This window comes from Taudactylus pleione, unplaced genomic scaffold (genome assembly GCF_031769625.1).
Source record: "Taudactylus pleione unplaced genomic scaffold, aTauple2 ptg000082l, whole genome shotgun sequence".
NCBI classification, from domain to species: domain Eukaryota; kingdom Metazoa; phylum Chordata; class Amphibia; order Anura; family Myobatrachidae; genus Taudactylus; species Taudactylus pleione.
The window spans coordinates 3,078,026-3,337,952 of record NW_028284484.1 but is presented as its reverse complement, the minus strand read 5'-3'; the positions used below and the strand labels follow the sequence as shown (position 1 = coordinate 3,337,952).

At 45.7% G+C, this 259,927-nt stretch overlaps 2 protein-coding genes across 10 annotated transcripts; both read left to right on the top strand.

Moving 5' to 3' along the window:
• Window positions 1-20,606: 20,606 nt before the first annotated feature.
• LOC148532174 (transcription factor HES-5-like) lies at window positions 20,607-23,024 on the top strand. Its single transcript, XM_088468232.1, has 3 exons — window positions 20,607-20,700; window positions 20,998-21,178; window positions 21,626-23,024. Exons 1-3 carry the CDS (start codon window positions 20,641-20,643, stop codon window positions 21,862-21,864), a joined length of 480 nt encoding a protein of 159 aa, XP_088324358.1. The 5' UTR covers window positions 20,607-20,640; the 3' UTR covers window positions 21,865-23,024.
• Window positions 23,025-40,490: 17,466 nt separating this feature from the next.
• On the top strand, window positions 40,491-143,063 carry TNFRSF14 (TNF receptor superfamily member 14). Of its 9 annotated transcripts, none has more exons than XR_015877772.1 (9): window positions 40,491-40,719; window positions 45,181-45,262; window positions 51,281-51,409; window positions 61,673-61,825; window positions 83,855-83,945; window positions 112,929-113,065; window positions 125,818-126,212; window positions 126,676-126,813; window positions 128,329-131,680. XR_015877772.1 is itself a non-coding variant. In XM_088468184.1 (9 exons), exons 2-8 carry the CDS (start codon window positions 45,240-45,242, stop codon window positions 126,165-126,167), a joined length of 963 nt encoding a protein of 320 aa, XP_088324310.1. In that variant the 5' UTR covers window positions 40,491-40,719; window positions 45,181-45,239; the 3' UTR covers window positions 126,168-126,212; window positions 128,329-131,680. The 9 variants fall into 9 exon arrangements, 8 of the variants coding, with proteins under 8 accessions (XP_088324310.1, XP_088324313.1, XP_088324309.1 ...); XM_088468184.1 differs by lacking the exon at window positions 126,676-126,813 and adding an exon at window positions 51,074-51,153; XM_088468185.1 differs by lacking the exons at window positions 40,491-40,719; window positions 126,676-126,813 and adding exons at window positions 40,999-41,092; window positions 51,074-51,153.
• Window positions 143,064-259,927: the final 116,864 nt, after the last annotated feature.

Below are 259,927 nucleotides of genomic sequence, written 5' to 3'. Positions count from 1 at the left end.
ATTTTATTAATAAAGTGCTGTAAAAGAAACGTACCTGAAAATTGCTAGTTTTTCAATATTTACTGTTGAACAAAGTAAAAGATGCAGAACATGAAAACATAAATAAACTAAATAAATATTAAATAAAGCTAAAATATGTGATCTGAATATTAACAAATATTAAATTAAATATGTTAACTGTGACTGCAACAAATGGCTCCATAAGTCTGGGGCCAAACTGGAAAAAGGTACGCTGTTTGGAATTTGGTACATAGGGGTCAGACCGTAGTCCCCATTGGGGACTGCAGTCTCATAGATAGATAGATAGATAGATAGATAGATAGATAGATAGATAGATAGATAGATAGGATACAGTTACAAGATCCAAGTTTTCAGCAGGATGCATACAGACATAATACTTAATACCCACACCGGACCTACCATGGTGCTACTTCATCGCGCATTGATGACGTCAAAGGTCTCACGAGATTCAGGCGACACGGAGCATCCACACTACAAATGAGCTGTAAACAAAGAGTGTGATTGGGATCCTGCCTCGCAATTGTTGGCCCAGTGTCGGTGTTTCAACTGCCAAACCAGGGGCGTTTCTATAGAGGAGGGGGCCCGTGTGCAGTCTCCGACACGGTGGCCGGCAACGCACTGAGCTGTGCGCGGCCAGTACCGGAGTTATAGACTCTGGGCACTAGACTGTGGTCAGAGTCTATAGTGTATGCACAGGTCACTGGGAAAATGGCTGCGGCGGCCATTTACCCTGTACTGCGCATGCGCAAACGATGGCTGCCGCAGCCATTTTCCAGACATTTTACAGCGCCGGACCCCCGCACTGACGTGGGACTCAGGGGCCCGTGTTTCCCGCACACCCTGCACCCATTATAGATACGCCCCTGAGCCAAACCACTGCGATCACAATGCAAACTCAGCACTACATAAGGACGCCCACTTTACCATACGCACATCTGTAATACTTCGCAGAATAGCGAAACCAGTCGGTACAACTGAGTACCATTACAGCCTCACACAGTTGCACAAGCCCTGACCTTTCTCAGAAATTGCTACCAGCCATGCACGCTATGAGACTTCACACTGTCGCATTTCCCTGACCACCCCCCCCCTGCGCCACCACCCACAAATGGCACTTCCTGTCAATAACTCTGCGATGGATCAGCATAGCCTCTGCAATCACAGTCCCGATCGCAGTGGCCACTTAGCGCACTGTGATGCGTACGCATGTGCAGAACGCAACAATTGCCCTATTGCGTAGTTGTGATCGATAATGAATCAGGCCCTATGTTTGTATGCAACCTGACAAAAGGTTAATCTTGCACCCACCCCTTCCTATCTCATTCAAATATTGCAGTTTTATTTTCCATTGTTTCACACATGCAAAAATCAAACATGCTCTCTCTATATATTTATAATACACACACATATACATATATTTATAAACACATAAAACATTTTTATTATATATATATATATACATAAAAAAACATATATACTACATATATAAATATATATATATATATAGATATATATATATACACACAGTATATTTATATATACATACACAGCCCATATATACACAAACACATATATATATATATATAAATATATACACACATACAGCTTATATACATACATAAAATATAAATGTGTGTGTATATATTTTAAGTATTTTACTCAAAATACATATTTATATATAATTAGCTTTGTAACAATTTCTGCTCACCCTGCATTATGTATAAATGTATACTACTATACACAGCAGTAGCCAGGCAACAGGACCGACATGCAGCTTACCTCAGGACTGCTGCTGCCAGCTGCTGAATCTGCTCGTGCTTGTGCCTGGTGGACATACTCATAGACAGAGCCAGGCTGCTTCAGGCTTTCGGTGCGGTGGTGGTGGGTGGCATCTATGTGACGTGACACGCAGTGCATCACGTGGCGCGGAGGTGGCGGCACCGCCGCCGAGTGACTGTGAGCTAGTGGCGCTTGGAGGGCAACTAAAGCCCTCCATGCGCCGCAATCATGTTTTTGCTTTCGGCTTTTGAGCCATCGGTGCCGCGGGTGGGGGAAAGGGGGGGCGTGGTGCGCGGCTGGGGGGCGGGGCCTCAGACAGCCACTGGCAGGCTGTGGAAGGGGGAAAAAATCCTGGCTTGCGCACACAGCACAGATCTTTCTGTGTGGGCCTATTCTGATTGTGGGCCTGGAGCTGTAGCTCCATCAGCCCCATTATTAATCCGGCCCTGCCTATAATATAACCTAATAACCTATTCTTATTACCTAAGAATGGTAGTTCATAGTACCAACCCCATCACTCCTCTCTGACCCCTCCTACATGTGTACCCCTATCTTTCTTTTTCTAGTCCCTTCAAAACAATTACAGATGTCTAAATTAATATGTATTCAAAAGTAAAAAGGGAATTGCGCTAGTACTGTTTATGTTCTGCATTTCTATATCATTAATTATAATTAGAGATGAGCATGTTCGAATTTACTCGGATTTATTCGGTTCTCAAAACAGCATTTTATTGGCCATCAGCTATCACGTGTTTTGGATAGCCAATAAAATAAATCTGAACTAATCCGAACTTGCGGTAAAGTGGCGATAAGAACCGAGTAAATCCGAACCCACTCATCCCTAATTATAATATGGTTCACAATATTATTACTATAGAGTACTTCAAATTATGTATCTGGCCCTCTACTATGCTGGTGTCCCCAAAAAAACATCCCTAGTTACATAGGAGTGTAACGTGTGCACCTGCACACCCCTTAGGCAAATGCCAACCCATACCTTTGTCAGTGAGAGATTTAACTAAGGGCCAGAGTTGTAGGCTAATGCCATCGCATATGCAAATGTTGCAGCTGCCGGGAGATGTATTGACACGCCAACCTGCAGCTTTGCAAATCCCAGCATCTGCGTAAAATGTTGCAGCATCTGCATAAAATGTTGCAGCATCTGTGTACAAAGACGGCAGCATTGGTTGCAGATCATTCGAGTGTTGCAGTCCTGAGTGAGTTTATAGTCCCGCAGAATGGCCATGGAATTGAGACGCCGAAGCCATATTCCTTGCAGTTGCAGGGTGTGACATGCCCCCAAAATAGTAGCAACTAGCAACACACCTGCATTCTTTGCCACCACTCCCCATTACCTCCCCTAAATGCTCTCTTACTGTCAGTCACACTGCAAATAAATAGTTGCTGCGAGCGACTACAGTAGTTACAATGGTAATCGTCCTTGACGCACGCGCCTAGCAACTTAGATGTATGCAAGGTTTACTGATAATCGCTCAGCTCTATAAACATCGGAATAGCGTACAACTCTGAATCAGGTTCATACTAATGTGCCAGAATCGGCAGACATCGATATCGGCAGTTTACCTGGGGGAGGGAATGCGCAGCAGTGACATTGCTGGTGCTCCATACCTCCACCGCCACGTTATCAGCCGGTTCCAAGGAAGAGCACCTCAAAAGCCGAGCCCAAAACAAGTGTGGAGCATATGGCACAGGTGGGTGGTCTGAATCCAGCGGGAAAGAAGAGCAGACTATGTAGGGGGAATGTGGGGGTTGGGAGGAGTTCAGGTGCGCGGTCAGTGTCCGCAGTGGGCATGGGTCTAACTACCATAGGTGCAAGGGGTGCAGCTGCTATGAGGCCCAAACCTGAGAGGGGCCCAGCTTCCCTGTCAAAGTTACATGTGTAATATACATCTTTCACCATTGGGTGGTACATAGGGGCCCTTACAAACTTTTGCTATGGGTGCTAAATGTTGGTGCCCCTCCAAATTAAAATTTACCACCCCCCTAGCACCTATGCCAGCCCCAGCTGCCGCCACCCACCTATGCAGTTCCTTTTATACAGTTCCCCCAGTAGTGGTCCCCCTATGCAGTGCCCTCAGTAGTAAGGTCCCCTGTAGTGCCCCAGTAGTAAGGGCCCCTGTAGTGCCCCCAATTGTAGTGCTCCCAATAGTGCTCCCAGTAGTAAGGCCCCTGTAGTGCTCCCAATAGCAAGGCCCCTGTAGTGCCCCCAATAGCAAGGCCCCTGTAGTGCCCCCAATAGCAAGGCCCCTGTAGTGCCCCCATATGATGCTCCCAGTACTCCCATATGAAGCCCCAGTAGTAATGCCGCTGTAGTTCCCCCATAGTGCCCCCAGTTGTAAGCCCCCTGTAGTGCCACTAGTAAGCCCCCTGTAGTGCCCCCTGTAATGCCCTCAGTAGTAAGCCCCCTGTTATGCCCCCAGTTGTAAGCCCCCTGTAGTGCCATTAGTAAGCCCCCTGTAGTGCCACTAGTAAGCCCCCTGTAGTGCCCCCCGTAATGCCCCCAGTAGTGCCACTAGTAAGTCCCCTGTAGTGCCACTAGTAAGCCCTCTGTAGTGCTACTAAGCCCCCTGTAGTGCCACTAATAAGCCCCCTGTAGTGCCCCCGTAATGCCCCCAGTAATGCCACTAGTAAGCCACCTGTAGTGCCCCCCCTGTAATGCCCCCAGTAGTAAGCCCCCTCTAGTGAGCCCCCCGCGTGCACACATACAAAAAAAACAACAATAATACTTACCTTGAACCCCGCTCCAGTGCTTCTGCCGTCCGTCCCTGGCGCCCACTCCTCGGAACTATGGGAGTGACGTCATGACGTCACTCCCATAGTGCACTGCGCAACCCAGAAGACGGAGCTCAGGAGTGAGCTCTGTCCTCCGGCTGCTCCTGGCGCCAGGGGGAGGGAGGAAAGAAGGAGCGGGCACCCGCTGGTAACACACTCAGTGGGCGCCCGGCAAATAGAGGATGATGGGGGTGCGACCGCACCCCCTGCACCCTCCGTAGTTACGCCACTGGAGGTGGAGCGCCGATCAGCTGCGCTCCTTCTCCATGCAGTGCCCGGTGACAATGGAGCCAGGTGCCCCCTTCAGGGCTGGCGCCCGTCGACAAATGACTACATTCTCTTCGGGAGTTCTGCCACTGATATGTACTGTAATATGTAAATGGTAATGGGTGTGCGATAAGTTATGTTGACAAGAACATTGACGACAATTTTCTCGTCGGCGCAATTATCTCAACACCACGATGTCGACACCTGTAAAATGCTAATGAAAGAATTTTAACGCTGTTGGTAATATCACTGTAAACATGTTATACAGTAGCATCATGTACACAGTTATACTACATACACCGTTAAAAAGCTTTCATTTTCTTAGATTTTCTTCTGTAATTATTTAATTTGCATTTGTTCATATTTTCTTCTATAATGCTTTAAGTAGTATTTGTAAATAGTTTATTCTATAATGTCCCCCTTTGTTTTATTCCACAAATATTCTTTAGCTTATGATACTTTTTGTACGCTAAGGTAATATCCCATTTCTTATGCTATATAGATATGGTAAAGTACAAAAAAAATATGCCTTCTCTCCTGGAATGCCCTGGAAGCTCTCATATTTCAGGTGACCTGCCACCTGCCGGTGGCCAACCACTTCCCGAGTGATGTCCTGGGCGTCAGATTACATGATTTGCACTGAATTGTATTATCATGGCCCCACCCACACTTCAAAAAGCAGATACTGTAATAGCAGCACTGCGTAGCATGGGAAGGGTCATGATGATGCAATTGCATGGTCATGCCCCCACGCTCCGCACACTTTGCTGCACCACGCCACCCACATAGCCAACCTGGCTTTCCCCTTTTGTCAGTCAGAAAGACGGAAAGTATTAAATAAATTTCCCCTTTCTTGTGACAGGAAGGCTGGGGTAAATATACTCTTATTATCATATGGAGGCCTAGGTAAATATACACTTATCATATGCAAGCATAAACATCATCTTTATTTATAATATGGAAACTGAGTTACATTTCCTCTTTCTCATAATGTGGAAGCTGAGGTACCCTCTTTCTTGTAATATGATGGCTGAAGTATATATCCTCTTTCTTGTAATATAAATTAATTCTGTGGTAAATTTCCCGTCTTGTCATATGAAGGCTGAAGTAAATATCCTCTTTATTATCATATGGAGGCTGAAATAAATATCCTCTTTATTATCATATGGAGGCTGAATTAAACATTCTCTTTATTTATAATATGGAGACTGATGTAACATTTTCTTCCTCATGATATGATGTATAAGGTTCATAGCAATTTTATTTCAAAACAAATTATCAAGAAAGATTATTAGAAAAAAAATATCATTGGCAAATACTAGAAACTAGAGCTGACAGGCCTTGATCAATATCCCTGACAGTACACAGTTGGCTCCAGATGGCCTGCCTGTGTTCTGTGATACACAGAGAATACAAAACAAAGCTAAATACCATTGCTAATTCAGCATGTAGTCCGGCACACTTCTTTTGTTCTCTCAATGAATGAATTGAATAGAGAAAAGTGTGGGAAACTCAGAGTTACTTGGAACTCACAGAATAAGAGGTTTGTAACAAAATCCTGTCACGGGTTTAACATCTGCCTGAGAGAGCGGGAAAGTGTCAGGCATTAAAATAAAGGGAAATGTGACATCTGTCAGGAGGTGATTCTTTCCATGCCAGAGGCTTAATCTTCCTTGTGTAAAAGAAAATAATACCTTCTACAGTAATTGTACACTTACAGTATCTGCATTATCATGTAGCATTCACCTCGAAATTACCTATTACCCAAAACTGAAATATAGTTTAAAGGGAAACTTTGTTTAATATTGGAGATTGATTCTACAGTATTGTACATATGCATGAATGTAATCACGCAGTGACGTCTACACAGACATTGGGTAATACACCTCTACAGGTCTTGACCCATAGATATAATGCCGGCGCTCGGGATCCCGGCGGTCAGAATCCGGATGTCAGCATCACAACAGGGTTAGGATACCGACACCTGTCGGTAAGTATCTCAACCCTAACCCTCCCTCCCTGCACCCGAAACCTAACCTCCCCCCTAGTGCCTAAACCTAACCCTCCCCCTCTAGTGCCTAACCATACCTCCCAATATAAACATAATACAGCATAGAAGCATAAATGTTAGACCGTTTACATTAGACCCTCCAACTTAGCCCGTTCCATCAGGTACAAAATTCTCTGCTCATGGACTTCCTGCTTAATTTATGTTTGCAGCCAGCTGTGTTGAAACACCCATCTCAGCAATTAACTAATTCAATTAGGTGGGAGGTCCAGGAGCAGAGCATTTTATACCTGATGGAAGGGGTCATGTTGGAGGGTAGGTAACATTAGTTTGCAAATGGAAATTATTTGATCATAATATGGGGGAGATGTATCAAACCATGGATAAAGTGGAGAGAGATAAAGTACCAGCCAATCATCTCCTAACTGTAATTTCTCAAACACAGATTGTAAAATAGCAGTTAAAAGCTGATTGGTTTTACTATGGTTAGAAACAACTTCCTCCATGATGCTATTGGAGGTTGCACATCTATGGCTTAATGCAAATGCTGATTCAAATGTACATCTGTGCATCCGAATGTGCAAGAACTGAGATGCCCACATACAACGTCTGTACACACTGAAATACTAATTGGTGCATCCTTAGACGTCGCCATCGGTTGCACAATCAAAACTTGCACCAACCCTATGGCAGATGCAGTTTATCCAGGGCTGGATTATAGGCGGGGAGGACGCCCAGGGGCCCCCACACATTGGTGTCGGGCACTAGGCCTGTGGGTGTGATCAGGCCACAGGCCTGTGGGGCATGTTAGGTGGGCAGATTGCCCGTGCTACAAGTAAAAGTGACTGGAAATTTGGCCCAGGTCTCTGTATGCACTATTAGGTAGGCTGGCAAAAGCCTGAGCCTCTGGTGAGTGAATGGGCATTAGGCTCAGTCACTTTAAGTAACAGGTAAGGGGGGACTCTACTGTCTGTCATAATGTGTTTAAGGGGCTCTGTGTGTCATAATGTGTATAAGGGGTACTACTGTGTGGCATAAAGTGAATAAAGGACTCTACTGTGTGACATAATGTGTATAAGGAGCTATACACTGTGGCATAAGCTAAATAAGGGGCTCTACTGTGGGGTTGGGTATGGAATGCCGGCACTCAGGATTCCAGCAGTCATAATCCCGATGCCGGCATCCCTACACCTGTTGGTAAGTATCCCAACCCTACCTCTAAACCTAACCCTTCTTCCCCGTAGCCTAACCCCCCCCCCCGCAACCTAAATCCATCCCCCCCACAGTGTAGCCCTAACCGTCCCCCTAGTGCCTAACCCTAACCCTCCCCCAAACCCCAATACTTACAGTTGGGATGCCGGCGGTAGGGATGCTGGCACCGGGTTTCTGACTGGTGTCGGGATTCCGGCATCGGCATTCTCAGCACTGGCATCCCAACAGCTGGGATATAAGCTACCTCCCCTACTGTGTGGTGCAATGTGTATCAGGGGCACTGCTCTGTGAAATACTATGTATAAGGGGCTCTACTGTGTGGTGTAATGTGAATAAGTAATAGATATGAGACATGTCAAGAGAACATATTTGTAGGTGGGCGCAAATTTCTAGTTTGTAGGGGGGCACCGGACACCCTAGCACCGGCTGAGTATATAACCTATGACTGATGCAAACCTTTGTATTGTAGCGATGGGTATTATTCCTAGATTCTGTGAGTCAGGCCAGCCTGTATGCTGAGTTCATGACCCATCTCATGATTGCTGCATCAATATCAAACTTAGCATTCAGTCTGTCACTTCTAATGTCTGTTTATCCATTTGCCTATTGAGCCTTTTGCCCTAACTATTATGTAGTATTAGGCTAATAAGTTGAAACATTTCCACTCCTTTCACTTTCCCACACTATTACCCTATGATCTATACTCACTCCTGTATAATAGAAGTGTGCCGAGCAGCAAAACACATTAGGAATGGTGCTTGACTTTGTCTTTGTATTTGGTGGGAATGCTGGCCGTCAGAAAGCCATCTGGGATGCAGCGATCACAGCCAATGTCTGGGGCGGCTGACCATTATTTAGACTTTGAAGATTTGGGACTTTCCACAATTCTTTAATTGCTGCAAGTTTATCTTAACAAATAACATCTGTCTGAAATCCAACCAATTTGAGGTTTCCAGTCCAGTCAGAAGACGGCTTTAGACTCTGTGATTTGTTGTGTCTTCTATTGCAGGTTGATGCTATTTCTTTTTATCTTTCACGGATTGATTCAAAAGATGCATATGGGAGCTCTGCTTATTCACCCATGGATGCTTTGAAATATTAGCCCGGGCATGCCAGTATTAAAACTAGGTGTACAACATGCCTAGGCCAAACATGTGTCATGGAACACTAATGGTTCCAGGATTAACCAGATGGATCCCCAGTTGTAACTGTTGCTACCTCAAAAATTAAATGTTTTATTTTCAAAGTGGTAACAAATACTGTATGTTCTTAATGATGCCTGGTTAGACAAATGCGGAGTGAGAAAAATAATGTCCATTGTGAATTACTTCCAATGTAAAGTAAATTAGAAAGGGGTAAAGCCATTGTTTTCAAAACCTTCTACTAAATTGCAAATTAGTTACTAAATGGTACCATGATTTTACCCATAATGAGTTGAATTTATTAGAATGTTACAACTAATCAAAGTTTCTGTACAGAGTTTTTTTTAACTCTCAGTTTACCAATACGGTTTGCTGGACTCCCTGTTTACTGAGTGTGGGAACATATTTGATTAAGAAGGGGTCCTCTAAAGAGGGAGTTTTTCTCTATTTTACAAAAGATATTACGGTGGTATAATGGCTGGTGTCGTTGTTTGAGGGCCTGATGCTTGAGACTAGGGCTAAATCTACTATGCAGTGCTTTTCAATGGGGAAATTATATTCAACACAAACCACGTCAGGTAATGTAAGTGGAGGTTTAATTATTTTTTTTATTACTTCCTGTATTAATATGACTTAAATTGTAATCTAATGTAAACACTAAGGGGTATATTTACTAAATTGAGAGTATTTAGAAGTGGAGATGTTGCCCATAGCAACCAATCAGACTCTACCTATTATCTTCTAGAAGGTGCTAATTAAATGTTAAGTAGAATCTAGTTGCTATGGGCAACATCTCCACTTTTAAAAACTCTCACTTTTGTAAACATACACCTAATAATAAACACATAAATTAAATTTCATCAATCATGCAAAAAATATTTATTGAACAGTTCTATTTACTATATTTGTTGAAAAAAAACGTAAATTGGCATGGGTACTCATAGGTATCACTCTACTGTATTTATTTCCTGTGATGGTGCACAGCATATATGTCTTTGCAAAAGGACATGAATATTCTCTGTGGCAGGGTTAGGACATTGGGCCTGATTCAGCAGTGTATGCAATTATTATTATTATTATTATCCTTTATTTATATGGCACCACAAGGGTTCCGCAGCGCCTTACAAAATACATAAACAAATGAGCACACAAGAAAAACAGTTATTAACAGGACAAATACATGGTTTATAAACATTGCTGCATAACACTTAAATAAGCAGCAGGGTGTCGGCAACCAAGAATTAGGGGTCGTTGTGGGGAGTTAGCAGTAGATGAAAGTATAAGAAAGACAAGGAGAAGCACGTGAGGGAAGAGGGTCGTGGCTCGTGAGGGCTTACATTCTAAAGGGGAGGGGCAGACAAACAGGGGTGACACAGATGGGCTAGATAGAGAGGAAGGAGAATGCAGTGGTGGGTTAGGATGAGCGCTGGAAAGCTTTGAGGAAGAAATGGGTCTTGAGAGCCCATTTGAAGATTAGGAGCCAGGAAGCAAAGTTATCAAGAAATTTTGAGCTAAAGCCAGGGGGACGGAAAAAAAACAGCTACTCGAAGAGGTTGCAAGAGGCAAATATCATGAGCCTCGAATGGAAACAATGAAAGGGAGGGTACAGAAGGTAAGAGTAGGTAGGAGTGAGCAGAGGATAGAAGGACCCCAAAACCACCACCTTGGCGACCCCCAGGTCAGAGTGTGTGAGAGAATGTGAGGCCCCCAAAGGAGATAGCTGCAGGAGAAATGGTGTCAGGTGGGTATATCCAGGATTTGGTGATGGCTAGGAGATCCATGGAGTTGGAGATCAAGCTGTCATGGATAAGGACCAGTTTATTATAGACAGACCTGGCATTCCAGAGGGCACAGGAGAGAGGGACAGAGTTAAGAGGAGAGAAGACAATGAGATAATTAGGGTTGTAGTGTGGAGGTGAGATTGATTTAAAGCAGGGGAATGAGGAGAGTGTGGGTAAGTGGCGGGCTTCTGAATGTGGAAGAGTGACAGCAGGTGGTGGGCAAGGTGGAGGTTTACTGTGGTGTTGGAGGAGAGGAGAGGTGACTAGTAGAAAAGGAAGGGTGCTGGGCTTAGTGGTGGTGTAGCAGTACCATGGTGGAAAAGAAGTGAATGATAATGGAGTAATGGGAGATGTGGTGGAAAGTACTAGTTAGTATGAAGGGAGATAGAGGGTAAAGAGGGGGAGAAGAAGGTGGAGGAGACTATGGAGGGAGGAAAGAGTGGAAACTGCTGGTAGAGGAGAGAAGTATGTAGCTGCAGAGTGAGGGGGGAGTAGAAGAAAAGAGAGACATGGTGTAGATGAGGGAAATGGGGGGAGGGAAACGGCAGTAGTAGTGATGGGCGTGAGATACAGGAACAGTACAGTTAAAATGTCTAAAAATCAGATAAAAGGAAGAACAGTGCTGGTAGATGTAAAGACACAACTACAATAGTATATTATAAAAAAAAGCACTTTGGAGCTGTTAAAGTTGCAGGACTTTAAAATTTGGATAAAGTATTCTTAAAAATGTATAGGTGTGAAACAATGATAGATACTACAGTGGTGTAGAGATAAATTGACAGTGGTACAGAAATTATTTAAACAACGTAGAGTAGAAAAACATACACACAAAACAAAAAGTGCAGCAAACTAACTGGTAGTTGCTTGCAATGTTAAAGCAGGGTGTTCGCAAAAGGTGTGTCCAGCTTATAATGAAAGCAGGTGGCTGAGTTGCAGGGTGTCTAGAAGCTCAGAAGTTCCTTTTTAATTGTTTCCAAGTTATAAAAAGTTATTTTTAAATGTGGTCCTCTTGTCTTCCTCCTGTCTAACTCTTTAAACTACTGTATGCTGTACATGTAATACTACTTAGAAAAAAACACTTTGAAATAAAAACCTATGCAGCCTTGAAATAGACCTCCACCATCAGAGACATCCGCAATCTTATAAAACAAGTTGCATCTTTCTCATACAGTGGCAGTTCTTGTAAGTGGACATGCATCTTAAGTTATGCTTGGTACACAAATAGGCATATATGAGCAAATCAGGCAGCACAGACAGGTCACAATTCTTTGAAAATGAGTGACTGACTGTAGGATGAAAAAAAATATTTAAAAATTATGAGTGTAATGTCTTTAACTATGGTCCCTTTATCTATTACTGGGGCTTAGGGAAAAAAATCAGATCCTATTTTTATTTCAAATTAATGCAAGCATACAGTACAAGAAAAGCCCCGGGGTTCACAAGGTTTCCCTTGCAATTTCCGTTTGGGAAAGTTTGTGTTTCATTATCACACAGTTAGTGCCAAATACTGTACTTGCAGTGACAGAGAATTTTATTATATATTGTGGAGTATACATAACTGTAGCAAAACAAAAGTAACATACCGATTTTACAGGCCCAAATGGTTATGAATAGAGGTTATCAATAACATTTTTGAATGATCATTGTCTCCAACCCTTTGTTCATCAGAGATTTGAATGACCACCATCTAAAGGACAGAAATGTGTTATCCAGAAGAAAAGAAAGAGATTTGTTGTGTTGAGCATATTGCTATTACACATGGTCTGAGCTAATCTTTGGTTTCCAAGAGCCGGTCTGAGAAGGAGTGACAGACTCTTTCCCACAAGTTCACAAAAAGGACTGAAAGCCTCACAGCTGCCTCACAACACAAAAGACCTGATCTTATTCCCTAATAATAAATGTGAGGAGAGGAGAATAGACTTGTGTGCTTAAGCCTTACCTGGCTTTGGTTACATGCAGATCAGAAACTGCAAACGTGTTGTTTAGTGTGGTGCTCTTAAAGTCAAGAACCTTATGTTTATACTGTATATCATTTACTACAGGCACAGCATTTGATCTCTTCAAACCTGTACACCGAGGCCTACTTTATTCAGAGCGGGAAGGTTGGAAAATTGTGTCCCATCCAGCAACTGCCCCTAGTGTATAGCCTATCAATTCAAATGACCACATAGGAACATATAAAGGGTATCTGTCACAGAATTGGGAAATAATGTATTTTTCTGATACAGGCTTTGACAATATTGTGCTTTAAGTGATATTAACATCATAATTTTTACATATTTGATTTGTTTACAGGAAAGTGAATGTGAAATGTGTTTTTTTTATGTTTACATTTTTCAGTTGATTTGATTATACACAGCAGACAGCTACGCGTTGAATTAGACAACCTTCAGGATCCTCCCAGATGCACAATAGGCCTGATTCAGCAAGAAACGCACCTGCAAATGCAATAGTGATTACGCACGCAGTTCAACTACGATAGTATGCTAATCCATTGCGATCGCTATGCCGCCACTGCTCTAAGGACATAAGGACACCCACTTTACCTTACACACATCCATAATGTTTAGCAAGACTGCAAAACCATCGGTACAATCAAGTCCCATCGCAGCCTGGCATGCCTGCGTTTCGCCAACCACCCCCTGTCTCCACCCACACACTCGGCACTTCCTGTCAATCACTCTGCGATGGGTCTGCGTGGCCACTGCAATTGCAGTCCCAATCGCAGTGGCTGGGTCGAGCACGCACACTGCAATGCATACGCATGAGCAGAACGCTACAATCGGCCGATTGCATGCGTAATCGCAGTTGCGATCGGTAATGAATCAGACCCTGAGCTCAAGCTGCTCAGCTAGTCAGTGAGGTGGGGCAGCCTACGATCCACCAATCCCAGTGCACATCCAGCCAGGAGGTGGAACAGAGAGACACATGATGACAGGAGGAGGAGTTAGGACTTGGACTGTGGGTTAGATGTATGAAGCAGTGAGAAGAGAGAAGTGTGCCAGTGGAGAAGTTACCCATGGCAACCAAACAGCTTCTATGTATCATTTAATAGAATGTACTTAATAATTGGTACCTCAATGCTGATTGGTTGCCATGGGCAACTTCTCCACTGGCACATTTCTGCACTCTTTTCACTGCTTCATAAATCTACCCCTGTGTGTAGTGTACACACTGGGCCTGATTCAGACCCGGTCGCAAGCGCTGAGCGCTCGCAACCGGGTCGATGGTGGCCCACAGTGCATGCGCACGACGGAGCCGGCTCCGTCGTGCGCATACGCGAGACCCGGCTAGCGACGGGCAATCCGTCGCTCCGGGTCTCACACCAAAGGGGGCGAGCTGTCGATGTTGAGTGGTGGGCGGACCAGGGGGTGGCTGCCCAAATGGAGGCGTTCCCATGAGAATGCCTGCCATTTGGGGGCGGCCCCACTGACATCACAAGTGATGTCAGTGGAGAGATTCTGGCTCTGTTAGAGCTGAAATCTCTCTGGGGCTTGCAACAACGAGACCCTACCACAAGGGTCTCGTCGTAAGCCCGATGGTCGCAATGGTCTTGACCATCGCAACCATCAACCTGGCCACTCGCTATAGCTGTGGGTATCCAGGAAGCTGCACAAAACAAAAAAAAAATGCCCTGATTCAGAGCGAGCGCTCTTTCAGAGCGTCCGGCTCTGAATCAGGGCCACTGTACAGTACACACACAGCCCAATGATAAATGATCTTATTTATTTTATACAAAGAAACCATCGCCATCGGCCCAAGGGATACCATCAATGGCGGGAAACCATCTGGTTCTCTGCCATCGATGGCAAAAAATATTCAACATCCACCATAAACCATCAATGTTTTTAAAACATTGATGGATGATGGCCATTACCCTGATCACCTGGTCACATGGATGTCTAGCATAGAATTTAGAGCAGTTCTAGGACTCCACACCTTTCACGTAAACCTTCTTAAGCTTCATTAGCCTCTCTGCTTAACAATAACCACAGCCCCACACACCACTGTCACACTCAATATTTCAGCATAAATAAACAGTATCATTTAATATAAGCTCAATCTGTCTGTCTGATGCCACAGGCGTTGGCACGCATACAATACAGAAATATAGCTGTAGACTTTAGTAAACATTGTTTCTTAAAGAACTGAATGCATTTTGGGTACTCTATATGCACTTGGTATAGCAATCTAGCAATCACTTCTGATATAGTGCAAATACTGGAACAAGCTCTCAGTGAAGATATGCAATTGAAACAAAGTTACTTGGTTGGTAAAGAAACTTAAAACAATAGTCACCCCTTTCTTGATTAAAGATACCCTCTGCGACATTCACCCAGGACAGGAGTCTTCCTCTTGGTCCAGGGAGTAGCTTGTAAGTGCCTTACTCTGTAAATACTGGCCTGGCTCTCCCAAGGGGTCAAAGCCAGTTCCAAGCTGCTCTCTGCACTGTAGAGATGTGTGCATCTCCTCACTACAGACCAACAACAAATGATGGGATGTAGGGATGGCCATCGACAATCTATGATAGCAAAACATCGATGGTGGCCACCAATGTTAACTCATTTTGCCATCGATGGCATAGAAGCAATGGCTCTCCGCCATTGATGGATGGAGCTTAACCCCGCCCCCAGCGGCCGCTAAGCTTTGACCGCAATTTTGATTGGCCCGTAGCCTGCCGTCCCTCCAGCAGTGGTGGCCATCGTGGGGGTGCAAACCATTGATGGTTCACCACAGATAGTTTTTGTGCCATCAATGGCAATCACCAATGGGTCCATCAATGGTAACCATCGATAGACACCCCACCGATTACCATCCCTAGTGGGATGGGCTTTCACCATTGAATGTTGTGATGCAATCGTAGCTAACCATCGCATCGAAAGCATTCAATGGTAAATCCACTGCAATGCTTAATGCATGCGCAGTTTTCTAGACTTGTGCATGCACAATACCTCTGCAGCGTGGCAGGCCTGATACAGAGCAAATAGTCTGTTACTGGAGAAGGCAGAGCCTGGTTCGTGCATGCAAAATACCCTGCAGTACGGCCGGCTGGATGCGGAGTGGACTGTCAGTCACTATAGGAGGCAGAGCAAGGACAAGAGAACATAGCCGCCAGTGACCTGAGGGATGTGCAAAAAGTTCAGAAAACCCTTACTGCGCACGTGTGAACCCAAGTGTCCTCTGCCGATCAGAATTGGGATTGTGATCCCTGGGCATATTAGGGTGGAGACTGGGAGGTGACCTAAATTAATCACAAAAAGGTGCAGTATACAATGAACTCAAAAGAGAGACAATTTGGAGAAAAAGTGGAACTTGGATACTTGATCTATCATTATGAGCACATCTCCACTGGTATTACACACAACCACACAATATCACATGCCTACTATGAGGTAATTGAGGAAACACAAACTGGCCGCTCTGTAGCTTTGGACCTGCTGTGTGCCTTGATTAGTGCAAGTACCACTAGAGTTAAACAGAGGCTTGTGGGTTTACGCATCAATATGTTCCCATGTGCGAGGCAGCAGTTTCCACTGGCAGAGCGGAGGAGATAGGCAGACTGTGGGCCCGATTCAGAGATGTACGGTATGGCCCAGCTGCACAAAAGCTATCTCACTCTCTCTCTCTCACAGCTGCACGGGAGGCTTCCAATTTTTCAGGTAACACCCTGCACCCCTGGAAGCAAAGGCGTAACTAGGGTATTTGGTACCCAGGGCAAGATAAAAATAGCACCCCCCCAACTGTGTACGTGGCCACATGTCACAAGGGGTGTGGCCACTGGTAAATAGGGGTGTGTCAACATGACACTCCACCGTTTCTCGTCATTCTGGGAACTTTCCTTTCCATTCCAGTTTGAATCCCAGGTATGACTGTATTTTAGATTATGTAGAATGTGAAGTAGCTTGATATAGGCTTATTCACAGGCTTTCACTGTAGTAGAAGAAAAAGCAAATCGGGGAGTGGATAAAACTTGCTATACCCCTGCATGATCGGGGAGTGAATAAAACTTGCTATACCCCTGCATGATCGGGAAGTGAATAAAACTTATACCCCTGCATGATCGGGGAGTGAATAAAACTTGCTATATCCCTGCATGATCGGGGAGTGAATAAAACTTGCTATACCCCTGCATGATCGGGGAGTGAATAAAACTTGCTATACTCCTGCATGATCTTGAAGTGAATAAAACTTATACCCCTGCATGATCGGGGAGTGAATAAAACTTGCTATATCCCTGCATGATCGGGGAGTGAATAAAACTTGCTATACCCCTGCATGATCGAGGAGTGAATAAAACTTGCTATACCCCTGCATGATCAAGGAGTGAATAAAACCTGCTATACCCCTGCATGATCGAGGAGTGAATAAAACTTGCTATACCCCTGCATGATCAAGCAATGAATAAAACTTGCTATACCCCTGCATGATCGAGGAGTGAATACAATTTGCTATACCCCTGCATGATCGAGGAGTGAATAAAACTTGCTATACCCCTGCATGATCGGGGACTGGATAAAACTTGCTATACCCCTGCATGATCGACGAGTGAATAAAACTTGCTATACCCCTACATGATCAAGCAGTGAATAAAACTTGCTATACCCCTGCATGTACAGAAAAAGCTTTGCTAACATTAATCACGCTGTTGATTGGCCCTGGCTGAGATTGGAAAGACTTCTTTCAGTGACATCTGGCAGTAAAGAAAAAGTTACCATTTAAATTGATACAGACGTTATGATGTGTATCTATCGGTGGATACATGCTTGCAATCTGTGGTAACCGATTACAACTCTATGATGTGCTGTGATGTGCTGGAGTGAATAAGGATTGTAATTTAAGATTGTTTTAATCCTGCATGCTCGTGTGAAGACTCACAGACATGGACCAGACACTTACTAATATATGCCTGGAATTGAGTGGCTCAATCAGGGGATAAAGAATAAACTCAGCTGATTTTATATTACATTGTGTTTTAAATTTACAGAACACCGGCCTGTATTTAGATATATTGTGTATTGATGTATTTAATTATGTTTTATTAAATTTACCTTGATTTTAAGCGCTGTTTTAAATATTTGTTTTTTCTTGTACTGAATTTGAAGGTTGAGTATTACCTCATACAACAGTTGCAGGAATAGCAGGGTAATTTTGTAATAATTGTGTTTCTTTATTTTGAAACCGTGTCTGTATTTCTTTTTCACTGTAGTAACAGGTGGTTCCATTGGTAAGGTGACTGACTGCAAAGCATGAGGTGCTAAGTTTGAATCCTAGATATGACTGTATTTCAGATTAATAAAAATGTGAAGTAGCTTTATATAGTTAGAATTCACAGTCTTCTCTTGTAATAGCAGATGGCTCATTGGTAAGCTGTCTGACTGCAAAGCATGAAATGACAAGTGCGATTCCCAACTTTTGGCTGGATGCAATTACTGGCGATGTTATCGCACCCGCAATATTATCAATGATTTTTCGGCATTAGGGGAATTCAACCAGAGGGGAAATCTACCGATTTCTCTGTCGTCTGCGAAAATTGGGCGTCAGATCGGCCATTGCCAACGATGACGAAAAAACTGCCATTTTCACCTAAAAACTGGAGAAAACTCTTCTCCAGCCTAGGGCAGGCAAAAATTTTTTGAAAAATCCTTATTTTTGGGTAAAAATGTGGGGAATTCATTCAGAAACCTTTGAAACGTTACAGTTTCGTACTTTGGCGAAAAACGACCGCCGATGTTTTGGCCAAAATTTTAATTTTTTTTTTCATGAAAATGCGTTTAACGTATTGGGTCTGGTATTTTGGAGGCCCATAAGGATGCACCAAGTGTTTTAAACATCGCACATGGCTAACGCAGGCGTTTTTTTAAAAAACGTCTGACTGTATTAGACTGTATTTTCATATGTGAATAGGAGATATGATCAGACGCAGAGAGGAGATGCCTGGACTCATAGGGCAGGAAGCTACATTCCCGAGGGACATTTCTTCTATAACAGCAATTTCTGGACACGCTGCCCTGGCTGGCGGCAGCCCCCCTCTGCTGGGCCTGCCGCGGGGCCCAGGGCACATGCCCAGCTCGACCCCTCTAGTTACGCCACTGCTTGGAAGAGTAGGCACTCCTCTCGCATTCTGCACACTTCCAAGTGAAGTAGGCAGAATGGGGTCAATTTTCCTGGGGATCAGTGGTCTGCGAGTAAGGGGCGGAGCCTAATGACGTGAATCATTTGGTCCCATCCCCTATTTAAATATGTGTGATTTGGGGGCATTTTGCCATGAGGGGGTGGGACTTAATGACACAAACAGCTTGGCCCATCCCCCCATGGCCACCCACCTGCATCTCCTCTATCTATCTATCTATCTATCTATCTATATATCTATCTACTATGTATATCATATCAGGGCCGCAACTAGGGGGGGCCTGGAGGTGCACGTGCACTGGGTGCGCCACTGCACCCGTCGCCAGTGTCCTCCAGCCCGGCACCGCAGGAAGGCTCCAAGCTGGACGCCCTCTGAGATTTCATTAGCAGCGGGCGCCCAGCTCCTTCCCTGCAGCGCCGCGGTAGCCGAAGGCTGGAGTTCTCTCCTGAGCTCCAGCTTCCAGCTCCCCACAGGCACTATGGGAGAGACGTCATGACGTCTCTCCCATAGTTCCGAGGATCAGCCGGACGGACCAGATGGCGGCAGATGCAGGAACGGGGTTTAAGGTAAGTAATGTTTTGATTTTTTTTCAGTGTAAGCGGCACTACAGGGGCATCACTATAGGGGCACTACTACAGGGGCATTACCATATGGGCACTACTACAGGGGCATTACTATATGGGCACTACTACAGGGGCATTACTATGGGGGGACTACTGCAGGGGCATTACCATATGGGGACTACTACAGGGACATTACTATACGGGCACTAATACAGAGGCATTACTATAGGTGCACTACTATAGGGGCACCGCTGTAGGGAGCATTACTATGGGGGTATTACCAGGGGGGGCGCCAACTTACTGTCTTGCCTCAGGTGACAAAAATCCTAGTTTCGGTCCTGATCAAATAAATCTATTCTATCTATCTATCTATCTATCTATCTATCTATCTATCTATCTATCTATCTATCTATCTATCACACGTTGTTTGCATGTCACTGAGTGTGCCTGCACGTGTGTCACAGGAGTTTAGAGCCTACCCTTACCCCACTCATAACTGTCTGTAATGATTAGCTACTTCCCGCCAAAAACAAATGCAGTAAAATTCATGAATTGCTGTGAATTGCTAAGTGTGTGCTGCCAGAATGCTATTGATCTGTGGCATTAGTCAGTAGCCCACCATTCGTCAAGGAAGCTTTTTCCCAGCACAGGTCACGTCATTCCCAGCACACTATATCCCCTCTCACACACTCCCCACCTGCTCCTCTGAGAGTAGCTTATTATACCCAAGCCATTCACTGTCAAAGCAGCATGACATAATGGATGTCCCTCTATTGTCCTCTGCCCTCCCCTGATTGGCTACAGAGTGTGGGAAACTATAACAAGCCTCAGACACACATATCTTTAGCCAGTCTATGGAGTATAAATAAGAGACAGAGCCAATCTATTCAACCTCACTTTTCACAAGGATTTACACAACTGAAGAACTATTCCTCTCTGAAGCATGGCACCTAGCACTGTTTTCCTGGATAACCATAAGATGACCCCAAAGGAAAAAAATAAGGTATGAGAACGTCTATTTATAATGAACACTACAAATATAACCTAAGGGGCATATGTATCAAAGCTTGATGTGAGATAAAATTGTGAAATATATATCACCAACCAATCATCTCCAAACTATCATTTCTAACACAGCCTGCAAAATGCAAGTTAGAAGCTGATTGGTTGGTGATATATAGCTCACAATTTTATCTCACATCAAGCTTTGATACATATGCCCCTAAATCTTTATCAATGATAAATATTATATCAAAATAAAGTGATTTGTGTATTAATGTGCTCTATCATCATTCCCCAGCTAAGAAAGCCCACTGTGGAAAAGATGCGCAGAGACAGAATTAACAGCAGTATTGAGGAATTGAAGCTCCTACTGGAAAAAGAGTTCCACAAGCAGCAGCCCAATGTCAAGCTAGAGAAAGCAGATATCCTAGAAATGGCAGTCACCTATCTCAAGCAACAGACTCTGCCCCAAACCAACAGTAAGTATTTATTTCTAGTCACAAAATCACTAGCAACAGGCCTTAGGTTTATACAGAGCTATATTACCTGCTGGTTTTAAGTTTACCAATCAGGAAACTATTATAGACTCTGAAAATATTTAGATTTCTCCAGAACAGAGATAGGCATCTTATGGCTCCCCTGCAGTTGTGGAACTACAAGCCCCAGCATGCTGGGGCTTTTAGTTTTACAACAGTCGACATACCTTTATTAAAGTGCATGATGTGCATCATAGTCCAACAACTGCCCTGCACTTATAGGAGTTGTGTCATTTTTTAACATTTAAAATATAGTATAACAATTATCTAATAGACTTATAACAACTTCTCATAACATTGAGAGATAGTTTTCAAAGTTTTAGTAAACATAAGGCCGTAAAATCTTGTCGTTTCTGTACAGATGTGTAATTTATGCTTCTCTTTTTCCAGATACAGCACATCACAATAATGACCTGCACATGGGATTCAAAGATGGCTATTCCAAGTGCTCCAATGAAGTTCTCAGCTTCCTGTCTCTCCACCAAAAGCAAAGTACACCTGAAATCAGGCTGATGAACCACTTTAAGCCAATCAGAGCTGAGGAGATGTCTCCGTTGTCTGCTATCAGATGCTGCCAGAACAAGCAAGCAGATCTCAATAACACCAGCTCTCTCTGGAGGCCTTGGTAGTCCAGGTGTAGCGTGTATAATCCTTACTGTCCCAGAGGACTTAGCTATTTATTCCAGAATTGTCCTCTTGATCTGTAGGAAACATTTTCCTCGACCTCTGTTACTAGGAGGTTGCTATATCTTGTAGAAAATAATGGAGTGTGTGGTTGCAGACTTGTCCTGCAGTCAAAATATTAACATTCTGTTCAAAAGTATTGTATATTGCAAAGTGTGTAGTACATTGCATGTGAATAATTCAACCACGAAACTGTGGTAGAGTTTAACTTCGATATGAAGTTTGTATATTGATTAGTAGATTTTACAGGTTGCACTTTTAGAACAATGATGAGTGATACTTATCATGCAAAGCGTAACTGCACTGTATACTAATAATAACTATCATTTGTACATAAATCATAGTGTCAGATTAGACAAGGTGTACTTTAGATGTAAAAACAATAGGCATATAAATACAATGTGGTTTAAATGCATTTTTGCTTGTGTTTTAACATGCATTGCAAAAGTATTGCAAATGCCAGCGTGCAAATAGCCTAAAGCTGGCCACACACTAGACCAACTTACATCCAACCAGCTAACTTGTTGATTGGTTGGAATGAAAATCTGGTAACATATGGGAGTAACTGATGATCAGCAATTTGCTTCTAAATGCCAGAAAACAGATGAAAATGGTCGTCAGACAAGTTTGTTAAATGTTTGATCTAAACTATTTGTTCGAACAACAGTTTTGGTCCATTTTCCAGCGTTTGGGAGCAAATTGCTGATTCCATTCCTTACCAGATTTTCATTCCAACCAATCAACTAGTTGGCTGGTTGGATGTAAGTTGGTCTAGTGTGTGGCCAGCTTTAGACTACAAAATGTATTTACCCTTTTGGCTGATATGTATTATCTATTGTATGTGCATCCAATCTGGTGGGTGATACCAGCTGCTGACACCAGTTGCATCATTTATATTAATTTAGTTGTATCATAACATTGGTTATGTATAAGGTATGTGGAATATTTCTACTGTTTGCTATTTTGATAAAATAGTTTAGTATTTATGCTTTATAGTAAAGAGCACCAACGAGATAACAATGTATTTCATTTTGAAAATCATAATTGTCAATTGTAATTGCAAAGTGTTTTGCTTCTAAAGTGGACTTTGACATTACTGGTTTGTATGCATATTACATATGCGCTTTATGTATCTTTAATTGTTGAGATTTAAATATATTTTCTATATAAAAAATTTTGCTTTTATTTTTCATTTTAGTGCTGTAGTCTCTGTTTAAGAAAATTGTAATAATAATGGTTATTACATTTGTTTTACTTGTAATCTCTTTATTAAACGTCATCAGTAAAATCACAGTAAATGTTGCACAAACACAAACTTTGGGACATCATTATCTATAAATTATTAATGAAAAGAAAGTAGAAAAGGGAAAAAAACCTCATAAGTTTTATTTTTTTTAAGGTAACAAAACCCCACAAGTTTTGCTTTGCCAAAAAAAAAAAAGACAAAGTCTGTTTTGTTCTATGCCTTTCCCATGACAGAGCATCTGTTTTGTATTTATACTTACACACAAGTGTGTAACCATAGAATACATGGATGATTGTAGCCAATCAGCGTGTTAGGGGTAAATGTATCAATTCTTAGAGACAGATAAAGGGGGAGATTCATCAAAACTTGGAGAGAGATAAAGTACCTACCAATCAGCTCCTAACCATAATTTTCCTAGCACAGTCTGTAACATGGCAGATGTTGATTGGTTGGTAATTTATCTCTCTCAACTTTATCTCTCTCCAAGTTTTGATAAATGTCCCCAAAGTGAAGTAGTTGTGCAAAGCGACCAATCAGCTTCTGTCATTTCAATGACTGTGCTAGATAAATGACAGAAGCTGATTAGTTGCTTTGGGCAACCACGCCACTTTATTTCTCTCCAAAGCTTGATACATCTCCCCCTTAGATTGTTAACAGCAGCTCAGGGGATGTCAGCTCCTCCAAGTCTGTGTGCAGGAAAATTTGAAACATAAGAAGCAAGGACAATATTTATCTAATCTGAGAATCTATGTCATACTCACATTAAAACAGAAACGGGTACATACATCAAAAATAATATACATCATACAGCAAGAGAAAAAAATTAAATGCATAGAAAACAATCCAAGTAAAATAGTGCTGTAATTTCTTTTTTTAACAAACCACAAAAATGTTATAATGAAAGTCTCCTCCCTTTTACTTCCAGAACTGAAAACAATAACAATGAATAAAAAGTGGTATTGTCATCTGCGAAACATTCTCTGCACTTGATTTCTAAAATTATAGCCTCACTTCAGTCTCTGTTAATGCACTATTTAACATGAATACACTTAAATATCCAGTAAATATATAATTAAAATATTTTTTTTAAATCTAAATCTTCTAAGTTTATCTAAATCTACATTGTTCCTATTAAGCTGGGTACACACCATGCAATGGTGCCCCAGCAACAATGCGATGTAACGATACATTGCGCGCCGTACACACTATATACGAATCGGTGTATGACGGCGCAATGTATTGTAACATACTGCATGTACTGTAACTGCACCATGTTGTTAATTGCATCGTCCCATCTGCAGTGCAGAACAGCAGATGGAACGATATAATGAACGACCGTCATGAACGATATATCGTAAAAGACATGGTATAGTTTGTACCCAGCTTTTATCTTGTTGATGTGATAGGCATCAGTGGGTAGCCCTGCTGGAGAAACCTGGCAAAATGGGATGTAGGTGGGAAGTACCTGACTTTGGAAGTAGAACCTTCAACGTGCTCTGCAGCAGGCACCTGATTACTTCACTTGTTGGAAACAATGATGCTCTGTCTCCAGACAAATCAGGTTCTTGCTGCTGAATAACTTGAGATAATATAATTCTAAATTATATTCAATTGTCTTCCAGATTAGACACATCTTGAATGAAATGAGGGTAGTGGCATCCACTAGACGATCTACTCCCTGTCCAATCTCTAAACGATTTTCCCTTGATTTTTTCCTTTGAAATTTTATCTTTCAGTCTGAACGATTTGCAAACGATTTACAAACTATCTTTAATAGATCAAGTGAAATTGACCTGCATGTTCAGTCGACTGACGAGACGATCAAACGACCAGCGTGAGCGCGCATCGTTGATCATTAACGACCAAACACTGCACGATTTATAAACAATTTTTAAATGATTGAACGATAACAACGTTGTTATCGTTCAATTGCCTGCTAAAATCATGATGCCCCACACAAAGTTTCTTTAACTCCTGTGTAAACACTCATGGGTTCTTAATTTGTGAAAGATTTAAAATGCAGTATGAACTGAGACCATTTTTAGTTTTGAAAGAAAAAGTGTGAACTGGCCCTGGGAGATTTGTGAGTTTAGTTTTGTATAACAGGGTTTCGTTCATGTGCCCAACATTTAGAGGCCCCTCCTTTCAAACATTGAGCAGCATCTCACTATGTGACATTATATGCAGTAATGGGGGGAGGGTTAGCGTTAGGCACTAGGGGGAGGGTTAGGTAATAAAGGGGGAGGGTTAAGTTTAAGGTGCAGATAGGGGGAGGCTAGGTTTAGGCAATAGGGGGGAAGTTAGGGTCAGGCGGCATCACATTGTGCTTGCCGACATTCACAATGTCAACATTGTGAATGTTTATATTTTGACTGTCAACATAACATCTCTGGGCCTGATTCAGAGTTGTAAACTATGCTTATATTTTCACAGTTTATAGATTATTGGCAATCTGCGCACGCATCTAAGTCGTACGGCACATGCGTCAAGGTACTTTGCTCACAGCAACTTTATACTCATAGTATGATTGACATTCAGGATGAGATTATGGGGTGTGCAAGAAATATAGTGGTCTATTTACTAAGCTGTGTTAGGAGATAAAGTGAACAGTGATAAGGTACCAGCCAATCAGCTCCTAACTGCCATGTCACAGGCTGTGTTTGAAAAATGGCAGTCAGGAGCTGATTGCAGTGGCGTAACTAAGGGGGGTCGGGCAGGGCGTGTGCCCTGGGTACCGTAGGACCGGCGGCACGGGGCGTGTGTGTCGTGTGTGCCGCCTGCCACGGTAGCGGCCCGCCCCATTTAGGCAGTGTAGCGCCGACCGCAGTGTATGCGGTCAGTGCTACACATTTACACAGGACCGGCTGTAGGCTTCCCTGCGCTGGTCCTGTGCTGCTTAGCCGCGCCCCTTCCCTCCCACTGAGCGCTTACCCAATAGCGCCAGGAGGAGGGTGGGAGGCGGCCTCAGGCTGTGCAGTTTACACACAAATCGCCGCCAGCGCGGCAGCGATGTGTGTGTTAACCAGCAGCCAATGAGAGTCAGACAGACTCTCATTGACTGCTGCAGCGCCCACTGCAAGAGCCGGGCTGTAATGCAGATCGCACCAGCCCGGGAGGACTGACGTGCAGCGGCAGGAGCAGTGGCCGGAGCAGGAGCGTGGATTCAGGTGTAAGTGTATTTTTTTTTTTTTTTACTTGCGTGTCTGCACATCTGGGTGCTACTACTGGGGGCACCATTACTGGGGGGGGGGACCTCTACTGGGGATGGGGCACTACTGGGGACTATAACTGGGGGGGGATACTACTGGGGGCACTGCATCAGGATGGGGAACCTCTGTTGGGACTACTACTGGGGGGGTAAACTACTACTGGGGGCACTATATAAGGGGCTTACTACTAGGGGACCACTACTGGGGGAACTAAATAGGGAGGACCACTACAGGGGGCACTGTATAGGGGGGGATCACTACTGAGGGCCTGCATAAGGGGGACCACTACTGGGGGACCTGCATGGGGGGGGCTACTGCTGGGGGCACTATATAAGGGGCTTACTACTAGGGGTACTGCACTGGGGGGACAACTACTGGGGGTACTAAATAGGGAGGACCACTACAGGGGGCACTGTATAGGGGGGGATCACTACTGAGGGCCTGCATAAGGGGGACCACTACTGGGGGACCTGTATGGGGGGGCTACTGCTGGGGGCACTATATAAGGGGCTTACTACTAGGGGTACTGCACTGGGGGGACCACTACTGGGGGCACTAAATAGGGAGGACCACTAGAGGGGGCACTGTATAAGGGGCACTGGATAGGGGGGATCACTGTTGGGGGCCTGCATAAGGGGGACTACTACTGGGGGCACTGCATGCGGGGGGACCACTGCTGGGGGCACTGCATGCGAGGGGCACTACTGCTGGGGGCACTATATAAAGGGCACTGCATAGGGGGTACCACTACTGGGGGCACTGCATAGGGAAGCCTACTACTGGGGGCACTATATAAAGGGCACTGCATAAGGGAGGTACCACTACTGGGGGCACTGCATTGGGGGGACTGCTACTGGGGGCACTGCATAAGGGGGACCACTACTGGGGGCACTTCATAGGGGGGGGGGGCACTACATGGGGCACTGCATAAGGGAGACCACTACTGGGGATACTGAATAAGGGGAACTAATGAGGGGCTGCATATGGGGGACCACAACTGGGGACATTGCATACTGGGGGTACTGTATAAGGGTCACTACTGGAGTTAAGGTGCATATGGAAAGGAATGTTCAGAGTGGCGATAAAGGGGTGTGTCATGTTGACACGCCCCATTTTTAAGTGACCATGCCCACTACATGGGGGGGTGCTCCATTTTAACATTTGCCCTGGGCTCCAAATACCCTAGTTACACCACTAGCTGATTGGCTGGCACCTTATCACCGTTCACTTTATCTCCTAATACAGCTCAGTAAATAGACCCCATAGCATAGTGTCTTAATTCCGCTAGCCATTCTGCAGCACCATAGACTCATTCAGGACTGCAACAACCAAATAATCTGCCACCAATGCTGCGTCTATGGTGCTGCAGAATGGCCAGCGGAATTAAGACACTATGCTATGGGGTCTATTTACTGAGCTGTAACATGTCATGCAGATACTTGGATTTGTGAAGCCGCAGGTGGGCGTCTCAATACATCTTCCGACAGATGCGTAATTTGTATATTTTCACATCGTAGCTGCGTAAACATACTCAGCAACGGTGCCATTAGTGTATAACTCTGAATTAGGCCCTATGTCAATATTATTATATGATATTATAGACATGGTGAATTTTAACATAATATACCGAACCCACAACATGTTCCCTTCATAACTATTGCAGTGCTGTCCCTCTTGTTACTTATCATCCTACCCTTGTCATCTCCCTTCATCATTATAATCCTAAATTGTAAAAACTCATCCTAAATTATCATTGACCCCCTTATGCAGAATTACCCCTCTCATCCTCAGTCGTCATTACTTCCTGCATTAGTCATAACTAGCCCCTCCGTCCTGTAGCCTTATTAACCCCTCCAGTAAGCATAATTATTATTATTCCTCGTCCAGTGACTTGCCATCCTATAATTAACCGCATCCTTTTATTATTAACCCCACACTCAGTATTGTGCTGGTCCTCTGGAATTTTCTTTCTCCTCTGAGTAAATGCAGAGTGGGGTACGACAACATTTATTCACTTTTACATAAAAACAAGGCCTGCAAAGGTCACACTCGTCTGTGCTTTTAATCTGCCACTGATTGACGTCGGATTCTACCAGAAAGGGGATTTAGATAGAAAGAGTACGCTGGACATCACCGTCGGAGTTCTATTGACAAACAAATCCGATAGTAAATACTGTATTTTTATAGCAATCAGACAATTCTTAATGAATGTATCCTTGAGTTACTCTGAGGCAGTGCTTCTGGGTCAGCAGGGCTAGGATGGATCACGGTTACTGATGATCATTGCGACGTGGAGGACGGCCTGGCCTACAGTACATCACGGATCTTGTCTGCTGTGTAGGTTAGGGTGTGGTGGTGGGAGGAGGCTATGTGATGTCACGTGGCATAATGTTACACGGTGCTAGGGAGGTGATGCAGCACATCTGTATTTGATACCCTGCCTGGACAGGGATTCAGTATGATTTACCGCCGAAGCCCCCCTTGCCCGCCGCCTAAACCTAAGTCCCCCGGGGGTGCCTAACCCTCCCTTCCCTTAGCCTAAACCTAACCTCCCGGGGGGGTGCCTAACCCTAAGTCCCCCAATGGAACCCTAAACCTAACCCTCCCCCCTCATGGCTGTCCGCGCCCGTCTTACCTTCTATTGGTAAGCCAGGTGTCGGTCTCCCGGGGTAGGGAAAATGACAGGCGTCGGAATTTCGACGCCTGTCATTTAACCCTTGCCGGGATTATAAAGTCGGGAAGCTGGCGGTCGGGATTCCGTCCATCGGCTTCCCGACTGTTTCCCCTGGACAGGCAACCAGGGCAGTATTTGTAGTGACAGCCGGCGGGGTATTAGTGGCAGGGGCTTCGGGCGGCCAATTGCTGTCCTGCTGTAGACAAGAAAATAAATTTCCTGTCACCAGCAGCACAGCAATCCTGTGGGCCTATTTTTACATGGGGGCTTGGAGCTGCAGTTTCACCTGCCCCATTCTTAATCTGGCCCTGGGAGTGGGAGCAAATAGTAAGTGTGGATGAAAGGCAAAGCGGATGGGTCAAGTTGAGAGATATTTTTACTTCAACACAAAAGAAGAGATACAGTATTATCAATGGTTTTGCACGTTAGCTAAAGTATTTTATCTCCGATTCAGAACAGTAGTGTCAGGGAGTAGCAGTAGTAAAAGAATGGTGAGGTAAAGTAGGCTAGCGCTGTATTGTAGGGATGAAGGTCTGCTAGGGAAAGACCAGTAGGAAAGGTATTACCCTAATCAATGTGGGAGAGTATGAAGCCTGGGGCCAGATTAAGAGTCACAAGGGCCTGGGGCTACAAATGTTCAAGGGCTGGCCTACTGTTTGAAGCTGAGGAGAGACCAGTGATGTGTGGGTGTGGCCAGTGTCATGTGGGCATATACATCTTTACAGTATCAGCCCCACTGTCTCTCTAAATATGTTAAAGTATCAAAAATGTCACAATTTGGTGCGGAAAACAGAAATAGAATTTTAACACTTATGATTTATGGCCTACCGTGTGTCCAACTGGTGGCCTTTCATTATCATCCCATCATGATGGGATCCGGTCAATATCCCGGCATGCGGGATGCCGGCGCTTAGAATGCTGGCGCTGGAATCCCGACACCTGTCAGAATCCCAGCATCGACATCCTGATGGTAAGTACTGCAGTTAGGGGGAGGGTTAGGGGTTAAGGTTAGGCACTAAGGGGGGACGGTTAGGTTTAGGAAGGGGGAGGTTTAGGCACTAAGGGGGGAGAATTGGTTCAGGCACCGGGGAGGGAGGGTTTGGATACTGACCAACAAACCGTCATGATGATATGCCTATATTTCTGTGGAGGCCTGGAGCTGTAGACCCATCCGTCCCAGTCTTAATTTGGCCCTGACAAAGGCATTACCTAAAGATTTTGCATAGCTCCCAACTGTCCTGAAAATTGGCGGGACAGTCCCGCTATTCATGTCCCACCCACAGGCTGCAGTGTGCCGCGGTGGGGGGAAGTTGGGAGAGAGCACTCTCACCGCTGCGCACAGCATCGCTTCACTGCAAGGGGAGAGCTTGGCGGCAGCCCAGCATCTCGGGGAGTGCTGGGCTCACCCCCTGAGTGATGTAATGGGATGGGGGGCTGACATAAGACCACGCCCCTTTACATATAGGACACGCCCTTTTTTGGACGCACATGCCTTTGCTGCCGAATATCCTGGCTGCTAAATCACCAATATTGGGAAGAATGGTTTTGCAGCGTCTTTTGTGAGATATGCATTTTCTGAAGAATGTACAGATGTGTCCTCGTACACTGTGGCTTCAGTCGAGCCAATCTCGGCATGCCAGGTACCAGGTCTTGACCATTGCGACCATCATCATGGCCGCTCGCAATAGCTGTGGGTGGTAACCCACAGCTATGCGAGCGGCCAAGCGGCCGCAACTAAAAAAACCTGCGCCCGCCCTGATTCAGAGCGAGCGCTCGCTTTTTGCGAGCGCCTCTGAATCAGGCCCTTTGAGTGGTGTTTCACTGGGTCTGTGATGCAAATAATACACAAAATTGAAATAAAAGTATAGTTCGCTGCACCTCTCGGAGCAGCTCAGTCGCGCTGTATGGCATATTTAGGCTAGAGGGTAAATTTACTAAGATTCAAGTTTGGTCGAGATGACAATCTAGGGTGAGTTTAGGCATGTTTTTCATCCCGCAAATTTACTAAAGAAAAATTACGTAGGTTCCCCCCCTAAAAGACATAACCAGCCCTGGTTCCTACAATTACGGGGAAAAAAACCTATAGGGTTCCCCATAATTTAGGAACCAGTCCTGGTTTTAAATAATCCATATATGGCATTAATATTGCCATGCTGCTGGTACCATGTATGATATGGGTAAAACCGAGCGCGGGCATATTTCTTTTCTGTTTTGTTTCAAAATTTTGCCTTGTGCTATCATGGCAGCTTTCAATGTGCTAGGCATATATGCTAGTGTTAGGGACCTGCAGAAAAATGGGGTCCCTTGATGCTGGGCTGCAGGCTTAAATGCTTTGATCAAATCATGACAAAACCCCCTTATTTTATTTGCCTCACACACATAAATTTGCAGTATATTATTGTTAGCGCCGATAGCAAAAGTTTTTCTGTTTTGTATACATATATGGCATTAATATTGCCATGCTGCTGGTACCATGTATGATATGGGTAAAACCGAGCGCGGGCATATTTCTTTTCTGTTAGGTGTAAGTATATGTTGTCACATACAGATGATTGCTACACGTGGGTCCCAGCCAATGAGCGGCCTCTACATGTAAAGCGGCCGCTGATTCGCTGGCAGGTCCGGCTTCTGACAGTTCACATGTGGGGTGCCCCGTCAGAAGCTGGGTAGCCATCTATGTGATAACACATAGGCGGCAACAGTCTGCTGTGCTTGGGACTTACTGGGGATGCTACGGAGACCAGCGGAGGTGAGTATATGATCTTTGTTCACAGGTACTCATTGGAATTCTACTGGAGAAGGGGACAGAACAGCTGGCAGCAGGTAGGTATGTGTGAGGTAGGTGTATGGAATAAAGTTATACTTTAGATGGTGTGTGTACTGTGTTTCTTTAACTATTTATTTTACAGTGGGGAAACTGGTGCCGGTCACCTGCTGGCACTTGTAGTTCCACAAGTGTCAAAGGGCAGGCATGCTGACACCTGTAATTCTTTTTATACAATACTATTACCCCCATACCCATCGCTCCAGAGGTGCGGGGAAGAGCCTTGGGCTTCAGCCTAAGCCTGGGGTGTCGGGAGAGGGGGGACCTCTTCTTGGGGGGTTCCCCACCTCTCTTGAGATCATGGCTTGGGGTGTGAATGCTTTAGCTGGGGAGACCAGGTGATAGGGTCTCCTGGCTGTGGCATTACACCCGATCGGTTTGGGTCAGGTGCTCATTTTAAATATAGGGGGACCACTACGAATGTTTTTCCCCCCTTAATTAAAACCAGGACTGATCCTGTAGCCAGGTACTGGTTCCTAAATTATGGGGGAACCCTACACCTTTTTTTCCCCAGTAATTTTAGAAACCAGGACTGGCTGAGCAGCCCATGGCTGGTTATGCTTTTGGGGGGGAACCCTACATAATTTTTTTTAAAAGATTTACCCCTTTTTTACAGGTAGACCACACAAGCAGCCTTCACATATCTCACTGATATGTGCAGGCTGCTTGTTCGGGAGAGTTTGACATAGAGAAAACTCAGCAATCTCAGGTGAGTAATCTTATCTAAACTTGCTAATCGGGGGAGATATCGCGATCTGCTTCACCTAGGCTAAACTCACTTCTTAGTAAATATGAGAGTTTAAAAATGGGAAACTCACCCACAGTGTGAGATGCCACACACTGGAACTGGGGAATGTGGCTGAGGCTGCCACACTAGTGTTGGGGAATGTGGCTGAGATTGCCACACTGGGGCTGGGGAATGTGGCTGAGACTGCCACACTGGGGCTGGGGAATGTGGCTGAGACTGCCACACTGGGGCTGGGGAATGTGGCTGAGACTGCCATACTGGGGCTGGGGGAATGGGACTGATAGACACACACTGGGTCTGGTGAAATGAGGCTGAGACACACTGGGCCTGGGGATGGAGAGACACAGTGGGTGCTTGGGATGGAGAGGCAGTGGGTCCTTGGGATGGAGAGACGCAGTGGGTCCTTGGGATGGAGAGACGCAGGGGGCCCTTGGAATGGAGAGACGCAGGGGCCCTAGGGATGGAGAGACGCAGGGGGCCCTGGGGATGGAGAGACGCAGGGGACCCTGGGGATGGAGAGAAACATAATGGGGTCCTGGAGAGAGACATAAGGGAGCCTGGAGAGAGGCAGGCGGTCCTGGAGATGAAGAGACACAGGTAGCCCGGAGAGCCACAGAGGGCCTAGAGAAGCACAGGGGGGCTTGGGGATGGAGACGTAGGGGGGTCTGAAGTAACACAGGGGGGCCTGGAGAGAGTCAGAAATAGTTTCATCAGGGAAATTCAAATTTTGCCCTGCACAAAAATTTCTGTTACTAAACATTATCTGGTAATGATGGTGACATTGGTTATATTTCTAAACAGGCTTCTTCCAGACAGTGTGATCTCCTACATGAATAGTGAATACTGGCTGAAGACGCTGTGCAGTGAGGCTCAAATTCTTCAGAGGTTCCACCATATAGGTAAGAAAACACTTTCAAACTGACTGGCCTGTATCCGGGGCTGGTCTGACCATTAAGCATGTTACACGGGCATGTAAGGCACCAGGCACCCTGAAGGGTGCAGACTCGAGTATAATATCCCGCCCGTCCGCCTTAGCTCTGGCGAGGGAGGGTAATGGGAAGGTGGAGGGAGGCGCACAAAAATGTGCAGCTTCCCAGCGGTAATAAGGTCTGTCCATCCCTGCCTGTACCTAGTGCAGAGGGATGGGGGCCCCAAAAAAAGTGTATCGTTCACCAAAATTTATGTTGCTGACCCTGTTCGCCTCAGTGGCTTGCAAAAGCCCCTCCAGGCCCTAAGAGGAGGGAGTATACTGCCCTCCTCCACAGTGCCCACCCCCTCAACAGACCCGCCCCCATTAGGGCTGCTTCCAGAAATTTTCCGGGCTGGTTTCCCATCCCAATCCGCCCCTGAATGACTCTAGGGGAGATATACTAAGCCTTGAAGAGAGATAAAGTACCAACCAATCAGCTCCTAACACTTTACAGGCTGTGTTTAAAGAATGACAGGAGCTGATTGGTTGTCACTTCAATATGATGAATGTCGATATGGTCAGGACGTGATTCAGCAAGGATAGCTATTGCGATTACGCACGCAATCAGCTGATTGTTGCGTTCTACGCAAGCATCGCAGCGCACCTGCACGAACACTCCACTGCGATCGGGACTACGCAGGCCCATTGCAGAGTGATTGACAGGAAGTGCCGTTTGGGGGTGGTGACGGGGGTATGGTCGGCAAAATGCAGGTATGCGAGTGTGCATTTCAACGCCATTGCAGCGGCATGCACAAATGAGCCACTGCGATGCCACAGGCAACTTGGGCTTCCACTGTGTGCACTGAGGTTAGCAATTTCTGAGTAAGGTCAGACCTTGTGCAAATATGTGTGAGGCTGCGATGGTACTCAATGTTACCAATGGTTTTGCAGTCTTGCTAAGTATTACAGATGTGTGTAAGGTGAGGTGGGCGTCTTATGCGAGGCTGCGCATGGCATAGCGATTGCAATCATTAACATATCTTCGCAGACAGCATGCGTAATCGCTATTGCAAACGCAATAGCAATCCTTGCTGAATCGGGCCCAATGTTAACATTCTCATTTTGACATTATGAATATTGACATGATGAATTCTACAAAACAAACCCAACCCTGTATAATGCTACATACAGAATGCACAGACATGTACCTACAGCTTGGATCCCATCATTTTTGGCAGCAAACACATAATTTCCCTGGTTTACACAAGCCAGAGATCAAGTTGCAACGCACTCAAAATATTTAATGTCACAACATCTATGTTAATGAAGCCTAAAATATGTGATCATTGTAGTTTTACTTAACTTCCCTCACAATTATATAATTGTAGACTGCATGTAGCGTATCTATGTCAGGGTTGCATTGGCGTATCTATAATGGGTGCAGGCTGTGCGGTGCCCCCTACTTACCTCTCGGGAGACCAGCGTCGGTACTGCAGTAGCAGCGCTGATCACCAGGAAAATGGCACGGCGGCCATTTTCCCAGTGATCTGCGCATGCGCAGTTGATGTGTCCTGGTAAAAAAACGCGGGCGCCATGTTACCGTGGACCTGCACATGTGCAGTAAACCGCCCATGCAGGATTGTGCGCATGAATTACATGCAACTAATGTTATACTCAAAATGCTAAGATCACTTTATAATAACAAGTATTTTTGGATGGCATTGGTAGTTACTATACTCTATAAATGTCCCATCAAGATCGATGGGATCCGGTCACATGGTCACATATCCACATTCATAATGTTGACATGGTTCAACACGTCGACATCTCAGAATATACTCAGAATGCCATCATGTCCACAGTGTCGACATTTGAAACATCAGCAAGTGAAATGTCGACATTCTCAGAACACCAACAGTAAGGGTTAGGCGCTGCCTGGGCGGTTACGGTCAGTTTAGGAGATAATACATACCAGAACCATGGCTTGTCAGACGTCTACGCTGGAAACGATGCACATGTGACCACTGGGACCCAAAAGAAGATGCTCGAACCGCTGCAGCCGCTGGGACTAGGTAAGTGACCACTGGGCCACCAGGGACATTAGGTCGACATTCTATCATGTCAACATGTCACCCGTGTAAACATGATGAATGTTGAATGTTGACATGGTCACTGATCATGTTGACACACTCCATGTCGGCATTTCGACCATATGAATATTCTCATGTTGCCCATCGTCATGATTAATGATGGGGATGTAGTCAGCATCCCAGCGTACGGGATGCCGACGGTCAATATACCTGCACCTTAAACCCGACCATTGGCACCCCGAAGGTAAGTATTGGGGGTTAGGTTTAGGGTGCGGGGAGGGGGAAGTTAGGTTTAGGCACCGGGGAGGGAGGGTTAGGGGTAAGGGTTAGTGTTAGGTTACATACGTAAAGCTATCGGGATATCGCTGTCGGTATTCTGACCAGCGGGTTCCCAACCGCCGGGATCCCATATGTTGACCTAACATACCACACCCAGTTGGATTGAGCAGACATTGGCATATATTTAAGCGAAAGACAGATTGTCAGACACTCTGTGGCACATGTGCTGCGGCCGAATTCATTAATACTGAAGCGACCACTTGCAGCATCCTTACAGAGGTGCAGTTCCATCTCAGTGCATTTTTAGATGCACCATCGCAGCACCATTGGATGCACCATCGAAACTTGCACCAGGCCTATGGCATGAGCAGTTTCTCCATCCAAGTATGGCCCCATGTGTAAGCATTTGTAAGTCTTTCGACGCAGTCACACGCATACATCTGTTTAGCCACCCAGGCACGCCCACTGAATTCCACAGACCGTGCCTCCGATTCTGTTCTGTGTCTCTGAGCGCTAACAATCCCGATGCTTGCACTGTATGACTGGGACATTATACGCCCATGAGACAGACAATTTTTGCGTGCACTTCTAGCCGCCTCCCAGTCACCGCCCAGGAAAGCCCATATATTTTCCTCCCCATTACTAATACCATCTGGCTTGACCACAACACCTTTGTACATTCGCTCTGTAATGCACGCGCCTTAGATTTAGAATATATTTGCCCAAGCGCAGCTACAAAAAAATTGTTTTACAACATGAACATTGGCATTGCGTGCAGATTGCATGCAACACGGATTAAGGCCTCATATGCCCTATATATAGCTCCCTGGATCATATACAGATATCCTTATTGGCACCTTGGTAGAGTGAAGTGAAGCACAACTGGTGATATCAGACACGCTCATTGCAGATAAGTCTTAAAATATTGTTGTTAAACTAACTGGCAATTGTTATAGTCTGATAATAACAGTGGGATTGATTTAGGGTTGTACGCAAGTACGTCTTGTGGGCTTGATACAGAGATAGACGCAATGCCGATCTTTACGCCGTCTGAGCGATTATCAGTAATCTGCATGTGCGTCTGAGTCGCACTGTGCATGCGTCATTTAATTTTCATTGTCGCTTGTAGAGAGTATTCTTTTTGCAAAGTGATTCACAGAGAGGGACAGTTTGTGGACGGCAACGGGGAGATGGCGACTAAAATGCAGGGGTGTCGCAACCGTTTTGGGGCTGTGTCTCTGCCTGCAACTGCGATCCCATTTGCAGTGAAAATGGCTCCGGCACCTCAGTTCTCGCGCCCATTCTGTGCGACCATTGGGTTACTCAGAAAGCTGATAATCGACTGATCTGTGACCGAGCTGTGTATTTGTATGCAGTCGCTTCGATTTGCGAATCCTCTGGTGGACATCTCAATACAAATCCAGCCAGCTGCGACACTTGCATATATTCACAGTAACTGTGTACAAATTCACACCTGCAGCGGCATTAGCATACGTCTCTGAGCAAGGCTATGTGGGCGGGTATTCTGAGTTTTAGCACTGTGCATGCTCCATATTCCACGGCATGCAACATACTTGCCGAAATGTTGTCTTCTTCCTCCAGGAGGGGATCGGCCAGGTGGAAGGTGTGATGGGCATGGCAAATCCAGGTGGGAGGTGTGTGTGGGGGGTCATGGTGTTGCAATTACATCATTATAGCCCTGCCCTTGCTATATGAAGCCACAATTTTTCTTCCTTGTAGAATGGAGGTGGAGCCACTTTGACATGATTCAACATGAATCACGTCATCAAGCTGCCCAGATCACCCACTTAACTGGGCAAGTGGGCGGCAGCGAGGGGCTTGCGGGAGACTTGTCCACTCTTCACGGAGTTCGTAGAGCTACCCAATATTCAAGAGTCTCCCGGGAGTTCCGGGATATATGTACTTATGAACTTTGACAATCTATGTGCCAAACAGAGTTGTATACAACTTGGTTGCATGTCCTCTTGCAGCTGAACGCATGTAACCCGGTGGCAAGAAACCGTTTGCACATAGGCTAACTGTTCTAAGGCGTGACTTGGGTGTATAGGTGGAATTGTGGGCTATGCTGAGTTCCGCATATTAAGAGATTTATTGATTTCAGACGGAGCTCTTGCCCGATGTCTGGTATAAGGATGTGCTGATTGTGACAACGTCTACTTCCCCAACAGGATGGATACAGGCAGTGTGGTAACATAGACACGTAACCTCTGCACATTTATTTCTGTGGATGCAATGTTGCTGACTTACGTGCAATTTGGACATCGAATTTAACTGATATAAATCAAGAAGGAGCATAAAGTATAGGGGTCAATCCAAATAGGTGTGAGCTGGGTCCTACAAGCCGGTCTCACGGCAAACTCACACTGCAAATTTCATTTGGAATCCAAATCCAAACTTGCTTTATTTTTCAAAGGAAATGTTCATTTTTTTTTGTGCGCTCCCGCGGATCGTCAGTCGCATCGTCAGGTCAGCCCTACATGCAGCTCAATCTGACAATGCGACTGATGAATCCATGCAGCAGGATGTAGCAGGGGCTGACATATCGGGCAGTCGGGCCCCAATACAATAATAATAATAATATTATATTGGCCCGTCGGCAGGGGGGTTGTCAGTCGCAGCGCTGGATACACACATCGTTTATTGTGTACCTAGCTTAAGTTTAAAATATGAACCAATATGGGATTGACATCTCTGTATTTAATACAGAGGAAAAAAATCAGCATAATAATATCCATCTTCTATGGAATTTATATTATTTTCACGCATGCGCAGTTGGGGGGGGGGGGGGGAGTACAAATGAGCAGTTGGAAAAAAAAATAAACGTCACGCATGCGCAGTGACGCATTCCTGGGGAACAAGTAAGTAGATTCCTGCCAGTATCGCTATTATAGGATTGATCCTGTTGGTACATCACACCTCCAGGATGGATCTGAAATCATGATATTTCGGTGATTAAGATCTAACTTTCTGAAAGATCGTGGCTTCGCTTTCCACGCTTTGGGCACGGTAGCTCGCTTTGCTTACCGCAGGTTACTATTTCCACTTTATGGGCCCTATTTACTACAATCTGCATTTAAAATGCGGTTGTAGTGTGATATTTTCGCCTAAATTCTCATTGCGAATTTAGGAAATATCATAGGGATTTATCAAAAATCCCTTGCAGGGACAGAGCTTGCGATAAAGCTCTGTCCCTGCGAATCCCCTCCGCAGTCTTATCACTGGATGTTTTCACAAAAAAATACAGTGAGAAGGTACCCGCACATGTGGCAACTGGCGCCCCGGCTGCCTGTTAGAGCAGAGCAGGAGTCCGGGAACCGGGGGAGACCCTGGATAACGCCATTTCGAGGTGGCGTTATTTTCACAGGGCTTCCCGCAATATTTTTTCACATTTTGGGCTCTATTTATTAACATTATTTTTCTTTTCACATTATTTTAGTTTCACCTACAGTTACTATAGGGCAATTGGAGTAGAATTCGTAAAATTCTACTCCAACCCCTAAGTATCACTTATTTTTAGTAAGCAGATCGCATTTTCCATAATTGTAACGGGAAATGTGATCCGAGTTACTAAAAATAAATTGTAAAAAAATATTGGAGAAAGCCCTGTGATAATAACGCCACCTGGAGGTGGCGTTATCCAAGGTCTCCCCCAGTTACTGGACTCCTGCCCTGCTCTAACGGGGAGAGCAGAGCTGGCCCCAGCGATCAGCTGTGTGGTCTAAACACACGCTGATATAGTGTAAAAAAGTAAAAAAAGATTTACTTACCTTACTCCAGGGACCGGTGGTCGGGGCTCCGGGTGATATCCTCCTTCCGGTCAGCTGGTCTCCCATGCTGCACTGCGGCCCGGTCATCAGGTGATCAGGTCCCAGTGCAGTATGGGATAACACCTGACCGGAGGACATGGAAGACATCACCGGAGCCCGGATCATGCAGGTAAGTGTAATTAAGGGAGAGGGGGGGTCGCGGGCTCCCGGGGGTTTGCGATCGCGGGGCTTAACGACGGGGGGGGTAGCAGTAACGGTCGGCGCATGCGTGGGGCACTGGTCACGGCATTTTTTGGCAAAAATACCGTAAGTGTGCGGAGGGGATTCGCAGGGACAGAGCTTTATCGCAAGCTCTGTCCCTGCAAAGGATTTGTAGTGAGTCCCTGTGATATTTCCTGAATTCGCAATGCGAATTCAGTCGGTAATATCACACTACAATCTGCATTACCAATGTGGATTGCAGTAAATAGAGCCCTTTATATTTAGTAACTGTGGCCAGATCACATTTCCCATTACAATTATGGGAAATGCGATCTGCTTACTAAAAATATGTGATCATTAGGGTTTGGAGTAGAATTTTACGAATTCTACTCCAATTGCCCTTTAGTAAATTGATGTGAAACTAAAATAATGTGAAAAAGATGTGAAAACACCCTTTATCACTTTATTTTAGTAAATATAATGTTAATAAATAGAGCCCTATGGCTAGTAACTACAGGGTCCTGGAGCTGAAGGGGATCTGGCCGCAATGTAAATAAAAGAGAAAGTGAAACTAAGCAGATAGAGGACACAACGTAGTACAGCAACGTAGTACAGCAGTTAGTACTTTGAATCTGGGGCGAGGCAGGATCCTTTCCTGTTCGAGTTGGTGTATTATTCATGACCGTCCTGCGTGTGCGGGGCCTGGAGCAGAACATTATGCTTTTATAGACATATCATTATGGAATATAGTCACCAGTGACGTCAGCATGAGGGAATTTACGGACATGGATTAGCGCCGAGATGAATTTCTTGATCAGAAGTTTGTACTGGGTAAGTTTCCTCTGTATACGGGGTCAGGCCGTGCAGTGTAGTGAAAGTAAATGTTTATATGGTTACACATTGTGCTGCTATGATATTAGGCGTACTGTAGCAGGAGGGTATACACATAAGGGCGGGTCTACCCTCTGGGCCAGGCACGCCATATTTACCTTGTGCCCCGCGGCTCAGCATTCCAGGATTCGGGTTGTTTCCATAATCATGTGTCATCTGTTGTCGTGTTACATGGTCTGTGGCCTGGTCATCATCACATGACCATGGTATCCTACTTACAGAGCCTGCCATTTCCTACTCCCTATATTTACAATACATTTGAGAGAGATGACCGCTGTAATACAAGTTTCTTCAGCAGAAGTACAATGCAAAGGTACACTGACTACAGGGGGAGATGGAAGAAGCTCTGGGAAGTGATAAAGTGGAGAGTGATAAACGACCAACCAATCAGCTCCCAACTGTCATTTGTCAAACACAGCCTGTAAAATGACAGTTAGGAGCTGATTGGTTGGTCGTTTATCACTCTGCACTTTATCACTTTCCAGAGCTTCATACATCTGCCCCATGGGGAGTTAACGTCTCTGTGTGCCCCTCTGTCACTAATCTGGGTAAAAAAGGCAAAAGGGTGACCGGTCCGATAGGAGATATGACGCCATGCCTCGCGTCACGTATCGCTGTGCTTAATTTGCGACATTATACTAATTTCTTTGACAAAAGTACTCATCTGGTGTGCCTGGTGCCGGTGAGCGACTTTGTATGCGGCTGCGATGTAAATAAAAGGCAAAATTTAGAAAGAAGTTGCAAATTGCTATTTGAGAGGGAGAGTTTATTTTGTGGCAAGTATCTTGTGCCATATGGTTGCAAAAATGCTAGGTGACTGAAGACACAGCTGTATATAAAACAGTGGTAATTTTTGTATCAATTTGCAGAACACTTGTGCACATTTATGGCATGCTTGGTGCTATTGGTATACCCAGCATAATACCTACAAGTACACAAGATTTAGCAGGAGGCTAAAAAGAAGACATTCCTTTTATGGGGCACTCATTTGTCTATAAGCCATGGCGTATTAGGATGTAAAGGTAATTAAATACTGTGAACTGAAATGTGAGCTCAGTGGGGTCTATTCAGCAACGGTGACGATGTTGCCCAGAAAATTATCGGGCAACATCGTCACGAGTTTTTATCAACTATGACAATTTATTGCTGCTATTCAAATATTGTGTGCAGGGACAGCGGTTGCGGTACACACTGTCCCTGCGATGTCACAAAGGGATTGTTTTCGGGATTCTGAAAACAATCCCTTCTGTTTGTTCCTCTGCTCATGCTCAGTCTTGCGCTCCGGAATAGTCTCCGTCCCTGCTTGCGGTGACCTCCGACGGATAAGTACAGCTCCAGCCTGTCCGAACTGATAGACATGTGTATACAGGCTTTATACTAGCCTTTATACATGTATATTTATGTTCTTTTATATTTAACATTTATATATAAATGTTAAATATAATAGCACATAAATATACATGTATAAAGCCTCTATACACATGTCAATCAAATTCGGCAGGTTTAACAGGCTCTAAAGTGACTTACCTGTCACTGATCACCGGGAAGCAGGGACGGAGACTGGACGGGCTTACAAAATGCAGCAGGGGCTTATGGGAAAATCTCCCTCTGTCCTTGCAGTTTTTGGGATATTTAAGTATTTTCCTCATATAACGCCATTCTGAAATGGCTTTATATAAAGGAAATATTTTTCAAGTGATTTAACGCTTTTTGCTTTGCTGAATAGCAAAAAGCGTTAAAGCACTGTAGAGATGGCTGATCCCTACAGTGCGGTACTTAGTGGGATGGGAATTAATGGAGAACATAATTGCGTTATCTCCACTATCCCATTGCTGAATAGGGGATTTACATAAAAAATACGAAAATCATAGTTTCCGTATTTTTTATGTAGAAAAATTACTGCTGAATAGACCCCAGTATGATTATCCATTGCCATGCTCGCAAGTGAAAATATATGTTTAAACATCAATAGCCTTATATTTATGCAGTAAAGATAATATCTAGGTTTTGAATTATTTAGCACCAAAATATGGACTTTTGTTTATTTTGATATGAATATGAAATTGATGCTCTAAAAAGGATTTATCCTTAATTACCGATTTGCTCCTATGTCGTTAGGTACAAATGAGTATCTATTTGCGATAACTATATTCGCCATTATTCCATTTAATATTTGTTTTATTTATAATTGATATGTTTTTGTTCTGAGGGCAGACTCGCCGTCTTTTTTTTTTTTTTTTTTTTATGTTTGAGTCTGAAAATTAAACCCTTTGTATTTTAAACAGAATTAATAAAGGTTATATTCTAGTATTAATTACCTTTGCATCCTAATACGCCATAGATTATAGACAAATGAGTGCCCCATAAAAGGAATTTCTTCTTTTTTTGCCTTCTGCTAAATCTTGTGTACTTGTAGGTATTTGCTTACATTATTTCAGGGAGCACCGCCAACTACATTATGTACTCAGATTAAATAACAAATATTTGATTGAAAAGTTGGTTCAAGATATATTTTCAAATTTTAGTCTTGTGCGGGATCACCTCTAACACATTGAATACCCAGCATAATACCAGAGTGTGGTGATAGACAATGGTCATAGACAAGGTCTATGCACTAAGTCTTGGAGAGAGATGAATTGGATAGAGATGAAGTACCAACCAGCTACTAACAGTCACTTTACAGGCCGTGTTTGAAAAATGACAGGAGCTGATTAGTTGGTTTTATCGGTTTGTTTACTAACTCTTGGATGATGATAAAGTGGACGGTGATAAAGTACCAGCCAACCAGCTCCTAACTATCATAATTCAAACACTGCCTATGACCTGGCAGTTAGGAGCTGATTGGCTGGTACTTTTATCTCCGTTCATTTTCTCTCCATCCAAGCTTAGTACATAGACCCCTTAGTGCAGCAGATCTATGGCTGGCAGGTACCAGCTACGGGGGGTGACAGGCAGGTCTGCGCTCACATCAGGATGCCCACAGCAGCCACAGATCCCGCCACACACCACATGCATGGGCACAGTATAACGCACACAGCTGTGCCAGCTCACCTAGGTCATTATGTGGAAGGGATGGGCTGATTCTATAACACAGCAATCACCCAACTAAGCAGCTGGCTCAGCCATAAGAGACTCTCACTGCTTCACACAAGACTGTCCTCTGCTCAGCAGCCATCCTATGCCCCCCGCACCCCTTGCTACCTCGCATGGTGGCAGTGAGGCAGTTCCTCCCACAGCGCAGTCATGAAGATAGGATGAAAGGAGAAAAAGAAAGCTCTTTTTGTGGGGCACTCTTAATCAAGATAAAACTTAACTTTTATAATGGACTTGCAATGACAGACAATCAAAACCTATATCATATCCCCACTAAAACAGCATACCCTCAGCCTTCCCAACCCTTGGGCCACCGTGTCCCAGGGGTGGGAAAAGTTGCGGTGACTGGTCACCGCTGGGTGAATAGATGCCATGTGCACTCGCACAGCATATAATCACAGTGAGGGGAGAGCTTGGGGGAATCCCTGCACCTCTGTAAGTGCAATGCACGCACCCAAGCGTGACAAATTGGAGGACACATTTCTCCCAACTAGCCACGCCCCCTTTCCGGGAGAGCACACGCCTTTGACGCCCATAGAGACTCCTGGCCGCCCAGCGCCTTGCGGTTCCCGCAGGCTAGCAGGAACACTAAGTCATCATTATTAGTGTGCAATTTCCACCAGGGTTGAAACATTCCCAAGGCAAACCCCATCAGGCAGCTATGTTTTCAACTATTCACCAGCCATTTTGTCAGCAACTCGCAACTACACTCCCACACTGCACTTAATGTACTTTGGCTGCACACTCACTTGCCGTGACTACACACCCATTCCATTCCCTGTTCCAACTCCCTAGTCAGACTCTGGCTGGGTACACACTACACAATGTATGTACCCAGTGATGGGATGACGTTATGGAACGATAATAATAGACATTTCGGAGCAGAGAAAGCTAAACATTGATGCACTTGGGAACCATTTAGTAAAGCCATCTTGCTATTGGTTGCATTGGCTACTCTACTTTCAGTGAACTTTTGTGAGCTGTGTCGTTGGGTTCACAAGATGGCACACAATGATGTGCTTACTGTGCAAGTTCTAATAGCATGGTACCCAAAGGTAGTCCCTACTCTCCCTGTGGCCAAGACCGTGCAAATTGTGGCCTTTGTAATAAGATTAAAAACAAAATTGCCTTTATTCCATTTATGCAGAATACACTGTAACTAGCTTCAGTGTCTACGATTCCAATGTGTGATTTATTTAAAAATGATTTTATTTTTCTAAGAGTACCAGCTGTAGAATTATTTAAAATGTACTGTATGTTCAATAATTGGGTGTTTGCATGTTTTTATTATGTTATTTTTTTTGTCAGACAACTTACACAACTATAGTTTTGTGCTGTAATCCTGGAGAATATTCAGTCAATAATGTATGCTGTCCTATGTGTCCACCAGGTAAGTAAGAATAACACTATATATGTGGATTGCAATCCCTTTTGTACAGTCTATTACAGGTTGAGTTTCCCATATCTGAAATACTTGGGACCAGGGGTATTTTGGATATCTGATTTTTCTGTATTTTGAAATATTTGCATACCACAATTAAATATATTGGGAATAGGACCCAAATCTAAACACAGAATGCATTTATGTTTCATATACACCTTATACACAAAGCCTGAAGGTAATTTTATACAATATTTTAAATAAAATTGTGCAAGAAAATTGTGTACATTGAACCATCAGAAAGCAAAGTTGTCACTATCTCAGTCATGCTAAAACAATTCCGTATTTCGGAATATTTGGATATGGGAGACTCAACTGTACAATCATTAAGAAGCTTGCAGATGGCTTAGACCATTACTGGTACCTATTATAACAAGTGAAGTATGTGCGTTTTTGTTAGATTGCGAAGGAAAATTGCATTAGCTTTTAATTTAACGGCACAATTTTTAAATTTTAAGTTTTAAGTGTTACAAGATCACTGACATGGAATAAGTGATCTAAAAACTGTGTTTTACATCCCAAAGCCTAACTGTCCTGTTGTAAACTAGGAAGATTGTTATACTATATAATGCATAACACACTACCTATCACTGTAAGCACTATTATAAGTAATTGTGGAATTCTATGATCAACTAAAAAGCACATAGATTCTGGCAGTATTTAATATTAGACAAAGCCGAGTGCTGGACAGAGCATACTAAAAAAAACAGGCTCATACAAGGTACACAACTTGGAGACGTACCAACATAAGGGCGTGAGGAATCTGTATGTAAAAGAGTTTACAACATAGATGGCAAAGAGCAGCTAAAATATGAGCAGCAGGTGTGGCTCATAGCATAGGGTATGACAGTAGTGGGGGTGTGCCACTATGAGTAGTACAGTATATGTAGATGTGTGTCTGGCATGCCCTCACAGAGGGCGGGATGTATCAAGCATCACATTTTGGGTGCGATGCACTCCGCCATCGATCACATGCATAGCGGTGTTAGTAATGCTGTATGCATGCAGATTTAAGCAAAGTACAGCTTTGTCGATAAGAGCTGTCCTTAGCGGTGTGGGGACGGCCAAATTTATGACCGGAGAGTCCTTCTGCGCATGTGTGGGTTCGGCCCGTGCATGCTTCGGCCCGTGCATGCAGAGACTGCTGGGGACCCTGAGAAGGATCCTATTTAATCATCTCGGGGAAGTCTCCGAAAAGAAGTACATAGGCTTCTATTAGGCAGCGTCATCTATTGATGGTGTTGTCTATCGGGTCCAAGCTCCGGGACATTTTGCTTTCCGGAGCTTGGTGCATATGGGAGATGCGGTCAAAGTTTGACAAAATTTTTCCAGTTGATGCATCCCAGACAGGAACTGAAATCAGACACTGGTGGGAAGAGTCAGGGTGATATCAGCTGTCATGACTGGAATGTACCGGGTACAGAGTATTATTACTCCTTCACATTTGCCCTCAGTCTTTACTAGCACCAATCTACATGAGGAAATATGTTTACCGGTTAAATAAATGTCATACAGTAATGGACAGGCTTTTCACTTTTAACACCACCAGGCAACCGTGTGAAGACACAAAATAGTTGAATGCATTTATGCTGAAGTTGATAGAAAAAATTTGAAAAAAGCTGATCATCTCAACCGGGCACTCTTACATGCTCATCACCTTATCCAGGCTGTTGAGCAAGTTATCAATGATATGTCTGAGGCTAAGGATTTCAGTGCCCCTGATTCTAAATATGGATTTCAACAAATTTCATCCAGGGTAACTACCATGATGTGCAAAGGCTAGTAACAGCAGAGTCCAGGTTCTAGCACTTTGTTATACTTTAAAGGGACATTGGGCCTGATTCAGCAAGGATCGCAGTTGCTAATACGCACGCAATCGGCAGATTGTCGTGTACTGCGCATACGTAAGCATCCAAGTGCGCGTGTATCAACCAGCCACTGCGATCGGGACTGTGATCGCAGAGGCTACGCAGACCCATCGCAGAGTGATTGACAGGAAGTGCCATTTGACAGGGGGGGGGTGGTTGGCCGAACACAGGCGTGCCAGTGCATTCGCACACCGTTTCAGGGGTGTGCATAAATTATACACTGCAAAGCCATACGCAGTGTGAGGTCCCATAGCGTGCATGGCTGTTAGCAATTTCTAAGTAAGGTCAGGGCTTGTGCAACTGTTGCGTATGGGCCCTATGTTACTCGATTGTACCGATAGTTTTGCTATTCTGCTAAGTATTTCTGATGCGTGTATGGTAAAGTGGGCGTCCTTATGTAGTGCCGAGTTTGCATTGCGATCGCAGTTGAACTATGTGCGTACGCAATATTGCGATTCTTAGTGAATCAGGCCCATTGTTTTCTGAACTGCCATAGTAAGCATGGAAACCAGGTGAGTTAATATGTTGTGCTTGTTCTTTCTTTGTGTGTTTTAATAATTCTCTTCCGCCAATAAGCATTTTCTCTTTTTAGAATTTCTACCTGCAACACTACTTTGTATAGACTGAACCAAGAAAGGAGACCCCCTCTGGTCAGATTCTCTCATGAGAAGATGCAACATCTTGGCCCATAAATACATATACTTCCCCACAGAAATTGTGACTGACTTAGTGTGTTTAGTATAGGTTTCAGGATGGTATGTACAAGCTAATAAATTTAAAGTCTTTTAAATGACATTGCATTACCACCTAAACTAGCAAACCAGAGATCACTACTTGAAAAATGAAAGGTGTGGTTGGGAGCGGTCAATCTCAGTGAGTGCAGATTCTGATTAGTCACCCCCCACCTAGACCCCCAACTCCTCCCTCTCCCTTCTCCACTCCTCATTGTTACAGAACTCTAGTTTTCAGCAGGGGCTGTCAGATCCAGGGGGACACAGGCTTTACCCTGGGTATAGGTTGGTGATTTGGAGTCCGGGCACCACACGGTTAAACTTGTTGAGCACAGCCCAGACTCCCCCCTATACCCCCCGCCCCCAGTTTAGTGTTGGTGCCTGCAGCTGTAAGGCACAAAGTGCAAACAGCTTCATAGGTTGTTCTTCTATTTTATTTGTTTTATCTTTACTTATTTTTACTGAGTAAGCAGGGCCAGGCGTCCTATAGGACACCCGCACTGCTGCTCCATCCCCCCTCTGCCGCCGCACTGGCGAATGGGTCAGTGTCCTCGGCCGCAGCACCAGACACAACAGGGAGCTGCAAGCCGCAGCCAGTGCAGTGGGGACAACGTAAGGCGGCTCCCTGCTTGTCGCGTGGTTGCAGGTGCTGGCAGGGGGGGCCATGTCTTCTACGCATCTCCTCTAGACCACAAGGGCACTTTTAAGCAGCGGGGCACTGCGGTAGTGATGCCAATTGCCCTGGCGTCCATGTCAGAAATGGGCTCTCCCCGTTGGCTCCTCCCCCATCCCTGTGCGCTTTCCCTCATTAGAGGCACTCCGTCCCAGCATCACTCCTCTTCCTCTCTCCCCTCCTCACAGACGCTGAGCAACCATTTCTAGGTGCCTGCTGGTGCAGCTTGTCTGTCGAGAGTGCAGGCTCCTGTCTCCCCATGTTCCTCGCCCTCAGTGGTCCGGTTATACATTTAGCTCCTTCCCCCCTCTTGGGCTGGTTTGTTGAGCATTTATTGCATTGAATGTGTATGTGTGTTTGACTATTTAATGTACTTTGCTATAGTCGCAGTCATTAACACTATGCTCAATGCCCGTAAGCCCTCTTCAGCTAGGATTTACCATCGGGTTTGGAAGACTTTGACTGGTGTTCGGCTAGGAATCTTAACCCCAGTTCATTCCGTCTCTCTCTCAAGTTCTCTTCTTTTTGCAGGCGTGGCTGGATTTGGGCCCCCACCTTGATTCACTAAAAGTGAAAGTTTCAGCTCTTTCAGTCCTCTTTCAGAGGCAGATTGCGCTGTTGCCTGATGTTCGGACCTTTTTTTTTTTTTTCAAGGTGTCCTCTACGTACAACCCCTGTTTGTACCGCCAGTGGCTCCTTGAAATTTGTCTCTGGTTCTAAGGGCCCTTCAGTCTTTGCTTTTTGAGCCCTTGGACACTGTAGACATTTGTTGGCTTACCTGGGAGACTGTCTTCCTCCTTGCCATAGCTTCTGCCCGACAGGTGTTGGACTTGAGGTCATTGTCTTGTCGCTCTCGGTTTCTAATCTTTCACCAGGACAGAGCTGTCCTTCGAACACGACTAGGCTATTTTCTTAAAGTTGTTTTTAAGTTCCACATCAATCAGGAGTTTATGGTTCATTCTTTACTCACCGACAGAGGCCTCTTTGGATGTCGTGTGATCTCTCCGGATTTACGTGGACAGAACAAAGGACTTGCGTAGGACAGATTCTCTCTTTGTCCTGTATTATTTCCACAAACGGGGCTGGCAGGCTACTAAGCAGTCCCTGGCCAGATAGATCTGTTTGCCTATCCACCAAGCTGATGTGGCGGCTGATATTCTAGCACCGGCTGTGGTAAGGGCTCATTCAACCCAGTCGGTGGGAACTTTGTGGGCAGTGCGACGTGGTGCTTCTGTGGAGCAGCTGTGTAATAGGTTTCTAAAGTTTTATTCTTTTGACACCTTTGCCTCCCCTAATGTGGTTTTTGGGCAAAGAGTTCTCAGCGCAGCCCAGGAGCGTCCCCTCCCTTAGGGGAATATCTTTTGGATGTCCCAGCATAAAGCCTGTGTTCCCTAAGAAGAAAAAAGGAGATTTATGTGCTTACCTGTTAAATCCTTTTCTTCGATTCCATAGGGGATACAGGGCGCCAACCCTGACTCACCGGACTTGCTGGGCTTTGCTCTGCTTCCGGTTCTCCTGTTCACATTTCTTGTGTGTATGGACCTTAGTGTTTGCCGGTCTTCCTTCTCCTCCTTCTCGCCCCTGGCTTCAGGCTTGTTAACTAAACTGAGGTGCCGGTGGCTGGGGGCGGGGTATAGGGGTGGAGTCTGGGCTGTGCTCAACAAGATAAACCACGTGGTGCCCAGACTCCAACCTCCTCCAAGCCTGTCTCCCCTATGGAACCGAAGAAAATTATTTAGCTGGTAAGCACGTAAATCTCCTTTTTTTTTTTTTTTTTTTTTATGGCAAGACTGGAGAGTGCTGCTTAAAATCCAGCAACTTATCTTAAGAAGATTATCTTAAATATACTGTGTTTTTTTTTTTTTAGTTGTTTAACAATATGAAAAGTTATTACAGTCACATGAATGCTGAGTCAAATACAAATACATTTCACCATATAATTGTTGCTGATTAGGGCCATAACTAGGGGTGTGCGAGCAGTGCCGCCACACAGAGCGCAGGGCCCTGTGGGCGACACCATGTCTGCACCCTGCAGCCACTAGCGGTACAGCAGAGCCGCCACGGAATGTCCAAGGGCACCCTGCAGCCTGTGGAGCAAGGACACTCCGGGCAGTGCTCTACTTACTGGAGCGCGTGGCCCCGCCCAGTAGACATGACGTCACATATTTTAGGGGAGAGGGGACGGCAAAGGTTGCCATGGATACCTGTTACGGCATGGTTGCTGATTTACAAAGCACCAGCACTTCCAGCAGGATGGGAACCCTGCTCAGTATAAGCTTACCAGCTATATAATAACAATAATACATACAATTCAAGCAGTCGATCTGAAATGGTAATTTTTTGTTATCTTTGGATGGGCAGCCTTTACATTTCCTTAAGTATATTCTCTCTCTCTTTCTCTCTTTTTTTTTTCTCTTTCTCTCTTTTTCTCTCTCTTTTTTTTTCTCTTTCTCTCTCGGAAAAAAAAAACATCCTTGTTCTACTTTAGGTTAGGAAGATCTCGATTTATTATTTGGAAGTCTCCAGATTTAAGAGCATACTTTGGATGGTTTATGATTCATCTATCAGGTGTGTGTGACCAAAAATGTGTAGATTTTCTGTGAATATCGAGATATGTTATAGGGTTCAAAGAGAAAGTTTGCATTGAAGATACGGAAAACTCTTCCATACTATTTTATCTTTTATTTTTCCCTAGGTCAAGTTGTGAGAGTCCATTGCACAGACCAAACAAGCAGCACTGTATGTATACCTTGTGTTGCAGGGACATATATGAACCATCCCAATGGCATCACTGAGTGTTTAAGATGTAAAGATTGTGATAACGGCAAGTAATCTGTGTTTTTGTACTTAACAATAGGCAATAGAGATTTATTGTGACAGGCAAGTTAAAATTGATAATTTTGAATGTAGCCCTTCCAGATTCCTTCTCTCATCGCAATGATGGTGCCAACTGAAGTTTAACACAAGCTTAACTAGAACCTCATTAAATGTGGTTGGAGATTTATTCATTTTTGCTACATCAGCATCTCTGTAACTACATCTTCTTGACTTCTGGAGAACTCGAATGACCACAGGCCTAAATCATGGAAGCAGTTAAAACAGGCATGTAAGGATTAAGGACACCTAGGAGTCTATTTCTACTTCAGGGTCCATAGGGTATCCACAGGATACCTTGGGGTATAGGTGTGACGTCAGTCGCAGGGCACCAAAGAGTTAAGCTTTCAGCCTCCCAGGATGCACTAGGTCCCCCTCCTATACCCCGCCCCCGGGCCAAGGCACCTCAGTTTAGTTTGGTGCCCGGCCGGAGTCGGGTGCACCTGTTGGAGTGGGGGCTAGAAGAGCCCCTGAAGCTTATTCTTCATGCAGCTGTGGCTGCACAACTGGATGAACAGCATGGACAGTCAGTCCTGACGTCCATGCTGTCTTCCCTACACCCCGCCGGTACCAGAACGCCGGTACTGATCCGGGGATGCTGGTGGGCGTCTGGGGTCACAGCTAGCGGTGACCCCAGATGCTCCGGATCATGGCCGGATTCAAGGGGGACAGAGGTAAGCAGCGGGGTCCCGCGGTGGGTCCCCGCTGATCACATGGTCCTAAGTCCCCAGGCAGGGGGCTCCCTGGGGACTGGCTGCAGCGTGGAGCCAGGCGACCAACCTGCGCTTCCACTACCCCCTGGGACAGCGGACCGCAGCAGAGCGGTAGCGCTGCGGCGTCCCAGGGGTTAAATGCATGCCAGGGGAGCGCGCCTTCCCTGTCTCACAGCCGGCGCCTCCCCCGCTGCACACAGCCCTCTCTGCATGCTGCCGACTGGTCCTGTGGCAGCGCTCCTCCCCCAGGCCAGCCTCCTCTCTGCTCCTCGGCGGCCATCTTCTCCAGAACGCATGGTGAACGCTGCTGGAAGCGCTGGACGGAAGCATCGTGGTCTGGGTCCCCCCGCATACCTCTCCTCCGCTGTGGTCAGGTCTGTGTATGCAGCGCTGTGTCCTACCAGGCCCTGTGTCTGTGTAGTTGAGTGATCAGCGCTGTTAGTGCAGGAATTGTTATTTTTCTGCATTGTATGTGACTGTGCTAGCGCTGCTGCCTGTAATCTTTTCTTCTCTAAACTGTCAGCTTTATTACTGTCCCTGTTCTTTCTGCTAAAGCCCTTGCGGTGCGGTGCTGCAGGGTGGTCTCTCGCCTATTTAATACTTAATTGGTGAGAGAGGTCACATACGTGGTGCCATCATGTCTGAAAGTGATTTTCCCCTCCGGCTACAGTGTACCACGTGCAAAGTACCGTTAGCGGAGGGGGAGGGTAGCGCGGAGGGCCTTTGCCGGCAGTGTTTGTCCATGGCGCGGCCTATTACGGTTACAGCACCGGTACAGGAGCCGCCCTGGGCTTGTTTCGCTCAGGCGTTAACAGCTTTAGTGGGCCAGTTAGCTCCGCAGCCCGCGTTTACTCCGATGGGTTTGTCCCAGCAGTCTGTGGTGTCGTCACCCATGCAGGGGTTCCCACGACAATTGGTGGTACCCCACAGTCTCCCTATTTCCCCGCTCCCGGGTTCTCAGGAGCCAGCGTGGGTTAACTCCCTGACGAGTTCTGTACAGCACTTGTCGGATGTGTTGCAGGGGGAGTCTGTGATGCGGTCTCATAAAAGGCCGGTGGCGTCTCTGTCCGCTCCTTATGAGGATGACGAAGGGACGTCTGATGATGGGGAGATTCTAGATCCTTACGATCAGGAACCTCTCCATACTAAGGACGCTGATGCTAAGTCCAAAGTATATATTCCTGGACTTATTCGGGCGGTCCGCACAGCCTTGGTGATTGAGGACGAAGTTCCCCCAGCGGCTAAATCTAAGTATGCCTTTTTCAAAGATGTGAAGGGCGATGCCACAGTCTTTCCTCTTTCGGGTCAGTTGGTGGACCATTTAGAGGAGGCGTGGAAACAACCTGGCAAAAGATACCAGCCGCAGAGACGCCTGGCGGTGGCTTATCCGTTCGCGGATAATTATTTTGCGAAGTGGGAATCCCCTCCACAGGTGGATTCTCACGTGACCCGTCTTGTCCGTAGTGCCACATTGCCGATGCCATATATGTCCTCCCTTAAGGATGCTACGGACCGCAAGGTAGAAATCTGCCTGAAGTCCGCTTATTCCCTTGCAGGGGGGGCAGCACGGCCGGCTATGGCCATTTGCTGGGTTGCCAGAGCGATGGAGCGCTGGGCGGATTCATTAGAGGCTTCTTTTGAATCCGACTGTCCGGCCGATCAGGCGGAGTTGATTGGCAATCTCCGTGATTCGGCCACCTACATCAACGAGGCGGCTCTAGACATTAGTACTCTGGTGTCTAGAATTTCTTCAGCAGCGGTAGCTGCTCGTCGCACCTTGTGGCTGCGATCCTGGAAGGCGGACGCAGATTCCAAGAAAGGTCTGGAAGCGTTGCCGTTTACCGGAGAAGTTCTCTTCGGTCCGGATCTGGATAAGATTGTGGCCACGCTGGCGGCAGCCAAATCTGCCTGTCTCCCGTCGGCCGCTGCTCCTTCTGGTTCGGGACCATCGTCCTTTCGGTCATCTAGGGCCCAGGGCAGGCCCAAACCACAGTCGTTTCCTCGACAGGCTGGCCCTAAGAAATCGGTCAAGCCCCGGAAGCAGGCATGGAGTACCAGACGTCCGGCCCCCAAGCCAGATGACAAGCCTGCGGCCTGACGGTCCGGGCCTCCCTTTGGGGGATCCCAGGGTGGGAGGCCGCCTGCTACAGTTCGCCCAGTGTTGGTCGACCACTACGACAGACACTTGGGTTCTGGAGGTGGTTTCCCACGGATACGCCCTCTCCTTCCGGCACAGACCCCCGGCTCGCTTCTTCACCACGGGTCTCCCATCAGACCGGAACAAGGCTACGGAGCTGCGGAAGGTATTGCACACTATGCTCCAGGCTGGAGTTATAGTGGCGGTTCCATTCTCCCAGAGGGGCCAGGGTTTCTATTCAAATCTATTTTTGGTACAGAAACCCAATGGGTCATATCGTCCGATTCTCAACCTCAAAGCACTCAACAAGTCTTTGCGGGTCCCGAAGTTTCGGATGGAGACCCTACGGTCCATCATTCTGGCGCTGGAACCTGGGGACTACTTGGTGTCATTGGACATACAGGACGCTTACCTGCATGTCCCTATTCTTTGGCGCCATCAACAGTTCCTCAGGTTTGCAATCAGCAGCGACCACTTCCAGTTTCGGGCGTTACCTTTTGGCCTGGCAACAGCACCACGTGTTTTCACCAAGGTGATGGCGGTCATGGCGGCTTCTCTGCGGCTGCAGGGAGTCCGCATGTTGCCGTATTTGGACGACCTGTTATTGGTGGCAGGATCTCCAGAGCTCCTGTTACGCCACTTGGACCTGACCATTGCACTGCTGCAACGGCACGGCTGGCTAATCAACTGGCAGAAGTCCACTCTAATCCCGTCTCGGAGGATTCTGCATCTTGGAGCCTTATTGGACTCGGGACAGCAAAGGATCTTCGTGACGGAGGACAAGATCTCTGCTTTACAGTCAAGGGTGCGCAGTTGTCTGCACAGCCGCCGGGTGTCCTTACACTCGGCGATGAGGTTACTGGGCTCCATGGTGTCGGTGTTCGACATGGTGGAATACGCCCAGTTTCACTCCAGACCTCTGCAGCACCTGATCCTGTCCAAGTGGAACGGGCTGACTCAGTCTCTGAAGTCCCAGACGATTGTGCTCACCCAGGAGGTTCGCCTGTCCCTTACGTGGTGGTTACAGACGACCCACCTCAACAAGGGACGTCCGTTCTGGGTTCCAAATTGGGTCCTGTTGACAACGGACGCCAGTCTTCGGGGCTGGGGAGCAGTTTCGGGTCCACACTTGTTCCAGGGCAGGTGGACGCCGACAGAAGCGGAGCTTCCAATAAATATCTTGGAACTCCGTGCGGTCTTCAATGCTCTCCAGCAGGCACAGCGGTTTCTCCAGGGTCGCCCGGTGCAGGTCCAGTCGGACAACGCTACCACCGTGGCCTACATAAACAGGCAAGGAGGAACTCGCAGTCGGGCGGCTCTCGTAGAGGTCTCTCGGATCCTGGTTTGGGCGGAGCGCAATCTTCCGGCCATATCAGCGGTCTTCATCCCGGGAGTGCTCAATTGGGAGGCGGACTTTCTAAGTCGCCAGGACGTTCATCCGGGGGAATGGTCCCTGCACCCGGACGTTTTTCAACTACTGGTGGACAGGTGGGGTCTTCCAGAAATCGACCTCATGGCGTCCCGGCACAACAACAAGTTGCCGGTGTACGGGTCTCGCACAAGAGACGAAGGGGCGTCTCTGGTGGATGCTCTGTCCGTCCGGTGGATGTTCCGGTTCGCATACCTGTTCCCTCCGGTCTCCCTTCTTCCACGGGTAATCCGGAAATTCAAACAGGAAGGAGGGACGCTCCTGTTGATAGCTCCCGCGTGGCCCAGACGGCACTGGTTCTCAGACCTTAAGGGTCTGTCCGTGGACATTCCTCTGCGGTTGCCGCTACGACCGGACCTTCTGTCTCAGGGTCCTTGCCTTCACCCGGACCTGACTCGGCTGTCTTTGACGGCGTGGCTGTTGAGACGGCCATGCTGAGGTCCCGGGGGTTTTCCAGCTCTGTGGTGCGTACCATGTTGCGAGCTCGGAAACCGTCTTCCGCGAGGATATACCATCGCGTGTGGCATACGTTCTTCCAGTGGTGTCGACCGAGAGGTTATGCACCGCGGGAGTTTCGTCTGTCTCGGATTCTCGCCTTCCTGCAAGCGGGACTAGATGATGGGCTTCGCCTTGCTTCTTTGAAGGTACAGGTTTCGGCCCTATCTGTCTGGTTTCACCGTAGGATTGCTACAATCCCGGATGTGCGCACCTTTATGCAGGGTGTTCTCCGCATTCAGCCGCCCTTTGTTCCACCTGTGGCGCCTTGGGATTTGGCTGTGGTCCTGAGGGCTCTCCAAGGACCGCTGTTTGAACCACTGGGCTCAGTGGATCTTAAATGGCTAACAGCTAAGACTGTTTTCCTTCTGGCCATTGCTTCGGCCAGACGTGTTTCTGAGTTAGGGGCTCTTTCTTGTAGACCCCCTTTCTTGGTTTTTTATGGGAACAGGGCAGTGCTCCGCACTCGGCCCGAGTTTCTTCCCAAAGTTGTTTCCCAGTTTCATATTAACGAGGAAATAGTTGTTCCGGCCTTTAACTCACCGGGTCTTTCCGTGGGTGAGGCCTCTTTGGATGTTGTGCGGGCCTTAAGGACTTATGTTGACCGCACTTCTTCGTTTAGGAAGTCGGACGCTTTGTTTGTCCTCTTTGGCTTCCGTAAAAAGGGTTGGCCTGCTTCAAAGCAAACTTTGGCAGCCTGGATCCGTATGGCTATTTCTGAAGCTTATCTTCATGAAGGCCTACCGGTCCCTCCTTCTCTGAAGGCTCATTCCACTAGGTCTGTGGGTCCTTCGTGGGCAGCTCGACGTGGTGCCTCGGCAGTTCAGATCTGCAAGGCTGCTACGTGGTCTTCTGTCCATACCTTCGTGAGGTATTACAGGTTTGACACCTTCGCCTCTCAGGATGCTTCCTTCGGGCGGCGGATTCTCCTTTCTGCACAGGAGCGTCCCCACCCTTAAAGGATACTGCTTTGGGACATCCCCAAGGTATCCTGTGGATACCCTATGGACCCTGAAGTAGAAAATATGAGATATGGTAAGAACTTACCCTTGTTATCTCTATTTCTACGAAGTCCATAGGGTTCCACAGGACTCCCGCCCTGTCGCACCTGTGCTGCAGATGGGCTTTGCTCTGGTCACCGGTTTTCCGTCTCCCTCTGGTGAGAATGTGATTCTTGTATGTGTCCAGATCTTTGTTCTCTCTCTTCCTTCTCTTCCTTCTCCTCCTCCGGCCTGGCTTGGTAACTAACTGAGGTGCCTTGGCCCGGGGGCGGGGTATAGGAGGGGGACCTAGTGCATCCTGGGAGGCTGAAAGCTTAACTCTTTGGTGCCCTGCGACTGACGTCACACCTATACCCCAAGGTATCCTGTGGAACCCTATGGACTTCGTAGAAATAGAGATAACAAGGGTAAGTTCTTACCATATCTCATATTTTACTAAGACTCCACATATTATCCACAGTTAATGGCACTCCTGATTCGCCTGCTACCGCTGCGAAGCAGGAGCTGGCTAACACAGCTGCACAGTTGCACTAGTGATGTCAGTGGGAGTACTTTTGGCTCTGATAGAGCCAAAAGCACTCCAGGGCTTGCGGCAGCGAGACCCTACCGCAGGGTCTCTTCGCAAGCCCGATGGTCGCGATGGTCTTGACCATCATTTTGGCCTCTCGCTATAGCTGTGGGTGGTCACCCACAGCTTTGCGAAAAGGAGCAGGGACGGCCCTGATTCAGAGCGAGCGCTCTGTCAGAGCGTCCGGCTCTGAATCAGGGCCTCAAAACGTTGGCCATCGATCAGTGATAAACGTCACCGTGGTGCCCTGAGAAAATTTACGTTACTAACCATATATCTGATATTGGTGTAATATTCTCCTTCATAATGCTGCAGAAGAGTATTAAATGTTAATGAAAACCAGATAAAATCAGTGTCTGAATGTGGACTCTGGGGGTCATTCAGACCCGCTCGCGAGTGAAGGTCGCTCGCTAGCGGGTCGATGTTGGGCGCATGCGCGAGTCCCGGAGAGCGACGAGGAATACGTCGCTCGAGGTCTCGCACCAAAGGGGGCGTGCTGTCGATGGTGAGTGACAGCACGCCCCCTTTGGTGGGCGTTCCGGGGGCGTGGCTGCCAGACGGAGGCGTTCCCATGGGAATGCCTACCGTCTGAGTCCGGCCCCACTGACATCACTAGTGATGTCAGTGGGAGTGATTTTGGCTCTGATAGAGCCAAAATCACTCCTGGGCTTGCAGCAGCGAGACCCTACCGCAGGGTCTCGTCGCAAGCCCGATGGTCGCGATGGTCTTGACCATCATCATGTACGCTCCTATAAGCTGTGGGTGGTAACCCACAGCTATACGAGCGTCCAAGAGGCCGCTCCATTTTTAGGGAGGAGGGCACTGATTCAGAGCGAGCGCTCTGGTCAGAGCGTCCGGCTCTGAATCAGGCCCTCTGAATTTCAGTACCTAACTCGCCACTGGAATCAACACCTCCAGCTCTCATTAGAGGCTATATCATAGGAAATCGAGGACTTTTAGTACCATAACTCTTTTGACATTTGGACTACCACAGGATAGAAGATGATCTTTCTATTTTTAAAGGGGAAAACAACAAATGTTTCTTTTTAATGTAAATAACACTGTGAATACATTACTCTTGTGTGTGTGTGTGTGTGTGTGTGTGTATAACAAATTATTATTGTGTACAAGTAGATTAATGTGACTTTTTAGCATTTACTACTGTATTAACACTTTTAGCGAGGCATCACTTTTGGAAACATGTCTCACTATCAGTACTGCTTCTCACTCCCGCATCCATTGATGCCTACCAACTACCAGACTGTTCCTTCCCACAGTCTGTCTAATATTTTGCAGAAACTGATATGGATTTTGACCAGTATTTACAAGCCTCTGACAAAATATTATACATGTAAGGAGTGTCTACGCCAAAATAATCGCCATAACTTGTACCCATCTTGATGGGAAAGGCACTGAAGGTCTATAGTTCTATTCTTCAAAAAAACAAAACCAAATAAAACTTGATCTGTGAGGCTACTTAATTAGCTCCACTGTCCAGGTGCACTATAATACTCATAAGTGTAGGGCTAAAGTACGGAGACGAGAAGTGCAGGGAACATTTTAGACCGTCTTCCAAAATGCTAAACGGAGACCTCAAGTATGTAGTGGATAAAAGCAGACCACCACCATTAAGTCAGCAGCACAATGGGCAACCCTACAAAGAGAGTCATTGAAATGGAAAGTGTTACTCCTGTGCAAATCCTGGACCTGACAGATTTGATACAAAGGGAGGTAATATTAATCACTTATGTACATAAAGAAGAGTGAAAGTAACTGGATCACAAGGAGAATGTGGCGGGAGTAAAATGATTTCTATGGGAGTACGGTCATCCACATAGTATCCAGCCACTGTAAATCACCAGTCAACAGAAGGAATTCAAAATGCTGGCCATCGATCAGTGATAAACGTCACCGTGGTGCCCTGAGAAAATTTACGTTACTAACCGTATTTCTGATATCGGTGTATTATTCTGCTATCATGGATTGATATACTGGGGTTGAGAAATGATGGTAAATTGTTGTTATAGCAGATGGGAATGATTTAGGAGCAGCATTGGTTAGTGTTTTGGATCCCAGACTTTCTTGAATCACGTCTCCCTAGAGAAGTGGCATTTTTTTCATGGCACCTTTATAGGCCGAAAGTTTCTTATTGAGAAATTTAGCAAAAAATATTAAATGAAGTAAATTGTGCTTACCTGTCATCCTTGGGTTCAGTCATGTGGTGGTCGACAGGGTTTTGCTTCTGTTTGTCCACATATTTAGCAGCCAGTAGTACTGGGCTTACCTATCACATGGACCATAAATAATTTGATTTGGTCCTGGACCATCAACCAGTGGCATCGCTGCAGTTTGGGAATCACCGGTTAAGTTTAGTGCATTTATGTGTGCTCCTATTGCTCATAGCTTCCTAATTACACTCAGTGTCCGAAGTTTGCCCCATTAAGTTCATTATTAACACCTAAATCCAGGATACCCCACAGCCAGACACCTCCAGATTAAACTTTCTCAAGTCTTCACTGATGTTAGGAATGGTGTAACCATACTCTACCAGTAGCTGATATGCCAGCCCTGTACATCCAGGTTATACAGAATCTCTCAGTGCTGAAAGGCAGAGGAAATATGAGGCAGATCTTTGATGTACTAAGGGCCTGATTCAGATACGGACGGAATTGCAAAGCTGCTCAATTCCATCTGTGCTGATTTGGTAATGCAGCAAGAGGCATCACGCCTCCTGCTGCATTACGTATCCGAGCTGCATTGTCCAACGCAGCATCGTATACTCTGCGGAACATCGGCCGGCTAAGGTCACACAGCAGGCAACCACAGATGAGAGATAGAAGCCAGGAAATCTCTGTCAGATGAAACGAAGACCATCGCCACCCCCTCCCCACCCACAGACGGTCGCAGACTGTCAATCGCCGACAACCTGCTGCCAGTCTCTGTGCAGGATCGCAGACCTGTTCTATGCGCAATGCAGATTCCCGATCATCGGGAATCTGCATTTAGCAGTGCACTAGACTAAAGCCCTTAGACAGACCAGCCATTTCTCGCTCGAGAGAAGTAGTTAATGGCTGAAATGTAACTAGTGTTGGGTAGCAGGGGCTCAATATCACATTGGGAAAAAAAGATCAGATGCAGAAAAGGATAGAAGGAAAGAAAAATTAAGTTTCATGGGTTTCTGGAATGTGAATGTACAATGAAAGGGGTAATTCTCAGTACAGTATCTCTTTTTCATGTATATGACAACTTTGTAGTGCCGCTCCTATACTACTTTTATAAATGTCATATTGTAGAACAGTAGTCATTGCCTTGGGGTTGGATGGCATGGTGAAAGATGGTCATGGCTAAATAGGTCTTGACAGGTGACCTAACATGTTGCAAGGTGGCATATATAACTACAGAACTCCATGTCCAATTCTCCAAATTTCCCAGTTGTACGGCTTTCATTAAGGGTAGCATAACTTTGACATTATAGCGTTCCTGCTGTCATTTTGGAAGTGCTTGCTTCTGCAGTGATTTCACAGCATTCACACTTTTCCTGGCCACTTCAGTGAAGCTCTGTTAAATGCATGGGAAGACTCAGCACACAGACCCCAGACACACATATGAATGTTCCCCCTAGGGACAGGAATTAGAGGCATGAAGCACACTCGCAAATGGCATGTTTGTATGTTCATGATTATCTATTCATATGTTCCTATAAAATTTTTGGAATTTTTGTTTAAACTATCTTCAACATATTATCCCCTTAAATTGTGTATTAGTAGTGTGTAATGATAGATTCCAACATGATTCACCTTTAGATCACTGCTTTTCTTTTTTAATAATGTTTTGAATTGCTAAATAAAATGTATTCTCTGTATACTTCAGGTGCCGGGCTGCAGGAGAAGACAAAATGTACTTATACTTCAGATACTGAATGTGAATGCAGGACTGGTTATTTCTGTACAGCAGATGAATTGGAATGTGATTTATGTCAACAACACAAAATATGTGAACCTGGCAAATTTGTTAAAGCAACAGGTAAGAAAACCATTTTAGCTAAATGCTAATCTGTATAATTACTGCAGTGCAGCCTAAATCACACTGATAAATGACACAGCTGCAAGGCCAGGAAATCATCAGTGTTAAACTGCATGGCTTCTAGATGGGTACAACATCATACAGCCAAAGCTTTTACGCATATCTTGCACCTACGCAAAGTATACTTTAGATACATTTTTCTCAACTCCAGCAGATAGTTGAGGCAGAGACTACCCCTATCTCCAGGTCTGATTGCACAGCCGTCTTGATTCAGTTATATATAGCTCACTCCCACCCCCTCCCAATTTAAGTGGTGATATATATTTAATTTTTTTTTAAACAAATTTTATTGAAGAATCAAGTGTCACAGATACAAATAGTATAGTGAACAATAGTGCTAGTACATTACTAACAATAATGTAATAATACTTAAGATACATAGCATCACCATGACAGTGAAAATATAGAGCCAGTAGGCTCCTTCACATAGAGAACATATAAGATAAGATGATACAAAATAATTAATAAAAGCAATAGAAAGGAGGTGGCTCGCCATCTCTCCCATTCCCACCCACGACTCACAATATACAGGGCCGGCGCTACCACTAGGCAAACTTAGGCATTTGCCTAAGAGCGCCGGCTACTGCGTCCGCACTACACTACTAGGAACAAACACACAGCCGCCGGCGCCGGTAGCTGTGTGTTTGTTTTAGTAGCCGTGAGAGTCAGACAGACTCATCGGCTGCTGCGCCCACTGCCGGAGCCAGGCTTCCGGCTCCCGCAGTGGCTGATGGGAGAGACGTCATGACGTCTCTCCTATCATGCAGAGCGGGCTGGCCCGGGAGGACGCCGGATGGAGGAGCATGCAGGAGCTGGGATTAAGGTAAGTGGAGTTTTTTTTTTGTGTGTGTGTGTGTGTGTCTGGCGGGGGGGACGGACTTCTGCTGGGGTACTACTATGGGCACTGGTGGGGGCACTGATGGGGGTACTACTAGGGGCACTGCTGGGGGTACTACTAGTAGCAATGCTGGGGGTACTACTGGGGGCACTGCATAGAGGGGGATTACTACTAGGGGTACTGTTGGGGGGACTGCTACTGGGGGCACTACTGGAGCAGACTGCTACTAGGGGCACTGATGGGGGGGGCTACTACTGGGGGCACTACATAGGGGGGGATTACTGCTGGGGGCAGGCTACTACTAGGGGCACTGCTACTGCATGCACTGCACTAGAGGGACCACTACTGGGGGCACTGCATAGGGAGGGCTGCTACTGGGGGGATTACTACTGGGGCACTGCTGGGGGGGAGACTTCTACTGGGAGCACTGCATCGGGGAGACCACTACTGGGGGCACTGCATAGGGAGGGTTACTACTGGGGTCACTATATAAGGGACACTGCATAGGTGGGGGACTAGTACTGGGGGCATGGTATAAGGGGCACTATATTGGGGGTCCACTACTGGGGGCACTGTATAGGGGGGGCCCTACTGGAGGCACTGTATAAGGGTGGGGGCAGGGCGTGGGGGCGGCGTAAGGCTGAAGAAATGCCTAGGGTGCCAAGAAACCTTGAACCGGCCCTTACAATATATACATCAGGAATAAGTGAAGTCTCACGTCCATAGTACTATCGGAGGGCCATAAGCTGCAAGTTGTGAAAGGTGTCCGGACGAATCCTTCACACTGCGATGGATTTGGGTCTGCATAGGGGTAGTAAGTATAGCTATGTAGCTTTCTCACATAAAAAATGACTTTTCAGTTTTAAGTTCCATGTCCAAGGTGACCTCGACCCAATTAATTCTAAACAAGTAATGAAGTGTATCTTTGAAAAGCGATATTGAGGGAGGGAGAGGGTGTATCCAGGTCTGCAGGATAGCCGTACAAGCTGCTGCACTTACTCCAAACAGAGCCCATTCAGGTGCAAAAAGGACATAATTGACCAAATTATCTATAGAGTAGGCATGAACTTGGAGCCAAAAGCCTCGAATCATGGACCGTAGGCAATGGTACAAAACTGCTGACTGAGTTCCACATTTGTAACAATTTAAATTTGACGAGTCTCCTATCGGAAACCTTCGGTGTACGGAAAGGTAGGCTCTTTGTAGCATGTTCAAGAACATTGCGGCGTAGGGAAAATAAGGTAGTAGTGTGCAGGCCTTGCCGTGAGATCAAAGTAGGTCATCTGCAGATAAATCTGGATCGAAAAACCAGTTGGTAAGACTTGTACAAAAGGTATTATGTATAAATGTAGTGCAGAGACAAGTATAAATTATGGAAATGGCTCTTACTTTCAGGGTGAGATTTTATAAAAGAGTATCTAATTGATTATCCCAATCTAAATTCTAGAAAACCTGTACAATAGAACTAATAGTGTTGTGCTTGCAAAAAAGCAAAGGGATATGTTGCCAATGTGGGATAACGCTCTCTAGCTATCTGGAACGGGAGAGGCCCCTTAGTGGACTTATTGACAATCAATCCTATATTTCCTATGCCATGGTCACACCAGATGTTATGGATATGCAGCTCCCCCATTTTGGAATTCAGGGTTGGAAAGAAAGGGGAGATATAAAGATTTGTGGACATTGAACCCAAATTGTTGTCTAAAAATGTGCCACGGTTTCCTAGTGTACCATAGTAGCGGGTTGTCTCGCATCACAGGTGGAATAATGAAGAAGGCTGTTTAGATCACCTAGTATATAGGTCTCGGTCAGACAGCCAATCCTTAAATTACTGGAAATGGGCAACGTAGGAATACCATTGGATGCTAGGAAAATGAATTCCCCCACGGGAGTTGAGTTGTCGTAGTTTGTTCAAACCAATTCTTAGGCACTTCTCATTACAAATAAATTTTCTAATAGTGTAGTTAACTAGCTGCTTGTCTTTATTAGAGAGAAGAAAAGGGAGAATTTGAATGGGGAACATATAATGCTTGCGCTGCCTAGATAGTTGAGAAGTAAGTTTCTCCACCCTTCCAACTCCAACGATATAAACCGGATTACAGAGGAAAAATGAAGGTCATAAAGGTGGTGTGGGTTACACGAAATCCACACACCCAAATATGTAAAACTTTGAGTGGCCCTGGTAAGCAAGAGAACCACATATAAATGGCCCTTCCGTCCCAGCCAACAGAAGGGGCGAACAAAAAGCAAAAGCCATTTCCACAATTTATGGGGTAATGGGGATATCTGAGGTGAAAGGAATGTGAGAAGAGAGCTGACCCGAATTGGCAATATTGATTGCAAATCCTGATATGGAGCCAAATTCAGCCAGGGTAGCAAAAATGCAGTCAAGGGATTCGATATATACAGCAGAATGTCGTCCGCAAACAGTTAGTTTAATTTCCTTGCTATCAATCTTAATGCATTAATAACAGGCACCATTTTGCAAATTTCGGAGTAGGGAATCAAGGGCAAGATTAAAAAGAAGGGGAGAAAGGGGACACCCCTGTCGAGTACCTCTAAACATAGTTATAGTGTTACTACACCAACCATTAATAAAGAAGTAGAAGGGTTGGAGTAGAGATATTTAACAAAATTGATTAAAAGAGGCGTCAAATTGTCGTAATTGAAGGACCGTAAATAAGTGTGGCCAGAGGACCGTGTCAAAAGCTTTTGTTGTGTCTAATCTAAGGAGCATGTTCTGAGTGCGATCTTCCGCATAAGACGCCACTTCCATTCTGATCCCCTTCACCAGTTATTTGTTCCTAACAAACCCAAACTGATGTTCCGTGAGAAGATGGGGTAACAAATAGTTTAAGCCTTTTGGCCATAATATTAGCTAGTATTTTTAGTATTTTTAATATCAGTATTAACTAATGGGTCTGTAAGAGTCAATAAACTGGGTGTCTCGATGCGGTTTAGGGATCATTACTGTGTAGGCGTCATTTAAGTGTGGAAAGACAGTATTATTACGAAGAATGCGGGGACTATATGTCCTTGTAACAGCTAATTAATAATCATTAGAGATATGAGAATTTTTTACATTTCTTGGGCTGTTTCAACCGCTGAGGGTTGTCCCATTGAAATATCAGGTGAAGAGCGTGCGTTCAGTGAGTGCTCCTCAGAGGGTTTACATGAGGGAGAAGATGGAGGATTAGAGAGAGACGCATTTTGTCTTACTTTCTCCATTTTGGACGTGATAGCAGAGTTCCAGGATCTGATCTATGACAATATTTATCCATAACCCACAAAGGCCACTATATGGAAAAAATTTGTGTAGGTATCTCTTATAGTGACACCAAAGTGTTCACTTAAAATAAATAAACAAACTATCAGTATCACACCTAGCATCAATAGATTGCAAATGTGAAAAGGCTACTCCCAGGGATTAAAAAATTTCACATATTACAAGGGATCAGACAGCTAAGATACCACCTATTAAAAACTAAGGCAGGTTAGGTTCAATATCAATATTACTGAACAGTGTGATACAGATTCACTAGGATAAGGTGTTTCACATTTGAAGAATATACAAATGTAAGGTCAGTTACGTCGTAAAATTAATACAGTGTAATGCCCTCTGAATCAATGGACTTAATTAGACCACAATGAGTATGGTAATTTAACAATCAATTCTGAAGGGCTGGTAGAACGTAACACCGTCTAAAGCATAGGGCTATGTGAGAACACAATAGATGTAGTAAAGTGACAAAGAAACTAACCTCTCTACAGCCAGTATTATAGTGCTATCAAAATGAAAAGTGAAAACCCCTCCAAAAAAATTAACAATCGTCTGATTTTTAGTACAATGCTGTAGGTATATGAGAGAATACCTTTTAATAGACTGAGGGGTTATTATTATAATGGTGCATACACAAGGTCAGATATGTCAGATGAACGATTGAGCGATTTTACCAATGATTTGAATGATTGAACGATTTCAGACAGTATTAAAATGAATGGAATCGTCCAAATCTGACTGCAAACACATCAGATGTCAGATATCGTTATCTGACAAACGGGAACACGCATTGTTCATCATTGCAGTCACACATGTCAGATTTTTGTTCAGATATGAACGATTTTTACAATCGTTATCGTTCAGATCTGACAGAAAATCTGGCCGTGTGTATGCACCATTACACTGTAAATATAGGTATTACATGGAATGACCACTAGGTGGTAGTATAATACAATAGTTAAGTGAAAACCGCATAGAAAGCTTACACGGCAGCAAACTCAGCAGGTCATTTTAAAACAGATACAGTGGTAAGAAAAGAAAATGTAATATATGTGAAAAGAAATTAAACAACAAAACAAATTGAGACACCCAAATTCACCAAGATAGATGTGAAGGGATCACAGTTAAAGAAAGCAGTAATATGGAACAGTTGTCACATCAAATAATGTAAATCAATATTACACTGGCATATTGTAACCTGATGCAGAAACTGGAAAAACCACAGTTCGGGATATATAAGAGAGACACACTGAGAGAAAGGAAGAAAGAAAAAAGTTATTTGTTAGAGCAGTATTAGTAGAAAACAGAGAGGGGAATAACAAATAACGTTAAACCGGGGAGAGGGTGACTGTCAGCCGCCACCACACTCCTTGCAGCTCAGGACACCATAGCCAGACACACAGATTTCACAGAAAACCAGCAGATGTAGGATGTTGAATCAACAGAGCAGGCAAGGAGATTAGCTTCCTGACTCCGGCAGCCACCAACTATAAAACAGCATGAGGAAAAGCTAAGCCAGGTGTCCGATGCAGGCAGCAATGAAGGGAGAACGGGGCAACCATTCTCAGGAGCAGCAGTAAGAACTAATAAGGAGCGGCAATCCAAATGAAGTTAGGGTCTAGTGGCAACCTATGAGGTGGGCAATAGGTAGGAGTATAACAACTGGCCACAACCTTCAAGACCAGCCGTTGGGGGGGGCAGGATCTTAATGGCAGAGAGCACCCGCCAGAGACTCCTTGAAGGCAGGACCTCGGGGAGAGAGGATGGCCAGTCGCAAACACATTGCTTAGGGGAATAACTATCTGGATCCGATGGCAATCAGCGGCCCTGTCAGCAAGGGGAGCAGTGACAACACCCGCAGCTACAGATGAAGGTAGGTCGACTCTTAAGATGTTCTGGGAGGGCACTTGCAGGCAGTACTAGGTGTGGACAGAACCCTGAGGTAGGATGATGTTCACCAGTCAGTGGCTAATAACAGGCCAAGTAGGTATTCCGGGGAAAGGTAACCAGGCAGAGCAAGTCAGCACCATCGTGTAGGTAAGTCACCAGCAGGGGTGTATCTTGGAGTCCGAGCGCCCCTGGCAAACTAAGGGACTGGCGCCCCCCTCCAATGATTGCTTCTACTTGAAAAAATAAAATAACACACACTGGGGGTAGTTTAATTCAGACACCTGTAGAAATAGGGAGAATATTTTTTTTAATTTCTCTTTTTAATATATATATCTTTTACAGACCTTACTCTATTGCAAACCACTATTTACTAATGCCAAAAAACACAGGAAAAGCTTGCAAACATAGCATCAAAAACAAACATGCATTATGGGTAAAATAATTTACATATATTCAAATTGGACTGTACACTGCATTATGCTTTTTTAACTCTGTCATATAGTTCACTGGTAAAACAGCCCACATGGGTCCATTGCTATCTCACACGCAATAATAAAAATAGTCCATAAGAATCATGTCTTAATCCTGACACCTGAGTATCCACAATCGATAAAGATCATGTTCAATTCCCCATACTGAGGAAAAGATATATTTAATAGTACTTACACTGGGGGTAGTTCAACTTACACGCCAGTAGAAATAGGGAGACAAAATATATACATATATATATATACACTTTTTTTTAAATATATATATATTTTATATTTTTTCAGTTATAACACTTACTACATGCAAGCACTGTTTATTAATTTCTATATGTCAACAACACAGGAAAAGAGGGCATCAATAACAAACAAGGTGCATTGTGGGCATGATAATTTGCATATATGCAAATTACCTTGCAAATAGAGCATTGTGGTTGATGTGGTGCTTGCACTCTTTTCCTGCAAGGTTGACATATGGAAATTAGTGAGTGGTGATTGGTATGTGGTGGGTATTGTGGGAGAAGAGATATATTAGAAAAAAATAAATAGTTTCTCTAATTTTAAATGTTTTTGATATAAAGGGACATATAAGAAGCCTGATACACATTAACAATCAATGGAGGACACTGATAAGAGCAGAGGAGACAGAAGGAGACCCGGGATCATTTACTAAGAACAGCTGTCTGCGGGACACTGCGCAGAGCAAACAGGAGACCAGTGATGATCTGTTAATTATGTCGGGTGGCAACGGCGCCCCCCCTCGGCCGACGCCCCTGGCGAGGGCCATCCAGGCCAATAGGAAGATACGCCCCTGGTCACCAGGTCCCGGCCACGAGTGTCTGTCCCCCCGAGAGACTATTCAGGCAGGTAAGGAGGATAAGCCACACTACACTCCTGGGCCACCTCTCCAGCTCAGATGACAGGTACCTCAGTGAGAGCAACCAGACAGCTAATATAGCTCGGGGTTAGCGAGCCGGTATTCCAAGCATAACCCGAGGCAGACCAGACAGCGGGTATCTCTCAGGGCTTCATTCAGGGCCGCTCGTTCGTTCCGAGCGATGTTAGCACATCTGCGCATGCGTACGGATTGTAATACGCATGCGTGAACCAGTCAGTGCGGCCGAAAATCGTGTGCTCGCTAAATAGCGAATGCCTGCTATTTTGAGTGACAGGAGGAGGCGTATGTGGGTGGTCACAGGGGAAGGTGCTTGAAAACGGGGAGTGGAGATCAGAACGCATGTGTGCTTAAAGGTCAAAACGGGCGTTTTAAGGGTGTGCATAATTAATACAGCAGCGTCATTGACCACGTCACTTGGTTGTTTTATAGTCAGAACTGCTCGCAAGATTGCGGTAGGAAAAACCAACCACAAGAATAGTGAGCAGTTCATACGATGTACTCGATTAATCTAATAAATAGCGGACATGATGTATGATGTGAGCGGCCAGGGGGCGTTTTTTTCAAAATTACGACCGCAAGTTTTGTTCGCTCGTTCAGACGTAGAGGCGTCAACAGACCGCAAAGAGCTAACGGTTAATTTGAATATCCACCCCCTTTTTCAGAACGAGCGAGCGCAAATAGCGTCCGGCTCTGAATCAGACCCACAGTACACCCGGGAAGGAAGGTAGAGCCGCTAGACAGAAGTCCTCAGTAGAAGCACAGAAGATGTAAGAGCGAAGATGGTAGGCAGCTACAAGAAAGGAAGTAGATGCAGCCGCACAAATGCACACGCCAGGTTTCGTGCCAAAAGTTCGACGTTCGTGCATGCCACCGCTGTAAATGGTAAGACTCTGGTGGAAAGTTAGTTTCCCCAATCGATTGAGGCACCAAAAGACTCTTCACCACTAGAACTATGTGATGGAGTGGATAATGCTTCCAAAGGCCTGGTGCTTATTTTGTCCCAGTGTCGGTTTTCCTGCAGTGGATTTAGGGCCTGATTCAGACCTGCACGCGAGTGCTGAGCGCTCGTAAGCGGGTCGATGGTGGCCCAGTGCGCATGCGCACGACGGGCAAACCGTCGCTCCGGGTTTCACACCAAAGGGGGCGTGCTGTCGATGTTGAGTGACAGCACGCCCCCTTTTGGTGGGCGTGCCAGGGGCGTGGCTGCCCAGACTGAGGCGTTCCCATGGGAACACCTACCGTCTGGGGCCGGCCCCACTGACATCACAAGTGATGTCAGTGGGAGTGCTTTCGGCTCTGTTTGAGCCGAAAGCACTCCAGGGCTTGCGGCAACGAGACCCTACCACAAGAGTCTCGTCGCAAGCCCGATGGTCGCGATGGTGTTGACCATCGCGACCATCTTCCTGGCCGCTCGCTATAGCTGTGGGTGGTCACCCACAGCTATACGAGCGGCCAGGAGGCCGCTCTAAAAATCAAGAAGGACAGCCCTGATTCAGAGCGAGCGCTCTGTCAGAGCGTCCGGCTCTGAATCAGGGCCTTAGTTTATGCAGAGAAGGGTACTTTGCTGCAACCATTACTAATTGTGCATATGTTGTACCTTAGCGTTGATATATGCAAGGTAGCTTTTTAATTTTGTTTTTAATTTTTTCAACCTTGGTAAAATGATGCGGTATTCATTATTAGGAGGAAATTCCTGCAGCATAAAGATGCTGACAAGAAATAGGATAGTGAGACCACAGCCCTAGTCCAGTATGTCTTTCCTGTGGCACAGCCTATCCATGACACTTCACTTAGCTGGTTGCCATGTTCTTGGAGGGATAATTCTCTAGCTGAGCAGACAGACATGGACTGATAGGATAGCAGACTTGCACTGAAGCAATTCACTTTGTGGATTCATAGACATGGACAGTGACATCACAGCAGCTGTAAACAGTGGAGACTCAGATTCTGGACCTGTATCATTAGCATACTGTCCAAAGGATTTAACTGTAAATAATGGAGAGTGGAGATAATACTCTACTTTCTTCTTCAGGGTCCATAGGGATCCACAGGGATACCATTGGGTAATGTGGTTTGAGAGATCCAGGCACCAAACAGTTAAAGCTTTCTGCTCCCAGGATGCACCGAGTCCTCCATATATACCCCACCCCTAGCCATAGGCCTTCAGTTGTTCGTTTGGTGCAGCAGGATCAAGACACACCTTTTTGTAACGGGACTGCTCGTGTAGTCCTTAGCTTTTATTTTATTTCTTATGTTTGAGTCAGCAGTACAGATAATGTGACTCCACCTACCTCTGCCGGGCCAAAACATCAGAAATGGTGCTGGTGATTTCGGCGGGTCTCTGCTTAGCTTGCTAACAGCGACGCTGGGACCTGGACTGCAACCGGACACACAGAGATGACTGGTAAGGTGATTACTCGCTTACGGGGAATCGTGCGGGGCAGTGCTTGCTTCTGGTGTCAGACGCACCAGAAGCCACTGCAGTCAAGGCCCGGGATTGTCCACGTCCTCACTAGACCACCGGGGCCTTATCGTCTGACGCCGGGGATCGGCAGCAGACCCATATCTGCTATCATGAGGCCAGCGTACTCGGCTGGTTAATGCAGCTTAGGGGAGGTAGGCGCTCCCCCGGCAGCTCCTCCCCCAACCCAGATGCAGTCCTTCAATAAGGTTTTGCGCGTCTGGGTTGCTCCGCCTACCTTCCACGTCTATATGAGACGCTCGCAGCCGCTACCTGTGTGCTACTGTTTGTCTCAGGAGGGTTTGGGTCAGTCTCCATGTATACCTCTCCCGTGGTTAAGGTATACAGTGCTCTATATCCTACCATGCCTCGTGTTTGAGTAGTTGATTTAGAGTATATTGCGATTAGATTGCGATTATTTACATATGCATTGTATGTGACTGCTAGCTGCTGTATTGATACTGGGCCTGATTCAGAGCCGCTCGTAAGCGGCCGCTCGTTCGCTCCGAGCTATGTTCGCACAGCTGCGCATGCGTACGGGTTTTAGTACGCATGCGCGAACCAGTCAGTGCGGTCGAAAATCGTATGCTCGCAAAATAGCGAATGCCTGCTATTTTGAGTGACAGAGTGAGGCGTTTGTGGGTGGTAACAGGGGAAGGTGCTTGAAAACGGGGAGTGGAGATCAGAACGTAGGTGTGCTTAAAGGTCAAAACGGGCGTTTTAAGGGTGTGCATAATTAACAAAGCAGCGTCATCGACCACATCAGTTGGGTGTCTTTTAGCCAGAACTGCTCGCATGATTGTGGTAGGAAAATGCAACCACAAGAATAGCGAGCAGTTCATTCGCCTTTCGATGTACTCGATTAATCAAATAAATAGCGGAGATGACGTATGATGCGAGCGGCCAGGGGGCGTTTTTTCAAAATTACGACAGCATGTTTTGTTCGCTCGTTCAGACATAGAGGCGTCAACAGACCGCAAAGAGCGAACGGTCAATTTAAATAGCCTGCCCCTTTTTATGAACGAGCGAGCGCAAATAGCGTCCGGCTTTGAATCAGGCCCTCTGTCCTTTATTTTTGGCTATCAATTATAGCTATCACTGTGTTTTCTCTCCATCCCTCTGGGGTGGGTTTTTTTTCCTTTGGGTACTTCTCATTTAAATTGAATTTGTGAAGGCTGTCACATTGCATTTGTATTGTTTCCTTTACATGGAAAAATGTAAAGAGATAAAGGTAGACAGGACACAGAGGCTCCTGTGCTGATTTCATGTAAATCCTGTACAACAAGTTTGTCCTCACAGGACGTTGTTATAATAATAATTTTATTTATATAGCGCTTTTCTCCTAAAGGACTCAAAGTGCTTTACATTTACAGTACAAAATACAAAATAAGCTTAAACAAGGGACATTAGTGAAATGCTTGGGTAAATAGGTGAGTCTTCAGTCTATTTTTGAAGGATTCTAGAGTGGAGGCCTCTCGAACTGTGCGGGGAAGTGAGTTCCAAAAGGTTGGAGCCACAAAACTGAAAGCTCGACCCCCAGACAAATTCCGTGAGATTCTAGGTACTGTTAATAGTCCTTCGTCAATGGATCGCAGTAATCGAGTGGGACAGTAAGGAATCAGAAGCTGCTTCAGGTACCATGGGCCGTGGTCATGAAGGGCTTTGTAAGTTAGTAAGCCAATCTTGAAAACAATTCGCCATCTGACACAGTAGCGCACACAGGGGGGGTTTCTGAGTACCTAGAAACCTCCCCTGCCAGGCCAATCCATCTCCGCAGTGCACAAGTATTCATTTGTTTTTTTTAAGTGAGACAGAGAGCTTTGTCTCTGTCTCATCAGACCGGTCTGTGAGCTCCGACTGGGTAGCTTCCGCGTAGCTATGGAGATGGCTAAGAGCAGTACAGGGGAGCTGCTGCAGCTCCTCCCTGACAACTACCATGTGCCTTTGAGTGCCAGTGATGTCACTCACTGCACTCCTCCTCATCTGCACTCCGGACAGCATGTAATTAGCACAGCCACAATCAAGATCATCACAGGTACTGTACCTCCCAGCTTTATTTATACCATGGGTGTGGGGGGAGATGGTCTGTAGTCCGAGTGTGTGTAAAGTGCAGTGCAAGGTGACTGTGTGTAATGTGCTCTGAGTGTCTGTGTGTAATGTGCTCTGAGTGTCTGTGTGTAATGTGCAGTGTAGTGTACAGTGTGTGTATGTGTATAATGTGCAGTGTAAGTGTCTGTGTGTAATGTGCTCTGAGTGTCTGTGTGTAATGTGCAGTGTGTGTATGTGTATAATGTGCAGTGTAAAGTGTGTGTAATCTTAAATGTCTGTGTGTAATGTTACAAATCCTGCCCCTGCGACATGCAGCCAGTGAAGGGAGTAGAGAATGGGTGTTATGTGGCTGGAACGGGGATGGTTGGTTAATAGCCTGGTAGCTGCGTTTTGTACCATCTGCAAGCGATGTAATTCTTTTGCTGGGAGACCGAGGTAGAGGGCGTTGCAGTAGTCTAGACGTGATGATATAAATGCATGTATGACGTTAGGCAGATCTTCTGAGGGAATTAAATGATTGATTCTGGCTATGTTCCTCAGATGAAAGAATGAGGATTTGATTGTGGCTGATACCTGATGTTTAAGTGTCAAGCCACTATCCAGGACAACACCAAGATTCCGCACATATTTAGTGTTTTTTGTAATTCTGAACCCCCAAGCGTAAGTCCTGTTGGTTGGCTATGCTGTAGCCCTGTCCTGTGACCTATCATAAGAACCTCTGTTTTAGCAGGGTTCAGTCGCAGCCAACTGGCACTGGCATCCACTCCTGAAGCTCAGCTAGGCAGCCATTTAGGGTTGTTATTGGGTCCTTTGTACCTGGAGCAAAGGACAGGTACAGTTGTGTATCATCTGCATAGCAGTGGTAGACCAGGCCATGACGTCTGATTATTTCACCCATTGGTAGCATGTATACTGCAAAAAGCATGGGAGAGAGTATAGAACCCTGTGGGACACCGCATGGAAGTGGCACTGGTGATGAAGAGTTTACTCCAGAAAAAACACACTGTGACCTGCCAGTGAGAAATTATTTGAACTATCTAAGGACTGTGCCATCCAGTCCACAGAAATTTTTCAGGCGCTCAATTGGAATCCCATGGTCCACAGTATCAAATGCTGCTGAGAGATCCAGAAGGATTGAGATTGAGCAATCACCTCTTTCTCTTGCCATCAGAAGATCATTAAGCACACATACCAGGGCTGTTTCAGTGCTATGTCTTCTCCTGAATCCTGACTGGAATGTTTTGGAAGGTTTGTGCATTGCCTGTTATAAAGAGCCACATCAGTCCAATATACAAGAGCCCTCTTGGGTATCACCTTTGTCTCAGGTAATGAAGCCGTTGGTGGATCGCATGGCTGCTCCCAAAATGCCTTCTTGTATAGGGTGTTCATAGCATGCTATGTTTATACCTCCTATGCATCCCTCTTGGGGAATGTTTACGGCCACTCTAGTCAGAGTATGGGACCGTCAAATATTGAAAACAAGAAGGTTATTACTAAGGCGCCTAAACGAGACGATCTGCTCAGTTTATGGATTCAGACGCATCATCAGAGGAATCAGATGATGCGCAGGGTTCTTCTCCAGAGCCTAGCATGGGAGAGGAGGACCTTCCACCCACAGTGGATGTTCCTTCTTTGATGAAGGCGGTTAAATCAGTCCTAGATATTCAGGACGATGAACCAGCCCCTAATAAGAAGGCTCCATTGTTTAATTACCACCGAAAGAGGATATAAACGGAGTTTCCTATATCTGAGCAGCTCACTGAGCTTAACGAGGAGACATGGGGTATCCTGGATAAACTGTTTTATGTCAATAAAAGATTAACATCATTGTATCCTTCACAGCTTCTGCATGTACTAAGTGGGAAGTTCCTCCTACTGTTGATGCTCATGTATTGCACTTAGTTAAAAATGCTACATTGCCTATTTCATCAGCATCCATCTTCATTTTCAGCTTCTGGAGCAGTTAACTGTCCAGCTATAGCTGGAGCTTTGGTAGCTAGAGCTGTTGAAGAATGGACAGGGGCATTGGAAGATTCTCTACCAGAGAACAGATGATGCTGGAATTGTAGCTTCCAAAGCATCGGCAGCTTCAGCAGTAGCACGCAGGGCCATTTGGTTAAGGTCCCGGAAGGCTGATACAGAATCAAAGAAAGCTCTGGAAACTTTACCTTTCCAGGGAAGGATACTTTTTGGAGCAGAGTTAGACAAGATAATTTCTACTCTGGCAGTTTTTCTTTCGGCCTTTTCGACCTCAGGGAAGAGCAAAGGAATACTCTTTTTTTCTAAATCAGCTAGTTTTCGCAAGACAACAAGGTGACAAACTAGGAGGTCGGGGCCGACAAAATGTTCAGTTTCTAAACAGGGCGACAAGCCTTCGGCCTGATGGGACGGGCCTCCTCCGGGGGAATCCCAGGGTTGGTGGCCAACTTCTTCAATTTGCGGATTATTGGCATCAAACAACCTGGGTCCGAGAAGTGGTCTCAGGGGTATGCCCTCACTTTCAGGAAGCATTCTCCCTAGAAGTTTTTTTGCACAAATCCCCCATCAGATGCAGTCAAGGCCTTGGCCCTTCAGGAGGCTATTCAATCTTTACTGCAGGCAGGGGTAATAATCCCGGTCCTTGTGTCACAACCTGGGAATTCCAATCTGTTTTTGGTTCAGAAACCAAATGGGGCTTTTCGCCCTATCCTGAACTTTAAAACCCTCAACAGGTTTATCCATATTCCCAGGTTTCGTATGGAAACTCTCCGGTCAATTATATCGGTAACGGAGCCTGGGAATTTTATGGTTTTCCTGGACATTCAGGATGCGTATCTACATGTTCCCATTATGTCATCCCACTAAAGATTTCTACGGTTTGCTGTTCTGCAGCAACATTACCAATTTCAGGCACTGCCTTTTGGTTTGTCGACAGCCCCTCGGGTCTTTACCAAATTATGGCAGTCATGACGGCTTACCTAAGGCGTCAGGGTCTCAGAATACTTCCATATCTGGACGACCTTCTGATATTGACACAGACACCAGTTGTTTTGCAACACCATTTTCAATTGACAATAGCCTGTCTACAAAGGCATGGCTGGATCATCAGTTGGAAAAAATCATCTCTTCTTCCAACACAGCAGATGGTACATCTGGGAGTATTTTTGGATTCTCAGGCACAAAGGGTGTTTCTTCCACAGGACAAGATTACAGCCCAATCATTGCGGTTACGCAAGCAAAGGGTATCCATTCTATCAACAATGCAGGTCCTGGGATCAATGGTATCCACCTTCAACATGGTGGGATATGCTCAGTTCCATTCCAGGCCTCTGCAAAGATTCATACTCTCAAGGTGGAATGGACCGTATGATCTAATAAGGTCCTAGAGGATCCTCCTCACTCCAAAGGTATGCCGTCCCCTCCTGTGGTGGCTGAAAAAGGACCATCTGAAAAATAGTCCATACTGGATTACAAATTGGGTGCTTCTCATCACGGAGCCAGTCTTCGGGGATGGGGTGCAGTGACAGGTCATCACACCTTTCAGGGAAGATGGACAAATCGGGAAAGTCATCTGCCAATGAACATTCTGAAACTGCGAGCAGTGTACAGAGCACTGATCATGGCACAGGACCTGCTCCAGGGCAGGCCGGTCCGGATCCTGTCTGACAACGCGACTACAGTAGCCTATCTCAATCATCAATGAGGCATGTGAAGTCTTGCAGCAATGAAGGAAGTGACAGGAATTCTGATTTGGGCAGAACGTCATCTTCCGGCCATCTCGGCAATATTTCTCAATTAGGAGTCATCAGGATATACACGCCGGAGAGTGGGCTCTCCATCCGAGAGTGTTTCAGCTTTTGGTAAACAAGTGGAGTCTACCAGAAGTAGATCTTATGGCATCACGTCACAACCACAAGGTCCCCAGGTATGGGTCCAGGTCCAGAGACCCATCGGCAGCATTCATGGACGCACTGGCAGTAAGATGGGACGTCTAGCTGGTGAATCTCTTTCCCCCCCAATTTCCCTCCTCCCAAGAGTTCTCAGGAAATTCAAGCAAGAAGGTAGAACAGTAATACTGGTGGCCCCGGCTTGGCCCAGACGTCATTGGTTCACCGACATACAGAATCTGTCCATAGACAGTCCGTATCCTCAACCTCTGCAGCAGGATCTGCTAATGCATGGTCCCTGCCGACATCCGGACACCTCGTCTGGCTTTTACGGCGTGGCTCTTGAATCTTTCATCTTAAGAGCCAAGGGTTTTTCCAGCTCTGTGATTCAAACTGTTACAAGTCACGGTCATAACTTGTCTCCCACTAGCAGTTTACCTTCTCATGACGCTGTCATTCCGGTTCCCTCAGTTGCTAGGTGATCATCACGTGTTATCCACAGCATGGCGTGATTGGTTCATCCTCCTATTTCTACACACTGGCCTTTTGCCGCCTCGCCAACTATAGCATTCCTGTGGGTTCTCTCGGCTCAGCTGCATGGTCAGCATTCTGTGTCTCATCATGGTAGTGTATTCTGGTTCTCCAGCTGTATTACCTTGCCACCGGCTCCCAAGCTTCTCCGTTGGCTCCCTAGCTGCACTGGCAGCCTCCTTGCTGCCACCGGCTCACCAGCTTCTCCATCGGCTTCCTAGCTGCACCAGCAGCTTCGGTGCTGTCACCGGCTTTCAAAGCCGCATTGCAAGTACACAAACTTGTGTACCGGCTCTCAAGCTGCACTATCGGCTCTCAAAGCCACATCTAAAGTACGCCCACTTGTGTACCGGCTCCCTAGCCGCACCATCGGCTCTCAAAGCCGTATCTCAAAACACCAACTCCTGCTACTGGCTCAAAGCCACACCAACACTGACTGTACCTATTCCTGTTGTTCGTCTCACCATCGGATCCCATAGTACATTCGTGTGAACCACTACTACCCTGAGTACTAAGACCAGGCGGCCACTTAAGTACCGGTGATAGTTTATAGACCTAAGCGAACAACGGGTGACTGTTAGTGGAGAAAGACCTCGCTAGCCTGGGTTCACGGAACGAGCTGTGGGATTCATAACACAAACTATGCTTAGGGCACGAAAGCCTTCCTCTGCTCGCATCTATTACAGAGTTTGGAATTCCTTTGGTCAGTTGTGATCCCATTGGTAGTATGACCCTAAAGTGTTTAGGGTTTCCCTGGTTCTGGCTTTTCTCCCGGCTGAATTAGACCTTGGTCTCCACCTGGCTACATTGGGAGTACAGGTTTCTGCACTCTCAGGGGTAAATTTACTAAGATCCGTGTCTGTCCCAATTTTGCATTTTCTGGTGATATAACTTTTTTGCAAATCGGGAATTTACGGGTAATTTCTTAATTTTTCAGGTTGAAATCGGGTGGTTTAATGTCGCAAATTTGGCCGTTTTGAACAATAAAAATTTATTTCACCATCCGCTCAAATCAGAAGTACTTTTCAACTTAATAAAAATCGGGAATTTACCATTATTCGTTTTGCTAAAGTCGTCCATTTTACACTCAAATTGGGGACTCAATAGAAGTTTTAAATGCACCACCTCCTGAGCTGCGAGTTGGCATCGAACATACACAAATCAGTGTGATTTGTGTACTGTACTTGGTCGGGCTGGCATACCTTTATTCGTTTCTACATATTCAACACGTTTGCGGCCGCTGCAGCGCAGTATTGCCGTCTGTTTTGCAGGGTTCTCAGCACTCACCGCCCGTGATTGGAGCTCTGGGACGTCCCCACTGTCTTGAAGCCTCCAGTGTCCCCTAGTGGATGAAGGAGAAAACAGGATTTTGGTACTTACCGATTAAATCCCTTTCTCCGACACTGGGCGCCCACCCTGCGCTGTTCCTTCCTGTCACATTTGTGGTAATTTTATGTTATGACTGTTAGAGACCTGTTTGTTGTCTCTTGTTGCATTTCAGTTTTTTTCAACCTTTTCAATGTTTTGTGTGCTTTCGCCTCCTCCTTCTGTTTGTCTTTTTCTCAGTTCCCCTCGGGCACAGTTTCCTAAGACTGGGACTTGTGGGGGGGTATAGAGGGGGAGGAGCTAGTCACACTTTAAAAGATTTAGGGTCTCATTCAGACCCGCTCGCAAGCGGGTCGATGGTGATCCCTGCACACGCGCAGCGGCCGCACTGCGTGTGCGCAAGTCCCGGAGCGAGAGAGAATTTCTTTAGCTCCGGGTCTCACTACAAAAGGGGTGGCTGTCGATGGTGATTGACAGCTCGCCCCGTTTTGTAGGCGTGGCGGGGGGGTGGTTTCACAAACTGAGGCGTTCCCATGCGAACGGCTGCCGTTTATGGGCTTCCCCACTGACATCACCAGTGATGTCAGCGGGAGAGCTTCCGGCTCTGTTAGAGCTGGAAGCTCTCTGGGGCTTGCGGTAGAGGAGACCCTACCGCAAGGGTCTCCTCGCAAGCACCGATGGTCGCAATGGTCTTGACCATTGCGACCATCGACCTGGTCGCTCGCTAAAGCTGTGAGTGGTCACCCACAGCCTAGCGAGCGGCCAGGAGGCCGGCTCTAAAAATAGAAGCGGCCGCCCTCATTCAGAGCGAGCGCTCGCATTTTACGAGCGGCTCTGAATGAGGTCCTTAGAGTGTCAGCCCCACTTAGCACCGTCTATACCCCCTACTGTCTTGATGCCTCCAGTGTCCCCTGTGGAATCGGAGAAAGGGATTTATCGGTAAATAGAAAAATCCTGTTTTTAATGTCATGCATTATATTTACATAATTTAGGGCCAGATTCATTATGGATCGCAACTGCAACAGTGTACGTAGTTGGCCGAATGTTGCGTACTGCATATGCATCGCAGTGCGCGTGCACGACGGCTACAGTGCGATCACACTGCAATCACGTAGAGCACGGTAAGCCATCACAGAGTTATTGACAGGTAGTCGGCGTTTGGGGTAGTGACGGGAGTTTTTGGAGAAACGCAGACGTGCCTGTCCGTTTGAACACCGTAGCATGGGGCATGCATAAGTTAGCCACTGTGACTGCATACGCAGCCTGAGTATTTACTGCGTGTGACGAGGTTAGCAATTTCTGAGTAAGGTCAGACCTGCTGTAATTCTGCGTGAGGGGTCGATGATGCAAATGTATACCCAGGACTGCAAGGTATTACGGGTGTGCGAAAGCGGTATTGGGCATCTCTGTGCTGGCTTTGGGCGTCTCTATACTGTTTTGCGATTGCAGTCATTAGCATATTTTCGCAGCAGACCTGTGTGCGTAATCGCAGCTGCGATCGCAATAGCTATCTGTAGTGAATCAGGCCCTTAGATTTGAGTTTCATTTTGAGAATCACTTATAGCCAATGATAGAAGAAATACCTTGATCCAACACGGTTTATGAATGTGCTCACAATGTTACACTGAAGTTGAATTATCTAGTGATCTTGCCTGGTTCCACTTATACAGTATAATCACACATGAGGACTGAGCTGCACTAGACTGTGATTGGTCACACACAAGTGCATGTGTCTTGTTGCCCTCTGGGCAGGACCGGTGCAAGGTGTCAAAGTGCCCTGGGCAAACAATTTAGCCTACCACCCCTCTTCTCTCAGCAAAATTTTTAGTGAGGCTTCTGTCTTGCTACATGGATGTCTGAATACTGTCCAGACTCCACTGCTGCTACAAGATCTCTAGATAGGGGTGTGTGGGGAAGGGGAGACTAAATATTAGGACAAAGTGGCGGGCAGCAGCAAGAAGACACTTACTACACCGCTTTGTCACACAGCCCAATTGCATTGGAAGTTTCCATTATAACCCGTGTCCAGCAGCCAGTGTCCTGGGTTGGGACTGGGTTTTTGGTGGAAAGGGGGTATTATTTACTGCGTTTGTAATACTGTTCTCTGCTTCCTGTAATCAGCACAGGGAATTGAAGCTACTTATGCCACAAGAATCGTGCCAGGCACCATCTTGGCTGTCAGACTAGTAGCGCTGAGGCCACCGTGAGGACATGAACCAGACAGTGAATAGCTCTGCCTACACTTTCCTGTAGGCCACCAAGATAAGCTGTTTTTGTTGCTCAGGCCCAGTCTACACACCCACAGATACAGGTATGCAATCGGGAAGCCGACTGCCTAAATACCGGCAGCCGGCTTCCCGACTGTCATATCCCGGCAAGGGTGAAATGCCGGTGTCTAGATGTAGGCGCCCGGCATTTCCCCGACGCCGGGAGACTGGCGCCCGGCATCCCGATCGTAATGATGCCGGGCGCCGCGAGCGGACAGCCGCAGGGGCGGGGGGGTTAGGTTTGGGGCTCCCGGGGGGGACTTAGGGTTAGGCACCCCCCCCCCCCGGGAGGGTTAGGTTAGGGGGAGGGAGGGTTAGGCACCCCCGGGGGGGACTTAGAGTTAGGCACCCCCGGGGGGGACTTAGAGTTAGGCACCCCCCCGGGGGACTTAGGTTTAGGCAGCGGGGAAGGGGGTGGTTAGGGTTAGGCACTTAGAGGGGGGGTTAGGGATAGGCACTTGGGGGAAGGTTAGGGTTAGGCACCCCTAAGGAGGGTTAGGTTAGTAGATACTCACCTATCCACGATCGGGATTTCCAGCGCTGTCGGCCTTCCGCTGCTCGGAACTCTGCTGATGTCGGGCTGCCGCAGCCGGGAATCGAATCGCCGGCCATGCAGACGGCGGTATTTCATACCGATTCCCAGATACATGACCTGCTGGTCGCAATGAATTGCACTTTTATTCACACACTTCTGGGTCAGGTGCTGCTTAATACAGAGATGGTTTAGTTTTTAATATGGAGGTAAGTTTAAAAAGATTTTTTATTTCACGTTCATAAAAGGAAATTGAGTAAAATGTACTAATAAGCAACTTAACTTAGAGCTAGAAGCTTCACATTCTTTCACTCTGTCCTCCATACTGGTTGTTGGGTGCATAGCAGAATAGTGTAGATGTAATTGCCTGTGAGTTGCAAGCAGCCATGACATTGCAGCAATTTAGGTGCCGATTCGAATAGAACGTAAAGTTTCTGTATTTGCAGGTAGTCACAGAAGCCTGAGTTACTACCTCATGCTAATGTGGGTTTCCATTGGGCTGTTGTGAGGTTCCCTGTGGCTTCAAGCAGGAAGCAGCTCCGCCCACTGTTTATCTGTCCACAGCCGCAACCGTCACCATCAGTATCGGCACGTGCACCAGCCCCACACTAGGTGCAAGGGATCCATCTAAAGCAGGCTTCCCTACTCCGTGCGCATGACTCAGCGAGTAGTAGCATACAGTTCCCTGCTATGCTATTTGCAACCTGGCAAAGAGATATGTCTGACTCGGAATCCACCCCGTAGTCTCTAGATTTAAAGCGGCAACAATTATTAAAAAAGTACTGAGCGATAGCGTGCCCTCCATTTTCCACGGGCTTAGCATCTGCTAATTCATGACTGGAATAAATGCTATTTTGTAGCGGCACATGTTAGTGTCAGGGTAGTGTACCCCTAGTGGAGTCTGGACTCCAGAAACAATTCATAAAAATACTTGCAGAGCCTAAAATACCAGAGTAGGAGAAGTTAGTCGGTCTTGCAGCTGTGCTTGTCCAGGCTTGCCAACCAAGGGGCATCTTGACTGTTAGACTGTGGCACAAGTCCTCATAATATGCAGTCAACATTCATAAAGCCATATTATTATTATTATTATTAGGCACCACAAGGTGTATGCAACACAGTGCATCAGGTAGACATAAAACAAATATTGTACACTGCAGAAATACAATACACAACTGAACCATCACAGGAACATACAGCGGTGGCAAATACAGGGGAAAGGGCAGGTCAGATCATTGTGTGGTTGAGTGGACAGAGTTGTAGTCACTCAAGGTGATACTGTCCCAAGAAAAGATTGTGCGGCAGACAATTGTGGTTTGGCATAAATAGAGCTGTGTTCAAAGAAATAAGATTAAGACAAGAAGGAACAAAAATCTTTCACGCTTGGGTCTATCTTTTTATTATTATGTTTTATTTTTATGTAGCAATGATTCAGCCTGCTAGCCAACTATTATTTATTAATAGCTACAATTCTCAATCGTACAAAATTTTAACTTGACATTAAACATACAGTACAGTAACATGATCTAAATCTATCTTCTCTGAATAGGAACTGCAAGAGCAAACACAGAGTGTGAGGACTGTCCGTCTGGCCATTTCAGCAATAAAAGCATGTCAGCAACTTGTACTGCATGGACAACGTAAGTATTCTTTACTGTTACTGTCTACGCTGGAGACAGATCTCTGAACGGTGCTGGCTTGACCGAGCATCGGGTCCGGCGCCAGGGCAGATATGGCAGCAGTTTTTACTTGTCGCCAGCTGCGAACCAAACGCGGACCGGCGGCTCTTCAAACAGAAGCGTTGGCGTGACCTTTTAAATTTATTTGGCAGTGGCCACTAGCCAATCATGGCATGCGGACTGGCAGCCAATCAGTATGGAGGATAGAGACGGCAAAATGTGTGTGGGTGTTATGTTTATCAGTAAGGTAGAGAATGAGTGTGTTGAGGAGTGATGGAACAATGTGTGGTCCAACCAGGTAGTAGGTAGGAAATAAATGACAATGAAAATTGTGGTGCCAAACAGTTTATTGAGTAGACACAGTACTTCTCTGGGATGGCAGTAAAGGTATTTTCTGGTTGATCTTTTGACAATAGAACAGTCTCGTCTGGTCATTGTAAAGTGCTGCCCTCCACTACTGGAGGTGGCATGTGACTAGCTCAGGGGGAGGTTGTTGGACTCTTTCAGGGGGCTCCTTAACATGCAGTTCTTGACCAGCACGTCTCCCCTGCTGGACCTATCATCAACAGTCTTATGGGCTCGAGCAGTCTGTAGTCTGAACCAGTGGTGTGTTACCCCGGATGAGTTCTGGTGTTGGCTGCATCCCGCACTAATAAAAGTTGTTATGCTTACCTACCAGTAGAAGCGCTGGGTCTGTCCCAAGGTCTGTCTGTGAGTCGCACACCTTACGGTGTGTTGCTTTCCTCGTCCTGGCATGGACTGGCTGTCAGAGGGTATTTGAGTTTTCTCCAGCCGGTGGCTGGAGACGACTCCTGGCGGCTTGTTATAAGTATGTGCCCACTGTGCGGCCCTTCTCATGGGGTCCGGTTCTCAGAGGTCCGTGTTATGAGTGACGTCAATCAATTTCAGTGGTTCAGAGCTGGTGTGGTGCCTTATATCCAGGGTGCTCTCCGCGGCTGGTGAATGGTGGTAGCGGGGCTGTGTGGCCTTTCAGTGATTGCGAAAAGCGAAAAAAAAAGTGGGTCCCAGGGACCCCTCACTTTATAAAAATAGGGTCCTGTTCCACTCTTTTTGGGTCCCATCACATATTATGGGGGTTAAGGGCAAGCAGCAGTTGGGGTAGAGCTGGTGCTAAAGGCAAGGAGAAGTTGGGTTAGAGCTGGAGCCAGAGGGCAGTAAGGGCATGCAGAACTGGGGATAGGGAGGGGTAAGTGCAGACAGTAGTTTGCAACAGTGCTGGGGCCAAGGAAGAGGTTAGAGGCAGGCAGTACGAAGGGTAGGGAGGAGGTTAGAGTAGATAGCTGGGGTAGTATTGGGGCCAAGGAGGAGGTTAGAGACAGGCAGTACGAAGGGTAGGGAGGAGGTTAGAGTAGATAGCTGGGGTAGTATTGGGGCCAAGGAGGAGGTTAGAGACAGGCAGTACGAAGGGTAGGGAGGAGGTTAGAGTAGATAGCTGGGATAGTATTGGGGCCAAGGAGGAGGTTAGAGGCAGGCAGTGCTTGGGTAAGGTGGGCAGTGCACACAGTTAACAGTCAGGGTAAATGGGAAATACACACAGTTACACAGTCAGGGTTAGGGGGTCTGCATACAGTTACACAGTCAGGGTTAGGGGGTCTGCACACAGAAACACAGTCACAGTTAGGGGGGGGGGTGGCCACAGCTCCACAGTCAGGGAGGTTTAGGGGGGATGCACATGGTCACACAGGATTGGGGGGGGGGCTGCACACAGTCAGGGTTAGGGTGCTGCACCCAGTTACACAGTCAGGGTTAGGGTGAGGGGTGCACAGTTACAAAGTCAGGGGGGGCTGCACACAGTCAGGGTTAGAAGGTGTGCACACAATTACATTGTCAGGGTTAGGGGAGCTGCACCCAGTTACACAGTCAGGGTTGAAGGGGGTGCACACAGTTACAAAATCAGTGTTAAGGGGTGGGGGTGGCCACAGTTACACAGTCAGGGAGGGTTAGGGGGATGCACATGGTCACACAGTAGGAGTCAGGGGGGCTCTGCACAGTGATGACTGTAAGCTGTAAGTGACTGACCTGTCTGAGTTCAGGGTCTTTTCTCTGTCACCACCTGTCAGAGCAGCACATCCCCTGTACATGTTGAGTCCTCCCAGCACCTCCGGACCTGAGTCCTCCTGACCACTGTCCCTGGATGCAGAGTCCATCCATTTTCTGAAGAATGCGTGGGCACAGAGCATGGTGTCAGGCAGCAATTAAATCAGATGCTGCCGGCAGTCATTGGTTGAGGAGACTCTGCCGGCAGCTATGGGTTCAGGATAATCCACCGGCGGTGAATGGTGCAGGAGATGCTGCCGGCGGTGATTGGCTGCTGCTGCGGCCGCCGGCGGTGATTGGCTGCTGCTGCGGCCGCCGGCGGTGATTGGCTGCTGAGGCTGCCGGCTGTGACTGGCTGCTGAGGCCGCCGGCGGTGATTGGCTGCTGCAGCACTACAGGCAGCAAACTCAGCCAGCGCGTCCTGCGGGAACCGCAGGGATTTAAAAACCGGGTAATCTTGCTGTAGCGTGTAAAAACGCGCTATAGCGCGTATTTTGCGAACCCTGGCCTTTTACCCGGTGCCGGTGGCCGGAGGTCCGCAGTGGGAGTGAAGTTATACAAGTTCAATACTGTAAAATCAGTGTAGTGCCTGATGCTCCAAAGCATTTTGGCCTATTGGCCTTCTTCAAGGAGATTGCTGATGTTGTGTGGCAAGTGACTTCGGGGTCTGTTTGCGGTCACATGATCTACTTTGTTCAATCAGCTTGTGAGAGGCTGATGAGTCATGTGATGATACTCGGCTGTGGTATGCATTTGTAAACAACGTACTGAGGAAGTTATTTCCAGTAGGATTGGGTACTCCTGCAGTATGTTGCTGCACTCTACCTCCCCCAATCCCCTTCCCGAGACACCAATTTCCCCCCACCACGCTTCAGAAGCACGGCTCACAAATTAATAAATAGTCCTATACCCAAATCTAGGCCTTGAGATAGGGTTGAGGTAGTCTGCGGAACTTTTTATGGGATTTTTCAGAGTTCATCTGAAATGTGCTTTGAAAAATGATAGTTAATATAATATTAATAATAAATTTTTATGGCTTGATTCAATTAGGAGTGAAATACTCACTGTGCGAGTAAGTGCAGCTGTATGCCGCACTTACAGTACCGCTGGACTCACACATTTGTGAGTCTGGAGTGAGATTGGGCCACGAGGAGGGCATATTGTACACCGTTACTGCATTTTGCCCCCTTCGCTCCTAATTGTAGCAAAGTAGTCACAGACAGGACAATCATTTTGTTTTATAATCCCCTGATTTGGCCTCTTTCTGTAATTGGGAAAGATACATAGACAGGCAAAGTGTGTGTGTGTGTGTGTGTGTGTGTGTGTGTGTGTGTGTGTGTGTGTGTGTGTGTGTGTGTGTGTGTGTGTGTGTGTGTGTGTGTGTGTGTGTGTGTGTGTGTGTGTGTGTGTGTGTGTGTGTGTGTGTGTGTGTGTGTGTGTGTGTGTACATATATTAATCAATCACACAAACAAACAAAAAATGTGCTAGAACACCGCTCTGACTCCACTACTGATGAAAAAGGATGGAAGAGGTAAATAAAAACTTAAATAACAATTAGTAATAAATATCACTAAGATCTACTCTCCTAATCAGTGTTTAAAAAAAATAATTAAAGACAGCTTGGGATAAGTCTAAAACTATTTTAAATCCATCATATTTATTTCTAAAACAACACTGGTATTTTATTTCTAAACAATTTAAAGTTTTATTAATAAAATTAAATTAGAATAGACATTCTTGTTACAATAATATGTTAGCTTGGTAAAAACATACAAAAGTATAAATGACCACACAGCAAGTAACAAGTGTAAATAAAGTAAAGAATATCAAAAGACACTAGAAACAAGTAAATACTGAAGACAAATCCGGTTGTCAATTATCTTAGTGAAATGTCCATAGCAATACCATAAACAAAAAAAGCTTACAAATATAACAATTGCCTAAAAACTCCAGGGTCCCAGTGCAGCAAAGAGAGCTATTCCAAATTACGGAGTAAAAACCATGTAGTGGTTTCAAACTGGTTGGATATGGGAGTCTGAAATCTCAAAAACTGACAGCGGCGTCCCGATGCTGAGAATCCCGACAGAAGATGCGTAAGTACCCTAACCTTCCCTCCTTGAACCCCTAACTCTACCAGTTAGTGCTTAAACCTAACCCTCCCTCCTTAGTGCCTAAACCTAACCCTCTCCCCTTAGTGCCTACCCCCCCCTCCCCCAGTGGTGCCTAAGCCTAACCTCCCCCCTCTCGCAGCCTAACCCTAAACCCCCGGGGTGCCTATACCTAACCCTTCCCGTCCCCCCCTCACTGCGGCTAACAGCTAATGGCGTCCGCTGTACTTACCATCGGGATGCCACTGTACTTACCATCGGGATGGACAGCCGGCGCCTGTGTCCTGTCCTTGGTTCGGGATTCAGGTGCCAGGATTTCATCAGCTGGCATCCCGATGGTCAGCAATTTAAGTACATTCCATTTCAAACAAATTGATATGTGAGCTTGTGTATCAGAATCCAACAAGTCTATGTACGAGGGTTGTTCAAAAAGTAATGCCCAAATGCTCACAACTCAAATTTTATTATAGATACAGATTTTAAAATTTGCCGTAAAATACTTTGAAGTCTTAGTAACAGAGTGACTCTACTCAAAAAATTCACCATCTGCCCTCAAACATTTTCTCCACCTCTCAATCCAAGCTGTGAATCCACTTTGGAAAAATTCCAGTGGTTGGTGTTTGACCCAGGAACGTATGGCGTTTTTAACAAGCTCTATGGCTTCAAAATGTTGACCCCAGAGACAGTATTTGAGAGGGCCAAACAGATGAAAGTCAGAAGGGGCCAAATCAGGACTGTATGGTGGATGTGGCATTATTGCCCACCCCATTTTGGCAATGGGCAGATGTTGCCATCGAAGTGTGAGGTCTGGCATTGTCGTGGTGTAAGATGACATTTGACAGTGGAATTGTTGACCTTTTTTTGCGGATGGCTTCTTTCAGCTTCTTAAGTGTAATAATGTATCGATCACTGTTGATTGATTGGTTTGGTTCCAAGTAATCGATGAGAATAACACCTCGGCAATCCCAGAAGAATGTGGCCATAACTTTGTTTACGGATCGCTGTGATTTAAACTTTTTTGGCCTAGGTGAACTTGGGTGTTTCCATTGCCTTGATTGGGCCTTTGTTTCTGGGTCATAAAGGAATACCCAGGTTTCATTTCCTGTAATGACATTTTCCAAAAACGTCTCAGGGTTGGCTTCAAAGTTGGTCAAAAGGTCATTGCACACTTCCACCCTCTGGGCCTTATGATCCCTGGTTAATTGCTTTGGAACCCATTTAGCACACATTTTACGATATCCCAAATCATTGATTAGTGTTTTTACAGTGCCATGGCTCCATTCAAGTTCATCAGTGACCTCTCTGATGGTCACACGACGGTCTTTCTGAATCATGGCATCGACTTTGTGTCGGTTCTCTGCTGTCACTGCAGTTGATGGTCTGCCACCACGTGGTTTGTCGCACACGGACGATTCTCCCAATTGAAAACGCTTCGTCCACCTTCTGACATTGCTATAGTCAATTGTACGCACACCATACACTTTTTTTCAGTCTTCTGTGGATTTCTGTAGCACTGCAGCCTTCTTTTTCCAGAAATTCAATGACTGCTCTTTGTTTCATCTTGGATTACATGGTATTTCTTGGACTACCTAAACAAAAATACATATATAGCTAGCAGACATATTAAACTACAAACTGACAAAGTTTCAAATAAATATTGCATATTATTTCAGAGGTATGAGCATTTAGGCATTACTTTTTGAACAACCCTCGTATATACCCCATTTGTTGTGGAAACGTGTAACACCAGTTTCAATTTGCGGTAGCGCCCTCCTCCTATCCAAATATAATAGTTGCAATAGCGTGGATTTAACCACTGCTAAGAAAGGTGGAGTAGGAACTTTCCAATGACGTAAAATAACTTTTTGGCCACAGTCACTGTAAGTGTAAAAAAACCAATAAGCTCTGTGCACCGGCCTTGCAGATCCCAGTTAACAAAACAGTATGGCCACGGGATCACTAGTGAGATGAAGCTTGCAAACATCATTAATAAACATCATAACTTTACCCTAAAACTTTCTTATCTTCCCACATTTCCACAGATTGTGGAAAAAAGAAGAATGCAAGTGCTTACACTAGGTTTCCTTTGAGCTTGGGATAGGAACGCATGACGTAGTGTTTTTATGTGTACTTGCTGTAGATAGTGGAATGCAAAATGTTAATGTTTTTTTTCCATGTGCTTCAATAAAGTAGGGGGTGACTCAATCTGTGGAATATCTGTCACCCACTTAGTGGTACCAGAAGCCCATACCACTTCCGCGTTGCCAACAATAAAATGGGGTAGAGATATCTAGTTTTCTAAGGGAGAGTAGTGCACATAGTAAAAAGTGATTGTAATGGGTCTTTAACATCGGCAGAATACATGGCAGGCGGGAAGGTCTGTGCATAGTGTCTAGCCTGGAGAAACATATAAAAATCTTTAGCAGGTAGGGAAAACTGAGCGCGAAGTGTGATATTGTATCAAATATATCTTTAATGACCACTATCCCCTTTTCTCATCACCTTAAAAAAACAACAACAATGTTACTCATTCTTGTTTGGAATCTGGGTTACATCACAAAGTGGCATATGTAGTTGCAATGTGTCTGCAGTGCAGTTTTGTTTAATGGAAACACAAGTGATACATGTATCATAATATAGTATATTGGACAATGCCTGTTGTGGTAAAGGAGCACAAGGGACATGAAGGGGGACTACAGGAAAATATGGAAATAAATTCTTCTCAAGGCGCTTCTGCCTAATAAGTTCACTGCCTGTAAACCAATCTAATATATATCTAATAAAGACAGACTGAGAGAATGCTAATACATTAGGCACCCCTAACCCTCCCTCACCTTTACGGAGACATAATTTGTTTTTGGCTATACGTGTCCTTTTTCCTTGAAAAATTCCTGGGACAACTTACATAAATCTGATTTGATTAAAAGAGAGAAACTGCAGGTGCACACTTCAAATACTAAACACTGCCAATAAGAATAATTATAAAAGACTCTGCAATATAACATAGAGTAAATTTGAGGTGCTTAGCATCATTTTAGCTAAAAATATGGGCCTTCCCACCGCGTCCAGGTGACCTCATATCAGGTGGGTCCATAACATTAAGGTTCAAGTCTAGGGCACGAGACCTAGACATGAACCTTCGATTTAGGGACCCACCTGATATGAGGTCACCTGGACATATCACTGAGGTGATATGCGTAGAGGAGAGCTGGTTCAGGGGAGACCTGGAGTTTCCTAGTTCCTCTTAACAAATTAGATAGAACACTGGTATTTTTAAACAATACACAATATGTAGATACATCCTACAAATGTTTTTCATCTTTGCATTGTGGGATTTATCAAAAAGGGACCTGCCATCTAGATAACTCTGATAATTTCTCTTATGATATAAACTAAAATATCCTAGTAGTCAAGTTTATTTAGTATTACTCTTGCTTTGCACTACCCGTCTTTATTTTTGCCCATGTTGTAATATATAAGATGTAGGTGTAATAATGATTATCACTGTTAGTAAACTGTCACATGAGATAACAACATATTTCATGCTGCCTCCCACTTTCACAACCCATTTTACTATTCTAACTATGATGCTCCCTATACTGTATGGGGATCACTGAGAAACTTTTTGTAATGTACAGAGGTCATTAGGTTGCTATCTGTATTTTATGATGGTCACTTGGATGCTTCATTTATTGAATAGCTGTCAATAGAATGGTAGACAGAGGCATTGTGATACATTTTTTTCTTTTATGCTACAACACAATATATGTGGTCTCATCCCAGTGGGTGGGTGATAGTGGATGAGACCTCAGTAATAATGATCTACTTTATGATGACCAGGCTTCATCCAACAGCCAAGGCTTTTTCATTACCATTTCAGTGCAAATCTTTGGAACTACCTGCTGGTGGATTAAGTGGTAACAATCACTTAACTAATACTCCTTTTCCACCACAGCAAAAACCCAGGTTATTGCCATGTCAACCCGGGTCGCGGCTCAGTAAAAAAGGCTCCTAGGAAAAAATCCCGGCTCGACTGACCCGGCATTTCTTGCCAGGTCTCGAGCAGGGTTTTATGCGTGTAAGACCCGGGTAATCAGCTCCAGGACTCATTTACAGCATGGTGATTGGGTGAAATCGGAAGGCGTCTGTGACAGCTGGCCTCAGGGAGGGAGAGATTACAGCCACACTGTATGGTCTGGATCGTTCCGGGTTTTACCCCATCCCAGGGTAAAAACGTAATTTCTCCGTGCCCGTCTCCCTGGTGACGACTGTAACTCCACCCTATACGCTCCCAGGACATCCCCCCCCTTCCCCTCTGCAAGTCATCGGTCCGCTCTGGTCTGGCGTTCAGAGGATAGCTGGAGTTTCCGGCAATTGGTGATGATGTCATCTCCAAGCACCAGCACTGCACCCATGCGGGTGGCAACGGGGTAAGTCCTTGGTCTGACCCGGCTTGGAACTGTGTTCCAAATCCCGTGTCAGACCTGGGATTTTGGTGGAAAAGCTGTTTAATATGTGTACTCAACCCACTGGTGTGCCTACTTGTTGGCTGCACCTGCCAGTGCAATGCTTCACCTACTGGTGTTATCTCCACTTACTGTGACAGGTGCGGTGATCCACCTACCATGTTGCATTGGTCTTGCTTACTACATTTGTGGCTAATGCTCACAATTTGCTAACCCCGCCTACTTTTGTGTTGGGCACCGCCTATAGTTGATTTAGTCCAACCTACATGAGGCCACTTTTCATATTTTTCCAGGGCCACTGCAAGTTCCCAACCTGCTTCTGCCTGGCATAAAAGCTAGACTGATACATCAAAGTATCTAGTTTGTTGCAGGAGGGAACTGACAAGCTATTAGAAGGTAATCTGATGATGGAAACCCCTTTTAATGTTATTCTATAATGTGAATTTTTTACCATATTTACCAAAACAAAGACATTGGCAATTATAAATTTAACTAGCTCATTCAGTGAAGGGGGACATTACATAGTGTGGTAAATACAATATGAATGTGTCTAGCTGCTATACAGCATATCAGGTGGAGCAGGATAGTATAGTAATAATTTGTGGACCCTGTGAAAGTAGCAATCCGTAAACAATGGAGACTCGGTCAATGAATACATAAAACAATTTTTACTATATGTTAAAATAGAAACTTTTTATTCTGGGTAATATTTAACTTTAAAAAAAACGGGGAATATATCCCAAAAACAGCCATTTTCAGGGGCTACCCACAAATATTATACAACCCCTTGATGTATATAAAAGGTAGTTTTTCTGGGGCGCTATTCACCTAATGACTATCATGCATATAATGTCAAATAGTATCATTCACATGTAGTATAAGAAAATCATAAGGAACATTAAAGTTCCACAAGTAAAATAACAATGTGACCAATTATAATCCCTGTGTGAATGCCCTAATCGCAAATGAAAGAGCATATCTTAAAAAAACATAGAAAAGTAATAATGTTAAAAACGGTGATATTGATTTCATTAGTAATATATAAAATTACCTTTTGATCCTGTCCTGTGGATCTTTATCAAGGCATGGTTGTGTGCTTAACATGAGGTCCTTAAATACCTACTATCAGGCTCACTTCCTGTTTCTCTCCATACAGGAAACTGCTTAAAACATTACATAACATATACAAAATACTTGTTCAGTGAATTATGATAAACCTATATCTTCCTATAATACAGCATATTAAATTTTTGAGTCCATCATAAATCTAAATAAAACAAACTTTCGATGCAACCGGAAGTTATGTAATTCCAATATTTCGACTTTACTCAGCGCATCATAAACATAACCCCGAACTACCGGTATTTGGTCGGAGGTGACATGCTGTTGACAATCGCTTTCCACTACGAGTCCTGATATAGATGCAAACAAGCAGCTTCATTGCACTGTCCGAACTTCCGGTATTGTCTCGGCAGTGGCTGTCATTAACTGCGCATGTTTAAAAGTCCTAACCTTGGTTTTCAAACTTCCTGTATTAACCGGAAGTAATGTCACCATAGTAGCCACTTTTTTTTTACATGTGTTTAGGAATGGCACCCATCTTTCTTAGGTTGAATGCCAGCAAAAATGTTTCGATGTTACTGAAAGGGAAAAATAAAGTGCATATTGTCATGTTCTGCTCCTCTGGATCAGATTACCTTGCTCATGTCGCATTCTGGCATGTGCTGTGGTCCTCTGTGCATGCTATGTCTCCTGGATATCCCTGTGCATGTAATTTCCTGCATTTGCCTGCTGTTTCCAGTTTGGCTGTGTGACCAGGCTTGATTCTCATCATGTGATCACTCCTGCACCTATCCGGATCATGCATTACTCCACATGATCACTGCAGCCTATCCTTTCCCAGGACAGCCTATTTAAACCCTTCCAGTTCACCTGCACATTGCCAGATAAACAATTCACATTCATAACTTCCTGGTTACTGAGTACTGCTGAATTCTCTCTGAAAGTTACAGTTATTCCTTGTTACTCCTGTGTTTTGCTAGGATTCCATCCATATATCTAATCTGGTGTCTGCATCATAGTGCTTCAGTGAGTCATTCCTAATTGTGCTGTCCACCTGATGAGCTAGCTAATCAATCAGCATACTGCCTTCTAAATCTGCAAGAGACTCCCAGTATGGTTACTCCTGCTTCCTGCATGTATCAGCTCTGTAGCACTACTACTTCCAGCAAATACCCGTCCCAGTCTGGTTATTCCTGCTTCCAGCATTTATCAGCTCTCTAGCACTACTGCTCCCAGCAATACCAGTCCCAGTCTGGTTACTCCTGCTCCCAGCATTTACCAGCTCTTCAGCACTACTGCTTCCAGCAATACCAGTCCCAGTCTGGTTACTCCTGCTCCCAGCATTTACCAGCTCTGCAGCACTACTACTTCCAGCAAATACCAGTCCAAGTCTGGTTACTCCTGCTTCCAGCATTTATCAGCTATGCAGCACTACTGCTCCCAGCAATACCACTCATCCTAACCCACCTCATGCTCTTTCCTTCCTATCTACCCCTTCTGTGTCACGCCTGTCTGTCTGCCCCTCCCTTTAGAATGTAAGCTCTCATGAGCAGGGACCTCTTCCCTCATGTGCTTCTCTTTACATTTTCTTCTACTCCTTACTCCCCATTAGGGCATCTAACACGGGACTGCCAACTCCCGGCGGCTTATTGTGAGTGCTTTAATCACTATTTCAGCAATGTATACAAGTCGTGTCCCTGTCCTGCACTGTAATGTACTGTAATACCCCTTTAACACCAAAATCCCGGGTCCGACCCTGGAATTTGAACACTGGTCAATCCCGGGTCGAACTCTGCTTCAGACCCCGTTTACACTGCAACTCGACCCGGGTTATTCCCGGGTTTGCCACGTTTACACTGAACCCGGTTAATCACTGCTTTTCTCTATAGAAGTCATTAAAAATGGTCTGTTTTAAGGTTTGACAAAAATGGTCACAAAAGGCAACAAAAGAGAGGGGTGGGGACTGCTTACAGCATTGCTACAGGCTGCTGTTCTGGCTGTGGCAGGCTGTGTATTAGCCTGTGTTTGTGGCTGCTGGTCAGGCTGTGGTGCAGGCTGCAGTTCTGGCTGTGGCAGGCTGTGTGCCTGCCTGCTTTTGTGGCTGCTGGTCAGGCTGCTGTGGTGCAGGAGGTTAGGCAGGCAAGCGATGGCTTCATGTGCGTCTCTCTCTGCAGGGCACTGACAAATTACATCATCTGCCAGTGCCCCAGAAGCTCCAATCAGCATCTTTCGGAGCTAGCCAGGTCAAATAAGCAGGGTAGCACCCGTTTACACTGCCTCATGACCCGGGGACAACCCGTTTTCAACCCTGCTCTCAACCCAAGTAAGATTGCCCGGTAAATCGACCCGGTTTATTTTTTTGGTAGCCGTTCACACAGAGCCTCAATCTGGATCGACCTGGCAATAACCCGGGTTATTTGTTTGGTGTAAAAGGGGTATAAGTTACTTGTTTCTTGTTCACCTATTAGTTCTATGTACTATGTAAGGCGCTGCGGAACACTTGTGGCGCCAAATAAATAAAGTATCAAATAATAGTCCCAGTCTGGTTACTCCTGCTCCCAGAATTTACCAGCTCTTCAGCACTACTGCTTCCAGGAAATACCAGTCCCAGTCTGGTTACTCCTGCTTCCAGCATTTATCAGCTCTGCCGCACTACTTCTTCCAGCAAATACCAGTCCCAGTCTGGTTACTCCTGCTTCCAGTATTCCGGTCCCACTCCGGTGTTCCAGCATTCCACTCCCTTTCTGTTTCTCCAGTAATCCGGTCTAATTCAGGTGTTCCAGCAATCCTGTCCTATTCCAGTGTTCCAGCAGTCCGGTCTCATTCCGGTTCTCCAGCATTCCGGTGCCATTCTTCAGCATTCCAGTCCCATGCCGGTTCTCCAGCAGTCTGGTCCAGTGTGCGTTAGTCAGTCCCAGCCTGGCATCCATTGAACCTCCCAGTCCAGTCCTGTGTGCATTAGCTAGTCCCAGGCCGGCATTCAAGTCTAGCCGGACCTAGCTTGACATATAGCATATTGGTTCCAGTCACCTTCCGGTTCCAGTTTGGTCATACTAATAAAGGACTTCACTATTGTTTACAGTTAAACACCACTACACAGTTATCACTAATATCTGCCTCATCCATACAGCCCAGTGGTCCTAGTTCCTGTGCCCACAGACATAACCCCAATTCCTGACACATATAAAACAGTCTGTTATAATGTATTTAAAAAAAGTGCAGTGTTTGATAAATAGGTTAACATTCTACTAGAATAAAATGAATAAATAAAGAAACCATTTTAACTTAAAGTTAGAGTTCAGACCATCTGGTATGAGGGTTTTAAGGGTATATATCCACCTCGTTTCTGCTTTAGCCAATCTGGACTCAGTGTTCTTAAGTTTCTAGTTGCCGATAATACGTTTAAGTCCTTTACTTGATCCTGTTGGTAGAGCATTGATGGTCATTTTTTTTTTTTTTTTTTAAACTTATTTTTATTGAAGCCAGTGGCGTAACTAGGGTATTTGAAGCCCAAGGCAAATTTGAAAAGGGAGCCCCCCCCCCACCACCCCGATATGTGCGCGCGCCGCAAAAAAAATGGGCATGGTCACTTAAAAATGGGGCGTGTCAACATGACACACCCCTTTATTTTCACGCTGAACATTCCTATCCATATGCACCTTAACCCCAGTAGTACCCCTTACACACAGTACCCCCAGTATGCAGTTGTGGTCCCTCTTATGCAGGCCCATAGTAGTGCCACTTATACAGTATCCCCAGTAGTGGTCTCCCTTATACAGCCCCCAATTAGTTCCCCTTACTCAGTGCCCCCAGTAGTGGTCCCCCCAAATGCAGTGCCCCATGTAGTGTTCCCCCTTATGCAGTGCCCCCAGTAGCAGTCCCCACAATGCAGTGCCCCCAGTAGTGGTATCCCCTTATGCAGTGCCCCCAGTAGTAGTCGTCCCCCCCCCTATGCAGTGCCCTTTATATAGTGCCCCCAGCAGTAGTCCCCCCCCCCATGCAGTTTTCCCAGTAGTGGCCCCCCTTATGCAGGCACCCAGTAGTGATCCCCCCCTATCTAGTGCCCCCTGTAGTGGTCCCCCCAGTGCAGTGCCCCTAGCAGTAAGCCCCTCATATAGTGCCCCCAGCAGTAGTCCTCCCCCCCCCCATGCAGTGCCCCCAGTTGTGGTCCCCCCAGTGCAGTGCCCCTAGTAGTAGTCCCCTTTTATAAATGGGAGACTATTGGGGATTGGGCAACTTTAACTAGGTGAATGTCCAGGGACAAAGAATATAGTGTAATAATAACCGAGAATACATATAAACAAAAATGTACTGTGATAAATAATATTATGGGGAAAAAAAAGTACATATTAACATTGCCTCATCTAAAAAAACTCGAATAACATCTTAAAATAAAGGAGATATACGCCTAGTAATACTAGCCAATAAAAATAGATGAACTTTCGATGAAACTGATGGTCATTTTTAAAATGTGCTGGGATTGAGTGGGGAACATTTCCTTTTTTAATACTTCTTATATGTTCTTAAAGTCTAGTTTTTAATGCTCTAGAAGTTCTATATCCCATATATTTGAATCCACATTTGCATTCAATAAGCTATACAACATTTGTGGTGTGGCAGGTAATGAATTGATTAATTTTTTTATATAGTTCCTCCATTGTCGAACTCATGATATTTGGAGAATTGGCTTTTTACTGTCTTGCAGGCTATGCACATTCCACACCTGTGAAACCCATTGTTCTAATGGTTTTTTTCTTTTTCATCAAGTGCACTTCTCACAAGTTTATTTTTTACATTTGGTGCTCTGCTATAAATGGGGATATTTTCTTTCAGAATAGGGTCAAAGCATCATATTGTCCAATGTTTCTGGATAATTCTTTCTACTTCTTTATGCTGATGTCCATATTAGGTAAGAAATGCCCACACTCTTATCTTATTTTGTGTCCCATTGTTCTTTTATTTTGTTTTGGTATAGCTAAGGCTTGGGTACACATGTAAAGATTTTGTCCAACCATCCAACTAGTTGATTGGTTGGAATGAAAATCTGGTAATGTACAGGAGTAAATGATGAACAGCATTTGCTCCTAAATGCCAGAAAACAGATGAAAATGGTCGTTTAGATAAGTTTGTTAAATGTTTGATCTAAACAATTTGTTCAAACAACAGTTTTTGTCCATTTTCTGGCGTTTGGGAGCAAATTGCTGATTGTCATTTGCTTTCATACCTTACCAGATTTTCATTCCAACCAATCAACTAGTTGGATGGTTGGACAGAAAATCTTTACGTGTGTACCCAGCCTTAAGGCCCCCATACATCAGCAATTGATTGCAGCAATCGTTCAATATTTCAATTTGCAATAAAAATCTTTCCCTTTTTCAATAGATTGCAGAATTGCCACAATCGATTGTGTATAAAAATTAGGGATGTGCAGGCTCGGATAGGTTCGAGTTTGCACGCCGAGTTCGGATTTTTCCCTCCAAAAAATGGGACTCAGAAAGAGGCAAAACGTCATCTTGCATGGACAAACATCATCATTCCTGGAAAGAGGCAAAACTTCATCTTGCATGGACAAACATCATCATTCCTGGACTTTGTCCAGGAATTATGATGTTTGTCCATGCAAGATGACGTTTTCCCTCTTTCTGAGTCCCGTTTTTTGGAGGGAAAAATCCGAACTCGTCGTGCAAACTCGAACCTATCCGAGCTTGCACATCCCTAATAAAAATCTTTCCCTTTTTCAATCGATTGCAAATTGCACGATTGCTGCAATCAATTGCTGATGTATGGGGACCTTTAGTCTTTCCTGTCAGTGGATGTGGCAACTTCTACTGCCTTGTCTAATAAATCCGGCTTGTAGCCTTTTGTGGGACTATAATGTTCCTTATGACTTTCTTATACTACATGTGAATGATGTTATTTGACGTTATATGTATATTAGTCATTAGGTGAATAGCGCCCACGAAGTTACAAACTACCTTTTATATACTTATTTATGATCCTCTTCTATGTGTGAGGACTAATATACTTTCAGGGTGCTTTGTACATTTTTTCACCTTGCGCCAGGAGTGTCCATTTTCTAACTTTTTCCTTGATGTTTACCTATACCATCTTAATGTATATACAGGGTACTGCAGCAGGTATTGAAGATATCTGCTACAGATCTGCTATTTTGATTGCAAAAGCAGCCACCGTAGGTTTCTACAGTGGCTGGGAAAATATTAAATTTACCAAGTTCCAGAATACTTTGCATCGTCAGCCATTCTCCAGAATGCCAAGTTCCAGAATACTTTGCATCGTCAGCCATTCTCCAAAATGCCAAGTTCCAGAATACTTTGTATCGTCAGCCATTCTCCGGAATGGCCTCACCAGCTAATGGCATTTTTAGATGGCGTTAGCAATTATAGCCCATGGACTACATCTGCACAATATTCCAGGAGACTTTAGGATTCCTCTGCGTCACAGCCCACTTTCACATGCACAGTCTGATGATTACGATTGTGCAGTAGTGCAGCTGGAGTCTGAACACAGAAGTATAGTGATCACATTAGTGATCACTTCATTTCTTACACATCACAGGGATGGCCTCCAATCAGAGCCCCTGTTCCTGCATGTCATTTATTGGTGATTGATTGGTGAACATAATGGCATAACAGCCACACACTTGCACAACCTCTGGACTCACGAGGAGTCATCCTTCAGCACTCAGGAGAGGAAAAACCCCGGGTGTGATATGTATTACCGCCAGCCGAATGGTTCAATTCCCGACAGCGGCTGCCCGACAAAGGAGGAAATCCCAATCGTCCTAAAGGTAAGTATTTACTAACCTAACCACCCTAACCCTAACCTCCCCCCCTGTGCCTAACCCTAACCCCCCCTCTAAGTGCCTAAACCTAACCCCCCCTATCCCCGCTGCCTAAACCTTAGTCCCCCCGGGGGGTGCCTAAAAGCCGGCAGCCGGCTTCCCGACCGTCATATCCCGGCAAGGGTGAAATGCCGGGCGTCTAGATGTAGACGCCCGTCATTTCCCCAACGCCGGGAGACCGGCGCCCGGCATCTCGATCGTAGGGGTGCCGGGCGCCACGAGCGGACAGCCGCGGGGGGGAGGCTTAGGTTTAGGGCTCCCGGGGGGGACTTAGGGTTAAGCACCCTCCCGGGAGGGTTAGGGTTAGGCACCCCCGGGGGGGACTTAGGGTTAGGCATCCCCCCGGGGGACTTAGGTTTAGGCAGCGGGCAAGGGGGTGGTTAGGGTTAGGCACTTAGAGGGGGGATTAGGGTTAGGCACCCCTAAGGAGGGTTAGGGGGGTTAGGTTAGTAGATACTCACCTATCCACGATCGGGATTTCCAGTGCTGTCGGGCTGCCGCTGCCGGGAATTTCATACCAATTCCCCTAACCCTAAGTTCCTCCCGGGAGCCCTAGCCCCCCGCGCGGCTGTCCGCTGCGGTGCCCGGCATCCGCTCGTTCGGGATGCCGGGCGCCGGTCTCCTGATGTTGGGTAAATGACAGGCGTCTAGATTTAGATGCGTGTCATTCGTCCCTAATCGGGATAAAGCAGTCTGGAAGCTGGCGGTCGGCATATAGACCGTCGGATTCCAGACTATATCCCAAAACCCCCTGTGGAGGAAACCTCTGGGGAACCATGGCTTCAGGATCGCCCTTCCCTCTGGGCACTAAGAGGTGTACTAAAAGGTACAGGGAGGGGTTTTGTACTTACCAAAGATCAGCAGCTGCTGTGTAGAGTAAAAGGTGGTAAAACAGCTGTTAGTGAAAGTACAAGCACAGAGTGACAAACTCTAAACATTGGTGGGGTTGTGAGGAGGGAAAAATCTATATAAAGAGGTTAATCTGACTTTCCAGCTACTGAGGACATTTTAAATGTTTCAAATAAGAACAATTAACCCAAATGGCCTATTTATATTTATATAATGCACACATTAGGGGGAATATAATAGGGTACGAGTTTGTTAAAAGTAATGAGTTTCAGCAATGTTTTCACTGGATTTAAAGTGGCAAAACCAGGTTGATAAAGCTGTTTTATTTCTTGTAGCAACAAGTGGGTACCGCCTGAAAATAAATTTGTCCAGTAAATAAAAATTATGAAATGCTAACATTTAGGTGATAAATGTGATAAAATAGTAAAATATACAGGTGTAATTGTGTGTGGTATGGAACAGGATTCTAGGAAAAGGGCTATTTCACACTTACTATACTGTATATAGGCAAAGATAAGGAAACAGTCACTTGGTACAGCTCTATCTCGCACATTTCAGCCTACACTAACTTGTCCCATTTCATCAGTTGGTTACTCTTTGTTCATTGAGAAAAGGGTCAGCCATTCCAATACCTCCAGAACAGCGGCTGTATTGTGCTCTGTCACCTTTCCTGCTCGATTTGTATTATGTCCTATATCCCCCTCAAAGAAAAAAAGTGGATATCCTGTATTGTGCTTTTCTCCTCCCCTCATCTATTTGTCCTGTAGTGTACATCCCCCATGTATTTTTTTTATAATGTGCCCCCACACCCCCATATATAGCAAATATAAACAAAAGGAGTGGCGCTAAAATTAGCTAGTCAGATAGTGTATTATATACTGTTAACATTAAACACATATTCTTGCTTGAAGAAAATGATGATAAAAAAAACATTGATACAGAGCTGTGTGATCTTATATAAAAATATTTCTAATATTTAATTTCCACATATTAAAATCATGGGTTGGGTATGAAATCCCAGCTGTCGGGATGCCACTTTTCAGAATACCGACAGCGGCATCCCGACAGCCAGAATTCCGACACCCATAAGAACGGCTGGTAAGTATTTTCCCTACCTCTACCCTAACCGCTACTCTAACCTTAACCCTCCCTCCCCGGTGCCTAAACCTAACCTCCCCCTCCCCACACCCTAATCCCAACACTCCCTCCCCCTAATGCCTAACCCTGCTACCTAACGCTAACCTCCCCCTTACACTCCGATACTTACCTTCGGGATACTGGTGCCGGGTTTCTGACCTATCGGGATTTTGGCGCCGGTATTTAGATCGTTGGCATCCTGCATGCCGGATGCTGACTACATCCCTAAAATCATATACAATGAATCAAAATATGTTAAAAGCATTTGTAGCTCTCGAAAACTTTCAAATGTTAGGAAAGTATTTTTTCACTCTACACCTGCTACTTCATTCAAGATATTGCTTATATATAATCAGCAGCATGGAATGGATCAAACCATGCCTGCTGTTATTCTGTTTAGATGTTAGCCTAATAAGTAAGAAGTGGTAATTATACTATCAATCAAACTACAAACTAATATATAAAAATATCTCGCAACTGGATCTCTTCACTCTGTTTAAGATCTGCGTCTCTCATCCACAACCTAAAAAGGCACTTATGCGCAAACCCGAAAAAGGGGAGTGGACACCAGAAAAGGGGCTTGGACACATGGAAAGGGGGTATGGCTATGACGCGAGCCTCCCTTTTCATCACTGTAGGGAGCATGCCCAGCGCTCATGGATATGCTGGGCTTACCCCAAGCTCTCCCCACTGTGAGTAGTTGCCGGCATCTATTGATGCCACAGTGGATGTTTTATTGCAACGCCCCAAACCAAACCCCCCCCCCCGTGCAGGAAATTGTGTCCCGTCGACGTGGACGTCACCCAGTAGGCTGTTTCAGTGGGTCGCCTCCATATCATTGTAAAGTGCAACAAAACATGCTTTGTTACATATAAATAAATACTGCTGATTTTCAGTTTAGTAAAAAGGGCATTTTGGACAGACTTGTTCCATTATTGTTTATTTTTTGATTTGAGGTTGTAGGTTGTTATATCTCATCCCGGAAAAAGAGATATGAATTGTGATTTGTCTGTTAATGTGCCACTTTTGTCTGTTTCCAACCACATGGCTGCCGTTCTTCACAGTAATGTCACCATTTCTGAAATTCATACTAGTGCCTCTGAAGCCCCCAACCATGCCATGTTCAAAGTCACCTAAATCTCTAGTTTCACCTGCTCTCCAAGTGACACACACAGTCTGCTGGTTACTGCCTACCTAGATTAAAGTGTTGTCTGCACATTTTATGTTGTCTAGTCATTTAAATGGTAATAGCCAACCTTACCACGGTATTCTGGAGGTGCCTTCCCCCTCTCTGCAGCCTATACCTGGAGGTGAACACTTACATTGTTTCCAGTTCTTGCGCCTCTGCTGTCCTGTTCTAAGATCGTATGGGTGTAATTCTTTGTTGTTTGCAAATAGAAATTTCTCTGAAAAGCCAGCATATTTTAAACCCTTATTTACATTTTCAAATTAATGACTCAAAGGCTCATTTATGATCCGACAAAAATGCAAATTTACAGCACATATACTTTTTACGTCATGCCCAGTTTTGCACCAGGCACCAAATGTTTCAGAAGTTTGCATGTGGGTCAAAGTGGATCTATCTGTGGGACTACAAGAGTTTACATTTGCTGATGAGAAGACTAAGGAGTATCAGATGCATGCTACTAAGAACAGATTACATGACTATATTTGAAGTTGGAAAATCTAATTTTACAGGGCAGAATTATTTAAATGAGCTGGAGGAGGTGCAGTTATTATGGCACACAGCATTTTCCTCTGTACAAAAGGACTTGCTGTTCCAGCTGCTCAGAGATTACGTAATCCAGGATTCGTCCTCACCCAACATATTTGCTTTGTGTTTGTAAATGCAAAATTAACACTTTGTAATGTATTTAAGCAGTTTGTAATGTATTTAAATGGATCCCCAATTATTTGCTGTTTGTACAATTCTAGAAGACTATTTACAATCAAAACAACTCATATTTTTTAACACATTTTTATTGAAGCAACAAGTGTCATGCTAACAAACATTGTAGTGAACATAAAAGCAAATATCCATGGCAAAAGAAAATAATAACAATATTAGTACAATAATACCTAGGATATATAGCATTGGCAAGACTATAAATTGAGGAACCAGATAGGCTCCAACATATTGAGATGTAAGTACAATAAAAGGTAAAGTGATACATCAAAGTTGTACAAGCGGAAAAACTAGGTAACTTGCCAACCCCACCCACGTCCCACAAAGAATACAGTCAGGTGCATAAATATTGGGACATATTTATGCCCCAAGAACAAGCAGGAACTGAAGACATTTGCAGTAGAGGCCTGGCAGAGCATCACCAGGGATGAAACCCAGCGTCTGGTGATGTCTATGCGTTCCAAACTTCAGGCTGTAATTGCCTGCAAAGGATTTGCAACAAAGTATTAAAAAGTGAAAGTTAGATTTAGGATTGTTTAGTTTGTCCCATTACTTTTGGCCCCTTAAAAAGTGGGAGGCACATATAGAAACCGTTGTAATTCCTACACCATTCACCTGATTTGGATGTAATTACCCTCAAATTAAATCTGAAAGGCTGCAGTTAAAGCACATCTTGTTTGTTTAATTTCAAAGCCATTGTGGTGGTGAATAGAGGCCAAAATATGAAAAATCTGTCAATGTCCCAATCAGGGCCGTAGCTAGGGTAGTGCGGCCGGTGCCATCGCACAGGGCACCACAGGTCAGGGGACGCAGTTTGGGCCTGTCAAATTTCTGTTTATTATCATTCTCACTTTTAGCTTCCTCTTATTTTATCCCCAGCATCTCCTGATCTCCCCTATGTCTTCCCTGGCCCTTCCCCATGAGGCCATTCCCCTTTTTTGGGTGCATTATGTCCCTTTGAAAAATGAGGAGGGCGCCAATGCTCTCTCTGGTACAGGGCACCAAAAAGTCTAGTTACGGCTCTGGTCCCAATATTTATGCACCTGACTGTATGTAAAAAATTGACAAGTAGTGGCCCCACTTTGTAGTTGTATCAGTGGATCATTAGCTGCAAGTTGTAAAAGAAACCAGGACGAATTCTGTAAACCGTGATGGATTTGGGTCTGCATAGGATTGGAAGGCGTAGCTATATAACTTTCCCACATAAGAAATCATTTTTAAGTTTCTTGCTTAGAATGGAGGTCACCTTGGACAAGTATTGTATCTTAGCTTTGAAAAGCCAAAGTGAGGATGGGAGAGGGTGTATCCAGGTCTGCAGCATAGCTGTACAAGCTGCTGCACCTATTGCCAGCAAGAGGCGTCTACCACCCTGCGTAACAAGGGTACAGGGAGGAAGTATTTCAAACAAAGCCTTTCTGGTGTAAAAGGAATATAGTTGACCAAATTGGCAATAGAACAAGCACGAACCTGGAGCCAAAAATGTCGAATCATGGGACATGCCCAAAGGCTATGATACAGGTCTGCTAGCTGAGTTCCACTCTTGTAACAATTTGAATTTGGCGAATCCCCTATTAAGAACATCCTATGTGGAGATAAGTATGCCCTATGCAGCATATTCAAAAATATTGCAGTGTAGGAGGAATAAGGTAATAGCGTGCAGACTTTAGCATGGGATCGAAGTAGATCATCCGCTGATAAATCAGGAAATCGAGGAGCAATGTTTGCCAAGTTTGAATGTAGAGCGAAGTAAAGTATAGATTATAGAAATGACTCTTGCATTCAGGGATACATTTTGTATAAGCGTATCTAATGGGTTATCCCTGTCTAAGTTCGAGAAAATCAGCACAACGGAACTAATATAGTGCTTGGCTTGTGTAAATGTCACATTGGCTCAGCCCCATTGCATTCAGAGGCTGGGAATTGGCCCATGGGAAGGGGGATAGTGCAGGCTGTGCATCGGGGGTAGGAGCGGGCGCGGGCCCCCTCCCGTTCTGCCAGTGTTCGGGCTTGGGACTACAGTCCCGGCATCCCCCCCTTATGGCGGCCCTGACCATGACACTTATGCTAAGTATTGTCTATGGATTTTGTGGACTCTGTTATCATGCCTCTTTGGAAAATTGATACTCTATGCTGAACATGCACTTTATGATCTACTGCTGGATTTTTTGATGATTATATCTATACATTTCTTCTTTTGCATTATTCTGGATGCGCTTGCTCATATATATATATATGCGCGGTCGTTTTTCGCCAAAGTGCGCAACTTATGATTTTTTGGGGGGTCATTTATCATTAGGGGGGTGTCCAAAGGGTTCTAAAAGAAATGCCCAAATTAGCCAAAAATAGGGATTTTGGATTTTTTTTTGCCTGGTCTGGAATGGAACTTTTCTCCAGTTTGTTTCCGCCACTTGCGTTTTTTTTTTAGCGAAAATATTGCCTTTTTTGGCGAAAAAGTCAGTTTTCGCCTGCGGCGAAAAAAACTTCAGTTTTCGCCGCTAATTGAATACGGCCCATAGCTGGAATAGGTACTGTTATCAGCGCTCCTGACGCCAGCAAGTGGCCAGGCAACAGTTTGTGAAAGCTAGCGTTAGGGAGCCCTGCCAAGGGTGAACAACAGGACCTGTAGTTGAAGTTACCAATGAAGTCCACTCTACCTTGCAAGTGTGCCGGTGTTTGTGCTCTTTCCAGCCAGAGTTCTTCCCAATATATATATACTGTATAAACTGACAGATAGGCGGCACTCCCGGACTTTAAAGTGCATAAATCAATGGTGCTTTATTCATTTATTTTTTTATTTAATTTATTGTTTTATGCACTTTAAAGTCTGGAAGTGCCGCCTATCTGTCAGTTTACATTTGGGGTGTGCTATCCCCTAGGAAGGCACCCTGGCAAGACAACATCATGCTCAGGTAATACAGTGCCGGATTTGTGTACATGGATACATGGATAAATATAATGTGGTGAGAGGGGTGGTTTCTCATCTGAATCGCCCACATTCTGGTGGGAACAGCTCCCTCTAAAGGTGCCCACACACATAGTAATGTGCACACGATGAGCCGATGTGTACGATTTCCCTTGAAACTCTCCCCGGCAGCTCAGCACACGATATGCACACGATTTGGTGTCCAAACTTCAAACGATTTCTCCTGCATCCAGACTTTCACAGTGCATCGTGTCCTAGATTGTCAGATCTGCCCTACTGCACGGTAGATCTGACGATGTGATGTGCGACCAGCGGGGACGCGCATTGTGATCGTGAGTGGGGACTCACAATTTACTCTCAATTTGGCCATATTTTACACGATCTGTCATTCCAATGTGCCGGAATCGATTAGATCGGGTAAAATATCGCTATGTGTGTGGCCAGCTTTAGGGAGAGGAAAACAAGATTGGCACAATCAGCACCTACAATAGAAGTTTGGAATTCTGGGTTTTCTAGGCTGCACAGCTCAATCTGGAAATATAGAATTCCGGGTTTTCAGGTCGCCCAGAGATATCAGGAAGGGTTTAAAAGTAAACTCACACACCTGTTGCTCATTGCCCTTATGCTGAGTTGCAGCCAGGAAGTAGGGACACTGTTGTAGTGCCAGGTCCAGGGGCTATGCTGGGAGAGCATGCCCAAATTGTGGCTGCAAGCCACTGCTGACTGATTAGCACATGGAGTGCTGAGACTTTTATGTTTGTTTATTTTATGTTATGTTCCTGTATGTGTGCAGGCCTAACCTCACGTATGCTAAGGTGCAGTGTTTGCTGCTTTTAAAAAGTCACTGCTTTACCAAAAATATCTGCTTGTTTGGAATCCTCGTTTCAATACCCTGTGTCACAATATATATATAGAGAGAGAAGTGCGCATGCATCATGCCGTGCTATTAGCCGCAGCTGTATGCGCCACGGTACACCATACTGCGCTGCGTTTGCACCATGCATACCTATGGGGTAGCGGGTGCGAATGCAGTGCGTGTACCCGTTCGCAGGCGCGTGACTCGCACCATGCGTGGTGTGATTTGCACCTGGACATCTGTGTATGTGTGTATATATATATATGTATATATATATGTGTGTGTGTGTATATATACATATATATATAGTATGTGTTTATATATATGTGTATATATATATATATATATATATAGATATATGTTATATCAAACAGTCATCAAACTAGCTTGTTATATAAAACAGTCATCAGACTAGCTAAATAAAAAACTACAAAAGCTAATGATGTCGAGAGCATAGCACTTAAAATTAAGGAATGATTGCCAACTTGCCTAATTCTACATAACAAAGGTACACAAACAGAATACCAAAAATCCGAATTAAAAATATGGGTATTGAAGAGTATTGTAGAATCTGGTATAGAAAAATTTAGAATGCAGAATCTTAAGGCATGATCCAAACCACATATAGCATAATTAACCATCTATAGCAACAAAGAAACCTAAGCACATTATAAGAGGTCCTATAATACGTGCAAGCAGGCTCTCCATATTGAACTTATAAAAAAGATGACAAGGTAAATTCTTCATTTGAACCAAATGGCACCATTCATTTAAGTTTATAGATCCACTGCCATTCACATTGTAGTAAACTCTTGTTACTATCTCCACCTCTACGTAGGGGTAGGAATAGGCAACTGAAATGAATGTAAAATCATAAATAATAAGTACATGTAAGACAAGGTGCTTAGCCACAGGTGAAATACTTGAGTCCACTTTGAGGGCAGCTTTTATTAATGGATGATCTATGCATCACAATTCTTTTTTTGACCATCTGTATAGTTTTACCCACATAGATATGTTTGCAGGGGCAAATGATCACATAAATTACATATTCAGTTCCACAGTTCATCCGATGATGTAGACGATAATTAATCCCTGTGACTGTGGCAAAAGTTATCACCTATTAGCATATGGCAACAATTAACATAGCCTGAACATTTAAACCCTACCTTTTTCAATTTGCAGGCACCAACTGTTTAAAACTGCAAAAAGGAGCATTTACATGTTCAGGCTGTAACATAATAAATGACTGGAAATGTTTAGACTGAGGCTTATTACACAGAGGGCCTAATTCAGACCCGCTCGCAAGCGGGTCGATGGTGCCCTAATGCGCATGCGCACGACGGAGGGAGCTCTGTCGTGCGCATGCGCGAGACTTGCATAGCGACAGCCAAGCTGTCGCTCCGGGTCTCGCACCAAAGGGGGCGTGCTGTCGATGGTGGCTGACAGCACGCCCTCTTTGGTGGGCGTGCCGGGGGCGTGGCTGCCAGACGGAGGCGTTCCCATGGGAACGCCTACCGTCTGGGTCCGCCCCACTGACATCACTAGTGATGTCAGTGGGTGTGATTTTGGCTCTGATAGAGCCAAAATCACTCCAGGGCTTGCGGCAGCGAGACCCTACCGCAGTGTCTCGTCGCAAGCCCGATGGTCGCGATGGTCTTGACCATCGCGACCATCATCATGGACGCTCACTATAGCTGTGGGTGGTAACCCACAGCTATGCGAGCGTCCAAGAGGCCGCTCCATTTTTAGGTAGGAGGGCACTGATTCAGAGCGAGCGCTCTGGTCAGAGTGTCCGGCTCTGAATCAGGCCCAGAGCACAGCAACACTAATGGCATTCTAATGAGCTCACAATGTAACTAATTTCATCTATGGGCACAGACATATTGATGATCATCAATCTGATTTTAATAGTGTCTAGCTGTGCTAGTAGTGTTAGAGTCAAATACGATTTATATGGAAATTCAATGGAGCCATTGCAATATATATGTGTCAGAAAGCCTGGATTAACCTGGATTGTATGACAAACCAAGGCTAGTACAAGCCTTGTATGGGGCCTAATTCAGAGATGGACGCATTAGCACAGCTACTGCGTCTTAGTACGCAGTGGCTGTGCTACAGTATGCACAAGCCGCAGGAGGTGTCTTATGTAATAAGACGCCCACTGCCGGCTTCTCTGATCTGATGCTGTGTCTGCAGGCGCAGCCATTGGATCAACTGCGTGACCATCCAACATCTGAGTAACCTTCAGGCCGTGTATTTCATGCTTCCGGGGCCAGTAAAGCTGCATCCAAGCACGCAGTCACTGGCTTCGGCATGCCCAGAAAACGGGGCTGTCACGACCCCATTTTCTCTGATGCTGGCTTTCGCCGCTCCTTCCCCACGGCCGCTGTCAATCATGCTGCGGCTTAGGGTGCACTGAGACTGTCGTCGCAGACACAGATCTGCACATTCGCAGTACAGATCCTGCACATGCGCTGGTCACAAAACATTGAAGTTGTATGCACACCATCAGCTTTGTGTACATCTCTGAATCAGGCCCACAGTTAATAATAGGATGGAATAAATTAGTTCAGCAATAAAAGATGTAATAGTAGAAGATACTGTAACATTCCTGAAAGTGTAACAGCAGCTCTCACACGGGATAATCCTCAGCTTTATAGGTTCAATAATTCTTGCAATTGATGTGAAACTGAACTTGAGTCCTGGATTTGGATTTAACACTTTGCAGCAGAAAGCTACAGATAGCAGTGCAGGATTTCGTGATGGGCAGATCCACACTACAATGGTTTCATCAGTATGTATTTCAAAAAATGTCACTTAATCAAGTCATCTAGTCCACTGTCTGTGCTCTATGGATCACTGTACTCGCATATGATTGAAGCCAGGTGAGATCTGCAGTATATGCAACCATACCTTGCTGTGTGGCGTTTCATCAGACCAATTTTTGCTTCTGCTTGTGTAACAAGTTGAAATTGGCTCTCAACTAATCTGCAGTTACTCGCCTAACACTTTGAATTAATGCAAAGCATATCATGGCCCAGTCACCGATATCCTATGTGATGATGTTTTCCCCTCATGTTGCATGCTGACATCACATTACAAATTAGCAACTTGAGCTGTTTTGTTCTCTGAAACATCTGCCAAACGTAGCATAATAATCAGCCGATGATCAAAGTAACTCTTCCAGCTATGTTATTGATTATAAGAAACCAGGACAGTCCATCATTATTATCATGACCTGTTTGTGTTGGGGTGATATACTGTATGTTGTATGCACTACACATTGCAACAAGCTACTGTATGTGGGAGCTCCAGCTTGCAATGTGCTTGGTGTCCCTCATTTACCAAGGTGATAATACATTTTACTCCACGACGAGTATGTTGCATGTGTGCTTACTCCAAAGAAAGTAACTTTGGTCAATTAAAAATCGGCATTAATCACAATACAGTGTTTTTACACTTTTTCTCATAATAACATTGCAGCCTCTGTTCTTTTTCTTTTAAATAATTCTATTTGCCAGATTGTAGGTGTAACTGGAAGTGTGTCATCTACACATCTGCATGTTACTGATATGAGAACAGACATGGGACCTGATTCAGACCCGCTCGCTAGGAAGCGTTCGCTCGTAGCCGGCCGATGTTTGCATTCTGCGCATGCGTACGCATCGCAGTGCACGTACTAATCCAAGCGATCGGGAATCGTACGCTCGCCGAGCATAGACAGCCCGGTTGAATGAATGACGAGAAGCCGTTTGTGGGTGGTGACAGGGGCTGGCCATTAAAAATGGGGGAGTGGAGGTGCGAACGCAGGCGTGCCTGAGCGTCTTAAAGCCGTTCCAGAGGCGGGCATATTTAAAATGCAGCGTCGTAGTACACGTCACCAAGTTGAATTTTACACTGAAGTGCTCGCAGTGCTTGCGGTAGGGTATAGTCAATCTCAAGCACTGCGTATGCATCCTATGGTACCATCACTTCCTGGAGATGACGTGCGCAAGTGTGTGTCTTAAGACAGGCTGGTGTGTGTCTGCATACACAAAGTGATCGCACGCCAAGACATAGTGGTCGTGCTTATGCCTTGCCGCGCGTTCACCTGCCTTGCTGGGTGTGTGCCTGATTTGCTTACGCTGGGTGCGAGCGTACGCATCTAGCAAGCGGGTCTGAATCGAGCACATAGTTCTATAACTATGCTCTCTCACTCTCTGGGGAAGATGTATCAAGTTTTGAAGGGAGATAAAGTGGAGAGAGTACCAACCAATCAGCTTGTAAATGACAGAAGCTGACTGGTTGGTAGTTTATTTCTCTTCACTTCATCTCTCTCCAGGGCTTGCTACATCTCCCCCTCTATCTCTAGACAAGGAGAGATAATGTGTGGGTGTGTGTGTAATAGACTTCTGCATGACTGGCACTCTTTACAGGATAATCCATTATTTCACATACATTTTAAAAAAACTTTATTTTTAAACTACTTACATGACCCTAGTACCTGAATGATTTACATAACGTCCAGCACATGCTGCACCGAGCAACAGACCTGTCTTCTTAGCCTGATTTGATCTGTGGTCTCTCAGCAATGGTCCCTAAACTGACACATTTTACAAATAAATTAGAAATAGTGTAATTGTCCTGATTAATATGGGTGTAATTCACGTTAACTGTATGTGGGAATGCTGATCTGAACTAATAAGATTACATGTAAATTCTTTTGTTCTGTAGGTGCCCTGCCCTAAGTGGTGAACATTTATCAGGAACACCAACATCAGATTCAACATGTAAAAGAAGTCGGTTTCCTTTATTATTGTCCGTTTTAATAGTACCAGCAGCAATATTAATTTTAATAGCCTGGATTAAAGGTAAGTCACCATTCATAACTGTTTCATTATTTGGATGTTTTAAGACAATCGGGATTATTGATAACAGAATGAGGATGCAATACATTTTGTTCTCGTATAAAGAAATCACAAAATAAATTAATCCTGGTTACTGTGTGTTTTGTGATACATTTCTTGGGGAATGATCTATTTCTGCAAAATCCCTGACCTCACTGACAAGACACATCACACATCATTGTACCTTTATACAGTTATACACATACAGGGTATTTAACATTTGTCTTCAGAAAAGGCATTTTCTTCATATGTACAGTAATGTAGGACACACCTCTCAGTGGTATTCATTATATATGATTACAGGTCATGATACAATGATGATACATAGTAACAAGTGTTGGGCTCAGGTGCAAAAATATACTTTCAAACCTACAGACACTTTTTATCTAGCGGAGATATGTATTCATACAATCTATACATCAAACCAAAAAGATGAACAGTTTGTTATAGGGATGGCCATCGATAATTACCAACCCTTCAATGGTTTTGCCATCGATGGCGGAGATCAAATGACCATCCCTACTTTGCTAGGAAAGAGGGACAAGGGAGATTTGGCATCACAAGAGTCTCTTGCCATCAGGGGACAGGATGTGTGTGTCACTTTTTTCTATCTATAGCAACCAGTAGGCATTATATTGTCATATAGCAGTTTGTAAAGCTGGTCACACATATGCTGATCCTTGGGCTTGGCCAGAGTAATGATTTTGATGGGATTATTATAACATTGTGGTCATTTTGGGGACACGCATGCTGAAATATTAGAGCATTTGCCCAATAACACTGGTGATATTGTAACCTGTAGCCAGCATAACAGTATAATAGCCCAACACTTGTATGCAGCCTCGGCTCCCTTAACAGTCTGTTTGTGAAAGTGTTTGTCAACCCCTAATTACATTTTATCTGAAATTATTTAAGTGCTGCAAATAACACACACAAAACAAAACTTTTTTTCATATACTTATTAACATTCACTGTTATTAATGGAAAACTATTCAAAAGTGCAAGGCAACAACCTGGAATAATCGGCTCTGGTAAAGGGATAGTTAGAGGCAGATGTTCCAGTCACTGAGATGACAATCAGGTGTGGTTTTGAGGGGACCTGTTTTATAGAATGTATGTTCAAGTTGTGAATGTACCTTAAAAATACCTTAAAAATAAAATCCTGTGGGTTTCACAGATACAGTGGAGCATTGAGTTGGAAATCAGTATTTCTACTTCAGGGTCCATAGGGTATCTAAAGGATACCTTGGGGTATAGGCGATGGCGGCAGACATCGGGCACCTCAGAGTTAAGTTTTCAGCCTCCCAGGATGCACTGGGGTCCCTTTGCTATACCCCGCCCCCGAGCCAAGGCATCTCAGTTTCGTAGGTGCCTGGCTCGGTGTTGGATCACCTTTGCAGAGGGGGGCTGTTCAAACAGCCCCTGAAGTTTGTTTTGCTGAGAGCAAATAGCATGGACAGGCCATTAGGCCGTCCTTGCTATTGCTCCTACACCCCGTTGGTGCTAGAACGCCGGTACTGATCCAGGGTTCCTAGCGTGATTCCGGGACATCAGCTAGTGAAGACTCTGGAATCCCAGGACTGTGGCCGGATTCAAGGGGGCTTCAGGTAAGCGGCAGGTTCCCGCGGAGGGGACCCGCCGATGGCACAGTCCATTTGTTCCCAGGTGGGGGGCTCCCTGGGAACGGCCTACGGTGGGGCCAGGCACTGAGTCCTGTGAACCACTGGACCACCAGGGACATCGGGCAGGATGTGCGGAAACGCTCCAGCGTCCGTGGGGTTAATTGCAGGCCAGGGGTGTGCACCTCCCTGTCTCACAGGCGGCGCCTCCCCTTAGCTTAAGCGCGCATTTCCACTGCGGTCTGGCTATGCTAAGCTGATCTCCTCCCCGGGCTACACTGCCTCTGAGGTCTCCGGCGGCCATTTTATGTCTGTGTCGCAGTTCTCTCTGGCTGTGTGTACCCGGTCCCCCTGCTTACCTCTCCCCCTTTCGGGGTCAGTGTATGCAGTACTATTGCCTACCAGACACTGAGGGCCTGATTCAGAGCCGGACGCTCTGACCAGAGCGGAAGAGGTGGGTCGCGCTTCCAAAAGAGATGGTGGGGTGGAACTAGTAAGTTTGGGGAAATAGGAAGGATCAGGTAGGTGCTGCAACGTATGCAAGAGTACCAAATCTTGCTAAGCATATACACTGAAAGGAGGGTAGGTATACGTGCGCTCCTGTGTATGGGAAAGGAGTGTAGTAGTGGGTGTAGGATGTGCGATGTGGGGGTCTGGGGGTGGGAGGGGGAAAGATAATGTCTAATGAAATGGCGGCGTCCCGCTCTGCTGCAGGGTGGAATTACCTACCGGTAGGTGTGGAGGGGTCCACGGTGGGTAGCAGTGATGGTAATTGTCCTGAATTCAAGCTCGGTGGTGTTCCTGGCCTCCGCGGTCCCGTGGGATGTACCTACCCTCCTTTCAGCTCTGACCAGAGCGCTCGCTCTGAATCAGGGCCCTCCTACCTAACATTGGAGCGGCCTCTTGGACACTCGCATAGCTGTGGGTTACCACCCACAGCTTATGCGAGCATCCATGATGATGGTCGCGATGGGCTTGACCATCGCGACCATCGGGCTTGCGACGGAGACCCTGCGGTAGGGTCTCGGTGACCGCAAGCCCTGGAGTGATTTTGGCTCTATCAGAGCCAAAATCACTCCCACTGACATCACTAGTGATGTCAGTGGGGCCGGACCCAGACGGTAGGCGTTCCCATGGGAATGCCTCCGTCTGGCAGCCACTCCCCCGGCATGCCCACCAAAGGGGGCGTGCTGTCACTCACCATCGACAGCACGCCCCCTTTGGTGCGAGACCCATAACGACGGCTACCCCGTCCTTATTTGGGTCTCGCTCATGCGCACGACGGAGGTCCCTCCGTCGTGTGCATGCGCACTAGGGCACCATCGACCCGCTTGCGAGCGCTCAGCGCTCGCGAGCGAGTCAGAATCAGGCCCTGAGTCTGCGTAGTTGATTGTAGTGCAAGCTATTCTGACTGTGTGATTTATGCTAGCGCTGTCTGTCTGTGTCGGTTATTTTCACAAACTGTCAGCACCAAACTGTCTCTGAGATACCCACTGAGTGTGGTCTGGTCATGTTATAATATCTCACATTTACAAAGCCATGTATTTGTGAGAATTGTCACATATGGTTGTGTGTTGCACTCTGCCATAGTTGGCAGTAGGTTCCTGCAGCTTACTGAGCATCAGATAGGACCTTTAATTTGCTTTACTACTATATATATATATATATATATATATATATATCTTATAATATACTGTATGTATATGCTACGTGGTCGCATTATACCCAGTGCCATACTGTGTGCTATTACCATGCGGTTATGTCTGCAGGTATGACGTACACCCTGCTGTTCCACTCTAGCAGTTATGAGTGGCAGGTAAGTGAGGAGACATTTATACAGCTGTCTTTCCCTCCCTGGGGCTTCATGCAGTGTTTCACAGAGGCTCCATGGGAGCTCCGTTAATCCTGTGTTATTATTTGGGTGGGGTCTCTCTCTCTACTTTTGTACAGAGACTGACTGCTACATCCATTCCATGTTGCATGGATATCCCTTAAGCCAACATGGGGCACGCTTTATGAGGTCTGCATATTGCGCCCTTTCGGCTACTCGATACTCTTCGCTTCGGCAATGAGTTTTCGCGTGTATGCCACGCTCGAAAGGCGATCTGTGTTCGCCTGTGTGATAATTTTTCGCCAAAAGCGAAACTTTTTCACCAAAAGCAAAACTTTTTCGCCTGAGCGATACTTTTTCGCCAATGCGAGGTTTCGTGGGCGCGAAACCTTTATATGTAAGGATATTCTGTGGAATTCCCTTTGTTAGTGATATCACAGGAATGTTAGCTGCAGACTATCCATTTCCTGTAGTTCATTACACGCCTGGTGAGGTACTGCAACCTTGCCTGTGTTCTCTCAAATGCTACGTATCGTAAAGTGCTACGTTGTTGGAATCCATATACTCCCTTACTGGGGGAGGGCTTCCAGACCAGCTATGACTAGCTGGGTAGCTAGAATAATGGAACAATGGGCAGATGCCTTGAAGTCTCTGACCATGGACTCTTCAGCTGAGCTGTTGGAGTTAGTGGTCAATCTCAGAGACTAAGCCATATAGGTTACTGAGGCAGCCTTAGATATAGGTCTCATCACTCCTAGGATTTCCTGAGCAGCAGGGGCGGTGCGCCGCTGCCTGTGGTTGCGCTCATGGAGAGCTGCTGCAGTCTTCAAGAAAGGGTTGAAATGCTTACCCCCTTTAATGGTGAGGTCCTCCTTGGACCTGGTCTGGATACAATTGTGGGCAGGATGGCTACAGCTAAGTTCGCTTGTCTACCTTCGACCACAGTTCTTTCAGGGTCTGGGACTTCGTCCTATCGGGTCCAGGGTAAGTCCAAAGCACAGTCCTTTATAAGTCCGTCAGAAGCCAGAAAGTCTACCAATCCAAGGAAACAGGCTTGGAGTACAAGACGCCCCGGCATCCAAATCTGATGATCAGCCATCAGCCTGACAGGACGGACCTGGTGAGAAACCAATTTATTCAGTTCACCCAGTGCTGGTATTAAACTACCACTGACACTTGGGTAAGAGAAGTGGTCTCTCACGGGTATGCCCTCTCCTTCCACAGAAGGCCTACAAAACTGTTTTTCACCAGAAGCCCTCAATCTGATCATGACAAGGCCCTGGAATCCCAGAAAGTTGTGCACTCTGTGCCCCTAGCTGGGGTTATAGTGCCTGTTCCGTCTCCTCTGAGGGGAATGGGGTATTACTACAAATTTCTTTTCTGGTTTAGAAACCCAATGGGACTTACCGGCCTATTCTCAACCTCAGACCCGTCCACAAGTCTTTGAGGGTTCCTCGGTTCAGGTTGGAGACCCTGCCTTCCATCATATTGACTATGGAACCTGGGGATTTTATGGTGTCATTGGACATTCAGGATGCCTACCTGCATATGCCACTTGCTCCAGCTCCCAGCGTTTCCTCAGGTTCGCTGTGGTCAAACAACGTTTCCAGTTTTAGGCACTGCCCTTTGGCCTTTCCACAGCACTGCGGGTGTTTTTCAAGGTCATGGCAGTTATGGCAGTCCACCTGTAGATGCAGGGGGTTCGTTTGTTAGGAATCAGTATGAAATACCGCTGGCCGCCTGGACGACAGATGAGCAGAGCCCGGCAGCGGAAGCCCGACAGCGCTGGAAATTCCGATCGTCGCTAAGGTAAGTATAAGGTAAGTATAAACTAACCTAAACCCCTAACCCTAACCCTTTCTTAGGAGTGCCTAACCCTAACCTCCCCCCAAGTGCCTAATCCCCCCTCTAAGTGCCTAACCCCCCCTTCCCCGCTGCCTAAACCTAAGTCCCTGGGGGGGGGTGCCTAACCCTCCCTCCCCCTAGCCTAACCCTCCCGGGGGGGTGCCTAACCCTAAGTCCCCCCCGGTGCCCTAAACCTAACCCTACCCCCCGCGGCTGTCCGCTCGCAGCGCCCGGCATCCCTTTCGATCGGGATGCCGGGCGACGGTCTCCTGGCGTCGGGGAAATGTCAGGTGTCTACATCTAGACGCCCGGCATTTCACCCTCGTCGGGATATGACAGTCGGGAAGCCGGCTGCTGGTATTAAGGCAGCCGGTTTCCCGATTGTATACCGTTTGTTACCCTATCTGGACGACCTCCTGCTGTCAGCAGGGGTCTCCGGAGGTACTTCAGCACCATCTGCAACTGACCATATCTGTGTTGCAGATTCACAGCTGGCTGATAAACTGGAAGAAGTCCTCCCTGCTTCCCTCACAGAGGATGCTCCATCTCGGACCCCTGCTGGACCCTCAACAACAGAGGTTCTTTGTGACAGAGGACAAGATCTCTGCTTTGCAAAAGGTACGCAGTTGCCTTCAGGGTCGCCGAGTGTCCATTCACTCGGCAATGAGGTAACTGGGTTCCTGTTGACGTTCGACATGGTGGAGTATGCCCAGTTCAGGTGAAATGGGTTGCCCCATCGGTTAAAGACACAGACAATAGTGCTTTCCCCGGAGGTACGTCTGTCTCTGGCAGGGTGGCTGCAGACGGCTCACATTTACAAGGGTTGCCCCTTTTGGATTATGGACTGGGTCCTTCTGACAATGGCAGTAACAGGTTCACACTTGTTTCAGGGTCGGTGGACACTGGCAGAATCTGCACTTCCAATCGACATATTGGAACTTTGAGCAGTATTCGGAGATTTTCAGCAGGCAAGTCTTGTTCTCCACGGTCAACCTGTGCAGGTACTGTCAGACTATGCCACTGCGGTTGATGACATAAACCGCCAAGGAGGTACCGGAAGTCAGGCGGCACTGTAGGAGGTGTTCCGCATTCTGGCTTTGGCGGAAGGCAATCACCCAGCCGGCAGTGTTCTTACCAGGAGTGCTCAACTGGGAAGCAGACTTCCTCAGCCGTCAAGACGTGCATCCAGGGGAATGGTCTCTTCATCCATGAGGTGTTTCCATTCCTAGTCCTTCCAGAGATAGACCTCATGGCCTCCCGACACAACATCAAGCTGCCTGTGTACGGGTCAAGAATTAGAGACGAGGAGGCTCTTCTGGTAGACGCTCTATTGGCCCGGTGGACCTTTCAGTTTGCATACCTCTTTCCTCCGTTCTTCCTGCTTCCTTGAGTGCTTTGAAAACTCAAGCTAGAAGGAGGCATGCTCCTGTTGATAGCTCTACTGTAGCCCAGACGTAATTGGTGCTCAGATATTCAGAGTCTCTCCATAGTCACTCCGATGCTGTTACCTCAACGTCTGCACCTGTTGTCTCAAGGTCCTTGCCATTACCCAGACCTGGATCGTCTGTCTTTGACGGCGTGGCTGTTGCTACAGCCCTCTTAAGGTCCTGGGGTTTTCTCCCGCCCTGTAGTTAACACCATGCTCAGAGCTCAGAAGCTTACTTTTGCAAAAATTTACCACAGAATGGGGCATTCTTTATTTGGATGGTGTCTCCCTAGAGGCTATGATCCTCAGGTGTTTAGGATATCCAGTGTTTTGGCTTTCCTACAGGCGGGCGTAGATCATGGTCTTCGCCTTACTTCCCTGAAGGTGCAGGTTTCTACCCTGTTAGTGTGGTTTCAGCGTAGGATTGCTACTCTTCCTGATGTCCGCACCTTTATGCAAGGTGTGCTTCGCACGGCCTCCCTTCGTTCCACCAGTGGCACCTTGGGTTTTAGGCTGTGGTCCTGTGGGCTCTCCAAGGACCGCCATTTGAACCACTGGGCTCAGTGGATTTTAAAATGGCTTACAGTTAAGACTGTGTTTCTTCTGGCCCTTGCTTCGGCCAGAAGGGTGTCAGATTTGGGGGCTCTCTCATGTCGCCCTCCCTTTCTGATTTTTCATAAGGACAGGGCGGTTCTTCAAACTCGCCCTGGGTTTCTACCTAGGGTAGTACCTAGTTTCCACATTATTGAGGAAACTATAGTGCCAGCCTTTAATTCCCCAGACCTTTCAGCTGGTGAGGCCTCACTGGATGTGGTACGTGCTCTAAGGATTTATGTAGACCGTACCAGTTCTCTTCGGGCGTCGGACTCTTTGTTTGTCCTCTATGGTTTCCATAGGAAGAGATGGCCTGCCAATAAGCAAACATTGGCAGGGTGGATTCGCATGGTGATTACTGAGGCTTACACTTATGAGGGCCTTCCTGTTCCCGCCTTTCTTTACTGCTCATTCTAATTGGTCTGTGGGTCCTTCGTCGGCATCTCGCCGTGGCGTCTCAGCTGTTCAGCTATGCAAGGCGGCCACGTGGTTTTCTGTTCATACCTTTGTGAGGTATCATGCATTTGGTACCTTCGCCTCTCAGAATGCTTCCTTCGGGCGGCGGATTCTCCTCTCTGCACAGGAGCGTCCCCACCCTTAAAGGATACTGCTTTGGGACATCCCCAAGGTATCTTGTGGATACCCTATGGACCCTGAAGTAGAAAATATGGTAAGAACTTACCCTTGTTATCTCTATATCTACGAAGTCCATAGGATTCCACAGGAATCCCACCCTGTCGCACCTGTGCTGCAGATGGGCTCTGTTCTGGTCACCAGTTTTCCGTCTCCTTTTGGTGAGAATGTGATTCTTGTGTGTTCCAGACTTTTCTTCTCTCTTTCTTCTCCTCCAGCCTATGGCTTGTTACGTAACTGAGATGCCTTGGCTCGGGGCGGGGTATAGGAGAGGGACCCCAGTGCATCCTAGGAGGCTGAAAACTTAACTCTGAGGTGCCCGATGTCTGCCGCCATCGCCGATACCCCAAGGTATCCTGTTGAACCCTATGGACTTCGTAGAAATAGAGATAACAAGGATAAGTTCTTACCATATCTCATATTATTCAGTCACTGCCCCTTGAATTGTAATATATTTCATTATAGAGAAATGGTATGAATAACTATTCTTATCCTGACTGATGATAAAGCTACTGATCCATGGTGTATAGCTAGCTCTTCATTCCTTTTGAGTATAGCATATTCTAGACATATAGGTAAAGCTGCAGTTACAGGGGCAGGACACGCCCCCACACATGTGACATCATAGAAGGGGGCTGGGCCATTGGCAGGAGAAAGTGTAGAGCTGCCCAGAGCTCTACTCTGCAGGGTGCATGCCCGGAGTGTCCTATGGACGCTCCAAGCAGCACTGCAGAAATGCTGCTTGGAACACAGGGTTCTGTTCCATGCACCCTGCTAGCAAGATGCATGGGCTATGGGCCAGGCCCTACCCTTGGCTACTGCACCACTCGAACACCTCTCCCTACCGCCCTGCATGGGCTGCTCACTACTACTGGTCATCAGGGCTGAAAGATTCAAGCCGTCCCTTGCTTATGAGTCCACAAAATGCAAACTACTGAACATAACTAGTATGCATGGGATGACACAAAGCACAAGCCATTGATCATTACCATCTTTCATATTTGCTAAAGATACCCAGATGATCCATGATGAAATCTAATGGTAGAATGCTCTGTGGATTAATTGCAACAAAATTTTATTTTGTGGCATAAATGAGAATTTATTGCTGGAAAAAAGAACACTGCATTATATCAAAAGAACCTCATCTCATCCAAGATGATAGTTCATGGCTCCATTGCAGCATCAGGTCTTGGACAATTTATGAATTATTAATAGTAAAATATGATTAATCATATTAATAATTGTTGGGAGAATGGTAAATAGAATAGTAAATTGTACAAACTAATTCTAAACGAGAATGTCCATGTATTGGTGAAGTTTAAAGGACTCAGGGCCTGATTCAGAGCCGGACGCTCTGACCAGAGCGCTCGCTCTGAATCAGGGCCCTCCTACCTAAACTTGGAGCGGCCTCCTGGCCGCCCGCATAGCTGTGGGTGACCACCCACAGCATATGCGAGCGGCCAAAAAGATGGTCGCGATGGTCAAGACCATCGCGACCATCGGGCTTGCGACGAGACCCTGCGGTAGGGTCTCGGTGACCGCAAGCCCTGGAGTGATTTTGGCTCTATCAGAGCCAAAATCACTCCCACTGACATCACTAGTGATATCAGTGGGGCCGGACCCAGACGGTAGGCGTTCCCATGGGAACGTCTCCGTCCGGCAGCCACGCCCCCGGCACTCCCACCAAAGGGGGAGTGCTGTCAATCAACATCGACAGCACGCCCCTTTGGTGCGAGACCCATAACGACGGCTACCCCGTCATTACTCGGGTCTCGCGCATGCGCATGACGGAGCTCCCTCCGTCGTGCGCATGCGCACTAGGGCACCATCGACCTGCTTGCGAGCGCTCAGCGCTCGCGAGCGGGTCTGAATCAGGCCCTCAGTTCACCAGTGAAAAAGCAAAAGAGTTCTATAATGGCATTATTGTTAAATAATATTAATCTCTGCCACATGATACGCTGCCCTGCAAAGCCTTCACCAGCAAAGAAGCAGATTGGGGTAACTGCCTGACAACGGGCTGCTCGCATTTACCATTAGCTTGCTGTGGGTGTTTAGACAAATTGCGGCCTATACAGAAGTAAGTGTACACATAGATCCAGCATTTTCAGGCAGATCTTTTGCACTCAGGTTAGAACTGCAGTAAGTCCGTGCTGATAATGATTACTGCTGTTCTCACAAGGGGATTTGTAGGGGCAGAATACAGTTGGAAATGCGTGGTTATTTTGAATCACGTAGTGACGCCATGGACACGGCCACTTTGCATGCGACTCTGAATCAAGCCCATAATAATTAACCACATTACATTGACCATCTTCAAGTTAGTATACATAGTGGAACTGCAAGAATGTCTACCACGATGAGTGAGTTGCTTACAAGCAAATAAGATTTGTCTCATACAATATGAAGTCTTCTATATTAGCACTTTAAGTGAGACAAGTGACAAGCAGGAATTGGGTTATGACAGACTCCAGAGAAAGAACTTTTGATACATTCACCCTGACAGAATAAAACCCAAAAATGTCTTATTTGCCTGGACTCCTTGCCAAAGGAGCATGCTTTTACTCGCCATGTTCTGGATTTTGTGGCTGATTCACCTGCTACAGATGTGTCCTCATACATCTAGCCTCAATGCGCCACGCAGCGCGAGTTGACTGGTGTGAGTGAGCCGCCAGGTCCCATACAACACTGCTAGCGTCGGGACGGCTTTTTTTGCAGAGAATGCAATGTGACTATGACACACCAGCAGACTGTGCTGATTAGTTTGATATGCAACACTTGTATATCTGTGTGCACCTGAGTCTATAGATGAAGCACAATGGAATATGGATTGAAAAAAGCTGCAGCCGCTACATTGTAGCACTTCATATGCAGATTCGGAGACTCAGTCGCACACGGATATACAAGTGTCACATATCAAATTAATCAACACAGTCTACTGGTGCGTCCTAGTTGCTTCGCATTGCGGCTTAGATGCATTCTTGACAAAAAAGATGCAAAAAAGGCGTCTTCTGCTAGCAGAGTCTCACAGGACCTGGCGTGCCGAGAGGGCCTTTTTGGCATGACTACAGCAAAGATGTGTAAGGACACATCTTTGCTGCCTATTATGAGTCTGGATTACCCTTCTGAACATGCATTTTCAACAGAGATGATTCTCTCGAAGACAGGTGACCGGCTTAGCATGATTCTGATGAGCTGTAATGGACAGGGAGAAGATAAATAACCACAAATTTGGGAATTGAGGGCCTGATTCAGAGCCGGACGCTCTGACCAGAGCGCTCGCTCTGAATCAGGGCCCTCCTACCTAAAAATGGAGCGGCCTCTTGGACAGCTTGGCTGTCGCTATGCGGGTCTCGCGCATGCGGGTCTCTCGACGGAGCTTCCTCCGTCGTGCGCATGCGCATTAGGGCACCATCGACCCGCTTGCGAGCGTCCTACGCTCGCGAGCGGGTCTGAATTAGGCCCTGAGTTAATTGATCTCTGGAATATTGCTGGAGCATTGCTTAAACCAGCGGTTACGAAAGTGTGCGCTGGTGCCGCAGCGCTAATGCAGGGGTGCTGTGGGTGGATGGTCCGTCTGCAGGTTAGATGGTCAGACCGTGCGCTGCCTCTGTAAGCAGCCGCAGCCATTTACACAGTAAAGCCAGCCCCATACTGTGCTGCTGACACTCACTGATTGTGAGAGCCCTGCGGCCCCGCCCCCTCCTCCACTTGTTTTCTACACCTCTCAGTGTGACGGGACTCCTGTGATATCTCCAGATAATGTTAGTGACAGTCTGTGGAACAATGGAGCTCATACAGACCTGCTCGCAAGATGCGGTCACTCGCTGGTGAAAAGGGGCCGTATTTTCTAATTTCTCAGTCGCACCTCGTGGCGTAAGGACGCCCTCTATGTCTTAGCGAGCTACGTCACTGAGCATTTAGTAGTGTATAAAGACACCACCTTTCCCCTCGCAACACACGTCATCTCCTGGAATTGTTTGATTAATCAGTAACATCGAGAGCCATCGGAGCTGCTCGCAGGCCTTGAGGTTGCCTTTCCCCGCCGCAAGCACTGCGATCAGTGCTGGCTGAAATACATGCAGGTGACATGTACAATGACGCTACTTTGCTAATTATGCACGCCCATTATATGGCGTTTTGTCGGCCTGACACGCCTGCGTCCGCAACACCACTCCCCCATTTACAAGCACCTTCCCCTGTTACCACCCACAAACTGCACTATCTGTCACTCAAACTAATGGGCAGTCTGTGTGCTACAAGCTCACAATTCCCTATCGCTGAGACGTGCTTGCGCACGCGCACTGCGAATTATACGCATGCGCACTAAGCCACAATAGCCCGGCAGCGAGCAATCGCGCCTTAGCGAGCAGGTCTGAATCAGTCCACTGTCCGAAGCCCTGAGGTAGTGCAGTTGTTAATATATGTGTCCGCCCAGTTTTCCAGGAGTGGCCAGCCCAGGATCTGACTGTGTGCAGCTTTGCAATTGTTATCCTTGCTTAATCAGGCCCATAGTGTGTACACACTGTGCAATCTTTCAAACAACCGAACAATATATTGTTTGCTTTGGAAACACCTGACATGGGCTGTACTTTCTAGAGGGTATAAAAAGCCGACACCATTTTAACTCTTTGCAGTTCTGCTTTGTGACCATTGAGGCTTGGTGTATATCTGCTGAACGTTGTACATTGCTTTACTGCTCTACTTTGTTTTGTTTGGCTTAACAAAGTGTTTCTCTACTTGCTTATAATGGATCATTATCGATATGAAGTTAGGGCATCATACACTGACGGTATGGTGTTAGCTGACAGGGAGAGGGACCAGAATAGGAGAAGAGTCATAAGTCCTGCTGGACAAAGGAGTGGCTGCTGCAGAGGGACTCTATCTCACATGCCACTGCTCGTGGAGATTCGGGAGAACAATCCAGATGATTTCCGAAATTTCCTGCGCATGGATGACGACACCTTCCAGGAGTTACTGCATCTGGTGACTCCCTACATCTGGAGGCAGAATACCAAGTTGCGGAGGGCCATCTCTTCTGAGGAGAGGCTGGTGGCTACCCTCAGATTCCTGGCTGGCTCCCTCATCTCCCCTCAAGCTTTGGGGCTCATCATCACATAGACCTGCAAAGCCATCATTTCTGTTCTTAAACAGCAGGACTTAAAGGTAAGAAAAACTCCAGCTTGTTATTTCTTGTGAAAGAAACAGTTTTTTGTTAAAACTAATATAAAATTTGCACCATATTTAAATCATGGCAACATATATTAACAAATAATTATATATTAGCAAAGGTTGTTTTATATAATTTTTATAACTTTTTTTTTTTTAAGTGCAACCTAGCAGGAACAGTATAATATAAATTTAAATATAAAGGTTTTTTGTAAATAACATATTCCAACATGTGGGACACATATTAAAGAATCAAAACCTTTTATCAACAATTTTTATCAAACGCTAAAATTTTGAAACTTGCTCGAAGTGTGCCAGTATACAATGGTATGGTATATCAGCACTTCAAGCACTGAGCCGCCCGCCAGGAACATCTGGAGAGGTATATGGAGAAGGTGCCGCTGCTGCCTTCTCCATATGACGGCCGGGTGCCTGCCTGTAACCATGATTTTGTTACCAGGTATCGGCTGGCGGCTCCCTCCCTGCAGCCAGACGCCGGAGCTCACTCCTGTGCTCCACCTTCCAGCAACCACAGTGGGTGTTGGGAGAGACATCATGATGTCTATGCCACAGTGCAGAGTGATGAGCGGGAATTCAGGTAAGTACTCTTTGTGTTTGTGTGTCATTATGTGTAAGGAGTACTACTACTATTGTGGACAATGTATAGTGGGCACTGCTACAAGGGCACTACTATTGTGGGCAGTGTATAGGGGACACTACTGCTATTGTGGGCAGTGTACACTACTACTATTGTGGGCAATGTATAGGGGCACTACTATTGTGGGCAGTGTACACTGCTACTATTGTGGGCAATGAATAGTGGCACTACTACTATTGTGGGCAATGTATAGGGGAGCTATTACAAGGGGCACTACTATTGTGGGCAATGTATAGGGGACACTACTAAAAGGGGCACTACTATTGTGGGCAATGAATAGGGGGCACTACTAAAAGGGGCACTACTATTGTGGGCAAAATTTAGAGGGCACTACTACTGTGGGCAGTGTATAGGGGGCACTACTAAAATGGGCACTACTACTATTGTGGGCAATGTATAGGGGCACTACTTCTGTGGGCAATGTATAGAGGGCACTACTACTGTGGGCATTGTATAGGGGCACTACTACTGTGGGCATTGCATAAAGGGCACTACTACTCTAGGCATTGTATAAGGGTCACTTCTACTGTGGGCATTAAATAAGGGGCACTACTACTGTGGACATTGTATATGAGTCACTACTACTGTGGGTATTGTAGAAGGGGCACCACTACACTGATGAAAAAGGGGCATGCCTTAATGACACATCCCTTTAAATGTCCACGCCCCTTTTCCTGGTGCACGCGCATATGTACAACCTTAGATTTTTTATACCCCCACTTCAAAATTCCCACTTCAACCACTGGTGCTCCAGCCAATCAGGTCCTATAACTGTCACATGTTTGATAACTGACTTCTGGGAGCTGATTGGCTGAAGCACCATATATCATGCGCAATGAGTTTTAAAACCCGTTAGGTATGATTAAAGTCGTTGATAAATGGGTCCCTATTTCAAACATTTAAAAAAAAAATAATTATAAAGTGTAAAATTGTTCCTCATCATGGGTTGGTGTTTGTGATGGGTACTGCATCATCGCAGAGTAAATGGCAGTAGGACTGAGCACCATAAGTGTGTGTGGGATTTGACAGTGATGGGGTGGGAGGCAGTATGGGACTACCGCTAACAGGCTGTTCAGGCTTGTCTGTGATTTGTATTTATGACCTAAGTAGCCCGGATACCCTCCATACCAACAGGTCATAAACTAAGAGCTACAGGCGATGTGCGATCCAAAAATGTCCTATCATCAGGGGGGCTTTTGGAGGACTTCTGTGCACTGGCTAGCACTTCCTGTGACAGCTGGTAGTTGTCACCTATCGGTGCCACCATTTTTTTTCTTCACCTTTTTCTTTGGTGGTAGTGGTTGCGCAACACTGACCCGTTCACATTCCAGCTGCTGGCTGCTTAGGCTTGTTTCAGGGGACAGGTCCACAGGTAGCTCTGGTGTTGCAGTCTGTAAAATATTAAAGTTATGGAGATGTATTTACATACATTTTTTATTTTTGTTTTTGTTCTAGGTCCCTACAACTGTGGAGGAATGGCAAAGTATTGCTGAAGAATTTGATACCCGGAGGAACTTCCCAAACTGTGAGGGAGCCATAGATGACAAACATGTGTGGATAACCCAATAGCGGATCCTATTGTTATAATTACAAGAGATTCTTCAGCATTGTTCTAATGACTGTGGTCAATGCTAACTACAAATTCATATTTGTGGGCGTTGGCAACAAAATGGTCGAGCTTCTGATGGTGGCTCCTTTAAGCAAGCAACTTTCTACGAGAAGTTGATGGCCAAAACTCTCAATATACCGTCTGCTGAGGAAACTGAGCACGGCTTGGATTTTGTCTTTGTAGTTGATGAGGCCTTCACACTACATGAGAACATCATGAAATCATATGCGCAAAGGGGACTCACCAAAGAGAAGTGCATAATTAACTACACACTTTCAAGAGCACAGCGGATTATGGAAAATGCCTTTGGGATTTTAAGCAATCACTGCAGGATCTTCTACACAGTCCTCAATCTCCGTGCAGACAAGATCGACTGGGTTGTCAAGGCATGCTATGTACTGCAAAATTTTCACCAGTGAAAAACACACCAGCAAAGGCCATTGTACACAGTTATGCCATATGAGCCAGAGCACACCGAGGAAATGGAACACTGGACTTCGGTGGCAGCAGGGGTTGGACCAACACGTGTCAAACAAGTATAGGAGGAATACCGGGCATAATTTAACGGTGTGGGGGAAGTACCATGACAGGATGACTTTATTAAGTAACAAAAATGACTGGGAAAATGTAGCCAAAGGTACTGTTGAACATTCTACATGGTGTATAAAATAGAAATATAATACTCTGCGCTAGTGGTGTGTGCTGAGCAGCTCAGTTTAAATAGGGATCAACTGCAACGTGAAAATAACGAACGCTAATTTATATGTATATGAGTGAAGGTTTCTGTACAAATTATGTTGTGAGTTCCACAATGCATGCAACTAATTTTAATTTAAAAAAATATTAGTGTTTATAGCCCTTTTAAAAAAGGGGTAGATGTAGAGTCCCGTTTTTGTTATTGCAGGCGCTTTATGTTTGTAATACTGGAGCGCAAATCTTATTAGAATAAAAACCATCACATGTTACGTCCAGTCCAGGAATTGTCTCCTGCCAGTATTCCTCCTGGTCCTGACCAGGCTTTTAGGTTGCTGGTTGCTAGGAGATCCAGATGTCAGGATTTCACATGTTTCCTCCTAGTGCTGCCTAATTGGCAACTGATCCTATTTGAACTTCCTGGACTGTCGCAGCCCTGTCGGCTATAGAGTTTTCATGTGGAACTTTTGGTTATGCATCTTGCTTTCTGTGCATCCAGACTTCCAGTTATAATCAGTACATGCTGCGTGTACTCTGCTCACCGGCTTCTAAGTGACCCAAGTACCCCGGCGTTAGCCACATCGCTGTCTACTAAGCCATCCAGCAATCCTGCTTCTATACCATGTTTGAAGCATTTCTGTCTACTAGGCCCTGCAGGCCATCCAGCAATCCTGTTTCAATACCACGTTTCAAGCATTGTTGTCTAATAGGCCTCCAGGCCATCCAGCAATCTTGCCTCTATACCACGTTTAAAGCATCGCTGTCTACTAGGCCCTCCAGGCCATATAGCAATCCTGCTTCTATACCACGTTTCAAGCATCGCTGTCTACTAGGCCCTCAAGGCCATCCAGTAATCCTGCTTCTATATCATGTTTCAAGCATCGCTGTCTACTAAGCCATACAGCAATCCTGCTTCTATACCATGTTTCAAGTATCGCTGTCAACTAGGCCCTCCTGGCCATTCAGCAACTTTAGTTTGGGCTATATTCTATTGACTGTCCTATTGTATCAGTTCCTTACTGCACCATTGACATGTTGTGTTTGTACTGGCCCTCCAGGTCCACCATATCACTTATTAAGTAAACTACCATGATTTTAATATTCTGCTTGTGACTGTTTTTCGATGTGCCTCATATCTCCAATATCTCCATGTTGGTCCTAGCAATTGCTAGAGGATCGTAACATCACGTTTGTATAAGCTCCATCAATCTGATTTCCTGTCAATCCCGCTTAGTCTTTTACAACTTCGTATCCTGTTTTACGTCTAAAAGCCAGTTGCACATACATTTTTTAATATGTATTTTATATATTTATAATCTTAGACTTTTATATTTTAAAATTTTTCAACCCAAAAATATGTAGTATATTACTCCTTTAATAATAACACATACAAGTTTTAAATATTTATTTTATTACATAAAGACACAGTCAACCTTTTCATAGAGTTCCACAAAAAATCATTGCATAAACTTTTACCATGAGCTTACCTCTCTTTTTAAACTCCCTTTCTGGACATGCTGTCCATTGCAAGAACAAAAATAAAGTTTTTTCAATAAATATGGCTCTCATTGAGGGATACACTATCCTTGACAAAGTATTCTTTGTGATACGAAACGCATTGGAGATAGTTGAGAAGACCTGTGCTTCCGGCGCTCCTGGGTGACGTCATTCCCGTCCGCAAAACACACCGTTGACCGGACCCGCGATCCACAATCCCAGTAAAGGCCGCAGTAAGAAGACTTGCTTCAGCACCGGATGCCAGGGGGTAAGAGAGGGAGAGGTTATATGGAAAGTTAGTAACTCCACCACTTGCACTCCAGTACTACAAACATCAAGCGGCTGCAATAACAAAAACTTGACTTTCCATCTACCACTTTTTTTTAAAGGGCTATAAACACTAATATATTTTTTATTAAAATTAGTTGCATACATCGTGGAACTCTCTACATAAGTTGTACAGAAATACATAAAAATTAGCGCTTGTTTTTTTCATGTTGCAATTCTACATGATGTGTTGTTGTGTTTCCACTTACTATATCAATGCTGCAACTTTTTCCCACATGTTCCTCCTTATCTTCTCCAAGCCTAGGGTCCAGAGAACTCCTCTAAGGCCTCTCTGGGTCCTGATCAAGAGTAAATGACATTGAGGTTGTAGTACCACAGGGTCTCTCATCGGCTCCTGCTCCTGTGCACATGGACAACTTCACATTTTTGTGCTCATTGAGGAACACGGTTCTAAAATGTGTCTTATTGCGGAAGCAGTCTGCGTCCGCACCACTGTAATGTGGTTTACTGAATGCCACCATTTCTCCTATGGTGGCATTTTTCTTCACTTTATTGGAATATCTTTTGGATTTCACGCTCCACAAACATTCCTTTTCCCTGTAGAGAATGATGTCCAAAATGGGCAATACTTCTCCATTGACATTGTTACTACAAAGACACAAAAAACATATTTAAAATATTCTGAAAAAAAAATTTAACAACTAAAACATGAATGTCTATAGGAAATAAATAATGTTGATGTTTTATGTAAATAAATGTTTTTTTTTTTTTAATACAGAATGTTTTAACGTTTTAATGTAAAAATATTTTTTTTAAAAGATTTTGTTGTTAATAAAGAATATTTAATGTTTTTATGTTAAAATGTTTTCAAAACTTTTTGTTAATGTTTTTAAGCAAACATTTTTAAAAAAGGTTTTGTTAATGTTTCTTAATTTTTGTGTTTTTTTTAATGTATGCATCATTAATTAATTGTAAAGTAGTGCACACATTTTTAATTTTAAAAAATATTGTAGGTTTAGTATTCACTACAACATTCATTCGCATATACTACAGTGCTCTTTTTTTGCGTCAAATTACACAAAAACCACATTAAAAAAGGACACAGATGTATGAGAATGATTGGTGTACTGATTAAGTAGATAACATTAAACTAGGAAATAGCACCTATACACCCATCTATACATACTTGTGTGGGGAGTGGTATTACTTGCGTAATTGAAGTATTAACTGGTCACGTGACTTGAGCTAGTTGGCTTTGCTATATATATATTTTATCAAATTTTATAAAAAAAATCAAACGCATCAGTAAATAGCAGTGCATTATGTACATGAAAATTACTAGGCAACATACCTCAGCAGTACACATCAGTAAATAACAGTGCATTTTATACACTAAAATCACTAGGTAACATACCTCAGCAGTACATATCAGTGAAAAGCAGTGCATTATATACATGAAAATCATTAGGCAACATACCAGAGAATTATAGATCGGGACAGGACTGCAGAAGTAGATATAGATAATCCAGATGCTGCCTCCTCTCTCAGCACGTGATAATCCGACCACAAAATGGAGGCGATGGTAGTGGCTGAGGTAACGTCTGGATAGGGCAGGTTGGAACGATTTATCAATTGTCTTCCGGTATTGCGTACAGTGCATGATTTGCTCAAAATCGTTGACGATATCTTCAGATCTGGCTGCACTGCATATAACATATAGGTGTATATTGTATTCTAAACATATAATATCTACATAAGTAAAGTAAATATACAACATACCTAATTATAAAACACACACAAACGCACACACATATTCATACACACACACACCAGGCTTGCCAACAATCTGGCTTCCTCTTCCGGGCGTTTTTTGAAGGCGGGGGTGTGGTCTCGCCATCGCGGCCCTGCCCCCGCTACACAATGCAGAGATTACCGGCATTGTGTAGCCGGGGCGGGGTCACGATGATGACACGATTCGCGCTGAATTGCTTCATCTCCCCCTGACGGGCCACTTATGCAAGGTGGGAGCGAACGGGTGGTGCCAGCCGGGAGACTTGCCCACTCTTCCGGAGAGACGGGAGCAACACCCAATATTCTGGAGGGTTCCGGCCATTTTGGCAGAATAGGCAAATATCACACACACACAGAGTAGAACTATACATTACCTGTAACAGAATAGAGTGTGGGATGGGATGTATCATTCTGTCATCCTCCACACAGATCATTCTCTTGTTTACAATGGTCTTCAATGATGATCAGGTGAGGGTATCACACACTGACAAAATATTCCTTCAAAGGGCAAAGAGGTACCTCATACAGTAACTAGGACACTCCAGTGCCTTCTCAGGAGGTTTTGCCTAGAGGTCTAGCTCTTTTTGGGACACATCTGTGTAGTGTTAAGTTAACATGAAAACCCATTTAAGTTCATTCTCCACTGGATGTCCTTCTTTCCAACCATAGAGGGAAGTTGTGCTCTCTCCCCTGTCTCATGGATCTACGATTGGTTATTATTGTTCAGACCTCAGAGAACTTTGCTATCCGCCAAGGTCCTAAACAGTTCTTAAGCTCCAGCTTCTCATTTATTATAGAAACCAGATACCTGGTCTTGCAGCAAACACCACACTGCATCGATCTTCACTGAGTTTGTCTCCTGGTGCTAGTATATGTTCTTTGGTAACATTTTCCCCAAAGCCACCACATTCCCATAGAGCGAAAAGAATGAGTGATCTTAACCCCATGTAGGCCTGACATTATGAATCAGGCAAAGGAAATGAAATTAGAGGTGTCTGATACTTCATATAGACCTTTCCGGGCTAAGTTCACTGCAGTGGGTATTTAGAGCCCAGGGCAAGATGGAGCCCCCACCCTTGTGCGTGCTGCAAAAAAGTGGGCGTGGTCAGTAAAAAATGGGCGTGTCAACATGACACCACCGTTTCTCATCATTTTGGGAACACTTTTCCATTCCATATGCACCTTAATGCCCCCAGCAGTAGTGCCCCTTATGCAATGCCCCCAGTAGTTGTGTCCCTCATGCAATGCCCACTGTAGTAGTGCCCCTTATGCAGTGCTTCTTATGCAATGCTCCCTGTTGTGCCCATTATGCAGTGCCCCCATTAATGCCCCTTAAGCAGTGCCCCAAGTAGTGCCCAATATACAGTGCCCCTTATGCAGTGTTCAGTAGTGCCCGCAGTAGTGCCCATTATGCAATGCACCCAGTAGTGCCCCCTATGCAGTGCCCAATATAAAGTGCCCCCAGCAGTAGTGCCTTTACACATAAGACACGCACAACACATAATTTACTTACCGGAATCCCCGCTCTTGCTCCTGCCACTGCTGTACGCTGCTCCCCTCCCGCTCGGCACTGTGTCATGACGTCTCTCCCTTCACCCAATGCGGGAGCCGGAAGACACTCATAAGTGAGCTGCAGCCTGGCTTCGGCCCTGGGTGCAGCAGCCAATAAGACTGTTTGACGTGCCCTGCTCGACACCCCCACGTTACGCCACTGGTTCACTGTACAAATGTCATTACATGGGTTTTCACCAATCAACAAATGAATTCCTGGATTGGTCTATGGGCAAAAAAATTGCACATCACCCACATATTCTATCACAAATTCCATCCAGGATGCAATACTATTCCCACTGTCATGGTGTCCTTACACAATGCCAAGGCCATACTCTACTTTAATGTGTAGTCTCTCAGCACTAAACTAACTTGGTGGGTTAAGCTTTGGATATATTCTAGGTCAGTGGTGTCAAACTCAGGCCCTTTAGCTGCTGTGGGACTACATATCTCAGCATGCCCTACCACAGTTTTAGCATGCAGTAATAGCAAAACTCTGGCAGTGCATGCTGGGATGTGTAGTTCCACTGCAGCTGAAGGGCCTGAGTTTGACACCACTGTTCTAGGTCATGGTTGTTAGATAACAAAGACTGGAGTCTGTTCATCAGCCTCAGTGCTCTTTCAGGCTTTTAGACTTGAGAAGGTGGTGCATGGGATGCTATAGAAGATGCATGACTGTGCTGGGCACCCGCTTCTGCACTGACCATTCAAGTACATTTAAGTGAGTAGTAGAACATCTACCAGCAAAAATGGCCATGGTTTGAGCCTTTCTACGCCACTGCGGGTGTTGTATTGAATGATTAGATGTTTTCCTTTTTTCTTTGACAAATCACCACATTTATCTGTAACCTTTCCCGTTAAACTTAATTCAAGAGCTGATGTCTACTTTGACATTGTCAAACATTAATTTGATGTTGAGGGGGTCTTACATTTTCTTCTCACATCATCCTTTTCACTAGTAGAGGTTTAAAAAGCATAATGACTGGTAGTAATGGCACTGGAATGTTCCTGTTCCATAGACTGATCCATGATTGACTGCAGGTGTAAACGATGAGACAGAGAAGGGGGGGGGGGACCTTGCAATTCAGATGGACACTGTCTCCCAAAATCATTTAAAATCAAAACAATGGGTACATTTATTTTTGAGTGCAGTCAAACAAACACAATAAATTATACTAAAAATACAATAAAAATGTGGATGTTACAATTGGATTTTTTCACTGATGTCATTTTTTGTTAGGGGTGTATTGACATGATTATACTAGACTGCACCCACAAGAAATTGCATCACACAATTGTACGTTTCACTGAGAATGGTCTACATTTTTTTTCAGGGGTATGGCGAAACAAAGCTAACAGTGTAGCAACCTGCTCTTTGTACAATCAGTCCAGTACAAACTGATTGCTCTCTCACTCTGGGCCTGCTGCAGAGGTGCACGCTTACTGCACGCAGTGCCGATACTCATGCAGTTGGCCGATGTCGGAAGTACTTTGCATCCGAGTCGCATACCCCCTGTTGATTACTGCCTCAAGACGCAGAATGAACAAGAGCTGTGGATTTTAGTGGTCGTTCCTGGGAGGTAACGGGGATGGTTAGGCGGATGCGCAGTGTTACTGACAGTAAGGCTGACTCAGGACGCCATATACAAACGCAGATATTGTACTTGCCATAGGGCTGGTGCAAGCTTCGATGGTGCGCCGGAAGACACCCAGAGACAGATTAGTGCCGCTGCAAGTGAGCATCTCTGTATGAACAGAATCAATCTCAGCATTAGCATAGATGCTTCTGCCTTTTGCATCCACCGCTGAATCACACCCTATGAGCTATTTCACACATGCCGGCTGCTGGCCAGGCAAGAACTGGGCGGTAGCCTTTCATAAGCAGCGGCTTTGAGCCGCTTTTTGTGTCAGGTTTTTTTTTTTTCTTATTGGGCATGCACAGCAGCAGCAGCTGCACATGCCCGGCCGGCAGAAGCCAGTGTGTGTGAAAGGAAACATTGTTTCCTTCACACTACTGGCGTGCAGGGACGGCCACGGCACGGCACCGTCCTGCATAGTAGTTTTTCCCGGCTATATCATGGCGACCGTGCCGTGTGAAAGGAGCCTGTCATTTCCCTGCAGTACTACATTTCACAGCCGGTTAAATACCGAGTGGCTTTTTGCCGCCCGGTCAAAACCGGCATGTGTGAAATAGCTCTATGTCTCTCACCCTACTTGTCTTATTGGTCTCTGTCTCACCCTGTCTATTACTTTTGCTTGACTATACAATCAATAACAACACCAAAACACCCTCTGCCCACACTTTGTAGTGTAAATTGCAGTTGAGAGCGGGAAGTAGTGGTCTAAATGTGATCCATAACACGTGAGATGTCCTTGAATATGATGTCACTATTATACCTGATACTATATTACTTCTTGACTTTAGATTGTACTCACTATACAGACTCCTAACTCATAATTGACTTTGCAAAATGGCCAGTGATCTGTGGGCTTGATTCAGACCCGGTCGCAAGCGTTGAGCGCTCGCAACCAGGTTGATGGTGGCCCACAGCGCATACGCACGAAGGAGCCGGCTCCGTCATACGCATGTGTGAGACCCGGCTAGCGACAGGCAATTCGTCGCTCTGGGTCTCGCACCAAAGGGGGCGAGCTGTCGATGTTGAGTGACAGCTCGCCCCCTTTGGTGGGCGGGCCGGGGGGGTGGCTGCCCAAACGGAGACGTTCCCATGAGAACGTCTGCTGTTTGGGGTGGCCCCACTGACATCACAAGTGATGTCAGTGGAGAGCTTCCGGCTCTGTTAGAGCCGAAAGCTCTCTGGGGCTTGCGATAAACAACACCCTACCACAAGGGTCTCGTCGCAAGCCCGATGGTCGCTCCAAAAAAAAAAAAAGCCTGGCCCTGATTCAGAGCGAGCGCTCTGCTCTGTCAGTGCGAGCGGCTCTGATTCAGGCCCAATCTCCTTAGTTTATGAGTTTTAGGGCCTGATGCAGAAGTGGATGTAGTAACAGTAGCGGCTGTATGGTAACACACACCGGCTACAGCACAAATCCACCAATGTGTGCACAAAGACGCAATATCTGTGTATCCATCAGTCCTATGGCTGCTCAGAATGGCCGACGGTACATGGCTGCCTGTGCTTGACACAGTCCCTGACACCGACATGCCCGCTGACGATAGCCTCCCACGGTCACCGCCCAGGAACGCTCTTTGAAATCGCTAGGATATCCATGCAATTCCAATATGTGTCCTCCAGTACTAGCCATCGGGACACATGCGTAGTGCGCCCCGGACATATGCACATAAATAAGATGTTTTCATTCCGTCGACCTCTGAACCTGGTCCTTACTCTGCTCTCAAACCATGTAGTGACGGTGATTTGTCTCCATATATACAGTAGCTTTGCTCACGTATATCTAAAGCTCTCCATCTCAGGCATACTGCCAGCAAAGCAGAGACAAGGAGATAAGGGGCTAGAATAGGTCTGGCCATTGCCCCATCTTTACCAAACATATTTATACATGAATTAAATGGTTCCTTAAAATAAGGAATATAGAAAATACGCCAATTTTTATCAGATAGATGATAATTTGATAATATGGATGGGACCCCGGAATACTTTGGTGAAATTGTGATTTGTGTTGATAGCACATGTGATTTCTCACTTCACATCATTTATTTCCATGTTGTTCAAATCACCATTAAAAAAAAATCGACAACTCAATACACATTAATACATAAAGTCTGTAGAGTGTGTAATCACTTATTACTAAATAAACCCATAAGGAAGGATTGGATTTTAGTTTATACAAATAAGATGTGATGATATGGCTCTGGTGAGTGCCTACAGCTATGGCCAAAAGTTTTGAGAATGATACAATTATTGCTTTTCACAAAGTTTGCTGCTTCAGTGTTTTTAGACCTTTTTGTCAGATGTTACTATGGTATACTGAAGTAAAATTACAAGCAATTCATAAGCGTCAAAGGCTTTTATTGACAATTAATTTAAGTTTATGCAATGTGTCAATATTTGCAGTGTTGACCCTTCTTTTTCAAGACCTCTGAAATTCCCCCTGGCATGCTGTCAATCAAATTCTGGGCCACATACTGAATGATGGCCACCCATTCTTGCCTAATCAATGCTTGGAGTTTGTCAGAATTTGGGGGTTTTGTTTGTCCACCCGCCTTTTGAGGATTGACCACAAATTCTCAATGGGATTAAGGTCTAGGGAGTTTCCTGGCCATGGACCCAAAGTTTTGATGTTTTGTTCCCCAAGCCACTTAGTTATCACTTTTGCCTTATGGCAAGGTGCTCCATCATGCTGGAAAAGCCATTGTTGGTCACCAAACTGTTCTTGGATGGTTGGGAGAAGTTGCTCTTGGAGGATGTTTTGGTACCATTCTTTATTCATGGCTGTGTTCTTAGGCAAAATTGTGAGTGAGCCCACTCCCTTGGCTGAGAAGCAACCCCACACATGAATGGTCTCAGGATGCTTTACTGTTGGCATGACACAGGACTGATGGTAGCGCTCACCTTTCCTTCTCCGGACAAGCGTTTTTCCATATGCCCCAAACAATCTGAAAGGGGATTCATCAGAGAAAATAACTTTACCCCAGTCCTCAGCAGTCCAATCCCTGTACCTTTTGCAGAATATCAGTCTGTCCCTGATGTTTTTCCTGGAGAGAACTGCCCTTCTTGACACCAGGCCATCCTCCAAAAGTCTTCATCCTGTGTCATGTATTAATCTACATTAAATTGTCTATTTTTAATGGTAATGTAGGCCCAAAAGATTGACATAACCAGATGAGCTGTCTATACATGCACTTCCGGGTCATATAGTCATTAAGAGTGTATATCTAAAGTGACCCCGTACATATGCTGCAGAGACCTGGCGGTGATTGACAGCTCAACTGGGTGGGCAAATTTAAAAGCCCATCCAGTTGAGCTGGTCAGCCCGTCACATCGGGTAGACGATTAGTAAGTGTGTATACACTTACCAATCCTCAGATACGTTGGCGAGTTGCCCAACGTCAACCTAGTGTGTACCCACAAAACTAAAACGTATGCAGGAGGCGCTAGCGAGTTAAACAGTTTTTATTCACATAAACACACATATATAATATCCTAAGCAAAAAATAAAAGATTTTTGTAAAAAAACATAGAAAAATCACAGATAGTATCACATATACATACAGTATATGCTTATAAGGTTAAACATCCAGGGTAAATATCCCCATCCTTATACTTAATAAAACACAAGAATTGATCTGAATGCCCTATCTTCAGCAGCATTTAAATAAATACATATTTACTGGAGATTTCCCCAAAGAAGTTGTTACATTTATTATGAAGTGTCTGTTTTTTTAGGGATACAAGGAGAAACATCATTACAATTAGTTGCCATTTTTAAAGCCTGGTAATGTTTTTAAATGCTGCTCAAGATAGGGCATTCAGGTCATTCTTGTGTTTTATTAATCATAAGGATGGGGATATTTATCCTGGATGTTAAACCTTCTAAGCATATACTGTACGTTTATGTGATACTATCTGTGATTTTTTTTTTTATGTTTTTTTTACAAAACTCTTTTACATTTTTTGCTTAGGATATTATATTTGTATGTTTTTGTAAATAAAAACTGTTTAACTGACTAGCGCCTCCTGCATCATTTTTTGTTTTGTATGTTATATCGTTGGAGATCCAGTTTCTCCACATTGAATGCAGGGGCTGCTGTCATTGGATATTGGACACTAGTCCATTGATCTAAAATTATAAGAAAACAATCCTTTTTTTTTTTTCACTCAATTGGTTGGAGGGCTAGCGCCTGATATTTTTATTGTTATTCTAGTGTATACCCAACTTAACAAGGGTCAGGATAAAATAGTTTTACGTCTTGTGCAAAGAGAGTACCAGCTGGTGTTCACCTTTATTGCCAAGGCCTAGGCAATCCTTTTATTACACTTCTCTTTGTATTATGTGACAGTCTGAGTTGTAAGAAGAATAGAAAATGGAGCAGGGCGAACACAGAACAAACCACAAGGGGAACATATAAACAATACATAGCAGCACAATACTCTGCAGGAGTAGCACAGACACAACTTTAAATGTTATAGCTATAGACATAACATAAGGCCTGATTCTGAGTTCGCTATACCAATGTTCACGCAGTTGATCGGTTATCGGCCGGGTTCGCATGCGTTACAGCCGCAATGCGCATGTGCGTGATTGATTTGTGAATACATTAGCCCAGAGGATTTATTAGCAAGTGATTGACAGACAGGGGCCGTATTGTGGGAGGTAACAGAGAGTGGGAAGAAAAATGCGGACATGTTGTGACCATTTTCAGGGCATGTACCAGTCACCAACTGCGATCCTGTATGCAGGAAACATGGCTCCGGTGGCTCCTTTACAGCGGCCATGCTGAGTGACCATAGACTCTGCTGCCTGAACTGTGTCCGAAGCAGCGAATGTGTTGTGGACAGCTGCAATGGCTCAGATGGGCGTCTTAGTACAAGTCCCGGGCGCTGTTGTATTAGCATAGCTTCGCATATCCACGGCTGTGAAATGTGCAGCAGCATTAGCGTACAACCCTGAATAAGGTCCATGTAATTATCATGTAACTAATCATTATTAATAGCAGCTCACAATAGTTGGTTTACACACAGTTCTTTCTTCCTGTACATTGTATTTCAGTAGGCACAGGGATGAGTGCTATATGATGCTGTGCTTTACCTCATCACACATCAGTTTCATTCTTAAAAGAAAAAATGGTGTATGTGTATGTTCCAGTAAAGGGCACTGATCTTCGTATTACCACCTTATAGATTGTCTTTCCAATCCTTTATTATTCCGTTTTCATCTCCTGCAAGGTTCATTCTATATTTTAAATTCTGTTACCTGTCACCCTTCATAAATCATTTAGGAGTACCGGCACACAGCAACCAATTATATGTTTTCTTTCATTTTCCTAACTGCACTAGAAAAATGACAGAATCTGATTCGCTGCTATAGGAGACACTAACTTTTTTTTGTACTACTTTTCATCTCCCCACAGTCACCCACACCCTTCATCACTAATTTCCCATCACACACCATCTCCCACACATCACACGCTTGTTTGAAATGTGAGAATTATGATGTTTTGTATGATACTGATGTGTGACTACCATATGATTTTGTCCTAAAATGGACATTATAGTTTGCTTCAAAGTAAATTGAGTTCTGCACAATTTTTCTCCCTCTTAGGTAATTAATGATTTTTCAAAATTTTTGTTTTTTCTTACAGGAAACAAAGAAGAGAAAAAGATAGATCATAGCCAGTGCTGCTCATCTATACATCCACCAGTGCAAGAGCAAGGAACAAGATAACTCTTCTGGAAGGTGCTTCCGTTGTGAGCCTGGGCCTGTAAAACTGTATAAAAATAACTCTTAGGTCAGGGGTCTTTAACCTTTAAGACTGTGTGGGCTACATTGAAAAATTCAGTGAAGCCCGAGGGCCACTAAGCTATACCCTCGGTATATAGACTCTGCCCCTCCTCACACAATTATGTCACATAACTGCCCCCTCCTACAATTTTAATTAGGTCAAAAAACGGCCCCCCTCCTCCCACAATTATAGCTATGCCCCATAACTGCCCCCAGTAGTGCCTCTTATAGAGTGCCCCCAGTAGTGGTCCCCCCTTTGCAGTGCCCCCAGTAGTAGTCCCCCCTATGCAGTGCCCCCAGTAGTAGTCCCCCCTATGCAGTGCCCCTTATATAATGCCCCCAGAAGTAGTCCCCATATGCAGTTCCCCCAGTAGTGGCCCTTCTTATGCAGTGCCCCCAGTAGTAGTCCCCCCTATGCAGTGCCCCCAGTAGTAGTCCCCCATGCAGTGCCCCCAGTAGTAGTCCCCTCTATGCAGTGCCCCCAGTAGAGGTTCCCCCTATGCAGTGCCCCTGATATAGTGCCCCCTGTAGTAGCCCCCCCTATGCAGTGCCCTTTACATATATAGGATAAAGACACACAAAAAAAATAAACCAACATTTACCTGAATCCCCACGCCTGCTGCTGTCTGCTCCTCTGTCCTCCCGGTCCGCTCTACACTAAGGGAGAGACGTCATGACTCTGGACGTGGGTGCAGCAGCCAATGAGAGTCTGTCTGATTCTCATTGGCTGACAAAACAAACACACCGCCGCCGGGTAGAACGAGTGAGCTGCAAGGGTACCAGCGGCGGTGTTTATTTCTGTGTAGTGTGGACCGCACTCACTAAGGTCTGCACTGCATTAACCATCTGCGGGCCACAAGGAATAAGCTCCACAGGCCCCTGTTTTAGGTAATCCAAATGGATGATTGGATGATACTGATGTGTGACTGTCATATGATTTTGTCCTAAAATGGATATTATAGTTTGCTTCAAAGTAAATTGAGTTCTGCACAATTTTTCACCCTCTTGGGTAATTAATGATTGTTTAAAATATTTGTTTTTTCTTACAGGAAACAAAGAAGTGAGAGAGACAGATCATTGCCAGTACTCACCTATTCATCTACCAGTACAAGAGCAAGGAACAAGATAACTCACCTGGCACGTGCTTCTGGTGTGAGCCTGGGCCTGTAAAACTGTATAAAAATAACTATTAGGTAGTCCAAATAAAATGTTTTTGTTTTGTTTTTTAAAGTAAATTAAAAAAAACAGTATTTTTAAAGTAATCAAGGAAGGCTAACTTAAGCTTGAGAAAGGACCACACTAAATCCGAAATGTTGCTCATTTTTTGTACAAATAAACACCCAGTTTACTGAATCTCTCTTGAGACTGCTATTCTGACCTTCTTCTACTTATACTACTACCCCAGTCTGACACCATGTCTGACGTCTATTTTGGCAAGTGCCTGGTTATATATACAGACATGGACAAACTTGTTGGTACCTTTGCAGCTCACTGAAACAAAACTCCATTCCTCCTGAGAAGTGATGAAATGAGACGCTGTTGTCTCCTGTTAATTATTGCTTATTCTCTATAGTCATTCAGTCTATTTAAATGGAGGAAAGTAGTCCTTCTGCTGCTTGGTATCATTGTATGCACCACACTGAGCATGGACCAGAGAAAGCAAAGGAGAGAGTTGTTTGATGAGATCAGAAAGAAAATTATAGGCAAGCATGATAAAAGCAAAAACTATAAGACCATCTCCAAGCAGCTTGATGTTCCTGTGACTACAGTTGCAAATATTATTAAGTTAAAAGTCCATGGGTCTGTAGTCAACCTCTCTGGACACAGCAGCAAGAGGAAATTCGACCACATATTAAACAAAAGGATATGAAGAAATGTAGATAAAGAGCCAAGGAAATCTTCCAAAGAGATGACAAGCTGAACCCCAAGGTCAAGGGTAGAGTGCCGTACAGAGCTAACTGCTGCCAGCTCCTGTAAGTAGATGCTGCAGGGTGTCTGTTTGGAGCGTCCCTTGTAGGACAGGATAAGAACAAAACATTGGACTATTCTAATGTGGCCTTCTATGAGCCCAGATCTGATTCCTGTCGAACATCTATGGAAAGAGCTGGAACATGCAGTCTGCATCAAACCTGATCAGGAAGAGTGGGACAAACTACCTGTTGACAGAAGTCTCATTGAGAGCTACAGAAGTCACTTGATTGCAGTGATTGCCTCTAAAGGTTGTGCAACTAAATACTAGGTTAAGGGTCCCATCATTGTTGTCTATGCCATTTTCATTTGTTTTATTATTTAAAATATTCTATTGGATCAAAAATCAAATGCAAAGTCTGATTTATATTAACCACTTAACTGGCTAATATTTTTTCAAAAAAATGCCCCCAAAATTGTCGGGTTTTTGTAATAGCAAATTATGTAAATAAGAGGTATTCAAACCTGATTCAGTATAATTTTTTTCACAAGAATGTAAACTCATGTTTAAATAGTGATCAGTTACATAATGTGATAATAAATATATATATATACTGTATATAAATGTACAAATGTGCGGCACTCTTGGCATTACTAAGGAAAGACTCAAGTCGCAGCCATAACAGCAGGTTGACCAGCCGCTATTGTACCTATGCTGCTTTATATATATATATATATATACACACCCACATATATATATATATATATATATATATACATACATAGCAGCAGAAAGCGGACGGCACTCACGGAGACTCTGTCAATAATCACACAACTACAGTCATGTATATATCACACGATACACTGCCCAATCGGGACAGAGGCGGATTAAAGCTGAAAGGGGGTGCCGCGGCTGCTGCTTGTGCAGTAGTCACACAAGATACAGCGCCGGGATGAGGTGGGGACACAGCAGCAACAGCGGCATCGGTAGGAGGGGGCGCGGGGTGGCCAAGGACAGAGCAGTAGCTGCGTCGGGAGGCGGCGGGGGGCCAAGGACAAGGCAGCAGCCGCGGCTATCAGGAGCCATGGCTGCTGCTTCTACAGGCAGCCGCGCCGGGTAGAGGTAAATCGGCGACGGCTGCCCAAAGAGGGAACAGGAGCCGCAGGTACTGCTTACTACTTCCGCCGGTAAGAGGGTCACGCAGGCTTCCCGATCATTGTTGGCCACAGTGATTGGGACACAAGCAGCAGCCGTGGCTACCACTATTCCCACTGGTACTCAGGACAAGTAAGCTTATGGTCATGTTTTTTGTCCTAAGGCATAAGGTATATGTGGGGGACAATCCCAGTTTGTTGTCTGCAGTGAAGGAATTAAAGATACTTGTTAATATACAATGATTCAAGGTTGAATACATTTTTAGTGTATATTGAGATGGGAGGATTGCAGCCTTCTTTAACAATTTTTATTTGTATGTGGTAGGGGGGTGGGGGTTGTTTTGGAGTATAATAGTTATATCAGCTGTATACTAGCTGAGGTTTTATTTTATTCATACTTAATAGAAAATGCACATTTTGCTATTAAAACAAATGTTAAAAAAATTGGGTGTAAAGCTGGGTACAAACTAAACAATGTGTGTACCCAGCGATGCAACGGACAACCACATGGTTGGGCAACATATCGGGCAGCCAGTACACATTACACGATCCCGTGCCCGACCGCCTGATATGTTGGCACCAGATTGTGCTGCATGTAGGGACAATGCGACTGAGGACCAAACAAAAGCATGCATAGACTGACAGTGCCTACACATTAGCTGATTTAGGCGATATGTCGGCCCTAACAATCGGATCAGGCAAAATATTGTCTAATGTGTACTCACCTTAAGTGTATCTGATGAATGCCAAATGTAACGCATATGCTACTAGATCCTGAGATTTGTCTTTCTTTGGATATGCACGCAATTGTTTTGTGAACCTGTTTTATATCTGTTTTGTGCTTTTGGACATAAATGTATTCAAACTCTGCATGAGCACTAATGTGACCATATATTATTATATATATTATTAACGTCATATATTATTATTAATGTCATAAATAAGTCTGCGTGCGAGTGATAGATCATATAAACTTTACATACATACAATTGTTTTTAAAAAGCATTAATAATTTGCATGTGTTTTATTTATATATATATTTATATCAGAGTATGCTGGTCTTGAAAAGGGGTTCTGCAATCCCGTAACATCGAGCTATGCATTTCTGTAGATAAAATCCCTGGAGTGTCATGCCCACTCCAGGGATGCTTACATAACAGGGATATCCAGTTATGCTTACAAAGAAGTTAAAAATATGATTCTGATTCATTCTTATAAATTCAAAAGCAGTCTTCTTGCTAAACCTGGAGCTCAAAATATTTTCAGAGATATTAGCATTGCATCTCCAATTACTTCTCCGTAAGATGCTCCATCCGGTACAGACTGGTTTTATTTGGGGGCGTCATTTGGTTCATAACATCCGCACTCTACTGGTGGCCATGATTAAGACTCACACTACTAAGGAAAAGGGGAATCCTGTAGTTAGTTGTGATGCAGACAAGGTGTTCGATAGGGTGTCTTGGTCCCATTTAATAAGGATATTTATTCACCAGCGATTTGGTTCACATTTCATTCATGTCTCCAGAATGCATTACTATAACCCCACTGCCTTCCTCGCTATTAATTCTTTGAATTCCCGCACATTTAAATTAACATGTGGAAAAAGATAAGGTTGTCCATTGTAGCCACTTTTACCCTATTGAGACATTTCATATATGAGAAGGGTTGGAAAAGCGTCAGTCAAGCTGGGTCTGATAGAGGTTAAATATTCGACATTCACTGACAAGTTATATTTTGCTAATTGGATAACAGTTATCCCGCTGTTACTATCTAAACTTAAGGATTTTGAACTTAAAAATTGGGCTTCAAAATTAACTATTCTAAAATCAAAGCTATTGCATTTTTTTGACGATGCTCGGACCAGCCCGGGGGGACACCTTTAGTTTTAAATGGCCCAGAAATGGTTTTAAATATTTAGGTATTAGGATCCCATCTCATCTATACAGGCTATACGAGATGACTTATACCTGCTTTTGCTGAAGAGTTTTTTGAAAAGTAATAAATGGGCATATCTCCAACTGTCTTACATTAGATGCCATCTTCATAAGGTTATGGACTTAAAGAAACACATCTATGTTTTTTTTTTCCTTTTAGTTTATTATTACTATGCAATGTATGTATGTTTGTTACATATATACATATAAATCTTGAATAATCTCTGTGTGTGTGTGTATATATATATATATATATATATAAAATGTGTGCTAAATCAGCTCTTAATTGCCACTACTATATAGGCTTGTTTTCAGAAATGTAAATTGGTTTTTCAATGTTTGTAAGTTTTTAAAAAAAATGTATTTCAATAAACCAGTGTATGTAGCACTGTCTATATATAGGGGCACACTTAGCAATGTCTGGTTTGTCTATGCATCCACTGCCTGCCAGTAATGTCCCAGGTATGTGAATTACCTGCTGCGTTCCCTATGTAATTTTTATTTTAATATTACAGAGATACATCCATAAACTTGTGTTAGCGTTTTTTTGGGGGGGTATATTCTTTTTTTTTTGCAATCTATTTTTATTAAGGGTTCCAAAAAGAAAACATACAGAAGCATAAAAAAACACCAACATATCCGTATCAAATTGTATACATATTGGAATCCAATTTTTAAAATATATATAAGAAACATTATACAAGAAAACAGAAAAAAGAAAACGAAAAGAACAAAAGAAATATCAGACGGGGGAGGACAGGGGAGGGTCTTCTTATGTTAGTATATAAACTTTAGCCAAAGACAAAGCAGTCATGTTATATTGCATGGTTGAAACATTGGAAGACATATCGTTTTTAAATTCCGCAGAGGATTTATATTCTAGCCAAGGAAACCAAGTATTAACGAAATTAGAAGGCCTATTGGTAGAAAAAACCAAAAGTTCTTCCATGGACATATATTGGTCAAGTCTTTGGAACCAATCTTTACGGGTGGGGGGGTTGCAGTTATTCCAATAAATCGGAATGCCTACTCTTGCTGCATTACTCAAATGGCGCAGCAAGGACTTTTTGTAATATCCTAGTGAGGTATGTGAGTGGTTAAGTAGCCAGAATGCCGGATCTGTAGGGACAGGGGTGATTAAAATGTGTTGTGAAATGGAGATAACCTCTAACCAAAATTTAGATATCTGAGGGCAATCCCACCATATATGCCGTAGTGATCCTGGGGCTTTGAGACATCTCCAACAGGAGTCAGAGTTCGTTGGGAACATGGCATGAAGTAAAGTAGGGTGTCTGTACCATCTCATTAAAATATTATATTGGGTTTCCTTGATAGTCACGCAAATTGAGCTACAGTGAGTTTTAAGAACTATAGTCTGTCACTCTTGTTCCGTAAGGGAAATACCCAAATCTAGTTCCCATTTTTTAGCCCAAGGAGGGATAAAAGAGGAAGGTTTGGTTAAGAGAATCTGGTATATGGCAGAAATTGTGTGGGATGGAGTTAGTGAAGTTAGTGAGATGCAGTCTCTCAAAGGGGGTAAGGTCTCTTACAAATTTTAAGTCTATCTGCGGTAGTCAAAAAGTGGCGAACCTGTAGGTACTTCCAGAAGTCCGAGTGTGGGATCTACCAATTTTCCTGTAGTTCCGTAAATGATTTAACACCTGACGCAGTCACCAACTGGCCAGTTCTAAAAAGGCCTTCCCGCACCCAGTTAGGGAAATGTATAAGATTAATACCAGGGAAAAAATCAGGGTTAGCCAGAAATGAAGTAAGAGGGCCAAGGCGTGAAGAAATGTGTCATAGATGTCATAGATGTCTTAAGGACTTCCAAATAGAGAGGGAGTAATTGTCGGATGAGGAATGTCTAATTTAGGAATAGAAGGAATCCAAGGTAAAATTTCAGGAGGGAGTTTCATGAAGCAACCTTCGAGAGCGACCCATTGCTTGACCTCTCTATATCTAGTCCACTCAAGGATTCTATTAAGATGAATAGCATGGTAGTAGGATTTGATGTCTGGAAGTTGTAGACCGCCCAATTGTTTTGGACATACTAAAATATCACGTCTGATCCGAGGTTTTGTCCTGGACCAAATAAATTGTTGGATTAAAAAATTTAGCAAAGGAAACCAGGAATCCGGAATTTGAATAGGTAGAGATTGAAAGAGGTAAAGCAATTTAGGAAGCGTATTCATTTTCGCAACATTAATTTTCCCTGACCAAGAAAGGTGCTTCAAGTGCCAATGGGAATAATCTGTTCGAATGGATGAGAGGAGGGGAGAGAAGTTAGTGGCAAAAAGTTGCGACAGGTTTTTAGTAATTTTAACCCCTAAATAGGTGAGGACGCCCACTATGTTTTAGCGAGCTACAACAAAGTGCGCTCGCAAGTGTATAAAGACGCCCCCTTGCCACTCACAACACACGTCATCTCTGGGAAATGTAGGATTAATCGGGACCATCGAGAGTCATCGGAGCAGCCTTTGAGGTTGCCTTAACCTGCCGCAAGCACAGCGATCAGGGCGGCCTGAAATACATGCAGGTGACGTGAACAATGACGCTACTTTGCTAATTATGCACGCCCTTTAAACGGCGTTTTGGCGGCCTGACACGCTTGCGTCCGCAACACCACTCCCCCATTTACAAGCACCTTCCCCTTTTACCACCCACAAACGGCACTATCTGTCATGTCACTCAAAGTAGTGACCTGATAGTGGCTTACGAGCAACCAAAAGCAGATCGCAAAGACTGGCTTGAGCACACGCACTGCGAATTATACGGATGCGCAGACGGGTGAAAATCGCTCAGAGCGAGCAAGTGCAACTTAGCGACTGGGTCTGAATCAGGTCCAAAGTCAGGGAAACTGGGGCGTGATCCGACCATGTTATTGGACCAATGTCAGCTTCCACGAGCATGTGTAAATGTCTATGACTGAGGAACATATAGTCCAAACGAGAATAAGTGTTGTGTGGGTGGGAGTAAAAGGAATAGTTGCAGCCCGTTGGATATAAAGTGCTTCAAGAATCTGCCAACTGGTAGTTGTGGAACAATGTCTTGACCTGTTTAAATTTAATGGGAGGGAATCTCGGTGCACTATTATATGTATCCAGTAGGGGGTCCAATGTCCAGTTGAGATCCCCGCCCAAAAGAATGATACCTTTAATTAAGGGATCAAGCAAGTCCAAGGCAGATCGAAGGAAGTTATGTTGACCTTTGTTGGGGGAATATATATTAATGAATGTGAAATCTTGGTTATATATATGGCAGGGAGGGCGTGGCCTGGCGGCAGAGAGGACAAGACGCGCCATTTCGCGGCTCCCGACTTGGCACCGTTTAACGCTCTCACCGGGCACCTTCCCAAGCGCGGATGGCCTCCAGACATAGCCAATACCCCAGCTACTCCATCGGGCGTTGGGAGACTTGAGCGGCGGAGCCGGGGAGTGATTCTAATCGCACCCGCGGGTTGCAACCTAGTCTCCCCCTGCATCCTGGGCCTCAATTTATTACCAGTCCCCAGGGACACCAGAGTTTCCTACGTTCCAGCCCTGCCGAAGTAGACTCCCCTCACCCCGCTGCTGACTCTGCTGTGGGCTGCAGACAATCAGACCCTGGAGACTTCACAAGCAGCCATTTTCTTTTATCCAGCAATAAGGGGAATTACTGTGCAGTATAGTAGTTTGCAAATGATCCATTAATCTTACACCCTTTGTTTCTACAATGAAATTTCATTCATTTCTACTGAATGCATTTCATCTTCCACACTACAATTCTGCCAAGGAAGAAATATTCTACTATATAAATTCTTATGCTACCTCAACCCATATGTAGGTCAAATGGGAGACCACATGGCTGTTCTCTAACTTGCTACTCAATGTGAGTTAATGTTTATATGACGCCAAGCCGCAGGGAGTCACCGCCTAAGGGATCCTAACTTGTGTAACATGTCTGCAACCTGATGTCGCTAACTGTGACCTCTGCTACTATCTACTGATCTTTTTTCTTATGCTACATTATGGTCAAAAACAAAAGACCACCTCAGAAAGGTAACACACCTCTACCGAAAGGGTCTCATTCTCAGGCAGATCTGAGATCATTTTTACATACCACTCCGGCCAAAATCATTACAGTTCCTACAATGTGCAACACCCCTTCCTCCTCACTAATGCCCATGATGTCCCTACTTCAGGAAGACCAACCTCACATGTCCCCTGAGAAGGATAGAGATCTCCAGGACATTCTGTCATTTATGAAGACCTTACCCACAAAACAGGATCTCCAAAACACCATCCGGCAGGAACTTGCTATTGTCCGGCAAGACATATCGCAGATTTCTGATCGAGTTACTTCTTTAGAAATCGTCAAGATTCCACAGATGCTTACTTGGCATCCTTGAAAGACATAATCTCAGCCCAAACAAAATAAATTTGTTCAATAAACTTAAGGATGACAGACCTCGACAACAGGGGATGGAGGAATAACGTTCGCCCTCCAGGTATCTTCGGCTGGGAAAATACACTCCCTAACCTCGTTTTCTGATCTGCCTTCGTTTTGTTCTGGACTCGGTCTTCCAAAGCCTGACTTCCCCAATTGGGAATTCGATCTGCCTGATTTGCAATTACCTCAAAGACCCGAGAATAGCCCTCCTTAGCAAGAAATTTGTAGTTCCAGGAGAAGACATCACACTTCATCACCTTCATTGACTGAAGATGCTACCTGACTGAATGGGTCTGCCCTCGGATTAGGCTTCTCCTTCGTTAATAGTTGGTGAGATCCATCTAATTGCTGATGCTAATTACTTGCCATATTTCCCAATCTAGTCTTTTTTTTTCTTGATCATTGGAGAGTAATTTTTTCATTGATCCATTAGATTACTATTTTTGATATCTTTGTAATATTAGGTGTGTTTTTTCCTATAATTCGATAAGCAATGTAATGTATTTATATGTTATGTCATGTTACGATTATATTATCGTACGTTTTTTATATATGCCCTGTGCGATGACTCCCTAACCCCATACCCGCCTTTGGCTTATATGCCTATTGGGATTCTGGCTCCCCATGGTACCAGTTTCTCCACAGCGGTTTTGCCCTGTTCTTACAATTCCTTCTTACCCCCTGTTTCACTTTGTGTTTTTTCTTCTCTTCCACTGATATTTTTTGTTTTTCTTTTCTTTTGACCACTTTGAGGACTAATGTCTATTCTGTATCTTCAAAGCCCCCATGACTTCCCCAGGTACAATTAAAATACACTCGATTAATGCCCGGGGCCTTAATATACCTGAGAAAAGATCTACCTTATTGAGATCCCTATGGGCTGATAGAGTAGATGTTGCACTAATACAGGAGACCCACTTTAAAATCTCTGCCCGCAGCCCATCCCTTACCAACCATCGCTTCCCGCTTGCATATTACTGCAACACCCCGGACAGTAAATCTAAGGGGGTAGTGATTTTATTCTCAAAAACTCTACAAGTCTCCATAACTTCGGTTCACAAACCTGTCCCTGGCAGGATACTTTTATTAAATTGTAAAATAGATAACCAACCCTATACCTCTATTGTAGTATATGCCCCTAATCAGGACCAAGCCTCCTTTTTCCAATCCCACCTTTTAAAGATTGAATCTCTATGCTCTGGGATTGTAGTATTGGGGGGAGACCTTAATTGGACTCTTGATCCAACCCTCGATATCTCGACTAAAGCCCCCAGATATTCTAAACAGAAATATAGTAGGGTCAGGAAGATGTTCCACGACCTCCAGCTGGCTGATTCCTGGAGGGTCTCTCACCCGACAGGCCGCGACTATTCATTTTATTCCCATCCTCACCAAACATACACACGATTGGATTATTTGTTTCTAAGTCACAAACACCTCCCACTCCTTTTAGATGCCTCAATTGGCTCAATTACCTGGTCGGACCATGCCCCCGTATCATTAACTCTGTCAGTTCGGCATCAATCTCTTAGTCAGTGGACATGGTGCCTGAATGAATCTTTACTGCAGGATATTACTTGTAGAGATGACATCACCAAAACCCTGATTGATTGTTTCTCCATGAACGATACTGATGATGTCTCTAAAATTACTGGGTTGGGTTCTCAAGCATTGCATAGGATCTTAGCCCTGTATAGCATGCCCACTGCTAGGGTCCGTATCAACGGTTCTCTTTCTGATCCCTTTTCAATAAGCAATGGGACGAGACAGGGATGTCCCCTATCCCCATTGATTTTTGTCCTCTGTATAGAAGCACTAGCTAGATCAAGAAGGGCTAATGAATATATATCCGGCCTCTGGATATGAGATGTGGAATACAAACTAGCCATGTTTGCTGATGATATTTTGGCACTGATCTCATATCCCGAGGTTTCCCTCCCTCATTTGATGCGTGAATTGGATTCATACAGTTCACTTTCTGATTTTAAAATTAACATGTCCAAATCATGCGTTCTTAATATTTCAACTCCCCCCTTGCACATGGTTGGGTTGAAATGCTCTCCCCTTTCAGTGGCAGAACTCACATATCACATATTTAAGGGTCAAATTGCCTCGAGACTTATCCTTATCAGTTTCTTTAAATTACCTACCACTCCTTAAGGTATTAACGAGCAGACTATAGCAGATGGCACTTCACACAGCTCTCGTGGTTACGTAGGATTGGTGTCATCAAGATGAACACTCCCTAAGTTACTGTATGTCCTTCAGACACTGCCGATAAACGTCCCTGACTCCTGGTTCAGCTCCATACAGCACCTGATTCAACAATTTATTTGGTCCTGTAAGAGACCCAGGCTCAAACGCTCAACTTTGACGCGCTCCACTCGCAGAGGAGGATTCCAACTTCCTGATATTAAAAATTATTATTATGCAACCATCTAAACAGTGTTGGACTGGACCATGAGTCGAGAGGTTAAGCAATGGGTGGAATTGGAGGGTATCTGCGCCCAGCAATATCCTGAGATTTTCCCCTGGCTCCCTGCCCTGCCGAAACTTCCTTATTCCCACCCGACCATCACCCCGAGCCTTTCAGTTTGGAGGGCTTTACGTCGCATACCTGACATATCCTCAGTATTCGGTCCCTTAACTTCATTTCTAGCCAACACTGATTTCTCTCCTGTATGACTCTTTCACACTTTTCTGGTTGGGCAGTTGAGGGGCTTTTTAGGGTTGGTCAGCTGGTGACCTCCAGGGGTGTGAAGCAGTTCTCTGATATTAAGACTAAGAGGGGTATTCAATATGAAACGTTAACTGTCGAAGTTAACGTTTCATAACGAAGTTTTTACCGGCGTTAAAGTATCGGGCGCGCTCCCGCTTATCCCCGTATTCAGTATAAAATTAACGAAAACGGGAATCTCCGAAGTTGGATTTGCGTAAAGTTTTGAATTTTTCCTTAAAAAAATTGTAAAACCCCCCTAAAGTTGTAAAAACATGGGGGATCACTATGGGTACCCCCGTTTTAGCCTTTAAATGAAAGTCGGGGATTTAAATAGCCGCAGCAGGTGTTTTTTTCTCGACATTGAAGAAGTGTTGCAGAAGAGCACTTAGGTTATTTTTTTCGTTTTTTTAAGTGGTCTCATCAAATTTGGGGTACATGAAAATGGGTACTAGCATATTTTTAAGTCCCTAAAGGTACTTTTTAAAAATTCTGCAAAAATGCACCTGCCGCTACTTTGCGCAATGAAAAAAACACCCGCCCCATTACTTGGGGACCCCACCAGAAATAATTTTGTTATTTTGGGGTTTTTTTTAGCTCATTTTGTTTTTTAAACCCAAACTTATTTTTTTAAGGGTGTCCCGATTTTTTTGTAGGACATTTTTTTTTGAACATTTCCTTTTAAGGGGACATTTCCAAAACTACAGGCTATTTTTTATAAGCCTACACCCCCAAACCCCTATTCTGCATTTTTTTTCACTTGCTATAGTGCTTAGAAAAATTATCCCTGTTTTTTAAAAAATGACCCTTGACCCCATTTAAGTAAAAAAACGGGAATTTTGGGGAAATATGCCTGGGACCCCCCTAAAGATGTCCTGACATGGGGGATCACTATGGGTAACCCCGTTTTTGCCTGCAAAAGAAAGTCGGGTTTTTAAATAGCTTTGCAAGGTGTTTTTCCCTGCCGCGGGTATTAGAAACCCCGACTTCCTTCAGGAGTTAAAAATGGGGGTACCCATAGTGATCCCCCATGTCTAGACATCTTTAGGGGGTCCCTGGAATATTTCCCGAAAAATTCTGTTTTAGTTAACCTGTAAAAAAAATTATTAAAAAATTACAAACTTAATGACATAAGGTCCCCCCCAAAAGCCAAACCAGCCCCAGGCTTGCCAGCCAGTGGTGGTTTCTAAAAATACGGGGAACAAAATGTGTAGGGTTCCACCGTATTTTAGAAACCAACACCAGGCTGCAGGGACTAGTGCTGGTTTTAAATATAGGGGTCAAAAACGACGTGGGGTACCCCCTATATTTAAGACCAGCACCAGACCCAACCGACTGGGGTGTAATGCCACAGCCCGGAGACCCAATCACCGAGGCTCCAGGTCCAAAGCATTACACCCCAAGTCGGTCAGCGCAAGCCGGTCATCTCGGGGGAGTCGGGAACCCCCCCAAAAAAGGGTCCCCCCTCTCCCGAGCACCACAGGCTTACGCTGAAGCCTGGGGCTCATCCCCATACCCCTGGAGCGGTGGGAATGGGGGTAATATGGGGGCCAAATAATGTAACACTATTGTACTTTACAGTGGAACTACAAGTGCCAGCATGCCTGCCATTTTGCACTTGTGAAACTACAAGTGCCAGCAGACATGCGGCACCTGTAATTTCACTGCAAAATAAATAGTTAAAAAAAGACAAAACACACACACCGTGCCCAGTATAACTTTATTACATACACCTACCCATTCACACATACTTACCTATACCAGAAGTTTCTGTCCCCTTCTCCAGTAGAAATCCTTCAAATTTGGCCCTGTAAAGAAGATTTCATACTCACCTACATCCAGCGCTGGTCTCCGCAGTAATCCATGGGATTAAAAAAAACAAAAACGCATTTACCCGATCCACGCTACAAGCTATCTGTATGTGTGTTGCCAGCTGACGGCACATCGACGGAGCTTGCAGTCCTGAGAGCCAATCAGCGGCCGCGCTGACTGTAGCGCGGCCGCTGATAGGCTCCGGCAACTGACAGTTCCAACGTGGGTGAGTCAGCCCACGTGGGAACTGTCAGTTGCCGGAGCCAATCAGCGGCAGCGCTCTACAGTGAGCGCTGCCGCTGATTGGCTGACAGGACTGCAAAGCCCCGTGAAGTGCCGATAGCAGGCATTCGGGAGCTATCTGCATGTGTGACAACACACATACAGATAGCTTGTAGCGTGGATCGGGTAACTCGTTTTTTTTGTTTTAAAACACCCATGGATTACTGCGGAGACCAGCGCTGGATGTAGGTGAGTATGAAATCTTTCTTGCAGGGCCAGGTACCATGGATTTCTACTTGACAAGGGGACCGAACATCTGGTATAGGTAAGTATGTGTGAATGGGTAGGTGTGTTTAATAAACTTATACTGGGCACGGTGTGTGTGTTTTGTCTTTTTTTAACTATTTATTTTACAGTGAAATTACAGGTGCCGCATGTCTGCTGGCACTTGTAGTTCCACAAGTGCAAAATGGCAGGCATGCTGGCACTTGTAGTTCCACTGTAAATTACAATAGTATTACATTATTTGGCCCCCCTATTACCTCCATACCCACCGCTCCAGGGGTATGGGGATGAGCCCCAGGCTTCAGCGTAAGCCTCTGGTGCTCGGGAGAGGGGGGACCCTTTTTTGGGGGGTCCCCGACTCCCCCGAGATGACCGGCTTGCGCTGACCGACTTGGGGTGTAATGCTTTGGACCTGGAGCCCCGGTGATTGGGTCTCCGGGCTGTGGCATTGCACCCCGGTCGGTTGGGTCTGGTGCTGGTCTTAAACATAGGGGGTACCCCACGTCGTTTTTGACCCCTATATTTAAAACCAGCACTAGTCCCTGCAGCCTTGGGTTGGTTTCTAAAATACGGTGGAACCCTACACTTTTTGTTCCCCGTATTTTTAGAAACCACCACTGGCTGCAAGCCTGGGGCTGGTTTGGCTTTTGGGGGGGACCTTATGTCATTTTTTTTGTAGATTTTTACTAATTTTTTTACAGGATAACAAAAACGGGAATTTTCGGGAAATATTCTAGGGACCCCCCTAAAGATGTCTACACATGGGGGATCACTATGGGTACCCCCATTTTTAACTCCTGAAGGAAGTCAGGGTTTCTAATAGCCGCGGCAAGTGCATAAATGCAACTTTGAAGAAAGTGGTGCAGAAGAGCATTTAGATTTTTTTTTGGGGAAAAATAACTATGTCCAGCAAATTTGGGGTACTTGAAAATGGGGGTCAGCATATTTTAAAGTTGCTAAAGAGACTTGAAAAAATCGTGAAAAACCCACCTGCCGCAAGGAGCTGCAATGAAAAAAACACCTGGGGCATACTTGGGGACCCCCCCAGAGTCAAGTTCGCTATTTTTTAACTTTGTTCCCCAACATTTTTTTTTTTGGCCCCCAAATTCAAAGTGCTTTTTTTGGGGTGTCCCGATTTTTTTTTTTGACACAGATCGTTTCAAGGGGTCATTCTGAAAGGTGCAGGCTATTTTTTTTAAACCTGCACCCCTAAACCCCAATTCTGCACTTTTTTTCGCCACCTATTCAGTGGTGAAAAGTTATCCCCGTTTTTTATCAAAGACTTTTCAAAACTGCGATAAGTCTCTGAAATTGAATACGGTGTAAAAGTAAAACCTGCGATAATGACGTCATACCTCCGATATTAACGCAAAAACGGACTTATCGCTCCCATATTGAATACCCCTGTAAGTGGGGTATCCCACAAAGAGACTTCTGGAAATTTCTGCAGGTTAGACATTATCTTCACACTGGCTCCAGACTTACACAGGCATCTAGGGAGTTGACAGAATTTGAGAAGACCTGTATAGCCCATCTCAATCCTATGCATACGATTTCCACCATATATAAATTATTACAACATCAGGGCTCCCAGACCCCTCTTCATTTCACCTCAGCCTGGGAAAGAGTCCTAAATTTAAATCAAACAGAAAAGGACTGGGAAAACATATTCCTCAAAGCCCATAGTAGCTCTGTTTGTATTCAAACAAGAGAGACCCAATATAAAATTCTAATGCGGTGGTATAGACACCCTGCGCTACTACATACAATGTATTCCTCAATATCAGCTAAATGTTGGAGATGTCATGAGTGAGTTGGATCTCTATTACATATATGGTGGTCTTGTTCTCTTATAAAGCCCTCCTGGAACGATGTTATCGCAATCTCCAGTGGCATACTTGTAATCTCTCTCCCTACAGATCCAGCCTTCTGGTTGTTAAATCATTCTTCCACGCCACTGTCATAATATAAAAAAATCATTGTTACGTCATTTGAGTAACGCTGCTCGAGCGTCAATACCCACTCTTTGGAGATTATCTATCCCCCCCACCCACAAAACATAGTTTGCTAGAATAGATTATTATATGTCAATGGAAGATCTTCTTTTATCTTCAGTAGACAAATGGTCTGATTTTATGTTTACCTGGAGCCCTTGGTTTAATTATAAATTAAAGAGCACATATAACAATTATATTTCTTCTTGTTCTGATGCAAACTGATTCACTATGAATAAAATGTATGGACTTTTCTTTACAAATTTGCCCTTCTTCGTGGTCAAATATTCCTTTTTCTATTCCTTTAGTCGAGACATGACACAATGTTATGGAAAAAATTTCTTATCTGTTGAATGGAAAGTGTGTTATTTTGTTTTTCCAATAAAAACAGAATTGAAAAAAATAAATTATATATATATATATATATATATATATATATATATGGCAGATAAGCAAGAGGAGCTTACCTGGAATCTATGTATGGTTACATCAGAGCGTTTCCATGAAAAGAGGATTACAACACCTTTAGATTTCCCCTCAGGATTATTACTATAGTTAGCAGTAGGATAATGCTTATTACACAGAGACTGGGATCGTGCAGACATTTTAAAATGGGTCTCCTGGACCATTGCTACATCTACCCGGTTAGACCATAATGAGCGTAAAAATTTTGATCGTTTTTCATGGGAATTTAGTCCACGGGCATTCACGGAGGAGACTAGAAGTTTAGTAGGTAGAGACATCTGGGAGGACGGAGGGATGGTAGCATTCATGGACCCTGGAAGGGAAAGGAAGAGAAAAGAGGAAGGAAAAGGGGGCAGAGAAATGTTTGGGTAAATTCTTAATTGTTAAATGTGCAGCTTAATCAGTACCAATAGCTATTATGGTATAATAAATGCAAGTTTTTTGTTCAAAACCAAAAATTAACTAAACTTGGGAAAAAAAATTATAATGCCCTCCTCAGGCGGGCTATAGAGTCCTCCAAAGTAGCCACACACTGGGCCATGATGTCAAGCTCCGGAGAATATCGCCCAAGCTTTCCTGTGGCACTTCTGAAAAAAAAACTTTAAAATTTTTTACTTTTATTTACATTTTTTTAAATATCAAAAACAGTATAGACCATCACCCACCCATGCTTCCTATGATAAACCCAGCACTGTAAAGTATGTGCCAGTGCTGGCTTTGGGAATGGTTATATTTTGGGGTTAAACACCATTTGCACTATTTACCTGCTAGCAATACTGACATTTGAAAAGTGGTTTGTAGGCTGTATTATGTTTACAATACAATTTAACATACACACAAGATTGTACATACATGTTGTAATGATTTTAGGCAAATAGACATGTGCTTTGAATGTGTGTGTCAATGTTTTTTAGGTCTTGAATGTACCTTCAACCAGAGGTTGTCCCTGGGATGGCTCCTGAGAAGAGGCAGCCACATTGGAGCCACCGTAACTTGCCGTAGAGGAAACTGGTCGTGGGGAGGTTTGTGGAAAATGGGATGGTTCTGGGTTGGCAGGGGAGGGAGGGGAGGACTGGTGGGAAGACTCAGCAGGGGAGGGAGGGGAGGACTGGTGGGAAGAGTCAGCAGGGGAGGGAGGGGAGGATGGGGAGGACTGCTTGGACGTGTCAGCAGGGGAGGGGGTTGTTGTCCACGCCCTCGTCTGGCTTGTCTGTGGTGGCCTATAAGATAATGGTGTGAAAATATGAAATGTGCTATGATTTTTACAATGATACCAAAAAAAAAAACTATTCACTTTAAATGTGTGTATCAATTTTTGTTATTGTTAAACTAATCAAAATGTTTCATCTAAAAAATAACACGCAATATATATATTTTTACACATTCTAATTATGAGAGTGAGAGGATGTCATAATGAGATTTGTAGGTATTACATTTAATGTTAAAAAACATTAAATTCATATAATTTTAAAAACACTTAAGAAATGTAACACACACACTTTGTTAATTTACATAAACCAGTAATTAAACAAAATGGCTGCTCCCTGAATTAAATTTAAATAAAAAAAAAAACAGATCCAACAACATATCACTAACAATGTGTCAATGTAAAAAATAGCACTGCTAACGCACGCATTCACAGTGCGGAAATACTTACGCCGCATGTTAAGGGCCCGCAAGCAGGCCAGAAGATCCAGTGTATGGCGGCGTAGGTCCGACCACCGCCTCTCCAGCTGCACTATGGTGTGGGCACAGTCTATGCGGCATAACCTGTGGCGCACCTCCAAATATGCCCGCATCTTCTGCCTATTAGTTACAAATGGCACTGCAGGCCACGGGCGCCAGTCCATGACGCTGGTGAGGATGCGCAGCTCCCTGCGTGTGAAGCTTGCAGCTCTCATGATGGCAATGACAAATACTACTGTTTGCAAACTTTATATAAACTATGATGCGTTCTGATTGGTTGGCCCCTCAAAAATGGCGGATGGACACAGACACTTGGTATTTTAAAAACTATCAACATTACACTTTCCATACAGGATTTTATAGGTGAGAGTTTGTGTGCGTTGGTCGCTTGTGTACTGCGTAGGGCACTGCGTGGGAATGATGCACAATTACAGCGGTGTACGCATATGCCTGTAAATGGCAACGCCTAGCTTTTAGGCATTTGCAGTCATGGATTATCAGGAAGTTAGTTTCTATGACTGCATGAACGAGATACACAATTTTCTGGAGGAATTTGGTTTGGGACTAGCATCTGAAAATGTAGATGTGAACACACTTGCAGATGTGGGTGTGGAAAGTGTGCCTGTGCCGCCACCAGATGTTCCTCCTCCACCTCCTACAAACATCACCTCCAAATGTGGCTGGACCATCAGATGGCAGGATACACCGTCAAGTTATTCTTTGTATGGTTATGGATACACTCATCCATCAGGCACTAATCAGATTCTATTTTGGTCATAACGTTCCTGTAGAAGTTCATTCAGAAATCTGGGTGGAAATAACCAAGATGATCAATCTGAAACACTCCACTAAATATGATGTTTATTATCTTAATATTTTTTGGACAAAATAATTAAACCAAAAAATCTTATTAGGTGGGGTGACCTTTTGCAGCCGACTCAAGACAAAGCTCAATTTATTAATCATACACCTTAATGGGCCAGGGGGGCAACTCCCTGACAGCTTGGCTGTGACACAAAGGGAACAACAGATGTTGGGGCCTTAGAATGGAGGATATTGTCAGAGGCCCAATTACTCCATCTGGTACCTCCACAAGATGGCCAACATGCTGTGTCTGGTAATTATTTGCTTACACCTGTCTCTGTACCTGTCTATTTATGTGTAAAGTCTAAATACTAATTTTTACTTCTTCATTTGTAAAGGACCTGCCATGGATCAAGGGCTGCAGTTGGATGGGGTGATGGCACAACCTACATCAACTGTGCCTAAACCATCCACCACTGCCACCCTTACCGAAGTCATCGATGGCCTTAGGGTGGCAGTGGAATGGCAATCTGCAGCCATTGAGGCAGTCCAGGCCAGCATGGTGGAGCAAACCTCCATTCTAAGGACCATAAGCTAAGATGTCAGGGAGATGAAACAACAACTCACTGGCCCAAGAGAAGGTGAGGTGGACCAGTGCCCTGCTGTGGCTGGAACGAGCTCCAAGCAGGGTACACGATGGTCCACCCAGATCCGTAAATTGAGCTCTCTGGAGTCGGCTGCAAACCGGAAGAAAAAAAGATTGATGATCTTTGATTATTTCAACCCAGATTTCTAAACGAAGTTTATGGAAGTTTATGGGTCAAAATTAGATCTGGTTAGTGCCCCTGGCAACCATACAAAGAATAATTTGACATTGTATCCTGCCATCATATGTGCCATACATATTTGGAAGTTTGATTTGTAGGAGGTGAAGGAGGGACATTTGGTGATGGTACAAAAGTCACAACCCACATTTGCAAGTGTGTACCCATTCCAAATTACTCCAGAAAATCGTGTATATATTCATTTAATTCAATTATGTTTTTTTTTTTTAATAACATTTTTTATAAATTTAAAAAGCCATATTTCAAATACAAATTTGTTGGATTAACAAATAAAAATGTACTTTGTACATTTGCAACAAAGTCAGTCATTTGTCTTTTTTATATGCATTCTTTTCTTAAAAAAAAAAAAAAAACAATGAAAAACCACTATAGCTGCTGTGGAACTACGGGCCTGATTCAGAGCCGGACACTATTTGCGCTCGCTCGTTCAGAGAAAGGGGCTGGCTATTTAAATTGAGCGCTCGCTCTTTGCCTTCTGTTGCCGCCTCTATGTCTGAGCGAGCGAAAGAAACATGCGCTCGCTATTTTGTAAAGACGCCCCTTGGCCGCTCGCATCATACGTCATCTCCGCTATTTATTTGATTAATCGAGTACATCGAAAGGCATATGAACTGCTCACTATTCTTGTGGTAGCATTTTCCTACCGCAATCATGCGAGCAGTTCAGGCTAAAAGACAACCAAGTGACGTGGTCGATGACGCTGCTTTGTTAATTATGCACACCCTTAAAACGCCCGTTTTGATCGTTTGGCACGCCTGCGTTCGGATCTCCACTCCCCGTTTTCAAGCACCTTCCCCTGTTACCACCCACAAACGCCTCATCCTGTCACTCAAATTAGCAGGCATTCGCTATTTTGCGAGCACACGATTTCCGACTGCACTGACTGGTTGGCGCATGCGCATTACAACTAGGGGTGTGCAACGGCCACTTTTCGTGTTTTGTGTTTTGGTTTTGGATCTGGATCTTTCTTCGTGTTTTGGATCTGGATTGGTTTTGCCAAAACCACCCTTCCGTGTTTTGGGTTCTGGGTTTTGTGTTTTGGATCTGTATTTTTTTTAAAAAAAGCATAAAAACAGCTAAAATCACAGAATTTGTAGGTTTTTCTGCTCCTATGCTATTATTAACCTCAATAACCTTAATTTCCACTCATTTCCAGTCTATTCTGAACACCTCACACCTCACAATAGTGTTTTTATGTCCAAAAGGTTGCACCGAGGTAGCTGGATGACTATGCTAAGCGACACGAGTGGGCTGCACAAACACGTGACCCATCTAGGCGTGATACTGCAGTGGCAGACAGGATGGCAGTTTGAAAAACTAGGCCCCAAACTGTACATAATGCAAAGAAAAAAAAGAGGTGCAAGATGGAATTGTCCTTGGGCCCTCCCACCCACCCTTATGTTGTATAAACAGGACATGCACACTTTAACAAACCAATCATTTCAGCGCCAGGGTCTGCCACACAACTGTGGCTGAAATGATTGGTTCGTTTGGTCCCCCACAAAACAAGCTGGCAATTAATCTGCCCCTGCACAAACTGGCTCTACGGAGGCAAGATGTCATCCTCATCCTCCTCATCCACCGATTCCTCACCCTCTTCAGTGTGTACATCCTCATCCTCACAAAGTATTAACTCGTCCCCACTTGAATCCACCACCACAGGTCCCTCTGTACGTTCTGGAGGCTGGTCTCCCTGGAAGAGCTGATAATTCATTTTTATGAACATCATCTTCTCCACATTCTGTGGAAGCAACCTCCTACGCCTTTCGCTGACAAGGTTCCCGGCTGCACTAAACACTCTTTCGGAGTACACACTGGAGGGGGGGCAACTCAGGTAAAATAGAGCCAGTTTGTACAGGGGCCTCCAAATTGCCTCTTTTTCCTGCCAGTACAGGTATGGACTGTCTGACATGCCTACTTGGATGCTGTCACCGATGTAATCCTCCACCATTCTGTCAATGGTGACAGTATCATATGCAGTGACAGTAGACATGTCAGAAATTGTTGCCAGGTCCTTCAGTCCGGACCAGATGACCAAACTTGGTCCTGCCTGCCCTGCATCACCGCCAGCGGGTTGCTTAGGATACCTAAGTTTTTTCCTGGCAGCCCCAGTTGCGGGAGAAAATGAAGAAGGAGCTGTTGACGTGTCACATTCCGCTTCAGCTGACAGTGTGTTCACCAGCAGGTCTTTGCACCTCTGCAGGCTTGTGTCGGCCGGAAAGAGAGACACCACATAGGCTTTAAACCTAGGATCGAGCACGGTGGCCAAAATGTAGTGGTCTGATTTCAACAGATTGACCACCCTGGAATCCTGGCAAAGCGAATGAAGGGCTTCATCCACAAGTCCCACATGCCGAGCGGAATCGCTCCGTCTTAGCTCCTCCTTCACTTTCTCCAGCTGCTTCTGCAAAAGCCTGATGAGGGGAATGACCTGACTCAAGCTGGCAGTGTCTTAACTGACTTCACGTGTGGCAAGTTCGAAGGGCTGGAGAACCTTGCACAACACGGAAATCATTCTCCACTGCGCTTGCCTATGTCATAGGTGGATGTATAGGCTTGAATGGCCTTTTGCTGCTCCTCCATCCTCTGAAGCATATAGAGGGTTGAGTTCCACCGCGTCACAACCTCTTGTTTCAGGTGATGGTGGGGCAGGTTCAAGAGTGTTTGCTGGCGCTCCAGTCTTCGGCACGCAGTCGCTGAATGGCGAAAGTGGCCTGAAATTTTTCGGGCCACCCAAAGCGTCTCCTGCACGCCCCTGTCGCTTTTCCGAAAATTCTGCACCACCAAGTTTATTGTGTGAGCAAAACATGGGACGTGCTGGAATTTGCCCAGATGTAATGCACGCACAATATTGGTGGCGTTGTCAGATATCACAAATCCCCAGGAGAGTCTAAGTGGGGTAAGCCACTGGGCGATGATTTCCCTCAGTTTCTCTAAGAGGTTGTCGGCGGTGTGCCTCTTACTGAAACCGGTGATACACAGCGTAGCCTGCCTTGGAATGAGCTGGCGTTTCTGAGATACTGCGACTGGTGACGCTGCTGCTGTTGCTGCGTAAGGTGATACATCTACCCAGTTAGCTGTCACAGTCATATAGTCTTTAGTCTGCCGTGTTCCACTTGTCCACATGTCCGTGGTTAAGTGGACATTGGGTACAACGGCATTTTTCAGGACACTGAGGACACTTTTTCTGACGTTTCTGTACAGTCTCGGTATCGCCTGCCTAGTGAAGTGGAATCTAGACGGGATTTGGAACCGGGGACACACTACCTCCAGCAATTGTCTAAATCCCACTGCACTAATGGCGGATACCGGACGCACGTCTAACACCAACATAGCAGTCAAGGCCTCAGTTACACATTTTGCTTCAGGATGACTGCTGTCGTACTTCATCCTCCTCGCTAAGGACTGTTGGAGGGTCAATTGTTTAGTAAAAGTAGTGGTGTTCCTACTTCCTCTCTGGGATGATGAACGACTCCCAGCAGCAGCAACAGCAGCAGCGGCAGCAGGAGGCGTAGCAATGCAGGATCCTCCGGAGGAATCCCGGATAGGAGAGTCAGTCATGCCAGTGACATGGCCTGCAGGACTACTTCCGATCCTGACTAAGGAGGAAATTGACGAGGAGGGAGTTGACGGTGTGGTTTGCAGGCGCTTGGATACAACAGGACAACGGGATTTAGGTGTCCCTGGACTGCTTACGGTCTTAGCCAAAGTTTCTGAACTTGACAGTAACTTCTTATGAACGCGCTGCAGGTGCCGTATAAGGGAGGATGTTCCTAGGTGGTTAACGTCCCTACCCCTACTTATTCCACCTTTACATAAGGTACATATGGCAAGACAGTTGTTGTCCGGATTTGGATAGAAATATTGCCAGACCAAAGAGGTGGAATGTTTGGTCTTCTGCCCAGGCATGACCGTGATGGGCTTTTTCATCCCACGGACAACAACTGTCTCCCCCGGAGCCTGATTTAAACAAACCACATCACCATCAGAATCATCCTCGCCAACTTCCTCCTCAGCGCCAGCTACACCAGTATCCTCATCCTGTTGTACTTCAACAGTGACGTCTTCAATTTGCATATCAGCAAGTGGACTGTGGGTGCTCCTTTCAGCACTTGCAGAGGGCGTGCAAATGGTGGAAAGAGCCACCTCTTCCCGTCCAGTGCTGGGAAGGTCAGGCATCGCAACCACCACCACACTTGGACTTTCCTTGGGGATTTGTGATATCTTCTTAGAAAGCACAGTTCTTCGCTGTGCTTTTGCCAGCTTAACTCTTTTGATTTTTTTAGTGGGAGGAGGGCTTCCATCGTCATGTGAAGCTGAACCACTAGTCATGAACATACTAGGGATCGACCTTAGCCGTTCCTTGCCACTCCGTGTCGTAAATGGCATATTGGCAAGTTTACGTTTCTCTTCAGCTGATTTAAATGTTTTTTTCAAGGTCATTTTCCTGAACTTTGTCATTTGGGATTGTATGTGCCCTCTATTATGACATTGGGCATCGGCCTTGGCAGACGACGTTGATGGCATGTTATCGTCTATGTCATGACTAGTGGCAGCAGCTTCAGCACTAGGAGGAAGTGGTTCTTGATCTTTCTCTATTTTATTTTTATCAGAGAAAGTTTGGTCCTCCATTTATGTTATATCGATTTGATATATACGTGCGGCTAAACACAGAAAATATTTTTTTATTTTTGGTGGAGAGTAGTGCACTTTGTGGGTTACACCAGCCTTTAAGAAATGAGCCAGCCGGCTCTTTACTTATGGGACACAGGCGCACGCTTGGCGCTGCTCCTTTGTTGATGCACGTGCGGCTACTGCGCACACAATTCACAAACACAGAAAATAATTTTTTTTTTGGTTTGGACTGGAGTGTACTTTGGGGGTTACAGCACCCTTTAACGGTCAAGCCAGCCGGCCCTTTCCTTATGACACAGGCGCACGCTTGGCACTACTTTGTTGATGCACGTGCGGCTACTGCGCACACAATTCACAAACACAGAAAATAATTTTTTTTTTGGTTTGGACTGGAGTGTACTTTGGGGGTTACAGCACCCTTTAACGGTCAAGCCAGCCGGCCCTTTACTTATGACACAGGCGCACGCTTGGCACTACTTTGTTGATGCACGTGCGGCTACTGCGCACACAATTCACAAACACAGAAAATTATTTTATTTTTGGTTTGGACTGGAGTGTACTTTGGGGGTTACAGCACCCTTTAACGGTCAAGCCAGCCGGCCCTTTACTTATGACACAGGCGCACACTTGGCACTACTTTGTTGATGCACGTGCAGCTACTGCGCACACAATTCACAAACACAGAAAATAATTTTATTTTTGGTTTGGACTGGAGTGTACTTTGGGGGTTACAGCACCCTTTAACGGTCAAGCCAGCCGGCCCTTTCCTTATGACACAGGCGCACGCTTGGCACTACTTTGTTGATGCACGTGCGGCTACTGCGCACACAATTCACAAACACAGAAAATAATTTTTTTTTTGGTTTGGACTGGAGTGTACTTTGGGGGTTACAGCACCCTTTAACGGTCAAGCCAGCCGGCCCTTTCCTTATGACACAGGCGCACGCTTGGCACTACTTTGTTGATGCACGTGCGGCTACTGCGCACACAATTCACAAACACAGAAAATAATTTTTTTTTTGGTTTGGACTGGAGTGTACTTTGGGGGTTACAGCACCCTTTAACGGTCAAGCCAGCCGGCCCTTTACTTATGACACAGGCGCACGCTTGGCACTACTTTGTTGATGCACGTGCGGCTACTGCGCACACAATTCACAAACACAGAAAATTATTTTATTTTTGGTTTGGACTGGAGTGTACTTTGGGGGTTACAGCACCCTTTAACGGTCAAGCCAGCCGGCCCTTTACTTATGACACAGGCGCACACTTGGCACTACTTTGTTGATGCACGTGCGGCTACTGCGCACACAATTCACAAACACAGAAAATAATTTTTTTTTTGGTTTGGACTGGAGTGTACTTTGGGGGTTACAGCACCCTTTAACGGTCAAGCCAGCCGGCCCTTTCCTTATGACACAGGCGCACGCTTGGCACTACTTTGTTGATGCACGTGCGGCTACTGCGCACACAATTCACAAACACAGAAAATAATTTTTTTTTTGGTTTGGACTGGAGTGTACTTTGGGGGTTACAGCACCCTTTAACGGTCAAGCCAGCCGGCCCTTTACTTATGACACAGGCGCACGCTTGGCACTACTTTGTTGATGCACGTGCGGCTACTGCGCACACAATTCACAAACACAGAAAATTATTTTATTTTTGGTTTGGACTGGAGTGTACTTTGGGGGTTACAGCACCCTTTAACGGTCAAGCCAGTGGCCCTTTACTTATGACACAGGCGCACGCTTGGCACTACTTTGTTGATGCACGTGCGGCTACTGCGCACACAATTCACAAACACAGAAAATTATTTTTTTTTTGGTTTGGACTGGAGTGTACTTTGGGGATTACAGCACCCTTTAACGGTCAAGCCAGCCGGCCCTTTACTTATGACACAGGCGCACACTTGGCACTACTTTGTTGATGCACGTGCGGCTACTGCGCACACAATTCACAAACAGAAAATAATTTTTTTTTTGGTTTGGACTGGAGTGTACTTTGGGGGTTACAGCACCCTTTAACGGTCAAGCCAGCCGGCCCTTTCCTTATGACACAGGCGCACGCTTGGCACTACTTTGTTGATGCACGTGCTTTGCGCACACAATTCACAAACACAGAAAATTATTTTTTTTTTTGGTTTGGACTGGAGTGTACTTTGGGGGTTACAGCACCCTTTAACGGTCAAGCCAGCCGGCCCTTTACTTATGACACAGGCGCACGCTTGGCACTACTTTGTTGATGCACGTGCGGCTACTGCGCACACAATTCACAAACACACAAAAAATATTATTTTTTTAGCACTTGGGGGGAGCACCCCTGATGGACAGAGCACCCCCTGGACAACACTACAGCACCCCTTTAGGACTGGGACACTGCAAAGGACTTTGGAGTGGACACAGCCCCTATGGAGAAGACTGCACAACACAGTCCAGCCAGCCCCTATGGACTTTGAAGTAGTGGACACAGCCCCACAGCCTGCGTTTGCACCACCACTTCCCCGTTTACAAGCACCTTCCTATGTTACCACCCACAAACGTCTCTTTCTGTCACTCAAGGTAGCGTCCATGTTTGGAGTAGCAAGCTATTGAATTTTGCTTGCAGTGAGTATTTTATGCACGTGCACTGCGGCACATACGCATGCACAGTTTGAGCTATGATCGCTGCGAGCGATCGTAGCTTAGCGAAGGGTCTAAATTTAGGTTCTATATGCTTTTCAAGATTCTTATATGTGCTTCAGATGCTGCCACTATTTATTGCTACCAAAGAGAGACTTGGGTCATCTTCATAAAGCATTAAAAAAATTTATATGGGCTGAAAAACGTGCTTGCGTGTCGCCATTTAAGTGGCCTTTATTCCAGATCAAACTCTAGTATCCCTCTTACATACTCACCCGTTAAGGGTGAGTAATACGTCTATAGACGGCGTCCCGTACGTATACTCACCAGTGTCTGATGCAGGATATGTTCTATGGAGTCCCAAGTATTGTGCTCCTATTGTCTTATTACTTGTATACATATATGGGACGTGGGACGCCGCCTATAGACGTATTACTCCGCCCTCCCCTCTCCACCCTATTCCTCACTGACGGCTGCATGGCAGACCTCCTGGGGAACGTATGATACATGCCAAGAGCATAAAACATACGGAAAGAGATCCCTGACGTAGCATCTGACCCCCCGCAGTGAATAAGGGATTAGAGGACTCCACATCAAGAACACCATTAAGACACACCTGTGACTATATACCAGAGATAATCCCGGAATCGGTATGTAATGCCGGTATGGGGATGCCTACTGTCAAAATACTGACAGCGGCATCCCGATGGTTGGTATCCTGACAGTATATTTATTATTTACCCTTCCCCCTTCTCCCCCCTAAGGATGACAGATAAGCACAATTTACCTCACTTTACTACTTCACTACATTTTTTTCTGAATTTCTCAAGAACAAACCTTTGGCTTAGGGGTGCCGTAAAAACAATGCTGATACTCTAGGGCGACGTGATTCAAAAAAGTTTGGGAACCACTACCTTGATGTAATAAGATTTAAGGGATCTATTTATGAAGCAGTGATAATCACTTTTTTTTTTGCAGGTAAAGCACTGAGGACTTCATTCAGAGTCGGTCGTTGCAGCCGCACGGTCGTATAGGAAAAGGGGCCGGATATGCAAATGATGCACACGCATGTTGCGTCCTTAAGGTCGGATCGTTAGCTGGCCGACCAAGGGGTGGATGCGGTCGGACTGCTAAAAATACGCCCACATCTCGTACGCATAGCATGTCATCTCCGGCTATTTAAGGATTAATTGCGAGCATCGAGAACCATCGGAAGTGGTCGTAGAGCTTAAGGTTGACCATACCCTCTCTTAAGCTCTACTATCATGTCAGTGTAAAACCTCCCCTGTCACATGTGCCATGACACTACTTTCTTAATTATGCACTCCCATTAAACGCCGTTCGCATAATGAGGCACGCCTGCGTTCGGATCTCCACACCCCCGTTTTCAAGCACCTTCCCCTGTTACCACCCACAAACGCCGCAATCTGTCACTCAAACTACCGACCTGGCAGTGTTCAAGGAGAGAGAAATTTCTAATCGTAGCCGCTAGTTTGCGCACACGCATTGCGAACTGTACGCATGCGCAGTTAAGCGAACATCGGCTGCGTACGACCGTGCGGCCGCTTCAACCGACTCTGAATGAGGTCCTGATTTCTCTTGCAGTCCCTGTATTTTCGCAGTTCACTGTGTACCTATAACCGGAATCGGTATGATATCCCGGCTGCCGCATGGCCGGGAGAGATCGAATCCCAGCAGCGGCAGCCCGACAAACCAGCAGAGAACGGCAGCGGAAGCCCGACAGCGGTGGAAATCCCGATCGTCCTAAGGTAAGTATCTACTAACCTAACCTAACCCCCTAACCCTCCTTAGGGGTGCCTAACCCTAACCTCCCCCCCTGTGCCTAACCCTAATCCCCCCTCTAAGTGCCTAACCCTAACCCCCCCTTCCTCGCTGCCTAACCCTAAGTGCCCCCCGGTGGTGCCTAACCCTAACCCTCCCTCCACCTAGCCTTACCCTCCCGGGGGTGCCTAACCCTAAGTCCCCCCCGGGTGCCCTAAACCTAACCCTCCCCCCCGCGGCTGTCCGCTCGCAGCGCCCGGCATCCCTTTAATCGGGATGCCGGGCGCCTGTCTCCCGGCACCGGGGAAATGACAAGTGTCTAGATATAGATGCCCGGCATTTCACCCTCGCCTCGATATGACAGTAGGGAAGCCGGCTGCCGGTATTAAGGCAGTCGGCTTCCCGATTGTATACCCTATAACCTGCTATAAGTAATGCGGTGTCTGCTTAATTTATCAAGCACTAAAAGGCGAAGCTTTCTGCTACTAGGTTTACAACATCTTCAGAGCGATACCTGTTTCAGCAGCGAGGGACCTGCAAAACCGGAATGGCTATGCTTGATCCCTGTTGGGTGTAACTACTGTGCACATGCATGGCCGACCGTACTTGCGTGTTTCACAGATACCCTGCACCGGAAGCTATAGACTGCCTGTGAAATAGAGATAACCCTCACAGAGGTGCAGGGTTTTTTCTAGGTCTCTGAAACGAGCCACGGATTGGTTCATTTCTTTGTTGCTAAAATCTGCATTGCTGCAATAGTGTATATTTTCATTTAGTATATGGTCTACATAAACAGACACCTTAATACTCATTTCCATGTAAGGACCGATAATATAAATAAAATAAAATAGAAAAGTAGCAATAGAAGACTTAGGGCCGTATTCAATTAGCGGCAAAAAGCCGTTTTTGGTGAAAAAGTTTCTCTGGTGACGTCATTTCAGGGTGCAAACTTAAAAACTAGCAAAATAGACTTCAGGGGGGCCTTCAAGTATGGAGGAGGGTTTTTTTAGATTCCAAGTGCTTGCTGAAAGTGCGTTTTTCACGTTATTTAAAATCTCACTTTTGCGATTTTTAACCATGCTTGCACCCATTTTCATGTACCCCAAATTTGCTGGGACTAGTCATTTTCACCCAAAAAAACTCTTAAATGCTATTCTTCACCACTTGTGCAAAGACGCTAATTAGCAGCTATTTCATTTAAGTACCCCAAATACCTTCAGCTGGGGCTATTCGGGGGCATCTACCATGATCCCCAATATTAGTGCATCTTTTGGGGGGTGTCAGACTGATTTCCCAAAAACTGACAGCATTTTACGCCTGTTTGCCGGGTGCCGTTTTCGCAGATTTGTAATTGAATAAGGGGATAAGAGGGGACGTGCGCGATATTTTTTTCGCATGGAAAACCAGCGATGTCGACGAAAAGTCCGGCATGCGAAAAGTACGGGACTTTTCACGTCTGATTGAATATGCCCCTTAGGGGGAGATTTGATAAAGTCTGGTTTATTGTGCAATTTGCAAACAACCACACTTTGGATGCAGTTTTTATATCCAGATCACAAGGTTTATCATCCAGTTGTTTAAAGGGTGAAATATCCAGAGTGTGACGATTTGCATTCCTGCCTGTGGTTTAGGCCAATCTTCATGATAAAACCAGATGTAAAACATATGAGTCGCTCTGCGGTTTGCCTGTAGAGTACTTATTTTGACGCAGAGATTTTCTGCAGAGAAAAAGGCCCCAGCACTAATGGTTTATAAGTAGTAAATTATAATTTTAAAAATTTATACGCCAGGGGCGTATTTATAATGTGAGCAGGGTCCACACACCCTGCACCCATATTTAGTTATACTTACAGGCGCTGCAGAGCAGCTAAAAATCACAGGGGAAAATGTGCAGACAAGATGTCCCCGGGAAAAAGGCACGGGTGCTATTTTCCCGGAGACCCACGCATGCGCAGTAGATGCTGGGATTAAGCCAGAATATACTGCACTGACAGAGAGGAGGGGGCCCAAATAGAGGCTGCACACATGCCCCCTGCTCTCTTAAAATCTCTGCCTATGGTTTTTTTTTACTAATGTTCGATTTTCAGTTTTGTGTGATTTCGATTTGCATTCAGTTTTCATTAGATTTTGCCTTTGGAGATTTACTAAAGGCAAAACCGAATGTCAAACCGAACATAAAACCAAATCCCAATCAAACTCGAACATCGGCAAAACATTGGTACTTTTACATAGACCAACATACAAATCCCTGATTTACTAATATTCAATTTGAAAAAGAACACCAAATTGAACTTAAAATCAAACTTTGTTACACACATACTCACCTACAATCCCTGTAGCCATTCACATCCTCTTCTCCATGTAGCATCCACGACACCTGTAAAAAAAATTATCTATACTCTCCTTCCCCTTGTTCCAGTCCTTGTAGACATCCTTGTCTTCAGAACAAAACAAACTGGCAACACAGACTCACGGACATGTCCCGTCCTCTAAGGACAGGACATCGCAATGAGAGGGCTCAGCCTCAGCATTTTACATAGAAATGCTTTGGCTGAGCATTCATTGGCTGAGAGAGACGAGCCTCAGCCTTTCTCAGCCAATGAACGATTCCCACCATTGACTTGAAGTCAATGGTGGGAACCGTTCATTGGCTGAGAAAGGCCGAGGCTCACCTCTCTCAGCCAATGAATGCTCAGCCAAAGCATTTTTAAGGGAAATGCCGCCACTGAGCTGTCATTCGGGAAGTCATTCCTTACAGGACGGTACTTATGTCCGTGGCTCAGGACTTCATGTTTTTTTTGTTTTATGAAGACGTGGATGACTACATGGAGAACAGGATGTGTACAGGGATTGTACAGGGATTTGTGTTCGATTTGAACATGGGCATGCAAAATCGAACCAAATCGAATTCGATTTAGAAAAGGCTTCCAAAATCAGGATTTCTACATTCGATGTGTGAGTGGGAGTGTAATAAAGTTACAGGTGAACTAGAGGTACCAGTGGGCCCTTAATGCCCCGCATGCTGGTACTTGTGGTTCTCCAAGTACCAGCATGCGATGGAGGCTTGCTGGGGCCTCTAGTTCTCCTTTAAAAGACAATGTTATTTAATCTATTTTTTACACAAACAACCTTGCACCCACCGGCCAGCGGGGCTTCGGATAGACCCAAGCTATCAGCCCAAGCCTGAGGTGCCCTGGAGAGGGGGAACCCCTTAATTAGGGGGGTCCCCACCTCCACAGGGATCCCTGGCGTGGGCTGACTAGTGATCAGGTATAATGCTTTGGCCGGGTGACCCGTTGAAAAGGTACCCTGGCTGTGGCATTACACCCCCGCTAGAAAGAGCCCAGTGCTGGTTGTGCAAATTATCGGGGACCCCTAGGTCTTTTGCTCCCCGTATTTTCACAACCAGGACTGACTCAGAAAAGCCTGGTGCCATTTGTGCTTTTATGGGGGGACCCCTCATCTTTTTTTTTTTGCATTTTAACACTTTATAACATTTTTACACACAGAAGCATGCACGGATCTTATTGATCTGTGCATGCATCTGTGTAATTCACACCTGCTCATGCTAAATATTCCAGCATGAAGCAGGTCTATTATTTTGGGGATTTGAAGTTCGATTTTGTGTTCGATTTGGACATGGGCATGCAAAATCGAACCAAATCGAATTTGATTTAGAAAAGGCTTCCAAAATCAGGATTTCTACATTCGATTTGATTAAATTTCAGGTGAGCTAAATCGAACATAAAATTGAATGCACAATCGAACATTAATAAATATCTAGTCTTCAAAATGTAAGGGAACGGTTCCTTTAAGACTGCTAACTATGGGGGCGATTCAATTGTTTTGTGGGCGGCGATAATTAATGGGCGTCCAGTGTTGCAATCATTATCGCGGTCATCGTGCCCTATTAGACCGGATTTAGCTGTGTAAAACAGCTAAACTCGTCTAAAGTCCTGGTTAGGGTGCCCAAATTGCTGTTTGGGCCCCCTAACCATGGGTTTATCACACATTTTTACTCGCAGCTTCCTGAGGGTGCGAGCAGAAACGCCGGCGGCTGTTGCGTCTGATCAAAGCAAGAATTGAATTGCTCCGTCGGGCGCCCAAAACAAATAGCATTGTTTAATATGTTTAAACTTACACAGAAGGCAGATCATACCTGTACCCTGGCTGTCAGTGTCTTGTACCACAATTATTGGCATGTTTTCCAAAACAGCGGTGACCATGCTTGTTTCCATCAGTGTATGGTGCCCCCGGAAGCGGCTGCGCAATACCGTACAACTTATATACAAATGTAGCAGGAGACATCTGGTGTAAATGGACGCCTCCTGACCGCATTGCAGATCTTAGTGCTGCGTCCTAGGGCACAGCATTGGATTTTCAGCGAGACCATCGGCAATCTGAGTAACCCTGATTGCCCTTTGTAGCTCCGTAGCCGAGGCCAGGAAGTTTGTTTCAGAAGATGCAGACCCTGGCCACGCCTACAGAATGGGTGACACGCCCCCGTTTTGTAGAACTGTCCCAGTCACCTCCCCCCAATTGCTGCAGCATATCAATCATGCTGCGGCTTGGGGGGACTGCGAGCGGTCTCGCAGACCTGCACATGCGCAGTACAGATAATGCGCAGGTCTCTTACAATCGGAATAGTATGCAAACCATCAGGATCCATGGGTGCAGCAGCTGAGATGGTGATTCTTAGCAGTTGGGAGGGGCAAGCGAGATTAAAAACTGAGTGGTATAGATGTGCAGTTGTGGAAAAGGAAAAGCTGGATGTTTGAACCATGTTTTATATAGAGGTACTTTTAAAACCACAATACTCCTGCACCAGTTGACAGGAGCCTCATCGCTTTATGGGGGTCATTCAGACCCGCTCGCGAGCAAAGGACGCTCGCAAACGGGTCGATGTTGCCCCACTGCGCATGCGCACGATGGAGGGAGCTCCGTCGTGCGCATGCGTGAGACCAGGATAGCGACGGGCTCTCTGTCGCTCCGGGTCTCACACCAAAGGGGGCGTGCTGTCGATGTTGATTGACAGCACGCCCCCTTTGGTGGGCGTGCCGGGGGCGTGGCTGCCAGACAGAGGCGTTCCCATGGGAACGCCTACCGTCTGAAGCTGGCCCCACTGACATCACTAGTGATGTCAGTGGGAGTGATTTTGGCTCTGATAGAGCCAAAATCACTCCAGGGCTTGCGGCAGCGAGACCCTACCGCAGGGTCTCCGTCGCAAGCCCGATGGTCGCGATGGTCAAGACCATCGCGACCATCATCATGGACGCTCGCATAAGCTGTGGGTGGTAACCCACAGCTATGCGAGCGTCCATAAGGCCGCTCCATTTTCATGTAGGAGGGCCCTGATTCAGAGCGAGCGCTCTGGTTAGAGCGTTCAGCTCTGAATCAGGCCCTATGTTCCATGACTACAAGTGATTCAGAGTCGTTTGCATCTCAGTCGCATCTCACTTGCAGCTGAATGGGCTTAACTGGGCCATTGCTAGTAACATAAGTGTGCCGTGAGCGTGTAGATGATATTGCCGCCATACAGAGAGCTGGCTGATTTCACATGGGTCTCATGCACCATGGACCGGACTGGTGCATACGCGCATCTGTAGTTTCACAAGCGGATGGATAGGTGCGATGCGGCCACTTAGCTGCAGCCAACTCTAAATACATTTATTTCCGAGTACACAATGCATCTGCAGCCGACTTGTGTGCAAGTGAGAATCAGCCCCTTAATGTCTATGAATAGATATATTTGGTATTTTGAGACATTTATATTTTTTGTTAATATTTTTTTATATATATTTATTAACTATATGATGAGAAAATAAATTTTATTCATTTAAACTCTAACACACAGTTTACAATAATTGTTGTTTATTATATTTGTTGATGTACTTGGAGAGCTCTTTATGAGATAAGTTAAGCGCTCCCCTGAGGAATTTTCTTATACTGAGTTAATTTTTGTTCCTTTCCCACATCTGATTGTGTTTCTTTATCTATAGACACATTTGACCGGTTCTGGGATATTGATATAGCGGTACGTTATTACAGTTCTGCAGGCTCATCTTGGGGCAATGCCATGTGCCATTTCTACCACTCTCCTCATATTTGGCCACTGGACTCTTATAATAATTTAAAAGTGAGCAGGGGTGTATCTAGGGATCCAAGTGCCCTTGGCAATGTAATGGACCCCTACCCCCCCCTATGCAATGCCTCCAGTAGTATACCCCCAGTAGTAATCCTCCCCTATGCTGCATTGCCCCCAGTACTATTCCCATAGGCAAATGCAGGGGGGGTTTCGGTTACCTGGAAACCCCCCTCCACACCATGAACACAATATAAATAGTAATACAATAGAATATTACTAATGCTACATGTTCTTCTCAGTATCACAAATGAAATAATTAGCACCACCTGTGGATCTTTTAACATGTGTCAGGCAGTAATAAATACACCTGGGCATCAACTAGGAGATGTAGAAAACATGCACTGTTAGGGGTACACTGCTATAGACCATCAATAGGGTTAACTACTAATACCATATAATAATACACTATCTAGTGCATAATGAGCCCAATATGTACATATAATGTATGTCCAGGGCAGTGCTAGGTTCTTCTGCTGCTCCCCCAGACTCCCGGACTTGCTCCCATGCCCTGGAATGGTGCCCACATCTGACATAAATACATTCAGCTCAGGCAGGATGGCCCTGCTGCCGCATCTAATGGCTTATTGTGATTACTGGTCCTGTATATGCTGGAATTATGACACTCAAAAGTTCAAAACACAGTGCTAATTATGCCCTCTACATGGACTGGCCACACTCTTAAAATCATGCATTTGGAAACCCCCCTTTAGAAATCCTGCGTTTGCCACTGAGTTCCCACTATACAGTGCCCCCGCAGTAGTCCCCCCTATGCAGCATTGCCTCCAGTAGTAGTCCCCCCTTTATAGTGCCCCCAGTAGTAGTCCTCCCTATACAGTGGCCCCAGTAGTAGTCCCCACAATGCTGCATTGCCCCTGTAGTAGTCCCCCCTATATAGTGCCCCCAGTAGTAGTCCCCCCTATACAGTGGCCCCAGTAGTAGTCCCCCCAATGCTGCATTGCCCCCAGTAGTAGACATCATGACGTCTCTCCCATCACATGCTGCGGGGGGAGCCGGAAGACGGAGGTCATTAGTGAGCTCCAGCCAGCTCCTTCCTCGGACGACGCAGCAGCAAATGAGAGTCTGTCTGACTCTCATTGGCTGGCTGCTATTACAAACACACAGCCGCCGCCCGCGGCTGTCTGTTTGTAAACTGTGTATGGCAGACCGCTCTTACTCTGGTCTACCCTACACTTGTGGGGCTGGGGACTTGTCTACCCCTTGGCTGCTGGTGGCACTGCCTGACGGCGCCCCCCCTTTGGTTGGCGCCTCTGGCGAGTGCCATCCTGGCCAATGGGTAGATACGCCCAGGGGTGTATCTAGGGGTCCAAGCGCCCCTGGCAAAGAAAGGGACTGCCGCCCCCCTTCCCCCGCGGACCTATATTTTCGGAAATACAAAAGACAAAATAGAGATTAGTGCCAGCACCCATGGTGAGTGGCATCCTGGTCTAGGGGTAGATACAACCATGTATGACACACACAGAAGGTGACACACACAGGAGGTGACACACACACATAGGAGGTGACACAGAGAAGGTGACACACAGGAGCTGACACACACAGGAGGTGACACACACACAGGAGGTGACACACAGAGAGGGTGACACACACAGGTGACACACACATATAGGTGACACATACAGGAGGTGACACACACACACACAGGAGATGACACACAGAGAAGGTGACACACACACAAACAGGAGATGACACACAGAGGAGGTGACACACAGGAGGTGACACAAACACAAATAGGAGGTGACACAGAGAAGGTGACACACACAGGAGCTGACACACACAGGAGGTGACACACACACAGGAGGTGACACACAGAGAGGGTGACACACACATATAGGTGACACATACAGGAGGTGACACACACACACACAGGAGATGACACACAGAGAAGGTGACACACACACAAACAGGAGGTGACACACAGAGGAGGTGACACACAGGAGGTGACACAAACACAAATAGGAGGTGACACACAAAGGACGTGACTCACACACACAAACACACACAGGAGGTGACACACACACATAGAAGGTGACACACACAGGAGCTGTCCTGAGCACCAAGCAGAGAGGACGCAGCTTTCCACAGACAGGTGCCACACTTGAAGTAATAATAATAACTCAGTTCTTGCAACCTGAAATTCTCATTTATAGTGAGATACAGGGAACGTTAGCATGCTGCCAGTATAAGGTCTCTTGTATTTATCAAGTGATGAACAGCTATCCTGCAGATGCTATCGCTGGCCTAGGCACAAGCACCACTTCTTCCTATTTAACAAAGGATTAACTCCAGAGAAATATCAGATTTCACTTTTTATCAACTGTCCATGCTTTACAGCCATCCCTGTAGACCTCAATGGGGATGGTGGCATGCTCATTTTATCCAGCGGCAAACCGCCAAGAGGGAACTCCAGATTGATAAATAGCTGAGAAACTGCATCCTGTATCGCTATGATATTTCACAGCTCACTGCTTATTGTGAAATATTTTAAATACGAGCAAAACAGTAAAATGATCCTTATCAATACTGTCATTTAGTTTTACAGTTCCACAGTACTGGACAGTGAGGAAAATATGACATATTGGGACATAAAAAGCAGACAAAAAAAATGCAGACTTAAAAACAACGGGTAGGAAGAGTCCTTCAAATAAGATTGTAACACCCACACATAGAAGGTGACACACACACACACACACAAGGTGAGACACACACACACATAGGAGGTGACACACACACGAGGTGACACACACACACAGGAGGTGAGACACACACACACACACGAGGTGACACACACACACACAGGTGACACACACACACACACACACACACACATAGGAGGTGAGACACAGAGAAGGTGACACACACAGGAGGTGACACACACAGGAGATGATACACATAGGAGGTGACACACTTACGCAGAATGTGAAACGCACAGGAGGGGAAACTGGCATCAAAGGGTGTGGAGGGAGCACAGGGATCGCTCAGCACCAGCAGCCGCCGTGCAGTGATGAAAGAGGGTGGTGTACAGGTTACAGAGACCTGGGAGCTCCCCCAGACACCAAGGTTGGGGAAGTCACATGGATAAAGGATATTATGTAGATAGAGAGGAAGATGAGAGCGCAGTCTCCATACCGCTGCCATCCCAGAGCACTGCAGCCAATCCACCACTTCCTCACCACACACATGGCTTTGACCGCTACGCTGCACCCTGGGACATGTAGTCTTCTTACTTTAGGATGCCGCGCTGCACGTTAGGGTGACATTAAAGTGTTATGGTTGGGATGGAGTGTAGTGATTCTACCCCCGGCAGAGGGTGGCACTGTCAAGTGGCGCCCCCCCTCCAGGAGGTGCCCCTGGCAAGTGCCATCCTGGCCAATGGCAAGATACGCCCCTGGATACGCCCTTGAAAGTGAGTCACTGTGCAACTTTGGTCATACTCGAGCACGATCTATCATTCCAATGCAGATCGGAACAAAATATCGTACACCCAATCCGTCGTTCATCGCATCAACCCATCTGATTATATAAATAGAGTACTGTGCTTTAGAGGAATTTGATGCTAGCAGCTCCAACTGAAGTATAAAAATAATCAAAATAGGTAAAATAGGAGCGCTTGTTATTATAATGTATGTGATGTTACATAATATGCAATACTTTAATGGAAAAAATAAAAAATAAATAAACACTTAAAAGGGTAAGAACATACATTAAATGTTTATAGTCTTTTCAGACCATATGTGTTCTGGATTGTGATGTTGGGATTACTTTGTGGTTAGGGCAGGGCCGGACTGGGAATAAAAAGAGGCCCTGGCATTTCAAGAGCACACAGGACCACCTCGCGTCAGGATCTGGCTCCAGGCATGGACTCCTCCCCTTACTATTCATGACCCCTCCCACTTCTTAGTCTATGCTCATACAAATATAATGAATATTAGAACAACATACAAGCAGTGGCGTAACAATGGTATTTAGAGCCCAGGGCAAATTTAAAAATGAAAACCCCCCCTATGAGCGCGTGTCAAAAAAATGGACGTGGTCACTTTAAAATGGGGCATGTCAACATGACACACACCCCTTTCTCTTCACTCTGAACATGCCTTTCCATATGCACCTTAACTAGTGTTCACTCTAGCTCCGGCGGCAGGCAGGGCGCTGGAGCTAGAGAGGTCACTTCCGTTTGCGCGCCCGAAAAGGGGGCGTGTCTATAAGACGCGTCCCATTTTCGCCACTCTTGGGGGCTAGCCCGGCACTTACAGACATGGCGGGCAGCCCCCAAGCACTGCCGACAGGGAGAATAGATGCCGGGCATATGCACCCGGCGTCTTTTCTCCGGCGGTGACTGGGTCACCACACATTTCCCCACCTGTGAGACACTGCGACCCGTGGGTGAAGATGGCACTTGCAGGCTGTGAGGACAGGGCACTTTTTGCCCTCCACAAGGAGGGCAGGGCACCGCGCCCCGCTAAAACAGGCTTGCGGGAATGCTACTTAACCCCAGTAGTGGTCCCCCTTATGCAGCCCCCATTAGTTCCCCTTATACTGTACCCCCAGTATACAATGCCCCCAGGAGTGGTCCCTCTTATGCAGCCCCCCATTAGTTCCCCTTATACAGTGCCTCCAGTAGTGGTCCCCCTTATGCAGTGCCCCTTATATAGTGCCCCCAGTAGTGGTCCTCCTTATGCAGTGCCCCTTATATAGTGCCCCCAGTTGTAGTCCCCCCAATGCAGTGCCCCCAGTAGTGGTACCCCCTATGCAGTGCCCTTTATATAGTCCACCATGCAATGCCCCCAGGAGTGGTCCCCCTTATGCAGCCCCCCATTAGTTCCCCTTATACAGTGCCCCCAGTAGTGGTCCCCCTTATGCAGTGCCCCTTATATAGTGCCCCCAGTAGTGGTCCTCCTTATGCAGTGCCCCTTATATAGTGCCCCCAGTAGTAGTCCCCCCAATGCAGTGCCCCCAGTAGTGGTACCCCCTATGCAGTGCCTTTTATATAGTGCCCCCAGTAGTAGCCCCCCATGCAGTACCCCCAATAGTGGTCCCCCTTATGCAGGCCCCCAGTAGTGATCCCCCCTATCCAGTGCCCCTGATACAGTGCCCCCAAGTGTGGTCCCCCCTATGCAGTGCCCCCAGTAGTGGTCCCCTTATGCAGTGCCCCTTATATAGTGACCCCAGTAGTAGCCCCCCCATGCAGTACCCCCAAGAGTGGTCCCCCTTATGCAGGCCCCCAGTAGTGATCCTCCCTATCCAGTGCCCCTGATACAGTGCCCCCATTGTGGTCCCCCCTATGCAATGCCCCCAGTAGTGGTCCCCCTTATGCAGTGCCCCTTATATAGTGCCCCCAGTAGTAGCCCCCCCCTCTCTGCAGTGCCCCCAGTAGTGGTACCCCCCATGCAGTGCCCTTTATATAGTCCACCATGCAGTGCCCCCAATAGTGGTCCCCCTTATGCAGGCCTCCAGTAGTGATCCCCCAATTCAGTGCCCCCAGTATTGGTCCCCCCTATGCATTGCCCCCAGTAGTGGTCCCCCTTATGCAGTGCCCCTTATATAGTGCCCCCAGTAGTAGCCCCACCATGCAGTGCCCCCAGTAGTGGTACCCCCTATGCAGCCCCCATTAGTTCCCCTTATACAGTGCCCCCAGTAGTGGTCCCCCTTATGCAGTGCCTCTTATATAGTGCCCCCAGTAGTGGTCCTCCTTATGCAGTGCCCCTTATATAGTGCCCCCAGTAGCAGTCCCCCCAATGCAGTGCCCCCAGCAGTGGTACCCACTATGCAGTGCCCTTTATATAATCCACCATGCAATGCCCCCAGGAGTGGTCCCCCTTATGTAGCACCCCATTAGTTCCCCTTATACAGTGCCCCCAGTAGTGGTCCTCCTTATGCAGTGCCCCTTATATAGTGCCCCCAGTAGTGGTCCTCCTTATGCAGTGCCCCTTATATAGTGCCCCCAGTAGTAGTCCCCCCAGTAGTGGTACCCCCTATGCAGTGCCCTTTATATAGTGCCCCCAGTAGTAGCCCCCCCATGCAGTGCCCCCAACAGTGGTTCCCCTTATACAGGCCCCCAGTAGTGATCCCCACTATCCAGTGCCCCTGATACAGTGCCCCCAGGTGTGGTCCCCCCTATGCAGTGCCCCCAGTAGTGGTCCACCTTATGCAGTGCCCCTTATATAGTGCCCCCAGTAGTAGCCCCCCCTCTGCAGTGCCCCCAGTAGTGGTACCCCCTATGCAGTGCCTTTTACATAGTCCACCATGCAGTGCCCCCAATAGTGGTCCCCCTTATGCAGGCCCCCAGTAGTGATCCCCCGATTCAGTGCCCCCAGTATTGGTCCCCCCAGTGCAGTGCACCTTGTAGTAAGCCCCTTATATAGTGCCCCCAGTAGTAGCCCCCCCAGTAGTAGTCCCCAGTAGAGGTCCCCCTCCTGATACAGTGCCCCCAGCAGTAGTTCCCCCCCCCAGTAGTACTACCCCCCCCAGTAGAGGTCCCCCCCAGTAGTGGTCCCCCCGATGCAGTGCCCCCAGTAGTATACCCCCAATAGTAGTCCCCAGTAGAAGAGCCCACCCAGTAGTGCCCCCAGTAGAGGTCCCCCCCAGTAGTGGTGCCTCCCAAAATACACTTAACTGAATCCACACTCCGGCCACAGCTTCCGCCGCTCGTCAGTCCTCCCGGGCTGGCGCGCTCTGCATTTTGGGAGAGATGTCATGACATCATGAGGTCTCTCCCATTACCCACTGCAGGAGCTGGAGGATGAGTGAGCTCCAGCCCGGCTCTTGCAGTGGGCGCAGCAGCCAGTGAGAGTCTATCTGACTCTCATTGGCTGCTGAATAACACACACATCGCCGCCGTGCGGGGCGATGTGTGTGCAGCAGCCATCCTCAAACCCGCCCGCCGCTCGCATAATGACGTCATGACATCATCACGCAATGATGCGGCCGCGGCGAGATAGTAAATAAACAGGTGAACCCAGTCGGGTAAGCCTGCGCTTGCCCAGACCAGCCCATTTGGCCATCGGCCCTTCTGCCAGAAGTGCCAAATGGGCAGTCCGGCCCTGGGTTAGGGTGTTGGCTTGCCGATGGCTGGTGATGGAAGACCTTGTGTGTCCAGAGGACTAGGCCCTCATTCAGATGCGGTCGCTAGGGCGCGATCGATCGTGTCATAAAAGAGCGAGAAAATGCAAATCAAGCCCAAAATCGCAGCGCACATCGTAGGTGAGGAAACTCCCATCACAATGAAAACACACCTCCTGAGTCTCATAAAGGGGTGAGCGAGGACTACAGTCGCAGAAATTTGTCGGTCGCTGGCGCCAAGCTATGTGACCATTGTGGTTTTTTGGCAGAGTCAAGTTTTCACATCTGCACTTTCGATGGTTCTTTTGCCTATTTCGATGCGGATGCAAGCAGCGTGCAATCGCTTTGTTTTTTTTGTCTATTCTAATGTAAATTTTGCATGTGTTTTTTGATGTTTGGTTTAAGAAATCTGGCTATGGGCTTTATTAATAAAAAAAACAAAAACAAAGCATGCTGGGATGTGCAGTACCACAACCCTAAAAAAATATAAAAAAACATCTACAAAAACATGTATTTAGCATTTGAACCAAAAAAAGGGAATTATGATTATTAAATGTATTTTAAATGATTTTGCAAACAAATGTAATATAAATATTACATACTGAGACCAACCAAATGTAATGTCCTTTAAAAAAGAAAAAAAAGCCAATTAACGCAACCACTTTGCTAATATACATTGCAATGACAAACACCTGTTACTTTGTTAATTGACTCCAGACATCGGCAGAGGCAGAAACCATCGCCTGCAGTCGCGTTCTGGTAACAGGGTAAGGTGCATGTGAACGCCTGCGTTCGCTGCGCCACACCCCCGTTCACATGCACCTTACCCTGTTACCACCCACAAATGGAACTATCTGTCAATCAGAGCTACGGCCAAGTAGTGACTGACGACAGACTCCACATAGCTCTCAAGAACTGGCTTGCGCACACGCAATGCCGACAACATACCTGCGCACATGACAAAAAATCATTGCGATCGATCATGCTCTAGCGACCGCCTCTGAATGAGGTCCTAAAACAATCTATCCCTATCTGTATTCCTGATCTTCTTGATATGCCGCAGGTGACTTCTCTTGCGGCCGTTGCTGATCCCTGTGGAAATCACTTCCTGCTCCCAAACTTCCGGTTCCCCGTCAGCTGTTCCAATGCATCATGAGTACTGTTTGCTCATAGTTACCTCTAGGGATGGCCATCGGTATGGTAACTATCGATGGTTTCCATCGATGGCAAAATAGCAAGTGGTCAGATTGTAACCAACTACTGTATGCAATGGATGACCATCGATGGTTTCACCAACGATGGTCAACCCTGTTCTATGACTGACTGGCCCATGGGCCAATCAGAACTGGGGACATGGCTTTGTGGATGGTGGGGGCGGAGCTATGCTATGTGTCTCTGCAACATGTAAAAAAAAAAGAAACTTTTCGTTATGCGTTTCCTTCGATGGAGTGAAACCATCTGGTTCTCCCCCATCGATGGGAAAAACATTAGACATCGGCCATATGGCCGATGGCCTTCCCTAGTTACAGCTCTGCATGCCCTGGCCAGCATTGTTCTGGCCTGTGTTGAAGAAAACAGTTTCCTATTGAGTTCCTATTGAATGGATAGTGACCAAGGGTGCATCATTGGTCAGACAATGAAAATTATAAGTTAGCCTGGCTGCTGTCCAGAGAAATCAGTTTCTTCATTGCCATTCTTAGCATTGATATAAAATCATTATCATCTTAATTTCCCTTCTGACAAGTTCTCCATATTTCTGACATCTGGCCAAGGAATGGTTTTCTGTCACCTGGAGGAAAACTGCCATATCATTAGAAAGACAGCCGCAGAGGTGACTGTATGTGGTGCTAGGGGTATCCCTACCCTGCCCAATGTTCCTGGTGGGGTCCCTGTACCCGGTGTAGTTGCCAGTCGCATATGTGGAATGAGACAGCTTTTTTAAGTGGTTTTTGTGTTGCAGTCCTCAGATGGGGCATCACCCATAAAATAACTTTTATTTTTATACTTTAATAAAAGTCAATATTAGTATGTGGTTCCTATAGGGCATACTGTATGTCATCATTGTTGACTATAACTTGTGTAATCAATGCTGAGCAGAATCAGGAGCACTGTGGGGGGATGGGTACAAAGGGCCTGATTCAGACCCGCTCGCGAGTGCTGAGCGCTCACAAGCGGGTCGATGGTGCCCTAGTGCGCATGTGCACGACGGAGGGAGCTCCGTCGTGCGCATGCGCGAGACCCGAATAACGACGGGGTAGCCGTCGTTATGGGTCTCGCACCAAAGGGGGCGTGCTGTCGATGTTGATTGACAGCACGCCCCCTTTGGTGGGCGTGCCGGGGGCGTGGCTGACGGAGGTGTTCCCAAGGGAACGCCTACCGTCTGGGTCCGGCCCCGCTGACATCACTAGTGATGTCAGTGGGAGTGATTTTGGCTCTGATAGAGCCAAAATCACTCCAGGGCTTGCGGCCACCGAGACACTACCGCAGGGTCTCGTCGCAAGCCTGATGGTCGCGATGGTCTTGACCATCGCGACCATCTTTTTGGCCGCTCGCATATGCTGTGGGTGGTCACCCACAGCTATCCGAGCAGCCAGGAGGCCGCTCCAAGTTTAGGTAGGAGGGCCCTGATTCAGAGCGAGCACTCTGGTCAGAGCGTCCGGCTCTGAATCAGGCCCAAAGTTCAAACCTGGGCTGCAGAGGAGGTTCAGCTATGCCCCCCAGGTCGCACTGATCATGGCCCCTTCAGCAGGCAGCACAGCACAGCACAGCACATAAAGATCCAGTATACCACATAATTGATATGGAGCCCGATAGATCTCCTGGCTGTCATCATTTGTGTAACCAATGTTGGGTATAATGAATGTAAGCATAGGCTGCATGAATCTTAAAAAAATGTTAGAGTTCCATATTAAAATGAAAGTTATCTCTCCCAAATTTCCTTCTGGTACCATAGTCCAATATTCTGACACTGTTTAAAAAGTGTCAGCCAGATAAAAAGTTCCTGTCCCAGATTAAACCATGGGAGATGTATCAAACCTTGGACAAAGATAAAGTGGATTGAGATAAAGTACCAACCAATCAGCTTCTCTAACTGTTCTTTTTCCAACACAGCTGTAAAACTGCAGGTATCAGATGATTGGTTAGTAATTTATCTCTCTCCAAGGTTTGATACATCTCCTCCTTAATTGCTAAAGATGCTTTATTGTTATGCAGCATTAATGTTTATCTACAAGTGGTTGTCGGAATTTCAGTAGAATATCTAAACTTTTATTTCTCAGGGAATTCCCATATTGCTATTTTTGGTATTATGTAAGTGACTCTGGATGTTGGATAGACTATAAATATGTCAGTGTTCAGTAAAATAAAACAGTGTTCAAAAATAAACAAGGCAACACAGTTCAGTCTCCTATATAGCTCAATAAATTTATAAAGATTTTTTTTTTCATTTGCAGCGTTTCTGGGTGCATTTTACTCGTTGTTCCACAAGATGGCAGTGTTGGTCTGTGACCGAGAAGTAAAACAAATCTTCATGCAGTTGGAATAGAAGAATTGTATTATTATCAACAGTAATTTACGAGTATATAGCGCATATATATTCTGCTTTACAGAGAATATTTGGCCATTCACATCATTCCCTGCCCCAATAGAGCTTACAATCTATATTCTCTACCACATATATACACACAGATTCTAAGGTCATTTTTTTTTCAGAATCCAATTACCAACCAGTATGTTTTTGAATTTTGTGGGATGAAACCCATAAAACATGGGGAGAACATACACACTCCACAATGCTAGGGCCTTGGTGGGAAACAAACCCAAGCCAGTCAGTGCTATTAGGCAGTAATACTCAGGGGCACCGAGAGAGGGGTGGGGGGTAGCAGGTATTATTTACCAAGGCCGGGCATGTTGGAAGGGCCCGACGGGGCTACGGGTCTTTCAGCCCAGACTCTCATCGCCCGCCACCGGTACTTTACTTCAGGCAGGGAGAGAGAGGACTGACTGTTGCTGCAGCAACCTCTCTCCCCAGCCCAGAACACTCGCTGCTGTTATGCTGTATGCTGGGCTAGGGAGAGAAGCTGCAGCAGTCAGTCCTCTCCCTGCGTTATGTGCGGAGGGGGAGCGATTACACCCTCACCCCCAGACACCGGCGCTCTCCTGTGCGGCTTGCACGGCCCTGAACGTCTTAAGTGTATTTTTCGTAAGGAGGGCATCTGGCCACACCTCCCCGGGTTGACCACGTCCCACAGTTGATTTGGCAGTGCTAAGTTTCCCTGCTCCAAAAGGAACAGTAAAGTAATTCGGGGAGATTTTCGGACCAGCTGTCTCCACGCTGGAGCAATGATAATTGCTCTGGTGCTGACGGTGAGTTAGTATGTTAATTATTGGGGTCCACTCGAACCCCAATAATTATAATGAATAGACCCCTGAATCTCTTCATCTTCATAGCTGGTGGACCAGAATCAGGTCCTGAGCTTTGGTACTGCACCACTAGGTGGCACAAGTCTCATACATACATCTGTTCTTGCAGAAACATGCCTAAAGCTGGGTACACACTTTTTCGATTGCAGGCTGATCGAGTAAAACTGTCCCGATCAGCCGTGCAGTCTGTCCCCAGTGTGACCCCCTGTCAGCTGTTTCTGAGCCGCGTACACACTGTGCAGACATAGCACAGTGTGTACGGGCTTCTGTGGGATCGGGAGGTCAAAGCGATAAATATTAAACAATGCATAAGATGTGACCTCCGGATCCCGACCGTTGCAGGAGCGTTAAAAGCCGTTTATCGGCTAATGCTCCTGCATCGGGACAGAGGCCCTGATTCAGAGCCGGACGCTCCGACAGAGCGCTCACTCTGAATCAGGGCCGTCCTTCTGGATTTTTAGAGCGGCCTCCTGGTCGCTCGTATAGCTGTGGGTGACCACCCACCGCTATAGCGAGCAGCCAGGAATATGGTCGCGATGGTCAAGACCATCGCGACCATCTGGCTTACGACGAGACCCTTGTGGTAGGGTCTCGTCGCCGCAAGCCCTGGAGTGCTTTCGGCTTAAACAGAGCCGAGTGCACTCCCTCTGACATCACTTGTGATGTCAGTGGGGCCGGTCCCAGATGGTAGGCGTTCCCATGGGAACGTCTCTGTCTGGGCAGCCACGCCCCCGGCACGCCCACCAAAGGGGGCATGCTGTCTCTCACCATCGACAGCACGCCCCCTTTGGTACGAGACCCGGAGTGATGGTTTGCCCCGTCGCTATCTGGGTCTCGCGAATGCGCACGACGGAGCCGGCTCCGTCATGCGCATGCGCACTGGGCCAACATCCACCCGCTTGCGAGCGCTCAGCGCTCGTGAGTGGGTCTGAATCAGGCCCAGAGTACACATCTATACAATCCAACCACCGTTCTCTCGATATTGGATGAACGGCCTGATGATTGTATAGGTGTGTGCTCAGCTTAATGCACTTTATCAGAATCAGGTCCTGAGCTTTGTTACTGTACCACTAGGTGGCAGCAGAAACATGCCTAATGCACTTTTATTCTGCAGACCCTAAGGCAAATAACTCTCTCCTAATGTTTCCTTTGTCTTACAGTACACCTGTGTCTTATAATTTCTTTTATATGAGCCCAGCATTCTCTGCAGACTAAGCATTAGCATTTGTCTGCTCAACACTGCTGAGGTTTCTGAGAGTGTTTGTTTTGTTCCTGATGTACTGTTTATCTATCCTAGGGACTGATTCAGCTTCAGCTTACACATGTAATCAGCTGATTGATGTGTTCTGCGCATATGCGTATGCATCACAGTGCACGAACACTTTCCCGATCGCAGTGACTACGCAGACCCATTGCAGAGTGATCAACAGGAAGTAGCGTTTGGGGGTGGTGAGGGGGGGAGGGCCGGTGGGTGGTTGGTTTGGTGAAATATTAGAATTAATTTTGCACAAAGTGATAATAGAAATGCGATGAAGGAGTAGGGACATCACATGGCATTGTTAGGGGCATTCCTTGTTTTATGAATGTCCAGAGTACAACTTCCACTCTGCAGACAGATTTGAATTTTGCACCAGCTCTCAGATTGTGCAGATCAGGTCTTGCCCAATACTTATAACAGGAGGCAGGTCTTGCCCAATACTTATAACAGGAGGCAGGTCTTGCCCAATACTTATAACAGGAGGCAGGTCTTGCCCAATACTTATAACAGGAGGCAGATCTTGCCCAATACTTGGGAGGCATTTTGCACCTGCCAGCTGAATTTCTGCAGAGAACTACATTTCATAGTTGCCGACATTCAGCTCCCTCCTTCAGGGTTTCTATGTGGTAGAGGGGGGGCAGGCGGCAGCCGGGAGGCTTGCCTGCCTTTCCAGGGGGTCCGGGGCGGCACCCGATATTCGGGAGGCTCCCGACCAAATCGGAAGGGTAGGCAAGCCTGCTACAGTTACAGGCCCACCTTGCCCAATATAATAAAAGTGATTCATGAAATAAAGAGATTTTCGATGTTCTCTAAATACAATAAAGCTCAACCAAGCAGTGCTCCACTGGAAAGGTCTGGGGCTGAAGGCTGCTGCTGTGTTGTCCATAAAGGGGCTGGGGTTGCAGTATATAAAGGGGGGCTTCTTTGGGTGCTGCAGCTGCTGTGCCACTTGTCCTGTCAATCAAGGGGCTGCTGCTGTGTTATTATACATAAGGGCTGCTGCTGTTGTCCTGTCCATTAAGGGGCTAGGGCTACAGTCCATAAAGGGTGCTGTGTTGTCCGGGGGGTGCTCTGTCAATCAGGGGTGCTCTTCCCCAGTGTAAAAAAAATTAAAGTGCTTTTTATTGTGCATTAGCAACTTAGCTGCGCTATTATGCTTTTGTTTGGTGGTCTATGTTGTTCATCAATGGGCTGCTGCCTCATTCAGGGCTACTAATTGCCAGTGTAAAAAAAATAAAAGTGCTTTTTTTGTGTGTGTGCGATAGCAACTTAGCTGCGCTATTATTGTTTGGTGACACTGCTGGCCAGACCGCAGTTTATCGTCCACGTATCATGACACTATAAGTCGTAGCGCAGTGTGTTATTCTTATTCATAAATAATTAATCTTGTGGCACTGTAAGTGGTAGCGCAATGTGTTATTCTTATTCATAAATAATTAATCTTGTGGCACTGTAAGTGGTAGCGCAGTGTGTTATTCTTATTCATAAATAATGAATCTTGTGACACTAAGGGGCATATTCAATTGAGCGCGCCCAATTTTGGAATACCACGGATATGTGCACTCTCAATATCCAATTGAGCTGAAAACCCCGCGCCATGTAAAAAAAAAGAGAATTAGTCACTTACCTGCCCGGGGGTCTCCGTTTGTCTCCGCGGCTCCCGGTGGCCTTCCCTCTGTCTTCTCACGGGAGAGGGGGCTGCTGGGATTCCCGGGGGCTGCTGCGAGGCTCCAGGGGCTGGTGGGAGGGGCAAGGGCTGCTGGAGGATGTAGTTCTCCCAGCGCCCATTCTGGAGGGGCCACATAGACACTGGGGGGCCACACAAACCAGGGGTCACTCACACACTCATACACACTTACAAACAGTAATAAACACTCACACACACTGACATACTCACCCTGCTGCAGAAGACCCGGCTTCCGACGCTAGATGAAGAAGACACCACTTTGGAAGGTAAGTAATTAAGTACTAATTAAGATAATTGGTAACTTCCAATTGCTTAATTAGTCTTCGGGAGGGGGGGGGGGGGGGGTACTGCCGGGGTGCCAGAGCTAGTCCCGCAGATTTTTCCTGAAAATAAAGATTTTAGGAAAAATCACGCTTGCTCTGAAGGTGCGTGAAAGAAAACCTCCCGGCGCGTAAAAATAAAGAAAAAGTCTGCAGATATTTGAATAGCAAAAAAACTTGCACCTGCAGGAAAAACCTTGCAGGTACCGGTTTTTTGCTATTCTCGCACCCAATTGAATATGCCCCTAAGTGTTAGCACAGTGTGTTATTCTTATTCATAAATAATTAATCTTGTGCACTAATACCCCTTTTCCACCTAAATTCCGGGTCTGACCCGGAGTTGGAACAAAGTTCCTATCCGGATCAGACCCGGAATTTTGCCGGCGCCGACTCGGGATATTCCCGAGTCAGCGCCGCTCAAACCGCAGTCGGGTTTGCATAGACCCGGCTTTTGCGGAGTGAAAGTGGTCGCTTGGAGATGACGTCATCTCCAAGCGCCACTGAAGCCGGACCAATCGGCTGGCTAGCAGCGCACTCCAGGTCATCGTGACCCGGAGTGCGCTGTTCTCACAGCAAGGTTTCACGGGCTATGCCCGTGTTAAACCCTGCTAGTTACCTGGGTTGGATTGCCGGGTCACTCGACCCGGCGATCCAACTCTCTCCCCTTTTACACCAGGGAGCTGCCCGGGTTAACCCTTCAAAAACCCGGGTTTTAGCTCCGGTGTAAAGGGGTATAAGTGGTAGTGCAGTGTGTTATTATTCATAAATAATTAATCTTGTGACACTGTGTTAGCGCAGTGTGTTATTCTTATTCATAAATAATCTTGTGACACTGTAAGTGGCAGCACAGTGTGTTATTCTTTTCTTATTCATAAAAAGTCTTGTGACACTGTAGGTCATTGATACCGCAGTGTAATATTTAAAACTGGCACAAATTGACGTGTGTGCTGTACCCCACTTCATTCGTTCTTTGTTGTTATGGAGAACGATCAGTTGACACTAGAGAGGAGCCCAGGAACTACATGCTAGTGCTGGAGCTGCTGCCAGTACCAGCAGTCATGACGATACTAGTCCATCTACATCATATACTAATGCCGAGGGCATACGGGACTTAAGTCAGTGCATCTAAAATCAAGAGCCAATCTTATACAATGATAAAGAAGAAACATCAAAGGGAAAGTTAGCTGCAGAAAGACATAAATTGGCAATATGCCAGATTCACCACATTAAGTGGCAAGGAAAGGCTAAGGCCTTGACCTTTATTTATGACTGGTGGTTCTGCCTCTTATGATGATGTAAGCACAAGTGAACATGCTGACATAGAAATCGAGGATGCTTCTATGGAAGTGCACCAGGATGAGCAGGATATTTGTGTAGCTGTTGATGATGAGGATGCTGATGATGAGGATGTTGATGATGAGGATGTTGTTGATGAGGATGTTGTTTGTGTAAATTAGGCACCAGTGGATGAAACATTTGTTGCCCATGATAAGGAAAAGCCCATTGTCATGCCTGGGCACAAGACAAAAAAACTTGGTTATGTTGACTCATCTGCATCACCAGTGTTTTGTTTTGGGAAAGTTTAGTTTTTTCTCGGCAGATGCACTTGCTGGAGAAACTGAAGGAGAAGCCACTGCTGCATCATGTGCCACTTGAGCTAACATTTTGCTTACCAACAGCTCTTTGCATCTCTTCAGATCTGTGTCTGTTGGGAAGAAAGACACAATGTCTTCATCCCTTCTATGAAGAAAATCCACTCCCAGCAGCAGCAGGCATAGCGCTCAAGGATTCTCAAGAAAGAGACAATGTAAGACTTAAACCTTGAATCTTAAATTTTGAATTTGCTCTGTTCGGCTTGTCCACATATCTGTGGTTAAGTGGGCAGTGGGTACAATGGCATTTTGGAGGCCACTAATTAAGTTTTTTTTTATGTCCCTGTACAGGTTGGGAAATGCTTTTCTAGTGAAGTGGAATCTTTGCAAAGGATTGTTTAACAGTCAATTGTTTTTGAAAGCACTATTGGTAGTCTTCCTGGTTCCCTTTTGGGATGAAAATCCAGTCCCAGCAGCAGCAGGCATAGCACTCAAGGATTCTTCTTGGGGCAAGGACTGAATGAGAAAAATATTTTTCTTTAATGCCTCTTCCCCTCCCTCATAAATTTGCTTTGGAATCAAAAAATGTAATTACATTTAATACCAATCAACCCTTCCTGTCCTTGCCTTCAACTACATACATACTCCAACTCCATCAGGCCTCTTGAAAAATAAAAACATTTGTTTCCTGATGTTGGAAGTTGAACTGTCATGTGTTTGTGCCACCCACTGCTGCCACTTAGCTTAGTCAGCCAGCTAGCTTGGAGCAAATTTTGGGCCTAAACCAGATGAAAACAATATTGTGAGCTGTGAGGTGGTCAAAATTGACTGGAAACGAGTGGAAATTAATGTTATTGAGGTTAATAATACTGTAGGAACAATAAAACAACAAATTATGCAATTTTAGCAGATTTTATACATTTTCTAAATAAAAAACAGATCCAAAACCAAAACACGCAAGGTGTGGTTTTGGCAAATCCAGATCCAAAACACAAGGAGATTAAGATCCAAAACCAAAACACGGGGGTTGGCGCACATCTCTATTTTAAACTTTTGGACAGTGCACCTCTTTAGATTTGTCTACCTCCCAGCAAATATAGACGCACTTCTTATTTGCATAGGCATGTCTTGAGTGTGGAGGGTATATATACTAAAGTGCGGATTTTTAGAAGTGGAGTCGTTGTCTATAGCAGCCAATAAGATTCTACAAATCATTTATCTAGACATTCTAGAAGATAATAGCTAGAATCTGATTGGTTGCAATGAGTAACAACTCCACTTTTAAAAACCTGCACATTAGTAAATATTCCCCAAGGTGTGAACCTCTAGGTGAGACATTGTATAACAAAGGTGTATAGTGGTTCCTATAGAGTAGGGGTGGGCAATTAGCTTCCCCCAGCTGTTGTAGAACTACACATCCGAGCATGCCCTGCCAGTGTTTTGCTATTTGGCCATAAAACTGTTGCAAGGCATGCTGGGATGTGTAGTTCAGCAACAGCTGGGGGGGCGCTTATTGCCCACCTCTGATATAGAGTGTGCTTTATAAATGAGGTCCCCGGACTGTACTGATTTACATACAGTAGTGTGTAAAAGTTTTAGGCAGGTGTGGAAAAACGCTGCAAAGGAAGAATTCTTTCATAAAGTGTTATGTATATTTATCAATTAACAAAATGCAAAGTGAATGAACAGAAGAGGAATCTAAATCTAAAACATTTTTAAGGGTAAATTTACTAAAGGTCGAAAGGTCGATTTGGCATTTTGAGTGATTTGAGGTGCGATTTTCATTCGATTTGTATTCGATTTTGCTTTTGGGTGTTTACTAAAGGTCGAATCGAATGTAAAACGGACTTCAAATCGAATTTTGACTCAAATCGACCATCGGAAAAACATTGGTACTTTTACGTAGCCCAACACACAAAACCCTTATTTACTATCATTCGATTTGAAATTTACCTCAAAATCGGACTTCAAATCGATCTTCAAATCCACAGTAGAATAGACCTGCTTCATGCTTTCGATTTGAGCATGAGTAGGTCGGATTGACACAGATACATGCAGACATCAGTGAGATGCCTGCATGTATCTGACTGAATAAAGTATTTAAACAGTTAAAATTAAGAAAAAAGACTTCCGGTGAGCGGGGCATCCAGCATGGCCGCATTTTATCTGAGCTCCTGAGGTCTCAAGTGGAATTTATCTTGATCTTACTCTTTATTTACCTTGAGAGAGCTCATTTCTACTCCACTTCTTTCCCTAATTGTAGGGGAGTGTGAAGAAACCTGCTTAGACCTCAGGGTTTGTTATCCACCGGAGTCTGGCTATCAAATTGGACGACCTGCATGACTGCCAGCATCCTGTTGGCGTGAAAATACAGTGCGTGTGCTACACTGCTTCTGCTGGGGTGTAATCTACTGCCTCACACTAGTGTGCTTGCCGTGATGCCTTTCCCTGATTCTCCTGCATGTGAGGGAGAGCTGTGAGGCGAGTTAGAAGTCTTGTTATCCCTCCTCTACCACCTTCCCTCTCAGCCTCTGCGGAGGTTACCTGCTGGTGGATTGGACGCTCTGGATGCCAGGCTGCTGTGTGATTCAACCTGCAAACTGGGTTCTGGAATCTCCGAGTTGTGACTGCTGTCCTGCTGCTATACTTGCTCCCTGTATGCAAGATCCCCTTTGCTTCCTGTGCACGGCATCTGCTCCTTTCTCTGCCCAACCCGGCAGCTGCTTGGACTGTCTCACATAATCTGTCACTGTGTACTGCATGGGCTCTGCACTCATCTCTGAGTGGATCTTTCTGACTGGAGTCTGCACACCTATCTGGTAGCTTTCCTGTGGTGGGTGCAGATTTCAGCTTTTGCCATTACCTCACTTCTGGTGCCTGCACGGAGGGCTATTGCTTACAGCTGATCACCTCCTGCTGCCCATCATCCATCTACAGCAAAGGACAGTTCTTGCAGACCTGTGTCAGCTTCTCCTGTCAGAGACTCACTATTCGAAGTATTCCTCCCCATCCCAAAGTATTTATCTGCCCCCATATCCATAACCTTTCCCTACCCTCCTCCTGTGTTCTCCCCTTTCCCCCTTCTCACATGCTATCACTGCACTGTATCTCCGTCCTACTGCTGATCAGTGCTGACTAATTGGATAATTATCCCATGTATAGTGTCACTGTTTGGCCTTAACTTAATGTTATATTTTCATTCCCATAGTGTGTCAGGACAAAATTTGTACTTTTCAATCCCATTGTTTTGTAAAATCTGCATTACCTAGTTTTACGTGTGTGATTCTTATATTGCATGCTGTAATACTGCCACCTAGTGTTGCACATTAATATTACATCTAGTGTTATATTTTTCTGATTTACTTGCTCAGTGTAATTCATTCTGTGTATCAATATGTCAATGTTTGATATTACATTGATCACTAAAACACTGGCGACTGAGTTACTAAAGCGATTACTACCCGAATTAGATAAACGATTTGACCGTTTAATGTCTTCTTTTGACCTTCTTCTTACCCCTTTATCTGACCATCAAGGCTGCCATGATACACAGGAACAGGGGGTAGATAATTCCAAGGTTTCATTTGTTCCTCAACATGACCCAGACCTGGCATTTGCTAGATATGCAGCTGAAGATACTGACAAAGGCACTGACCTACAGTCACCGCTCACTCCTCATCTTGTTATTGCAGAATTTGTGGAGGAGTCCATTTGTGTCCTTGGGCAGACTCTGTTTAACCCATTTCTCTCGGTATTAACCCAAGCATCAGCCCTTAACTGGATGTTGGAAACATTGCAGGAGGACAAGAGCCATTTATTACCAACTAGGGGTGAGGGGGGACATAGAAGTACTGGTCTTGTCCAAGCCCAATTTTTGAAATACACCGCTAACATTATGACTAGGTACCTGCCCAAATGACAGTGGTACCTACTTATTGAAGAACACAGGCTTTTTATCTCCTGAGTCTTTTTAATTACACGCTGTCCACTGTTTACTTAATATCCCCTTAACTAGACTATTGGCTTGGATCTTGGTTCTGTCTGAAGTTATGCGTACTTATGCGTACTTACAAATTTATTGTGGTACTCACCTATCCACACAACATAGGTTTTATTATCTCTTGAGCCTTTTTAGTTATACACCCTTAAATTATTATTTTATCTTCCCTAAACTCGACTATTAGCGTGGATTTGTTTTTTGTTTAATGTTATGTATAACTACTGCTGATTTATTTGTTCAAGTAGTGGCTGTTTAGTACGGAAATATATATATAAATTTTTTTTGTTTTGCTTTTGTTATTATGCATAGCCCCTTTACTCATGCCCATCCAAATACACACACCCCTTACACAGTATAAGTTTAATACATACATACATACATACACACTCACACATACTCATCTATATTACCTCCAGTGGTCCCCTTGTCCAGTAGGCATCCATGGCTTAAAATAAGAAAACTAGAAACCCGACCATCGCATTAAGGAATAATCATTCTAACCATTCTAACTTTCGCTGACAAAGTTCCCAGCTGCACTAAACACTCTTTCGGAGTACACACTGGAGAGGGGGCAACTTAGGTAAAATGGAGCCAGTTTGTACAGTAGCTCACAAATACTGCACAGCTTTATTATTACACTGCACTTTAGATGTCAGTTTGGACACATCCCTCCCAAATCTAAATCTCTCTGCACATTTTAAATCTGCCCCACCTGCAGTGCAGCATGGTTTCACCAAGATGGTCAGCTGAGAGAGAGATCTCTCTCTATTCCCAACTCTGAATCAGACCCTCAGTCATGCCAGTGACATGGCCTGCAGGACTACTTCCGATCCTGACTGAGGAGGAAATTGACGAGGAGGGAGTTGATGGTGTGGATTGCAGGCGCTTGGATACAACAGGACAAAGGGATTTAGGTGTCCCTGAACTGCTTACGGTCTTAGCCAAAGTTTCTGAACTTGACAGTAACTTATGAATGCGCTGCAGGTGACGTATAAGGGAGGGTGTTCCTAGGTGGTTAACGTCCCTACCCCAACTTATTCCACCTTTACATATGGTACATATGGCAAGACAGTTTTTGTCCGGATTTGGATAGAAATATTGCCAGACCAAAGAGGTGGAATGTTTGGTCTTCTGCCCAGGCATGACCGTGATGGGCTTTTTCATCCCACGGACAGCAACTGTCTCCCTCGGTGCCTGATTTAAACAAACCACATCACCATCAGAATCCTCCTCGTCAACTTCCTCCTCAGCGCCAGCTACACCAATATCCTCATCCTGTTGTACTTCAACAGTGACATCTTCAATTTGAATATCAGCAACTGGACTGTGAGTGCTCCTTCCAGCACTTGCAGAGGGTGTGAAAATGGTGGAAAGAGCTATCTCTTCCCGTCCAGTGTTGGGAAGGTCAGGCATCGCAACCGCCGCCACACTTGGACTCTCCTTGGGGATTTGTGATATCTTCTGTGGAAGCTGGATAATTGGCTGAGACAGAATCAGTTTAAAAAATTAGATTGGAACGACGCCATCTTAAAAATGAGATCCCAGCCCATTTTAGAGAAACTCACACTTAAGTATATATAGCGATGCTATTATTAGCATCATGCGATCGCATATTTCACCATACCCCATACACACATTAAAATATGCACATTAGTGAATGCATAATACCCTGCGTACGGACGCTGTTTATTAGCTTCAGGCGTACGCATCTTCCCTAACTTAAAAGCCCTCACTATATAAATCTAACTAGCGTCTTTTCCCAAACCCCTAATACTTACACACTGCACACTTACATAAAAGGTTCCATAGCTTCAAAGTGTAATATTCAAGGTTTAATAATTTAATCTAACTAGCGTCTTTTCCCAAACCCCTAATACTTACACACTGCACACTTACATAAAAGGTTCCATAGCTTCAAAGTGTAATATTCAAGGTTTAATAATTTATTACTAATGTTCTGAAATAAAGACTATTTTGAGATCTAAGGTTTAGTACATGATAAACAAACAGTGTTTGGTGTTGTACTGATCTACTCTGTCTCAACAGCTTTCCGGTGTCATCGGTGAGAAGATCGCAACATGCATTCTCAACTTATGGACTGTAGAGAGTTAAAACACTAAAATGTACTTTGAAATGTTAGCAGCTTAGATTTGCATGCGGCGGGAAAAAGGAGACAAAAGGCTGTCGGAGGCTGACCTGTGTCCATTTGAATCGACCTGTTAAATGTCCTGTAACAGAAGCACTGTGATGGAGAATCAATGGAATCATGCCAAAGTTGCCTATTGTATTGCTTATCCCTGTAAGGGTATAAATGTGCATACAGACTCCAATCTGGAGTCTTCTTGCTGATGCTGTTGACAGAGGTTTCTTGTAGATGCCGGTAACTGGTCCCAGAGTGCGTGCGTATGTATAACTGTACCTTGGGCTCTATGATTTCTTTGCGCTAAATTGTCTTTAGATCACAGCATGTAACCTACTGTTTTTATGTTGAATAATAACCTTTGTGTGTTGGAAACACATTTCAAAGTCTGAAGGCATTTATTTACTGTATGACTGCGTACGTAAATAGCGACAATTCTAGAATGTATAGGCAGGATTTAGAAGTATAGGCAGGATTTAGAAGGTATAGGCAGGAGCATATAGAGGTTTAATCCAGTATCGTTAGTTGGGGGTCCGCAGGTTAGTCATGCAACCGGTCTGTAACACTCGGTATCGAACTCTCAGCAAAAGGGTGGAGGCACCTGGCAGGAGAATGCATTGTGTGTTTGTAATCTGTTACCACCGTTGTTGCTGAGAGTGCGCTACTGGTTGCTGTGACTTTAGGAGCGCCGATTAAAGAATCCAGGGACGGGGAAGGAAAAAGTTTGTTTTCCTTCGTCGATAGGTTGTTTTCCATTATATTTTGTGGGTTAAAAAGGGGGTGTCGCATTTTTGCGTACGCAGCTGAGACGCATTTTTGCGTACACAGCTAAGTATAAGAGTCATAATACGGTTGTGTAGTAGTCGCATTATTGTGTATGCGACTAGTCGCACAATAGCGTATACGTATTTCCGGTCTTGCTGCCACATGTTTTAAACAAAGCCATTGAGATTACATTATCAATTGTTGTCAATAACTGGGTTAACGTATATTTTTCTGCGCAGGAAAAGAGTGTGTAACTGTGAGTATTTGTTTAGGGTGTAACACGGGTCTTAAATGTTAAGGGTATTGTATGATCCTTAAGGGCTAGGTGCAGGAGTTAGCCTAGCTGCTTGGTAGTAGCTACTGTTCTATACACATCAGCAGGTGTACATGTTGTTTTTGTTGTAGGAACCGGTTCTCAGTGTGATTGCAGTGTTTAGTAATTAGGTTTGGTTATTTGAGCATTGTAATTGAGCTGCACCTGAAACTTGTGATTGTAAACTGAGAGATAATAGGTGAGTGGGAGCATCTAGAAATAACTTCCATAGGTGAGTGGGAGCATCTAGAAATTTCTTCCATAGGTGAGTGGGAGCATCTAGAAATAACTTCCATAGGTGAGTGGAGGCATCTAGAAATTTCTTCCATATGTAAGTGAGAGTATCTAGACTTTCACCAGTTTAAATCTTTATTGAAAAACTTAGGGTTCTCCCAGGATGGGGGCCAAGCAAATGGTAGAGATGTTAGATGATTTGCTGCTGTTGGAAGCGCCGCTTGGGTTGGCACAACATATTATGCATATTAAGTACGGTGGCAATGCAACCAGGTATTGTGATTTATGGTTTAATATGACGAGGAAGAGTGTTAGGCCGTTTCCTAGAATTGGTAGTTTTGATAAGGAGATATTGAACAATGTCCGAGCTCACATCTGTTTGGTGCGTTCTCGAGTGAAAAAGATAAAATATAACGAATGTTTTAAATTATGGTAGCATGAGGGGGATGCGTGGCTTAAGGGTGTGCAAGAGACTCAAACTAGCGTCTCGAGCACGTTACCAGAAAGTACACCCGCAGCGCTAAATTGCAATGCATGCGAGCCACGAAATAGCACGCACGTGCAGCAAAGTAGCATTGTGGAAGGTGTTTCCAGTGGTTCACGTGCACCACCACCGCCCTATGTTGATGGTGGTGCAGGTACAGTTATTGAAAAAACCCATAAAAATGTAACAAGTAATTTGTACCCTCTCTTAAGTAACCATAAGGAAAATGTTTATGATGTGGATGATGAGCCTATTGTTATGTCTGCCATTCCCAGGCTTACACATGTTGGATGCTCCACCACAACAATCACAAGTGGTGCCGCCAACTCCATCAGTGATAGTACAGGAAGTGTTAACATCCACTGCACCCGTAGAGGAAGTTGTTAATCCTATATGTAGCAGTAACAGGCTAAACCTCCAGCCAGGTAATAAGGTCAAAAGTAACAGTGCCGCCGGTCTGCATCCCATCCGGACAATAATTTCCGAATGGGAATGCGGATGCGAACGGAGTAGTGCCCACAAGGGAAGTAGTAATGCATTGTCCTTGGACAAGAGCAGAGCTAAATTCCATAATGAATGATTTCCCCAATCCAAAAAAGGAATTAGCCAAATGTCAAAGATTTCGGATAAATTTGGGTAGTTCTCACGAGCCAACCAACAAAGATTGGCGAGTGGTGTTAAGGGCCTGTCTACCACGCAATATCGACGTGACAAAATTTATCACGGATTTTGTATTGGATGGAGATGTTCCCTTAACAGACGAAATTAATCAAGGTAACAGTTCTCGCATTGTAACTCAATTGGGTGTATATTTTCTAGTAGTAGTTAACTGGAACAAAATCTTCACCATAAAACAAAAAGAGAGAGAATCTGCAGAGGATTATTGTGACCGGGCTCTGTAGGCTGTCACCCAGTACACTGGGTTAGAAGATATTAAAGATAGCACTCACCACAGGGGAATGATTGTCACTGTACTCATGGCTGGTCTTAAAGAGAACCTAAAGACCCGGGTTCAGACCTCACAGCCTGGCTGGAGGGGAGTCACCATAGACACCCTCATAGAATCCGCAATTGAACATGACAAGAACATCTCTAAGATGAGAGAGATCCAGAGCGAGAAACTAATGGCTGTCAGTATTCAAGCTCTAGAAGGAATGGCGGTAACATCACAGCCAGCAGACACACCTGCACCCACACCTGCACCTGAACAGTTACACGTCCTCACTAATCCTACACCACCGCAAACGCAGCCCTACCCCACTTATCACACACAGCCACAATTCCCATACTATCCACAAACCCCATATCACCCACAATATTCTCTCCCTCAATATCCTTACCCATACCCTCACCCTTTCCCCACTGCTCAACCCACACAACAACTTTATCACCCACCCCGTTTACAAAAATGCTTTAACTGCAACGAAGTGGGACACCTAAGTAAGCGCTGCAAAGTGAAGAATGTATTACTCCCCACCAGACAGTACCTGTATACCCTCATAAGGGATATACACAGAATACAGGAAATCCTCAACAGTCGCCAGCTCCAATAGTAGCCTTACATGCTGTATTGGAGAATGAAAGTCAGCACTAGGGGTCAGGTCATATCTGTAGTCTATAGATAGTCAGGATAACGGGAAGTACTACACAATGGACACGATTTCCCCAAGGTTTCAGAGACAACCCCGGTATCTTCTCCCAGGCCTTATACGACTGTTTACAATCTTTTTCAACCTGCCAATGGATCTGTTCTGATACAATATGTGGACGATTTATTGTTGTGCCCTGTTTCATTTATGCCATGTTTAAATGATACTAAACTGTTGTGCTTCATCTCTCACACACAGGACACAAGGTTGCTAAGGACAAATTGCAGCCATGCCAGGCTAAGGTCAAGTACTTGGGAAACTGTCCTAACCCAGGGGCTAAGACACTACCTAGAGCAGTAGCTATTAATAACAGGGTTTAATTGTACAGAAGGTTGTATGCAGATACGATATCCCTAGAGTATAGGGATATTAATTTCACAGGTGATGTCTTTAAAAACAAACATGTGTAAGTTGGTGGGTATTAATAATATCAAGATCACCCCAGACCGTCTCTTTTTCTTTTTTATCTGTCCCCCTTTGAGATACTGTTTGACAGGCAGCCTCATGTGAACATATGATAATGAGGTTACTGTGCAGTGTCTCATGAAGATGAGTAAGAACAACTGGAAATTGAAAATGTTATTTTCTAACATGTTTGATGCAAACTGTCATGATGTCAAACCTGGAGAATTTGTTATGATCCGAATTTTTTTTACACTCGGGTTGTTTGATCATTGGGAGGGTCCGTATCAGGTGTTGCTGATGAGTAACACATCTTTGAAGGTGGCCGACAGAGATACCTGGGTCCATTCCATTCACTGCAAAAAGATCAACCAACCGGTGGAGAAACAAGGCGGAGACAAGGCTGATAATGTGGACCTGTCGATCGCGAGCTTGTTTCAGGAGGATTAAAAGGTTGTAGTGAGATACCTGAGCTAAAGAAATTCACAGGTCCTTGTTGCGACGATGGACTGTCTGATGTGTTAATTTTCATATTCTCTTCCAGAGTTTCCATCATCCTGGTTTGCTCGGGGATATCTGGTTTCTGTGACAGGGGACCGATAGAGGAGATGGGAGCTGATGGCAGTGCTGATGGAGTAGAGTCAGGAGGAGGAGTGCTAGGCCAATCAGGGGAGTGTCTGACCAATCTTAGTACTGTAACTCTTAAGAGATATGACCCTCACACATGTTGAAATGCTTGGTATTCATAAAAACACACCATCACCATATCTTCGCACGCAGTATGAACACAGAGGCAAAAGAAATATGATACCTGGTGACGTGCATAAAGCCACAGAGTTAATTAGTGAGACAACTGGCTTTCAAGTTTTAGTAGCACTGGACCCCACCAGGATCGCTCGGGGTACACTAAATTTTAGATATATCCAAGATCTTGCTAAATTGATAGATAATTCCACCGAGATGTATGATGACACCGTCAGGTATACAGGTAGGGAATTGCTAGCGTACAAGAAAGAACTGGTGCAACACAGACTAGTGTTAAGTTACTTAACAGCTGTCACAAGAGGGTACTGCGTATCTTTGGCCTCCCAATTTGGAGTGAAGTGTTGCACTTATGTCACAAATGATACCAGTGACCCCAAGGAGGTGATAGACAGGAAGATGGATGAAATTCTGCAGCTAAAATGGGAATTTCAAAAGAACCATAATGCTTCAGTGGCTGAAGTGGAGGAGAAGGTAGAGGAATGGGTTTCATGGTTGAACCCAGGGAAATGGTTCTCAGGTCTAGGAGAGTGGGTCCAGGAAATGATCGCAAGCATAGGTAAACTCCTGATCCTCATACTGGTTGTCATCATAGTAATTGGCATATGTGTCAAGTGTGTTCCTACTGTGTTGAAGCATGTAAAATGTAAAAATAAGGTAAACTGGAAGAATGAAATTATGATGGTGGTCAGTAGTGACTATATGAATACTGAGGTAAATGTAGAACTGCATTACAACCCTGAACTAGGAAATACCATCGTATAATGTATTATATTTGGACATACATAAAAGGTATTATTAAAATTTTATTTTAAAACACCTCAAATAATGTAAGTCCCTAAAACCCCTCAAGACTTCCTTTATAGGATAGGTGCATCCCCACACCTTTCCCATGATCTTCCAAGATCCGCGGTGTGCGTATAAGGGTAGTTTTATGTCCCCTCCTAGAGACACATTATTGATGGATTAAGAACCACCTTGTGCCATTCCATAATATAACATTAAAATAATATGTCAAAATGTAAGCCTAAAATTAATGTAAGATCAGTGTATGATAGCATGTTGGTTGCTATCAAAGGGTGGACTGTCGAAGCTGGATAATTGGCTGAGACAGAATCAGTTTAAAAAATTAGATTGGAACGACACCATCTTGCGAATGGCCACGAGACACCATCTTAAAAATGAGATCTGCACGACGCCATTTTGCGAATGGCCGCCCAGCGCCATTTTAGAGAAACTCACACTTAAGTACATATAGCGATGCTATTATTAGCATCATGCGATTGCATATTTCACCATACCCCATACACACATTAAAATACGCACATTAGCGAATGCATAATACCTCGCATACGGACGCTTTTTATTAGCTTCAGGCGTACGCATCTTCCCTAACTTAAAAGCCCTCACTACATAAATCTAACTAGCATCTTTTCCCAAACCCCTAATACTTACAAACTGCACACTTACATAAAAGGTTCCATAGCTTCAAAGTGTAATATTCAAGGTTTATTCATTTATTACTAATGTTGTGAAATAAAGACTATTTTGATATCTTAGGTTTAGTACATGATAAACAAACAATGTTTGGTGTTGTACTGATCTACTCTGTCTCAACAGCTTTCCGGTGTCATCGGTGAGAAGATCGCAACATGCATTCTCAACTTATGGACTGTAGAGAGTTAAAACACTAAAATGTACTTTGTAATGTTAGCAGCTTAGATTTGCATGCGGCGGGAAAAAGGAGACAAAAGGCTGTCGGAGGCTGACCTGTGTCCATTTGAATCGACCTGTTAAATGTCCTGTAACAGAAGAACCATGATGGAGAACCAATGGAATCATGCCAAAGTTGCCTATTGTATTGCTTATCCCTGTAAGGGTATAAATGTGCGTACAGACTCCAATCTGGAGTCTTCTTGCTGATGCTGTTGACAGAGGTTTCTTGTAGATGCCGGTAACTGGTCCCAGAGCGCGTGCGTATGTATAACTGTACCTTGGGTCTGTATGATTTCTTTGCCCTAAATTGTCTTTAGATCACAGCGTGTAACCTACTGTTTTTATGTTGAATAATAAACTTTGTGCATTGGAAACACATTTCAAAGTCTGAAGGCATTTATTTACTGTATGACTGCATACGCAAATAGCGACAATTCTAGAAGGTATAGGCAGGATTTAGAAGGTATAGCCAGGAGCGTATAGAGGTTTAAATCCAGTATCGTTACTTCTTAGAACGCACAGTTCTTCGCTGTGCTATTGCCAGCTTAACTCATTTGATTTTTTTAGCGGGAGGAGGGCTTTCATCGTCATGTGAAACTGAACCACTAGTCATGAACATAGGGAAAGACCTTAGCCGTTACTTGCCACTCCGTGTCGTAAATGGCATATTGGCAATTTTATGCTTCTCCTCAGACGATTTAAATGTATTTTTTAAGGTTATTTTCCTGAACTTTGTCATTTGGGATTTTATATGCCCTATACTATGACATTGGGCATCGGCCTTGGCAGACGACGTTGATGGCATGTTATCGTCTATGTCATGACTAGTGGCAGCAGCTTCAGCACTAGGAGGAAGTGGTTCTTGATCTTTCCCTATTTTATTTTTATCTGACAAATTTTTGTCCTCCATTTATGTGATATTGATATATGCGGCTAAGGCGCACACAAACACAGAAAAAGATTTTTGAATTTTTTTTGGGATGGAGTGCACTTTGGGGGTTACACCACCCTTCAACAGACGAGCCAGCCGGCCCTTGATTTATGATACAGGTGCACGCTTGGCGCTGTTACTTTGTTGATGGACGCGCGGCTACTGCGCACACAATTCACAAACACAGAAAAATTTTTTTTTTTTTTTTTTTGGAGTGCACTTTGGGGGTTACACCAGCAGTGCCCGAATTTAGACATCATGGGGCCCTAGGCAAGGCACAGGTTTAGGGCCCACCCTCCCTCAAACAATTCATGTACTTTGTTAGACTCTGCAGAAAGCTTTTGGCGCCATATAAATGAAGGCTAATGTGTATATATTAGGGATGTGATCTTTCTGAGTTCCGTTTTTTTGGAGGGAAAAATCCGAACTCCACGTGCAAACTCGAACCTATCTGAGCCTGCACATCCCTAGTATATATGTGTATATATATATTAGGGGTGAGCGGGTTCGGATTTCTGAAATCCGAACCCCCCCGAGCCCCCCCGATCCGAGTCCGATCCGAGTCAGGCTCGACTTTTCCCGCCTGACTCAGATCTGAAATCGAGGCAAAACGTCATCATCCCGCCTTCCGAGTCTCGCGGGTTTTGGATCCTATATAAGGTACCCGCGTCGGCGCCATTTTCTCACTCGGCTGTGGACAGTGAAGAGGGAGGGTGGGAGTTAGGGCTGTGTAGTGTAGTGTAGTGTAGTGCTGCTGTTGTCCACTACTTCAAAGTCCATAGGGGCTGGCTGTGTTGTGCTGTGCTGCTGTTGTTAATAGGGGCTGTGTCCACTACTTCAAAGTCCATAGGGGCTGGCTGGACTGTGTTGTGCAGTCAGTTCTCCATAGGGGCTGTGTCCACTCCAAAGTCCTGTGCAGTGTCCCAGTCCTAAAGGAGTGCTGTAGTGTTGTCCAGGGGGTGCTCTGTCCATCAGGGGTGCTCCCCCCAAGTGCTAAAAAAATAATATATTTTCTGTGTTTGTGAATTGTGTGCGCAGTAGCCGCACGTGCATCAACAAAGTAGTGCCAAGCGTGCGCCTGTGTCATAAGTAAAGGGCCGGCTGGCTTGACCATTAAAGGGTGCTGTAACCCCCGAAAGTACACTCCAGTCCAAACCAAAAAAAAATTATTTTCTGTGTTTGTGAATTGTGTGCGCAGTAGCCGCACGTGCATCAACAAAGTAGTGCCAAGCGTGCGCCTGTGTCATAAGTAAAGGGCCGGCTGGCTTGACCGTTAAGGGTGCTGTAACCCCCGAAAGTACACTCCAGTCCAAACCAAAAAAAAAATTATTTTCTGTGTTTGTGAATTGTGTGCGCAGTAGCCGCACGTGCATCAACAAAGTAGTGCCAAGCGTGCGCCTGTGTCATAAGTAAAGGGCCGGCTGGCTTGACCGTTAAGGGTGCTGTAACCCCCGAAAGTACACTCCAGTCCAAACCAAAAAAAAATAATTATTTTCTGTGTTTGTGAATTGTGTGCGCAGTAGCCGCACGTGCATCAACAAAGTAGTGCCAAGCGTGCACCTGTGTCATAAGTAAAGGGCCGGCTGGCTTGACCGTTAAAGGGTGCTGTAACCCCCAAAGTACACTCCAGTCCAAACCAAAAAAAAAATTATTTTCTGTGTTTGTGAATTGTGTGCGCAGTAGCCGCACGTGCATCAACAAAGTAGTGCCAAGCGTGCGCCTGTGTCATAAGTAAAGGGCCGGCTGGCTTGACCGTTAAAGGGTGCTGTAACCCCCAAAGTACACTCCAGTCCAAACCAAAAAAAAAATTATTTTCTGTGTTTGTGAATTGTGTGCGCAGTAGCCGCACGTGCATCAACAAAGTAGTGCCAAGCGTGCGCCTGTGTCATAAGTAAAGGGCCGGCTGGCTTGACCGTTAAAGGGTGCTGTAACCCCCGAAAGTACACTCCAGTCCAAACCAAAAAAAAATAATTATTTTCTGTGTTTGTGAATTGTGTGCGCAGTAGCCGCACGTGCATCAACAAAGTAGTGCCAAGCGTGCGCCTGTGTCATAAGTAAAGGGCCGGCTGGCTTGACCGTTAAAGGGTGCTGTAACCCCCGAAAGTACACTCCAGTCCAAACCAAAAAAAAATTATTTTCTGTGTTTGTGAATTGTGTGCGCAGTAGCCGCACGTGCATCAACAAAGTAGTGCCAAGCGTGCGCCTGTGTCATAAGTAAAGGGCCGGCTGGCTTGACCGTTAAAGGGTGCTGTAACCCCCAAAGTACACTCCAGTCCAAACCAAAAAAAAAATTATTTTCTGTGTTTGTGAATTGTGTGCGCAGTAGCCGCACGTGCATCAACAAAGTAGTGCCAAGCGTGCGCCTGTGTCATAAGTAAAGGGCCGGCTGGCTTGACCGTTAAAGGGTGCTGTAACCCCCGAAAGTACACTCCAGTCCAAACCAAAAAAAAATTATTTTCTGTGTTTGTGAATTGTGTGCGCAGTAGCCGCACGTGCATCAACAAAGTAGTGCCAAGAGTGCGCCTGTGTCATAAGTAAAGGGCCGGCTGGCTTGACCGTTAAGGGTGCTGTAACCCCCGAAAGTACACTCCAGTCCAAACCAAAAAAAAATTATTTTCTGTGTTTGTGAATTGTGTGCGCAGTAGCCGCACGTGCATCAACAAAGTAGTGCCAAGAGTGCGCCTGTGTCATAAGTAAAGGGCCGGCTGGCTTGACCGTTAAAGGGTGCTGTAACCCACAAAGTACACTCCAGTCCAAACCAAAAAAAAAATTATTTTCTGTGTTTAGCCGCACGTATATATCAAATCGATATAACATAAATGGAGGACCAAACTTTCTCCGATAAAAATAAAATAGAGAAAGATCAAGAACCACTTCCTCCTAGTGCTGAAGCTGCTGCCACTAGTCATGACATAGACGATAACATGCCATCAACGTCGTCTGCCAAGGCCGATGCCCAATGTCATAGTAGAGGGCACATACAATCCCAAATGGCAAAGTTCAGGAAAATGACCTTGAAAAAGACATTTAAATCAGCTGAAGAGAAACGTAAACTTGCCAATATGCCATTTACGACACGGAGTGGCAAGGAACGGCTAAGGTCGATCCCTAGTATGTTCATGACTAGTGGTTCAGCTTCACATGACGATGGAAGCCCTCCTCCCACTTAAAAAAATCAAAAGAGTTAAGCTGGCAAAAGCACAGCGAAGAACTGTGCTTTCTAAGAAGATATCACAAATCCCCAAGGAGAGTCCAAGTGTGGTGGTGGTTGCGATGCCTGACCTTCCCAGCACTGGACGGGAAGAGGTGGCTCTTTCCACCATTTGCATGCCCCCTGCAAGTGCTGAAAGGAGCACCCACAGTCCACTTGCTGATATGTAAATTGAAGATGTCACTGTTGAAGTACAACATGATGAGGATACTGGTGTAGCTGGCGCTGAGGAGGAAGTTGGCGAGGAGGATTCTGATGGTGATGTGGTTTGTTTAAATCAGGCTCCGGGGGAGACAGTTGTTGTCCGTGGGATGAAAAAGCCCATCACGGTCATGCCTGGACAGAAGACCAAACATTCCACCTCTTTGGTCTGGCAATATTTCTATCCAAATCCGGACAACAACTGTCTTGCCATATGTACCATATGTAAAGGTGAAATAAGTAGGGGTAGGGACGTCAACCACCTAGGAACATCCTCCCTTATACGGCACCTGCAGCGCGTTCATAAAAAGTTACTGTCAAGTTCAGAAACTTTGGCTAAGACCGTAAGCAGTCCAGGGACACCTAAATCCCGTTGTCCTGTTGTATCCAAGCGCCTGCAAACCACACCGTCAACTCCCTCCTCGTCAATTTCCTCCTTAGTCAGGATCGGAAGTAGTCCTGCAGGCCATGTCACTGGCATGACTGACTCTCCTATCCAGGATTCCTCTGGAGGATCCTGCATTGCTACGCCTACTGCTGCCGCTGCTGCTGTTGCTGCTGCTGGGAGTCGTTCATCATCCCAGAGAGGAAGTAGGAACACCACTACTTTTACTAAACAATTGACCCTCCAACAGTCCTTAGCGAGGAGGATGAAGTACGACAGCAGTCATCCTGAAGCAAAACGTATAACTGAGGCCTTGACTGCTATGTTGGTGTTAGACGTGCGTCCGGTATCCGCCATTAGTGCAGTGGGATTTAGACAATTGATGGAGGTAGTGTGTCCCCGGTTCCAAATCCCGTCTAGATTCCACTTCGCTAGGCAGGCGATACCGAGACTGTACAGAAACGTCAGAAAAAGTGTCCTCAGTGTCCTGAAAAATGCCGTTGTACACAATGTCCACTTAACCACGGACATGTGGACAAGTGGAACAGGGCAGACTAAGGACTATATGACTGTGACAGCCCACTGGGTAGATGTATCACCTTACGCAGCAACAGCAGCAGCGTCACCAGTAGCAGCATCTCAGAAACGCCAGCTCGTTACAAGGCAGGCTACGCTGTGTATCACCGGTTTCAGTAAGAGGCACACCGCCGACAACCTCTTAGAGAAACTGAGGGAAATCATCGCCCAGTGGCTTACCCCACTTAGACTCTCCTGGGGATTTGTGATATCTGACAACGCCACCAATATTGTGCGGGCATTACATCTGGGCAAATTCCAGCACGTCCCATGTTTTGCTCACACAATAAACTTGGTGGTGCAGAATTTTCTGAAAAGTGACAGGGGCGTGCAGGAGACGCTTTGGGTGGCCCGAAAAATTTCTGGCCACTTTCGCCATTCAGCGACTGCGTGCCGAAGACTGGAGCGCCAGCAAACACTCTTGAACCTGCCCCGCCATCACCTGAAGCAAGAGGTTGTGACGCGGTGGAACTCAACCCTCTATATGCTTCAGAGGATGGAGGAGCAGCAAAAGGCCATACAAGCCTATACATCCACCTATGACATAGGCAAAGGAGGGGGTATGCACCTGACTCAAGCGCAGTGGAGAATGATTTCCGTGTTGTGCAAGGTTCTCCAGCCCTTCGAACTTGCCACACGTGAAGTCAGTTCAGACACAGCCAGCTTGAGTCAGGTCATTCCCCTCATCAGGCTTTTGCAGAAGCAGCTGGAGAAAGTGAAGGAGGAGCTAAGACGGAGCGATTCCGCTCGGCATGTGGGACTTGTGGATGAAGCCCTTCATTCGCTTTGCCAGGATTCCAGGGTGGTCAATCTGTTGAAATCAGACCACTACATTTTGGCCACCGTGCTTGATCCTAGGTTTAAAGCCTATGTGGTGTCTCTCTTTCCGGCCGACACAAGCCTGCAGAGGTGCAAAGACCTGCTGGTGAACACACTGTCAGCTGAAGCGGAACGTGACATGTCAACGGCTCCTTCTTCATTTTCTCCCGCAACTGGGGCTGCCAGGAAAAAACTTAGGTATCCTAAGCAACCCGCTGGCGGTGATGCAGGGCAGGCAGGACCAAGTTTGGACATCTGGTCCGGACTGAAGGACCTGGCAACAATTTCTGACATGTCTACTGTCACTGCATATGATACTGTCACCATTGACAGAATGGTGGAGGATTACATCGGTGACAGCATCCAAGTAGGCATGTCAGACAGTCCATACCTGTACTGGCAGGAAAAAGAGGCAATTTGGAGGCCCCTGTACAAGCTGGCTCTATTTTACCTGAGTTGCCCCCCCTCCAGTGTGTACTCCGAAAGAGTGTTTAGTGCAGCCGGGAACCTTGTCAGCGAAAGGCGTAGGAGGTTGCTTCCACAGAATGTGGAGAAGATGATGTTCATCAAAATGAATTATCAGCTCTTCCAGGGAGACCAGCCTCCAGAAGGTACAGAGGGACCTGTGGTGGTGGATTCAAGTGGGGACGAGTTAATACTTTGTGAGGATGAGGATGTACACACTGAAGAGGGTGAGGAATCGGTGGATGAGGAGGATGAGGATGACATCTTGCCTCCGTAGAGCCAGTTTGTGCAGGGACACATTAATTGCCAGCTTGTTTTGTGGGGGCCCAAACGAACCAATCATTTCAGCCACAGTTGTGTGGCAGACCCTGGCGCTGAAATGATTGATTTGTTAAAGTGTGCATGTCCTGTTTATACAACATAAGGGTGGGTGGGAGGGCCCAAGGACAATTCCATCTTGCACTTCTTTTTTTTCTTTGCATTATGTACAGTTTGGGGCCTAGTTTTTCTAACTGCCATCCTGTCTGCCACTGCAGTGTCACTCCTAGATGGGTCACGTGTTTGTGCCGCCCACTCGTGTCGCTTAGCATAGTCATCCAGCTACCTCGGTGCAACCTTTTGGACATGAAAACACTATTGTGAGGTGTGAGGTGTTCAGAATAGACTGGAAATGAGTGGAAATTAAGGTTATTGAGGTTAATAATAGCATAGGAGCAGAGAAACCAACAAATTCTGTGATTTTAGCTGTTTTTATGCTTTTTAAAAAAAAAATACAGATCCAAAACACAAAACCCAGAACCCAAAACACGGAAGGGTGGTTTTGGCAAAACCAATCCAGATCCAAAACACGAAGAAAGATCCAGATCCAAAACCAAAACACAAAACACGAAAAGTGGCCGGTGCACACCCCTAATATATATATATATATATATATATATATATATATACACACACATTTCACAATATCCCCCACGGGCATGAGTGACAGGTAGGGGTAGAGGGTGACAAGGAAGGCAGTTGGTGACTGGGAGAGGAAGAAGGTGATGGGGAGAGGGGCATGGGGAGAGGGTAACAGGGAGGCAGAGGGTGACGGGTAAAGGGTGACAAGCAGCGGGTGATATTGAGAAGCAGTGGGTGACAGGGAGAGGGTAACAGGGAGAAGTAGATGATGGCGGAGAGTGAATGAAAGGGACAGGGTGTCAAAGAGAGGCAGAGGGTGAAGGGCAGTGAATGACGGGGAGAGGGTGACAACCAGGGGGTGATAGGGAGAAGCAGTGGTGACAGGGAGAGGGTAACGGAGACAAAGAGGGTGACAGAGATTGGATGAAAGGGAGAGGGTGACAGAGAGGCAGAGGATGACCGGCAGTGGGAGATGGGGATAGAGAAAGTGTGATGGGAAGAGGGTTACAAGGAGAACCAGTCAGTGACAGGCAAAGGGTATGTTAGGTTTGAAAGGGATTCACTGGGACATGAAGGGAAAGTATCAGTGGGGGAGACAGGTAGTAAAAACGAGAGAGAGAGGGGTGTTACCATCTGGGGGTAAACCTTTAATCCCATATTGTGTGCTGCATCAGGTTGGACACCTGCATTTCCTTTAGGACTACAGCCTTTATGGGACACTGCACAACACAGCCCAGCCAGCCCCTATAGACTTTGGAGTGGACACAGCCCCTATGGACAACTGACTGCACAACACAGCCCAGCCAGCCCCTATGGACAACAGCAGCACAACACAGCCCAGCCAGCCCATATGGACAACAGCAGCACAACACAGCTCAGCCAGCCCATATGGACTTTGGAGGAGTGGACACAGGGCCTGATTCAGAAGTGCATGCTATTTGTGTGCGCTCGCTCTGAATCAGGGCGTTTTTTATTTTTTTAGTTTCGGCCTCCAGGCCGCTCACAAAGCTGTGGGTGACCACCCACAGCTAGTGCGAGCGGCCTGGCGATGGTCATGATTATCGCGACCATCGGCATTGCGAGGAGACCCTAAGGTAGGATCTCAGCACTCGCAATGCCAAGTGGACTTCCTGCTCTAATAGAGCAGGAAGTCCACTACTGACATCAAGAGTGATGTCAGTAGGGCCGCCCACAAACGACAGGCGTTCCTTCGGGAATGCCTCCGTTTGTGCAGCCACCCCTCCCCCCGCCTACAAAACGGGGCGAGCTGTCAACATCGACAGCCGCCCGTCTTGTAGTGAGCCCCGGAGTGACGGAGCTGCCATCGCTCGCTGGGGCTCGCGCATGCGTACGTTGGAGGTGGCGCATGCGTAGGGGCCAAACATCAAACCCGCTTGCGAGCACTATGTGCTCGCGAGCGGGTCTGAATCAGACCCACAGCCCCTATGGACAACAGCAGCACAACACTAACTCCCATCCCCCCTCTTAATTGTCCACAGCTGGAGTGAAAAAATGGTGCTGACGCGGGGATCTTTTATGTAATCCAAAACCTGCGAAATCAGACAGTGGGATGATGACGTTTTGCCTCGATTTCAGATCCGGTCAGGCGGGAAAACCCGAGCCGGACTCGGTTCCCAGCTCGGATCTGGGGGGCTCGGGGGGGGGGGATTCGGATTTCATAAATCCGAACCCGCTCATCCCTAATATTAACCCATGGATGCCTACTGGACAAGGGGACCACTGGAGGTAATATAGGTGAGTATGTGTGAGTGTGTTTATGTATGTATGTATTAAACTTATACTGTGTAAGGTGTGTGTGTGTGTTTCTTGCAACATTTCTTTACAGGTGAACTACAGGTCCCAGTGGGCCCTTAATGCCCCGCATGCTGGTACTTGCGGTTCTCCAAGTACCAGCATGCGGGGGAGGCTTGCTGGGACCTGCAGTTCTACTGGAATGACAATGTTTTATCACTTCTATTTTTACACATCACTCACACAATCAACCCGCCACTCACCGCCCAGGGGTGGCGGGGATAGCCCCGGGCTATCAGCCTAGGCTAGGGGTGCCCTGGAGAGGGAGACCCCTTTTTTTGGAGGGGTCTCCAACTCCCCAGGGCTGACTCAGGGCTGATGCTGTGGCTGGGGGGCCCAGTGATAGGATAATTCTTAATGACATTGGCTGTATGTTTGGGGATGTTGTCCTGATGCAGAATAAATTTGGAGCCAATCAGACGCCTCCCTGATGGTGTTGCATGATGGACAAGTATGTGCCTGTATTTCTCAGCATTGAGGACACTATTAATCCTGACCGGGATGTAGCTATGAGACCGGCAGCCGCAAGGCCGCCGGTCTAAGGCCCTCATTCAGAGCCGTACGCTCTGAGCAGAGCGCACGCTCTGAATGAGGGCCGCCCTCCATAATTATGGAGCGTCCTCCTGGACGCTCGTATAGCTGCGGGTCACCACCCACAGCCTATACGAGCGTGCAGTTTGATGGCCGCGATGGTCGTGACCATCGCGACCATCGAAACTGCGAGCCGGAGCCTGCGGTTGAGGTTTTCAACCGCAAGGCCCGGAGTGATTTTGGCTCTATCAGAGCCAAAATCACTCCCACTGACATCACTAGTGATGTCAGTGGGCCGGCTTCTGACGGTAGGCGTTCCCTTCCAGGCACTGCCGGGTCTCTGTGTCATGCACATGCGTAGACGGACCGTCGCACATGCGCATTACACCGAGCCCTGTCAGCAGCCCAGCAGAAGACCTCGCCGAGGATGAAAACTTTGCGGGACTTTGCCGGAGGGGTAAGTATTGGTAAATACCAGTTAATTTTTTGTTAGTATCACAGTGATACTAAATGACAAATTCCGCCGGTATTTGCCTTCGTTGTTAAATAGGGGCCTCTGACTCATCAGTCCAGAGCACCTGCTGCCATTTTTATGCACCCTAGTTCCTATGTTTTCGTGCATAGCTGAGTCGCTTGGCCTTGTTTCCATGTCAAAGATATGGCTTTTTGGCCTCAATTCTACCACGTAGACCACTTCTGGCCAGACTTCTCCAAACAGTAGATGGGTGTACCTGGGTCCCACAGGTTTCTGCCAGTTCTGAGGTGATGGCACTGCTGAACATCTTCCGAATTCGAAGGGAAGTAAACATGATGTGTCTTTCATCTGATGCACTAAGTTTCCTTGGCCGGTCACTGTGTCTGTGGTCCTCAATGTTGCCCGTTTCTTTGTGCTTATTCAAAAGAGCTTGAGCAGCACATCTTGAAACCCCAGTCTGCTTTAAAATCTTTGCATGTGAGAGACCTTGCTGATGCAGTATTACTACCTTGTGTCTTGTTGCTGTGCTCAGTCTTGCCATGGTGTATGACCTGTGACACGAAACTCCACAACCTCACCTTTGTAGCAGAGTTTCCTCACCCAGTTTTAAGCCTCCTACACATCTGTTTCTGTTTCAGTTAATGACTGTGTTTCAACCTACATATGAAAATGATGATCATTATCACCTGTTTGGTATGATTGGTTAATCATACACCTGACTAAAATCCTACAAAATCCCTGACTTTGTGCAAGTGAACCTAGAAGAATTGATGCTGTTTTGAAGGAATAGGGTGGTCGCACAAAATATTGATTTGGTTTATACTGCTTTTATACCTAAATTCTGGGTCTGACCCAGAGGTTGGAACAGGGGGCCCGATTCAGACCCGCTTGCTAGGATGTGTTCGCACACAGCCAGCCGATGTTTGCATTGTGCACATGCGTACGCATCGCACTGCGCGTGCGCGAACTAGTCTGTGCGATCGCGAAGTGCTTGCTCGCTGTGCATAGACAGCCTGGCTGAATAAGTGACAGGACAAGCCGTTTGTGGGTGGTGACAGGGGGTGGTCGATGAAAACTGGGGAGTGGTGGTGCGAACGCAGGCGTGCCCAAGCATCTTAACGCCATTTCAGAGGCATGCAGAATTAAGACGCAGCGTCATAGTTCACATCACTTAGATTAATTTTACACTGAAGTGCTCGCAATGCTTGCGGTAGGGTATGGTCAACCACAAGTGCTGCATATGCATCAGATGTTACTTGATGTTTCCGATGGTTGCATACACTTCCTGGAGATGACGTGCATTAGTGGGCATCTTATTGCAGGCTGGTGGGCGTCTGCATACACAGAGCAATCGCACGCCAAGACATAGTGGGCGTGCTAATGCCAGATGACGTGCATTAGTGGGCATCTTATTGCAGGCTGGTGGGTGTCTGCATACACAGAGTAATAGCACGCCAAGATATAGTGGGCATGCTAATGCCTTGCAGTGCGATCTCGGATTTGCATACTTTCGCTGCGTGCGAACGCATCTAGCGAGCGGGTCTGAATTGAGCCCAGGGTTCCAAACTGGATCAGACCTGGAATTTAGCCGGTGCCGACCCAGGAAATTCCCAGCTCTTCCGGTGTGGAAATGGATGCTTGGAGATGACGTCATCTCCAAGCACCACTTACTGGGATGCGGCGCGCTCCAGGTCATCGTGACCCGCGTTAAACCCTGCAAGTTACCTGGGTTGGATTGTTGGGTTACTCGACCCGGAAATCCAACCCTGTCCCCTTTAACCCTGCAATAACCAGGGTTTTAGCTCTGGTGTAAAAGGGGTATAAGATTTATCTTCTGTTCATTCACTTGCATTTTGTTAATTGATAAATATAAACTATTAACACTTCTATTTTTGAAAGCATTCTTACTTTGCAGCATTTTTTTCACACCAGCCTAAAACGTTTTACAGTATTGTATATCTGCCATAGACCATTGGCATACTCCTGTATTTTGAGTAAGTTCTGCTTATTCTACTCCTGCTCAGACCTTGTTCCATATTATTCATGATTACAACAGGTTTCATTTAATTGTGAAATCATTACACATGGGGCTCTATTTATTAACATTATTTTTACTAAAATAAAGTGAAAAAGGGTGTTTTCACACCCTTTTCACATTATTTTAGTTTCACCTGTATTTATTACAGGGCAATTGGAGTAGAATTAGTAAAATTCTACTCCAACCCCCAGTATCACTTATTTTTAGTAAAGCAGATCGTATTTCCCATAACTGTAATGGGAAATGTGATCTGTGTGCAAGTTACTAAAAATAAATTGTAAAAAAATACCGGGGGAAGCCCTGTGATAATAACGCCACCTGGAGGTGGCGTTATCCAGGGTCTCCCCCGGTTACCGGGCTCCCACTCTGCTCTAACGGGGAGAGCAGAGCCGGGAGCCGGTACCAGTAATCAGCTGTGTGGTCTAAATAGACCGCAAGCTGATTGCTGTAAAAAAAAGAAAAAAAAAAATTAAACATTTTTTTTTTACTTACCTGAATCCAGGGACCGGTGATCGGGCCTCCGGTGATGGCTCCTCTCCAGTCAGCTGGTCTCCCACAGTGCACTGGGGCCCGGTCATCAGGTGATCGGTGGGGGGGGTAGTAGCGGTGGTCGGTCGGCGCATGCGCGGGCTCTTAGTCGCGGTATTTTTTCTGAAAATACCGCGACTAGAGTGCGGATGGGATCCGCAGGGACAGAGCTTTATCGCAAGCTCTGTCCCTGCAAGGGATTTATAGTAAATCCCTGTGATATTACCTGAATTCGCAATGCGAATTCACTCGGTAATATCACACTACAATCCGCATTCAATATGCAGATTGTAATAAATAGAGCCCTTAGTCATTACCATGTTATACTTATGTAGGTGTATCCCAAATTACTGGCCAGTACTTCAACTGTAAATTAGGCATGTCACCAGTTGACTCAGGGAGCTCATACTGTTTTAAATGAGTTATCTAATACCCCTTTTACACCAGAGCAAAAACCTGGGTTATTGCTGGTTCTACCTGGGTCGCAGCTCAGTGTAAAATGGTCCCTGAAAAATAACCTGGGTCAAGTGACCCTGCAATCCAACCCCGGTAGCTACCAGGGTTGAACCCAGGATGGACCCAGGTAATGGTGCAGTGTAAACGGCGCAACCCGGGTTATCTGACCTGGATCATGCCTAAAATGAGCGGATTGGTGGTTGTGGAGCAGTCACCTCCCACTTTTTATGACCTCACAGGTTTAGCAGGGCAGACCTGAGTTCAGTGTGAACAGGGCTGACCTGGGAGTAACCCAGATCAAAGGTGCAGTGTAAATGGGTCTGACCTGGGTCTGACCAGGGTTGGAACCATGGGCCTGATTCAGAGCCGGACGCTATTTGCGGTCGTTCGTTCAGAAAAAAGGGGTGGCTATTCAAATGAACCGTTCGCTCTTTGCGGTCTGTTCACGCCTCTATGTCTGAACGAGCGAACAAAACTTGCGGTCGTTTTTTGGATAACTACGCCCCCTGGCCGCTGGCATCCTACGTCATGTCCGCTATTTATTAGATTAATCGAGTACATCGACCAGTGTATGAACTGCTCGCTATTCTTGTGGTTGGTTTTTCCTACCACAAATTTGCGAGCAGTTCTGACTATAAAATAACCCAGTGACGTGGTCAGTGACGCTGCTGTATTAATTATGCACACCCATAAAACGCCCGTTTTGACCTTTAAGCACGCCTTTGTTCGGATCTCCACTCCCCGTTTTCAAGCACCTTCCCCTGTTACCACCCACATACGCCTCCTCCTGTCACTCATATTAGCAGGCATTCGCTATTTAGCGAACAAACGATTTTCGGCCGCACTGACTGGTTCACGCATGCGTATTACGATCCGTACGCATGCGCAGTTGGGCAAACATCGCTCAGAATGAACGAGCGGCCGCTTACGAGCGGCTCTGAATCAGGCCCCATGTCTAAAAACCCAGGTCGGACCTGGGTTTTTGGTGGGAAAGAGGTATTACTAACATTATTAATTCAATTATATCCATACATAATTAAGGAATATGAGTTTACATAAACATTTTTAACTCTTGTATTGCATACACCATGTGGCTCCTAACAAGTAAAAGATCATTGTAATAATAATAACGGACATCTCGTATGGTGTAAAGTCACTTACCCCATTCTGCAATGAGTTATAGTGACTACCATCAAAAGCTGTACCATCAATGGTCGATGGTTTAAACCATCGGTAGAAAACCATCAATGATTTAGCCACAGCTGGATGAGTGCTGTGCATGCGGAAACCTCTGCCTTCGGACCGGGACCGCCAATGTTTTTTCTCATCATCGGCCACCACCATCGATGGTACAGCATTGGTTCTGAACCATTGTTGAAGACCATCCCTATTGAATGAGCATTTATACAGTGAAGACAGCTGTTGGTGCACACAAGGTTTTGCTGAGTTGAATTCAGTTTGTTATGGCATATCATTTATGCAGTTTACATTACTGCATGTGTATTACTTTACAATTGTTTTATCTTATTAATTGTACTCTATAGTAATGAATCACTGCTATAGTAAGACATTAACTTCCCTCACCTGTATACTAACACAGGGCCTAATTCAGACCTGCTCGCGAGCGCTGAGCGCTCGCCAGCGGGTCGATGTTGGCCCAGTGCGCATGCGCACGACGGACCCGGCTCCGTCGTGCGCATGCGCGAGACCCGGATAGCGACGGCCAAGCCGTCGCTATGGGTCTCGTACCAAAGGGGGCGTGCTGTCGATGTGAGTGACAGCACGCCCCCTTTGGTGGGTGTGCCAGGGGCGTGGCTGCCCAGACGGAGGCGTTCCTATGGGAACGCCTACCGTCTGGGGCCAGCCCCACTGACATCACAAGTGATGTCAGTGGGAGTGCCTTCGGCTCTGATAGAGCCGAAAGCACTCCAGGGCTTGCGGCAACGAGTCCCTATCACGAGGGTCTCGTCGCATGCCCGATGGTCGCGATGGTCTTGACCATCGCGACCATCTTTTTGGGTGCTCGCTATAGCTGTGGGTGGTCACCCACAGCTATGCGAGCGGCCAGGAGACCGCTCTAAAAAAATGAGAAGGAGGGCACTGATTCAGAGCGAGCGCTCTGAAAGAGCGTCCGGCTCTGAATCAGGCCCACATTCCACACCCTCACCTCTGTAGTAACAACTTTTCCTCCCTCGCCCATGTTGTAACACATTCGACATTTCCCTCCCTCACCTGTGTAGAGATGCAATCCCTCCCTCGCACCTGTAGTAACTCCTCTCCCTCAACTCTGGAGTAAAGGTGTGTACACACGGAGTGATATATCGTAAAGATATGAATGATAACGATATCGTTCAATGATATATAGTTCATATCATTCCGTGTGTATGCAATGAACGACCAACGATGCGTGCTCCCGCTGGACGATAACGATATCATCCATTGGGCATGCATGCAGGCCAATCTGGACAATATTGTTCATTTTCCTTAGGGCTTTGCGATCGTTGGTTGTTCATCGTTGGTGATATCTTTGGTGTGTGGATGAACAATATCGTTCATCCAGCACACCAGGAATTTCAAGGGAGATCATTCAGCGATATCGTTCGCCAAACAGTGTGTACCCAGCATAACACATTACCCTCCCTCACCCCTGTAGTAATACATTCCCCTCCCTTGCCTGTGTTGTAACACATTCCCTTCCTTCGCCCCGTAGTAAAACATTTGACATTCCCCTTCCTCACTTCTGTAGTAACACATTTTCCTCTCTCACCTCTGTAGTAACACATTTCCTTCCCTCACTATTAAAATAGGGGAGCCACACCAACTGCCAGTGATGTTTGGCAGCACTTGGGATGACAGTTGGTGTTTGAATATGAACTGTGCTAGGGGAGATGTACTAAGCTCTGAAAAGTGATAAAGTGGACTGTGATAAACTACCAGCCACTCAGCTCCCAACTGTCATGCCACAGGCTGTTGAAAAATTACAGTTAGCAGCTGATTGGCTGGTGGTTTATCACTCTCCAATTTATCACTTTTCAGAGTTTAGTACATCTGGCCCATGATGAGACAGTCAGGCAGAACATTGCACAGGGGTAGGAAACATTTAATCCCTTTTCACTCCTTTATGTAGGGGTTCAAGTGAATGAATGGGGCGGAACTGCGTTCCGTCACTTCTATTTGGAGACGAAACCAGTTCCGCCTCCTACGGCTCACCTTAACCCAGCACTGCAGTAACATTTGCCGGGCGCCTGCTGAGATTTTGTTGCCAGTGGACGCCCGGCTCCTCCCCGACAGCGCCAGCTGGAGGCTGGAGCTAACTCCTGAGCTCCAGCTCCCGCAGTGCGCACTATGGGAGAGACGTCATGGCATCATGACGTCTCTCCCATAGTTCAGAGGAGCAGCCTGTTGAACGCCCGCGGACGCAGGAGCGGGGCTTAAGGTAAGTATTGTGGTTTTTTGTGTTTAAGTGGCATTACTATTGGGGTCACTACTACCTGGGGCATTAGAACAGGGGGCATTACTATTAGTGGCATTACTACAGGGAGCATTACTGTAAGGGGCATTACTATTGGGGGCACTACTACAAAAGGGCATTACTACTGGGGTCAATACTACTGGGGGCATTACTACTGGGGGCAGTGCATAGTGGGCACCACTACTGGGGGCATTGCATAAGGGGCACCACTACAGTGGGCATTGCATAAGGGGAACTACTACTGTGGGCATTATGTGTATATGGGGCACTACTACTGTGGGCATTGTATATAAGAGGCACTACTGTGTGTCATAACATGAATAAGGGACACTACTATGTTGTGTAATGTGAATCAGGGCACTATGTGCAGTTTTATGTGGATAAGATTGTGCTACTGTATGGCATAATTTGAATTGGGGAATACTATTGTATGACCATATACCTTTCTTTCGAGACCACACACCTTTTTTGCCGTGTGCCTACGACGCACGCTGGCCCTTTAATAAAAAAGCACCGAGGGGGGTGGGCGAGTTCCACCACTTCTCTAGGACCACTTTAAGCACTGCTTTTAGGAGTAACATTTTTGAAAAATCCCTTCTTAGTGGGTACCTACATCATGGAAGGAATATACTCCCCGATTTACATGTTTCTAGGCCAGGGGTTTGGGCTGGGCTTGATGAGTCAGTCAGTCAGTCAGTCAGTCAGTCAGGACATTTGATTTTATATATATATATATATATATATATATATTCTATAGATACAGTGCTTCACTTTTTCCACATTTTGTTATGTTACAGCCTTATTCCAATATGGAATAGATTCATTTTTGTCCTCAAAATTCTACACACAATGCCCCATAATGACAACATGTAAGAAGTCTTTTTGAGATTATTGCAAATTTAATTAAAAAAAAACAACTAAGAAATCACATGTACATAAGTATTCACAGCCTTTGCTCAATACTTTGTTGATGCACCTTTGGCAGCAATTACAGCCTCAAGTATTTTTTAATATGATGCCACAAGCTTGGCACACCTATCTTTGGGCAGTTTCGCCCATTCCTCTTTGCAGCATCTCTCAAGATCTAACAGGTTGGATGGGAAGCATCGGTGCACAGTCATTTTCAGATCTCTCCAGAGATGTTCAATCGGATTCAAGTCTGGGCTTTGGCTGGGCCACTCAAGGACATTCACAGAGTTGTCCTGAAGCCACTCCTTTGATATCTTAGCTGTGTGCTTAGAGTAGTTGTCCTGCTGAAAGATGAACTGTCGCCCCAGTCTGAGGTCAAGAGCGCTCTGTAGCAGGTTTTCATACAGGATGTGTCTGTACATTGCTGCATTCATCTTTCCCTCTATCCTGACTAGTCTCCCAGTTCCTGCCGCTGAAAAACATCCTCACAGCATGATGCTGCCACCACCATGCTTCACTGTAGGGATGGTATTGGCCTGGTGATGAGCGGTGCCTGGTTTCCTCCCAACATAACACCTGGCATTGACGCCAAAAAGTTCAATCTTTGTCTCATCAGACCAGAGAATTTTGTTTCTCATGGTCTGAGAGTCCTTCAGGTGCATTTTGGAAAACTCCAGGCGGGCTGCAATGTGCTTTTTACTAAGGAGTGGCTTCCGTCTGGCCACTCGACCATACAGGCCTGATTGGTGGATTGCTGCAGAGATGGTTGTCCTTCTGGAAGGTTCCCCTCTCTCCACAGAGGAATGCTGTAGCTCTTACAGAGTGACCATTGGGTTCTTGGGCGCCTCCCTCACTAGGGCCCTTCTCCCACGATTGCTCAGTTTAGACGGCCGGCCAACTGGTGGTTCTGAACTTCTTCCATTTACGGATGATGGAGGCCACTCTGCTCATTGGGACCTTCAAAGTAGCAGATATTTTTCTGTACCCTTCCCCAGATTTGTGCCTCGAGACAATCCTGTCTCGGAGGTCTACAGACAATTCCTTGGACTTCATGCTTGGTTTGTGCTCTGACATGCACTGTCAAGTGTGGGACCTTATATAGACAGATGTATGCCTTTCAAAATCATGTCCAAACAACTGAATTTACCACAGGCAGACTCCAATTAAGCTGTAGGAACATCTCAAGGATGATCAGTGGAAACAGGATGAATCTGAGCTCAATTTTGAGCTTCATGGCAAAAGCTGTGAATATTTATGTACATGTGATTTCTTAGTTGTTTTTTTAATAAAATTTGCAAAAATCTCAAAAAATCTTTTTACACGTTGTCATTATGGGGTATTGTGTGTAGAATTTTGGGGACAAAAATTAATCTATTCCAAAAAAAAAGTGAAAAGTGAAGTGCTGTGAATACTTTCCGGATGCACTGTAGATATACAGAACATTTGGGGCGGTATTCAATTGATGCGCCCTGAACGCGCCCGACAGGAGCTATTTAATTGTTTCTCCTGTTGGGCGCGATCAGCTGCCGGCGCACCATTCAGCTCGCAGCCCCAGGGGGGTGTGAGCTGAAATGGGGGAAAAGAAACATATTTGGGCGCCCAAACAACAGTTTTCGCAATAATGCCCAGCACTTTGGTTGGGAGTAGCTGTTTTACGCGGCTAAACCCGACCATTTTGGGCGTGATCAGCGTGAAAAACAGCAACAATTGAATAGCGCCCCGCGATCTTCCGTCACTTTAGATGAGAGATCGGGCACGCTATAACAATTGAATACCGCCCTTGGAACCCGGCACTCACTCTGAACAAGTGATAATATAGATGCCCTGGTGTCCTGTCCAGGGGCGTAGAGAGCCAGCCCGGGGAAGGGGCGTGGCCTAATTAAGGAGGCGTGGCCACGCTGCGCACTGGGGAGGGGAACGCAGTAGAGGAGACTGATGCTTCTGCTGCTCAGCAGCAGCGAGCAGCCTCCCACTGCAGCCCAGCACACAGTTAAGAAGGAGTTGGGGTGGAGTCAGACCTGGGCCCTCGCCGGGTACCTCCAACAAGCACGGGCCCAGGTAATTAGTACTCGCTCCCCCCCTCTCTGCGCCCCTGGTCCTGTCCTACACATAAAGGCTGTGAACTTAAATGTAGAATCCAAAATAATAGACTTCTCTAACAAAAAACATTCCAAATACACATCATATATCCACATCTGACACTTTTGTGTAATAAATACCCTTCCTTCAAGGAAAAATATGAAAAAAATACTATAATAATGAACAACATTAAGTGAAATAACTGAGCAGCCTTATAAAGGAAGTCTCTGAATGTACGCTGAGAACGCCAAGATACAGCTGGAAGCGTCTCCCGATGACATCATGCTGTGTTGCCTCGGCGACCAGACGCTGCATCAGGACTCTCCGGCCAGCCCTTGTCCAGATGCACATACATGCACGGATATACAAAGATAGAGGTGCTAGAACTGCTCTGACTCCACTACTGATAACAGAAAGATGGAACAAACAGAAGAACAAAAACAAATAACAATTAGTCATTAATATCACACAGACAAAACGAGGATGGTGTAACACTTACTTGCCTTCACACTTTTAGTGACATCAAATCCCTGCAGGTGACTACACTAATTTGTACAGAACATTTCTGTTACCCATTAGGCTACTGTAGTGTTGCAGATGCGCAAAATACAGAAGCTCTGCTCTTACATTCAGCATTTTAAAAAAAGACAAAGATTGTCTGGGATAAGCTTAGTTTATTAAAATTGCAATCTTATTTATATATAAAATGACAGTGGTACTTTTTAACTATACACAATATCCTGTGAATAAATTGTTTTTCATATTTATTTTTTAGATATATTTTTTTTTACTGTACAATGTATCAGATTGGGAACTGCCACCTAGATAATTCTGCCAATTTGTCTATACTATAAACTAAAACATAGGTTCTTGAATTAATTAGCTCCACCTGTGGATCTTTAAAATGTGTCAGTGAGTAATGAATACACCTGTGCACCTGTGTGGGGTCCTGAGGACTGAGGGCCTGATTCAGAGCCGGACGCTATTTGCGAACGGTCGTTCCAAAAATGGGGCCGGCTATTTTAATTGAGTGCTCGCTCATTGCGGTGTGTTGACGCCTCTATGTCTGAGCAAGTGAACGAAAAATGCGCTCACTATTTTGTAAAGATGCCCTCTCGTAAACGGCCGCTCGTTCGCTCCGAGCGTTGTTCTCACATCTGGGCATGCGTATGGGTCATAATGCGCATGCGGCAACCAGTCAGTGCGGTCGGAAATCGTGTGTTCGCAAAATAGCGAGTGCCTGCTAATTTGAGTGACAGGATGAGGCGTTTGTGGGTGGTAACAGGGGAAGGTGCTTGAAAACGGGGAGTGGAGATCCGAACGCAGGCGTGCCAAACGGTCAAAACGGGCGTTTAATGGGAGTGCATAATTAACAAAGCAGCGTCATCGGCCACGTCACTTGGTTGTCTCTTAGCCTGAACTGTTCGCATGATTGCGGTAGGAAAATCCAACCACAAGCACTGCGAGCAGTTCAGACGCCTTTCGATGTACTCGATTAATCTAATAAATAGCGGAGATGACGTATGATGCGAACGGCCAGGGGGTGTCTTTACAAAATAGCGAGCGCATATTTCGATCGCTCGCTCAGACATAGAGGCGTCAACAGACGGCAAAGAGCGAGCGCTCTATTTAAATATCCGGACCCTTTTTCTGAACGAGCGAGCGCAAATAATGTCCGGCTCTGTATCAGGCCCTGTGCCTCCTAGTGGCCAAATTTAAATAGTAATATTCTTGCTTTGCATAACCCACATTTTTAATGCTTTTGCACTAAGGGCCAGGGGCCTGATTCAGCAAGGATCGCGATTGCTAAGTTGTACGCAGGGCAGCTTTGCATTTGCGATCCTAGCAGATATGGTAATGCACAGGAGGCATTACACCTCCTGCTGCATTACTTATTCGAGCTGCGTTGTCCAACGCAGCATCGGATACTCTGCAGAACATCGGCCAGCTAAGGTAACCCATTGGGTCACGCAAGCAGGCTGCCGCAGATGACTAGCGTGCACTGCTGAATAGGGCCCCTGATTCACTATGGATCGCAACTGCGATTGCAATAGCGATTACACACGCAGTCTGACTGTGATACTATGCTAATCCATTGTGATCACTATGCTGTCGCAGCACTATATAGGGATGCCCACCTTACCTTACACACATCCGTAATGTTTCGCAAGACTGCAAAACCATCGGTAACATTGAGTACAATCGGAGCCTCACGCACACTTGCACAAGGTCAGACCTTACTCAGAAATTGCTAATTTCATTGCACGTTATAAGTCCTCAAGCTGCGTACGGCATCGCAGTGGATAATTTATACATGCCCTGTAATGGCTTTCGAACGCACTAGCATGCCTGCATTTCGCCGACCACCCCCCTGTCACCACCCACAAACGGCACTTCCTGTCAATCACTCTGCGATGGGTCTGCATAGTCACTATGATCACAGGGCCTGACTCAGACCCGCTCGCAAGCGCTTGAGCGCTCGCGAGCGGGTCGATGGTGTGCTCTGCATACGTGCAGCGGCTGCACTGCGCGTGCGCAAGCCCCGGAGTGAGAGAGAAATTCTCTCGCTCCGTGGCTCACTACAAAAGGGGCGGCTGTGGATGTTGACACCAGTGATGTCAGTGGGAGAGCTTCTGGCTCTACTAGAGCCTGAAGCTCTGTGGGGCTTGCGGCCACAAGACCCTACCACAAGGGTCTCGTCGCAAGCCCGATGGTCGCGATGGTCTTGACCATCGCGACCATCATCCTGGCCGCTCGCCAGGAGGCTGCACAAAAAAAAAAAAAAAAAGCCCAGATTCAGAGCGAGCGCCCTTTCAGAGCGTCCGTCTCTGAATCAGGGCCACAGTCCCCAACTCAGTGGCCAGTTTGCGCACACGCACTGAAATGCATACGCATGCGCAGAACGCAACAATCGGCCGATTGTGTGCGTAATCGCAGTTGCAAACGATAATGAATCAGACCCTAAGTCTTTATTTTTATACAGATTCATTGTGATTTTTTTTTTTCTTTTACACTGCAAGAAAAAGTTAGGAACCAGTGGGTATTTAACAGTGGATCTATTTTAAGGTGACGTACTTCATTCATTAAACGACCAGCCAATCAACTCCCAACTGTCATCTTTCAAACACAGCCTGTAACATGACAGTTGGGAGCTGATTGGTTGGTTGTTTATCACTCTCCACTTTATCTCTTTCCAGAGCTTCATATATCTGCCCCAATGATCCCTATGGCTTCATGCATTTTCTGAGAAGTATCAGTGTGTTTTCATCAACAAATAGATATTGCTAATTGCTTTGGGGCTCATTTACATTTGGATGTAAACCAATTGTATGACACGCCCCTCAGATGTAGCAGTACACGCCCACTTTACCGCCGTGCTCATAGGTGTTACTTTAACAATCTCCCTGAAATGCTTTTTCAAAAGTAGGCAAGTGTGTCCTTTCCTTTGGTGTATTGCTTTTCACTAAAATAGCAAAACAAGTTTTCAAATAGATGTTCTTAACCTAATTAAATCATTTTAAAAATCATCAATTTCTCGTGATGTTTTTGTAAAAAATATGTGTCATTTAAACGGATAAAGCAGCGGTCTTGATTACATGTTACATTTTCACTGTCACCCAACCCTCTCCCATTTACATCTCCTTAGTGGAGTCCTGGAAACTGCACACTTCCTGAGTTCTTCCTCCATTTAGCTGCATTGCACCATTTTGTTCACCATTTTAAAATGGCCGCTGAGATGGGTGTAAGCAGGATATGCAGGTTTGCAGGTTTGTATTTGTTAAAGTGGTCACACACCCCTCTACTACCTGTGAGGGCTGTGATTGTGAAAGGAAGGAAAGCAGGGCCCGAGGAAAGATGACTGCATAGGGCAGCCCTCGGAGCTAAGGTTAGCCTGATTCTTTTCACCCTATTGGGAAATGCAACTTTAATTAAGTGCAAAAGCATGAATAGATAGTAAGCTATTTTTAAAGCACCTGTCTTTTTAATCGGTTAAAAATGTTTAAAAAGGTTTCTGTTGATCTTAAGCAAGTTTCTGTCATACTTTTGCCTAAGGAAGGGAGCGTTTGAAATTGCAGGCATGTGTATAATGCTATGAGCTATAAAACAGTCATGCGGTAATAGCTTCCACACACAGCAAGGACTGACAGATGTGATGTGGTCATTGCACTGAGCTTATTGCTGGTTCAGCACAGACACCATTAGAATGTACGTTGTCTTTGCATTTAAGGGAATTTATAACCCTTGGGCTGAATCATTAAGCAAGAATAGTGCCAATCTATTACTGACCCACCGAAACTCTTATTGACGTATCTGGGTGTATCCATACAGTAATGAACTCAAGTATTATGTTGTTTTAAAAAGTAATAGTCTAGCGGGAATATTAAAATAACATATTTTTCCTTTGTTTTTAAAGATCACTCCCAGTAGATATAAAAGTAATTTATGGCCCTTGTTTCCTTTAAAATATTTTGATGGTAACAAGTCAGACAGACATAGTTCTCTCACTGACCTGATTGGTGATTTTATTGTAAAACCAGATACAATGAAAGATTGATTTGAGAAAGGTTAATATTACAGGGTTGTCTTGTGCTTTGTACAAAACATATGAAAAAAAAAGTAAATGAGATTTGAATATATAGTATACAGAGAATAAGGTACTTTGTTATTTGGTAAACAGCATATCATTTTAAAGTGCTAGCTTTTGGTAATCAAAAAAGGGGTGGAGATTAGTTACCTAGGGGTGTGGCCTGTAAAATATGGGTGTGACCTGGTTCATCATGCTTGTGTGGAACTGAAGAGGAAGAGTGCAGCAACTTATCACTGATCAGAGTGTACTTACTCATACAGGAGATCACAACACAACTATCCAATCACTTGTTCAAATATCCACCAACATTACCAGCACACACATGCACTAGTCCTGCACCTGGTGTTAGAGATTTATCTGTGTAGACACAACAACATTGCATAGTCTGCAGTTCTCACTACATGCCCACAATACACCTTCCTAGACTTAGCCTATGTGTGAACGTCCCATTATTACCCAGTTACACCCATGCGACTGAGATGGGAGGTGCGACTGAGATTTATATCAATGAAGTGCCCAATGAAACATAGAATTAGACGACAGATAAGAACCATATGGCCCATCTAGTCTGCCCTTTTTGGGTTAGGAATGGGTTAGGTTAGTGTCGGTAGTTGAGGAAGGTTATTAGTGGTTAAAGGTTGTTAGGGTATTAGAGTTAGGAGTTAGTGCTAGAAAGTCAGGGTATTAGGGTTAGGGGTTTGTTAGAGACGGGGGTTAAGGTTGTTTGGGTATTAGAGCTAGGGTATTAGAGTTAGGAGTTATGCTGCATACACATGTAAAGATTTTCTGTCCAACCATCCAACTAGTTGATTGGTTGGAATGAAAATCTGGTAACATATGGGAGTAAATGATAATCAGCAATTTGCTCCTAGATGGCAGAAAACAGATGAAAATGGTCATCAGACAAGTTTGTTAAATTTTGATCTAAACAATTTGTTCAAACAACAGTTTTTTGTCCATTTTCCGGTGTTTGGGAGCAAATTGCTGATTGTCATTTGCTTTCACACCTTACCAGATTTTCATTCCAACCAATCAAATAGTTAGATGGTTGTACAGAAAATCTTTACATGTGTATGCAGCTTAAGTGTTAAGGTAAAAGGGTTAAAGGTTTCTTAGAGTCAGGGGTTAAGGATGTTTGGATATTAGTATTAGGGTATTCGGGTAAGGATGGGGGAAAGGGTACATGGACAGATGATCACGGACAGGTGCCGAGGTCCAGCTGATGAGAGTATCCAGGATATGACTCCGTAATAGCCACAATATCCAGATCATCCCTTCTCACTATTGCAGTTAGTTCTAAAGTTTTATATCCAAAACTCCTAGCATTTGCACATATAACTCTAAGAGTTTTGCTAGTACATCTCATAGTCCTCACCATGTTCAGCCAACACAAAAAACAATGACAACGATTTAGTTCATAATTTCTGGTCTCAGATGTTGTTCAATGTTTGTTCAACTGTTTGAGTCACTGTTTTGCATATCACACTTTGTACTTTCCACACTTTGTGTTTTTCACATCCAGCTGACCCTACTGATTCTAAAGAAATACTAAGTCTGATTATGGGTGCGTGTGCTCGCCTACGGAGCATGTGCAGTGCCAAAAGTTGCAAGATCCATCCGCAAAGCAGACTTATGCGCAACTCTGCATAGCATGTGGTCACTTTAGGTTCTGCCTGTGGAAGTAGGATAGGCTAGTATGATGTATGATGGGCATCAGTCCAACATACTTTATGTTTATTAAAGGAACACTAATCTCTGTAACAAGATCACCTTAATGCATAGCACAGTACAAATTGTTATCACTATGCAAACAAATTTTTTTTTTATATACACATGAATATATATATATACCGTATATTATATATATATACTGTATATAAAATTGTAAAGTGCTGAAAGTACTGTGCTTCAGAGTCACTGTGAGCCCAGTGAGTGCAGAAGTGTCCTCTGTAGTTGGTATGCGCTACCAGTCGGGGATCTTGCGGTTTAATCTGCTGCTGTTGAGATGCCTTGTTTTTCTCACTGCTTCTGTAGAGATATGGTAGAAAAGTATATTACTCATATTATTTCCCAGGATAATCTGTTATTGGTCTCAGGGTGTTCTTTCTTAGTACCCAAGTGAGATGTGCCAACAGTATTAGCGCCCTCAGCTTCAGCTCACTAATACTGTTGGCAGGCAGCTTTAAGGAGCTGTGTGTAAATTAGGAGCTGGCCGAAGCTTTGAGAGACTAATTGGGGATTTCCCTTGGACCACTTGGATCATAGTTAATAGGTAGCAGGCTAGCAGCTCATTGTCACTGCACACGTATCCCTTTTTCCTTGTACGATATACAGTACATCCAAATGGACACACTTCATCCAGAGAAAAAAATACAGTGAAGTGCATTAATGTAATATAAAATAAAGAACAAATGTAACAGTGTGAGTAGGTCTTGTATAAACAAAATGTTATTGAAACAACATAACTAGGAGAGAACACAGCTAAGTCAATGTCACACAGTCATGCAGCATCCGTACTGTATTACTATTATTATATTATTTATAGAGCTCTAACATTACACAGTGCTGTACATTGAGGGGATCATGACACAAACAAATGACATGCAATGACTCAAAAAGAAGGTGAAGATGGCCGTGTCCAAATGAGCTTGCAATCTAATACCGCTTTTACACTGAAATTCCGGGTCTGACCCGGAGTTGGAACAGCGGGCCTGATTCAGACCCGCTCGCGAGCGCTGAGCGCTCGCAAGCGGGTCGATGTTGCCCAAGTGCGCATGCGCACGACGGACCCGGGGTCCGTCGTGCGCATGCGCGAGACCCGAATAACGACGGCCAAGCCGTCGTTATGGGTCTCGCACCAAAGGGGGCGTGCTGTCGATGTTGATTGACAGCACGCCTCCTTTGGTGGGCGTGCCGGGGGCGTGGCTGCCCAGACGGAGGCGTTCCCATGGGAACGCCTACCGTCTGGGGCGGGCCCCACTGACATCACTAGTGATGTCAGTGGGAGTGCTTTTGGTTCTGATAGAGCCAAAAGCACTAAAGGGCTTGCGGCAGTGAGACCCTACCACAGGGTCTCGTCGCAAGCCCGATGGTCGTGATGGTCTTGACCATCATGACCATCATTTTGGCCGCTCGCTATAGCTGTGGGTGGTCACCCACAGCTATGCGAGCGGCCAGGAGGCCGCTCCAAAAAGGAGCAGGGACGGCCCTGATTCAGAGCGAGCGCTCTGTCAGAGCGTCCGGCTCTAAATCAGGGCCAGAGGCCCTGATTCAGAGCCGGACGCTCTGACAGAGCGCTCGCTCTGAATCAGGGCCATCCCTCCTACCTTTTGGAGCGGCCTCCTGGCCGCTCGCATAGCTGTGGGTGACCAATATAATATACTGAGGCAATATAATATACTGAGGCAGTGTGCGGCAATCAACCACTGTTCTCTCTAAGGGGCTGATTGTGAGTCGCACACTGCTACAACCGCTTTAGTGTCTTTTAACGCAGTCATGTCTGCAACTTATACTTGCCTAATCTCCCAGGATTTGCGGGAAGCTACTATTTTTTTGGCTAGCCCCCCGCACCCTCAGAAGAGTGGCCGGATATCCCGCATCCCACCCACCTCCCAGTGAAGTGGGCAGAATGGAAGAGATAAAAATGGGAATTGATTCCATATGGAGGAGGCGGGGCTAAAATAATGCGAAACACGTAATTTAGCCCTACACCCTCTATACAGACCCACGAATCGAAGCATTTCGCCACGACGGGGGCAGGGCGATGACAGAGCCCACGCTGCCCCCCCCTGAAGTAGCGAGCTGCATCTCCACTACGTGTGCTGCAATTTTATGTTGACGCTAGTAAGAGCCCTTTCTCAGTGTACAAGTGTGCGTCTGAATGTGAAAGGACTGAGGCGCGCACTTTGTGCACCTTTAGGTGCAACAATCCCGCTTGGTGCGTCTTTAGAAGCAACCATCAGACACACCATCAAAACTGGCACCAGCCCCATGCTCCATCAGAGTATGGCCTCCAGTGTTAGCGACTAAGCATCTGAGTTCACAGCTAACATCAACCATTTGTGCCAATATCAGCATTGCGTCCGGCTCAGAATCAGACCCTAAGCCAAAGTGTCTGGTTAGTAAAGAGTTAAAAACAAGACTCTAGTAAAAACCCAGGGCCTGATTCATTACGGTTTGCTGCTAAAATATGTTAATGAATGCTATCGCACAGCCAGCATAGAGACGCCCACTGCCGCTATCTCACATCCGTAATACCTTGCAGTCCTGCGCATACATCGGGAACATTGAGTAACATCGGCCCTTCACATACAATTACAGCAGGTCTGACCTTACTCAGAAATTGCTAACCTCCTCACATGCAGTAAGGGTCTGATTCACCATGGTCTCAACTACTAAATCATATGCAGACGGACGTTTCTTGCGTACTGCACATGCATCGCAATGCGCATACGCAAAGGCATCACTGCGATCACGCAGACCACGGAGAGCTATCGTAGAGTGATTGACAGGCAGTGAGCGTTTCGGGGTAGTGACTGGGGGTTGTCAGCAAAATGCAGATGCGCATGGCCATTTGATTGCCATTTCTTGGGTGTGCATAAATTAGCCACTGCGATGGCATATGCAGCTTGTGTACTCACTGCGTACAGGAAGGTTAGCAAATTCTAAGTAATTGCTGTAATTGTGCCTGAGGCTCTGATGGTACTCGATGTTACCAATGTTTATGGAGGTTTGCAAGGTAAGAAGGATGTGAGACAGCGGTAGTGGGCGTCTCTATACTGCTGTGCAACTGCTTTGCGATAACATGTTTTCGCAGCAGACCTCCGTGTGTAATCGCAGCTGCGATCGCAAAAGCGGTCCGTAGTGAACCAAGTCTAAGGATCTCATTCAGAGTCTCTAGCTAGCGCTGTGCGCTCGCAAGCGGCCCGATGGTTTGTGTACGCACATGCGCACGCTTCATTCTGCGCATGCGCAAACTACTCTGTGCAATCGCAGGCCGCTCGCTCGCCCTGCAAAGACAGCCCTGCAAAGACAGCCCAGGGTAATGAGTAACAGGAGAGGCCGTTTGTGGGTGGTAACAGGGGCAGGACACTAATAACGGGGGAGTGGAGGTGCGAACGCAGGCGTGCCTGAGTATTTCAATGCCATTTTAGAGGCGTGCATAATTAACATGCAGCGTCATAGTACACGTCACATGCCTGTTTTTTACACTGAAGTCCTCGCAGTGCTTGCGGTAGGGTAAGGCAACCACAAGCGCTGCGAATGCTTCCGATTGTCCTCGATGTACCAATCTTTTAATACACTTCCTGGAGATGACGTGTGCTGGTGGGCGGCTCTGCCTGTGCGATTGGGCATACGCTGGCCACTCGCTAAGACATGGTGGGCGTGCTTATGCCTTGGCGAGCGATCGCTTCCTGTGTTGTCACTTTGACAAATTTGCATACGCTGGAGGCGAGCGATCGCATCTAGCGAGAGACTCTGAATGAGGTCCTAAGTACTCAAGCTGGGTATGCCGTCACAGTGGCTAATTTATGCACGCCCGAGTAACAGCGTTCAAACGGACTGGCACGCCTGCATTTCTCCAACCACTCCCCCATCACCACCCCCAAATGCTTACTGCGTGCCACTCACTCTGCGATGGCTATACATGCTCTGTGTGATCGCAGTGATGCCTTTGCGCACGTGCATTGCGATGCATACACATACGCAGAATGCACCATCGACCTATCTGCGTACGCTGTTGCAGTTGCAATTCATGCCCCCAGTCTGCGCAGCCCGTACTTAATGGTGGACTCTCAATGCAGTTATTCACGCTGGAGTTCCCATAAGAAAAAGTGCTTAACTCTTTAATTGTCAGCAGCCAGAAACTCCACTGCTTAAAGTTACCAAGTCAGCCATGTAAATCTAGACACGTACAAATTACACATGTACTGTATAGCTGCAACTATAAAGAAATCATTAACACATATTCTCATGTATAATAATTTCAAACATATAAAACATCAGAAACAGCTGTGAAGGAATAGTAATCAGGGAAGGACGCTGGGGTCTGTAACTTGATAGATGGTATGATGTAAATATATGTACTTTATATAACCACAGACAGTACACTGAGAGTACACTGGGCCCTAGAGGCGGTTAGTCCACACGTGGTACAGCTTAACAAGGTTTCAGGTTTTTTTAAACCAGGTAGAACAACATGATGGCATAGAGACACTTGGGTGACCAGGTACAATATCAATGCTGGTGCAGCCTGGAGCATAAGGGTATTGCTGGGCGTTGTAGTGTGCTGGGCGGCAGGATGGTATATGCCCCGGTGGTCAGTGGTGCTTTGCCCTTAGTAATAGCAGTGGTAGTAATGGGTACTTGCGATGCTCTGTAGGGCTCTGTATGGCACTTTTGGCTGGGAATCTCAGAGGGCGCATCCAGTCTCCTGGAACGCTAATAATGAAAGACACCAAACATGGCGCACATGCTCAGGAGCGCATGTCGTAGGCCAGGCATCCTGCTGAGCCGTGGCGGGTCCTAGAAAAACTGCTGAAAAACTGGATATGCACGAGGGCTCCTCGTCCACAGACACATCTGTATGTTATATTTTTACTATACGAGCATGTGAACCAGTTGCAATATTAGCTGGAATTACACTACGAACATAGGGTCTTATTCAGACGCTCGCAAGCGGGTCGATGGTACCCAAATGCGCATGCGCACGACGGAGGCTGCTCCGTCGTGCGCATGCGCGAGACCCGGCGAGCGACGGGGAAGCTGTCGCTCGGGGTCTCGCACCAAAGGGGGCGTGCTGTCGATGGTGAGTGACAACACGCCCCCTTTGGTGGGTGTGCCAGGGCGTGGCTGCCCAGTCGGAGGCGTTCCCATGGGAACGCCTACCATCTGGGTCCGGCCCCACTGACATCACTAGTGATGTCAGTGGGAGTGATTTTGGCTCTGATAGAGCCAAAATCACTCCAGGGCTTGCGGCAGCGACACCATACCGCAGGGTCTCGTCGCAAGCCCGATGGTCGCGATGGTCTTGACCATCGCGACCATCATCATGGACGCTCGCATAAGCTGTGGGTGGTAACCCACAGCTATGCGAGCGTCCAGGAGGACGCACCAAAAAAAAGAAAAACGCCCTGATTCAGAGCGGGCGCTTGTTCAGAGCGTCCGGCTCTGAATCAGGCCCATAGTACTATTACAACTGAATTAAAAAGAAATGTCCTCTGATGTTTCCATAGTGGTAATATGTTTTGTATAAAGGAAGCGTTAGTCTAGTTTACACATTGTACGTTACATTTTTTCTTTGTTAGAAAGGCTCGATCTTGATCTCTATGAGCAAGAGTGATGCCTAGAAATATAATTAGACCTGTGCAGAGCAACGTGAAGATCTGTGATAAGCTCTGCTGTTAGGCGTACAAGATGCCTGGAATTCCTTACTCCACTAAGCACTCCATAGATCCCACTCCATGAGACTGTGGAGGAGCACTAACCGCCGAGGGTCTGTCAGATATGCTTTGTCTGGAAACTCTCTAGGGCAATATCACATAGCTGGCAAAATATCTTTGGAATTTCCCTCACAGCTGATACCTTTGCCTCAATTAAATCCTCCTTGTAAAAATGACAAAAGACAATTACTCTTTATCCCAAGCTCAATTGCATTCCCAAGTATTATCCCCATCACTAGTCTGTGTTACAATGGTCACAGAACCTTTTAAGCTTATGGTATCATGACTGGTCAGTGCATTCAATACACACAAATACCTCCTAGACAAGGCCCTATAAATCTGTCTACTGTGAATGTGAACCTTTTCGGTTGAATAGAGCTGACATTTTCCCATGCAAGGAAAAAGTTTAATTACAGATAAAATAAGTCAGCTAGTGTTAAAATGAACCATGTGGAAAAAATATCTACCATTAATTATTTAAAAAAAAGATATTTTAAAAATAGGCAAAACATTTTTGAGTGCATTGCACTGAATTTGCAAACGCAATCCAGATTTTTTTTTAATTTACTATTGTTTTCTAGGAATAATTAGTTTATCTGTGTACTTGGTAATCTCCAGATACTTTTTATTGTCAATTAACTATACTTGTTCTCTTGTTTGGCACACTGGGTGCTGTTATCACTATCTATTCTTATTTTATTTGTCATACATGGGTTATGGGGGGTATTCAATTTGGAGCGAAAAGTCTGGGCTTTTTGCATGCCGGACTTTTTGCACCACATCAGAGCTTTTGACGGGGATAAAGTATCGGGCGCGTGCCCACGTATCCCCGTATTCATTTCCACAATCTGCGGAATCGGGACCTATGGAGTATGGAAATAATCTGTGAATTTTCAAGAAATCATCCAGGGACACCCCTAATGATGTCCTAACATGAGGGATCACTATGGGTTTGGCCTGCGGAAGATAAGTAGGGTTTTTAAATAGCCGCGGCAGGTGCATAAATGCTCCTGTGAAGAAGGGGTGAAGAAAAGCACTTTTTTTTTTTTTTGCAAAAAAAAATGGTTGCATCAAATTTGGGGTACATGAAAATGGGTGCAAGCATATTTTTAAGTCCCTAAAGTGCATTTTTAAAATTCTTCAAAAATGCACCTGCCGCTACTACCCGCATTCTTCAAAACACCTGCCGCATACATGGGAACCCCCCCTGAACCAATTTCGCTACTTTAAAACTTTGTTCCCCTATTTTTTTTTTTTTAAACCCCCAAAATTAAACTACCTTTTTTGGAGTGTCCTGAACGCTTTTCTAAAGTTTTTTTTAACACAGAATACTTCTAGGGGTCTCTCCCAGGGGTGCAGGCTATTTTTTTAAGCTTGCACCCCTAAACCCCAATTCTGCACTTTTTTTCGTCACCTATTCAGTGGTGAAAACGTATCCCCTTTTTTTTCGCACTGGCAAAAAGTCTTTGAAATTGAATACGGGGATAATTAAAACAGGCGATAATGATGATAATGGGTTTTCGCCTCAAATTGAATACTGCCCTATGTCTGTTATTACCCAGTTTTGTTCAATGTTTCTAATTGTAACGGAATATGTTGCGCTATATAAGAAACTGTTAAATAAAATAAATAAATAAGATTCCCTGTTACAGATTTAGAACATAGTCAGTCACAGCCCCAGTCACCATAGAGAACACCCTATTTAGCCCACTTAAATCTCTAATCTATTGACCATGCCACTGGACTATTGGCAGTATAATTATGTTCCATGAAATACAAATGCCCTAGGGGTATGCACATGCAAGTAATGTAAATAGTGTGTATAGTATATATACTGTATACACTTGAATATTAACACTATAGAGAGCACTTCCTCCGCTTTTCCACTTATTACCGCCACTCCTCCTCCTTGGTTACCTCCCACTCCCTCTGGAACTCCTTCCTTCCACAAGTCAGACTTTCTAAGAGTCTCGTCTGCTTCAAACGTGCGCTAGTCAGAACACATCTTTTCCTCAAAGCCTACCATCTGTCCTCCTATATCTCCATTCTTCTCTCCTCACATTGTCGGCTCTTTTCTCCAATTCACCCTCCAGCTGTTCACCCCTCCCTTTAGTATGTAAGTCCTTATAAACAGGGCCCTCCTTCATGTTCCTTAGAATTGGTGCAGGCACATTGGGCGGGATACATCAAGCATTGCTGCATTCTGACAGGATCGCATGCATATTAGCATTGAACAACACCGTATGCGTGAACATTTAGGGATCCTATTGGATCCCTCTTGGGGAAAACTCTGAAAAGAAACCTTTAGGCTTCTATTAGGCAACGCCCTCTGTAAATGATGTGGCCTACCAGGACCAAGCTTTGGAAAGTTTTGCTTTCCTGAGCTTGGTGCATATGTGAATTCTGGGCAAAACTCCAAAAACTGCATTTTTGGAAGGCTGACCGCATTTTGCATCCCGCCCATTGAGTGCTAAGTGCATTCCCATCCCTGTGACTCACTTCCACTTGCCTGTCAAAATACAGTGAGTTACCCAACCCTTGCCCTTGTCCTACCTTGTCTCCTGTTTTATTGATCAAAGTTGTTTTTATTATATGCCAATTTACATTTACTGTATTTAAGATAAGTTAAGTTTCATTATTACTATATATCGGCTGTACTGTGCTGCCAACGCTATCTGGCGCCTTAAAAATGGAAGATAATGTGCCTAATAGGGTATGCGGTCAATATCTCAATGGCGGGGATTCCGGTGCTTAGAATGCCTTATCTGGAATCCTGACACTTGTCAGAATTCCGGTGCCGGCATCCCGACCGCCAGAATCCCAAAGGTAAGTAGCAGGGTTGGGGTGAGGGTGAGTGCTAAGTTTAGGGGTTAGGGTTAGGCATTAGGGGGAGGGTTAGGCACTAAGGGGTGAGGGTTAGGTTTAGGGTGAGGGGAGGGGGAGGCTAGGTTTAGGCACTAGGGGAGGAGGTTAGGGTCAGGCACTGGGAAGGGAGAGTTAGGGTAGGGGGCAGGGTTAGAATATTGACCGACAAGTGTAGGTATTTTTACCCTGTTAGAGAGATGCCATAGTTGGGAGATAGTTACAGTAGTCCAATCTGGAGATGACCAGTGAGCAGATGGGGGTCTTAGTAGCATCCAGGGTGAGGAAGGGTTTGATCCTTGAAATATTTTTGAGATGGAAACGGCAGGACTGCGAAAGGTACTGAATGTGTGGTTTAAAGGAGAGGGAGGAGTCAAGGATAACTCCAAGACAGCACACTTGGGGGCAAGAGGAGTGTCACAAGCTCGTCGCAACATCTTGTTGGACTTCAGTGCAGCAGGCAGCTCTCATGTGCTTGTTGTTAGGAGATGAGGATGCTGGGCTGCTACTCCGTAGGTCCTTCCTTCAGATTGCTCTGTCTGTCAGAGTGTATCATCTGTTACCAGCAATAGCGGCAGCTTAGCCGCACTGCAGCATCTGAGCAGATAGCTGTTACCAACCTCATGGCAGTCTCTGTCATCCACCAGCAGCAAGGTAGACTCTTGTTATGTAGACTCTTGTTGCATCAGCCCTCAAGGCTGCAACCACTCAAGTACACATCAGCCCTCAAGGCTGCAACCAGCTAAGTACACATCAGCCTTCAAGATTGCAACCAGCCAAGTACACAGCAGCCCTCAAAGCTGCCACTCGGCCATGGTCGCACAATTGGCCAGCTCACATCTAGTGTCCTGGGTTTCTGCTATCTCTTCTGTGTGAATCTCCCCAGGGATTCATAACATTATAGCCGGCCCATAAAAATAACAATTGAAATTGTTCGTAGAGGTATTTTTTTGTGTCATGGATCCCACTCAAAACCCGGCCCAAGTCCTTGCAGCACAGATTCAAGTTCTAACCCAAAAAGTTCAAGAACTATCTGTTCGGGTTGAAGATACTCGTGTTTCCTCAACTCTAGCCACCGTTAGAGAACCTAAGGTGAACCTTCCTGATCGGTTCTCTGGAAACTGCAAATATTTTGTGAACTTTCGTGAAAGTTGCAAATTATATTTCAAGTTGTGTCCCCAATCCTCTGGTCCTGAAACTCAATGTGTGGGTATTATTATATCCCTGCTCCAAGGTCACCCTCAAACCTGGGAATTCGGTTTACCATCTACTCGTGCAGCACTCCACACTGTTGATGCTTTCTTTTCTGCTCTTGTACTTTTATATGATGATCCAGATAACGCAGCAATGGCCGAAGCCAGCCTTTGATCTCAGGGACAGAGAGCTGCAGAAGATTATTGCACTGAGTTTCGCAAATGGTCTGTAGATTGTGGGTGGACTGATCTCATGCTCCGTAGTCAATTTCGGTTGGGTCTCTCTGACCAAATCAAAGACATCCTTGTCCAGTATCCTGCTCCTGAAAATCTGGACGGACTAATGCACTTGGCCATCCGTATTGACCATCGGCTACGGGAGCATAGACTGGAGAATGATTTGCTTACCATCTCTCTTCGATCTCCAGTCTGGATTACCCCTCCTGATCAAGAAGAGCCCATGCAGCTAGGGGCTTTACATCTGTCCTCCAAGGAAAAGCGCAGAAGACGGTCACTTGAGTTGTGTCTTTACTGTGGTGGTAAAGGAGATACCGCCTATCTTTGTCCAGTCAAGTCGGGAAAAGGCAAGGTCTAGAAGTACAGGGGAGATACATCTGGGTCTTGCATCTGTCTCTCCCAGTAATGCAGTCCTTATCCCTACAGTAATTCAAATTCTTGATCAGCAATTAAATATTTCTGCCTTTCTGGACAGTGGTTCCGCCGACAATTTCATGGCCATTTCATTTTTTAATTCTTTAGATTTAATTCCTGAGTCCTTACCTCAACCTGTCTCAATCATTTGTTTGTATGGCAATCTAATTACCAAGGGTGTAGTCAACTCCTGGTCTCCTCCCATTCGTCTATCCATTGGAGCATTACATTCCGAAAACATAACATTCCTGCTGTTTCATTATCCTCTGGCACCTGTAATCTTGGGATTGCCATGGTTTCGGAACCATAATCCTGTTATCAACTGGCAGTCTGGTGAGATTCTTCAATGGGGCTCCACCTGTTTTTCACGATGTCTTGCTCTACCAGTACAAATTGCTGCTACCATCCAATTAAAGTCCTCTCCTACTATTCCTGCTCCTTACCGTGATCTCTCCGAAGTCTTTTCCAAGAAAAAAGCTGATTCTCAACAGCCACATCATCCATATAACTGTGCCATTGAGCTACTGCCTGGAGCCAAACTTCCGGAAGGCAGGTTATATGCTTTGTCCCTACCATAGAGTCAAGCTATGCAGGAGTACATTCAAGAGGCTCTTCAGAAGGGCTTTATCCATCCATCCAAACCACTGGTTGGGGCTGGGTTCTTTTTTGTGCAGAAGAAAGATGGGTCACTTCGACCATTTATTGATTTCCGGGCAATAAATAATATCACCATTAAAAACTCTTGTCCGTTGCCATATAGGTTCTTTTCCACCAGCTTTGTGAGGCATCCATTTTTTCCAAGAGCGATCTGCGAGGGTCCTATAACCTGATCCTATTACCTGATCCGGATTAAAGAGGTAGATGAGTGGAAGACGGCCTTCAACACTCATTCAGGCCATTACAAATACCTGGTCATACCTTTTACTCTCTCAAATGCTCCTGCCGTTTTTCAAGATTTCATCAACATTGTATTGAGAGAGTGCCTTGGAGTTTTTGCTGTCGTATTCCTAGACGATATCCTTATCTATTCTAAGTCTCTGGAACAACATCGCCAACATGTGAGACAGGTATTACGGAAACTCCAAGATAATAATGTGTATGCAAAACTGGAAAAATGTGAGTTCAAAGTGAAGGAGTTCTCCTTTTTGGCATATGTTATTTATTCCCAGGCATTCTCCATGGACCAAAGTAAAGTTAAGGCCATCTCGGAGTGGGTCCAACCTTCCACTCTAAAAGCCATTCAGCGCTTTCTGGGTTTTGCAAACTATTATTGCAGATTTATCAAGTTCTTTTATTCCATTGTCACACCTATCATGGAGTTGACTAAGAAAGGGGCAGATACAGTAAACTGGCCTGTCAAGGCGGTACATGCCTTCAATTCACTGAAGTCAGCTTTCATCACTGTTCTTGATTGGCAGCTCAGCCACACTACAGCATCTGAGCGGTAACTGTTACCAACATCACGGCAGTCTCAGCCGTATTACAGCATCAGAGTGGATGGTTGTTTCTAAATTTCTACAATTTCAGTTGTACATCAGTGTCAGATGGTATAATCTGTAACCAGCAATAGCGGCAGCTCAGCCACACTACAGCATCTAGCGGTAGCTGTTACCAACATCACGGCAGTCTTAGCTGCATTACAGTGTCAGAGTGTTTCATCTGTTACCAGCAATAGTGACAGCTTAGCCGCACTACAGCGTCTGAGCAGATAGCTGTTACCAACCTCATGGCAGTCTCTGTCATCCACCAGCAGCAAGATACTCTTGTTATTTAAACTCTTGCTGCATCAGCCCTCAAGCTGCAACCATCCAAGTACACATCAGCCCTCAAGGCTGCAACCAGCCAAGTACACACCAGCCCTCAAGGCTGCAACCAGCCAAGTACACATCAACCCTCAATGCTACCACTCGGCCAAGGTCACACAATTGGCCAGCTCGCATCCAGTGTCCTGGGGTTTTACTACCTCTTCTGTGTGAATCTCCCCAGGGATTCATAACAAGGAGATGGTTGTACCATCAATAGATAATGAAATTGTGGAAAGTGAGGTTAAGCGGGAGGGTGGGAAGATGATCAACTCAGTCTTAAAGATGTTAAGTTTAAGAAAGAACTGGGACATCCAGGAAGAGATAGCAGAAAGACAGTTGCAGATACGAGTGAGAAGAGAATGGGAGAAGTCAGGGGAGGAAAGGCCATCAGCTTAGAGATGATATTGGAGGCCAAAAGAGCTGATGAGTTCACAGATGACGTAAAGAGGGAGAATATGACATGTCCAAGAACAGAACCTTGGGGGGCACCTACCATTAGTGGAAGAGGAGACAGAGAAGGAATGGTCAGAGAGGTAAGAAGACAGCTAGGAGAGGGAAGTATCACATAGAGCAGGCATGTCAAACTCAAAATATCAGCTAGGCTGAATATGAATATTCAAGGTCTAAGAGTGTGTGGGCCGCAAGAAAAAAAGTTTTATATGCAGATCACACTGCACCATCACAGCAGTATTTCCCCTCACAGATCCCACTGCCTTCCCTCACACTGTACCATCACACCACTACCCCCCACAAATCAAAATCACACTGTCTCCCCTTACACTGCACCATCACACCACTACCACCCCACAAATCACACTGTCTCCCCTTATACTGCACCATCACACCACTGCTCCCCCTCAAAGATCCCACTGCCTCCCCTCATGCTGCACCATCCCACCTTCCCCCCTCACAGATCACACTGTCTCCCCTTATACTGCACCATCACACCACTGCTCCCCCTCACAGATCCCACTGCCTCCCCTCATGCTGCACCATCCCACCTTCCTCCCTCACAGATCACATTGTCTCCCCTTACACTGCACCATCACACCACTACCCCCCCCACAAATCACACTGTCTTCCCTTATACTGCACCATCACACCACTGCTCCCCCACAAAGATCCCACTGCCTCCCCTCATGCTGCACCATCCCATCTTCCCCCCTCACAGATCACACTGTCTCCCCTTACACTGCACCATCACACCACTGCTCCCTCTCACAGATCCCACTGCCTCCCCTCATGCTGCACCATCCCACCTTCCCCCCTCACAGATCACACTGTCTCCCCTTACATTGCACCATCACACCACTGCTCCCCCTCAAAGATCCCACTGCCTCCCCTTACACTGCACAATCACACCACTAACCCCCCCCCCCACAAATCACACTGTCTCCCTTCATGCTGGACAATCCCACCTTCCCCCTCACAGATCCCACTGTCTCCCCTTACACTGCACCATCACACCACTGCTCCCCCTCACAGATCCCACTGCCTCCCCTCATGCTGCACCATCACACTTTCCCCCTCACAGATCACACTGTCTACCCTTACACTGCACCATCACACCACTGCTCCCCCTCAAAGATCCCACTGCCTCCCCTTACACTGCACAATCACACCACTACCCCCCCACAAATCACACTGTCTCACCTTACACTGCACAATCACACCACTACCGCCCCCACAAAGATCCCACTGCCTCCCCTCATGCTGCACCATCCCATCTTCCCCCCTCACAGATCACACTGTCTCCCCTTACACTGCACAATCACACCACTACCCCCCCCCCACAAATCACACTGTCTCCCTTCATGCTGCACCATCCCACCTTCCCACCTCACAGATCACACTGTCTCCCCTTATACTGCACCATCACACCACTACCCCCACCCACAAATCACACTGTCTCCTCCCCTTATACTGCACCATCACACCACTGCTCCCCCACAAAGATTCCACTGCCTCCCTTCATGCTGAACAATCCCACCTTCCCCCCTCACAGATCACACTGTCTACCCTTACACTGCACCATCACACCACTGCTCCCCCACACAGATCCCACTGCCTCCCCTCATGCTGCACCATCTCACCTACCCCCTCACAGATCACACTGTCTCCCCTTACACTGCACCATCACACCACTACCCCCCCACAAATCACACTAATCCCCCTCACAGATTACACTGCCCGCCCTCATACTGCCCCCCCTACAGATCACACTGCACAATCATACCAGTACCTCCCCTCACAGATCCCACTGCCTCCCCTCAGGCTGCACAATCACTTTCACCCTCACAGATCATACTGTCCCCCCTTACACTGCACCATCACACCCCTGCTCCCCCTCACAGGTCACACTGCACCTTCACACCAATACTTCCCTTCACAGATCCCACTGTCTCCCCTCACACTGCACCTTCAAACTTTCCCCCTCACCAATCACACTGTGACTGCCTGCCCTCACACTGATAGCACACTTACCTGATTTCCTCTCCTGCCGGCGTCCTTCTCTCCTCACTACAGTGGAGTGGTGCCCAGCATGACGTCTGCACAGGGAAGCGGGCTGCGGGCGGGCTGGGGGTGGGACTGTCAGTGGTGAATGACGGCTCCGCAAAGGCTTATGGGAGGCGCAGCTGCTGCAGCTCCCCAGTCGGCTATGTTTTTTGGAATACAGTAACACTGCCCAATCGTAGCTAAGCTCCGATTGCAGCGGGGGGGGGGGGGGGGGTGAATGAAGGGCGTCCATAACTGACTGGGCTGCATAATATATACAGTATATATTAAAATCCTTATTTGGGCTGCATGCAGCTCGCGGTCCGCATGTTTGACATGCCTGACATAGACCAAGAGAATTAAGGATCTGCAGGAGGAGAGGGTGGTCCACAGTGTCAAAAGCAGCAGAGAGGTTGAGGAGAATGAGCATAGAGTAGTGGCCCTTGGGTTTGGCAGCAAGGAGGTCTGTGGAATGGAGAGGACGGAAGCCAGACTAAAATGGGTCAAGCACGGAGTGGGAGGCGGTAAGGAGGTTGTAAACAACAGGAGTTTGGGGGCACGTGGGAGGAGAGAGATGGGTCAGTAGTTGGAGAGTGTTGGATCAAGGGTAGGTATTTTTTAATAATTGGGAAGACGAGTGCATGCTTGAATGCAGATGGGAGAGTGCCTGGTGAGAGAGAGAGATTGAGGTGGTGAGCAAGATGGGAACAGGCAGAAGGAGAGAAGTAGCAGAGGAGACTGGAGGGGATAGGGTCAAGAGGGGAGGTGGAAATTAATAAAATAAGCATAGGAAGACTGAGCCAGAGTTTGCAAGCTACTATAAATCTTGTATCTCTAATCCCCATAGGGCTAATCCGGGGGTTTGTGCATCTACCAGAGGAAACCCATGTCGCTCATAGAGTTTAGTTCCGCAAACTGCCATCATTAGCACTGTCAATTGCGTCTGGCCCATCCAAGAGATCCGTCAGGTTTCCTTTCCCCATGTTGGAAGGAGTGCGGCTCTGTGTGCTCACATTGTAGCTGCCCAGTTACTTCCCTACCAATTCAAAGAAAGAGGAAAACATTACACTTCGCAACTATTTTACTTATCTGTGCCAGTACGGATATATGATTCCTATTTTGGTCAACGTCCAGGAATGTATCCATTGGGGTGTTGTACACTATTCAGAATACATAGATTGTGCCTATTTATCAAAAAGTTTTATCATACACAACGAGTTTTAAAACTTTTTGTGTATGATGATGGTGCTCCAGCCAATCAGCTCCCACCTGTCATCTGTTTGAAAAATGACAGCTGGGAGCTGATTGGCTAGACCATCATTTATCACACTTAAAACTCATTACGTATGATAAAACTCATTGATAAATGCGGCCCTGAATTGGTAAAAGAGATCCAAATATACAGTATAAAAAAAATTCTCACCACAGGATAGAGGGCCTGATTCAGACCAGCTTGCAAGCGCTTGAGCGCTCGTGAGCGGGTCTGAATCAGGCCCTCTGGTCGATGGTGTGCTCTGCGCGTGCGCAGCGGCCGCACTACGCGTGTGCAAGCCCCGGAGTGAGAGAGAAATTCTCTCGCTCCATGGCTCACTACAAAAGGGGCGGCTGCCGATGTTGAACGACCGCTCGCCACGTTTTGTAGGCGTGGCGGGGGGTGGCTTCACAAACGGAGGCGTTCCCACGCGAGCGCCTGCCGTTTGTGGGTGTCCCCACTGACATCACCAGTGATGTCAGTGGGAGAGCTTCCGGCTCTATTAGAGCCAAAAGCTCTCTGGGGCTTGCGGCCACGAGACCCTACCACAAGGGTCTCGTCGCAAGCCCCGATGGTCTTGACCATTGCAGCCATCATCCTGGCCGCTCGCTATAGCTATGCGAGCGGCCAGGAGGCGCAAAAAAAAAGAAGAAATGCCCTGATTCAGAGCGATCGCTTATTCAGAGTGTCTGTCTCTGAATCTGTCCCAGTGTATGGTGTACCTGCTCGCAATAGTGCTTTGCTGTAGGAAAAAGGCTTTTGGATTGCTGTGCTCATAGCTCTGGTAAGAGTTATTATTTATGATATTGCTTTAGTGTGTCCAGAGTTGGAAAGGGCCTCTGTCTACTGTGAGTTCACTTGTTTTAGCAACTCCCTGGTTACAGGACAGACTCACAGCCTGGCTGGTGTTCTCTGCTCTCTCATGCCGATGTTATGTTCTGCCTAATTTATATATTGCACATGCCAGCGTTATCCACCTCAAGCCAGATGTATGTATGACATAGATTATTCCAGACTCTGTAGGACTTCAAGGAAACACTGAAAGCATACATATTCTAGATACTAGACTCATACATGTACGGTACATAAATACACACTGTCTGTGTGTCACGCATAGTTTCAGATATTTTTTTAAACTTTATATTGTCCAGAGAATCTCAGACTGAACATCACACGGGTTTCTAAGTATTGTAGCACAATTGCTTCCCACCTTTCCTACCGGCATTAATATGCTGCATCTGACATTTGCTTTTAAGTTCAGAGCAAGCAAACGTTTATATAAAGAAAACCCATCATATTCTATGTGCCCTCACATGTTTGCAATTTTAGTCCCTGTGACTTCATCTGGGCACATTATTTGTAACGCTGCTTGATCTCTTCAAAGCATTTAACCTTCTCATAACAGAAATGACAATCTAATAGGAAGAGGGCAGAGCAGAGAAAAGAGTTGTTACAGTGGCTCAGAGCTTAGACTGGGACAGACGTGAGTGTGCATTAGTGTGGGTAATATAGGTGGGAGCATTAATAAATAGAGGGGTTTCAGAGAGTGCTTCATGATTGGAAGGATGTGGGAGTCTGAGTGGGAGTAGAGTAAGCATTAATAAATAGAGGGGTTTCAGAGAGTGCTTCATGATTGGAAGGATGTGGGAGTCTGACGGTGGTAGGGAATTCCATAAGTGAGAAGTGCTTACCAGAGATAAGGTGAGGAGTAGATCAGAGGTAAGAGAGTGAAAGGGAGAGGAATTGTGATGTATGAAAGGGCGCTGTTGTTGTAGAGCTTTGTAGGTGAGTTTGAGGAATTTTAATTGGATTCTGGAGGATATGGATTGACAGAGCAGGAAAGTGCAGCAGAAGCAGATCGGTGAGAAAGAAGGATCAGTCTTTATTGATTGAAAGTAAACGTAGATAGATGGGTGAGAGTAATGTCAGGTACTGTAGAAGAAGGTACATTTTTAATGGTCATCAAAGGAGACTAACAGAGTCTCTATTCATGTGTGAATAAAGTAGGGTGTCTCTGGATCTCCCTTCTCTACCATCCTATCATGGCCAGCATGGGAAACTGCTTGTGATTGGTTGAGTGACTATTGACACTCCCAGTAAGTTCTTTCTTCTGTCTTTCGGCAACGGGACTCCTAGCGAGCACTTTGTGGGATCTCTTGTGATTTTTTTAGTTTTTTTACAGTTAGAGATGAGCGGGTCCGGTTCCCTGAGAACTGAACCCACCCGAATTACAGGGATCCGAGGCAGATACGAGTCGGCTCGGGTTTTCACACCTGTCTCGGATCTGAAAATGAGGCAAAATGCCATCATCCTCCTGTTGGATTCTCGCGGGTTTTGGATTCTATAAAGGTCCCGCGATTCGCCGACAGTTTTCATTCCGGCTGTGGAGAGTGAAGAGAGAGCTGGGAGCTGTGCTGCACTGTTGTGTTGTGTTAGGTTCTGGCTACTGTTGTCCATAAGTGCTGGCTGGTGTCTTCTATGGGATCGGTATGAAATACCACCGGCCCTCTGGCCGGCAGTTTGAATCCAGGCAGCGGGAGGCTGACAGAAGCAGAGTTCCTGGCAGCGGAAGCCCGACAGCGCTGGAAATCCCGATTGTCTCTAAGGTAAGTAAAAACTAACCTAACCTAACCCCCTAACCCTCCTTAGGGGTGCCTAACCCTAACCTACCCCCAAGTGTCTACCCCTTATCCCCCCTCTAAGTGCCTATCCCTAATCCCTCTTCCCCGCTGCCTAAACCTAAGTCCCCTGGGGGTGTGCCTATCCCTAAGTCCCCCCGGGTGCCCTAAACATAACCCCCCTCCCCCCGTGGCTGTCTGTTCGCGGCGCCCGGGCATCCCTTCAATCGGGATGCCGGAGGCCTGTCTCCCGGCGTTGGTGAAATGAGCGGCGTCTACATCTAGACGCTAGGCATTTCACCCTTGATGGGCTAAAGCAGTCGGGAAGCCGACTGTTGGGATTAAAACAGCCAGTTTCCCTATTGCATCCCGTATTCTATTGAGGGGCTGGCTGTTGTCGTGTCCATAGGGGCTGGCTGGCTGTCATTGTCCTGTAAATAGGGGCTAGCTGGCTGGCATTGTCCTGTCCATAGGGGCTGGCTGTTGTACTTGTCCTGTCCGTAGGGGCTGGCTGGTTGTAGTGCTGTGTTGTCCAGGGGATGCTCTGTCCTTCAGGGGTGCTCTTCACCCACCCCCAGTGTGAAAAAAAATAAAAAAATTAGTGTTAGCCACACTTCTCATCAGTACAGGGGACTGTACTGCTGTCTGTTAAGGGGCTGCTGCCTCTTTTCAGGGGTTCACCCAGCGTTAAAAAAAAATAACACCTGTCATCGGTGTAGGTGCACTGGGGTGCTGGGCTACTGTCTGTCGAGGGGCTGCTGGACAAAAATAAAAAAGTTATTTTTTTTTATGTGCGTCAGCCACACCTGGCTGTCACTGTCATCGGCGTAGCTGCACAGGGGTGCTGTGCTCCTGTCTGTTGAGGGGCTGCTGCCCAAAATAATAAATAAACATTTTTTTTTGTGTGTGTGTCAGCCACACCTGGCTGTCAGTGTCATCGGCGTAGCTGTGCAGGGGTGCTGTGCTGCTGTCTGTCGAGGGACTGCAGTCAAAAAAATAAAACAATAGTTTTTGTGTGCATGTTAGCCACACCTGTAATCAGCGTAGCTGTGCAGGGGTGCTTTGCTGCTGTCTGTCGAGGGCTGCTGCCCAAAATAATAAATAAACAATTTGTTTTGTGTGTGTGTCAGCCGCACCTGGCTGTCACTGTCATCGGCGTAGCTGCGCAGGGGTGCTGTGCTGCTGTCTGTCGAGGGCTGCTGCCCAAAATAATAAATAAACAATTTGTTTTGTGTGTGTGTCAGCCGCACCTGGCTGTCACTGTCATCGGCGTAGCTGCGCAGGGGTGCTGTGCTGCTGTCTGTCGAGGGCTGCTGCCCAAAATAATAACTAAACAATTTGTTTTGTGTGTGTGTCAGCCACACCTGGCTGTCACTGTCATCGGCGTAGCTGCGCAGGGGTGCTGTGCTGCTGTCTGTCGAGGGCTGCTGCCCAAAATAATAAATAAACAATTTGTTTTGTGTGTGTGTCAGCCACACCTGGCTGTCACTGTCATCGGCATAGCTGCGCAGGGGTGCTGTGCTGCTGTCTGTCGAGGGGCTGCTGCCCAAAACAATAAATAAACTATTTTTTTGTGTGCGTGTCAGCCACACCTGGCTGTCACTGTTATCAGTGTAGCTGTGCAGGGGTGCTGTGCTCCTGTCTGTCGAGGGGCTGCTGCCCAAAGTAATAAATAAACTATTTTTTTTGTGTGTGTGTCAGCCACACCTGGCAGTGTCATCGGCGTAGGTGCGCAGGGGTGCTGTGCTGCTGTCTGTCAAGGGGCTGCTGCCCAAAATAATAAATAAACAATTTTTTTTGTGTGCATGTCAGCCACACCTGGCTGTCACTGTCATCGACGTAGATGTGCAGGGGTGCTGTGCTCCTGTCTGTCGAGGGCTGCTGCCCAAAATAATAAATAAACAATTTGTTTTGTGTGTGTGTCAGCCACACCTGGCTGTCAGTGTCATCGGCGTGGGTGCGCAGGGGTGCTGTGCTGCTGTCTGTCGAGGGGCTGCTGCCCAAAATAATAAATAAACAATTTCTTTTGTGTGCATGTCAGCCACACCTGGCTGTCACTGTCATCGACGTAGATGTGCAGGGGTGCTGTGCTCCTGTCTGTCGAGGGCTGCTGCCCAAAATAATAAATAAACAATTTTTTTTGTGTGTGTGTCAGCCACACCTGGCTGTCACTGTTATCAGCGTAGCTGTGCAGGGGTGCTGTGCTCCTGTCTGTCGAGGGGCTGCTGCCCAAAGTAATAAATAAACTATTTTTTTGTGTGCGTGTCAGCCACACCTGGCTGTCACTGTTATCAGTGTAGCTTTGCAGGGGTGCTGTGCTGCTGTCTGTCGAGGGCTGCTGCCCAAAATAATAAATAAACAATTTGTTTTGTGTGTGTGTCAGCCACACCTGGTTGTGACGGTCATCAGCGTAGTTGCGCGGGGGTGCTGTACTGCTGTCTGTCGAGGGACTTCTGCCCAAAAAATAAAAAATAAATTTTTGTGTGCGTGTTAGCCATACCTGTCATCGGCATAGCTGCACAGGCGTGCTGTGCTGCTGTCTGTCAAAGGGCTGCTGTCCAAAAAATAAACAATAGTTTTTGTGTGCATGTTAGCCACACCTGTCATTGGCGTAGTTGTGCAGGGGTGCTGTACTGCTGTCTGTCAAGGGGCTGTATGAATATTACAATGAAAACTTTTTTTTTTAAGTTATTGGGTTACAAAAAGTTTTTTTTTTTAATCTTAAACTTAGCAGAAATGTTATCCTAACAGCTTATAAAGTTATATGCTCTAAAAAGCAAAAGCTTATATTTATTTACAAACCTATATAGAGTGGACATACTAAATTCTAAAGCTGTTCTATTCAAAAATGTAAACAAAATCAAAGATTATAAGTCTAGTGTGTTATAGTGTGTTATTATGATGTTAGAATGTAGAAGGCCAAAAATTGGGTGGACCACACATGGCTGATTGATCAACCATGGCAACTTGATTAGTGTCATAAGTAAAAGGAGGCTGCAAACTGGGTGTCATGTTATGACTTGGCCATATGGGATATGTTGCTGTTAAGGGATCAGGCTGGTTATTAGTGGACACATTATTTATTATAGTTGTTGTTATTTTGGGTTGCCATCTCCTGAAGGGTGTTTACCAACAGACAGAGACTACCTATCAGCTCAGGCATAGACACTTCCTGAGGAACAGAGCTCTGTTCTCTGGAGGGAAGCCAAATAGGTGGGAGCCCCTGTTTCAACATCTGAAGCTCTTCTCTCTCCACATCATCTATTATAGATGAAAAAAAATGTCATCAGGGACATCTAGCTCCTCTTTCTGTACCCTGCTCACCCTTTTTGGACAGGAAGTGCAGGATGGATGGTTTGGAAGAAGAAGGCCTAGCAACAGATGGGGATGGTCATTATCAAGACCTGGTCCCCCCAGTGGGTGTAGTCTGGGAGGTATTGGTTGGCATGCAGGCAGCGGAATAACAAAGGACTCCATGTTGTCTGTGCTCACTATTCCATATTTCAGTTTGCATTTCAGGTAGGAATAAAGTCACCTACAGAACACAGAATCACTGGATTCCGGACAGATAAATCCTTTGCTTGTGATAATCTTTGGTAAGTCCTGGCAAAGGTGGGTGTTATAGCCAGACACTTTGAAGGCTGTAACTTTGAACTGCTTTATAGAAAACATGTGAATGAAACCTTTCCAAACTGCAGAACATGATGGAGAAATCCCTTGTAGTTCAGCACCTAGAGCATCTTTTTTGATGTTCTCTGAGGCCTCTCCTGACTGTGAAGAAAGATTCTCCACACTGTAGTCTTCCATTGTGATTTTTTAATGGTGATTTCAATGTTGTCCACTGGCTGAGATCCATCTCATCTGAGGGTTGGGTTTTCCTCATGCAAATGAGACAATTCACATCCAGAAGGTGACTCTTCTGTTTAGCCGTGGTGTCAGTCTGTCTTTTGGCTGAATTTGCACAATCTTGGTGTTGGTGGCACCATGATGAATCAGACAGATCCTCCAGGGTAAACATCTGATCTGATGTTGTATCTATATCTATTAACCTTTGTGTTTGAGTTTAGTCATCTGCCGCTTGTGGTGGAGCTCTTTTTCTGCTTTCTAAATGATCTCCAGACACAATGTAAAACTTAAACCTTAAACTGAAATGTTGCATGTAATGCTCTGTTCCGCTTGTTCACATATCTAAGTAATATGGTTAAGTGGACAGTGGGAACAACAGCAATTTGAAGGCCACTAACTAACTCTGTTTTTTTTTATGTCCCTGCATAGGTTGGGAAATTCCTTTACAGAATAGAAGGTTTGCAATGGATTATTTAAGGCAATTGTTTATCTATTTTTGGAAAGCATGCTTCCTGTTCCTGGTTCCCTTCTGGGATGAAAAAAATCCACTCCCAGCAAGCAGGCATGGTGCTCAAGAAAGAATTCCCAAGAAAGACACAATGTAATACTTAAACCTTAAATCTGAAATGTTGCATTTAATGCTCTATTCTGCTTGTTCACATATCTGATATGGTTAAGTGGACAGTGGGAACAACGGCAGTTTGAAGGCTGTTATCTAAATCTGTTTTTTTAATGTCCTTGTACAGGTTGGAAAATGCCTTTACAGAAGGTTTGCAAAGGATTATTTAAGTCAATTGTTTTTTGGAAGCACTCTTCATGGTCCCCTTCTGGGATGAAAATCCACTCCTAGCCGCAGAAGCAGGTGCAGGATTCTCAAGAAAGACACAATATAAGGCTTTCTTTTACTAGGGGCAAAGAATCACCTTGGCTTCCTTCCTCCCCCTTCCCATTGAACCCTTCACGGCTTTCTCAATGTCAGTCCGTAGCTCTCATCGCCCCGCACAGCTCTCTGAATATTTGCTGCTACCACCAAGATCTGCACCCGCAGCGGCTCTATCATGGTCCACTCTTTGTCCTTGCTCTTACTTTTTTACTGTGGCTTCAGCTGTAGTACCGCTCAGCTGAGTGATCCGGCTTCTATGCTACCCAGGCATTCAGTGAACACACATACTCTGAGTGTAGGGTTGTGGGGCTGCTTTACTTCTTATATCGATCAGATAGAGATCCAGGGAGTCAGACCATTAATCTCATGTCTGGCTAGAGTTGGTCCCCTCTTGGAGCCCTCCTGGCATCCTCCCTTTCTCCCAACGCACTGGCACACCTGCGTTTCTCCAACCACCCCCCTTCACCAGACCCAAACACTCTTCCTGTCAATCAATCTGCGATTGCTCTGCGTGATCTCTGTGATCGCAGTGAAGCATTCGCGCACGCGCAGTGATGCATATGCATGCACAGTACGCAATAATCGTACGTCTGCGTTCGCAATTGCAATAGCGATCTTTACTGAATCAGGCCCTTAGTGTGCAAACTGGTTACCCTGGTCCTTCATGAGTATATCCCCTCAGACTGGGCAGGCAAAACAGTTACCCCATGGGTCACTTTCACAGGGGCAACTCAGTATCGCTCAACTGCCGTGGCAAGATTTAAATGATACATCTCAGCAGCTGGTTTTATCACTGTGATATTCATTAATAAAAAGTTATCACAGTATGTTTTTAAATAGGCCTGTGACTTTTTTTAATCTGTGTCATTTCTTGCAGATATACAAGGTGATGGCAGAATAAGTTATAGAGTTGTAAAACATGGTAACATATGCTTATTTATATGTCTCGTTATATGCTGTCTGCTCAAATATATGTTTTATGTGTAGTTGTGACAGGTACGCTTTATACTTATCATATGTACTTGAAAATAACTGGAACAAGTTAAAGGGTCACAGACAGATAAATGATTTAAATATTTTTAGGTATCCAATATTAAAAACTGCAGATGTGCAGGAAATAAGAGGTTACAATAAATCAAATGTAATTTCCAAGTTTCAGATGCAGTGCAGACTATGTAAATGTATCAGCCTGACAGCGCCTAGATTTTCAGAATAACTGTTGCATCAACTGGTTCTAGTCTGGAAGAAATACAATCTCCCTCTGAGGTTTTCATTGTTCTTAGATGGACTGTGTAATGTATTCCTTTTGCAAGGCTTCTATTTACATTATATTTATATAAATGTTCAGCAAACCATATACAGTGATGAACTATTTTCACAAATGCCTATATTTATGCCTATATTTATCTTCAAATATATATAAAAAAATTTTCATTAATAATGACCTCTGCACCCAGAGTAAACTTACCTTATGTCGGCAAGCGGGCCCCTCCTTTTCTCTAGAGCCGTCTTCCCAGTACTTTGGAAAGATAGCGCTGTGCAATGAAGGCAAAAACTTTACTCTCTTATTGCATGTCATCTTCCTGAATATCATGGAGGAGGGGGGGACCCATTGCCTGCACAAAATAAGATGTTTAGCCCACTGCACATGGGCCCCATTTGGGCGTTAATACCTCCATGTCTTTTGATAACAAAGGTTGTTGTTCTCATACATTTATTTTCTGTCAAATTAAAACATCATCCATATGTGCAATAGCAATGAAACAGTGCCACGCTGTGGTCAATTATCATGAAGTAAACTTGCACAATATTTTTAAACAATATATTTTGAAGAAAGAAACGGAAGAAAGTTTATATTACATGGATGGATGGATTTGAAAATTAAACACATTTTTAATCAGATATATTTTCCATTACAAATACAGTGGGGAAAAGGTACTAAGCTCTGGAAAGTGATAAACTACCAGCCACTCAGCTCCTTGCTCTCATTTTACAGGCTGTGTTTGAAAAATGACAGGTGCTGATTGGTTGGTAGTTTATCACTTTCCAGTGCTTAGTACATCTGCCCCATGCGTTCAGATTGCACCACATAAAGGTGGCACCAAACACAACTGTAGCCAGGCCTCATATCCAGGCTTTGTATTGAAGTCTAGAAAATATAAAAGCGTAAAATGTCCTTGGTCATTTAGGGGTATAAACCATTCAATGGTATAAAGGGAATTAAAGGAGAACTATCATTTTAAATTATAATAATAGAATACAGCATTTTAGTATATTTGGAAAACATAGTTATATTATAGTTAGTGTTATGTTCTACTACTCTTTTTTTGCATTACCCATACAGTAAAGCTGGGTACACACTGGGAGATATTCGGCTGTGCGTCGCGGGTTTGTACCCCCAATATGTCTGTGAACGACGTTGTTCATAGACATATCACATCGACTGTGCAGCACAACAGATGGCTGATATATCTGCAGATATTTCGGTGCATCTGCTGGTGTGTACGGGCTGCCTGCTGATCACCCGTACACATGCTGCAGGGACCCAGTGGTGAGTGACAGAAATTTAAATGCCCAACCAGTTGTGACATCAGGCCCGACGCATTGGGCAGATGATTGGTAAGTGTATATGCACTTACCAATCGTCAGATAGGTTGGCAGGTGTTGATGTGCTGGTAAAACTTTGGCCCCTCACAGATCAATACGATGCTAATTCCTATGTTATATTAGCATTTAACACAGGTGATTGAATTAAGAGCCAGGCCAAGTTTTCCACTAGCTTGTTAACAAAGGCCCTAATTCAGAGCCACTCGCTAGCGGCAGTACGCTCGTTCCGAGCGATGTTCGCACATCTGCGCATGCGTACGGTTTTAAGTATGCATGCGCGAACCAGTCAGTGCGGCCGAAAATCGTTGGTACGCAATATAGCGAGGGCCTGCTATTTTGAGTGACAGAATGAGGCATATGTGGGTGGTAACAGGGGAAGGTGCTTGAAAACGGGGAGTGGAGATCCGAACGCAGGCGTGCTTAAAGGTCAAAACGGGCGTTTTAAGGGAGTGCATAATTAATACAGCAGCGTCATTGACCACGTCACTTGGTTTTTTTTAACTCAGAACTGCTCGCAAAATAGCGGTTGAAAACACCAACCACAAGAATAGCGAGCAGTTCATACGCTGTACGATGTACTCGATTAATCTAATAAATAGCGGACATGACGTATGGTGCGTGCGGCCAGGGGGCGTTTTTATCAAAAAAACGAGCGTATGTTTTGCTCGCTCGTTCAGACTTAGAGGTGTGAACAGACTGCAATGTGCGAACGGATCATTTGCATAGCCACCCCTTGTTTTTGAACGAACGAACGCAAATAGCGAACGGCTCTGAATGAGGGCCAAAGTCAGGAATTCCAGATTTGCCTGGGGTAGAGCCAATCTATATGTTCAATTATGGTAACTTTGTGACCAGAATATGGAGATTGCACAGCCCTTTGTCTTTGTTTGCAGCTATAGGAAGCAAACACTGTCATAGGCGAAACAGGACCACCCATTAGCCCAGTTCTCTTAAAAACAATAAAAAAGAAAAAAAATGGCCACCGGGGGAGCTGCTGCGCATGCCTAGCAGCAGCTCTTCACACAAGCAGCAAAACAGACGAGCTGCAGGTAAGTGCTGGCGGCGACTGCAGGGAGGGGGGTGGAGGGGGATTGGAGCTGTGCACAGTGCTAAGGGGGGTGTGGGGCAATTGGAGTTGTGCACAGTGTTGAAGGGGAGGGGGGGATTGTTGGAGCTGTGCACAGTGTTGAGGGGAAGGGGGATTGTTGGAGCTGTGCACAGTGTTGAGGGGGAGGGGGGGATTGTTGGAGCTGTGCACAGTGTTGAGGGGAAGGGGGATTGTTGGAGCTGTGCACAGTGTTGAGGGGGAGGGGAGATTGTTGGAGCTGTGCACAGTGCTGAGGGGGGAGGGGGGATTGTTAGAGCTGTGCACGGTGCTGAGGGGGAGGATTGTTGGAGCTGTGCACAGTGTTGAGGGGGGGATTGTTGGAGCTGTGCACAGTGTTGAGGGAGGGATTGTTAGAGCTGTGCACAGTGATGAATGGGGAAGGGGGGATTGTTGGAGCTGTACATAGTGAAGGGGGATTGGAGCTGACTGCACAGGGGGCTGGGGAGAAGGTTGGAGCTAACTGCACAGGGCTGGGGGGGATTGGAGCTGACTGCACAGGGCTGAGGGGGGATTGTAGCTTACTGCACAGTGGACTGGGGGGTATGGTTGGAGCTGACTGCACAGTGGACTGGGGGGTATGGTTGGAGCTGACTGCACAGGAGGCTGGGGGGGTTGGAGCTGACTGCAAAGGGCTGGGGGGGTTGGAGTTAACACAGGGCTGGGGTGACAGGCTGGGGAATGACAATGATGCACACTGTGGCTGGGGGAAAGGGGCAAAGAGACACACACTGGGGTTGGGGCCTAGAGATATAGAGAGTTGGAGGCCTGGAGACAAAGAGACACAGAGAGCCTGGAGAACCACAGATGGGCCT

Bases quoted from the DNA above. Each gene is read 5' to 3' on its own strand.
- LOC148532174 (XM_088468232.1), top strand. From the start codon at position 20,641: ATGGCACCTAGCACTGTTTTCCTGGATAACCATAAGATGACCCCAAAG. The intron at 20,701-20,997 runs GTATGAGAACGT...ATCATTCCCCAG, and splicing joins CCCCAAAGGAAAAAAATAAG to CTAAGAAAGCCCACTGTGGA. The intron at 21,179-21,625 runs GTAAGTATTTAT...CTCTTTTTCCAG, and splicing joins GACTCTGCCCCAAACCAACA to ATACAGCACATCACAATAAT.
- TNFRSF14 (XM_088468183.1), top strand. From the start codon at position 40,690: ATGAATTTCTTGATCAGAAGTTTGTACTGG. The intron at 45,263-51,280 runs GTAAGTAAGAAT...ATTTTTCCCTAG, and splicing joins CTGTCCTATGTGTCCACCAG to GTCAAGTTGTGAGAGTCCAT. The intron at 61,826-83,854 runs GTAAGAAAACCA...TTCTCTGAATAG, and splicing joins CAAATTTGTTAAAGCAACAG to GAACTGCAAGAGCAAACACA.